This window comes from Aquila chrysaetos, chromosome 26 (assembly GCF_900496995.4).
Source record: "Aquila chrysaetos chrysaetos chromosome 26, bAquChr1.4, whole genome shotgun sequence".
Taxonomy (NCBI): domain Eukaryota; kingdom Metazoa; phylum Chordata; class Aves; order Accipitriformes; family Accipitridae; genus Aquila; species Aquila chrysaetos.
Window position 1 is genome coordinate 6,236,046 of NC_044029.1, and position 288,358 is coordinate 6,524,403.

The 288,358-nt window shown below is 41.4% G+C and overlaps 3 protein-coding genes and 2 long non-coding RNA genes across 16 annotated transcripts; all 5 read left to right on the forward strand.

Annotated features, from left to right (window-relative positions):
- The first annotated feature begins 52,188 nt into the window (after positions 1–52,188).
- Positions 52,189–116,699, forward strand: ATP2B1 (ATPase plasma membrane Ca2+ transporting 1). 6 transcript variants are annotated; one of them, XM_030003149.2, is made up of 22 exons: positions 52,189–52,248; positions 79,994–80,404; positions 85,351–85,548; positions 86,415–86,669; positions 86,767–86,892; positions 87,264–87,407; positions 90,343–90,381; positions 91,441–91,602; positions 93,290–93,504; positions 94,620–94,862; positions 97,309–97,550; positions 100,355–100,592; positions 101,425–101,604; positions 101,688–101,775; positions 102,098–102,204; positions 104,094–104,285; positions 104,487–104,700; positions 104,831–105,042; positions 106,885–106,992; positions 108,903–109,085; positions 109,400–109,486; positions 113,742–116,699. In XM_030003149.2, the coding sequence occupies exons 2-22, from the start codon at positions 80,200–80,202 to the stop codon at positions 114,051–114,053; spliced, it is 3,750 nt and encodes a 1,249-aa protein (XP_029859009.1). In that variant the 5' UTR covers positions 52,189–52,248; positions 79,994–80,199; the 3' UTR covers positions 114,054–116,699. The 6 variants fall into 6 exon arrangements, with proteins under 6 accessions (XP_029859009.1, XP_029859008.1, XP_029859013.1 ...); XM_030003148.2 differs by lacking the exon at positions 52,189–52,248 and adding an exon at positions 52,418–52,574; XM_030003153.2 differs by lacking the exon at positions 52,189–52,248 and adding an exon at positions 53,089–53,517 and having other exon boundaries at positions 109,400–109,553.
- Positions 116,700–136,043: 19,344 nt separating this feature from the next.
- LOC115336143 (polypeptide N-acetylgalactosaminyltransferase 4-like) lies at positions 136,044–193,406 on the forward strand. Of its 7 annotated transcripts, XM_030002762.2 has the most exons (12): positions 136,044–136,185; positions 136,310–136,394; positions 145,342–145,513; positions 146,324–146,503; positions 147,789–147,896; positions 148,794–148,909; positions 149,296–149,429; positions 150,190–150,258; positions 154,700–154,852; positions 161,988–162,068; positions 188,869–189,051; positions 190,284–193,406. In XM_030002762.2, exons 1-12 carry the CDS (start codon positions 136,171–136,173, stop codon positions 190,386–190,388), a joined length of 1,401 nt encoding a protein of 466 aa, XP_029858622.1. In that variant the 5' UTR covers positions 136,044–136,170; the 3' UTR covers positions 190,389–193,406. The 7 variants fall into 7 exon arrangements, 3 of the variants coding, with proteins under 3 accessions (XP_029858622.1, XP_029858620.1, XP_029858621.1); XR_003921632.2 differs by lacking the exons at positions 136,044–136,185; positions 136,310–136,394; positions 145,342–145,513; ... (6 more) ...; positions 161,988–162,068; positions 190,284–193,406 and adding exons at positions 181,929–182,645; positions 185,779–185,867; XR_003921631.2 differs by lacking the exons at positions 136,044–136,185; positions 136,310–136,394; positions 145,342–145,513; ... (6 more) ...; positions 161,988–162,068; positions 190,284–193,406 and adding exons at positions 181,929–182,640; positions 185,779–185,867.
- A 3,016-nt stretch (positions 193,407–196,422) lies between these two features.
- Positions 196,423–204,894, forward strand: LOC115336144. The gene is made up of 3 exons (XR_003921633.2): positions 196,423–197,319; positions 199,189–199,353; positions 204,575–204,894. It is a non-coding gene; the product is annotated as an uncharacterized LOC115336144 (long non-coding RNA).
- Positions 204,895–205,766: 872 nt separating this feature from the next.
- On the forward strand, positions 205,767–208,855 carry LOC115336145. The gene is made up of 2 exons (XR_003921634.2): positions 205,767–206,683; positions 208,460–208,855. It is a non-coding gene; the product is annotated as an uncharacterized LOC115336145 (long non-coding RNA).
- A 20,753-nt stretch (positions 208,856–229,608) lies between these two features.
- DUSP6 (dual specificity phosphatase 6) lies at positions 229,609–234,657 on the forward strand. The gene is made up of 3 exons (XM_030003174.2): positions 229,609–230,634; positions 231,312–231,749; positions 233,122–234,657. Exons 1-3 carry the CDS (start codon positions 230,232–230,234, stop codon positions 233,427–233,429), a joined length of 1,149 nt encoding a protein of 382 aa, XP_029859034.1. The 5' UTR covers positions 229,609–230,231; the 3' UTR covers positions 233,430–234,657.
- The last annotated feature ends 53,701 nt before the right edge of the window (positions 234,658–288,358 follow it).

Below are 288,358 nucleotides of genomic sequence, written 5' to 3' on the forward strand. Positions count from 1 at the left end.
TTATCACAGTCTTTCAAATAAGTAAGTGGCAAATAAAAACTGCAGCTGGACAGATGAATGAGGGAAGAGGAATTATCCCTGAGAACACCTGCTCTGGAAGCATACCTCTTTTTCTTCTCAGGCCAAAGCTAGCTCATGTCAAAGACACCAGAAGCAGCAAGCAGCAGCGGTGTCAGAAAGGCCACGGGCTCGCAGCATCGCTTCCCTGCGCCAAGGGCTGAAGACCACGCTGCCCGCCGCAGCCAAGGGAGGTGTCAGAGCGGCTGAGAGGAGTGAGATGGGACCATTAAGCCCAGTCCTCTAGATTTTCCATCCTTACCCTGTTCCTTCTTGTGCTGCAGACCCTGGTCTGACTATCCTTCCCATTCACAGCGATTTTTAATTTTGCCTCAAACTCAGAAGGCATGACCCAGCTCTGGTCCAAGCCTGGGATGCACAGAAGGAGCAATGGGTGCATGTTTAGTGAAGCCTTTCAGAAGATGCATTTTCTTCTCTCCTTACAGGCCCAACACCAAGAAAAGGACTCAGTTGACCAAATGCAAATATCTATACTACAAACACGCCCATCTGAGCCTGTAGTCTAGATGGCCTTTAGAGTCAAGAGGGAGAAAGAGGCACTTAGAGGGTGTGATCTATCTCATCTGAAGGAAATGGCTAAATTCTTTCCATTGACTATAAAAGGAGTAGCATGACTTGCTCAAAGGAGATATCTACAGTGTGGGTTTTTACAGTTAGGTGAGATGTCCCATATCTCCATCTAATAAAGGAAGGTAGCAGAATTACACTGATTTCAGTTGTAAAAATCATCCACACTCACATTCCCTTTCCATGTAAGTGACTACACTAGCATTTCTAAATTGTTTTTTTAATCATATTTCCCAGGCTAAAGCTGTCCACAAACAATTTGCTGTTGGGAGATCAGCAGTGCAATTGCTGGCATAAACAAGAAACTTTGCCTTCAAGCAATCAAAATCTTCTCTGACATCTCACCACCCATATAAAACCCCAACAAAAGTTAACGTTTACTGTATGGAAATAGTGTCCTGTATAGAGACAGAAAAGTGGATGCTAACAAGAAAGAAACAAAACAAAACAAAACAAAACAAAAGAAACAGAAAAAATGGACTGCCTTGTGTCTAGAAAGTTACTTCTAAGTTTGCAGGATCGTTTTTTTGACTATTCTTTAATGTGACATGTTATTTTAAACATTAATCTAATTGTTTGATATGTTTCTCTTATCATTTCTGTCATCAGTCCTGCAAGGGCAGATCTTGCCACATTAGAATAACTCTTTTTGCTCAGTTTCATGATAATACTTTAGCTGTTGTTAAACAGGTACATTTTGTAAGGAAAAGAAGTGTCTGGTAGACCACAGAAGGCAATGAAATAGCAGGATTGTGCTGAAGTATTATTCATAATGAGTATTCTGGTCTCTCTTTCCTTTGTTTGTATTGGTAGGAGCTAGGAAAGACAATCTCTCATTAAGGACAGGCACATCTTTACGATGCTGCACTAAATTGAAATGCTTTTCTTATTATGGTAATGCCTGAGGACAAACCAAGTTTGGGTCTCCATTATTTGTATAGCGCTTAGCTAAAAACAGTGCTCAGAGTTTACAGTCCTAGTAGACAATACAAAAGAGAGGAAAAGCATGCAGTATGTAAACAGAGCTAGCAGCAGTAGCAAACATCAGGTGGTTTTTCTTCTTTTTTTTTCCTTTTAGTAATGATAAACAAAAGGAAAATATGTTCAAGAACTGAAGGAAAGAGACCAAGGATATATTGCAGGTCAAGAAGGGAAAAGTGAGGTAAGGACTGTGAAGGCGATAGCAGGGGAAGTTTGAATCGTACCATCGTTCAGCACTGGGCACAGCAGGACAAGGTCTCAGCAAGTCTTTATCTTCCTTCTTCAACTGCTCCTAGAGCACGTTGTTGGTATCTATCGTCCTCTGACTTCATATTTCCATTAGAGGTTTTAGTGGGAAGGGGACGTTGGGAAGATATTCCTTGGGACCTTCGTGCCCCTGATGTTGAAGTGAAGTGAGAGATGGACTTGAACTGGGTGACACTTTAACCCTTCCTACATCTAATGGCGTGGTTGCTGCTTTAATTGCTTCTGAGCAACTCCAGCAGGTTAAACATACGTATTTAACCAGGTGCCTGTTGGCAGGTTTGAGTACTTTAGCAAGCATAAATTAGCATAGCCTTACTGACATTAACAAGATGGGACTGATTTACAGTCACTAAGGAGCCTCAGCTTTGTATCCAAGTAGCCGGTAACATTCCTGAACCTTTCCATAGAAAAAGAAAGCTTCTCTGCAGGATCTCCTTCGGACAGCATTTGAAGGGAAAGAATTGCTTTGAATGTTAACAGGTCTAGTTTGCGTTCAGAGCTGCAGGAAGGAGTGATTAAACAAGGAGATGTATAGCATTTTTTCTATCCTTCATGTTTTGTCGGCTCATTTTGTATGAAAGATGTAGGTGATGGGGTTACAATGTCCTCATTGTCATGCTGGTTTGAATTAATGAGATTTCAACTTTTATCTGAGCATATGGCTCTCTTTTTCCTAAGTTTTGCAAACACTCTAAAACCAATAGTAATTTCTCTCCCTCCACTTGCCCTCTCACCCTACTTTAGCACAGAGAAGAGCTGCAGCATGTCTCCACCTGCATGCTTATTCCAACAGATGAAGTGTAATAACAGGCCAATTGCACGGCAAAATTACTGTTGCTAGAATAAATGCAATGCTTTCAGAAAAGAGCAGCTAGCCACCTTTAGGAGCAATATGAGTGGCGCTTGTGCAAGTCTCCGCATGCTAACCTGCAATAGCTGCCCAACATGGACCATGCAGTAATGTCTGGAAGGAGGTGAACGCTATCAGACAAGGATTCCCTTCTTCGTTTTTGCACAAGTATGAAGGTGCCTTAGCTCTGCATTAGGATAAAAACAAAGGAAGAATAAGGCTTTCTGGATTTAGGGGTAAGACTATTAATTTATGGATTCCACTAACATGGTGGACAACACGTGCCAGTAAATAATGACCTTTGTTCTTCCATGGCAGAAAAAACCAAATATTCAGAGCAGTCCTACGCAGATATTGTATTGCATAAACAAACACAGTAACTTACTAAAAAAAGACATTTCGTCCATTGCTATTGGTACTACGCACAAAAAAGCAACATGTAGAGACATTAAAGATTAAAACGTCAAACACTCAAGGAGTCAGAAGGCAGGCTAATGATCCCTGAGAGCAGATAGCAGAGGAGAGGGAGAGGGGAGGGGAGCACGCAGCACGTGTTCTCCTGCACGGCCTGGGAGTCCGTGTGCCACTCAGTAGTTTGCAAGTCCCAGAGAGAAGCTAAGGCCTGGCAGCGTTAGAATCTGTGTAATTGCTATTTATTTGACAGTCACAGCACTTTCCTGTCTCTCTGTAAATTAGCAGTTAGCATTTGAAAACCTCTTGACCACTGAGCCTGAGTGTCTGTATGAATCTGAAGAGAGAGAAACAGGATTGCCATTGACAGACTCTGGTTCCTCTTTACTTCTTCATGGCAGTCGCTGGGTTCCCATGTTTGTGGAAAAGAGAGGTTAGCATTAAGCTTATGGTAGCCACCGAGTATGTCAGAGCCCACCTTGCACCTCCGCACCGCCAGTTATCAGTGTAGCCCTCAGTTATTTGGCACTTTTATCACAGCAGATATGAGTTCCTCTCGCTTTGGAGTCCATTCAAGTTTTCTAAGGGCGCTCAGTGCTACGGATGCACGTGTGCCTCTCGGTCTCACATCGCTCCGGCTTTATCTCTGGTACTTGCAGACACATTCTATGTGCGAGCACAAAACGGGTCGGAGCAGCCCCGCCGCCGAAGCACCGAATTCAGCGTTTCACACATCCCTCAAACACATCGCTGCTTAGAGGTCTTGCCAGCCAGCCCGCTCCTTCCATGTCAGCCACGCGTCACGCAGCTGCCTGTGCCGCTGACACCTGCCACTCAGAAGTTGTCTTATCTCACTTGTGTGAGCTTGGCCAGTCGCTGCAGAGTCTTAGCCAAGAGTACTGCTCAAGAAAAGGCATTCGTGTTCGTAGGAAATTCAAGCAGGAAGAAGCGAAATTCCTCTACCAGGCCTTTATCGTTAAACAGATGCTACGCAAACACGACGTTTCACAGCCTGTAACAAAATAGATGCATAAGCGTTTTGTTTTGTGGTCAGTAGCCTACAGCAATGTTGGAAAGCTCAATCATCACTGGATGGCTTTGCAAAATGCTCCCCTATTGATTTACTCACAAAAAAGGGAGAGTTTCCTTTCAACACATGTCCCTTTACCCTTGCCACTTTTTCAGTCATGCTGAGCATTCTATACATATATATTTCTTGCTTCCTACATTTAGAATAAATCATTCATATACGCTTGCATTTCATAAAGGACATTTTTGCATATTTTAGGACACTTCTGCAATTAAGACTCCTGAACCATATAGAATTTATTGCCAGGGAGCTGCAATTGGTCAGTCAGTACTCACTGAACTGCATCTAGTATGCAATGTGTTTGTGTTTTCTTGCTTCAGTCAGCCCATTATTTGAAATTTTTACAGCCCACATTAGTCAAACAAAATTGTGTACCCATAGAGTTTGAAAGTAGAGGGAGGACTTGTATTTAAGACTGCCATTACTTTTATCTGATTGGGATAAACAGCGGAAACTTCTTATCTCTATATATCAACGTTCTCGAAGTACAGTAGACTGATAACATTATACAGCCACAGCAAACTGGCAAGTAGCAATAGAGGATGAGACTGACAGTTTATTTCAGCCCACAACATTTTGCTTCATTAGAGTATCCTTGACTACACAGTCCCGAGTGATATATGTTGAAGAATCAGTTTGTCCATCTGCTCATCACTTTTTTTAGGTGTTCATTAAGGGGAAAATAGCTTTCAGTGACCCGAAACATTATAAGGAGAGTTCTCAGCTATCACTTTGCTAAGAGCAAAGGGAAAATACTTATCTCGCAGGCTATCAAAGTGCAGTGTGATTACAGTTCAGACAATTCCATGACATTATCAACAATGATGCTTCTTAATCTAGTAGGCCTAAGTCTTTCCCACAAAGTTATCTACCCCGGTGAAGTGTCAATCCGTGATCTTCCCTAACCTGCCACATCGACCTTGCCTGGCAGAGCAGTAGGGTTCCCTGTACTCTGGATGAGAACCCAAGAAGCAGTTTCCCATTACCTCTTTTACTACAGAAGTCTAGCACCACATGGTTAGACCTTGACCATTTGCTAGTACAAGTGCTTGATGCCTGTGCATGAAGTCCAGTATAGGATACAGGCTAAAATTTCAGAAAAGTGCCTGGACTATAATAAAATGTCTAAAAACTGCCTTACTGCCAGCCTTCAGTGTCCCAGGTTGTCATTTAATCCAAGTAAGGACTAGGATATACCTTGTTGCCAAAGCCAAGTTTGATTTGTGCATCCATTTTACAGCAGTGCCGATCAGTTTTTGGCACAAGCTGCACAGCATTGCAAACCTACAAAGCCAGCAAAGACCACTCAGCTCATGCAGGAAGAAAAGCATGGTTTAGAAAGGAACTTAATCTAGGTGAGTTTGTAACCCTCCATATCCACCATCTTCCTTGATGCTTGGCTTATCTTTTGACTTGATTACAAATGGATCCATTATCTACAGTTTTTAGCTGTCAGGGATTAAAGTTTTGGTTTGCAGACACTGAGGCAAAAGGCATATTAATCATCTTGGCTTTTGAAGTGTGTGCCTTATCAGAACCGTAGTTTGATTGACTGATTTCAATACTTTCATCACATGCAGCTCATGAAAATAAGATTCCCAAGATTTCACTTCATGTCCCTGGATTTCTTTAGCACGCTGCTAGTGGCCCAAAATCCAAGCCTATTTTGCATAAAATGATAGAAGACGTGTTTCTAAATCCAGCAGATGGTCCTGAAAATTTCAGACATCCATCCTTAACTACAAGTGTCATGAAAGCTATGGGTAGCAACAGGTATTAAGAGCATTGGTACAGCATTGGTCTCACGTGCAAGGAAAAGTGAAGGGGACAAGTCAGTTTGTAGACCTTCACGCGCAGCCTTTAGACCGTCCCTCATGAAAGGACACCAACTAACACTACTTAATCTTCAGGGGGTACAAGAAAATTCTTCCAAACACTCAATGCAGGTTAAATGACTCCTTCTTTTTAGATGTATTTTAACTTTATTTATGGATAAGACCTCGAAAGGTAACAAACCCCTAATCTCTCTGGATCAGCACAGATGTTGAAATCCTGGCATGTCATCCAATAACTTTAACATTAAAGATATTGCATTCACACCTATAGAAAAGGATAGTCACACAGTCCTCTTCTGTAGAATGCTTTGAGGACAACTTTATATAAGTATCAGTTATTATGTTTTTAGTAATAGACAACTTGTATAACAGGTAACTGTGTGAAATGAAAGAAACAAAATAAATTATTCTTTTCATTAAACCACCTTACTTGACAAACCACATTTTATTAATATGACTGTAAGAAATCCATAATTTGACTGCAAAAATAATTGCTTTAGTGATATCAGCCATCTCAAAAAGCACAGGGCTATTTAAATCATCTAATCATCTTGTCATACTTTTCAAACTGAAACATTAGTAGCTTGATCAAGGGTTCGAATGCAGCTGAGACCTTCAGCCTTGATTTAATCTGACTCCCTGCTGACACTGAATGGAAACATGTAAATCTTATTAGGCTTACAGTGATTTCCTTCAATCATGAATTTAATAAAGCAGGTTGGTTTCTTTTAGCGTGCCAAAATCTGTAAAGTTCCAAAAGCTAAATAGCTTTCCATTAGGTAAACAGAAAGTCAGTATGAAGGAGTATTAAAGTACTTTATACAACACCAGGACTGGAACTTGAGGGATCATTTGCGAAACCCTGAACCCATTATAAAGTTCACTTTTTTTGAAGGGACATACTTGTGCGTTGACAATAAAGTCCTGTTATCGTAACTGGAAAGACATGAATTTTTTATTAACTGTGCAAAGATAGTTTAAGATTAGATTGTAGTCCAATCTATACAATTGCGTGCACCATTAGGAGAACAGACACACAGATGTTATGTAGCCATCTGTGGTGCAGCAAATAGCAGAAGAGGTTGTGATTATTGATCCTGAATCACTCCAGTATAGTGTGGGATGGGTTTTCCCTTAGCTCTTGGCCCCTGCTATCCATGTCTGCATAACTTAGAAGGCCTTGTCGAGATGCAAGAAGATGCTGGCTCCACTGGAACTGAAATTTCCTATGGAAAACCAAAGCCAGCCTTCCTACAAGCACAGTAGTGAGGAGATGATAGAGAAATTATATTTAATATTTTTTCCCCTTTAACTTCAGCAGAGAGTTCCTCTGCATGTATCTGTGACCGCTATACCAGGTGACAAAAGAGACTGATGCCTTTCTACCACTTAATCTGCTACTGTCAAAGGTTCTGCATTGGGACTTTTAACTGGAACAGCACAGGTTGTTGTTAACCTAAAAATCCTCACAATTAATTATTAGAGGGCTCATCGACTCCTCAGGTACAACTTCGTAAGCCTCGCTGAAATCGGATGAAGTGGTATGTGTGTGTCCCAGAGGAGAGCTGGATCCTTAGCTAAATACTGCTTTTATTTTCCAGAACAGACCTACTGACAGCCACAGGGAACAAATACTTCAAAGTTCATGACCTCAGAAAAAATGCCCTAGTCTGATAGATTTATCATCAAAATTTCTGACCCATTTGAACAGATGCTTTAGCTGAAGTTTTATCAAATCTGACATAAGATGCCCTGTGCAGTTTTCTTCATCGTGAGTTGCTGGAGCCACTGTGGATCTAAGTGGATGAATTCTATGATGTCTAGTCATACTAGAAGATCAGTTCCTTATCCTGGGCTGGATCAAAAGGAGCGTGACCAGCAGGTCGAAGGAGGGGATTCTGCCCCTCTGCTCCCCTCTGGTGAGACCCCCCCTGCAGTACTGCCTCCAGATCTGGGGTCCTCAGCACAGGAAGAACATGGACCTGTTGGAGCGGGTCCAGGGGAGGGCCACGACAATGATCAGAGGGCTGGAGCACCTCTCCTATGAAGACAGGCTGAGAGAGTTGGGGTTGTTCAGCCTGGAGAAGAGAAGGCTCCGGGGAGACCTTACTGCAGCCTTTCAGTACTTAAAGGGGGCTTATAGAAAGAAGGGGACAGACTTTTTAGTAGGGCCTGTTGCGATAGGACAAGGGGTAATGGTTTTAAACTAAAAGAGGGTAGATTTAGACTAGATATAAGGAAGAAATTCTTTGCGGTGAGGGTGGTGAAACCCTGGCACAGGTTGCCCAGCGAGATGGTCAATGCCCCATCCCTGGAAACATTCCAGGTCAGGTTGGACGGGGCTCTGAGCAACCTGATCCAGTTGAAGATGTCCCTGCTCGTTGCAGGGAGGTTGGAACTAGATGACCATTAAAGGTCCCTTCCAACCCAAACTATTCTGTGATTCTATGATTCTGTGACTTGGAAACCATGAATTGCTTGTACTGCCATACACCGTATCCTATATTCTTCAGACATTCACATGTATATCTCTATAAAGGTACCTGTCTATCCTTTTACAAAAAGTGCCAAAGAAGACATTGGACAAATAAAGGACATGGTGTACAGCTTGCAAAGATAGACCAGAACCTGTCCTGCGCTAAAGAAACAAATAAGTTTGTCTTCTCTCAGCGGGAAACACAGCAAGTAGGAAATGAAGAGCCAAGAGACAGGAATGTAAAGAGGGACATCCAGCCTAAACTTCTGAATTTTTCCTATCAAATATCTCAGAAAACATTTCCGTTAGCAAATGTAAGTGAAAATAGTCCTGTTATTAACAAAGCACTGCATAAAATCCCTATAGTCTTAAGGGAGAAGACAGATTTGTGAGTGATAAAAGCTTGAATTCAATAACGAGTGCATTAGACACATTTAAAATGACTGCATATATTGCATTGGAACGTGATTTATTAAATCTTGCAGACACTTAAGTGTATATAAAAGTATGACTCCATTGTTAAAATGGGGGTACATGCTTTTGATAATCAGTGAAGTTACTATTATTTTTAATGGCATTTTCAGTGAGGGGAAGGGGCACACATGGCAGAATCTATCTACAGGTGTGGGTAGGATCCAACGAAAAATGTTAGCTGAAAAAAATCACAGCAATTTTTTAAATGTCAAAACATTTTTATAATTTTCATTTTAGAAAGGCCAAAATCTTTGCTTTCATTGCTTTCAAAATAATTTTTTCATAGTAGATTAAAATAAGGAAGGAAGGGTTAAAAGTCTTAAATAGCCCACAACCAAATGATATTTTATTTCAGATTAAGCTTTTTTTTGACTAATGTGAAAATGAAGCAGCATGGGATTTCCTTTTTCATTTTGCAGAAATCCTCTTTTCTCATGCAAAATTTGTTTTGACTTGAACTGGCCTTATTTTTTCAATGTTGGGGCTTCAACGACTATATTTATTCATTACAGTAAGTCATATCACAACATTGGCATTACAAGACAACAGCTGAGTAGTAAATTCAATATCTTTGAGAGCCTAAAGGTTTAAGAAACTATATATTCTGCTTTCTCTTTTCTACTGGCTGTTTTCCATGGACTACAGAGATTTGTTTATTCTTTTATTTGCTGGTTTATAACATAAATGAGAAATAAGTAGCTCAGACACTTCTTCAGACTCTTATCCTTTTTAAAATATACATGTATTCGTTTTCAAAATGTGTTAAGCCCACTGCAATCATGCAGAAATAGTTGAATGCTATTCCAAGATACTCACAATCTAACAGCCAAGAAGACAGAGAGAAGGAAGGGGAAAAGAAATGCTGCTTTAAAAGGAAATTTAGCAGACATATTAAAAGTGAAAATATGTGTAAGTTGCAGTGTATAAAGTCTTCTTCACTTTACATATGAATGTCTCAGCATCTAGTGTCAGTGAACAGGTATCACTGAACACATAGACATCAAAGAACTTAAGACGATACATCAGCAAAACTGTCCTCAAGTTAGAGCAAAAAAAAAAAAAACTCATTTATTTTTCTGCTGTGAGGATTATGTGAGTTGCGCTGTTAGAGAGCTACAGCCAGACTGAGGCCTGCAGCTCCTCTGACACAGTACAGTTTGACAGACTGAGGAAAAAAAAGAGTAGCCAGCGACTTAAATGGGAGATGTGATTGGGAACATGAGCAGATACAATGCCTCAGTGATTCACATTTATACCATATGCACTTACACATACACACAGCGTGTAAGTCTAAGGCCAGATCCAACTGCAGCAGCCATGTGCGTAGCACCAGTTACCACACCATTTTATTCCCGAGGCATTTCACAAACTGTGCCCATCAGATCTGTGTGGGTAGTCCATGTGGAGGAGGTTCTTTTTCTTCCTAGTTATTGATATGGCAACAGTTAGTTACATCTTGATTGCATTCAGAAGATGATAGAAATTCTTTGGCTGGATCACAAACAGGCAAAAAATGTGACAAATGTTAAAAAGTGTTTTTATCAGACCGTTTTTAATTGGGTAATAGCCTACTGCATTATGGCAGGGAACTATGCTTTTTTTCTTCCCAAATGGGTTTAACCGCTTGTTGAATAGTGTCACCCCTGTGATAGAAAAAGAAACATCAACGCTGTGCTGTCTTTAGAGCTCCTATTTGATAGATGAGGTTTACTCCGTACAGATAGTTTCTTTCTAAGATTTACAGAAAAAGAAAATTAGATAACTTCTCCCTTTTGAACTTCGGCACCTCTTGGAAATCATGGAAGAGAGCATCCAAGTAAAACCTGAGCTTCAGGTTCCTCCCCTCCTCAAGCAGTGCTGATGAGTTGGGGCAGATCCAAGAGTTCCAATGGTATAAGAGGCTGAGCACTTTTTGTAGGCCAGCAGCAACATGAAAATCCTCACAGAATCATAGCAGATACATGGTTTAGTAGTAAGGTCTCAGAAAGAAGTGTGTTGTGTATCTTGTTTCCTGCAGAACCCATGTTTCTTAAAGATCTCTGCTCAAGCAGTCTTTGACCATCCCAGTCTGAGACAAGGAATTGAAACACATGACTGTCATCAGCTGTGATGGGACTGAAACAAAACGTCCATGAACTCTGTGGAGGGCTGGGTCCGGGTATAAATGCTATCACTGAGAGCCAGCTACACGAATTATTGCCCAGCCGTACACTGAGAGCCACAGCGCTGTAAACTATGAAGCTTATGCGAGGCTTCCTTCCCTTGCCCATCAGGGAACTGGGTATATCTACTTCCATCTCATAACACTTTGGGAAAGCTGACTGTTTTCCAGTGATTACATCCTGAATCTTGAGATATAGCCAAGATGCATGGGCATGTATGTGTGTATAAGACATTTAATCTTAGTCCCACAACCTGTTCCCAAAGTCCTTCCTTAAGAGCATGTTCTATCTGCAAGGAACCGTCTTGCCCGCTGATTCATTGTTAAACACATGTTGGCTAATCAAACTGTTGACTTTTATGATATGATTAAGGAAGCAGATCCTTGTTATTTATGCCTAATAGCAGTCTTTTTAGATGATACTGTAAAGTCTACCCTCAGAATTAATCAGGAAAGAATGAGAAAAATACCACGTATCTTCTGCAATGAAAATTCTTGTTCTGAAACAAGCTGTTTATAGTGTTATACTTCTTTTTAACTATATGGCCTCCAGAAACAAAGACAGATTTATTTTCTTCTTCAACAACATCCAGCAATCCACCTCACTGGGTATATTCCAGGCTTACTGATACTGTTCCTAGCATCACTTCTGTGCTGGAACAGATATTTGTTAGATGTTATTTCCTAGACACAATGGTGCTGATCTGCTACCACCACAGTCAAAATCATAAACAATAACATAATTAGTGGAATTCCAAAGTTTTTCTGGCTCATCTCACCAAAATATGTGAGATGGATGTATAATTTTTAAAGACACATTTTTTCCAGCATATCTAGACTCTCAAAACATCAGTGACTAAAACTCAAGTGAAAAACAATCCCATATTTCTGGGAGCCAGACAGTGAAGTCTAGGTAGAAGCAATCAGGTGAAGTAAAAGCTATGTTTAGAGAATACTTTATTTCTTACAGAACACTTGATCATCTCTAGTTGTAATAATAAATTAACCAGACATCTGCAATGTTCTTCAGGCATGGTTTACATAGTATTTGTTGAGTAGATCGTTGTTCATAGAAGATGACAGAGCGGGTGGTTGTGAATGTCTTGTGGTGAATAGAAGAAGCTATGTACTGAGTGGAGTGGAAATCAAAGGAGGTGATTCTTCAGATAAGATTTTTCAGATTGTTAGATCCTTGACTACACATGCCAACACATATAATTTCATGAGATAATAAAAAGCAATTAGACAGAAGGCCACTGATCATGCAGGATGATGTCCTTTGCGGAACATAAAGTATTGGTGAGGTCTTTACCTCCTTCTCACACGGAAAAATTGTCCGCAGTTCTCATGGACTTTGGTGACAGATGTGAGGAATGTTTCTGAACTGATTCAAAAGAAGATGGTTTCTGAAGTACTTATGTGTGTAACCCAGTCAAAGGAAAATCTAAAACACCTTCACATGTGTAATGTTGCTTATAAAGGTACTCTGAGGAGCTCTACCTCTACTAATGACATCGTTTTCACCTGAGCTGTTTGAAAACAACTTGGGAGATCAGACAGGTAACTGCAACTGATGCACATATATTGATAAAGTATTTCTCCCTTATTCCTATTGAAAATCTTCACTGATTTGTCTCTTGTAGACCTGGTTGGGAAGCAATATTCTGTTCCATGGGAAATTAGCTTCTACTTCAAAGCAGAATGAAAATTGGAGTATCAAAAAAGTAGGACAAAAAACTATGAGAAATTTCAAAAGAAAATTGTCAAAGTGAAAAAATACCACACCTGTGTTTGGAACAAAAGTTCCAGCATAACTTGATCTGGTTTTGTTTTTTTGTTTTTTGTTTTTTTTTTTTTTAAATTCAAATAATTATTTGGAACTGAAAAGTATCTTTGTTTCAAACTGTCACCTTAAAATGTGAGGGGTTTTGTTTTCATTACCCCAATTGTAAAATAAAAAATATGCATTGAAATTGAATTCTTCCCACAGAAAGTTCTTATTTCAGCAAAACCACATTTTCCAAGAGGAAAATTTTTCATGTAGAAATATTTCAACCTGCTTTACTTACTTGCCAGGAAACATGAAGCTGTCTATAACCAGCATCTTACTAAAATTTTTCCAACATGGAAGTTGTTACAATTTTGCAATTGAAACTTTCAAAATGTTCTGTTGACGAAGAGAGTTTGGCTATGAAACAGAACAGTGCTTATTATAGCACCAACGCACAGAAGTCAGTTAGCACACTTCATGGCTATCACATGTTCAGTTACAGTGGCAAATTCTAAGCATGGGTCAAATGCAAATAAACCCAGGAGTTCAAATTTCTGCTTCTTTAAACATTCCAGATGTATAAGTTTTCCATTTACTTCACCTCAGTCAACTGAGTTCAATGTGGTGGGATAATTAATCCCCTCAAGTGTTCTGCAAATATTTCAGTCTAGATATACCTTTACCTCTTTGTGAATGTTGATATACTTTCTAACAAAGGTATAAGAACAAAGTGATTTAAATCCAGTTGACAGATTAGAATCAATACAAAATTTTACCAAAAAATCAAGTAAAAAGACTGTAAAAAAGCAGAATGTAAATAACACACTTTAGAAATGTTTGTTGTTACTACAACATACAATGCTACATGAACAAGATTGTAATGCAGTCTTATTTGCAGTGATTTTCTGGGCACTTATTCTACTCAAGCAGAAACTGGTGCTTTGGGATAGCTCAGTGGTTTGATATCCACACTGAGAAGTTTTACAGATGTTAGTTTTCCATAAAGTGATGAAGATCTACTCTGAAAAAAACAGATCTATTTAAGGATCTGAAATTAGTCACCTCAAAAGTATAAACAGGATCATTCTTCCATTTTTAAAGTCTTGTTGCTTCTTTAATACTTTAACTCCATATAGTTGACTGTCCAATAATGGCACAAAGGACTTAATTTTTAAAAATAAGCTAGTATTGGAAATTTTAAATTCTGAATTAAACATTCCAATAATTACTTAGGTACAATGAAATCTGTTAGCCTCCTTTGTATCAAGGTTTATAATTCCAGCACTACACAGAAGCATATGAATATCTTCATTTGCACATACACACATTTACAAACAATTCTGTCAGTATGAATTCCAAATCCAGTACGTGACACCAGTACAGGAAGGAAATACATATTTCAAAATCAAACTCTGACATTTCTGGATAGAAGCTCAGCTGTCTTCTACACAGAAAAAAAAGCTGCCTTTATGCCATGTTTCATGCTAACATACAAAGTTAAACAAAGGCATTTCTCATAGTCATTTAACAGGTTTCTTGCAGTCAGAGCATAATTGCACGGGTAAGTCAGTCAATCATATATTCCTGGGAACAATATTTGTGATGAAGTGAGGTCCAGCCTTGGGAGACCTCTTAAAACAAGAATCCTGTGCAGGATAGGATATGAGGAATCTTTTTTGTCTTCAACATACTGAGATTTCTCTCTCTGAACTAATTCTTCCCACACAGCTACTTAAATTCTCTCTCTTCTGTGAAGTCATTAGACTAACCTTTACAACATGAATAGAGGAAGAGGTGACAGCAATAATAAGCAGAGACCTTTAATATCAATTATGTGGAGAAAACCATGGAAATGGAGGCATGAAGCAACATTAGTCTAGATAATATCAGGGTCAGTTAGTACCAAAAGCATTCAATTTCTGCTTTCATAAAATTAAGAACCTCACCAGGAAAAGGCTGGAAAAGCAATAGCAAGGGAGTAAGGTGTACTGGGGGGATACTGACTGCTTTCTCAACTGGTCTAGAAATACTTAGAGAATTAGAAGAGTCCAGCCTGGACATTCAATGGCACTACACTCAGAGCAAGTTATAGATATAGGTAAAGGAGTAAGTTGTCCACAGTAGTAGAGCCAGGGATAGCAAATGGCTATTCAAGCCCTAGAAAGCCAGGTCTGCAGCTGCTGCTGAGAAGGAAGAGTGGGAGTATGCTGGACAGCTGTAGCTACAACCATGAAAGGGTGGCAGAACGAGCGATTAGGAGCAAGAAGGTTAGTAGCATCTTTTCCAGGCAGAACCGGGCACTGGCCGAACCAGGCACTGGGACAACTGACACTTTTTAACACTCCTTGCATTAAAAAAAAGGTGCACTGACTTCTCCAAAGCTCTCCTCTGGCATGTTGCCTTCACATGGAAGAACTGTCCAAGTTTGAATGTTCCCAAGGAACACAACTCAGATTTTTGTACATTGTTGAAGAATTTTGAGCAATCTGTGATTGTGGTTTACACAGGAATGGACTCTTTAATCTCCTTTCTGTCTTCCTCAGTCTGAGACCACCTTGGGATTAACATGTCTGGAATAATTCAGTTTGCCCAAGGCTCCATAGGCTTTTGGCTACAGCAGATCCAGGAGGACCACTCTGCCAGTCCGGAATGAGGTGAGTCCATAAAGCTGTGGCTCAACTTCCCTCACGACACAAATCTCCAATTAAAATAGTTCTCTTAGGCAGAATCATGGGAACAAGTGCTGTAAAAGCTGTGTATCCCTGATTTAACATTGCGCGGCTGTAAGGAGAAGGGACTAGGAGTGTCTAATAACAGGGATTTGACTGTACTAAGGGCAGATTCCTCATTGCCTTGTGCTGCTTGAGAACCTTAGTGCGATTGAACATGAGGCCAGGGACCTGACCTTTGAGCAAGCTGGAATATATTATAATTATTGTTCTGTGTAAGACCGCTGCTTCTCTCCTCCCAGCTGTTTCACAAGCTTGGTTGACTAAGGAGCTATTTTAAGATTTAACATATTTTAAAAATATTGTACTGTACCTTACAGAGGAGTTGATTAACTCACTTTGACTAACTCATGTTGGTATCGTCAATTGGTAGGTCCCAAGCTATCACTTATCTGCCAACCAGTCTTCTTTTTAGGGATCACACATTTCCAGTTGGAGTATAAACTAGTTTGCAATTCCTAAATAATTATTATTTTATAATAAAAATATTTATATAAATAATGGTACAAAATAAATCTTTCAATTGCTCAGACTTCGTTAGCTCTGAGCAGCTAACTGAATATATCAAGATAGAGCTTATCCACAACAGACAAGAATCCAAAAGAAAAGTCTACTCCAAAAAGCAAGCTTGCAAATAACTCCAAAACATTCAGAAAAACATTCAGAAATTAACAACTCAGAAAACTAAAATTAAATTGAATCTGTATCCCTTCCTAAAAAAAATTATTTGAAATGTCTTTTTAAATATTTAACTGTCTTATTTAATATCCAAAGATAATAAAGAGAAGAGAAAAAGAAACAACATCATCTACTTTTATCATTAAGAGTCATACAGCATCAAAATTCAATGCATTGTCACCTCAATGAATTAAGACAAGGAATATTTTCTCTAACAGCAGCAGCAAAGGACCAAATAAGGTATTTGTAGTTCAGGTCTCATCATTAGTTCATCCTGATTATGAATTAAGCACACATAGACCCCTTGGATCCCTAACTCATCTGAGGAGCCCACATTCCTAACAACTGGCTGCTTGCTAATTTACTAAATATCCTTAGGAAGCCATTGCATTAGTTTATGAGTCCAGGTTGATGCACAAGCAGCAAACAGGCAATGAAAAATGTTGGACCCAGTCAGACGTAATGAATGCTGTGTGTGAGTTTTTTGCAAGCCCTAGGTGATATCAACAGCATGAAGAGGGGCAGGAGGTGGTGGAAGGAAGCAGGCAGTGCTTGAAGGAATCTATCGCTTCTGTTAGCATCCATCGTTTGCCTCCTGCTGTTATCGGCTACTCGTAGCCTCAACATAGTTTAGAAGCTCTTGCCTTTTTCTGTAGTTGGCAACTGAATGCCTTTCACGGGCATTAAAAAGAAAACAGGAATTTTAAGTGCTTTTGGGATTAAGGACTACTTCGTTGAGCCACAGCAATGTCCCTCTCATGTGATTTGAACTGGGTTGTATCTGCTCTTTTCCACGTTCTCCAAAGGTGAAGCACTGGACGTAGTGCCTAGGGTACCTGGATCGGTGTATTACTCAAGTGCATTAGTGACAGTACGCCAACTTCAAACATGTAAAATTTATGAATCACGTCTCTCCAAATATCATGATGTTTTATTTTTTAATTATATATTTGCATGCTTTTATCTCTCACTTTCTGAGCCTTCAGGGTGAGATTGTCGTGTCTTGTTTTCAAGTTTCGCTTTGAAAGGAGAAGGTTAGGAAGTTTTTTTGTTTCTGTTTTAAGGAAAGTTGAAAATCCCAGTCATTGGTTTTCAAGAATTACACTTCTAAGAAAAAACATCCAAAGTCACTCAGACACATGATGAAATATTTACAGTTGCCATTGCTTTTATAGTAATGGTAATTAGTGTCTGATGTCTCGTCTCACTTATTCTTTAGTTTCATCACTGTGAGCTGAGATAGTTAGGAATAGGTTTAACATCTCTCTCTGCCCCCACATTTCTCTTTAGTGTAATTAGAAGGTATGCAGACTAGCAATAGCACACCAGTCAGCTTCTGATCTCCACTAGGCTACAGGACTTTTCCCAAATTGTTCCTGTTTGAACTACAGCATGTGTTTCAAAAAAAAAACAAAAACAAAAAACCCCACAAACCAAACAGTCCCGTCCCCCCCCCCCCCAAACTATGTTATATTTAAGCATTTCTGTTGAAGAATCCACCTTGGTAAATGACTCTGATATCTAATTATCTTTTCTGGAAAAAAAAAAAAACAAACCCCAAACATATTCCTTAATTCAAGATTGAATGTGGTTTACTTCAAATGCAGACAATACGTCTGCTGACGACTGCTTTGTTATCACGTTTCTCTTACTCCCAATAACTCTTCCTTTCACCCTTTCTCAGTTTTCAATACTTCTCTTGAGCTCTGGACCCATGAAATGGACACGCTATTCCAGCAGAGGTTGCTTTCACAAGCAGGTGATAAAGCCTCCACGCTCATAGGTTTTGTTTCTACAGTTAAGAGCTACACCAGGGCTTTTAGCTACACTGTCACATTGGGAGTTCTTCAATGTGTATAATTCCATGTAAACAAAGCCTGCCCCCGCCCTGGATATCAGAGTAATCTCCAGGATCATTCTAATCATTTCTCCTACTTTCAGTGGTCTTTAAACACAATATGATTCTGTTACACATTATCTTTAATTTGAATTTCAAGGCAAGTTTTCAGTAACAAAATCAAGACAATAGCTCTCCTGTTGTGAAAAAGTGCGTATACACAAAAAAGCCTCTAAATTGCAAATTTTATTTTGTCCAAACAGCTGTTTGCATGAGTGGTTAATCTAATCAACCAGTTTGCACATGAAATTGTAACTTTGAACTTATTTTGCACTGCAAGTGTTTTGAAAAGGACGTGGTGAAGTTCTTTTGCATAGTTCTCCATAATTTATTCATTTCTAAGACAGAAGCCGTGAAGTGTAGTACCAAATGTAATTGTATTAGAGTTCTTTACAGTTTGGGTTGCAGCCATTGTTCAAACTGGGAAAGAAAAGAAAGATCACATCAGGTATTTTGGGTATTGAATGACATGACATACATTAGCAGAGGATCTCTACCGCACTATAAAAATGTATATTTAAGCTGGCATTAACTTACTACCTAGCTTAGATGACGGTAGTCACCTCAGTAGAGTAGCACAGAGCTCAGCATCAGCCTCTTGATAAGGTAATTAGATTATTCTGAGCTCTGTGCTTCTGTGCTAGGTTTTAAAAGAAGAGGAGCAAATACCTGATGAGGCAAATAGAAGAAAACTCATTCTGTGGCAATGTATAGGACAACAGCATAGTAGGTGTTATGGATCAGCTGTAATGAGAAGAAGAAATGACTGCAGACTAGGGTTTACTTAATCTCAGCAGGCCAACCATTTGGTAGGAGGAGGATGTACAGATTCGGGTCAGAACAGAAATGGCCAACATGCTATCAATACTATCATCTGCTATTTCCCTGATGAAAAGAAAATGGATAGGAATAGTTGTCAGGTGATCAGTCCCCGACATAAGGACAGCCGAAAGAGGAAATTAACAACTCCATACTACAATGAGTAAATTACAAGACGACGTAGGACCCCTGCTAGTTCATTCAAAGCTCCTGAGGACGCTGTGAGTATTACTGGGGCCCCAGTGAAGAGATAGGTGGTTCACATCATAAGAGAGGGCTCAGTTAATAACCAAGAAACAATTGCACTCCTGTTTTGTTGCATTCTTTTACATATCTTTCTGAGGGTGTGAGGTGAAGAGAGGGTTTTTGCAGTGAGTTTTGAAACTGAACAGAGGTTAGTATGCATGAACCCAAAGCCCTCTGTGTAGACCCACATCTAAGGAATGTCAACTAATGAATTTAAAGCCCTGTCTTAGCTGAAATACAGATATTGTGTTTCTCTAATAACAAGACATCTAGTTAATAATGAAAACTCTTCACAGGCAGAACAATCTTTTCAATGTGTTTGTACCTACGTAGAATGAGACACCAATTCTGTTTGGAGTGCACGTACTATTGTAGTACTAACCATAAATAAAAATGATTCTGACCCAGAGCTAGAATAAATTGCAAGCAATGTTTTGATGATAGGGCTATCATAAATGAGAGTACACAAATGATTAGCACAACAAGTTAGCCTTTCTTTAAAACAGAATATGGTTTGATCAGCAGGGAAATTTCTATTGCAGAGTCAGTCTATGCATTTTTTTTTTTTTAAAGAAAAAGGAATGAAAGCTTTTTCTATTAAACCAACAGATTTAGTTAAAGCTGGTTGTTTTCAGTGGGGCATTTTGAGCACAAGTGGTTATATTATAGAATAAGAGAATTCACAACCTGTGAGTCCAGTGTCTTCACAGCTAAATTCAGCATAGACTGGGGCCCAAGAGATCTGAGTTATCTCCCTCTGCCACAGATTTCTTGTGCAACCTTGAGCACTTAACATCACTCTTACCTTTTTAGTGGTACAAGTAGCACATAAATACAGATGTTTGATCAGAGAGAAATTTCCTCCAAGAAAAGATCTATAAGTACAAGCTGGTAAGCCTAGATTTTGGGGGGAAAAAATGGGTGCATCCGGAACGCTTGTATGCCTTATATAGTCTGTCGCCAGAGTGACCTGTGATTGAAGTGGTCACATACGACAGTCAGAATGGTTCTCAGGTACCTCTGGAAGCTGGGAGCCGTGACGGAGGTGTACAAACTGCATCTACCATCCTCATTTCATGTCCAGGTCCTGCACAGTCCAGATGGACCTAGGATACCCAGGCATGTCGGGATTCCAGAAAGTAAAAAAGTGCTTGTTAACCTGCGTTAGATAACATATCAAACTCTGTAATGGGGCTAAACACTTTCAGAGATATGTTTTGCTCAGGAGACTGTTCTGCCACCTTTACTTCAATAACTGCTATGAATTATAGCACCGTTAAACACACTACTGCTCTTCTGAAATCACTAGCTAAATTACAGGCAGTACTAAAGCTTGTGTTCGTCCTTGGAAAACACGAGACTCCATCACCCTATCATTTTAGAGTGCAAAGTGCTGCCTGGGTAGAACCACGTTTTCTCTCATCTGCTCATACTCTGCTGTTAAGAAAAAAAGTTCTTATATTTTCGATTGTTTGGAAGGATCTGATATAAATGGTATTTGAATCTGTTTCCCCCCTTGCCATAGAAGAGAGATTTACTTTGAGCAAATGAAAATGAAGCAAAATGGAACTTCTTCTGTGCATTCCTCAATTCCAGGATAGCACTTTTCACTGCATCTCATTTTATTCAAAAGTTACATGTACACATGGGTCTAATTCTGCTGTTCTGAACAGGGAATTCCAGAGCAACTCCAGAAAAATTTTTCAAGAAAAGCCCTGAAATGTTCATGTTTGGTAAAGAGAACAGTGACTTTGCTGCTTTCCTTCTGTTTTGTCACCCTTATTTATATTATCCTATTGATTATTGACACAGTTCTATTTTGAAATATAAGAAACATGAAATGCTTATAAAATATTAAAGATACAGGTCTTGAACATCATTTAATGTACATGGAGTGAGGCAAAACATGGTATGTGACCATTTTTTCATTCCTCAAAGAGAAAAACTAGACAAGGCAAAGCCGTTCTACAGGATACCAACCTTTGGCTCTCTAGTTTTACGTGTGTTGTGGTTTAACCCCAGCCAGCAACTAAGCACCACGCAGCCGCTCACCCACTTCCCCCCACCCAGTGGGATGGGGGAGAAAATCGGGAAAAAAAAAGTAAAACTTATGGGTTGAGATAAGAACAGTTTAATAGAACAGAAAAGAAGAAACTAATAATGATAATGATAACACTAATAAAATGACAATAGTAATAATAAAAGGATTGGAATGTACAAATGATGCACAATGCAATTGCTCACCATCCGCTGACTGATGCCCAGTTAGTCGCCAAGTGGCGATCCCCCCAGCCCCACTCCCCCCAGTTTATATACTGGGCATGACGCCACACGGTATGGAATACCCCGTTGGCCAGTTTGGGTCACTGGTCCTGGCTGTGTCGCCTCCCAACTCCTTGTGCCCCTCCAGCCTTCTTGCTGGCTGGGCATCAGAAGCTGAAAAATCCTTGACTTTAGACTAAACATTACTTAGCAACAACTGAAAACATCAGTGTGTTATCAACATTCTTTTCATACCGAACTCAAAAACACAGCACTATACCAGCTACTAGGAAGACAATTAACTCTATCCCAGCTGAAACCAGGACAACTTGGTTCCCAAACAACAACGAATATCAGGAAATTCAACACATCACATGTAGTATGTAAAGTTCTCTGTGCATGCTTATGTACTAAGTCTGGTCTGATATGTAATAAGTCTTCTATGTACACACAGTCAGTCTGCCCTAGTACATTTGCTGTACTGTCAAGAAATTCTCAAGAAAGTGAGATCCAAAATTAAACTTAATTGAAATGCACTTTTTTTGCATTTCATATCTGGACATCTTAGCTTTGCAATCACAGCTGTAGCACAATTAATAGCAGAATAGTCTCCCATTTTTCTTTTGCTTAAATAGGCCTGAATTTAAAGTTCAAGATAGTCAATGTGTTCATCCATATAGAATCATAAAATCACAGAATAATTCTGGTTGGAAGGGATCTCAGGAAGTCTATAATCCAAACTCTCGCTCAAAGCAGATCCAGCTTTGAGATCAGAATAGGTTACTCAGAGCCTTATCCAGCCAGGTCTTGGAAATCTCTAAGGATGGAGACTGCACAATCTCTGTACGCAACCACTGCTTGATTGTCCTCATGGTAAAAAAAATATATTTATCACGTAAGAACCCCTCTTGTTTTAATTTACCCCCACTGTTTCTTGCCTACCCGCCGTGCACCACCACGAAGAACCTGGCTCTGTCTAGTTGGTACATTGTAGGTACGGGGCATTTTGGGTCTATTAGGTCTCCCTGAAACCTTCTTTTGTCCAACCCTTGGTTCTTTAGTCTCTTCTCACACAGCAAGTGCTCCAGCCCCAACCAACGTGGTGGCCTTCTGCCGAGCTTGCTCAATTCACTGATGTCTTTCCTGTATTGGGAGGCCTAAACCTGGATGTAATATTTAGATGTGGTCTCATGAGTAAAGGGGAATAATCCGTTCCATCAATCTGCTGTCTGTGCTCCTGTTAGCCCAACCCAGGATGCTGCTGGCCTTCCTTGCAGCCAAGGGCACACTGCTGGCTCATGCTCAATCCTTAATGGTTTGATGTTGCTACATATGTTTTCATCTGTCAGCCTGATCCGTCTTCTCATATATGCCAGCATGTATATGCAAATATGAAAACAAGTATGCACCTATAGGTTTAAAGGCACATGTTTCCATCTTTCTGCTACTTCCAATACTGCCTCTCTCATCAGCATTAGTTGTGCCAGTGAAGGTCCATGGGATTACACAAAGGTGATAGGAAACAGTCTCTGCTTGCATATCTTAACTAGCTGATATAAGACAGGGTGGAGCTAGTAAATATAATCAGCTTTTTTTAGGCATGGAAAAGGAAGAGGACAGTAACCGCAGCAGCAACGGGAATTCATTATTCCATTGGCTGGCAACAGGTATCATCAGCCAAGCTAGAAGCAATTAAAGCAAACATGATTTGGTCGAACCCGTGTCCATCTTCCCCTTGTGGTTACAGTTTCAGTTGGAGAATGGTGTTGTTAACCTTCGCTGTTGACCATTTAACATCCAATCAGTCACTGTCAATCCAGTCCAGTGACAACCTATCACAATATTTCTTTGTTCCTCTGGACTCATTCTTTAGGCATGAGTGGTCAGATTCCCTTTTAGCATAGTTCCAATGAACTCAGCTACTAATTGGGCTTGAGGAATTTATGTTCACATGTTTAAGGGTTGTAGACACTTCTGAATAGTTCAAGATGCTGACCACTGGAAAAAAAAAAAAAGCCATGTATGGGAATTACAGCTTTATATGAAACTCTAGTGCTCATGCCTGCCTAGTTCATGGACAATGCTGTTGATGTTAACGGAAAAAATAAACAAGGAAGTGAAGATGAGATTAAGAGGAAGAGAATGTTGGGTAAGAATGAAAGAAGTATTGAACTACCGTGTTTATACATAGGCCATATGGTGCGGACATAAACAGTGTGAGCTTACTTTACCAGCATTATGCAGTCTTTAACCTCCCTTTCAGATAATTCCTGTCTGCCAAACATTTTTCTTGTCTTTAATACTGCAGATTCTACAGACATGAAGCCTGCATACTTATATATACGAAAGCTAGATTCAGTAGACAAGCTTTCCTAAACTACGTCCATTTTCTGCTAAGACTATCAGTAATAGCTGGATGGCTTTTAAAAAAAAAATTAAAAAAAACCAAAAAACAAAAAACTATTTTGCAACTTTTTAAAAAAATATGTATACTTTTACTGAACTTTAATGTGTAATGTCTATTAAAGGCATAGATTTTTCAGGCAAAAAAATTGCAACTACAGTACAATCATTGCCAGACCTGTCATTTGCCATGGACTACAACTGCAGGGACACATTAAGATTTTTATCTGGTATTACTATATGTATGGGTTTGAAAATCCATGCCCAGCTATTTGGCAGCCTATCTTTGATCTCTAGACTTTTGTTGCTAATTTGCTTTAATGGCTTCTGAGGACCCAAGGACTGCAGAATACTTTCAGGAGCAAATTACGTGCCATCTCAGTTGCAGTGCTGATAAATGTATATATGATGATGCAATATAAAGTATTCTTAATGTAGCAAGCACCTAGTTTTAATTCCATCATCTAATATATCATTTTGTCATTAGCCCATCTTTTACAACACATTTTAGTAGTATGTATATTGACACTTTGTAAAATTAATGTAATAATCTTAAAACGGTGTGGGTTTTTTGTTCCATGGGCCTGCTTGCATTTTTTCCCACAACTTTTAGCAGCAGTACAGACTTTTGCAAGAAGATTTTCCTTTTCAAATGACACCTCCTGTATATATCAGTCTATTTCCATTTCATTCAATGAGTGTTATGCCAGTTTGCATAGTATAATGCCCTGCTGCAAAAAAATGTCCTTTTTGGACTGTCCAAGAGAGGTCTTATGCTCCATTTACTGTGCTTGTCCCTAGTAAGAATGAGAGGATAGTTCTAGCAGAGTGCCATGTTATTACTGTCTCTCCGCAGACAGGTTGAGTAGATGCCTTCATCCCAAGTCTGGTAGCTGTATGGTTGAAGATGTCATGACAACTGGGTAACAAGTCAGCATTTTCCCTGCTAATTTTAGGGATCTAGTGAGGCTTTGTGCAGCCCAAACCCCATAAATCAAAGCCAGTGTAGAAGTAAGGTTCTGCTAGACAGGCTCGGTACTTACACACCCAGTCGCATCTATTCAGCCTTCTGAGAGCAACCAGCAAAGTTATCAGTGACTGCAGTGAGGGTAAGAACAATCTGGGAATACTATTAGGATTTCCACAACAGTGTTTGTGACATTTTGTCCTGTTGCCTCACTTCCATTTCAGCTCCTGCCCCATTTGCTTCTAAATCAACAACACATTGTTTGAAGGATTACTATATCATCTGTTTCCAGGAAACTTTCTGAATTTTACATTACTTTTTACTCCTGCAATATACCCAGTAGGGAGCAGAAGCTGAGTAGCTCCTTCCCCCTCACAGGATATTGTCTTAACCACCAAACTGCCTGCAAGGGACTTTTGCCAGAAAACTTAGGTTCCTCAATAATTTAAGGACCTTGTTCAGGCCATTCAGGTCTATTTCTATATTACTTCTTTTATTTTATTCTATTTTAAAGATTGCATGCTTTAGAATAGAGACCCTAAGCCTACACTGCATTTCAAGAACCAGGCTTCTACTTCTGATATTGCTCTTTGTGCCCATTTTTTGGAAGGTACTTACTTTATTTTCAGGCTGTAAAATGCTTGTAAGTGGAAGCAGCTATATCATACACACTGCATGCTAAGCACATCCAAACCAGGTTAGCCTAAACTGCAGGTAGGCTCTAAACATGTGGTAACTCTTCCCTGTAAACAAGCTCCAAGATACTTACAATATTTAGGGACAGTTCTGCACAGTTTATGTTCTGCAATTGCTATTGTAAGAAATCTTTCATCCCCTTTTCCCCTCAAAAATGCAAAGTCAAATCCCATTAATCGCCCCATGAAATTACAGTAAATTGTAAACATTATTCTCATTTTCAGCATATAGAACTTTACTTGTTATTATTTCAGTCGTTGCTTTTCCTTTTTGATCAAACTCAGCAGTTGTTCATCAAAACACTAATTGTTGTTTACGGCTCTGTTGATCTGCACAACAGCTTTTGGGACTGTACCTAGAAACAACCTCACAAAACACTCGGAGCTGACAATAACATAAATCCATTTACCCTAACAGATATTATATGCTTAGAGCCTGTAACCATGCAACCAAATAAGTGTTGTCAGTTTCTAACGGCAAGTCCTCGTTTATATTTTTAGGTTTTTTTTAGAAGACAGGAAAGGTGTGGTCAAAACTGATCAAACAGCGTTTTGCAGAAAAGAGTTCACACATCTGCAAAATGAATTCTCAGTCAATGCATGTTTTCTCAATTCTCTCTAGCACCAGCATTCAGGACTAAAGAAACCATTAAAGCTCTTGGATTCTTAGTAACTCGATTTTTTTTGCTTATGAGCATGCAGTGTGGTCTTATTTTCATCGTATTCCTCACACATACATACTCAGCTCCCTCTCCCCTCCTCTGTTCTGTCCTGGAGAGGCCATAATCCATGGACTTTATGTCTGATGGTACAGATCACAGATCTCATTACAATCAAGAAATTATACTAGCTTAAATATGATTATTGTATACTGTTGTAGACAAAGCCATTTGAACATTAAGAGGCCACTCAAACCCACAATTCTGTATTAGATCAAGTCTCATTTCTTTCTTCATAGCTTTTATTATGACATGCAAATCGTGCCAGAAAAAGGGAGTGCTCCCCCCGAGTATAGATCAATTAGACAGAGTTTATGCCAGTCAAATGTAACTGCTATAAATATATTTTTCATAATCTCTTGACTCTGGCACTTCTTTCTCACCACTCTTTTCTCTCAAGTCTAAACAAAATTATACGATCTCTTCAGCAATGCACACAGGAATCAAAATTCCCATTGCCATCACAATACGTGGCTTAGGATACATTTCTGAGAGCAGGGAAATATGCAAACAATTAATAAGATAATACAGGAAAACATGTCTTGGCTACAACTTTTGAATTATTATCTGATGTATTTGTTTTTACCAAATCTATCTTTATTTTATTTGGCAATATGAAGCAGTGTAAACCCAGCTTAATCAACCACTTTTGTACTGTTGAAGCTTAGTGGTCAAGCTGGCTTTCTACATAAATTTCCACACCTTGCTGCTGTCAGGGTGGCACAATTCACATGCACATACAGAAAAATGGTTTAATTCACTATGAAAACTGACCAAAAAATAGTCAGTTTTTTTTCCTTTCAGCTGAAAAGAAACTAGAACTGCATCAACACCGAAACTCTCTTTTCAGGCTGATTCCTGCCCTGTCATTGCACAGATATAAATGCTGCTGTCTGACATTTCAGGAAAGCATGAGAAGAAGAAAAGCTGAGCTGCTGAGTCTGCACGTTACATGCAGTCAGAGAGGATTGGCTCACCACGAAATATTCAACTTAAGAAACAGATGCAAGATATCTCACAGAACTGTTAAACAAAATTAAAAAAAAAATGAAAAGAAAAAAAAAGACCTCGTTAGTGAACCCAGAGCTGAAGACTAACACGCAAACAAAGCAGGCACAAATGGATGACAGACAAGCTAGATGTGTTGGCTCTGTGCATGACAGTCCGGCTCTCGCCCTGCCTTTCCCTGTCCCCCTCTCAGACACACACCACCGAGTGGAAGGGACGGCGGTGATCTTCAGAGCATTTTCTCTATCGGTTATTTAGTCCCGTGGAAAGACTGACTCAACAATCGATTCCCTCTTTGTTTGGACGCCCAGGTTTCTGTGCTTTTTGTGAAGGTTAATTCATTTATTGCCCATTTTTCCTGGCACAGAAGACCTAGGCTTCGCTCAGCCCGTCCTCTTCTTTTCACTTGCTTTTCTCAGATCTGCTGACTGACGCTATCAGCATTCAAACGCCAGGCTCCTGTTAACACCCAGTAACAGACTGGGTGCTGGTGATGGGTCCTAAGGCCCAATTTGGAGCTCGGGGCAGGAGGAACCCCCCGACAGCCGGCTGTCCCGGCACACCTCGTGGCACGGCAGCCAGCACAGCTCAGCCCCACGCCGGCGGGGGGACACACGCATTTACCTCCAACCTGAGCCTGCCAGCGGCGTGCAATTTCAGAAACTATTTTACAACTCCTCATTGCGTCTTCGATTGTTGTGTGTGGGCATAAAAGGTATGATGGAAAAACTTACTCATGGAATATTATGAAATAATTGCTTCCCTCCGTAGCCAGTCGTTACTATGATAAACAAAATGAGCTGGTGATAGTAACTCACCTTTACTCTTTGTTTAAGATATTAACATTCCATATGCCTTCTTTCCTTTCGAAACAGTATTTATGCCTTGCTTGTGATTCACAGTGAACCTATGCCAGTTTACATCAGAATAGCTCTACTGACTTCAGGGATGTTTTTCCAGTTTGTATCTATGCTTAGATTTATTTTCCTTAGATTATGTTAATGCCTACCTATTCTTTGCAGCTAGATATAAGCAGATTATTGCATGGACTCTGCTTGCAAAACAAATATATTCACAGTGATAATCTGGGTCATCAGTTTTAATCCAACTAATTTCTGCATGAAGCCCGTAACTTCTGATTGAACTACGGTATCTCTATGAAAGAGAAAATCAGTCTGTAAGGGTTGAACAGAGGATCCACTGTCTCCTTTGATAAATTACTTGAATAGTCCATCAGGCTTGCTTAATATGTATCTGCGGCTCAGAGCTCTCTATCTCGGACACAGTTGGTTTTGCCCTCTTGAGTTAGTTTATTTTACATTTGTTTTGAGGGTCAGTAGCAGCAGCGTAAGGGGGAAGACCAGTGAATCCAGTCCAGCAGACCGCAGAAAGCGGACGATGGCCTCAGCAACCCCAGTGCCATCCGAAAGGAGGATGGCAGGGGGGCTGTGGTTGTATAATCTGGATGTTTCTTGGTAACTCGAGACTGCAACAGATTTAACTAGCTTTCTTTTAGCAAGCAGATGATATCTGCCAAGATCTTTCATAGATAAGAGGTGGTTATATGTGATATGACAGTAACGTAGCATAGGTGTCTGGTGCTGCAGATGACACTAGGGTAAACCAAAATTACTGTACGCGAGGAGTGGAAGCAGGAAGATCTCTGAGCGGGTGGCTATGGCAAGATGTGAGACGGGGTTACCTTCTGCCTTCTAACATGTTTTTTGCTGTCATCTTACATTACCCCTGTAGTAGGTGTTGGTGGCACAGCTCCATGCTCTCACCTGCTCTGTGTGGCAGTCGGGACCGCTTAAATCTAGGCTGATGTAGCAACATGCAAACTTTATCACCAGGCCACGTCCACTGCCTCTTGAATCACTGACTTACTTTGCAGATACCTTGATCTTTCCATTCCCATGAACTCGCAGGGTACTGATATCCCTGACAAGTGAAAAAGTGCTGATTTAATTCTCTCTCTTGTGATTTTATTAGAAGTCAGGGAGAAGTATGGGGAAGTAAGATGGAGGCAGCCCTTCCCCTTTCCACAGCACCCCGAGAGAAATCTGCTTCCAGTCGTGTTACAAGTGACTTGTCGGTTATGCAGTTGTGCAATCCCTGCACATCCATCCACAGGGCAGCAATAGCCAGCAGCAGCCAACTTACTCTGTTGTAATGACCTCAGAGAAGGATCTGACCCTGATTTGGGAACCTAAACACACAAGCAGGGCCTTGCTTATCTTCACAGTATCTCAAAATTTTACTACTAAACAGCTTTAAATTGTTTCTTCTCAGCCTTCTTTCTGCCTTTCCCTAAACCCTGAGACAAATACAGAATAAATGATAATAATTTATTGAAAACAGGAAAATCAAACTAAAGGACTATACACACAAGCAATTTTTTTCCATTTAAATCACCAGAAAGCAAATGCAATACAACCAACTGGAACAAGATGGCAGATTAAATTAATTTCAAATGTTGATATCCTTAAAGTTTGCTGTTCACACCCTAGTGCATTGACCAAACCTAACATGACATTTATGCAGATTATTTATTTGACTATGACTGATTTAATTGAAAGCATTCTCTAAGATGACTGGAGTCGGGAACCTGATATCACAAAAACCACGGCTTTTAAGCATCATTCACAAACCTGAGTATATGCATACTGTTCAATACACACTGATAAACTCTTATCACACATTAATTAGTAAAATTGTTATGAACTCCTGACTTCAACACTCTCTGCAAAAAACCCACCTTGTTTAAAACCTAGAGGAAGCAGCATGCAGTGTAAACAAAGATGATGTTTGAGTATCAATATTTAATGAAAATGTAAAACCTGCCAAGCCAAGTCTCAGATCAATGTATTTTTTTCCAGCTAAAAAGGAGTTGCTATTCAGGTGCTGAGTAGCAAGTCTCAGATCTCAATCTTGTTCATTTTGGCTTCACAAACAGATGGAAAAAAGTGTTTTTAAGTTCTCTTCCTCTGTCAGAATAGGGAAAAGAGGGAGTAGAATTGATACTGCCCAGTGACTTTAAACACAAATACATTGAAACTAATGCTTAGTACATAACTCATTCCAAAAGGAAAGAAAAGAAGCGAAAGCCACTAAATAGTTTGATAAAGGAAGAGATGGAGATTCTGACAGGGGAAAAAAATAAATAGAAAGTCTAATAGAACTGAAAAACTTCAAATGACCCTTTGTGTCCCTACACTCAGCTTTGGCATCTTTCTTCATTTCTTTTATCCTTCTGCCTCTTTCAACTTTTACATTCTTTAATGTTGCTTCCTATGTTTGGAAGCCTCCCACTCATTGTCAGCCAAGCATCTTTCTTTGCTTTCAAGCCCTATTTAAAACCCACTACCTCAATGCACCTTTACTAACCTACCCAATTTTTGTTCATGCCTTCCTCTTCCTGAACCTTTTTCATGTTCTATACTGTCCAAAGCTGACCTTTGAAAGCTCTTCGTGCTTGGAACCATGTTTAATTTTTTTTTTTTTTTTTTTTTTTTTTGCAAAGTATGGAAGAACAAACCAGTTATTGAACTTTCTGGGGTGCCTGAGGATTTCTTGTGGAAGCATTCTGCTACTCACAGCATCTTCCTGAGATATGCTGCTGTGTCAATAAGGGAGGAAGGGAAGTCAATGGTACACATTTTTGACAGGTACAATATTCACTCATACAGACCAGCTAGTGACCTTTTTTCCTACTTCTTCTCCATTGTCTTCCAACAAGTCTATTTCAGGATGGGCAAATTGACAGCAGTTACCCTGTGGTCTTACCGAAACCTTCACACAGGCTATAAAAGAGATGTTATTTGCTCCTTCCACACCCTTGTCTGTCTTCTACAGCCATGTAAGGGAGAGCAAGATTTGCCTCTTTCTTCTCTTCCTTCCTGCTACCCATATTAAGTATTTTTACAACACAGCTGAGATAATACCTACAATATGTTGCCAGAATTGAAATACTGCTTTAGTATCCCACAAAGCATGCTTAGAACTTTTCTGTTTTCAGTCATTCCACTAAATCTAGTCAGAACACAAAAATACATAGAATAAGTGAAACAATGACACCATATACGGTGGTGGGAGCTTAGCAACAAATTAAACTTGAAGAAAAAAAAAGAAAAAAAGAAAAATCTACAGTACTTTGAACTTGGCAGAGTAACAATTTAAAAGGTCAGTGACAAATAATTTCTGTGTAGTCTAAATCTCCATTTTTAGGAATGTTATCCTAAAACTTGAAAGAGAAATGGCAGTTGAAATGAACTGAGAGTCTCCCCAAGAATCTCATTTAACAAGCAAGAATGAAATCCAATCAAGCCTTTAAAGTTTACACTCTGATAATTCTATGACAAAATATAGCTTGAAATACATACAAGTAACTTAAAGGAAACTAAAGCTTAAAGTAACATTGATAAATACATGAACATTTTAAAAATATGAAATATTCAGTAAAGGCAAGGCAAAACCAAAGCAAACATAGCAAAGCAGACAGTCAAGGTGTCACCAAAATAGCCAAGGGCCTTCATCAAGCTTTCTGTTCTTATCACCCTATGTTCAGATATATTTTTATGCCATGGAAGGCACAATAAAAGGCACTGTGAAGTTTTCCAGTTGTGCTTTGTATCAACCTTTTTTTCCAATCTCTGGCTCTCAAAAAGATGTTTCCTACTTTGCAGTACAATGTGTATTGAAAAACATATGTGATTTACAGTGCAAAGCACCATATGTGAGCTTTCACAAGATCAGAATGTGATTTATGTCACAGAAGCTAAGAATTTGACCCACTGAACACAAATAAAAAGCTTTAATAGAGTCATCTGTAGTTTAATATTGTGAAAGTGTGTTCTGATCCAACTGAAGTCAAAGGACTATATTGACGTAGTCTGGTTCATTATCTAGCTTAAGGTTAGGAAGAAAAGTTAATTTACTAGCTTTTAACTGAAAAAAAGAAATTCATATATAATGAATTTTTATTCTGCTATAACAGAAGATTTGCGTTACATCACTGATGACAGTTGATGGCAACTCTTCTCAAATGGCAGCCTCCTGCCTGGACCAAGATTACGAGCAGTTTTTCCCTAAGGCCCACCACATGACACCTCTCGCATTCCTGCAGAACATCCTGTACTTCTCACAAGCATCCCAGCTCTTGGGGAGTAGATAAAATGTGTTACTACATCTCCAGGCTGCAAAGGCAGCTTGCACAGCACGGCCAGCCCAGTGGAAGCAGAGTGGACACTCTGCACTCTGGGAGCAGACATCAGTAAAAAATGAATGATAAGCCTCTAAACCATGGCAACACCTAAAATCCTCACTGATTGTGTCCCCTACTATCAGTAAAGTTGGGAGCCACAGCATAAACAAAGCGCAGACGGCTTCTAACATTTTAAGCAGCGTTGATTAAGCCTGCTCTAAGTAGATAACAATGTTGAAAATGCTGGCAGCTTTGTTTACCCCAAGGCTCTAAACCCTGCCAGCACCTGAGGAGCAAACCAACTGTTAGCAGCATTGGGACAGGTTTGCGACATTTTTCTGTGCCGATGAGAGTTAGATCTCTAGAAACGTTTGACCCATCTCCCTCAAGCAACATCTGCTGCCAGGTTGGAGAAGACTTAACGGAGCCTGCAGTCCTTTCCTTTAGATTAGACTGTGAATTCTCTCAGCTTTATTTTGGTTTTGAATGAAATACTGACAACCTATTTATATAAACAGCAAGAAAACAACCAACCTATCCCAAATAGTAGTTATACGCTAGAATACTTAAAAAAAAAAAAAAAAATCCTCTCCTTATTACAAGAGCAGAAGAAAGCCAATTCCACTTCTGGGAAACATAGAATGAAGAAAGCCTCACACCCTTCGTGAGAGGAATGGATGAGTTGAAGAACTGAAGCAGCCCAAGCAGAAGGACCCCTCCTTACCAGCCTGGGAGGAAAGTCACAACGGATGTTCAAGCACCCGCCGGAGCTGCTGGCACCCTGGATGTGGCCTCACCTAGATGAACACCGTGTATTCACACAATGACTCTTCTTTCTCATCTTCCATCAGAAAAGGCTGCAAGAGCCCAACCCAGAATATCCTACCAGTTGATTTTCAAACTTTCACAAGAAGTAGCAGGTTGAAATCACCTACCGAAGGAAACCAGACCCGTGTGCCCCATCTAACAGGTGAGAGATTTAACCATTAGGTTAGCAGTTTAAGGGGCTTCTTCCAGCATCACAGTCGGGGTTTAGGGTAGGTTTTCTTCAGCTGGAGGTCTCTGGATGCACACAGTGGGTTAGCTGAATATCCACATTTTGGAAGACGATGCCTAATTTGTGCATTTTGGTGACTCTTTCAGCCCTGTGAGTTTGTCAGTGCCTCTGAGCACCCTCAGGTCAGACCTATGCCCACTTGGGGAACACTACTGGTAGAAACAAAACCATCTCAACACATGTGTCAGTGCCAAGTTTGAAGTTCCATATTTTGGAATGAATTACCTACATTTGTAGCCTATAAATGGCACTTCAGCACCCATTCATTTTCCAAACACCACAGGAAGAGGGTTAGCCTCTGGGGAGGACGTTCAGAGCTTCCAGGATGAAGCTAGAATATGCTAGAGTAAAGCTTAGATATATGCAATATAGATGGCTACTAAGTCTTGGCTGAAGGTCAATATCAGGGTCAACTGAACTATCAGTGAAGACACATATAGATATATGCTTTTGTGGATCTGGGCTCAGGTAACGCAAATAAAGGGATCTAGTTAAAATAATTATTGCATAAGATGGTCATTACTACAAACCCACTTCAAGTCTGTCACACTACATACTATTTAATATGTCATATAAGGTAGTGTAACAGTTTCTTCAGTTGAAGGTCTCCAAGTTACAGTCTACATATTCTGCAAAAGCTGTTACCAGTACCTTTAACAGGTAGCAAAGAAAACTGCTTATTGACAGTCAGCTTAAATTGACTGTGCAAGACCTACACTGCCAGTGGAGCCAAGAGCACAAACAAATAGAGACTGAAAACCTTTCACATGGGTGACTGCTCTGGATCACAGGCAGCAGGGTATGTTCAATCTGACATTCCAAAATCCATTTAAAAGGTGTTCTGACTGCAAATGCTGAAGCTCAGGGTATTTATTAGATCCACTGTGCAGAGAAGACTGTCTACTCAAAGCAAGTATTTTTAAGCATGATCACTAATGAGATTGCCACAAAACTTCTAAGCACAAAGAAGTTAAAGTCACTCAATCAATGCAGAGATGCCTAATTAGAACATGTTTACATAATAAAACCTGCATATTAAGACTAGTTTTAAAAGCATTTTTGCTCTTCCAGAAAAGGCCACTAGAAGACTAGAAGCATTTTTGACAGTCAAGACGGAAGGGTCCTGGCCCTATCCATTTTGTCAGCCACAAAACCCTGGGCAGATTGGCCAACAAGGCTTCATGCTGTCCTTACCTAAACTAGAAATTCCATTTAAGACAGGTTTCATTTTCTTTGCACTTCTCTACTGGCCCTATTCAGTGATCTTAGCTATTGTGTTCGTTCTGCCTCAAAGTTGTAAATAAGGACTATGTCCTCCCCCTCCAATCTGTTCTTTCAGTCAAAAATTCATTTGAGAGTTCTGTCTCGACTTTCTTCTTCAGGATCCAAATTTTAGGCTTTTTCTTTCTCACCAGTACATAAATATGTCACAGATATTCAACTTTAAGTTCCACTGATCTAAAAGTAAGTCCTACTACATAGATGGAGAAAACATTGAAGAAAAATACATTGACCATTAGAATTCTTTTTCATCAACGTGACAAAGCTGCCATTATTTTATCATTGCATGTCCCACCTTACATCTCAAACTATTTTTTTTCAGAATCTCATGTTCAAAAGAACATTAGATTTGCTTTACCATCATATGACTGGAGGAGGCTATGCAATCTTGGTGTATTGACCCCGACCCACTAAAGACTTTGTTCATGTTTGAATGTTTTCATATTTGAATTGTGATAGTTTGCCTAACTTTCTGTAAGTCATTTCTTAAGGCACTTAAGCTGTTGACATACTTCTTGGGAGTGGCTCACAAACAGACATAGAGGAGCAGGTCCTTGGCAGAGAAGATACCATGAGAACATAACCTGTATTGTTCACCACTGCAATACCTAATAAAGCACCCAGTTGTGGACACTGTCACGTAACTGAGGAGATTCAGTTACTGACTCCCATTTTGAAACCTCCACCATCTGGATGGAATCCAAGTGCTACTTTTCAATTTGAGAACATAGACCACCTATCTAACATTTTTCCTAAGAGCCAAACCCACACTCCGGCTATGTCTATGTAGAATCCAGTTCCAACTACCACCATAAACTAGACATACTTTTTCTCAGAAAAAAACACAAAATAATTATGAGCAACTGCACTTCTGCATGACCTTTTCAAGCATACAGTTTCATTTACTCAAAGGAGAAAACAAAGATAGTCAGAAATTGCTTTATAAGTAGCAAGTCTAAATACAGGACTTCTAAGCCCATTCATCTTGAAAGCCCTGAGGGCCCCGCAGTCAGCAAGAAGACAGGAATATTTCCTCTTCCTTCAAACTGCTCTTGCAGACAGTTTCTCCTTAAGTAGGCTGTCAAAAATGAAAAAGTATATGTATTTACTTTAGCTCCTTCTGTTACAAACCTTCCAGTGTGTCTCTCAGTCAAGACCCATCAGATGACCACAAAACCCTGCCGGACAAACCTGTTGACCAAGTGATCTGTACAGTTCTAGCTCCTTTCTTAGAAACTAACTGCTTCCTCTATGACTACGACGTTTCAGTTAGCTAAACAAACCAACCGGCCTATACAGAAAATTCCACTGAAATTTTAGTTCACTAAAAAAGTGAAACACCATGGGAAAACAAAGTATGACCATACAACCATTACAGACAAAACAGAGTTGCAGTCTGCAGCCGACTTGTGTATACCTTGTAACATCAACCAGTATCAATCAACTAGATATAGCTAAATACACAAATCATCACAGATATGTGCTTATATACTTGTACTTGAAAACCAAATGCAGAAAAAAACCCCAAGGACATACATGACTATTCGAGATACTAACATAAAACTGAGATCCCAAAGGGAATTTCATAAGCCCAATGATAGAAGCAGCAGCATATAAGTTACAGTGACGGTTCTCACAAAGGAGGACTGCTTATCCAATTTAACTGCTCTATTGTACCTTGTAGAGGAACTGCCAATCATCCTTTCTTTCTCTGAAAATTGTAGGAAAGGTAAAAGAAGACACAGCTTTCTTGCAATAGCGAAAAATGTGCAGATCCAAGCTCTTTGCTCTTTTCCTGGGGAATTGATCTTAGTATTGCTGTGAAATGGCAACAATGCAGAAGAATTTGGGGAGTGGCAAGCAACTGAGCACATAATGTACCCCACTTTGCTTTGTAATCCCTGTATCTAGATGAATAAGAATACCTAACATCAGAATAGGCTTAAAAAAGCAGGCTGGCAAATGCAAAGTTATCCTATTCAAGAATTAAGGATGCAGAACTCGGAATGACCCATATTATCCTCCAGATGAAAAATACAATGGTTTTGCCTGCCATGCTATCAATAAAAAATTGTCCAGTTTTATAAAGTTATTTGTGAAGTTATTTTTAGCACATTGTGGTGAGAAATATTTTTCATTGTCACTGAACTATTGTTTCCATGGAAATTTTCTCACTAAACTCCTGTTTTATTTGCCCTTACACAGAAGAACAATTCTTTTAATGTCTAGTTATATAGTTACAATCAATTCAGAAATCTCACTGAATTCCTTAGTGGTTCTATGGACAGTGAAGGAGAGAAGGAAGAAAAGAAGAGAGGAAGGGAGGAAGGATGGGAGGGAAAGAAGGGAGAAAGGTAGGAAAAGAAGAAAGGGAGGGAGGGAGGGAGGGAGGCCTTCTGCTATTAAATACAACTGGTTAAGCTCCAACACCCTTCTCCAATCTCCTCAAATGAAAGAGAAAAAGCACAGGGGTGGCTATAACTAGGGAATCTTCTCTGTCCTAAAGCTATACATGGAGAATAACCCAGTTGGAATTAAAAAAGCAAGGAAGTAGGCAGTGGCTGGAAGAAAACATTGAACCAAGCAAGCAATGAGATCCTGAGATTCAAGAAAATGCAGAAGTTGAAAGTGAAGCCTTAAAGACAGGACAGTCACAGAACTAATATAAGGCATATCGAGCAGATCTTTACATAAAGGCTTGAACCTTTTCCTCCTTAATCTGGTTTTGTTTACTGAGACTATACAATCCTGCAGGTTGACAAATTCCTAAGACCGTGGGTTTCAAGCACCTCCTATACCTTGACGTGCTGTAGAGCAAGGGATGATAGTACTGGCATGGTTCAACAGCCTCGGCTGAGGGTTAGGGTTCATTTGTCATACTCCTTTCTAAAAGCTGGCAGACAAAAGCTCCTTATCATGGCCAGAACTATGTGGTAAGCATCCTAAACACTGGTGTGCACCAGCCTAAAAGAGGGCACGAGGCTGTCTCTTGCTAGCTGTGCAGCCCTGCATGAAAGATTTGTGCCCGTGTGGTTGTCGTGGGTTGACCTCGGCTGGATGCCAGGTGCCCACCAAGCTGCTCTATCCCTCCCCTCCTCAGCCAGATGGAAAGGGGAGAAAATAAGATGGAGAAAAACCCATGGGTCGAGATAAAGGCAGTTTAATACAGCAAAAGCAAAGGCCACGTGTGGAAGCAAAGGAAAACAAAAGATTTATTCTCTACTTCCCATCAGCAGGTGATGTCCAGCCACTTCCCGGGAAGTAAGGCTTCAGTACGTGTAGCGGATGCTCCAGGAGACAACGTCGTAATAACGAATGCCCCCACCTGCTCCCCTTTCTCTTATCTTTTATTGCTGAGCAGACGCCATGTGGTATGGAACATCCCTTTGGTCAGCTGGGGTCAGCTGCCCTGGCTGTCCCAAGATGTTGTCCACCCCCAGGCTGCTGGTGGGGGGGGAATGTTGGAGAGACAGCCTTGATGCTGTGCCAGCACTGCTCAGCAGCGGCAAAAACACCGGTGGGTTATCCACACCTTTCTAGCTCCCAGTACAGAGCACAGCGCTACGAGGGCTGCTGCGGGGAGAATTAACTCCATCTCAGCCAGACCCAAGACAAAGGCAAAGTCTGTTCCCGCGTACGTGCGGATCAGTCAGACTGCCTCTTGTGCAACTGAAATGCTGGGGCAAGGGTGGAAGCTTTTGGCTGGGAACATTTTTAATGTATTAGAACACAGGAATGTTACATAGAGAAAACAACTGTATCAGGCCAGGGCTACATCAGCTGTTACAGATTATATTTCTACATTTCACTAGCTGCAAGTTCTTAACATGTCCTGTGTTGAAGTGCTTCACTAGTTCAGATGTGATTTTCATATTTCTTTTTTTACCTGAGACCACCCATCACACAAGACACTTAATTTAAAAAGTGATCTAAAAGGGTTTCCAACAAGACCTATTAGAACTTTGGCAATTCAGAAAAATGACCAAGAAAGTATGGAGTTTTTTTTTTAAATTAGCGAGGAAACGAAACAACAAATTAAATGAACTGAAGACAATATATCACAAAACAAGTAACTTGAGAAGTGCTATTTAAATCAGAAGTAGTATTTCACAGGTAAATAGTAACTGTCCTAAAATGCATGTAATAAAAGTACTAAAGTCTCATGAGTGAGACTTCTCTTTTTTTCCTTCTCTATTTTAAATATATGATGAAAAGTGGCAGGGCCATTTTTTGTGTGGAAATTATGAAGTGTGCTGATTAGTTAAGCATGTAATAATGAGGTTATGAATTCCCAACAGGCTGACAGAAATTTAGGTGTCTGAAAAAACATTGCAGAGATGTGGCTATGAGTTTTCCCTTCAGCTTCTTCTTTCTTTTTTTTTTTTTTTTTTCCTATGATAACTGAACATATGGAGATTAATTTAAGTGTGGGAGTGACAGTGTGGATGTCTAATTAATTGCCCTAGAAAATAAAAAATGTTTCTGCCTTACTCATAGAGGCCATTTGGCTGAAGTGGTGCCTTACATTATCAAAATCTGGATCTAATATGCAGTATTTGATGTAAAAACTGGGGGGGAAAAAAAAAAAAAAAGCAGAAAAACTTCGTTAAGAACCTGGCTTAGCCATTAGCCAGGATTTCAGTCTGGAGTAGGTAAGCTGTGCTGTCACATATGTGTGTTCTTTACTGCTTGTCAGCTACTGAAGAACTACAAATATGAATAGGTGCAAGTAAAAGAGTGATGAATTTATAAATAAACCAAATGGTATGGTCAAATAGACATACAGGTGAGTTTACCTTCACATCTTTAGCAGAGGACATTTTGAGAAAAGGTAAGGCTGAAGCAGAAGGTAGTTTCTTCCCCTCATATGTCTCAGATAGATAGATACTGGATTTACATTTATAAGATTTTGGGCTTTATGCTTCATTAATTCTGGCCTTATTTTTCCCTACCACCAGTTTCCGCACAGCATAAACAATCTGGCAGATAATTTTTAGTGAAGAATTTCCTGAAAGTACTTCAGTGCCACGTTTCCTACACTGTGGGGTTTTTTTCTGAAGAAGAGCTGATGGATATTGTCATTACACTGTGTGCACGTCCCCTCTTCTAAGGAGAACATGCTCAAAGGATTTTCAAGCTGTTACGTGAGAGAAAGGTATTTCATGGATAAAGCAGCTCCAGCAACAACAAACCAGGAGAGAATGTCTCTGAAAAACATATGCAAATTGTGCAGCGGTTTCTGTCAGACAGACTGTAATGCTGATAGAAAAACTCGGCTGCATCACAGCACTTCAGACCAAGATAGAAGTGGTGCCTGATTACAGATTTGATGAGTAGACACTGTACTACAGGTAGAACTCTTGAACGACTACATAACTTGGTAGCGAGAGACTACATAACTTAGTCGTAGAAGACTACATAACTTATAAAATAAGTTGGGTACGATTAAAGGAAGAAAACCATCCACCAAAAATAGAAACTTGAATTCTTCTTCTTTATAGTCTCTCACTGTTATCCTGCAGAAGCATAACTCTCATAGGTTTGTATTGGCTATGAAAGACAATTTATATCCCATTCAAGCCTTCAGAGACAACACTATTTTTTCTTCTGTGCTTTCCATTTCCAAAGGACATCACCCAACAAGTGAAATGTTTTGAACCTTGCAAGCCTGACATCAAACATCCAGAGTTCAGGAGAACACTTAAGTGTGCATTAAATAAGAGGATAAAAGAGTGTGATGAAATGGCAAGTAGTTTCACCCAAGAATTAGCAGCAATTCAGTGGACCAAAAGAAAAGGATATATCATGGAAACCTTTTGTATGGGTAAAGCAAATTGTTTAATTGCAAGGTAATACTATCATTAAATAGCAATTATATCAAACTATATTCATAAAAATATATCCCTGTTATTATCTTGTAAAATGAAATTTAATGCGTGAACAATATATGAAGCTTATAGTGTACGAAAGGATAACAAATATCTCTTTGTAGATTAGATTTTATCTTTAAAAATAAGGATTGTAAACTTTAATAAGGAAATTAGAATTTTAAAATTTAGAGAACAGCGTATAGATCATATACACTGCTGATACATATTTTCTTTCACTATATCATCTGTTTCTCGAAACAATATTAAACCCATTGTTAAGATAAATATTAACTTGGAGGAAAGCAAATATCAGGGAAGACAAGAATAAAATGTGGATACCTTTCCCCGAGCTGTTCTTTAGGATGTTAGAAGCTTGACTCTGCCATGGTCATCTGGGTGAATACTGTTTTATTTATTTGCCTACTAAACTAGTACTATCTGGCATTTAGTGAATTAGTTTTTCTAAAAGCTGTTGCATTGATAGTCCATTAGAAGGCTGTTCCCTTTTTAACCACAATAAAAAGTTAGCATATTGTTGTATCAATGTACACGAACATTATTTTAGCTCATCTGAATCCTCATAAACCTTTGATAAGTCTTCACAGTTTACACAAATATCACCTTTCACTCCTTCTTGCATTTGATTTTGATAATGTGAAACTTCTCCTTCTTCAGCAAAACCTGACTATATTTTAAACTTATTTTTGGCTTTGTAATCAGATAAATCATAATTAATGCATAGAATGTATCATAGTATAGGAACACTGTAGAAGAATAAAGTGAGAGCAACAAACACTAAAAATTGTTTCTTCGAAGAAATTTAATAAATAGCAAAATATGGTAACTAGTCTGTAATAGTTGTATTAATTAAACAGATCCTCCAGTCATCAGCTAAATGTACATAATTTAGAGATAATAATGGAAAAGCAAGCCAAAAATAGAGAACAAAAAGGCATTATCAGGAAGGAAGAAGTATTGGAAACCTCATGAGTCAAGTTTAAAAACAAAATAAAACAAAAAATAACTTGTGTGCCTAAAGCCAAGCGGAAACAGACCATGCCATTGATGTTTATATAGATTATGCTATAAAAATGCAGTATCTGTCTTAAACACTAAAAAAAAAAAATCTTTGAAACATAATTTAGATAGGTTTGGATTTATTACACCTCATTTCACTGATGGTTCAAAAAGCAGATTAAAGGAATTGGAATACAGGTGAATGCATTTTATATGATTAATGATTTGTATTTTTGTGCTCAGGTAGTTATTAATTCCTGTAGACTGATAGAGGAACTCTAAAGACAGCCCTGAAAAATAGGAGATGGCTAGATTGCACCAGTCCGTGGACGAATATCTAAGATACAGTGACTCAGAGGCTCATGCTTGAGATCCATTACCCCTCTGATTTCTCCGTACTCTGAAGAATTAATAAATGTCTTTCTACTGTAATAGGTCAACATATACAAAGTGGTAGCTGAAAAGGGGTGTGTGGAACCAGGACTTTGTTGATTAATTTTCTTCCTCCCTCCCTCCTTCCTACCACTTCTTGAAAGAGGTGAACAGTCAGCAAAGTCGTTCATCCTCTCCACACAGTGGGCCACGGGTGAAAACTGGGAAAAGTTAAACAACAAAATAAACTGAACTTGCCCAGTGATTTCTATTTTAAAAATCCTTGCTGATCCTTGTAACCCTGCTAAAAATGATACGCACTATGAGGCTTCAGATCAGATACTTCTTTGATGTATTTCAGGAGTGCAATAAAGTTGAAATATATTAAGAAAAAAACACATTCCTTATTCTCATAATAATGGAAAGTAAGTGCACGTTTAAATTTTCAGAGGAACAGACTAGAGTTCCAGTAAATGCTTTTTAATATTGCAAATGGAAAACATTGACTATACTGAGAGAGATACAGAAACTCCCTGATACAACACAAGCAATATATTTTCATGAGTTCCTTTAGGCAGTTTACATCCTAAACCTGCAAAGGCATGCACAAGTTTAACTTAATCTACATACATGTTTCTGTTTGGAGCTTGCAAGAGAATAATAAGAAAACCCTCATCTAATATGGGTATGAGATATATATTATAATCATTGCTTTCTCTAACATAATTTTATTTACTTTTGTCAATAATAAAACCAAAATTAAAATCAGAATACATTCCAATGTGCACAACCCATTGAAGGAGAAAACAGAAATGTTGTAGTAAGCTATTCAAAAACCCTACCCCTCAATCTCAAAACAAAAAATTTTGAGGGAATGCAAAAAAATATCTGTGATCTTACCTATCTCAGTATTATGTCAACAATGAGAAACTCCACACACCAAAAGTACTGCAGTATGGTGTAAGAGTAATGTTGTAGCTGCATCTCTGAATTTCCTGGCATTATGGGTTTGAGAGAGGTACTTTATCTTAGCTTTACTTGTCTGCCAAATTAATGTTTCATGTACTTTTTTATCTGATTTAGAAAAGAGGAAAAGATCAGGGAAAAAAAACTTATCTGCACAACACTATCTGTTTTCTGGCTTTAGAGGTCTTAATTAACTCTTGCTGTTTTCATTTCTTGTGGTTAACATCCATTGTTTACCATAAGAGTTCTGGTTCCTTTTTAAAAAAAAGAACAAAATTTGGTATGGTTCCCATATAAAACTGTCAGACCGCCTAACTTTTTTCTGACATGGATGTTTTTACTTGTCTTCTCAGCAAAATCAAAATGGATGGGGATATGTATGAGGAAAAGATCAGTAATAAGGAAAGGAAAAATCTTGTTTTAAGTAACAAGCTGGATTTTCTAATAGCAACAGAATTTATGGACATTTTACTGTTGGTTTACAATGTTTAAATTTTGGTTTAGCATTTTAGCTGGACATATTTTTAGAGTACAGTATCCTTCTAATGCAAGTTCTCTTTATGTATATGTATATTTTTATATGTATTGATACACACCAACACTCTTTTTTTGAGGAGGATTCTCGACACTTTGCCAAGTGCTACCATTTCCCTGCACTTTGGCAGAGCATCACGGACTTCAGCAGAACCACGGTAAAGGTGGGAGGCAGACAAACATATAGTGATAAGAAAGATCAAAGCTTAAGTCTCAGTGTCACTCAAGTCTCAGTGTCATTTTCAAAATAGGCTGTGATAGTGCTGGCACTCCCACCCTGCATCTCAAACCTTATTCTTAAGAAACTCTGTGTGCTACATCCAGTATGGGACCCACAGTCATTTTCTTCCCATGGCTGGCTAGTCTGGCAACAAAGTACACGAGCTCAGGGGAGTTTAGTCTAAACTGAGTCTATCATCAGGACCACGACCGACCAGTTCAGTGGAATTCAAGCCAGGAGCCATGCCCTGCAAGCCTTCTGCATGCCAGTATCCCTTTCCTTACAGATAGCTCCACTGGACTCAGACATACTTCACTCATGTTGTTACTTAAGGTCATGTCATTTATTTACTTCATAAGGATTATTCACTTCAATTCAAGTTTCCGTGCTCTAATTACTAAAAGTTGTCAGCAAAAGTTGCACTAATTAAAAAAGTTTCATTCATTAAAAATCACTGATTTTAAAAATCACAAAAGATTGTTTTTAAAACTTGGTTCTCCTACTGTATTTTTCTCCATTCGGCTTCTTGGCATACATTCTCCAGTTCAGCGGCCACTTAAAAGTAATGGCCGGTAGATTAAGAGCGGCCAGAAAATCATGCAGTCTGAAAGAGAAGTTCATCCCACACACCCACTGTCAACCTTCTAAGAATTAGACATTTATATTTAAACTACTCACCCTTATTTACTTCCAGAATAGAGACAACTACAGAATTATCCTAACCATTGAAGTTAGAATGACATACATTGCCTTCTGGAGGCTGCAGCTCCTCACCACTGACTTAAACTACTCACCCTTATTTACTTCCAGAATAGAGACAACTACAGAATTATCCTAACCATTGAAGTTAGAATGACATACGTTGCCTTCTGGAGGCTGCAGCTCCTCACCACTGACTATAAAAGGAGCCTAGGGTTACGAGTACGGGTCTAGATGTGTCCCCTTTTAGATGCTCATGTAAGGACAAATGAGTCCCATCCCACTGGCAAGGGGAGGAATGCCACACACCAACAGCACAAACTGCAAATTCATCATCTGATGCGTCAGTTCCATGTGATGTTCTTGGGGTTTGTTTTGGTTTCGTTGGCAGTAAGTGTGGGAAAGGTGTTACTTAGGGAAAAAAAGCTAAACTGAAGGAAAAGTGAAGGAGAGAGTACATAGAAGAGGCAAAGGGAGTTATGCAAAGGAGCAAAGCGCGTGGAAGAGTGTGGCTCAGCACTTAGGCGCAGGGCTGGGCAAGTCCTAAAGAAAGATCTCTCCAAGACCCCAAATGCCTACCTTGGCTGTTTCTGAAACTGCACTATGATGTGACTGAATTCTTGGCTGGTTCACCCCTGCATTTTTCCTAGGTACAGCAGAGAAGTGTGAACTCTTGGGTCATCCCCATTATAAAACAAAAGTCTCCCCTCTACTATTCTTAGTCCAGAGCAGACAATGGGGAGAGGAGATTCTAGCTGAGCTTGATTTAAACCTCCCACGCTCCAGTGCCATTACAAGTCCTTCTGCAGCGACCTGTAGAGCAAGTATCCCTGTAGACACTTATTCATTAACCGTGAGTAAATACGTGTTTTCAATGTATATAGCCAAAAACTGCACAAATGTGCTAGGGCGGTGCTGTTCAGATGCTTTGGACCAGTGGATTATCACTAGCCCTTAACACTTTTAAAGACCATTACGTATGCTGTCAAGAACATCTCATACATTTACCCCTAACTATAGTCCCGCAGAGGAGCTGTGGGCCCTTTCTGACATGCTGGAGGACGGTTCTCAGTGTCTGGCTTGCGGTTCAAAAGCCACTGCTGGGGCTTGGGGACTTGAACTGGAAAGGCACCGAGAACTGGCTGGAACAGTGAAACGGACCTGGTTGTTTTTAACATCAAGCTAAGTGAAACACAAAAGATAAATAAATTTAGGATTTACTGTAAATGTGAAATCGAATAGATCTAAAAGCCTTTTATGGGGATTAATTTTTAAATCCCTTTTAGTAATCCAAGGTATTTTTAGTAACATAGGTGTCAGTTTTAGTGATTATTAAGTGTGTGCAGCTCTCACTGAATCCAGTCAGAACTGAAGATAACAAAACTGTCAGTGTTTGGACTGCTGTCATGTACAAAATATTTTTCCATCTTTTAATCCACTTCTGTCCTAAATCAAACTGCCTTTACTGATGCATAACATGTTGTAGCCTGAAAATAACCTACAGCAGTCCTATTACTAGATGTGCCCATAACACAATATATTTAAACTCTGATGGTTCAATACAAGGCTGCCATGTTATCCAATTGATAAAAGGGAATTTAGGCAGAGGAAAATCCTATTGATCTTTTCTACTAGTACATAATAGAAATATGGTTGATGTCACAAGAACTCAGTTAATTTTCCTCTTTTTTATGAGCTAACAAGCAACATTCTAAATTATTTTAAAGTTTGTTCCTACTTACCTTAATATTTATAGTTGTATTATTACCTGACAATAGAGACAATGCCCTAGTCAAGACTTTCCTCTTTTGACTGCCCATAATCTATGCTTAAGCACTCTAAGCATACTTGATTTTATATATACACAAGTATAAACATTTTATGAAATACTTTTACTCTAATTTATACTACTATGAAGAGTGATTTATTTTAAGGCTTTGATACAAGATATTTTATACCCACACCCTTTCATAGCTACCCAAATTTTGATCTTGATAATATTCAGATCTGTTATTTGTAATCTGGAAACAATTATTCCTGAATAAGGCTTGCAAGGCTGAGCCCAGAGTTTTAAACTATGTATGTGAAACCGGTCATTATTAATATTTTTTAAATGCAGTTTTAGGTAGGTAGGATATTTTTCTTAGTATCTTAAAAACGGCCAGGATGATTTAGAGCTGTATCTGATCAACAAAGAAAACAAATAATTTATTCAAGTATGTTCCAGTCATTGTTTATCAGTTGAATGATTAATTCTTGATTAAGGCAGTAGGAATAAGGTAGTGCATTTTTTCTGATACTCCCCCTAGAAGGAAATGCAGAATGGGAGCTATTAGCTCTAATGACTCTTAAATGTTTCAAAACCATCTTGAACAATCGCCAAGGGGCAGAAACGTTGGTGTTTGCTAAAGGAACCTTAACTGAATTATCCATTTTCTTATCCAAAGGACTTTGAAGTAGCATTGCTAAGAAACAATTTACAGTTCTCCTCAAGACAATTATCCAGCATTGATGAGAGAGGGGAGGGGCTACATTTACTCTTCCTAAAACTAATTTTTGTGAGTCAGGAGCATGACTCAGACCGGTCATTGATGTTGATGTTAGCCTCAGAGAGAGATAGCTCGGTTACCCATGTTGCTTCTTATCTTGGGGAAGGAGGAAAAATAAACAAAACCCTTGTCACTTGACCACAGAGGAGAGGGTCACAACATTACAATTTATGAACCAGATATTCAGTCAGCATGAATTGGAACAGGTCCACAAAAAGAGTGAAATCAATGAAGCTTCACAAACTAACATCAGCTGACAAGAGGCTCTCAAAGATAAGACAACAACTTCATCAGACAAGTTCAGCAGAGAAGCCTTAAAAAGCAACACATCTGAAAGCACCCACAGTAGCACAAATCAAATGAACTAACATTTTTTATTTCAGTCCAGAATTGTACATACCATGAACCCCCCAAAGCACTTTTGCACCTTGGTAAGTATAATGAGGTGAGCTGCCAGACCAATACATATCCATACCAAGGGCAGGCGCCAAGAGATGATGGCTAATAGCAGCTCCAGGGAGACAGCAACAGCAGTGTTATTTTTAACAAACCCTCCTAGGGAACTGGACCGAATTGCTTCCAGGACAACCTTGCTTGAGACTTTGGCCATCCCTTAGGAATTCAACAATGAAGTGGCAAGGGTCTGGCCATGGGGAGAAAGTATCAGCTCCAAACTGGGGAAGTGCTATGTAGGAAAAGCCACTGCAGCGGAGGTAGCTGGGTGCTCGCTGGGTGTATTTTTGAGCTCTACTAGTACGCTATTTGCAGAGTCAAATCACCAGTCATTTCTCACTTTCTAAGAGGCGGCCATGGTCATACTGTCTCATCACATCCATGGTTGGTTTTATTTTTTTATGTTCTACCATGAAAAGCTTCCCAAACATGTTTTACCCCCCTCTTTATAGCAGTGTAAAGTATGGTTATCCTACCCTGCTCTCCTCTTTTTTTCTTCTCCTCTCTCACGTCAAATCAAAGTCCTTTAATTGGTCAGAGTCTCCATCAATTCCAGGATTTTATGCTTTGTTATTTTTTTTCTTTGCATGGAGATGTTGTGCCTTTGTTCATGAAATATCTTTCCACTCTTTCATCTGGTCTGGGGCTGTAATGCTGCTGTGCTGTGGTGGCACCTGAAAAGAAAGTGTAAAGAAGAAACAGTTAAGGTATGAAGTCCGATGTATTTTTTCTTACATATTTCAAATATAATATATATATATATGAAAAAGTGATTTGTGCAATAACTGTTGCTTCTCACATTCCTTTGTTTATTTCTTTTTAATCTTTCACTCTCCTGATCCTGCATATCGCAGTAAAAGAACATAAAACTAAAAGAAAAAAAAAAATAAACCAAAAGGTGTTGTGAGGGAAACGGAATAAAGGAAAAAAATAAAAATCAAGTATTTTACATTACCATATGCATTTACAACAGGAAACACAGTATGCACAAACCTGAGCTCCCGAACAGTCAAGAGAAAGAATTTTGAGCTGATAAAAATGTAAATGTTTACAGATAGGCCTCTTTCCTGAGGGAGGGGTGGATGATTTCAGGATGAATTGCGTGATATTCTTTTGTTTCACAAGGTCATTGCTAGGCTGCATGGGTGGATGATAGAGCCATTTGGTCATTGTGACACCTACAAGATGAGCAAGAGGACAATTGTTCGCTTATCTAGACGGCTGTCTGGTCTTTTAGGCAACAGACTGATCTTCTAAGACGCAGGATACTGGAACCATCACAAGATGCAGCCTCCACGGCCCAGCAGGAATCAGGGCAGGGAACAGGCAGAACAGGAATCTTCTCCGGGGTGGTCTGCGGAGAGTGGTCAAAAAATACTACAGGACTGAGAAAGCTGGCTGGGGGAAGTATAGCTGCTGTGGAAAATGTTTGGCTCTGCAGGCCCCATGGAAGCTTTGGACACTCATCCCTCCGTGCTCACACACAAATATTTGCCCAGCTTCTCACGCTTTCTCCGTGGCCTCCAGTTTCATCAAATTTAATTCGTTGACCGAGTTTGAACAGGACCAGCACTAGCAGGATAGTCAGGAAAATGGTTTCAAAATGAAATAAAGTTTAGATCTATGCACTGTCTGTTTTCTGCTTTCTCTTCTCAGGTCAAGCCCATCATGCGATTTTGCCAAAAGGCCCCTATTTCCTACGGGACAGTGAGGTGGGCACTCAGACTTTGGCCGCCTGACTCATTTTTGACCAACTACTGTAATGATACAAATGCTTCAATTCACACTCCTTATGTTAAAAGTCTCATAGTAAGTAGATCAGGTTCAGGCAACCCACTTAAATTCTCTGCGACACATTTTCTGCCTCTGTTAGGATACTTTTGTTGTTAGAGTGTTGGTCACAGAATGAGTTGAGCTATTGTCACTGATTTGTCAAGTCTGGCCTTTCCAAACTGTCTGCGAACCACGCTGCATTTTCCTGAAATGGTAATGTTTCCTCAAAAGTTAAATGAAAGATCTCCAGAAATATTCCTTTGTGCATCTTGGTTTTGCTTGCTTTATACGATTGGTGACCTACATTACATGGAATGTTTTCTGTTAGTCCATCACATGTCCTAACCTTTAGAAGTAGGAGGAGTGCCTATTTTCTCACAAAAAGCATGAAGAGTTGCTGTAGCATGAGGATTAATTTGGAAAACATTTTGAAATCCTCAGGGAGAAGATTCTGTAGCGCTAGAAGAAATTTCTTCTTACCTTCGGACAATGTGCAGCATGTTTTTGTGCTATCCTCGTATAACAGGGCAAGAGCGCAACAGTTAAATAGTAACTGTTTTGTGCCTTGAAAAATGTATCTACTTTGAGAACTCTACCACAACAGTACCTCGAAAAATGAATGTTGATATATACCCCTCCCACCTTTGCTTCCTTCCTGGGAAGAAAATCGGATATTATTCCCATTTCATAGACAAAGAACTGAAGCACAACCTACCTACCTTCCCTCAAGACAAAAGGAAGCAGGTACAGACACGTACCCAAACTGCAATGCGTTAAACACATCATCTCCTCCTTAGCTGTACCAAAGCTAATTTTGTCTGCCTGAGAGCTAGGAGAGATGACAGAACTGTGCAGAACACATCTGCCAGTCTTATAAAGCTGTATCGAGAAATGCAATTTCCAAGTGCCTGGGGAAGCCTCGCTGAGCTACAGCGATCAGCGCAGAGGAGGGTGCTGAACCGCAGACAGAATGTAAGAGAATTTGTTTTATATGTGTCCAGATAGTTGTGTATTCTCCTTCTGGGAAGAAATGCGAGAAATCTCCTCAACAGAACAGTCTGCGGGATTGCTTACCTCAGTATTTTGATTTTTCAATTGACCTCTAGATATGGAGAGGTAAGGTAGTATTTTTAGCAACATCCAAAACGGGCAGGAGCCGTTTACTGCTCGCGGTCTCTTTTGATTGCCTCCCTTTGAACAAAGAGAAAAATGTAACAGGCACTCAGGTAAGAAAGAAAGAGACAACGAAGCTCAGGCAAGCCATGATAATAACGTAGTTAGGATGATTTATTTATTTGCCAGTCCTTGTGGGCTGTTTTGTGCTGACTTCATCCTGTCGCTTTAACCCTCTAGGCTCTGAACCACCCCGAGTCTGCAGCAGTAGCGATACGCGAGCTTCTCCATTCCATTTCTTTCGCAGCCCTGGCTGTGCCCGCAGCGGGATCTGAGCGGCAGGGAAGGAGAAGCGGGGTATTTATGGCAGGCTGGGAGGACCTGAACAGCCTGTGGCACAGCTGGCCAGTCATTCCAGCGAGATGCCCATCAGAGGGGCGGGAAGGATGTCAAAACAAGGCTGGAAAAGCCACACAAAGGGGCTATAGAACTACGTGTGGTTTACGGATGGGGATTTTTCACCGGCGGGTGGGGGGGATCTACTGCCTTGGAAGAGGAGAACCGCAATCAGGGTCGTTTATTTCCAGTTCCATTCCCAGCCCCGTTCCTCACTCCCAGCGCCTCCCCGGACAGCTCACTCGGGCTCAGACGCTCGTAGCCCCATTTACCGTCCTCTCTCGGAGAGCCTTCGGCCGCAGGCGGCGAGGTGCCCGCCACCTGCGGCCCGCCCCCGCCCCGTCCTCCCGCGGGAGCTGCCGGGGCTCCCCGAGGGGCGGGCAAACCCGACGGACGGCAGGCCGGACCCGCTCCTCCCCGCTCCTCACACGCCCGTTCCCGCCGCTCCGCACCTCAACGGCTCCCGCTTCACCCCCGCGCCCGCGGCAGAGAAGCCTCGCCCGGGGCCCCGCCGCGCTCCGCGCCCGCCCTGAGGTGAGGGCCGCCCCTTCCCGCCTCACCGGGCTGAGGGGAGGGCGGTAGGTAGGCCTCTCCCGCCGCCGCCGGGGGATCCCCCCCCCCCACACCAGCCTCAAGGCAGTCCCCGGCCCCGCTGGCGGCGGCCCACGGGTGGGGGACAGGCCTCCCCCACGCCGCCCCGCCCCGCGGGAGCCGGCTCGGTGGCAAAAGTCACCGACCCCCCGAAGCCCGCCGGGCTCCATCGAACGCCGCGGCCCCACCCACCGACGTCATGGAAACAAGCGCGTCAGCCTCAACCGCCCCGCCAGTGGCGGCGGCGGCGGCGAGGGGGCGGGGCCGAGGAGGAGGACGGGGGGCGGGGAGAAGCGCGGGGCCCCGCCCCCCCTCCGTGCCTATCGGTAGCCCCTCCCTCCGCCTCCCCCCCTCATTGAAGACGCCGCACGTCGGGACCACCCCCCCCCCCTCCCTTCCCCTCCACCGGCTGCGCGAGGGGCCCCGTCACGTGACCGGCGCTCCGCAGGCGGTGAGGGAGGGGAGGGAGGGGGGGGGGGCTGCGGCGGCGGCGGGAGCGAGCGAGCGAGTGAGTGACCGAGCGACCGAGCCCGAGCGGGGCGGGCGGAGGAAGGAGGCGGGACGGCTCTCTCGCCGCTCTCCGCTCCGCTCCGCCCTGCCCGGTGGCGCCCGCCCGGCTCCTGTAGCGGTTGTTCTGCGGCGCTGGGGGGTTCGGCGGTGCTGACCGGGGGTGGGGGGGGGGGGGGTGGGTTGGGGTGGGGAAAGGAGGCGGGCGGGGAGCGGCGGCGGCGGCGGCGGCGGCAGCGGCGGCGGATCGCTGGTTCCTGCCGGTGAGGCGACGGGGGCGGGGCGGGCGGTCCGCACCCTCCCCCCTTCCTCCTCCTCCTCCTCCTCCTCCTCCTCCCCCGGCTCTCCCCGCGCCGGTGCCCCCTCCCGCCTTCCCTCCCCAATTCGGTCGCCGCTTCCCTCCTCTCCCGCCCTCCTCTCCCTCCCTCCGCGGCCGCAGGGCGGGGGCGGCCGGCCGTGGGCAGGGCCGGGGAGCGCGGGGACCTTGTGCGCTCGACGAGCGGGCGGCGGCGGCAGGTTCACGGGCGCCTCGTCCCGGCCCCCGGCTGGGCGGCGGCGGCGGCGGCGGGGTCGGCCCGGCGGTACCGAGGTAAGAACGGCGGTGTGCGGTGGATCTCCTCCCGGCTGGCCGGGGCGGCGCGGCGGCAGGTGCAGCGTTGCTCCGTTCACCGCCGCGGGGCTGAGCGGGCCGTGGCCGGGTTCGCCCGGGGAAGCGGAGCGCTGGCGGGGTGCCGCGCTGCCGGGGCTTTAGCCGGTTTTTTTTTTTTGGCTTTTTTGGTTTTTTGGTGTTTTTTGGTTTTTTTTTTTTTTTTTTTTCCCCCCCCGCAGGTAACCGGAGCGCGCACCTGGCCGCCGCCGTGCAACCGGGGCGCGGCGTGACCTTGAGGGCAGCGGGATGCGGGGCTGAGCCTCCCGTGGGAAGCGCAGCCACCGGCCGCACCACCAACCGCGGGCAGGGCCGGCACGCCGCGGCCCCGCAGCCCCCGGCCCGGTGGTGGCGGGTGGGTGGGAGAGGTGGGGGGGGGGGGGGGCGGGCGGATTAAGGCGGTGCTCAGCCCCCGCCGGGTTAAGTAGCCGGGATTAGCCCGCTGCGGCTGCACGACACCGGCATCCCCGGAGCCTCTCCGCCGCCCCGCGGGGGCCGGGAGCCCGGCACCGGCACCCGTGCAGTCCCCGTTGTCGTCGTCCCCCCCCCCGCCCCGCTCCCGCCGCTGCCGCCTCCTCCTTCCCTCCCTCGCCCGCCCGCCCGCCGCGCCCCCGGGGCGGTGTTTTTGGCCGCGGCCGGGTCGTACGGCGCTTTCCCGTCGGAGCGGGCGGGCTGTTTTGATTTATCGATGCCTGGCCGGGCTGCTCATCGACCGGCGCGGGCGGGGAAGGGATGCGGCGTCCCTGCGGGAGCCGGGAAAGCGAAACCCTCGCCGGCTTCGCGCCGCGGGTGAGCGTGGAGCCGCGGTGGGAAGCGGCTCTGACGGCGGCGGGGACCGCTTCGTCCTCGTCCCGGCGGTGCCTGTAACCTTTGGATGTGGCACCACGTGAGTTCGGGAGCGGGGCCGGAGCCGGAGCCTCCGCCGGGGGATGGCTGGCGGCCGCCGGGCGCGGGAGGGAGCGCTCGCCGCTCACGGGTGGAGCGGAGCGGAGCGGAGCGGGTGTCCGCGCCGCAGCCCGCCCGGGCTTCCCCCGCCGAGCCTGTCGGCAAAGGCTGAGGTCGGCAGGATTTAGGATTTCGGGAGGAAGGTCTTCGTGGAAAGGTCGCGGGGTCTTCGGGAGCGTGGCGTGTGGCGGGGGGGAGTGGGGGTGTCTGCCTGAGCCCCCCCCCCCCCCCTTCCCTCTGGGAAGAGTTTGGAAATCGGGAGCTGTGGGTGAGTCTGCCCCGGGTTTTTCAGCCCGAGGGGCAACCTGTTTGCACGGCTGTAATAGGAGTCTGTGCAGTGCTATGCGTGTTCCTCGCTCGACACAAACCCTTAGTAATACATGAATGTCTTTTTTTACGTTTCGCTTTTTAAACTGCATGAGAAGGGAGGGATGGGGGGAAAGAAAGATGCGCAGTCACAAGATTTCGGGGGCTTCTTTCTTGCCATTTTAGGATCCCCATTACAGAAGTCCTTAAATATCTGTTACATACGGCGTTCTTAAATGTGTAACTTCATTTGCTGAGGTTTTCATCTCGAGGTCTGTTCAAAAGGAACTGGTGATAACGCCTTGTGCCTTGCCTTAAACCCTCATTCTGAGGCTGTGCTTGCGCTGGTATCTGGCTTAACAGTGTTTGAGGGGTGACTAGCTAGGTCAATACCCAAATCGTGTCCCTTAACGTGTCCCTTCTTGGAAGTGATGTCCCAAGCCAAATGGACCTGGGAAACATGTCTTGCATCTTTAGCGATTGACAATCTTGACTTGCCGAGGGGAGAAGTAGAGCGTGCTTTTGGAAAACCGCTGCCTGTCCAAGAGCTGCTGCATCTTTAAAACACTCGTGGGTCCTAATGAATTTGAGTTGAAATAGTATTTTTCAGGTGCTTGAAAAGATCTCGGCTAGATAACTTGCCAACTCCTTGGTTCATCATGAAGTGTATTCAGAAGGTGGTAACAGTAGCTATAGCTAGTGCTCCCCCCCCCCCCCCACATTTGTTGGAGCTTTTCAAGGATTTGTTCCAAACACCACAGATCATGAATTCCAACAGAGGTAAACTTGGGTATCTTTAAACTATTGGCTCTTTTGGCAGGAATAGCTTCCAATGTACTAGGACTTTAATACTTATGGCATAATGAATGGAAACTCGCTCGGTGTCAGTGGAAAAAGTGGTCACTGAATTCAGTGAGGAAAAAAAAAACTCCGTACACTTCAATGTGAAATTTTTGGTCTGGAACAGCATCGTTGTGTCGTTCGGTGTATTGCTGCTCTTTCTGTTCGTTATGGTAACCCACCCAGGTTGGGTTTATCTGAAGAAAACGGGGATCCTGTGTTGTGTACAGAGGCGTGCAGGTTTTACCAATCAATGTTGCTATCTCGGTGCTGAATTGCAACATTACTGCTTCAGTTCATTCAAAGAAAAATGCTGCTTACGTGTGGGTAACTAAAATGATACAAGTCAAAACTAATTTTACAGGGAATTGTGGCTGTACTGTGTATGCACACATACAGTGACTCACTATTGCATATTAAGCAGATGTGTTTGGGAACTTAAAGCAGAAAACAGGCTAGCGTCACATTAGCGTTGGGTAAACTGTATTGGTTTCTTACAAAGTTGCATTGCATACAGATAATGGTATAAGCAAAGGATCCCCATTCGTGTAATATACAATCAGCTAATAATCTGTGAGCGATCCTACCAATTAAACCACCCTACAATCTAATGTTAGAATCTCATTTAGAAAGCGACTCCTTCATGGACCACAATATAGAGAACTTCTGTCAGCTGTTAAAATCGAGAACCTCTAAACCATGTTGTGGAAGCTTAACAGGAAGCTGAGAGGCTTGTAAATGTTCTGCAGCTCAGTCAAGAAGGTCTAGTAATTACCTTTTTTTTTTTTTTTTTTTTTTTTTTACTGTTTGAGTTTATTCAGAAAAGGATATGATAAACTGGAGACAGTCATAAGATGAAGGTATTAAGAAGGAAGAAACGTAGGTTGGATCTGCTGAAGCCACCTCCAAAACAGATGCTTTGGAAGTATTAACTTTGCCAACGTTTAAGATTTAGAGCTGGGAACTCAATATTAACTGACAAGTTCAAAATGGACTTGGCAAAGCAATCAATAACATGCCATAGCAAGCAAGTCTCCCTTGACATAAGGGTGGACAAGATAACCTAAAGTATCTTCTAACTCAAATTTCTTCCATTAAGGTAGACTAAATATTAATGGCACTGAGCATTCTTTACCACTGAAATGTGACCTCAGTGATGTCTTTCAGTGTTTGAACTGTTTATTTTAATATATGTTCTCTTCTGTTTTTAAAGGGGAAATAACACTAGTGCAACAAGGATACGCATTTTGCTCAGAGTTGAAGTCGGATTTCAGTTAGCAAAATTTAATCTAATGCAGGATAATGAACAGCCATGATTAGCCCAGGGCATTTAAATATCTTTTGAGAAATAAGGAAGACTACTTGAATCTATAGCAGATTTTGTTATAGAAAAGCATGCTTACTTTCCTCCAAAAGGATCAATAAAATTGCAATAATATTCTTAAATTTGTACTCTTTAGTATCCTCAACTTGTCTTAAAATGAATAATAATAATAAAACTTGTTAAAAGCTGCTGTTCAGGAGATAATAATCTTTCTCTGTAGAGTATTTTAATTAAAAATTAGATAAAATCTAGGGGTTGCAGTATTGTGTCTGAAAAGCTAAGATTAGCTCTGCCTGCTGGCTTGCTATAGTGTGCAACAGTCTCAAGCAGGTTTGTTTTTTTTTTTTTTATTCGAACCTGTTGAATTTTCTCTTGAAGGCATCATTTTTATTTCTCCGTACAAAGTTGAGTGATGGAAGAACAAGGAGGGCAGCGGACATGAGGTGATACTGTTGCCTGTTTGAAAAAGAAAAGTGAACGTAGGATGATTTATGTAGACGATGGGTATTTCTCACAAGCATTAAGAATTAACTCAAAACAGTTTGTCTTTAGATTTAAATTTCTTCACTTTTAAATAACTGTCACTAATGTTAGTTTTCCCCTAGCTTTGGGTTCAAATAAAGAACTAATTCACTAAAGAGCTAGTTCACTAATTGCACAGCAGAGTGATAAAAAAATAAGAAAGGAAGGAAGGATTTTTTTGTTCTTGAAGCCCCCCAAACATTTGTATCTGCATGTAAAAACTAAAAATGTGTTCAGTGCCTCTGAAACAGGGCAGCTGCATACAGAAGATGGAAGCAATGGTAATAAGCAGTATAGAGGAAGGATTTTTGCGGGGTAACATGTACAGTGAAATCAACAGGCAAAATATTAGACTAACCCATCTTGGAACGGTCGCATCTTTTTACACCAAATGGAATTTTCACACAAGTACATGGTATCGTCCAATTTGTCTTTTATTTCTAAATTATCAGGCTTTCAAATACAGTTTATAAAAATGAGTTTCTAGTTTTCATGACAGGTTTCACTTGATACGAACAGTAAATTTGAGGGATCTGCCTGTTCAGGCTATTCATATTCCAGTAAACATTATGAAAGTGATTGCTGCTGCCACTTATAAATCTTATTCTAACTGACAGATGACAGCAGGAGGTGTTATTAGTTTAATTTTGCTGAATTGCAAAGTAGACATGAGGCTTTCTCAGTTGGTATTTCAAAGGTCTGGTGGGAGAAGAAATGTAAAGAAAATGTAGGAGGCGTTTTTTTTTAAAAAAAAAAAAAAAAGCCCAGAAATAGCTCTGAAAATAAATCCAAATTCTTTTTGTCCAGTAAGAGATAAGATGTAACTTGCTGTTACAAGACAGACAAACAACATCTGCCTTGCCTTTGGAAGGGAATGGACTGAGGAAGAGGGTATACCCTCCCCTTACTGCTGTTTGCAGCTGTACTGTGCAGTTAAGGAGTGCATGGATGCGTTTTGAGGATGACAGCCTTGATAAGCTTTGAGGCCGGCTACTAAGTCGGGCTGGTTTTGCCACTTAAAATATGACCCGTCTCAGCGGTAGGGGTAGTGTTGGCTTATTGCTGGTTATTTTCTGATACTGCTTTGGAGGAGAGAGCTAGGTAAGTTCCTGCATGGACTCCTACTTACACTGAACTTCAGTGGTCTGCCTGTCTCAGTTTTTTTAATATTGCTTACGAGCTGGATGCCGCCTTAATTCCCAGCGAGCACAGGAAACACCATGTTCTTAAAACACACTTCTGCGGAGCCTATCACTTGTAATCTGCTACCCTTACTTGTGCCCTTATATTCACAGAAAGATAAGGTGGCAGCAGGGAATACAACACTATTGGGTTCTGACCACTTGGTGTACAGTGTCTGCTCTACGAAGAGGAGGCCCGGGATGTACTGTACTCTGCATAGTCGATAGCGACAAACCCCATCTCAAGGCAGAAAAGATGATTCGGCTGCTCTTGCTCTAAGTAACTATCTAACTTCGTGGGACTCAACCCAAGGTTCACAGTGGTGTACTCTTTTTCTGTTTGTCTTAGGTCTTCATCGAAACGCAGACTTTGGTATTCATTTTAGGATTTTTGAATCCGAGGTGATCTTTATCACCTTTACAATACACGCACCAGTGGAAGAAAAATCAAGTGCTCTTTTCGCTGGAATGTTACAGATGTGCCGTGCCCTTACATAGAGATCACACAACCATTTTTGCACTTGTTATTTGACAAGTGACTGGCGGCTTGTCCATGTGGATCTTTCAGGATTGCTTCTGTGTCTATGCAAATACAAGGATGTGTTGCTTGCGGTGTGTACTTTGGCTTCCTGAACTACTGCATTTCTAATGAAATCGAGACATCTTGGGTCTTATGTGATAACAAATTTCTTAAAAAAAAAAAAAAAAAAAAAAAAAAATTAAAAAGACACTCCATAGCTGTATGAGAGAATAAACTTCATTTCCAAATCAGATCAGAATATCTATCTGGATTTAAAACCAATAAAAAACAACTGATAGCTCCATACGGGGAAAGGAGGAAGAAGAGACATTAGCTGTGTTTGGTGGAGTTTTTCCACCATAGAAAGACAGGACCATAGCGCTATGCTCTTCGTTGAAATAAGGAGCTTAGTCACTAGCAGTAAAGTAGTCTTGTAGCTACTGCAAGCTTTTTTTATGAATACTTGTAGAATATTATAAAAAGTGAAGAGGCCACCGTGACTCTCCAAAAGCTTGGAAAACATTTGGTTTTATATGGTAGGTGTTTCAAGGGATGTAAGTCTTTTGAGTCCTGATCAGAAGACTTGCTAGTCACTTCTGTTAATATAAGATGTTTGATTGCTTTTTTAATATTCTGAAGTTATGGCACACTTCTCTCATAGTCCTCTGAAGCTGCTGTGTTGATCAGCATAGTCCAAGAGACCATGAGGACAGTGAGACAGCTTCATTTGTACTTGCTATTTGGCTTGTCACTGTGAGTGGAAAGTTTCATGGGGTGGCTGAGGTGGCCTGGTAGCTACTTTCGTTTCACACTGTCCTGGGCTGCTCAATAACTTCCCCCTCCTTTGCGCCATCTCTGCTCCTTTGCATCTACTTGCTGTGCCAGTAGATGATTTGTGTTACACAATCCTTGTGCACAGACTGGGATCTCCAAGGCGAGAGGCGAGGCTCGTAGGAGGGAAGCAGCACGAGTCTTCGGATCGATGGTGTGGGAACGTTCTTCCTTGCGTGGTCATCACCTGAAACCATTCCCTAGAGAGTATTAACCTTTTCGTGTGGAAGAACTTGAAGTTATTGTTCTGACAGTAGACCGGAGAGTATTTTGAGTGCCAGCCTTCAACTAATGGCTTTCCAGAAAAGATTATTTGGATCTATCCATAGAGATCTTTGCACTAAATAAAATATTAAAAAATATTACAACAGATTAGCTATATGCCTAGGTGGTTTCTGATACTGCAGCAGTGGAGGAAATGAAAAGTTGTTTGTCATATTGTGCGTCCAGACTCGCTTTCTGTGGTTTTTTATGTAGGTAAGACTGAGGAGATAGTAACAAGGAATGGGTAGAAAAGATGACAGGTATGGTTAACCTTAAATTATTTGTGAAAGGGTAGTATTTTTGAACCTCTCCTGGCCATTTAGATAGAGTAGAGACTAAAGCAGGATTGTAATATGCATATTAAGCAGGAGTTTTTTCACTTTCATCTAGGTGCAACTGCTATCACTGTTGATATTGCACTTTAAATTGCTTTATGTCACTTGGGTCTGCCAATTTTTCTTTGCTTGGGAATGAAGCTGGTGCAAAACTTCATGAAGCCTATGGAATAACAATGCAAATCAATACTTAAGTTAGAGCGGTGTCTAGCAGCCTCATTCCGGTGAGGCTGTGTGAAACATGAAATGATTTAAACTGGCTGGCAGGATCTGTGCCAGACAGCTTTCAAATGTACATAGTTGAGACTGACAGCTGGAGAGGGTAGGTGCTCTACCGCTGCTAGCACAACTGCTTTACTTCTGCTTTATTAACAGCTCCAATCATTTCAGCTTGTGTTCACCAACTTCAGCTCTGAAATCCATGTAGTTAACAGTGGCTGCAATTTTCATGTTCTGCAATGAGCTTGCTTTGCATAGTGAAATGTCTTAACATCTACACAAAGTCTGATTTCAGACTTTCTGTTGGTAATAGGTAGATTTGGCTGTGGTGACTGCAGATCTAGGGGTTTGTTTCTAAACTGGAGCTGTGTTTCTAAAGTGAGTTGAAAGAGATTTGGTAATAAAGCACTAAATTATCTAGGATTTGAGAAAAGCATGGTCTCTTACCTTTCAGATTTCTTTTTTTTTTTTTTTTGCGTGTTAGTTGATTTCTGTTAGTGGAGGCACTCGTAGCGGAGCTATCCTACAGATGAGAGATGGCTGCTCATGGTGCATACCAGGTTACAGGGACCTTTTGAAAAAGCTTTAGTACAAACACACACTTCCAAAAATGAAATACCAGCATATAAAGCAGTGGTACTTACTGAGGATATTGTCTGCTTGTGAATGAACAATTCACACGTGGTTTATTTTTTTCCTTGTTGATCCTGGCGTTGCTGGGCACTGGATAGCAGCACCTCAAACTGTATTACCAAAACCATTCAGAAAAGGTTGTCTTGGTTATGCAAAGTCTGACACCCTAAAGCTGCGGTGTGAAATTAAGCTACCTCAAAGCACAGGAAATCAGTTTACCAGATGGAAAAATACAAGGGGTAGATGCTTGAGGGGAGTACTTTATTTTTATTTTCTGGGAAGATACTGTAGTAACATTTTTGGTAAGCGGACTACTCACTCCAAAACTGAAACACTGAATTTGCATAGGCTGGAAGATTAATGTTCTCATGCTATTGTCAAATCTAAAGCTAGAGAAATGAATATGGAGAATAAAGCTATATATAACCACAGGCAAAATGCTTTCAACCGGACAAAGTAAATATATGTTACTTTGAGGCAGTAATCATAAACCAGGCTTGTTTCAAGCTCCTGACGGGAGTTGCCAAAGGCCTGTCCTGAGCATTACTGAGCCGGCAAAGTGAAAACGCTACCGAAGGGCTTTCCTCTTCGCTGTGACGGGGAGGGGTAGCTGGAAATGGCGATGCGTGGGTGATGGATGGTGGTGGTAGGGCTGCCGGGGGGGGTCTAGGTGCCTGGGGGTGAGGGTGAACGGGAAAGTGGGGGCTGCCTGGGGCCCGTCCCCCTGCGGTGGGGCTGGAGGAGGAGGAGGAGGTCTGGAGGAAAGGTCTTGGCCACGCTGCCAGACAGGGGAGCCTGAGTCAGCAGCAGGGTTCTCCTGTGCTGGCGAGGACGTCGGCAAGAGCGTGGCCAGCAGGTTGTCGACCTCCATCGTGCTCGTGAGGCTGCATCCAAAACGGCGACAGGGAGAGGCTGGCAGAGGGGTCGCTAAGCCGGTTAGAGGATGAGCGAGGCGGCTTTGCTTGACGTGGAAGGGAGGAGGCTGAGGAGGGACCCTGGTGATGGTCTTCGGCGGGGCCTCACGGAGAAGGTGCAGCCAGGCTCTTCTCTTTCCCAGGATGAACGTGGGGGTGAGGAGAAGAGCTTCCACGACTGACTTGAGCCGGCGAGGCCTGCGCTGCGCTGGAAGGCAGTAGTCCCCATCGCCCGTGTGACCCTCCGGAGGAACCGCCGGCATGGCTGCCGTCTTCCTCGTCACCGGCCCTCGTCGAGGGCTGTCCCCCGACCTCGAGGTCGGGTGAGCGTCGGTGCTGGCGCGGGCTGGGGCGCAGGACTGTACCTTCAGGCAGCAGCGTAGGCTCGGATATTCCTAAACTAACTGTGAAACCACATCCTTCCTCTTGCATGTGCCTGCTCTGACATGGTAGTGCAGCTGCTTGATAGGCGAGTTCAGCCGACTGCGCTTAACTTCAGCAGAGCAATCCTGGCCACTTACATAAACGTCTTAAAAAAACTGAAACTTGTCGCTCCGGGCCTCTTCTGCTGTTGAAGAGACGCAAGCGCATCTAAGATAAGATTCACGTGACTATTTTAGATTGTGTCCTAGGTGGCTAAATTTAATCTTTCCGCGGAGAAGTTATTATGTACCCGTTGCCTATTTAATAAATAAATAAATAAAAAGCCTGAAGTGCCTACCTTAGATATAGTTGTTACCATCTGATCAGGTGAATCTCACGTGTGATGGGAGGAATGTAAACTTGTAACCCGTGGAATGCAAACGGGCTTCAGAGCTTCAGTTCTGACCTCCAGGTGGTGAGAGGAGAAGGGGTTAGGGAAGAGCACAACTTCAGCCTTGGCTTCTAAAAAAGCTCTCGCATCTGCTGCATGCTGTCTGTTGCTAATTATTGAAGTACTAAATCTCAGGGAGTGATTAATACTGGAATCGGTAATTGTTCGGCTGTGTTCTTAATGTAAGGTCTTCAGCTTTTCAGTAAAAAGCTGAGATAACAACAAACCTCTGTAAATCCTTAAAGGCAGCTGTAGTAATTTAAAAGTGTAAAATTCTGTGGAATTTGCTGTAGAAACTTATCCAAGAGGAAAAGTGCTCCAAATATACTCATGTTTCATGGGGCTTTTCAGTCCTTCCCCCCACCCTACCTATTCTGTATAAATAGATCACATGTTTTAACCTGCTGATTAGAAGCCTAATGTCAGTCTCTCAGATGTAAAGGGTATTATAAACATAATTATTTGGGAGCCTAATGAGGCTCCAGTTGCAGGATGAATTAGAGTTGTGGTATCATACTCAACCAATAAATTGCTATGTGAATTTTTGGCGTTCACCTTGCTTATACCACCTGTTTACGACTTTGTCGTCATAAATTCAGTCACATCTTTTGACAAATGCATCTTTCCTGCAAGCGTGGTTTCACATTTGCTTGACTCAAGCAGGTTCGTTGTAGTTCTGTGCCCTGTTTTGAGTTGGCACTGGTATTGGATTATCTGTGTGGTGAGTCTGGTTAGACAACCAGTCTGCCTGAAAAACAGCATTTTTCCTATCTGGATCAGCTTCTCGTGTATGTGCAGAAACTTCGCTGTTGTCACAAGAGACGGCAGTAACTTGGGGAAGGGCAGGATGATCAGAGTGGTTGGGACACATCCTGATACTTGGGCATCACCGTGTTTGTGATGGAAGAGGCAGGGCTTCTCCTGCTGTGGTTGCCCTACATAAAGCACACTGAGCAGCCTGGTCGGAGTCCTGGGAACCAGGGACGCTGCTGGAGCCCTGAATTTCAACAGCAAAACTGTGAGGTGGTCTCGTCCCATGCTAGGGGAGAAACTTTAGTCAGCTATACAATGTTCAACCGTAAGCTCTGTAAAATGGGGACCAGTTTGGCCCATTGACTTACTCGTTTAGCGAATCTGCTATGTGAAAATGAAGCTGAGAAGCGAACACCACTTTCCTGTAGGAAGTGGGGAGCAGAAGCAGCTGTCTAACTTGCCAAAGGGTGGTTCTTCTATTTTCAGAACTTGAAACAAGTGAAGGCTAAATTCCATAGCTACAGGCACATTCTTCTTGGATGGGTAGTAATCAAAAACTAATGATTCAAGCCGTCAAAGCTTTTTAAAGTTCATGTGAAGTTTAAGATTATGGAAATTTATCTTTTCTTTGAGAGGAGGAGAGTGTTTTGCTGCTCTTCTAGAAGAAATTTTGAGACTAAGGAGCTCATTGCATTTGTGTGACCTCTTGTATATGAACTTCTAAATAGTGAAACTTAGAAATAACCACCGGAAAAAATAGTTTGATGAATGCTTAAGATTGGCAAGAATATTGTATTAGCTTAGCCTCCTACCAAAAAGTTGGGAAATACTGACTTTATTTAAAAAAAAAAAAAAAAAAAAGGGAAAAAAATCTTGTCAAAATTTTGTAGTCTAAACAAGCAAGGAGTGTCTGTTTATGAAGTTTTTGCAAGGAAGGTATGTTGTCTTGTCTTGGCCTAGAGCTTAGTATTCACCTCCATAAGATGGCAAAAAGCTATCAATCTGTCTGCTTAAAGCCTGTTCCTCTTTCAGACTGTTTCCACAGCGGCTGCTGCGTCAACACCATTCAGTCCTAATTACCAACTCCAAAGCAGGCTGATCAATGGAAATGCTAAATAAAGCAGCAGAGCTCTTGCCTCAGAGGATGTGTAAAACCAGATTTGCCAGTAGGTGTGTGCCTCTGGGAATGCCAGCAGAAAGGTTAGCTGTTTGTTACCTTCCAGTCCAACACCACGCCGTACCTTCCTGGCTCTTTTGCTAGTGGGTCATCTTGAAATCTGAGTTTCTCAACTTCTCTTCCAGGTGAAGCTGCTTTTTAAGAAATGAGCAACCAAAAGGGTTTAGCTTTTCTGAAATTGAGAAACGGCAGAATCCATAGGAATAAAAATTGTTGACTAGGTTGAACTGTAGCTATATAATGTTTGTTTTTGACATGTGAAGCATCAGGCTTATGGTACTTGTTAGTACTGTTAGAGTTGATCCTGCCATTTTTGTCAGATACCAGACTTTGAGATGTGACTGCTGGGTGGGGATCAGAAACAAAACACCAACTCTCCTGGCCACTGACATACATGTCTCTGAAAGCCTGAGGAAGTTCTTGGCATGCTTTAAAGTAACCGCATTAGGTTTGCAGGCACAGCTCTTTTAGTGCTTTCTTACAAGGTGAGTATCTTTTCCATAGCTGATAAGTAAAATGATGTCTGTACTCCCTCTGCTGGCTCTGCAAAAATAGCTTTCGTGAGCTTAAATAGTCAAATAGCACCTCTTACAAAAATGCCTGTATGAAATTCCGGGTTAAGAACAGTTTAATGAATGGAAGAGGGATTTTCCTGAAAAATGGGTCAACAAATAGTTACTGAAAGCTAATCAGGTGTCTCAGATGCTATCTCCTGCTATAATGGTAAGCACTGGTGTTGTATATACCTTTGTAATTGTAGTCTGGTCTGTTTTTGTGTATCAACGTTTGGATGGGGCTATCCAAATTAAGATACCAACTACTTGTACATCTAGTCATACATCTGAGCCCTATTTTTATAGGTACTGTGTGCTGTATGTACATAAAGAGGTATAACATGTGGAAGCCTTGCACGGGGTAAGAGAACTTACTTCCTTCCATAAACTACAGTGCTCTGCACATTTATTTGCTCATTCTGAGACTACTGGTTTCTTCCTATGTGAAGAGATATTGGATATAAAAATTCTCAGCCAGAATGGAAGAAGTTCAGGCCTTGAATGAGGTCTTGGTACAGAAAGGTGTTATGTCCATAATCAAAACAATTGCTCTTGGAAGTCAACAGGCATATTTACGTGCCAATGCAATTCATTCTGTGTTCTTCTTTTCTGATGCTATTACTCTGTTATACTACTAGTCTAGTTATTTTTGCTTTCTGGAATTTAGGGATGGTTTAACAGTTTTGGAGAACTGAGAGAATAACCTACCCTACTATTCTGGTCAGTAACTGGTCTGAAGCTGGATAAGTGGAATAACAAGCCAAACTGCCTTTTTAATGTTTTCTAGTTCAGAATATCTCTGAAGAAGAACGCCTGAGCCTTGTGATGTGGAGAGCTTGGCTTCTGGTTGCTAAATCTGAGGATGTTTTCTGGCTTTTCAGGCCTGCAAGGTGCATTTCCTGGAAAGCGCAGTCTTTTGTCCAGATGTTTGCTTGTATAATTCCTGACTGTCAAATATTTTGGAACAGGAAAACTACTGTGCAAACCCGATTTAAGAATTTGGTGCAGCTGAACACTCTGTGGTTCCTCCTGTTAGATTTCTCTTTGGGTATACCTGTGGCTGTCTGTAGATGTCTTTAGGCATTGCTGTACTGAGAAGGGACTGCTTGGCTGTATGAAAACAGGCAGTTGCCCAGGTGTTCACACAAAGGTTAGAACAAGTCTTCCTCTCACAGCAAGTGTGTTCCCATTACCAAATATTCTGCTCTTCCAGTTTTTCCCTTGGGGCATGCTATTGTGGATTAAGGTCTTGAAGTTTAGCCCTATGACTTGGATATCCCCCACTTATGATCAGAATTTAGAGTTTTACTGCCATGCTCAATAATTTTTGTTGAATGTCCAAAGTTGTATTTTACTAATGTTCACGTTAGTTGACAAGTAAACCAAAACTCGCGGACCTGCAAAATATAGGCCATCAAATTTAGTTTAGCAGTGCCTGCCTTGAACCTTAATTTTGTCAAGCAAGAACAGCTGAGGATTCTCAGTGCACAGGGAAATGCTTCCATTTTCTAGGAAAGCCTAGTGTATTTTAGAAACCTCCAAGTTAAGGAGTTAGAGATTCCTAATCTTAAAATAGCTTAAAATAATAAAGTAGCTTAAAATAGCTTGGTTTAAGCTTTCTTTGAGCAATTTTGCTGAGGCAATTGTTTTAATACTTGAAATTATTTGCTCAGTGAAAAAATACTTTTTGACAGCTAATGGCTTATTTTAATAGTAATTGCTCAACAACAAGGTAATGTTTTAGTAAGTACCTACTTTTTGAGTTTTAAGGAAGAAAGCGGTCTCGAAAGCTGTTTAGTCTTAATTATGTGCATAAAGCATCATGCCTCAAACCAGATTGTGGTTTTGACAGACAGCTGTGTAGCTGCCTAAAATTGTTTGTTCCTTCACACTTAGTTTGGTTCTGGATTCTGACCATATACTGTTTGATCACATTGCTGAGTTCCCTTAATTACATAACTGCTCTAAATTGTGTTCAGATACCAACAAAATAAGATATTCCACCACCAGTCCCCACAAAAAAAAACCCAAAAAAAACCAAACCCCCGAAACCCCGCCCCAAAACCAGAAAAAACAACCACCACCCCAATTTCATGCTGATTTGGTTAGAGGGAAAGATTTCGATAGGAACGGATACATGTGCAAAGATCTGACTCCTGTAGCAGGAGTGGTAGTGTACCAAGAATCAACTCGCTATTAGCAGTCTAGAGAAAGCTACTAGCTTCTGGTATCGAGTCTACAAGTGCAAAATACAAAACTACGCAAATGTTCAGTGTAAATGCGTGTTTCTGAAGGTGAATGGGAAGCACTGTTTATAAGCTGTGCTGTTATACCTGTGAATGTTAAACATATGAAGGATATTCAGGATTCTGTTGGTATAAATTTGTGTCTATTTTAAAGCATCCCTTTCCTCCAGAAAAGGAGGAAACAGAAAACAATGTTGTAAAATATTGGAAGTAGAATCATACTAAGAATTTAACTAAACATAGATTAGAGACCACAGTAGGACTTGGCTGTCAACCTGCCTGACACAGTGTACAGACTTGAATATGCACATAACCTAAATGAGCCAAATTTGTAATATAACTTTGTAATGAGGTGTATCGTTGTTTTTCAATGTGTAGGACTCCTCAGTAAGAAGTTTCACTTCTTCCTAACCAGTGTTTGGTAGCCTGCCTAGGGAAAACTTATGAAGTCTGAAAGTGTTAAAAATGAGTCTGCTACTTGTTACTAGCAGACTTCATACTTGCGCCAGTTTTTTCTAAGTCTTGCCTACATCAGGTAGGTTTTTTGGAAACGCTACTAAAGTCATCCTTAATTATAAAGGTTTTCAGATGGCTTCTTCCTGTACTTCCCTTGACAAATTGAAATAAGCCATTCTTAATGGGACTGAAATAATAAGCAGCATTCTGGAGAATAGTTCTGGCACAGCTGCTTCCTAGCAGTCTACTTTCTCTTCTCCATTAGAAATGGAGACAGACTGCTATGTGTCCTTCAAGCTAAAGAGTCTGTTGAAGGTGCTGGGAAACCAGGGGATGGTATCCTGGGAGGAACACAGGAATACAGGAGACTGCTTAGCTGTGGAGCACTAGGAGGCAGAGGGAGAAATTTCTGTGCGTCTTCCAAAATTACCTCTAGAAAGACTGGGTCCCTAACTGTGGGAGTTTTGGTAATTCATGTTATCTCTTGTTTCATGGTGCTGTGTCACTCTTGTTTCATGATACGCTGATGCGCTGCAGTCACTTCCCTCCAACGGGGAAACAGTCATTTCCCTGAGTCTTGCTAGCCTCAGGCTAGAGGAAGCTACTCTGCTTTACCTGTTTGCTGCAGTAAGGGAAACTTGTGGGCTGCAGGAGTTGGATTGAAAATTTAACTAGCTTCTGACTTACCAGGGCTGGTCTGTGAGGCCCTGCTTGGCTGTATGGGGAAAGAAACTCGCTCTGAGCCGGGATGCGGTACTGTCAGATGTGTAATTGCAATGGCCCTTCGAGGAAGTTCGTTGGAAACCATGAGCTGGACATACAAATCTTGGTTCTTAAGAGTTTGTGCCTTCAGTGGTGGCCAGTTGGAATTAGTCTAACATGCACAAATTCAACACTTTAGCAGGTTGCTTGAAGTTTGTCCCTTGAGTGAAGAGGCTGATACTGCCCTTCCCAATTCCCTTTCTTCAGAGAGATTGTATGCTATTGCTAAAAACAACCTGATTGCAGAAGTTGCAGAATGTTACTATGCGCCACTGTAAAATAAACAAACGCTTGTGGGAAGTACCTTTCTGTAGAAGGAACAAAACAGGTCTGAGTTAGCCGAGTCAGAATGACAATCTGTAGTCTTCATGGATGGGTTGACTCTCAGCCCTGAGGCTCAGCTGCAGCTGAACTAATGGCAGTAGGCTCCCGATTCAGATGCTGTCTTTTGGAAGGAGGAATATTGCCCTTATTGAACTAGCCACTAGGAATTACTGCTGAGGATTCAGAGCTGCCTTAGCAGGAGACTGACACCTCACTGTGTGTGCCAATGGTACTTATGCTCTAGGGACCTGAGTGCCTGCTGGTTTACCATGTTATTTCTAATAGCCTTGTGCTTCGATGGGGCAGGGGAGTGAGGGAAACAAATATCTGATCCTCAGCACTGAATAGGTCCAGCTGGTTGCTATGAAGTTTTTCAAGGCATGGCCTTTCCCTACCTAGAGGAATAAGCATTGTGCCAGAGCTAAATAGACACCTAGTTCACCTCCTAATCTGAATGCTTGCTGTTTACACTGGAAGCACAACCATCTACAAATTGCATTAAAATCCACTGGTACTACTGAGGAGTTGAGACCTTTGGTTTACAGGAAACTAGGGGAGGGATTTCTTTTACTAGGTGGAATAGGACTTTTAAATATCAGGGAGCATGGCTCCGTTTGCATTCTCTTCCCCAGTCACTTTTTTCTAATGAATTAACCATGCAACTGATGACTCTGTGCTTTCAGAAACCTAAAGAGTTATGTACAGTACAGATCTTCACACCTGAAGACTTTAGAAATGAAGCTACAATTGTTAATTGTGCATAGGCAGTTTGTACAGCAATTATTAAATAGCCTACCAAAACTGAGAAATGAATTAAGTTTACTAAAGCTGCTCGAGCTGCTGTGTGACGGTCTGGTGAATTTGCTATTCAGTTCAAACGGTGTCTAGCCTTGGCAGTAAAGTGATGTATCATGCGATTTATTTAGTGGCATGTCACTTTACCTGAAATAACAGAGGGAAAATGAACCTTTTCTTGAATGGAGATTAATGCTATCTGAAAGGTGGCAGCAACATGGTTCCATGATGAAGATGCTCACAGCATTAGCTGAATGTGTGTCTCTTATGTTGGCATATCCACATTGCCTTTATGACTTCTACAAATAAATCAGCTATTCTGGCATCTTGTGGAAAAACTTCTGGGGAATCTGTTGTGGTAACTTGTTCAGCCAGTAGAAACCCTGATATTTAAATCTTTTGGCTTAATTTTGTGGCTGGGGGAGGAGGGGGAAATGCTTTTTGAATGACTGCTTTCTGCAGCGAGCTGCTGCGAGTAGCCCACTCTTAGACTGTAGAGAAGTAAAATGCATGGCTATGATCACAGCAAGTGGGAGGGTGGAGGCTTGGGAACATGCATGGTGCTTTCTATCTCCTGGGATCCAGAAGGGCAGATCGCATTGCTGTAAAAAAAAAAAAAAAAAAAAAAAAATTGTCTATTCTTAAAGATCATGGAAATGCAGGGAGAATGGAAGAGCAGTGAAAAAAGGATTAGTAAAGGAAGGGTTGCTAAAACTGGTCAGAGTGCTGTGTGTCTCATGAGAGATGGACTTGGAGCAGGACCCAAACCAAAGTGCTGTCTCTCAGTGGCTGAGGTGCTGTGAGAGAAGAGTAAAAAGGCACACAAGAAGTTACTGCTCTGAGCCCTGGGTTGCCTGTGACTGTTGCGACAGCAGGCTTTCACACAGTCTATTACTTCGTTAGCGTAGTTGCCAATTAAGGCTTTTCCCAATGCAAAAGGATAAGGGTGGCAGGTGTAAGTTGCCGTGTTGTTAGTGTCAAATAATGAGAGCTGCTTCAGGACCTCTGTGGGTGGAAGTCTTATGCCTCGACACCGTAGCACAGCCATACCTTTGGTCACCTGAGGATGTGACAGACTTGCTGCTTGCTTTGTTAGACTTAGGAATTGCTGTGATGGGAATCTCAGCTTTGTGCATCCTGTCTACTAACAGTGCATACACACTCCCTCTCTATGTTAAGGAAACAAACTGCCAAGAGAAGGGTTTATTACCTTGTATTGAATAGTGGACCAGGGATTGTCGTGTAACTCACGCTGATCAGACAACATTTAATTCAACATCATTCTATGGACAGGTACCAGTAACTATATTGCAGTAATGCTTAAATGTATGCAGAAAACCCCAAATCAGCAACCAACCCTGAATAAATGAGAAGGTTCTTTAAAAAGAGTGGTTAAAAGAGCAGGACAGTGCAGGCAGCATGAGAACTTAGCCTTTAAGTGGGTGTCAGACTTCAGCAAGATCGAAAAGTATAATCATGAGGAAGGACCAGTTTTGAAACTGGAGATATGCCTGAAGGATAAAGCAGTATGTAGCCTCACTAAATGGTAAAACATATCAGATAATACCATGAGGCTCAACTTACTGAAGCTGCTTCTTATGCTGTACCAGAAAGAGGAGGCCCACTAGAATGGGTTAGTGAGCTAAGCTCTCAAAACTTATCAAAAAGATCTAAAGGGATGATCAGTATAATCATAATGAAGAAGTTTGCAAGAGATTCCACACCTGTGTTTCTTGCAAAGCCATACAGTGGATTCTCAAATTCAAATATTGTGGTTAAAAAACAAACAAACAAAAACCAACAAAAAAAAACCCCAAACCACAAACCCTGAAGCTCTTCTTGCCACCACCAGCAGGAGCAGCAAACTTGCGCAGTAGGTCTGAAAGAGCTACTCAAGTGTAGACTCTTTATGATATTTGAATTAAAACCTTTGACTCCTTAGGAATGGAAGATGGCAAATGTAATTGCAATATTTGGAAGGGGCTTTCTCAGAACGACTCTTTAGCCAGTTTACTTGGTGTATTTCTGGCAGGCAGGGACTAATATGACATGCAGGGGAAGCTAGCATCGCTTTCAAATTATAAATTTTTCAAGAAGTAGGGCTTTTTAAGGGTTTCAGGATAAGGATAAACTGTGTTCTTGTATTTCCAGAAGGTTTTTGAAAAATCTGAAGATGAAGGCTCTTAAACTGGCATGTTACAGAACAAGAGGGAAGCTTCTTAAACTTTGGCCACAAGATGACAAAACAGATACCAACTTAGCATCATAGTGTGTGCTCATTGAGATGGGTGACCAGAGCTGGGGGTTTTGTTTTACTTTTTTTACGTTCCAAACCATTGCTTGCTGGGGATGATGATTTTGAGGATCACAAATGGATGATTTACCACATAAATACTACTACTTATATATTATGTGTTTACAGTTCAATGAGCATATATTTTGTAGTACTCTTTCTACATAGCAGTAAGCTAGTCCAAGGTGTAGCAAAAAGACTTAAACTTACCCTTAAAACTTATCCTACTAAGTTAATTTTACTGCCCTAATAGAAAGGAGTCAGTCATATGCAGAGTGACTTTTGGAAGTAATTAAGCTTAATTTCATTAGGCATAAATATTTCCTAGTAGGTTTAAGACTAATTTTAAATTTCTCTCAAGGTTTCCTGAATACGACAAGGATCAGGTAGGGATGGCCTTTTGCCCTTTGCCTGAAGGAAGGCTCATAGCTCTAAAGAGCTTTTGGCATCTCTTTGATATCAGGAAGCATGGTTACAGTCAAAAGCATACCGCTTTGCTTAGATAGATATTAATATGAAAGAATACTTTCTGGAAGAAAAAAGGGGGAGTGTTTAAATCAAGATGAGATGGTAAATGTCTGGTTCTGGCTGAAGTGTTATATGCAATTCAGCTTTGAACGTGTTTTAATTTAAATGGGTGCAACATGTTCTGAAACAAAGTTTCTGGTGTGAAGAACTCCTGAACTTGACTTGGAGCTTTAGAACAAAAAAAAAATTCCACTAATGCTATTTACTGTCTAATGACATGGGAAGAGAAGAAAATCATTGCTCAAACTGACTAAAGCAATTTCAATGGTATGCATGTATGGTATTGTGGGAATTGAAAGATGGAAGTAAAAATAAAGGTAACGTCTGAAATATGTGTTTAGCTCAAAAGGTATTGGAAGCAGCGTTAAGGAGCAACAGCAAAAATTAGAGGCTTTGTTAGAAAAGATAAAAAGATTTCTCAAGACAAGCAATATACCTCTAGGAATAACTGTTATGCGGAAGCCAGCTGCTGTTTTGCTCCTAGTCGTAATTATTGTCAGAACTGACCAACTGGATGCATTGCTTACAGGCATGCACTAAGCTTTAAATCTAAATGCAACAAGTGACTGAAATCCAGGAATCCAATTCCAGCTCTGTTGGATGAAATTTGGTACCATCCCACTTTCCCTTTACTTGAAACTTAGCTGCATATAATGATGTCGTATGCCTCATTTGACGCACGCCTGTCAGGTTTTGTGACTGGAATGCATCTTGTAATTTGGGAATGCGAGTAAACTCTGTTGTAGTCTTATGATGCATAATTTTAATAAGTAGCATGCCATACTACCATCTCTTTTTTCAAAAAAGTCCAGCTTTTTTTATTGTAATTTTTGTCGATGTGGTTTTGATAGATATTGATGAGGAAAAGTAGGGTAAGTTGTTCCTGAACATATTAATGTGAATGGATGGCTTTATGGCACAAAACCAATATATCTACTTTTAGGGTTTTATATTGTTATTAATATGACAGACCTGTTAATAGAACTTACTTTATGGCATAATTATCCCAAATAAACATTTTTAGCCTGAACTGTGCAGGATTAAGGGACTTTAAATTCTCAGTTGTCCTATTTAGGACTCAATGGATCTAAAGTAAAAGAAAATGTTGGTGGTCATTGGGCAAACTTTTTTTTTTCTTGCATTTTAAACGCTAGTAGGTGGAACTTTGTGATATCCCAGGTTTGACTTCAACCATCAGCTGCCTTAGTCCAAATTTCGGCAGCTCCACTCACCTCAAGTTATCTGAGGAACCTGACAGACACACTAAATGCATCGCAGGTACTTGAACACACTAGAAACAATGTCAAATGGGACAGAGTCATATCTAGATGTTAAATTTTTTTTCTCTGGGATTACAGTCTTAACTTGGAATTACCTGGTATTATAAGCAGTCCTGTCAAATTTAGCCTTTTTTTTTTTTTTTTTTTTTTTTTTCAGTTTACGATGTCATCACAGAGCAAAAAGTAGATGAGCCTAGTAAAAGGAAGTACTGAGAATGAAGCTTCAGGGCTTGTGGGTCAGAAGGGAGAAGATGTCTGAGTGCTGATCAGAGCCATGCACTGTAGGAGACCCTTCAAGACATTGCTCCGTTAATGGATATTTGGAATGAGTAACTCCTGCTTTCAGAAGAGTGTTTTAAGTAGTTAAAAACTCAACTCTCCTGCATGGGTTTATGTCTTGAAGGGTTTGGCTTCTTGTGGACAAGTCAGCATTGTAATATGAAATAGGAGAGTATGAAAGCCTAGTATTTTAAATACACGGGACACTTGACACGTTCTGTAATGATGATCACATTGGTTTTACTCTGTAGAGCTTTCCAGTATGTCTCAAAGTCTGATGTTCCTTGGAAGTGTTCACAGGTTTTTCTGAAGCCCTACTTGTTGGATCAGTCTCTTGTATCTATTCAGTTCTCTCATTCAAGTTAAAATACCTTAAATTCAGAAAGCTAAGGATTAGTTTAAGCTTTTGATAACATAGTTTTTCTACTCAGAGTATTCTATACAGCACTTTTTGATCTTGTTTCTTAATCCAGCTGTCACTTCAGTTGGAGCTGACTTGCTTCATGAGTGTGGGAATGCCACGGCTTGGAAAAGGCAGGGCAGTACTGGCCTGCGCAGTTGGTTGATGCCGTAAGACAAGGTCTGCTCGCTTGCTGGGCTCCTTGCAGAGGCTGTGGAGAGAGCTGCTTCGTAAGAGAAGGTCACGTTCTTCATGCTGTAATAACTCACCTTCAACACTGTTAGAGTTTTCCCTTGCTGCTACCAAAATAGGAGGGAAACGATGTGGGAATCCTTTGTGTGAACATTGCTAATTTGTACTGCTGAATTGACTTCAGACTACTGAAGTCCAAATTTGTTAGCCATCATTTCAATAAGAAATAATTTGGGATCTTAAAGCAAAGAGGCTACCATTGGATGAAACTGCTACTACAGAAGTGTCAATCACAGTAGGCAGCAGCAATCCTTTAGATTAAGTGTGATAAATACCAGTGTTTACACCCACTGCAGAGTCTAGGAACAGTAGCCAGTTTTTATTTCAGTTAGGCGAGTACATCTGCCTCCCAAGAGATTAAGCTTCAGAGTGAAGTCAGATTTCTCTTTGAGAACTCAGTGAAACTTGTGACCTTTGAATTTATCATTTATAACACAGGAGTTGTAATAAGGGAAACTCATCACTACAACGCTGTTGGGCACATTTATGGCTGAAGGTGACGTATTAAAACCTTTCTGTTGCAGATTGTGCCCTCTCCCTCTTAGCTATTCAATCTATTTGTAATTGCCTCTTCATAAGCTTAGGTTCTCTGAGATGCTTCCACTAAAACAACAGCATGCCACTGAACTGATTTAACTCCTTGTTGTTTGGTTAGGCACATTTTAACATATGGGATAGTGACCTGTAAATGCATACTGTTCTGAATGAACTTTTTGTTTTGTTAGAATTCGTTCGTATTTCTTGTGAATCAGCTGGTGAGTTTCTGTAGCCTTTAAGAGACAGACCCTCATACCTACTTGAAAGTAAGAAAACTGACCCTCTAGAGCAGAAGACCTCAGACTTTTTCAGTGTGATTTCCAGGTCACTTTCTCAGTTACAATTACTTTCCATTATAATAATATTACAGACAGCTGGGTTTTTTTCCCCCTAAGGAAAAATGTCATGTGATGGTTTGAAGCTGTGGAACATACCTAGTGCTGTGGGTTTCAAACTAAAGTATGCAAAGGCATATTTTTCAGTATCTCAAAAGCTGTTTTTTGAAACAGATTAAAACGACATGACAACTGAAACATATGGGGACAGTTTTTATCACTGCAGCCTCTTGGTATGTAGAACTGTCCAGTCTTCATTGAACTAATTAGATTAAACAAAGGCTTTCCTGAGATAATCACTTTGCAAGCCTTTTCCTATATTACAGCAACCAGCTTTAGTGTGTTGTTGAAGGTCAAATGCTAGTACCAGCTAATGCTTAATATCTCAATGCATAGTGCTCAAGCAGATGTAAAAATTAAATTGAATGACACAGGACATATAACTGCTGAAGCTTTGAGTCGAGGTACGAGTTTGCTTAAGTGTTTTAAGATTTAATTTTCTTGATCAATATTAAAATGCATTACCTGTAGGTTGGTGAAGCATGTATTAAATGCAAATTCAATAATAGGAAAGGCTTGGATAGGGGTCTAAGGTAAGCTAGGTCCTGTGCATCTGGGCAGTAGTAATTACGCCACTCTTAAACTCGGCCGTTCACATTTGATTGTCAGTGCATGGCCACTGCAAACTATCACTTCAAGGTAGCCTTAATTTTAATGAATGTAGAACACAGATTATAGCTTTCTTCCAAATAGAGGGAAATACTAAATACTACATTACTAATTACTAAATATTTTCAGCTATGAAGGACTGTTTCTGGAGTCCTTTTTGAAGTGTACTTGATGTTCAGGGCCGCCTCAATAGTAGCTGCTTTTTGGCCCTGGGGCAGGGGAATACCATGGGTTTATATTTAAAGTGTTGTTACAAGAACACTTCAAGAAACATGCTACGGCTTGTTCTAGCTTGGTCAACACAGTATGTTCTGGTGGCACTAGAGTTGTAATCTATAGTCTCTGCATGCTTTGGTAAACATCTCGACATGTAGACTTCTGTTTAGAGCTTGTCCTTTTTCCAGTCCAACTACAGAGTCTTGCGAGGCTGTCGAACTTCTAACACTGGTAAAATTACCTCACCTTTGTTTCATGGGTTATGGTTTTGAATTAATGTCTTTGGTAACAAAGCACACCCACTTAGCAATAAATATTAATTTGATTTGGGTACGGAGTTTAAGATGCAGTACTCCTCATAGGCAGCCGTGATGAGATGAGGTGTCAGTGAAGCTATTACAGTCATAGAGCAGCAGGGTCTTTTCAGAGAGATTCGCACAAGCGTCTGAATCCTGCCTATGAGAGAACGTGCTGCTGCTGTAAGGTGCCTCTGCAGTGCAGGATTTTTAGTCATTTGGGTGTGACAGACAATAGCTTTAAGGTCTAAGGTCGGTCCTACTCTGTGATATGTAAACAAGGGATTATCCAAAAGTTGATGTGCCTAATGAAAGATAGACTTCTCTTAATCATCTTGTTTGCAGCTTGTTTAAGCTGGACATTAATATAACTTCAACTGAATTAAACTTTAAATAAGCTGGAACTTCAGCAATGGTGTGTAAGTGACTTTTAGTATGGTAACTGTTTCTTGAATTTAAAATTTGAGATATTAGAAGATTGGAAGTTTGAAGTGAGTTGCTTTTAACTATAGTGCTTCAGAGCTCATGTTACTCAAATAATGCATCTCAGATGGCTGCTCTAAGAATTGAGTTGAGAACTGGAACACTGGTCAAAACAAATAAAACACTCCACTAGTTGAAGAGATAAATATTATTAGACTATCTATGCAGCTTAAAAATATGCTTTCTTTTTATGATACTTGAATTTCACTGTTTATAGTTGCATTATGCACCGCCGCTTTGTTACAAAAGTGGACTGTTGGAACTTGCTGTAACAGGAAGCGATTGAATGTTGCAAGGTTTGACATCAAAACTGCATTAAGGATATTTCTTAAAGAAATTTGTAGCGAGATTTTTCTGTAGGAATTGGCAAAGAAACTATGTTAAGGTAAGTCCATTCTGTACCCATGTGCTAAGAGGCTTTTGTACTGTCCGTTGAAATGCCTGGTAAAAATGGGCTACTGGAGCAGATTCTTTCTGGTCTGATTTGGTGTAACAATTGCTAATATTTAACCAGGTTTTTATGATTTGGAGTAAAACTGCTCATGCTCAGTATTCAGAATTTGAAGTCTTCACACTGTTCTTCTCAATTTTCCACAGCTATTTCCTAATGTGGATGCGCCAAATAGTCTGTAACACTACTAGAGCTGCAGAACCGCACTGCTTTTGTAAGCTTATTGAACTTGTCTGTGAACCCTAAGGGTCCGTTGGTACGTTAGGACACCACTGAGGTACTTCAGAACATCTGAGAACCCCTTTCAGTAGAAACTGTTAGTAATAGCTAATCACTGGACTATTATGTCTTAACAAAAATGTATCTAGATGCATAGATTCAAAGCACCGTGTGAGCAATGATTAAGCAATGTTATTGCTCTTAAGATTACTTGCACGTGAAAGCAAGTCTTGCTCCGGCTCAATAGTCAGTCTCAAAGCTTTTCAACGTCAAGTGAGCAGTGACTAGAGCTGTAGCTTTTCCTAACCTCATGTCTGTACTTGGATTTGGGTGTATCTGGCCCTCAAGTGCAAGGCTCTTGCTAGAGGCTTGAACAGAGCTTTTCTTAATTAAAATTGAATCACGTTTGATGCAATTAGTTGTGGGGCATTCTGCTTGGTCTATTTTTGCCTAATTAGCAGCTGCAGCTTCTTCTCCGTAGCTATACAAACTCATTTGCGTGATCTGCTTCTTGTTACACTGTCATAGCTTATGATCAGATGCCAATTGATAAATCTTCCTAGGCTTCTACTAGTTGGCCAACAGCGTCCAGCTTTTAGGCATTAGATAAAGATGTGGTGTGGCTTTAAAGAGCACTCTTTCATATATGATTTGCATGAATTTCTTCACTTACAGGATACTCTAGCAGAACATGTTATAGTCAGCTGAAGAATGTGTGTTAATCAGGCTGCATCCTAGCATGCAGGTTAACACCATCGTCACGGACTCTTCAACTGTTGTAAGATTTTTTTTTTGCAAGAAACAGAGAAAAAAATGAAGATTTAAAATGAATTTTTAAATTAGGTACCTTGTTGATGTTATAGGATGTTGAAGTTTTGTGCGTATGAATATTGATTGCTTTATGCTTTTTGTCGCTCTCCAGAAAACAACCATAGACAGCGCTTTTCTCAGAATCTCCTAGTGCTAGGAAGAGAAGAGCAGTTGTAGTTCTGCTGGAGATGGGACTGTCACTTGTGGTGGGGTGACATCACTTCAGGGTCTTTCAGCATCAGCGGTTGTCTTCAGCGCAAATGCAGTACCGTGGCATGGTGCTTAAACCGGTAGATTGACTATAGCTGAAGCTGATCGTTTCCAGAGCAGAGAACTGAGACTTCCCTGGAACCAAGACCTCAAATTTCTGGTAGTTAGGTGCTTATACCTGGACCTTAACACAGACACAGTGGTTCAACTGAACAGTCCTCTAACCTGGCAGGGCAAAAGCCAGAAATCCTTTCTTTGCTATCTGACTCTCTGTCTTTGTAAAGCAATGCAGTCAGTGGTAACTGATTGCCTTTGCTAGGCATATGACACCTGAGGGTCTTGTTGACCTGGAAGTGTCCAAGTTACTGTTCATCTGAGCGTGGCAGCCATAACTTTTCATGGGGGAATATATTGTTACTTGTGCTCACCGTGCCCCATTATGTCGATAAACCTGACTTACGTGATCAGACTTCTGTCTTCTGCACACAGCAGGTCTTTATATAGGCATGAAGCGTTTGTGCGTTCGCTACGTTGTTGTGTAGATACATGTGTACATGCAAGATGTGTCAGCCGAGCGGGAATTAAATGCAGAGTGCCTGTGCAGGTTAAGAATCCTGTGGGTAGATGTTAATTTCTCAGCTACAGTGCTCTGATAATGAGCCAGAAGAGCTGCTCTTAGCCTCCCCATCCCTTCTGTAGGAAGGTGGTATTGTGCAATTTTCCCTTCTGTTCAAAGAATTAAATGCAGATACTGTGAAAGGCTTGAGTTATGATGAAATGGTCTGGAGGGAGATTAAAACTGTTTGGACATGAAAATGCATTAAGACCTAGGTCTGCCTGAAGATGTACTCCTACTTACACTACAAAAGTACTTCATGTTTGGGCTAAGTTAGTGTGGAAACTGTTTTCCTTGAGGTTTGCACAAATGACTTTGTGGGAAAACACAAAAGCTTGCTTATCCCAAACTCTGAGGTGAAAGCTTTGGTGAAAAGTCGGGGTTTTTACCTTGAGCGTGTTCTTACCCCGTGTGACATCAGCGGTGGATGCTCCAAACTCCATTTTCCAGGTGTTTTTAAAGGTTTCCTCTTGATGACGAACCATATGGATATACCAAGCAAAATGCAAGACTTAAAAGGCAACAGCTGTTCTAAGAAGTTAATGATTTAAGAAAGTATAATAATGCAAGGTTATTTTGAGATGGGAAACATCAATTTTATGCCTCATCACTCTTGCCAGCTGAATGCTAACTAAAAATATTATAGGAAATACGAAGAAATTGTCCTTAAGCAGAAATTTGTTCCGTAACCTCAATACAAAGAGTAGGGTTGTCTTGCAATGTATTTCAATATAATGGTTATGTAACTGAATGTGTATTTATTCTTTCCCTAGACTGTACATGCCATTTGGCTTCGGGATCAGAACGCACCATGGGACAACCTCAAAGATATCTCTCCAGACGGGGTCTCTTACTTGGGTGATGTGTCTGCTCTCCTGACTGTCTTCATACCCAAAGGATTTATTTTCCTTTTGGAAATATTTGAAGTTGAAATCTTGTTCCTTACTGGAAATTGTCTACACTAAAGACTGCACACATCATGGGTGATATGGCAAACAACTCGGTTGCATATAGTGGCGTAAAAAACGCCGTAAAAGAAGCTAATCATGGAGATTTTGGAGTTACTCTTGCAGAGCTCCGTTCTCTTATGGAACTTCGAGCTACAGATGCACTGCATAAAATACAGGAATGCTATGGAGATGTACATGGCATCTGTACAAAATTGAAAACTTCACCAAATGAAGGTAAGTCAATTTTAACACTATTATTGAGGAAACTCCATTTAGGAAAAACCTTAGTCAAGCAAACCACTTCTTTTTTTTAACATAATAAAGTTTATCAAAGTATTTCTATTACCAGAGTAAAATATTGCTTCTTACTACTGTAAGGCAGAAGTATTCAACGGTAATAACTAAGCAAGAGTATTTTTCAGTTGGTCTAACTGCATGTGAGATGTTTGATTAGTGGAGAAGTTGTACTTTGGAATAAAGTTCATTGACATAGGCATCCACGTATGAAATAGCAATGCAACATAGCAATGTTTAACTTACTCTGAAAGTGTAAGTTTTGTGAATAGCTCATGTGACCTATAGTTCACAATTCAGATCATGCTGTCATAGAACGCAAGGTTTTAATAGTCTAATGCAGGGCTTATTAATGCTTCTGTGTTGCTACCTAGTTCTTGTATTCCCTAATGCAACAGTTTTTAAAACTGGTGACATGTGTTTTCTATTTGTACTACAGTGAATTTTTAACAGCAGGATCTAGTTTTTAAAACTATAGTATTTCAGTAGATTTCATTTGATCTATACAAAATAACTATCAATACAGCTTTAGGCACTAAGAGGTACTGTCACTATTAGTAGAAGGTTTGCAAAGTGATCACACAATCTTATTCTCTAGAAATAAGCATCTTTGAAGAAGTCTTTCCCATGTTGGACTTGATGGCATTCTGTGAAGTGTGGCTACCTGATGCTTTTGCTCTCTAGAGTTATACTACTCCAAGATAGACTGTACAAATGTGAAGAAGGAAATAAATGTATCAAGTCTCCTTCCTGAGAGCTTTCCAGAAGTTTTTCTTAAGATCTGGGCATCTCCTGCTACTGTCTTCCAATATAAATGAAAACGATAAGCTTTAACTTGTGAAAGAAAGATGCAAGTCGTATCGCTTAAGATATCTAAACTGTAGTATCCTGTAAAAATGTTTTTACATATTTTTGTCTAACATTAACTCAAACTTATATGTGAAATCCTGCAGTCGGTAGTGATTGAGAAGTACCAAAACCAAGATTTTGGCAAACTGTGGTGTATTGGGCATTTAAGCACTCGCATAGCTTTTAACCAATGTGGTGTCATGCTGGTGGCAGTAAACTACCTGCTGTCTTAATCCTGGAGAGCTGTTGCTTTCTGTTCTTCAGAAATGCTATGGAAAGGTTTGTCTCCTTGGATCAAGAACAGCCTACTAATGCCTTAAGATATCTCTGGGTCCATCTGCATTTAGCACGTTTTGGCTTGATCTGCTTTTGAAGCCAGACTCCTGATTTCCAGACTTGTGGAATTATTTCAGTACATGAACTGTCTTCTTCTTACCAAACTGAAAGTAGCCAGCTCTCATGCCTGACCTGCCAGTGAATGGGAGTAGACCAGTTTTAGGTTGAAGAAGAAATTTGTAAAACACGAGGAGTGCAAACTTCTGTTCCTTGGCATCAACGGAGTTGTAAACCTTAGTGCCTGTGTGTGAAGCACCGCTGTGTACCAGCAGCGTAACACCCCTCGGATAGGAGCAGCAGTCTCTGGTATTGAACGGCAGTTTCCTTTCTCAGTGAAAAGGGCTGTAGTTTTCTACAGTCAGGAACTGACGTGAGAGTCGAATCCTGTTTTACAGTAATCTGCAAGGTTTAAGGCTCATTATTACTGCAAGCTAGGTGGGCGTACGATCGTAGACAGCCATGATGCACTAAGCACCAAATACCTGGTATACCGCAGGATCCACTTTATGTCCCTTAATGTAACAAGCAGCTTAACACACGGGAATGATGAGTATCGGCGTACTAAAACTAGAAGGGGTTAGATGCCCTTTCCTACAGATTGATTCTGCTGTACTGCAGACTGTGTGATCAAGGCCTTTCCGTTTCAAAAGGATTTGACATTTAGAGGTACTGTCCTGCAATCAGTTAAATACAATCACTAACCTGATAAAAGGGCACCATCTTTTTTTTGTAGTGCGAGAGCAGCTCATAAACACAGCAAGGCCTCAATAGTCAAACGTGGTAATTAGCTCAGAAAAGGTTAAGTAAGATGAGCTAGAGCAGTGTCCTCTACAAAGGTCTCATTTCGGCTCTAAATCACTACATGAAACTTTAGAGAATCAGCCTCTCTGTCGGGTAAGCTGCTATAAATTTCTCAGAGGTAGTACTGGAGAGCTCTTGTAAAAGTAGAACTAGCTCTCTTTTGTCAAATTCAAGTTGTAAGTATAGAAATGGAGACATTTCTAATGGAGAAAATCTAGGCAAAATCTATGCAGAAAACTGCTATGTGTTATACTAGTTCCAGCTCTCTAAAATCTCGTGTGTACACATGCAAGGCCCTATGACACTTCTTCCTATTCAGAAGCTTTCTTTATGATATGAAATGCTGACTTGTGTAATTAACAGTGGCTTCACACCAAAAGTACAGGTAGTTCCAAAATGCTACACAGTGGGTGAGTTCAGCTTGTATAATTTCTTGCTTTGAAGTTGTTGACAGCGTAAGGCAATATCTGTTTTCAGGAGAAATGTGGATTGGACCTATCTGATTTGAAATGAGAAATGGTAACTGTCCTTTATCAGTGTTACTAAAAAAAGACACTGAGCAGACTTCACTGCTTAGTATTTGACGTTTATCATGTCCTTTACATGTGTACAAATGTATGCAAATGTGAATGTTTGACCTATCTGTAGTAGCAGAAGTCCCTTCTATATTCTGGAGAGATGGGCCACCACCAATATTCCCACAGGTCTACATAATTTTGATTGTCTAGTAACTGCTACATCTAGATTTCTAATAAAATTTGTATATGAAGCTTTAACTAGTCCATTGCCTAATATTTTTCAAACTAAACCCCAAATAACATAAATTACCCTAGTTAAGATACATAATGAACAATATAACAGCAGTAGTTTCGACCTCAGGACAGTAGATTGTGAACTACGAAATTGCCAGCTGTGTGGTAAATGTAGCAAGTTCAATAATGGTGCCTGGTGTATTATGGTGAATACTAAAAATACAAATGATTTTTGTCTTTGCTAGGCTTATTTACTAATCTTCACTAAGCGGTTCTGATAGTAGCTTGACTTTATGTAGCCTTATTGGAAAACAATTTTAATTCTTCAAAGACCATTGCTGTATATTTCTGATGTTCTGCATCCTCGTACCCTGTGAAAGGAGGAGGAAAGTGGTGCTGCTGACATTATGTAAATAATCTTCCAAACTCTGCCATGCTAAAAGGAAGAGAGAAATGGTATCTGTTGCAAAATAGCAATATGGTCAGGCCATTTGGAATGGCCAAGCTGTCCTGAGTTTCTCTAGATCCTCTCATATAGCTTGATTTTTTTGAAAATGGTCTTGCAGTGCTCTTTGAGTTGAGAGTAAAAGTAAGCACCTCAAAGCTTGAACTTCCAGAAGTGTAGTGTTATGGCTAACCAGTAAAATAGCATAGCACTTTTGTATTAAACCTCCAAAGCCATGAATTCGAGGTGAATCTACGAGTGTTAGAATAAATATAATTTATTATATACACTAAGAGTATGTTTAATTCATTTCACTTTTGAAAAGATATGCATGTAATATTTTGTTTTTGAGTTAAGTGATTACATAGCAGTTATTACCATTTAAAACCGAGCTTTGCAGTTCAGTAGTCTTTGCAAAGTGTCTTGAAATATTATTTGATGGTTCTAGGAAATATCTGTTAGAGGTGTTAAATATCCCACTTATTATGAAAGCCAGTTGCAGTGGTCGCTGTTCTTATTGATTACCTAGAGTGTTTGCAATGCCTTTATCATTAAGCAGTTGGGTTGACTACTAAAAAACCTGCTACGAAGAAAATTGTTATCTTTAAGCAGGTGCTGATCATAACCTTGGGGGCAATACGGTTGAAGTATCCAGACTGTTGCTCTGAACATGGCTGGGCGTTTGGCCATTTCGCTTTGAAAAATGAGCTAGTGACTTAAATTCTGAATGGTGGGTTAGACAGCTGGAAACTGTTGAAGGAGTAAACAGGAGGTGTACTTATGGAAGACCTTGAGTGCATGACCTTGCGCTGAATATACTTGGTATTCCTTTATTTTTAAGGACTTGGCTAACTCTTGAAGCATGCAGTGCCTTTTAGTGAAGGCCCCTCACTCTTGCCTGCTAGTGTCTCTTAAGGATGGTACAAGAGTTGAGACAGAGAAGAGGACTCAAAGAAATATGCCATATAAGAAAGAAGATAGGTACGAAACTGAGGTGACAGACCCTGCGCAGTGCTGAATATGGGCTCTCTCTATGTCAGAAGAGATAGAAAGTGAAGCTTCAGAAGAGCAAGCAACTGCTGTCCAGGTGGAAGCAGCGTCATTAAGTGGCTGCCTATCTCCACATGACGCCTGGAGAGCTTCACCAGCTTTTTATAGCCTCTTATATAATAATTAATACACAAATACAATATTTATAGTATTTTATATTATTAATTATATTAAATATTTCATTATAAATGTTACATTAATTGTAGGATCCTAGGATGTTATCTCTGAATACAGAATCCCTACAGTGGGAACCAGAGCTGGCTTCACAGGCTGTGGTCTTGCTAAAGCTGCATGGTGCTACTCAGTCTCGATAGTAGTAATTCTACTAATGATCTTGTCTTGCAAACTTGTTTACTTTGTACAAAGGTATGTCTGTTACTATTACTCTGTTGCTATATCGTATTAAGTGCAAGTAGGTAGACCAACAGCTTGCTTTATACTGGCAAAGTATGAATTATAAAATATAGCTGTTTTTCTATAGTGACTCTGATTTAATCATAATACTTCTGTAATTATATTTGAGATATGGCTTTTCAGTATTGTTACTGAAATATGGAGTGGGACTTGACTCCGTGAATGGGAAACCTCTATTGTGTCTAATGTGAGGGTGAAATGCAAATAAGCATCACTAACTTTGTCTTATTATTAAATAGGTTTAAGTGGAAATCCAGCAGATATAGAAAGGAGAGAAGCAGTTTTTGGGAAGAACTTTATACCTCCTAAAAAGCCAAAAACATTTCTTCAGTTAGTATGGGAAGCACTGCAGGACGTTACACTAATTATATTAGAAATTGCAGCCGTAGTATCCTTGGGCCTTTCTTTTTACCAGCCTCCAGGAGGAAATGAATCATGTAAGTAAACTTTTTAAAAAGTAGGTATCTACCTGTATTATACTACTGACTTCCCTGGTCCCACATGCCTATACTGTAAATCTGGTGGGAGACAGTAAGTCAGTGGAAAAGCAGCTTATTATTCCTTATTGAGAGAACACTACTAAAACTCTAGCTTGCCTTAAAAGAGCAACATGAGATTTCCCTGGTCATGATCTGGTCTCATTCTGACCAAAATAATGCCAAAGGTAAAGTGCAAGCAGCGGGAACAAGAACTTCTCTTAGACCCGGTCATGTTTCTGTGCAAGTGTTTTTTTAGCTTTGCCTCAAATATTTAAGCAATTTATAATTCGTGGTCATGTGCTTTCTTTGGGGAGTCAGCAAGTCTTAAATTTTCCTTGATTTGCAATATGACACTGGTAACTTTCTAATTTAAGAAATGAAACTATATTTATAGTTCTAAACGGAAAACGAAGGGATCTGGCCTTCATTGAACTGAATTTTTGCAATGATATCTGGCTTGTTAAGATAAGGGTAAAGTGGGAAATGTTGAGAAAGCAGAAGGTGGTTAACTAATTGTCTAGTCTGGCATTCTTATGCCATCATTTAACAAGATAATGAGGACAGGTAACTTTCTATATCAGATTCTTTTATGTTCAGATAAGCAGGGATGTAAATTCTAGGTGGTTTAACTTCCCTGAGCTGCTCTAGCTTTCAGGTTCTTTACCTTCTTTGTGTGTACTGAAAATAAATGTAAAATTACAAAGAAGGCTAGCATGGAAAATGTTTAGCAACTATTAGTAGTTTCTTCTGTTTGGCAAAACTTTTTTGTTGTTGAAATAACTGTCTGTGTGAAGTTTCTTAAATCTAAAAACTGTTTTCTACAGTATGTGGATCAGTAAATGTTGGTGAAGAAGAGGAGGAATCTGAAGCAGGTTGGATTGAAGGAGCAGCAATCCTCCTATCTGTAGTTTGTGTGGTCTTAGTAACAGCTTTCAATGACTGGAGTAAAGAGAAACAATTTCGGGGACTGCAGAGCCGTATTGAACAAGAACAAAAATTCACAGTCATCAGAGGTGGCCAAGTCATCCAAATACCAGTAGCTGACATAATTGTTGGAGATATTGCACAAGTGAAATATGGTAAACATATTTTTAAAGTTGAACTTTCTTGTACTTAAAAAAAAAAAAAAAAAAAAAAAAAAGAACTGCAATCAACATACCCAGTCGTCTCTCGTAGGTGATCTTTTACCGGCTGATGGTGTACTCATTCAAGGAAATGACCTCAAAATTGATGAAAGCTCACTGACTGGAGAATCTGATCATGTAAAGAAATCTCTGGACAGAGATCCTATGCTGCTGTCAGGTGTGTAGCTTTTGACAGTTCTTGAAGGAAGTGGTTTGTTTCTGGGGGTAAACTGGTTATTTAAAATCTTGAGGTTAAAATCTGGCAAGCTGGTCCTTATCTAGGCTGACTCTTAAAAGTATCCAAAACCAGTGCAACTACTACAGAACTTTGTCAAAATGAGCAGACTCTTAAAACTGACAAACATTTTGTGTAGTTGCTTATGGCTTTATTTTCCAGATAGTTTTGGCAATTAAAGCTCTAGGGGAACACAGTGGTACATATATACACATCTTGAGGTTTTGACAATGTGAAGTTTGAGAACTCATTTCCTTTGTGCTCTGCCATATAACTGCTCAAGTCTCAGTGGAAACCCTGATTCAATCTTTCAGGTACACATGTGATGGAAGGCTCTGGAAGAATGGTAGTTACTGCTGTAGGTGTGAACTCTCAAACTGGAATCATCTTTACCTTACTTGGGGCTGGAGGAGATGAAGAGGAGAAGGAGAAGGAAAAAGAGAAGAAGGACAAGAAAAGTAAGCGTAATAATCTTAAAGCCCTGGGGAGGGAGGGGTGAAGTCCTGAATGTTACTGGATAAAAACACGTTCTAGTCATCTGGAGCCAGAAATCTTTTTTAAACCTCATACTATCAGTAGGTTTCACAGGAAAAAAACCTCAGGTCTGGTGACCTAAGAGTACACCACTACTACTAACTCTTGTCACATCGATTTTTAATTAAACTTCAGATCTCATTGATCAATTAGAGGTTGGAAAGTTTGCAACTGCTAACCAGCCATACCATGTATAAATTGTTAAACTGCCCTTGTACGACTTCAAAGTACGTTCATGTCTAATAGCAAATATTTGTTTACAGCAAACAGGTTATTACCAATAACTCAACCTAATAATATCTAGTTCTGCTTTTGACAGATAGAAAATGACCTGTGTAGGGAGTTCTTCTGTGACACTTGAAGGGGAAAAGCTTGAGTACTGCTGAGTTTGTGGATATCTTAAGCTTATATTAAACTGATTTTGATAAAGATGAGCAGACAGCTTCTTCTGCCACTCCTTTTCTTCCAGAGCTGAAACTTTGAATGCTCAGAGATATACACAAGCCAAATCCCTAGCAGCATTTTTCTGTAAACTTTATTTTTGGAAGAATGAGGGGCCCTTCTGTGAAGTGTGAAATGGGCTGTCTTCCTTATTCTGAAGCACTTGCTCAGTAGCTGGAATTACAAGGTCACTCATCTAAGCCGCAGCCTCTATCTTGAGAATCAAAGCTTAGAAATGTTGAGCAGTAATGTTTTGATACTCGCTCTCACAAGGCATGTTCAGGACTGAGCTTCACCACAGCAAAAATTTTTCTAGAAACTGTTGAGGTCTACTGGATGGGAGCGAGCCTGAGGATTCCTGGCAGAAAAATACACTTTTTTCATCAGAGGAATATGAAACAGTAATGGAAAGCCATACAGAAATGTGCTTAGGAATCTCAGTGGCCCTCAAACTAAAGAGGCAATTGTTGAAATGTGTGCTCTGTGCAGGAGCTAGGATTGGACTGTGCTTTTTGTCTTGTCCTAATCCACAAATACTTTACAGTTCTGACCCTTCTTGTAACTTTTAGTAGTAAGTTCCTTCAGGAGTAAATGACAAGAATTGTTACAAGAAGAAGTGAAACTTCAAAATGAGTTTCAAGCTGCAGCCTGGTAGTGAAGAGTAAAAGTTGACCTGCAACACTTCCAGGGGTTAGTGTGGAACAGTTTCCATCCTTTACTCTTCCCCTTACAGAGGAAGGAGAAGGAAGCAAGCAACAGTACCAGCTGCTACAGGAGATATGGAGAAGATCATAGCTTTTATTAATATTCTGCCAGTGTTTATTATTCTATAAACAGAATTCTTTTTGACGAGTAGTGTTTTGGTGTATCCTAGGGCCTGAACACTTGTGGGTTTTCTGTCTGCCAAGATAGACAGCTTCCTCTTTCCCTTAAGTTAGGTGTCCGATAAGATTCTCCTTGGTAAAACTCAGGTTAAACTAAATTAGCTTCTCTGTGAATGTTAAGGAGATTAAAGTGGCTATTTTTAGTTGGCTGTGTATGGCTTGGTTCAGAGTGAAAGCAAACGTATGTACAAGGAGTTTGAAGTAACTCAAGTGTCAAAAGAACTTTGCTCTTATAAGAGGGAAAGGGGAACTAGGAAAGAACAAATTAGGAGACAGTGATGAGTTTTTAAGAAGTCTGAAGTGGCATCCTCTCTAGAAGGTAAACATGGTGGTGGGTTTTTGGTTTTTTTTTTTCTTCTCAGCTGTTCTGAGGATGCTCGGCGGGGGGGCAAATCTTATATATAGAAATCGGACTATGTCACTGTCTACAGTAATAATGTAGTGGAGGTATTAAATGTCATGCCAGACAGGCTGCTTGATGATTTGGTTTTCTTCTACCTGAGTACTCTCGTACATTTCAGTCTACATAACCTAAGGCTGAAGACTTAACGAATTACCAGTGATACTGAAAAATTCTAGGTTTTGTTCTAAGTTCCTCAGTTTTGTGCTTTTATTTCAGGTCATTGCAAATAGTAACTATAACCCTTGCTTCCTCTACTTAGGAGAAAAGTTTGTCACTTGCCAAGGTAGTATCTAAACCTTTTTACATGAAAACACAAAGAAAAAAAGGTAGTGTGCCCCCCTGCCCCAATAAGCTACACATGATGTGTTAATCTTTTAGTTACCTTTAATGTTTTGCTCATTAATTTCTTTCATTATTTCACTGTCCTTTATGATCTCTTGTTGAACTCCATTTCTGAACAGAGGTAGGAGCAATATTTCGTTATGAACTTGAACTATTCTCTTAGTGGTGTAATATTGGTATGTTGCCAACAGATTATGTTCATGCTTGCGTAAACAGGGTTAGCATAGATCCAGTAATCCAGCACTGTACCTCCATTAAGCTTTGGTGTGGATTTATAAATATTTTATACTACAATAGCTTCTGCAATGTTGTGCAAAAGCACTGATTCTGGAAGTGAGATCCTACAGTTCATTTACAGTAGTAGTCAGATCCAGTTGCTGAGTGTTGGAAGAACAGAGAGCAAGACTGAGGCCACCAGAATCACTTTAATGTCACAAATTTCTTTCCTACAAAAAAGTTTAGGCAAGCCTTTTAAAAGCTTTCCTCACAAGCAATAAATGTCTGTATCAGTAATTTGTGTAAACTTAACTATGGTAGCATAACACTGCTGCAGTCTTATATGGGAGGAGTAAAGTGCAAAAAACTGATAGGAGCTGTTTCTGTGGGTTGACATACTTTTTAAAGCCTCAGTTGTGTCAGCCCTCTGTCTCCAGTTTGTTCTACACTTTTTTTAAAAAGGCAGTTGCTTGTTTCAGCCTATGGTAATGTATGCATTTATATATAAACATAAACACTGAAATTAACTCTGCACTGGCAATTTAAAACACAACTTTTTCCCCTCTCTGACAGGTAAAAAGCAAGATGGAGCTGTTGAAAACCGTAACAAAGGTAAATGCAGGTTCTCTAATCCTTTCTTGCAAGTCCCTATTTTCTGAGAGTGTATGTAATGAATACATTCTTTCTCTTGAAAATGCATATTGAGTACTTAAATCCACAGTGCTTATGCTAAAGATGGCACAAGTGAATCTGCACAAAACAAATGCTTAAGTGAACTTGGTAGTCTCAACATAGCTAGATACTGCAAAAGTAAACTTTACCAATGATTTTCAGGCTATCTTATTGAGGTGGGTTAACCTTGGCCGGCTGCTAGATGCCCACCCAACTGCTCTCTTGCTCCCCTTCAGCAGGATGGGGCAGAAAATAGGATGAAAATCTTGTGGGTTGAGATGAGGACAGGGAGATCACTTAATTATCTTCAAAGGCAAAACAGACTCAACTTGGGGGAAGATTAATTTATTACCAATTAAAAATAGAGTAGGATGGTGAGAAACAAAAACAACTAAAACCACTTTTCCCACCTCCCCCCCCTTCCTTCCAGGCTCAGCTTCAGTCCTGACTCCTCTACCTCCTCCCTCTGAGGAGCACAGCGGGATTGGGGAATAGGATTTTTTGGTCAGTTCATAATACTTGTCTCTGCTCCTCCTTCGTCCTCATGCTCTTCCCCTGCTCCATCGTGGAGTCCCTCCCACGGGACACAGTCCTTCAGGAACAGACTGCACAAGTGGGCAGCCCCCTCCCATGGGCCATAGCTCCTGCCCGGAGCCTTCACAGGCTGCAGCTTCCTTCAGGACACATCCATGTGTTGTGCCGTGGGGTCCTCCCCGGGCTGCAGGTGGAGATCTGCTCCACCGTGGACCTCCGTGGGCTGCGGGAGGACAGCCTGCCTCACCGTGGTCTTCCCCACGGGCTGCAGCTCCCCTGCTGCCAGCACCTGGGCACCCACACCCAATACACTTGTTTAAACGTTCACGTGTAGTATGGCATCTCTGGATACAAGGTACTACAAAGTACTGGTGTTTAGTGGAGCCTGGCGTTATTAAGCTTTTCAAGTGTCATTGATTCTGGGGACTCCCCAACGGCTAAACTTCGTTTAATCTTAACTTCTAGCTAAAGCTCAGGATGGTGCAGCCATGGAAATGCAACCACTGAAGAGTGAGGATGGTGGGGATGGAGACGAGAAAGACAAGAAGAGAGCAAATTTGCCAAAGAAAGAAAAGTCGGTTCTTCAAGGCAAACTTACAAAGCTCGCAGTTCAGATTGGCAAAGCAGGTATGATGCATCAGTACCCTCCTTATGTTGATGCAACGTGTTTGAATAAGGTTGGAACATGCATAGTTTGTGAGGCGGTAAGTTAAGTAGCTAGCCTTGACCAGTTTGATTATTTTTGATTATTTTAAGTGCAAAATTCCAATGCATGCAAGTATGCCTTTGTGCCTGAGTGTGCTCATGGCTTCTCAGACTGTGTCATGTGGATGGCTTTTATTTTTCTTTGGTTTAAATAGATTCAGGCTTTAGAGTGTCAGGTTCTGGGAGAGAAAATTCCAACTTCAAAACACTGGACAACTGTTATGAAAGATATTTTTAGATAAGATATGGTATTTAGTGATGTACCTAGAGAACCATAAATTGAGTGAAGTCTGGAAAATGTGGTAGGGTCGACCGGGTTACCTCTGGTACTTCCAGAGGCCTAGGAATTTCCACTTAACATGCCTCACTGATACGTAACATTTTTATTGACTTTTCTACTATCCTTTAGCTTCTGTTACTCTTCTATCAGCTAATGTTCAGTTGTCTTGTCAAAACTTCTGGTAAACTGTTGCTTCTTGAAAGCAGACTAAAACAACAATGAAGTTCAGTGTAAATTTTAGGCTACATATAGTTATAATCTAGTATGTAGATATCATACTGTATCATACTATCATCTCATTTGTAGATATTTAATTCAAATATTTCAGGATTTATTTTGGTCCATGTAGAAATGTTGAAAGATTTAGGCTAGAAGGGACTTGTAGAAGTCTTGTAGCCCAGCCCACAGCTCAAAAAGTGCTGACTTCAGCATCTATGTCAGTTACAGTGTGAGGACAAAGCGATTAAACTTTTAGCTTTAGCACTCCATAGTAGTGTATAGCAATGTTATTTTTTTCAAAGAAACTTGTACTAACAAACGTTGAATAAAGCTTCCATGGTATGTTTAGTGTAAAATACTGTTGTTATCAAACAATTTTTTCACATCTTTCATAAGTAAGAGCTCTTGCTTTCATTTATCCACCTTTCGACCCATTGTAATTCCCCACGCACCCTTAATGCTCATCTACTTCGTGCATGCATTTTTCTGTCCTGCTGCTTTGGGATGGTACACACACTGCAGCATCTTTCTGTAAAAAGCTGACACTTCAGTGACTTCTGTTCCTTTATTCCAGCCAGGTCCATTTTCCTTCAGTGGTGTCTTAAATGTGCCACTCAGCTTGCTAACAGCAGTTCTGATTTGTCTTCCCAGTTACTCCCAGTTCATTGAACACTGTGCTTAGCTGCCATATTTAATCCCACCTTCAGCAGGAAGCAGGGTACGGGCTGTCAGCAGCTTTTTCTACTGAGTAAGTCAGTAGTACAATCGTTGAAGGCCTGCTGAATTATTTCAGTTCTTATTCTGCTTAGTCAATTGACTTTACATATTGGTCTGTCCTGTTCATAATTAGATCTGCACTTTTCAATTCAATGGGAATTAAAATAAAAAATTTAGAAGTTTCTAGGTGAAATGCATGAGGAAGTACCTGCTTTGGAAGTTGGAACACCTTTGAGAACTACCTAAATGTTTCTGACTTGCCTGTTTAAAGTCTAGTTAGTTATAAACTAACTGCTATAAAGGCAGAAGTATTTGCACTTGACTTATCCACAGTCTGTATTGCCAAATACTTGAGATTAATTTCTGAAAACTGTTTATTCTCTTTTTAACAAGGTTTGTTGATGTCTGCAATCACAGTCATTATCCTTGTGTTATATTTTGTAATTGATACCTTCTGGGTTCAGAAGAGACCTTGGCTTGCTGAATGTACACCAATTTATATTCAGTATTTTGTGAAGTTCTTCATTATTGGAGTTACAGTCTTGGTGGTGGCAGTACCAGAAGGTCTTCCACTTGCAGTCACTATATCTCTGGCTTACTCTGTTAAGGTAAGTGGATAGGTGGGGAACAGATTTTAAAGTTGAGTGGGCATATTCATCGGCTGTAAAATCTCAGTTGAGATATGTTGCGTGACATATATGCAACAGACTGGGGAGAAGCCTTTCCTGCCCCAGTATTTTTCTTAATCTCTGAATACACACTAACATGAACAGTGAGCAGTGATGGCCTGTTGTCACCAACTAAAGATGAAAGCGTTTAGCTCATAACATTGTAGCATTATTATAAATAGATGTGTTAAGAGTTTGCAAATAACAAACTCTTCTGTAAACCTGAACTTCTACCTAACTGATGTGTTAAGCAACTACCACAAAAGTTTCCAGATTGATTCTCCTTGAGGACTGATTATTGTAGAACGTATAGCTTTCTATTTATTACACAGCATGGTTTTTAAACTCATGCTCTTTGTTCTCTTAATTTTCTTATTGCTTCAGCATGCTGGGACTGGTTATTGATCTGAAAATCTATTTGTAAAGACAATGGCTGTTTAGGTTGTGTTCTAAAACTTAATAACTTAAAACACTAACTGGTAGTGGCCTTAGTATTGTATCATTTGAAGTTACTCTGCCTCTTTGAGGTTAAAATACTATCCAAACCTGTTAAGTAAAGAATTTAAAGCAATATTTGACTTATGAAACTTGTGTAGTCCTCACTACCTTAGCTGAAACATTAGTTTCCCAGTTTGTGTTTGATTGTAAGTCTGACTCTAGCGTCTTTGAAATATATATCATCTGATGTTACTTGATCTTTCTTGTAAGCAGAAAGACTTTTTTTAATGTTGTATCTGGTAAAGCTCAGTCTGTACCCCTCCTCTCTTTCGAAATATCACGATAAATTATTTGCTCGTAACAGTCTGAATAGTATCAGTAGTCAGTGTGACAGGCAGATACAGGAGATTAAGAATGTATTTATGAACCTTGCTCAAAATGAAGTTTCCTGTGACATAATAAACAATGTGGCAGCTACAAATTCTTCCTCTGTAAGATGCCAGATAAAGGCTGAGTGTCTTCTGAAACTGCTGTGTGAGACCGGACATCCTAAATGAGAATTTCTGAAATGTGAAGTAATGGTCATGGATAGCTGTTGACTGCTTTTATCTCCCTAGAAAATGATGAAAGATAATAACTTGGTGAGACATCTGGATGCATGTGAAACAATGGGTAACGCAACAGCTATTTGCTCAGATAAAACGGGAACATTGACCATGAACAGAATGACAGTGGTCCAAGCCTACATCAATGAAAAACATTATAAAAAAATTCCAGAACCAGAAGCTATTCCAGAAAAAACTATGGCTTACCTTGTGACAGGAATTTCTGTTAATTGTGCTTATACTTCCAAAATACTGGTAAGTGGTTTTTTTCATTCGAATCAAGATAACTCAACAACTTCCTCAAAAGATGCAAATTGTCTGGTGGCCACATGGTAGGCAGTTAAGTGTAAGTGTGTGGCAAAATGCAGTGTAAGGTATTTTGTACCTACTGTAAATTGCTCAAGCGTTCATTTGAGACTAAATTTCAAAAATAGCTTATTTCAGTTAGAACTGATAATTTAGGTTTTGAACTTGTAATTCAAAGATACAATCTCGGGAAGATAACTTCCTTTAAGTTCACAGTTGTGTCTAAATTTATTTTTATAAGTGGGGCTGTTTACCTTACTTGAAGAGCATCTTGGCTCGATTTGAGTGCTACTTCAAAGTAAACATGCAAGAGTAGCATAACATTAGCTAGAATGCAATGAGAAAATAAATGCAAGTACAGATGAGGATTTTGATGGATTTTTATTCCAGATACTGTTGTATGAGCTTGTAGGCTTTAGAACTGTAACATCTTTCCTCATACCTTCTTTGAGACTTCCAAAATATTTTGAAATAAAAAGAACAATGGACTGTTACGCATTTTAAATACTGGGCTATTTAGCACTTCTCTGTGCATCATTTTCTGTAACTCCAAACAGATTCCTTGCTGTAGTTATTCCAATGTGTTGCATAACTTATATTCTTTAAGGCAGTAAAAATAATAATTAGGATTTAGCTTTAAAAAAATAAATAAATCAGCACTTCAAGATTTAGTAGAAGCCTCCACTACAAATGCTTTGTAGAGGAATAGCAGTAAAACTTCAGTCCAAAAGCTACTTTTCAGCCAATAAAGATGGTACTTCCGCAAGAATTTCCTTGATAGCAGTACTTGAGGTGGCACATCAAGATCACCAGCACTGATTTCTCTGAAACACTACTAATGAGTTGTAGTATGTGAGGAGTTTCACAGTCTATTTTCTAAAGAACTTTTTATAGGAAAAAAAAAAAAAGTAGCTCCATGTAAACTGACCAGGTCCCTTACTACTACAATTTTGATCAAATTGCATCCAATGCAGGCAGAATTAGTCTGTTTTACAGAATCTCAGAGGGCTGAAAGGGACCTCTTGAGATCCTCTGGTCCACCCCCCCTGCTCAAAGCAGGGTCAGCCAGAGCACGTTGCTCAGGGCTATGTCCAGTCAGGTTTTAAGAATCTCAAAGGATGGAGACTCTGCAAATTCTGGGCAACCTGGTCAAGTATTTGACCACCCTTACAGTAAAAAGGTGTTTCCTTCTGTTCAAGTGGAATTTCCAGAGTTTCAGTTTTTAGCCATTGCTGCTTGTCCTCTCCCTGGGCACCACTAAGTGTGGCTTGGCAGTCTGTACCATTGCTCCACCGCCTGCCCCATTCGGGCATGTAATACATACTGATAAGCTTCTCCCCGCAGAACCTTCTCTTCGCTAGGCTGCCCGGTCCCAGCTCGCTCAGCCTCTCCTCATGTCAGGTGCTCCAGTCCCTTTATCATCTTTGTGGCCCGTGGCTGGACTTGCTCCTGGATGCCCATGTCTCTTGTACTGGGGAGCCCAGAACTGGACGTCTTAAACTGCACATTAAAGTAAACGTTTTGAAAGTGTGAATATTCAGAACAGCCAAATCCAAGATCTTCCAGCTCTGAATGATGAAAATGGATCACTGACTTCTGATTAATATAGTTCAGCTGTAGCTGCTTGAGGCACGTCAGGCTGAGTTAAGGGCTTCTGCCTTTTTTGCTACAAACTACACTGCACTGTTACAGCTATATAAGCTCAGAAAAATCTTGAGAGAAATACTCCTTTACTTATAGCACTAGTACGTGCATATTCCACATTGCTGAAATAAGAAACTTGTTCTGGTATTGAAGGGTTGGAAACTTGTTTCTGAACTCTTTCCGGTTAAATAGGCCATGGCCTGGAAAACGGAACTTGTAGTGAGACTTAAGAAGCTTAAAGACTTAGTTTGTTCAGTAGAAGGCTAACAGGTGATGTGGTCGTAGTCTAAGTCATTGAGGAAGAGTTATTACAGGAGAGGATACTTTAATTTAGCAGAAATAATGCCATTTAGCTTGCTTTAAATCAGTTTAAGTAAACTTGTCTGTACTTTTAAAATGCAAAATAATTATTCAGGGACTGCACTCAATTGGTCAGATAGATATTTCAAACAATGGAAAATGCCTTTTAGAAAGGTCATGTTGGGATTTGATACAACTTAAGGGGTGATTTTTTTGAGTCTGAGGAGGCGACTGAAAGATCCTAAACAGGTACAGAAGTTGTTACTTACAAAAGCCAGCAGTATGACTTTGGCTCATGACTCATAGGAATTTGTAGCGTAATCATTGCAAAAGTGAAAATTCCCCATCCCAGAGCTAAGCTTGGCCTTAGCTTCCTTGTTTTCTAAATGCTGTACTTTAGTGGTTCGTGAGTTAACCTCCTAATCAGTGAAGGTTCTTGTTCTTCTTGCAGCCTCCTGAAAAAGAAGGTGGCCTACCACGTCATGTTGGAAATAAAACTGAATGTGCCTTGCTGGGATTGCTCTTGGATTTAAAACGTGATTATCAGGACGTAAGAAATGAGATACCAGAAGAGGATTTGTACAAAGTGTACACCTTCAACTCTGTTAGAAAATCTATGAGTACCGTGTTAAAAAACTCTGATGGCAGTTTCCGGATATTCAGTAAAGGTGCCTCTGAGATAGTTCTTAAAAAGTAAGAACAACTACTATTGTAATTCAGCACTTAAATTTGGCTAAATGTTGTGATAGGTGAGGAGACTGAAGTGCTAAACAACATTGTGCCATAGTCTGTGATATATTTCTGTCCCCTTTTCAGGACCAAGAGCAGCAGTCCTATACCCTTGTGATGCAGCCAGCTTCCCAGCTTGCCTCCCTCAGTTGTTTGACTTTCTAGAGTAAGATGGGCAATTAACATTTCAGTTACTTTAATTCCCGCACCCCAGCCCCGCCCCCCAAAAAAGAGCTGGTTGTGATTAATTTCAACTTGCAAACTCTCCTCTGATACAGGAAAGCATCTATGAATTGATCTATTCTCTAGTTAAGCTATTTGATGGTTTAGGTGCGGTTGGTCAAAATGCACACCCATCTTCCAGTAATGTCCCAACAGGTGATATGCCTAAATTCCAGGAAGGACCTGCCTTTGAAAAGTGATTACTTTTTACCTTCAAAAGACTGCGCAAGTTGGTGTCCAAGCTGATCATTTTAACAGGAGCTTGAACTTGGCCCATGGAGAAACTTGAGGGTTTTTAATGTGACAAAGGAAATTGCTTCCTTATCCACCTGCCCATCTATAGAGGATTTATTAGAATGAGATTAGACTGTAAGCGGGAGATTAGTCACCGCTGGGACAAACCTTTAAGTGTAAAGGCAGCTGTGGTAACTCCTAACTAGGTGAGGAGAGAAGTCAAGCATGTATGTGTCATGTTCTCTAGGAACAGCAGTGGTAGCCAGTCTGGTTTTGGTTCTAACAGCAGACCTCTAGTCTGAGTAGTGCATAGATAATGTTCATCAGTTCAGTTTACCTTTTTGCTTGCTACTAGCCCCCCAAATTATTATCTAGGAAAGTACTAATGCACTAAAGAAAAAAAAAAAAAAGATGAAATCTTCCTTCTCCTCAACTTAGTGCTGACAACAAAAGGTCAATTGTTAAAGGACTCTTGTTCCTTTTGATACGGAACTTAGATTTAGATGTGATTTTTTTTTCAGAGCTAGATTTTAAGCCAAGTCTCGTCAGTGAACAAGTATGCCTATATTTGCATTACTTCTACCTTCAGAAGTATTTTGTACCTTATTATCTTATTGAGCAATTGAACTGTAGAAGTTGCTGGAACTCATTCAGCCCAGACTCATGTGGTCCACTTGGCTTCATAACTAAGATAAGAAAATAAATAATAAGGGCATTTGGCAAAGAACAAGAAAGCCTAGACTGATTTGGATACTATTGGAATAGTTGTAATTCCAAAACTATCTCAGAGTATGCACCGACTAGGAAAAAGTCTCGGCATCATAAGCCACTTTCCTTAGCCACTACCTATGCAGTGCCAGAAATTAATCTCAGAGCCTGTAACCTGTTTTGTCAGTTGTGCTGCTCAGTCTTTGTTATAACATGTATGACTATTCTTGAGCACTGAAAGCTTAGACATGAATATTTATAAGACACAAACAAGTCACTAATAAGTATAGAAGAAATGAAGCAAAATTTTTCAAGCAGAGCAGTTTTATTCTTCTTTCCTTACCATCAAGTCAAATGTTTGAAGTGAGTTTCAATGAAATCTCTACATAAAGCTTACTGGCTTCCATTTAGTCATCTTTGAATGCTTTGAATTTATCACAAGCCCTATGATTGCAGGTAACACAAGATATCCTTAGTGGTTGCTGACATTTGAAAAGATAACCAAAATCAGGAAATTCAGATAGACTTCAAATTTCAGCAGTGATGAATACTATGAAGCTTTAAGGGACTGCTTCCTTTCCATTTCCTGGCTGAGGTGGAAACTTTTTTATATGTATTGCAACTGGGAATTCCCTAAACCCTTGGACTAAACACTTAAATGTAGCAGTAGTCATCTTAGCAGATCTGCCAGGTCTGAACTTGATATTTTAAAGAGAGTCATAAAATCTTACATTTTCTTCAGTGCCACTTTAGTACTAATTTGTAAAACAAATGCTTATGGCATTGCTTTATGGCAAAACTTTGCTAAGATGAACAAGACTAAATTTGTTGTTCAAAATATTTGGTAGCATTATATTCATGGCATCAATATTGGTTAATTATGTATGCTGTCCAGGAAAACAGTGGCATCTTTGGCATAAAGAAATATAACTAAAAGAGCATGTGTTCCAATGCTAGAGTACATTGTGTTGAATCTAATCTCTTATACAAACATTTAAATCCAATTTAAGTATTTGTTTTTATTTTAATACTTTACATTAAGAACTCTATTGCTCTCTGAATTTTCTGTACTTAGATTGGGGTGGGGTGGAATGGATGACAAAGCTTACTACTTTTAAGTATAGCAGTACCAGAATTTGCTTTTAGTGCCATAAGTTGCAGCTGTTTAAGCACCACATGCATGTTCTGGAAGCATACTGTACTTCTGAGACTTGTATAACTGTTAACAAGGTGGGATTATTTTGTTGAACTTGAAACTGGACTGACTGATTCAACCAGCACAGACACCAGTCTGTTTACATACAGTGGAGAAATGGATACTTCTAGGAGGTAACTAATGTTTGTGTCCTACATTCATTGGGCATTATGTTCAGCCTAGGATGACGGGCTCAGTTAACTTTCTACAGCTCGTATGTTTTGCAGTTGGGAAGAGATTAAGCGTACATGGAGGAGATTACCTTAGAGGTGCTCCCACTGTTTTTTTTTGCGTGTGTGGGTCTAGTGAAAACAAAGCTTGTGGAAACTTACTGGATTTTACTAATGAGCCATTGAATGGGCTGAACTTCTGGTTAAAATTTGATAACCCTTTAAACTTTCCTTTTCAGGTGCTTCAAAATACTGAGTGCTAATGGAGAACCAAAGGTATTTAGACCTAGGGACCGCGATGATATCGTGAAAACTGTAATTGAGCCAATGGCTTCTGAAGGGCTCAGAACCATCTGCCTGGCGTTCAGAGACTTCCCAGCAGGGGAACCTGAGCCGGAATGGGACAATGAAAATGATATTGTTACTGGTCTGACGTGCATTGCTGTTGTTGGGATTGAAGATCCTGTGAGACCTGAGGTAGGGTCGCTGACTAAACTGCAGTGATTCTGTTACAATGGATCTTGATTCTTGTTCTTGTTCATCATGCAGAGAGTACAAGAAACTGAATTGCTGTTGTATGCCTTAAGCATACTTGATGAATGAAAATCTAATTTATTCGGGGGAGAGTTAATGGTGCTATAAAAGCAGATTAAAACTTCTTAAGGTCATTTATGCTGTGTTACTGAAGCTCTGTACAAACTAATGACTTAAGGCGCTTACTGTGCAGGGTCTCAGTAGATGGAACTTGTCATTTTTTTACCACTTGGAATATTAGGAGTATTGTTTAGGATAATAATAGCCATTGTGCTTGTTGCCAGCTTCTCATGGGGAATGATGGAGAGGAGGGTTTGCCACCTGAGAACTGAGGGAAGGAGTCCAGCTTGCGGTTGAGGTCTAAGGAGGGCGGTATTTTTCAATAGTGAAAGCTTTTATGCCACATGTAAGTGGAACTCCAGTCTGATCTGCACGATCATCACTTCACACTAGAAGTCATGGGTGTAGTAGTAGAGTGTGAGCTGTAGTTTTTTTCACATAATCATAAATGAGAAGCCAGTACTCAGTACCTTTGAATACTACAGCCTACAGAGGATTTTTGTGGTATTTTTGAATACTGCAGTATTTGAAAAATGAAGTGGGGGGGATGGCGGGACACGGACGGACATGACTTTAACAACAACAAAACCTCGTTGCCAGAATTGCCATGTGTGTGTTTTGCAGGAAAAGAATTGTGGCAAGCTACTTAATTTTTTTTAAAATGTTCCATAACAACAGTCTTGAGGTGTTTGGGGTTTTTTTTTTTCCCTTATAGGTACCTGATGCAATAAAAAAGTGTCAACGTGCAGGCATAACTGTACGTATGGTCACTGGCGATAACATTAACACTGCTCGTGCTATTGCATTAAAATGTGGTATTCTGAATCCTGGTGAAGACTTCCTGTGTTTAGAGGGCAAAGACTTTAACAGGAGAATACGCAATGAAAAAGGAGAGGTAAGCGTACTGACTATGTAAAGTAGATCAGCAGATATTCTAGGTCTCCTAACTGTAAAATATAACCAGTGCTCTTTTTGCAGATAGAGCAAGAGCGAATAGATAAAATTTGGCCAAAGCTTCGTGTTCTTGCAAGATCTTCTCCCACTGACAAACACACTCTAGTAAAAGGTAAGTAAAAACTGAGCTTCTAAGTAAAGCTGGTTTGGTTTTTTTGGGTTTTTTTTTCTGCTTCTAGAAAAAAATCTAGGACTGAGCAGTGGGAAATACCTATGAGGTTGTCTTCATTTGCCAACTGGGTTTTTTTTTGGGGGGGGGGGGGGTTTGTTTTGTTTTGGTTTTTTTCCTTCTTGGAATATGGAGCCAAGTAGAACTATCTGTTGTGAATTTTTTTTTTATGACTGAGGAACACAAAAACTGCGTTTCTTCTGCAGGTTTAATCTGTGCTGTGTTGTCAATTTTGAACTGTAACACAGATATCGTTTTATTTTAGGTATAATTGACAGCACTGTCTTTGAACAGAGGCAAGTTGTAGCAGTAACTGGTGATGGTACCAATGACGGTCCAGCTCTGAAGAAGGCAGATGTTGGATTTGCTATGGTATGATTGTTTTTCTTTAATCTTCAGTATTTTGGAGACCTATCTTGATAAAATAACTTATCACTTAAGAATATTAAACAACCTTGCTTGTTTCATGAGCCTAATATACAACTAAGTTAATGGAGTCAACATCTCTCTCACTTAATACCAATTAATTTTTCCTCCTTCCTCAGTCTTCCAACTTAACCATGTTTTTATTCGATGGAAAATGTCCTTGTGGCATTTGCTGTTGAATAGAACTTCAAGACAGATCCCCAGTCACTTGTAAATCAAAACCTTTTTACACAAAGGCTTGTTGCAAAATGTAGGAACAGAATTACTGATACTGAAGATTTCTGAAGTGAGATCTGTTCAACATAAGGCAAAATGACTTTAGGCGGTAAATAGCGTGGTATGTTGATTTTGAGTAAAGCTTATATGCAATATAGAATGAGCTTATTCATCTGTTTTCCATGAAATGATGCGTAGGAACAGGGAGATTATAATAAGAGAGACTGCCAGTTACTGTTTAAAATGGCTTTGGAGGCTATACTAGGAGACACCTCTAGAACAACTGAAGTAACAGCACTTTATGGCAATCTAGGATCTGCATTTGTCTGGATGGTTCCTTGGATTACTTGGTGTTCTCAGTTTAAATTCTCAACTACCCTTTCAAATGGTTAGCCAAACCAAGTCTTGGCTTTAAGTGCTAACACTAGACAGACTCATGCCTTAAGTATGTAGGCTTCAGCTTTCTCCTGTCTCTTTCAAAACACTGAGATAGATTCCTCCTCAGCCTTAAGCTGAAAAGGTACAGTTTGGTGCTAAGCATTTGAAAGAAAAAAAAAAAATAATGAAGACCACACTCCTCCTACACCACATGCACTGACTCAGATGCTAATCTTGAAGGAAAAAATGGGAAGAGCTTTCATCATTCTCGAGGAGCATTTTCCAAAAGCATAACTTACAAATTTGACAGCTACACATGAAATGTTCTCTAGACTGTAACAGTCTTGTTTTAACGAGTATCTGTTTTCTGCTGTTGTATAGCTGCTGTAGTTGGCGTTATTAGGGGCAGATTTATTTTTATCTTCCAGAACTTAAATGTTTCCTGAAGTTGCTGTGTATGTTCATCTGTGTAAGAAACTAATTTCTCTAACTTCTTATCTAAATAGCACTTAAAATATACCACCTACTACGTGATATTTAAAGGTACCTTTTAAGGTATACACATACTGTGCAGGTGACTCATTTCCTTGGCACAATAATGCATCAAGAATAAGGATCATTAAATTTGCTCTTGAGTTCGTGTTTTTGAAATGCTGAAAGCAAAATAAGTATCTTTGAAGTAGGTATTACACAGAACTCAGATTAACTGTTTGGATACTGTAGGAGACTACAGGTGCTTAAAACTTAAGAATGTCATACTGCATATTCTACTGTTCAACGTCAACGCTCTACTGCAAAACGTTTTTGGTAATGTGTATCATTCTACTGTGTTATGAACACATGCATTGCGCTGCTGCGGGAATCCATATAGCAAACTCTTAGGACGTAGACTAAACTGTAGTACTGCACCATCTGGTGGCCTTTAACTTGAACAGGGTTCAGTAACGTTTCTTTGGTGGCAGAACTTACACAGTCTTTATTGTCTTAATTGAGGGTTTTTATTAAGGTCTTTATTTTAAAGGCAACATTACCTTTTTTGTTGTTGTTGTTGATATTTTTCCCATGCTTGAGTAGAACTTGCAAGCGAAACTTGATTCAGTAGAACTTTAGGTGCTTACATTAAAACGGTCCTTCAGGCATGGTACATCAAAGTGAATGCTGACCAAGGATGTACTAATAGCTTCTAGTACATAAGTTAGTGCGTCCTGTTATATTTCATAGTGTTTTTCTTTTTCTACCAGGGTATTGCTGGAACAGACGTAGCTAAAGAAGCTTCTGATATTATCCTTACAGACGACAACTTCACAAGTATTGTTAAAGCAGTTATGTGGGGACGAAATGTGTATGACAGCATCTCCAAATTTCTTCAGTTCCAGCTTACTGTCAATGTAGTAGCAGTAATTGTTGCTTTTACAGGAGCATGCATAACACAAGTACGTACTGGTGGTGCATTGTTTCAGCTAATAAAGGTTGAAAATGTCGTGACTGATTAACTCTTGAATTCAAACTTCCAGTTAAATACTAGTCCAAAGAACATAATGCTCTTCAGAACATGCCCATGTTGTGTAATAAATGCCTTTAATAGCTGCAGTTTGTTCACTTATATTGGAGGGTTTATGTATCTATCTTTATAGGATTCTCCGCTTAAAGCTGTGCAGATGCTGTGGGTAAATCTCATAATGGACACATTAGCTTCTCTTGCCCTGGCAACAGAACCACCCACTGAAGCTCTTCTGTTGCGAAAGCCTTATGGTAGAAACAAACCTTTGATTTCTCGTACAATGATGAAGAACATTCTGGGTCATGCATTCTACCAACTCGTAGTGGTCTTCACGCTCCTGTTTGCTGGTAAGGACACTGAGGCTTTACAAAGTTTTTCTAAATGTTGTACCAAGATGTGATCTTAAAACTGGTTTTTTGTTGTAGTGTGTGTGTAAAGACACCAATTAAACTTCTGATAAATGCCTTTTATACACAGGTGAGAAAATTTTTGATATCGATAGTGGAAGAAATGCACCTCTGCATGCTCCTCCTTCAGAGCATTATACTATTGTATTTAACACATTTGTGATGATGCAGCTTTTTAATGAAATTAATGCCCGAAAAATTCACGGTGAAAGAAACGTTTTTGAAGGAATCTTTAACAACGCTATCTTCTGTTCTATTGTTCTGGGGACATTTGTTGTGCAGGTAAGTAAATTCTTGGAGGGTGGAGGGAAAATGCACTTAGTACACTGATGTACTTCCTTACCTTGGAAATGCTAATCAGGTAGTGCCAGGCATCTCATTTCTGCAATGTGGAAAAACCTTCAGTGTCAAACATGCTATAAATCACTTGGAAGTGCTGCTTGACAGGGTTTTCAGGTAAGACCTCTTTGAAATTGGTAAAATTGGAACGTAGAAGTACTTGTATTTACCTTTTGAATTTTCTAGTCCTTCAATTTGATCTTAGTGTTCTAGTTTCATAACAAAATGTGAAGAAGTTGTATGTGTCCCCGCCCCAGTGTTACAATGTCTCATATCTTCTTAATGAGATTAGGACATGAATAAGCTTTAGAAACTTAAGTATCAGGTTTTATATTCCTGATGCAGAGACCAGTTATTTGTATTGGTGTATATTTTACAGTTATCTGCTGTTTTAAGTGAAAAACACTGATGTCTAGGGACCTTCTGTTGGTGCATCTAGGCAGATTTGTAAAAGCTAGTTAGTTACCTCAGTATATGCTAACAAATGAAATGAAATTATCTGAAATTGATTGGGTTAACACACTGGTGTTGAGAAACACCGAGTCAAAATTTAATCTAAAGGAAATGGTTTACAAGAAATAGTTTCACCTTCTAAATGGCCTTAGTTTTCATTCATCACAAGAAATAACTAACAAATCAGTAAACTACTTTTTTTTCAGAACTCTTTCATTTTGACTTAAGTTATTTTGGACTTAAGATATAACCTATGCCTTAAGCTTCTCCTTAGACTCGGGATTCCACGAAGTTGACCACATTCATAGCGGTTCAAGCAATGCAAATATATGCACCTCTGCTTCACGTAAAGTTAGTTCACTTATTCTCCCAGGTTTAGGTTTTTTTAGATGACACTTCTTCAGAAGCTACAGTTATTTTTAGGGTTACATATGCAGCAGACCGACTGTTGTTGTGCAACAAAGCCAAATATGTAGAAATTACTCCTGACTGCAACTGTGTTCCCTTTATAAACCTGGCGGACTGAATGCCTTCCCAAATAAGTAACTCCTGAGTTGTCATCTCAGTGGTTTTTTCTGTGTTAATAAAAGAAGATACTCTTGGGCTTTTCAGCTGTCAGGTGTCCTACTTAATGGTCAATACTGTCTCCTTTTCAAACCTGCCCTGCTACTTGAATTGTTGATTCTCCAGGGCAGACTTTCATGCATATAATTCCTATGCAGAGGGATACCTTGCTCATTAGGGCCTGTACAGCTTGTTGTAATAGGTAAGTCAGTAGGAGCTTATTTAATTCAGCTTTTGAGATCTCTGCCTCCTCCCCCCAGGACTTACTACATAGGTGTTACACTGTGATGATTTAAAGTCTTGACATTTAACAGTGATGGGATACTTAGTAATATTCTGTTGAATTATTTCTAAAATGTTTCATGTCTTGTGGATCTATGACTTCTTTTAATAGAAGTTGATTAATAAACTTTGTTCCGAGATGGGTGTTCATATGATAAATAATCACTGTAAATTTGGAGCATCAAATACATGCTGTAATTGTGAAATGAAGGGAAAGAACTGCAAGCAAACTGAAGGAGTCAACAGGTTTTTGTGAATGTGACATTCAAAGAATAAATGGGTAGTTCTTGAAATGCTGACAGCCATAAGAAGATGGCTTAGCCTTGGAAACTTGCTCAAACTGCTGAGACAGTGGAGGCGTATGCTTAATAAGATGGGAAATACTATGTTCTAATGCAGAGTTGTCTGTAGTGATCTTGAAGCATTAGGGAATTTTCTAGTAACAGGTCACTGATACATGCTGTTTAACGATGTTGCTCTTCACAGATAATTATTGTGCAGTTTGGTGGGAAGCCTTTCAGTTGCTCAGAACTCTCGATTGAACAGTGGCTGTGGTCCATTTTCCTGGGCATGGGAACACTACTCTGGGGCCAGGTAAACTAGCTTTTTCAAAATGCTAAATATCTACTTGCATCAGAATACTTTATGCAGAAAATACAAATACACTAACTTTAGCATTCAGATCTTTCAAGTGGACTATACTTATATATGGAGATTAACAGTAGGTACTGATTAAAACTGACTAGTTCAATAGCTAGAAAGTCCTTAGGTGGATATTCCTTACTCTGACTTGGTCCATTAGTTACATTTCATAACTAGATGCTATGGCTGGTTTATGTTTAGTAACTTAACTAGAAGCAGCCATAGTTACCTTTTAAATATGAAATTATCTTTAGCCAGATAAGTACTAGAAGAAGTTCTGTAAGAATACAGATGCGATGAACATGTTATTGTTGAAATATAATTACCTTAGTGTTGAATGGCTTTCTTGAAAAATCAGAATTGTTAAACTTGGTAGTATTTTCTTGATTTAAAAACTTCCTGAAGTAGCAAGAAATGCAGCAAAACTCAAAACAACTTTCTCTTTCATCTTCATTTGCATAATTATGAAATAATTGGAAAGTTCTCACATCTATTGAGCTATTGCATTTTGATTTTTATCCCCCCCCCCCCCCCCCTTAAGGTTTCAATACTATTGCATGCACAACAGTGCTTGTAAGCAGCAAGCTTATTTACATGAAACTTTAGAGCTACAGAGTTTTCCATAATTTAATGACATAGTTGTCTAAACTTTTCATACCACATAAAGAGTTTTCCATTGCAGTTTCTTTCCTTCTGTTTTGTAAAAGACACTTCAGGTTTCAGTATAAAATTGGTAGGGTGAATTTTAGTTGTAAATACATACATAGATGCATATTCTAAAAGTGGGTATAAGCTTTTTAATAAGGTTGTCTGGAAAATTAATTATTTAAAAAAAATCAAATAGAGTCACTCTGAGGTTGGAAGTAGCCTAGAAGAGAATCGAGATGGCTTGAAATACCTTTGACCCAAAGTGTCCTGCAAGGGCAAAGCTTCCCTGCTGCAGTTCATGCTGCTTTAGCATCTCATTAAAGTCAAAGAGCTTTTGACTTTCTGAGAATAGTAGGAACTGAAGTGTGATCTGGGAGCATTCACAGTAGCAATTTCAGCATAAAGGGCTGTTTATCTTGCTTTTGGAGCAGTCTTTTTCCTCTGCAGCTGCTGAAGTGGTCTTCTAGGTTTGTGATGATCAAGGAAAGCAGTCTTGGAACTGATCTGGAGCTGCTAGATGGGACGTATCAAAAGATGACTCCCCTTAACTACATAGCTCACCAGAATAGCCCTGAAGGTGGGGAGGAAAAGGAAAGCTGGAACAGCCATATGTAGCTTTTGTTTAGTTTAAAATAGATGAACTACTGTACACCAAGTAGCAAAGTAACAGCCTGGGCTGAGGGTTTTGGAAACATCACTGGTCTTGCAAATGGATTGATACCTTCCAGGTCACAAAAGAATGCATGTCTGTTCTGTACTTCTGAATTAACCGTGGCTGCTTTAATTAAATGATGTAGTTCTCACTTGACGTAATACGTCATGCTCGTCAAACTGAGGGAGCTCTGAAAGCTCTAGATACAAGCACAGTGTGCAGAATTAATGGCTCTTGTAGCTTTGGTACCGCTCCTTCCTGGCATAGTCAAGTAAACTATATGTGGAATTCTTTTGCCCTGGCAAGGGTGTTTTGTTTTCTAGGCTTGTAGTCCAAGTTTAATTTCCACACCTCAGTTAGGGTGGTAAGGATATTCACAGCTTTGCAGCTATTCAGCTGGAGCGATTGCTCTACATTGATGCACTCGTCCCATTTACATAATTATTTTTTCAACTTTGCTATTCGTATGCAGGATATTACGTTAAGCCTTAAGCCTGGTATTACATTTATTATTTTTTTAGAAAAAGAATAATCCTGATTCATATTTTTCATTCACCGTTAGTTGATTTCAACAATTCCAACCAGCCGTCTGAAATTCCTTAAAGAAGCTGGTCATGGAACACAAAAGGAAGAGATTCCTGAAGAAGAACTAGCAGAAGATGTAGAGGAGATTGATCATGCTGAGAGAGAATTACGTCGTGGTCAGATCTTGTGGTTTAGGGGCCTAAACAGGATACAAACTCAGGTATGGTCTTGAAAAAGGTAGGACGCAGTGGGTGTTATGAGGGAAATCTCTCCATCTCCAGTCCTTTGACTAAGGTGGCAGTGCTAACTGGTGTGACTGAGGCTGTCAGAAGGGGGTGTGGATGGATGTGTAATCCCTCAGGGTCCTCTGTTTTCTTCAGCTCTAAATGCAAGCAACTCTTGCCTGTGTATCTGCTCTATAAAGAAAAGTGCCTTTTTTTCTTTACTTTTTGTGTGTTATAGATGGGATGGTCCTTTCTCTTGTTCTCTCTCTCTCTTGCTGAGCAAGCTGTCACAATCTCTGATTCCTTGCAGATGGATGTAGTGAATGCTTTCCAGAGTGGAAGTACCATTCAGGGGGCTCTAAGGCGGCAACCCTCCATCGCCAGCCAGCACCATGATGTAACAAATATTTCTACCCCTACACATGTAGTGTTTTCCTCTACTACTGCTTCTACTACTGTGGGGTGTGAGTGTGTGTTCCTAAAGTGCATGAAATTAACATTTCCTAATTCACGTACCTAACGTTTCTCATTTTCTCCTTAGTACTTAAAATCATCGTTCAGGCTTTTATAGAGCTCTTCCACAAAGTGGAGTCCTCAAGACTTTTTTTTCTTAGAGGGCTGAGAACAGGTGGAACAGTTTCAGCAAAAGACCTTAATGTGAAAGCTGTGAGCCTGCACATCCTGTGCCTTCATCCATTCGTGTACAGAGGGATGTTTAAGATAAAACGGGAAAACTGTTGTAAATTTTCGAGTATATGCCTCTCAGGGTGACTTACATTGAATAAGTGAATTAACTGTATAATCATGGACCCAGGTCAACAAAAATAGATGTCTTGCACTGCAGCACAAATGATACTTAAGGTAAACAAGCTGACGGGAAAGCAAATGGTATGTTAAAAATATGAATGTAGTTAGAACATGGAGCACTAAATGCATTTTCTTTGTAGCCTGTAAGGAGCTTCTGAATCTCGGCTTTTGTTGGACTTTTTTTACTGAATAACACAACTTTCTCAACATCAGGATTCAGGTGGCGAAACAAGGCTTCTAAAATGCGTACAAGTCAGAAGAAACATTCAATTAGCTAATATAAAAAGGAAAACAAAGGTTTAAGCATTGAATGGTGAAACTTTCGTTCAAATCTGAAGGGTTTTTTTCCTCTCTAGGTTCTTCTGGCAGCAGTTCATAAGCCATCAGTGAAAGTAAAGTTTGTCTTACCTTAATTCTGCCCTTTTTATATTGTGCTCTAAGTGGCATTTCAGTTTCAGCCTTCCTCTCTGTAGAGGCTAGAGACTTAATCACTCGTGTATGTAGGCTTAAACTCTGGACCCTGGAGATGCATAACAGTTGTAGCTGAATACTGATAGGTAATATCTATTGTTGAAAGAGTTTTCCATCTTAATTATATATTACATGTTTAACTTCCTTCTCTGACTTCCTAGAGACTGGTTAAATAATTGTTTTTTTAAAATAACTCTGAGAGGGCTGCTTTTCCCTCCGCTACTTTTTAAACTTTCAGATTACCAGATGGATGAAGACCCTTAATTTCAGGAGCTGTCTTAAATGAAATGTTCTCTTCTGATTTTTTTTTTTTTTTTTTTTTTTTTTTTTTTTGGCTTGGCCAGAATTCCTGTGTGAGCTTGCACAACTATTTAGCCCTGTACTTGTTCTCCATTGGCGAGACAGGTATTTCCCTACCTTGCAGTAGTATTGAGAAGCTCGGCTCACAAATTCACGTGCCTCAAGAACAAGAAATGAAAAGTAGATTTAACAGTAAGGATGCACAAGATTGCATCTCCTAGTTAAAATGCTAATTAGTAACCTGTATCCCTAACTACACTCAAGAACATTAATTAGACATTCAGAATTCTCTAGAGAGCAACTTCATGCCATGCTGCCATTTCAGCAGAATCTAATGGGCGCTGCAGCATCTCATTGCGTCAAATGACCAACGGAGACATGGAGCTACAATAGCAGAGAACGAGTTTTTGATCCTCACTAAGTAGTACAGCCTTCTGCTACACCCTCCAGGAGAACAACTTTTGATAACCAATATATATTAATGGGAAGCAGGTGTGTTATTTCATTGTGTCTCTCTTTCAGAGCTGTTTGTTGGAAAATAGTTCAGCTGTTCCTATGAAGTGAGGTTACAACTCTTAAGCAGCCATCTGGCTAGGAGGATTTGGAGTGCTTACTGCATTCCTTGCTATTCTGGTACTAATATGAGGAAGGCCTGTTGACAGTATAAATTACACATAACAAATTGTCTTGTTTGCTCCTCACTTATGCAATTTATTTATAGTTACCTCTCTCGTCTAATTATCTTGAGTAGTTGAAAATAAAACCATCAAAACACTAGATTTTCTCTTTTTTTAAGTGTAACTTAAAATGCTGATAGTCTGATTTCTGCCTTCATGGCTGGACTCTTTGAGGGTCTTGGGTTCATAGGAGTGTCTAGACTACTTGTTTAGTATGCATTCTGCATGGGAATCAAGCCTTTATTGTGGGTATGCTTATATTCCTATGATAATTACAGCTGTCCTGTGAAGCCAAAAATTGTTTTCCATTACTGCTTGTGTTCTAACTCACCATCTGTAAGCAATGAAAAACCAGTCCCACGAGGCAGTCATATTCCATTTTGCCACATAAATCAGTGGCACAGTGGGATGCAACATGCCAAATAAAGGCATTGCAAACTTTCAGTCTAGCATTGTCACCACTGATTTTCTTGGTAAGTCCCAAGACAGTTTAGGCAGCTTGCTGGACTTGTTTAAAGCCCATGTAACATGCCAAGTCCGTAACAGCACGCTCAATTTTTTCATGTGATGAACAGTAAAGTACTAGCTGCTGTTGTAGTCTTTTACTTCTCAAGCACATTCACGCTCTTCCCTGTCCTCCCTTTATTGGCAGTCAGGTCCTCCCCCTTTGCGCGCGTGTCCCCCCACTCCCCCCGTTTCCGTGGTTAATGGGGCTTAGCTGTGTACCTGTAGTATAAAAATGGGGACATGATAGCTTCTGAGTAAAATTCTTTGTGCAAGTGCTCTGAGGGGGTAGGGCTGGGGGAGCAATGCTATTTCTAGAGGTCAAGGAACACAGTCAGGACTTTATCACGTGCAGTGGTTCTGTGATAACAAATCTGATAATGCGTCGCTTTGGGGGAGCCCTTCTCTGTGTTTACAGTGAGGTGGTTTGGTGTATTTTAGCTGTTTCGAAGTCTGTGCTCTTGATCTGCTTGACCTTCCAGCTTCATTCCTTCACCTAGAAGTCACTTTATTTTTACTATCAAGGAACTCTACGGAAGCACTAGTCATGACTTATTTCTCAGCTTGAAACAAGTCATCTTGGATGTGCTAAAAAAATTTTTTTAAATGGAACTTACTGTTTGTAACGGTAAGCTCTTGTTTACTACAGAGTTGCTCTGCTGCTTACTACACAACAGAGGAGCTTTGGGATTGAAACTGCTTTGCTGGAGTCTTACTCAGAGTAGAGGTGTTGAGAATTGAATAGAGACCTAACAGAAGGGGGAAACTGTGTCTGGACGAAAGTGTTGGACAAAGGGGTCACTGACTTCTGCCTAACCTTATTTGTTTTATCAGTTCAAGAACAAATCCTGAATTTGTGTAGTTGATCAGGGAAACGTGTGGGGCATGGGAGGAGAAGGGGGTGCGGGCGGGTGGTTTCATCATTCAAATTACAACTTGGAAAGCTTAAATTCAAGTCAACCTGGACATGCACAACTTGCAAAATGAAGCTGTACTTTATTCTATCTAATTTCACTCTGAAATGTTTATTTTTGAATTCTATAAACTTAGCTTTCTGATTTGAAAAATGTTAGTTAAACAATGAAAGGACTTGAAATAATACTCAGCCTGGGAATTTTGTCCATGAATTCAATGTAAATTGAAGACTCAAGCAAAGGCTGATCACCTGCTTTTCTCATACTTTGTGCTACTTGAATAGTCTCTTCAAAGTTACAACCTGTCGTGGCTACTTAATTGTACAATACAGTATTAAATTTCCTAGTTCTGGTCTTAAGTTTCCGAAGCACTATTCAGTAAGGAACTTTCTCTAGTGTGGTAAATGGGTATATACTCGAATATTTACAGCTGTTACAGTGGTATCCTTTTTTGCATGACTCTCTGTAAATGTCCGGTCATTGTGACATTGGCTTACACTTGCTTGGCTTTTTCATAGTCAGTTGACATCCTAATTCCTAGCATGAGAATTAGTAACCCTTTTATCCTCTAACTTATTTTCAGCCTCTCCCCTCCTTCTCCCACCCCCCCACCTCCCCCAAGTATTCAATAAAACCCTCACTGAGATTTACTTAATATGTGAATAAGTAAATTATTGTTGGCCTCACTTCTGAAAAATGCTTAGCCCATGTTAAATACTTGAACAATTCTAGTGCCACGTCTGAATTTTTAGGCCCTTCAAGCTTTTTGCAGTACTTTTACAATTTTTATTCCTACTGTGTAGACTGGCAGTGCTCTACTGAAACGCTCTTCATTTTTTACAGTTTATTGCAAGTTCCACTGCATCACATACAAATTCGATTCACTCATGTCTAGCTGTTTGTGGATTCAAACTCATAAGAACCATGCCATTACCAGTAAATCTGCAGCATTGTAACAACCTTTTGTCTTTGTTTACAGATCCGAGTGGTGAATGCATTTCGTAGCTCCTTGTACGAGGGGCTAGAGAAACCTGAGACACGAAGTTCAATTCACAATTTTATGACGCATCCTGAGTTTAGAATAGAAGACTCCGAGCCTCATATTCCCCTTATTGATGATACTGATGCTGAAGACGATGCTCCAACAAAACGCAACTCTACTCCCCCACCCTCTCCTAATAAAAATAACAATGCGGTTGACAGTGGAATTCACCTTACAACAGACATGAACAAGTCTGCTACCTCTTCATCCCCAGGGAGCCCGCTACATAGTTTGGAAACATCACTCTGATTGTAAGCTGAATGTTAACACACTAGCTGCATTGTAAAGAAATTGAAACTGGGTCTCTTCACACATTATGATGGACAAGATGATATTCTTGTCTTGGACTTCAACAGAAGACACACTTGTACGAATGTAGATTTATTTTTTTAAAAAAAAAAAGCTTTCTGCCAGACTGGAGGGTGCTTTTCTGGGGGTGGGAGTAATAATGAACTCTGACAGATAAACAGTAACTCAGCATAAGTGACCTGTGGATCATCTGTTGTACTTAAGAATGGTCCTGAACAGTGTGTTAGCAGAGCTTTAGTTTATCATGATCCTTTTCTGAGGGGAAGGCTGGGAAGGGCAAGGAGGCCCTGGATCGTTGAATTGATACTTTAATTTCTGCTGTTGGCTGTTAATAATTTGGATTATTTATGTTTATAAATGATACAGATCTGTTTACAAGGTTTGTAGATACTTTTTTTGTTCCTGTTCATAGATGGGAAGCTTCCTTATAAATGATGCAGAGAAAAAAAAAAAAACAAAAAAACAAAAAAACTAGTCCTTCAAATACTGCTGTATTTTCAGGAAAAGGGTGTTTCTATTGAAACTGTACTAAATTTTGCCTGCAATTTACCTTGTTAAATATTGTAGATAAATTGCTAATACTAATAGCCAAATAGATAACACTAATGCTTTGTAAAAACATGAGCAGTGGTGTTCTAATGAAGTTATGGCCTCTGTCCTAATTAGTTTCTTAAATACATTTACTACTTAATGGTTTTGAAACAACTGTTTAATTTTTAAAAATTTTGAGAAACTTACTGAATAACTTTTGTTCAGAACTTAGTAGGATTGTTTAATGCAGGACATCAATATGTGATGGAACTTGCTTGAAATATTTCTGTTATCTCGGGCAAAATGGATTAAATCAAAATACATCAGAATCTTAGTCCTTTGTTTTTGTCTGAACATGTTAGTTTAGTGCTGTCTTGGTGAACTGTGAGTGGAACTGTGATTTTTTTTTTTTTTTTTTTCTTTTTTCTAATCTATAGAATCCTTCATGCAGCATGAGGGCTGTTGGCATTTTGAAAGGTTGTTAGTGGGTAGCATACATGTTCTCCTTTTTGTTTTTGAAACTTGTTTGTAAACATGAATAAATCTGCCCTTTTGTTAAAATAAAATTGCAGCAATGGTTTCTTACAGATTTTTTTTCTCAGCTCCTTCACTGGAAACACTGAAAAGTACTCTTTTGTATTACTGGTTAATGTCAAACTGCAATTTCAAGATGGTAACAGCCCCACTAAAAATAGTACTTTGGGTAAATGGAATCATGGTGGCTGCCTCCAGAATGAATGTAAGCTAAGGTATTCAAAAGTCTTCACTGAGCCAAAAGGATACTCCTTGGGAATGAATAGGTCTGCCTGAAATTCCAAGACTTACTGTGAGTACTGCGTAATAAATGTCTCCCTGACCACTTAAGTGAGGGGAAACTGAGAACTGACATACAGCACGGGTGAAAATACATTTTTCAGTTGATTAATATCTTATGTACCAAAACTGACCTGCTAGCGATTGACTGAAGAAGTTATGGTCTGCCTCAACTGTATTGTTTAAACAGTGAAGGATGATGGAACAGTACTTGATCTGGTACTTCCTCATGTTTTCTAGGTCCAATACTGCTTAGAAGAGCAACCGAAGAGATGAGTTGTGAACTCTTTTTTTTCCCTTTCTTTTTCCAGCTCTGTGTTTGTTAAAATAGCGAGTGAATTTTTTTTTGCCAAATAGTCCAGAATTTTGGAGATTTTTAAAGGGGCCCGTTCAAAGGAGTGCAAGAATTAAGTTGGTAATGAGGGAGGAGATAATGCTAGAGGAAACTGCCGAAATGAGCAGGTCGGGAAGCTCAAGCGTATCTTTGCCTTGTGGGATACATGCATGCTTGGGTTTGTCCTTTAGCAGCTAATGTTCAACCTGTAGCACTGTATCCCACTGTCAACCACTCCTGAATTCAGTCTTTTCTATTGTACCGAAGTAAATACACCGAATTCTAGGCAAGGGGGGTTTGCACTTGACACTTTGTACAGTAATTTCTCCCACATGTTTCTAGCACTTTCCTTATGTGATAGTTCTTACCTAGAGTGCTTGGTAGGGGGATCAGTTTTTATGTAAGCTGGTTTCTCCCTACTACAAAAGTCAGATAAGCATTGGCTTAAAATGAGGAGTGTTTCTTTACCCATGAAGTACACTGCCACCTAAGAAAGTATCTTCATTAATGCACCATAATTTGATTTCATTTGAAAACAGATTTTAATTTTTTCCCCTCTCTTCTAACTGTGATCATGACTGCGTGTTACCTTTTTTTGGAATAAAGTCTACACTTAAGCCTTTTGAGGAGGGGTTGGGAGGGTGAATGTAGACTTTGTACATCAGTGGACCCTCTTGATTCTGTTAACATCAGTGTGCTGTTCTTACAGGAAATTTCCTTACAGAAATAAGGAAAAGTTGTTTAAGAGGGGGGTATGCTTTCTTTGTGATCTCAAGAAATCATAACATGTTGCCTAGATTATGAAATGGTTATCAGTAAGCTCATGAGGCCTTCATTGCCTTTCTGGTTGTAAGGTTTACTTGTCTTTCTTCTTGTAACTGAAATAAATAAAAGTGCTGTTCATCTCAGTCTGTATGGGGACTGAAGTTCTTGAATGTCAGTACAGTGCTGATTTAAACCTGAAATGCATGCCAATTCTATAAAATAGCTCTTGCTACACCTTTAAGCTCATTCCCTTTCAAGAGATCATGGTGTACATGGTATTACGATCAAGCAATAGTAACTTTTAACATAAAGCAGTTCTAGACTGACTACTGTTTGAAGTGGTTTAACATTCAGTATCCTGGGTAGGATGTCTACTATACTTGTGTACAGGACAAATGCTAGGACACCTAATCTTGGCTTTGAGGGAGGGGTGAAAATCGTTAAATAAGAGGACTCATTTTTTCTGTATTGGTCTTAACAGGAAGAGGAAAATGCTGCATCACGGAGTAGTCTGGAGAGAATAATGGAAACAAATGCCTTAATGCCAAACCAATAGGTAAATGCAGGGGTCTGTAGCGAGTGCAAGCAGCCAAAAAATATGAATTAACACTCTCGGAGACTTTCTTAGAATAACAGGAACTTTTCCGATGTGTTTTCAAGTGAGCAAGCAACTGTAATATTCATGGAAGGAAAACCTGTGTATGGCTGACTGTATTGCAAAGTTATTCCAAAGGCCTGATAAGTTCAGTTTCTACTGCCAGTAGCGTCGGCCTCTGCAGAGCCCTAGAAGAATCCAGATCATATTAAGCCTTGCGTAAATTAAAGTAGAATGTCTTACGTGTCCTTACTGCTTTTCTGATGCAAAGACTTGGTTCTAAAGAGCTCCTGCTTTTTTCCCACCTCCACCCTTTCCCCAGGCAGTGCATATCTTCTGATCTTACAGATTCCAAGCCCTCACTGAAATCCCTTAACTTTGTTGGATGAGCCTAGCCAGCGCGGAGGGTCCAGCTCCGACTTATCTCCAGACTGAACTGGCCTGCTTATTCAAGGCCATGTCATGAGAAATTCTGGGCCAGAATCGAGAGCCTTTAGAGCTGTTCCTGCTTATCTTCTCCCCTGGACTGTACACAGAACTACCTAACCACCTTCTTCAAGAGACTGCAGCATCCATCAAGGAGATATGGCTTACACGGTGTCTAAACCAAAAGCCTCCTACAGGTACTACTTGTCCTTTTTGTTCAAAGTGAGGTCTAGGATGAGGATTTGCTTAGAAAACTGGGATGGGCTTAAACACCTGAAAGAAGACAGTATGAAAAAGGTAGCTCACTGGAGAGCGGCAGCACCAGTCTAGTTAAAAAGCATAAAGCTAGAGTGTGTGCTTCCACTGCAAATCTGGCAAAGCAGGGAGTATTCCTCAGTAGGGGAAACAAATTGGACATGGCTCTTACGCTTTCATAGTAACTCAGGAGCATTAGTAGGAGATATATATAGAAGGAGAAGAGATTGACATAACTTATGTCCAAAACATGAACTGCTGCAAGGAAGCAAGCAGGTTTCTCCTGCCCTGTATGGAGTAGGAAGAGGACTTTGTTCTGTGTCCACACACAACTTTATGACCACTTCGGGTCTTGTTAGCGTTCTGGGTGTATTCCTTTAAAAGATAGGTAAGGGTGCCTAGCGTTGCAGAAGATCGGCAGTAAGCTTGCTTGCTTGCTTCAGCCATATATGATCTTCAAGGTTTAGTGAATTCCTCTGTAACTCTTTACTACTGTTATATGCACCCAACATCTAGTTTTCTAGAAATCTATAAAATTGTTAGGCTGAAAAGGATTCCTTGGCTTGCCCCTACTGGAAGACAGTGGGAATTCAAACTTGGAAAAATGACTAGTAAGGGGATTTCTGGGAATTAACAGCTTTTTGTCGAGGGAAGTGTACATTCTGGAATACTGCAACATCACTTGGCATCTCAAATTCTGGTATAGTGACAAGTGTCAATCCACCTATGAAGCAGCAGTTGCTCGCTGAAATGCAAGTATGCATTCTGTATCCCTGTGATTCACTGCAGAGCTAGCAGTACCTAACAGTATTCTGAATATCTTCATCTGCTTTCCCAGGCTGCCTCTCTTACAGGCCATGAAGCTGAAGTATGCTGGAAGACTGTAAGTACGACCATACAGAAAACTTTCTATGGCTTCCCCCTTAGCAAAGGCACAATCTTGGTGTTGCTCTATGACGATTGCTAAGGCACAAAGTGAATACTAGCTTTTCCTGTTTAAAAGCTTTCAGAGTCTCCTGTGGAGAATCGGAGAGTACAGCTCAAATGCTTCTAAACTTTGGGTGAATAGCCTCCCAAAACTTCTGTTTTAAGGTATGACAATTTAAAAAAAAAAAAAAAAACAAACAAAAAACCACTCCACAAATAACAGGATGTATCTTTTAGGGTTTATCTTTGATGGTTTCAGTTTTACTAACACAGGATTTCACTTGACATTTTCCCGCTTCCACAAGTCGGTTGCTCTGATGGTTGTAGGTACAAAACATCTTCAGTTATGACCTAAGCTAGTCTCAAGATCTCCTGAAGGTAAGCCTCTATTTGGCTGATGGTTGTGGGGAAATACACAGCTTATTTTGAATACTGGGCTGGCAGCTACTGCATAGTGTTTTGTGCTACGTATTTTAGGAGAGAACCTGCGAAAATATCAACTTAGAACATTCAGATCCTTGTCACAGGACCTGTCAAAGGATACATGGGTCAGACATAGACTACATGAAACAGGGAGCTGTTGGAATTGATATTTGGGTAGGAAGCGATAGGATTTGCTTTCTGACAACACTACTTCTAAAGATGGGAAGGTATGTCTTTACTCACTCGCCATGTATTGGTCATTAATAGTCTGATCAATGTAACAGTCTAATTCACTAAGGACCATCATCCAAAAAGCACTCCCTTAAACTAGTGTTTTTAAATAAAAAAACACTCTGGAAAAGGTGCTTTCTGTCATATTTCAATTTCCAAAAAGATAAGTCATTCCTAGCTCTTTTCCTTTACCAAATCAACTAGGCTCTGTTCTAATAAATCTAGCAGTGGTATGGACATGACCTAAAAGTTGGTATCTTCTCCCTTTCTCCTCTTTTCCCTTCCAGTCTGCCAAGGACTATTGTAGAGAATCAGTGAAGGACAGATGGAGTAAGAGGTGCAATTGTGGATTTGTCTCCTTTTATCATCCTTCTACCCTGCCTTATGATCTTCTCTTCTGATTTCTACTTCAAGATCTCGCCCACTATCAGTAAACACACTGGAAAACTGCTCTGCAATGTGGCTTTTGGTGTTTCCAGTGAAGGGTCCTTCATGTGCTCCTTCCGCTTTAATTGGTGCGAAGGCTTGAAGAATTAGGGTTTAAACTAAGAATGAACAGTGAAGGAACTAAGAATAAGCAGTAGAGAATGAACATTTAAGACTGAATGTCTCTCCCAGGTCGTTCATAAAAACCTGGCTGAGCCCTTGATGTTCCTTCGTACCTCTGTGCCTGCTTCTATGAAAGCACCTTGGTATATAGACAAGGTTCCAGCTCCACACGTAGCCTGACTTTGGTCAGGCTTGCAGATGTACAGGTGCTGAGAATTAGGATAACACTTTTCAATTTAAGCCTTGGGCAGGAAACTTCAAAAGCATTATGCGTTACAGTAGACTTCTGTCAGGTATATCTTAAAGACCCACTTCTAGTAAAAAGCCCTAAGGGCAGGGCTTTGAAAATACGCATAAAAGGCCTATGAGGATTTAATAGGAAAAACACACGCAAAGGCAATGTCAGGTAGCTAGATAATAAAACATCTACTTACCTGAATAAGCGTGGTGGTCCTGACGCGCAGACCCCTGCACAGAGAGGAGTGATGGATCCACACCACAATTAATGTGAGCAGGCGCAGGCTGCGCTGCGCTGCACGGACCCCTTGGCCACAGGTAGCAAACACGTGGTTAACAGCCCCTCTTCCTCCCCAACCCCAAAACCAAGCATTAAGCTCTTCAGCTGTATAGGGGTCTCATTTGCCACAATTGGGCATGTGTGATGGGTAGAATCAAAGGAAGCAGCCAGACTCTTCTCACTGGGGCCCACTGACAGGACAAGAGGCAATGGGCACAAGTTACAACACGTGAAATTCTGTCTGAACGCAAGAAAACACTTTTTTTCCTGTGCTGGTGGTCAAATGCTGGCCCAGGTTGCCCAGAGAGGTTGTGGAGTCTCCGTCCTTGGAGACACGCAAAACCCAACTAGACAGAGCCCTGAGCAGGGGGTTGCACTAGATGAGCTGCAGAGGTCCCTGCCAACCTCGGCCATTCTGTGATCCTGAATTTCTGGAGCAGGAGGTGTAATTCTATAGGGTCTCCCACATTAGCCTCATGGATATTACGTACGATGTACACGCAGATGGAATTCAACAAAGAAATCACTCGCTGGAGTGACCAAACCTGAGCCAAAGTCAGAAAGGAACCTTAAGGTGACCTGACCAGTGGGCTTGCTGATATTTGCCTGCTGTAACACGTACTGTGATGGCAAAGCTTGGATTGCTTCTGCTATAGTAAACCTTTTGCAATGATGACTGACTGGGAAAGTAGAAAATTAATGTCTTAAATAGCATCAGCTTCAGCTATGTTCTGTAAAGACATGATGGGCCTCCTGGAATCCTGATGCACTAAGTAACCAGCTAAGTAATTCCAGTGATAGCTCTTTTGGGTTTGAAACATTGAAATGAAACTCTTACTGTTGTTTTTCTAATGGGGAAAACAGCTGTCCCTCTATCTTAAAAATATATCTTTTTTCAAAGACAGTTCTTTCCATTCATCTTGTCAAAAGAGCTCTCCTATGAGTTGCTCTAGACAACAGCACTGAAAGATGCTACCATTTAAAAAGTATTCCTAAAATGATTAAGTGTAAGCAACTCCTACCTTGCTTGGGTTTTGTCTAAAATGCTACAACTTCCAGGCTTTTAAGTTACTGCCTGCAAGTTGATATCCTATGCTTGCTGGCCTGTTAGGTATCCCAGAAGGCTTCGTACAAGAGAAGGACTCGGGTTGTCTAAAATGTTACCAGTGACTTTGATCTTTTTTGGAAGGATGGGGCCATTAGGTGCAGAAAAAAGGGGATAGCATATGTGCTAAAAAACTTGCAGTTCCCATTCCTCTGCAGAAGCATCTTTTAGTAAACAGAAGCATGTATTTTTCTTTTCTTTCTTCTAGCAGCTCTTTCTCTTATCAACTTCTTACCAGTTGAAAATGGAATAAAAAGAATTAAAAGTTTGTCCTATGGCTAACATCTAATCTTGAAGTCTTCACTGGTGATATTTCTAAATTTCAGAGATGACCAGGAATTAAGTTACTGGTTGTGAATGAAAAGCTCCTTGTATGAAGCTTCAGATACCTTGGTTGTTTTGTTTGTTTGTTTTTTTAAACTCCCAGTGAATCTTAGCTGGTTGGTGAAGCTTAAACTGGACTTGAGCTTTTCTCATCTCCTGTTAGGAGAGAAACCTGCAGGAGAAATAACACAGAGCTTAATTGTTACTGTTCAGAGCTGAATTGCATAGAATTTGTGTGGCTTCTAGTCCCTGCCCCTTCCCCCCCTTCCTGAGCGTATCCCATCGCAGTGCAATGCAGTTCTGCAGACAGCTGTCTGGGAAGATACTCTGAGCTGCGAAGAGAGCTACTGGGTTAAATCAGTATTCAAATGTTCAAAATAACAGCTTATTCAGGGTTTTTTTATGGAGATGGGAGACTATTCAGCAGAAAATAACTGTTCAGTGAGGAAAATTCAGTGTCTTTTTGTCTTTGCAGGCATTAAAGGAATGATGCTTCATGAAATAATCTGAATGAGACTTCATGAAGTTCGACTGCTTTGAGCAGGAGTTTGCATTAGATGACTTCCTAAGGCCCCTATCCTGTAATCCCGTTTTTAAACTGTCTTCAATGGGTATCTGTTAAACTTTACTTATGCCTTCTAATATTTGTGGTTTATACTACAAGCCAGACATGCTTAACCACTTCAAAGTAACACTCTGTAATTCATAGGAAAGCTCACAGATTTTAACGTAATCTCCAGAAAGCTATGCTGCAGACCTGTGTAAAGAGGCTGCTCCTCAAGGAAGAATAGGATTTCTCATTCTGCTCTTGTCTCTTTGTCTCTTTCAAATCTTTCAGGTGTATAAAGAATAAAAATTGTAGCTATTTCTAAGGAAAATGAAAAGCTGACTTACTTGCAGATGCATGTGGTTTCACTGCCCTGCTCTCTACTTAGGACTCTCTTGCAAGAACCGGCTCCTTTTTCTCAAAGCTACTGTGGTTTTTTTCTGGTTTTATGTGTTTAAGATCAGTTTCTGAAAAAGAACATTCTCTTGCAGGCATATAAAGTTAATAAAATCTATATTATTGTTCTAACTGATCAAGACTAAAGAGCACTGAAAAAATATGTTTTCAATTACTGAAGCCTATAATTTAAATGGAATTGAGAAGCTGATTTCTCTCCTTACCTTAGTTCATAGAGTGGTGGTGTTACAGGCTTTTATTTAATTGAGCAAAGTGTCAGTGAAATTAAATTAAATGCAATATCAGTTCTGCTGTTACATACAAAAGCTCCCTCTTTTGCCTTGAGTTACAGAAATATTTTGTTACACTTGGAGAGTTTAGTGTTGTATCAGACTTGGAGTCTCTTTTTACTGGTTCTCAGATAATTGCACATAAAACTTTAAATGCTAATGTAGGAAGCCTGACGTTACAAAACTGCCATTCTGGTCTGAAAAAGAACGTAATAGGAAAAAGCTTCTATCAAATATTCTGCGTATAAGCTGCATAGTAAAACTAGCTGGCTGGCTGACCAAATGTTAATGTAATGTGTGATGATTCAAATAGAAATTTGACATTCTAACTATTGAAAAAATAGCTGGGTTTCTGCAAAACAGTTGTCATAGCCTTTTTTTGTTATAAATAACACATTGCTTTTGAAACTAAAACAGATTTAAAATACATCTGTTTAGAAGATGTGGACGATTGCCTACACCACTAAATCTTAATATGCTGCATTCTGGCTCTCTACCTTAAAGGTGCAGAAATCATTTGAATTTTCTTCTGTAGGGCCAGTATACTGCAGCACGTTTTATTTCAAAGGTATTAATGTTTCAATAAAAGACGAACTAAACTTGACAGCAGGAGGTTAAAAGTATTCTGAATTGCCATTTTTAAAGAGCTTGGGATAGCAGGGGTCCCCAGCCATTCTGCAGGCGTGTCAATACTTGAGTACAATTATTACAGCTTTAAAGCTCACTGACTTCGTTCTTTTTCAAAAGGGCCACAAACAGTCCAAGTCTGAATATCAACTAAATGATCATGTGTCAGCTTGATACCAATCAACACGATCAGCATTTTGAATGAAGAAGTGCTACAGGCTTTTTGATCACCGGATGAGGAGCGTGAGCTGATAAAATACCACTTGAGAATACTACTTTACATCAGCTTTCTTCATTACCCATAGACCCCTCAGTGTTTGTTTTCCAAAGTCATGCTTGATCTCTGACAATCATTGTCAAAAAGACTGAAATGCTGAAACATACTCCCGCGTGCTGTCATAAACCCAGTTTGAAACGTTGCACTTAGAACGATCCAAGTTCAACAGTTAAGCCGTAGATAGTTATTTCCAAACTGCCTGCATTTGAGAGGTTGCCAAATATGAGACAAGTGCTCCTGTGGGTTTTTTTGCCTTGTTTCAGTCTTGCAAGGCTTGATGGTTGTACTGTAACTTAGAAATCAGGCCTTTGAGGAAACTTCATGGAGAAATACATTTAACCACTGACCACCTTAATAAAATTATACAAGAGGTTTGCTTGGGGTGGGGGGGAAGAGTAATGTTATGACATAAAAGGGCTTAGCCATTTCAAAGAATGGAATTTGAGGGGAAAGTGTCATTTTTCTGTTAATGCTTGTTGCTGCTGATACTCTAGCATCTCCAAGCTTTTGAACGAGCTTTGACACTTGTCAAGGAGGATCTCCTGGTGCTGGGGCTCCCTTTTGCTCTCCCAGTGGAAAGCATGGACAAGTTGCAACCTAATTACCTATATAACCAGCCTTGCCTGTCGTTCAGCAACATTCCCTGAAAATTGTACCTGTTCTGAGCAAACTGGGTTGCAACTGAGCCCGTCACGCAGCAGCAGGATCGTAGTCGGTGATGCTGGCCCAGGTTACCTCCTCTGCTCCGCTCCTCTCTTCCTGCAGCATCCCCTCGGTTGTGCCGTTTCAACATTTCAACAATTCTGCGACAGCGTGGTGAACCGCACCGGAACCGCTTCTGGGTAAACCGCTGCTGCAAGCTGATGCTTGTTGGATGCTATCGGCTGCACGGGCTGTTCTCTGGACAGCAAAACTGGAGCAGAAAGGGGCTCCCCTCTGTGGCTCCTCGTGCCCCGGTAACTGGAGGTGGAGGAAGCAACAGCTAAAATACTGTGGGTGAAGGAAGTTAAGTGGGAGTGGAAGGAAAAGAATTGAGCAGCGAGGAGGTTGCTGGAAGCTGCAAGGGAAGCGAAGCAGGATAACAGCATAGGAGTGAGAGGAGAAAAAGAACGAATGTACAAGTTGAAAAGCGTGTATCTTAAAGCAGGCTCCTCTAGCTCAAGGCACTAATGTCAGAGTCCTACATACTATGCCCTCTATCAGTTCATACTTTTGCTTGAGCATTTCAGTCATCTTCTTGTTTTGCTTTGGAGGAGAACCTACTCTGATCTGTGCTGTGAATCTGAATACCAAAATTTGACAACAGCTATGGATCATTGTATGATTTCACATAAATCATATGTGAAAATCATGATAGGTTGGAGGGAGCGTAACAAGACTAGAATATCAAATGTTCTAAGTAAACTGATGTAAGAAACTTCATCCAGTGCTTTTTGTTTAAAATACCAAAATTAAATGTTGCTAACCTAATTAAGTGGTGTGTCACAGTAAAATATGCCTGTCTGCAAGTATTCATATGCTTTTGGTGAAGACATAAGTTTCACGATCATATTCAATATTATGGCAGGAAAACTTCCTTGCAGCAGGAGTGATTTTGAAGGCAGCTCTTGTAGCAAGCATGTAGGGCCCTTTTCTGACAACAAATGGGAAATTCAAAGCACGCCCTGCCTGTTCCATGGGTGCTAAAACAAGCTGTTTATACTAATGGCAGGCTGTGTTCTTTAAAACAAAAGTCTGGTTAAGGATGAATTCTCTTAAACTAGAGTGAAAGTAGCCAGCAAACAATTTCTAAGTAAGAATTAGTGCAAACAAATGCAAGCACTGCACAGAGTAAGTTAGGTGCTATCATCTCTAACAGGTTGCCTTGTGATCATTTTAGCACGAATTGAATATTTTGTCTTCATCGGAGAGAATATGTGGTGTGAAAATACTTGTTAGGTTGCAGCCTGACGGCGTACTGAAGGAAAACTGCCTGGGTTAGTTCTGAATGGGCAGAAGCCATCGGAGCACGCTTCCTGCGAGATTGCTGCTACTGCATCTGCAAAAGCTGTGGTGCCTACATATCCCTTCCAACTTGGAAAAAGAAGGCGCTTTGACTTCTGTTTTCTTTTCTGCAGTGCTCACGGATTGCAGTGATACCGGTGTGCTGCATATTTTGTCCGCTATGAGGCCCGACTGATCCTCCGCGCAGCTGGGACCAGACTCCACAGAACCTGTATGTTAACTGCCACTGCGAAACACCCTGCAGGACCCCACCTGGATTGTGATGGAGATTCTGGGTATAGTATGTCCATATGCAGCAGCCTTGTGATTAGAAGTGTGCAAAATGATAACAACAAGTCATGTTCTGTGATACAACAGAACGCTACAGGGATCCTGAGCAGTGTTCTCGCAAACTTGTTTTAACAAGAAAATTAGGGGCGTTTTTCCCTGCTCCATTTTGTGATAATAAGCAGATGCCACCTTCTGCTTCTCTCTGCTGTACAGTACATGGGTTGTTCAGCCATTCAGAAGTCACCCTTCTCTGAAACAAACCCAGTCATTATGCTGAGATCAGCATAAAATTTCATAGCATTAGAGCCCCTGCAAGAAGTCTTAAAGCAAACTGACACACATCCAGCTAGGCATGTAATGCAGCCTTCCTGTAGGAGAGGAAAGGGAGTTTAAAAAAAAGAAGGTGTGGAGTGGGGAAGGTATTTGCAGTTTGGACTTTCTACCCCCAAAATGACCCACTGTACTTGCACGCCTCATCAGTGGAGTAGGGCCCATTGGTTAGATTTTTATCATTTCATAAGCAGCATTTGACAAGATGTAACTCCGCCACTTACTCTTTGAATCAGAGCAGCGTCTAGCTGCCTCATGTATGGTGGCAGCTTTTATACTCGATGCAGGCACACAAACAGAGCAGTGTATTTAATAATAAAACTTCTGAGAGTCTGAAACTACTGGTACCCCCTTCATCTTTCTGTGTGCACCAGCCACACAAGTAATATTCAAAAGAAAATCTAAATGGTAGGAGCAGGAAGCATCTGTGGTACTCTGTCCTGTTGTGGGTTTGCCAACTGTCGTGCTGGAAAGCTCTTCCTGCCCAAGCAGCCAGTGCTGCAATAGCAAAAATAAAAAATAATGTACAGATGCAGGCTTTCCTTCACCCGACAAAGGCCCTACCCTGCTCTGGTATAGCAATAATGAATGCAGATCAGTCGGTATTTAGGGGTGGCAGAAGTACCAGAAGTGTTATGAAGTGGCAGAAAAATAATCTGTAAGGTTTTGTGTCTCTCATGTGACCCAGTCTTCCCTGTCATAATCCTGAACCTGAAAGAGGTGCCTCCCCTGGGCAGAAACACCTTGCCTTACTCCTGTCCCTCTGGAAACTAACCTAAGGGAAGAGTGGAATTAAGATCTCCTTGTTCTTTTAAGTGTAGTAACAAAATATAGTTCAGCTCCGGTAAAATAAAGTGGTGGTTTGGTCTTTAGATACATTCTACAAAGGGGCAGGAGAGGAGAGAACAGTGACATTTCTAATTCAGTGCCCCAGTTCATCTCTGGTCACGAGATACAGAGTCAAGGATGCTTTTTAGAGGAGGCATAGTAAGCATGGGTGGTGTGGAGCTGGGGCACTAGCATTATGACATTGCTAAACAAATGCACAAAGCACAGCTGTGTGCTAAGCACCCGAAGGCTCTGGTGGGTCAGACCCTGGCCTTCAGCAAGCATTTAGCAGAAGCAGCTAATGCCACAGATAAAACTTGGTACCTGCACCAAGCTGTGCAGTTGAAGACCATCCCTGTTCCACTGAGCGCACTGTTCTGCTTCCTTCTTTATCTCTCTGGATACCACGTTCCCCCTCCTTTGCCACTACAAATAGACTTGTTGAACTGGAAGTCATAGTGGAGGACTGAGAAGATCAATGGGGCCCACTGACCTTTTTTACAGCTTCTTACTCCCTTCCTATGCTTGTAGCTGCAGGTGTTCTGGCACCATTAGGTTCCTTGTTTTCCAATAATAGTGGCATATTGTTTTTCCTGACTTGTTTCTGTAATAACATTTGTTATCATTTCTCAGACTTTGTACCTGGCAGTTCTGGTCATTGGTTTCAAGCACTTGCTTTAGTTTTTCTGTTGTACCTTCACTGTTCACTCATATTTAATATGTTTATGTGTGTTTTCCCCTAGTCCTCCCTGGGTAAGTGCAGACAAGCAAGCATACGAAAGACAGAAAGTAAGGTAACTTCCATTTTCCCCTCCCATCAGCAGCAGGAAAAATAAATTAGCATAGGAATCCAGATGGTGGTTGTTACTGGTTGAGCATGAGGTAGCAGCTGTATGCTGATGAAACTAGGAAAATGAATTGTCTAAGGGTGTAGTCTGATAACTTCTCTAAGACAATGTATTGGCTAAGTGTTGTCAAAAGGAGCAGTCCTGCACTCGGCAGCAAGCTCCAGCCACTTACTGTGTGCCAGTTACCATTGATCTGATCCTGAGAAGAACCAATTCAATGCACTAAACTGGCTGGACACTAAACCAACAATAAATAAGCAACCACCACACTACTATTCGTGTTGGCTCAGCTTTCTGAATCACTTCACTCTTAGGCCAGATGATCACTAATGCCAACATGAAAAGAAGGAGTGATGATGGCCCTTTTGGCAGCTGCTAACCACTAGACTTATTTATGTCTGTTTTGGTACTACAATTAAGTATACATATGGTACAGGGATGCAAGAAAACTCAAAATTAACACAGTAACTTGATTTTAAAAGCACTTGAAATGAGCTAGTCTTAAACTAGCATATTTAGACACTGTCAATGCACAAACCTTGAGACACCTTGCTGATAGTGGACTGCCCATTGAACTTCAGCCTGAGCTGGGAGGCACTTAAACCAAATTTAGAATTTATCAATGTAAGCAAGATGTATTTAAAAAAACCCTTGAGTTCTGACTCTGGCCTAAACCACACTGTGAATCCAGGTACTGCCTACATACCTATATACTTCTTGCTATAAACTGCCATACCCAAGGCAATGCAAGAAACACAGAAACAGCCATTCACTTGTTCTTCCGTATGAGACTGATACCACCCAAAAAATCCCCAACAAATAGCTAGTGGAAAACAAAAGCTACAGACATGCTCAAATACAATACTACTGGTATGAATTTAACCAGCCAAGATGACAGGAGTGACTACTTCTCTCTTACACTTAACATAAAGTACAATAAGAAATGGGATCTGAACAAGGCATCACACAAAACATTGGTCAAATCTGAAATAATATCAGGATTATTGAACAGAAAATGTCATTAACCAAGTGGGACTGTGTTATGCTCATTTAGAGGTAATTTTAGCAAGTGGCCTTACTTAAAAACCAACTCATACAACTCTGAATTTTATTTCTACATAATTTTGAGGGGTAAGTATTCCCTGGAGGCACACTAGTAATTTCCTGGAGCCCTGAAATCAGAATTGGGAGTCAGACATTAATTCTGTTTCTGATTTTGCTATAATCCCCCATAAAATCACTCTATTTGGAGCACACATTTTCAAGAGCAGTCTTCCAATAGCCTTCACCACTGTGTATGCTTCTACAGAAATGTGAAAGCAAGCAACTTCCTACCTGTAGAACAACTAATAGAACTAGAAAAATACTTCACAATCTGAATAAAAAGCACCGTATTAATGTATCTGATTATTTTTGCTATAATATGCACTTCTCGTAATGTTTCATTCAATCCCACTAGTTCCCCAAGGCCTCATAGTAACATCTATGCATACCTTTCTGCTTTGTTCCTTCAAGTACAGGAAAAAATACTTTCTTGTCTTTGGTCTTCACTGGTGTATCATCAACTACCCAACCTCACTGATATACTCTAGATTATTACACAGCCTTCAGTTCATGTTTCTGTCTCATACCCTGTTTGTCTATCTATGTACAAAGGAGAACCTGTGTATTTTTCTGAGTATTTCTAGCAGCTTTTTGGGTTCCTGAAATAACTTGATCAATTGTAATTGGAGGTGGTAAAAACAGGTGCTTCTCTACATTTTCTGTTTAAAGCTAATGCATATAGCGGTTTTCCTTTTGAAAAGTTGAGTCAAGCATGATGTATTAAGGTTTTATCATGCCTTATATTCTCTGTATCTTCAGTTTAATGGTTGAAAACCTCACCCATACAGTTTTAATGTAGTCTGGTTTAAAACAAACCACATGAACTTATAAACTACCTACTAATATGAATTCTGCTCTGTGCAAATACCAAGCTCCTCGTTAACACCCAGCAAACAGATTTACTGCCTCCTTTTATTCATAAATTTGCCACCTAAGCCAGAATTTGGTTTCACAGACTTTGGACTTCAGTAAAAGCTACTTTTTTTTCTAGAATTAAGTGAGCCTCAATATCAAGACCTCATCTTTCTAGTTAAATTTCTTATTTTAATTTCTCTTGGTCCTGTTTATTCCATTCCCTAGACCACTCTCCTTACCAGATTCTTTAGGTGAGGTGTTGCCTTGTCATACATACCTAAACAGATACTTCGCCAAGCTGGGTATCTCCATACAACAGTTCACCGTTCACCAGTTTTCATCAACTCACTCTTGCAGTTAATATGCGCATTATACTAGATGATGCTGTTGTTAAGCAGTATTAAATGGAAGATATTCTATAAACACCACTCTATATGGCATCTGCTGAAGCATTAATGAATTTGTTCTAACCTTTGCTACGTTGTACTAAATTCTTCCACACTTGTTCTAACACTCATGAACCCGGTAAGACACATGAATAGTTCTTGATTTTAAATACACATTACCAAACAATTTGCTAAACTAACTTGATTCCAACAAATTGAATTTTGCAACATGACAGTTTCTCAGCTATTGTATACAATGGCAAAGAGCCATCATACCACATATCTATTTAGAAAAGAACTGCTTTACTTATTTTTAGAAAAGCTAGATGCAAGCAGATTGAAACAAAAATATATTTACCAACATACCCATGATCCTGGCAACACAGCAAGCATTACTGGTATTGATCATCCATTAGAGCATTAACAGAAAAAAAAAAAAAAAAAAAAAAAAGAAAGAGAAAGATGTTCTTTAAATATGGAATTGTATGTGGGTATCCAGCCAGGTAGTGATACCACTGCTATAAAACAGCATAATGGGATTATCCCACAAAATTCCATAGTCAAACCAGTCCCGTTATCAGAACACAGTCAGTGGCTGCAAACATTCTCAGATTCAAATAATGCACATACATACATTATAGAGAGTATGAGTTATAATCTGACATTGAAGGTAACACTAAGAGAGGTTTACATGCAGCTCAGTGCATGCTTCAGCTGCATATTACTATGTCAGTATTTTTACTCTGCTGTTTGGGTACTTAGGGAGAAACATTAAGGAATTTAATCACTGTAGTCATTAGAAAGATATGTATCTTTTATACAAAAGCATCTAATTAAAAGGAACAAACGGAAAAACCCCTTTGGATAACACACCCACTTTTATACAAATTCTAATGACTTTGAGAGAAGTTCTTTGGCAGAGTAATTGTCACTCTTGGCTTCTAATCTAGATGGTTATTTGGTTTAAAGTGCTGGTTTTAAATTATGCAGTTTTCCTTTACACATGTTTCCCTTCAGGCACTTTAAGTTCTCTTATTTGTTCTTCAGTACAAACACAATCTATACACTGAACAAGGGAAAAGTCTCAAATATCTATCAGCTACAACATCCCTCTGATCATTTCCGTGGCCCCCCTCTGGACCCGCTCCAACAGGTCCATGCCTTTCCCGTGCTGAGGACCCCAGATCTGGAGGCAGTACTGCAGGGGGGGTCTCACCAGAGCGGAGCAGAGGGGCAGAATCCCCTCCCTCGACCTGCTGGTCACGCTCCTTTTGATGCAGCCCAGGATACGGTTGGCTTTCTGGGCTGCGAGCGCACACGTTGCCGGCTCATGTCCAGATTTTCATCCACCAGTATTCCCCAGTCCCTCTCCACAGGGCTGCTCCCAATTCATTCATCCCCCAGTCTATATGGGTACTGGGGGTTGCCCCAAGCCCCATGCAGGACCTTGCACTTGGCCTTGTTGAACCTCGTGAGGTTTGCATGGGCCCACTTCTCAAGCCTGTCAAGGTCCCCTGGATAGCATCCCTTCCCTCTACCGTATCAGTTCCACCACTCAGCTTGGTGTCATCCACGAACCTGCTGAAGGTGCACCCAATGCCACCATCTATGTCATTAACGAAGAAATTAAATAGTGTTGGTCCCAAAACAGATCCCTGAGGGACACCACTTGTTACTCATTTCCATTTGGACACTGATCCATTGACTGTAACTCTTTGGATGCAGCCATCCAGCCAGTTCCTTATCCATCTAATAGTCCATACATCAAATCCATACCACTCCCATTTAGAGGCAAGAATGTTGTGGGGGACCGTATTAAAGACTTTACAGAAGTTCAGGTAGATGACATCGGTTACTCTTCCTTTGTCCACTGATGCAGTCCCTCCATCATAGAAGGGCACTAGATTAATCAGGTATGATTTGCCCTTGGTGAAGCCATGTTGGCTGTCTCTAGTCACCTCCTCATCTTCCATATGCTTTGACATAACTTCCAGGAGGATCTGTTCCATGATCTTACCAGGCACAGAGGTAAGGCTGACTGGTCAGTAGTTCCCAGGGTCTGGGTGTGATATTCCCTTTTCTCCGGTCACTGGGGACTTCGCCTGACTGCCATGACTTTTCAAATATGATGGAGAATGGCTTAGCAACTACACCTGCCAATTCCCTCAGGACCCCAAGATGTTTCTTAGACTATATGTTTCTTAGACTAAAAGTAACTTCCTATATATTCCAAATCATCCTTGCATTTCAAATCTATATGTACCTATTTGATATCCTTTTCTTTTCCATTTTCTTGCTGCTGTTGGCAAACAGACTTTAATGGGATTTTGAAAAGAAAATTTCAACAAAACCAAAAAAACCAACAATACTTCACAAGTTACTTTACAGTGTTAATATTTATTTTCATAACCATTTTGATGTAGGAGGAAAAAAGGTAGGATGAGAGGTTGCAAAGATGCCGGGGGCATAAGGTATAATGGTTCTACAACTGCAAGACAGCCTATAATTAAATCTTTGTGCCCTGAGACTACATTCTTCTCCTGCATGTAGGTGGATGAATAACCGACACCACGCTGGCAAAGCATATCTCACACTCCCCTCTAGCACCCACGGCGCACTACTGCCTGCTTGTGTTCCCTGTCTGCCAACAGCCTGAGGGCCAAAGGCCTCTCCGGGGGTCTGGACAGCTCTGCTGCTAACACAGTTGCTCCCAATATGATCCCACGTAATTAAAGTTGGGGTTCTCAGTTTTATTTTAAGGCAGGATTAACATTAAGTTAAAAGTCCTCATCTCAGATGTGACAGAATTTTAGGTGGGCTAGTATATTACATTTGCCCCTTGTGCACATGCATTGTATTACCTCTGTTATGAAATCATCTGTGATCAGTGTAATTTATGTGGTCATCGCAACACACAGGCACAAAGGGTACCACGTTTGTCTATGTGTCCTTGAATTCTACATGTACTTTTACTAGGCCCTTTCCTACAGTGACCATGCAGCCTGCACGAACCTTGAGTTACATTCTTAAAGTGTTCCTCCTTACACACGATTTCTGTTTGGACATATACTACCTTAACTCAGCGCCTGAGAAAAAAACTTCACAGCTGCTGAAACAACAGCCTACGCTTGGAAGATATTTTCTGATGCACCATTTATCATTGTCATCACAGGGCACAACAACTTAATACGGTAGATTGCACTTGTGTATCGCTGAACAGTTATTCTCAACCTTAAAAAGACAATGCCAACTCATAATTGTATTAAATTATTAGGAATTACAATAATCTTAAAATCATTCTAAAAATAAAATCTATGCATGCTAATGAGAAAAAATAATCAGCGTAAAAACTATTACCTGCCAGCTTTATAACTACAGTCATTATAGCTAATTATATGTCTGCGGCAAGGGAATACTTTGCTTCCTACAAGCATTTGGGAGTCTTCAAAACACTCTCAGGTGAGGAGAAGCAGCAAGGAACAGACTAACTTTGTAAGCCCTACAATTTGAGAAACACTCTTCCAGCAATTTGTAGAAAGAGGGATGCCGCCCTCTTTCTCTCAGTAATCGCAGTCCTTCCTTTGCTTTATGCCTATCACCTGGCACTTTATAATTCAGGAATTTTGTGGGCTGGTACAGATTCCAGTTTTTTGCTAGCACCTCAAAATGAGTAAAGGATGATGAGCTGCTGGAAGTGTAGCAGCTGTGAAGAAGGCAAAAGGAAAAAGATTCAGTACGACTGGGTGTGGTGGTGCATTTCTTCCCCCTCTCTGGGCTGATCTACGAACTCGGGAAGTCTCGCCAGGCCTTAGCACAAGCGTAATGAGTCGGGCGGTTAAGTGTCCCTTGACTGTACCAGGAACTCTCACAGGGCTAAGACAGGAAGTCATGCAGACTGTCTCAAGGACTCCTGTTGCCCGGCGAAAACAAAAAACGAAAGTATGAGATAACTAGTTCTTTCATAACAACCTTGAGACATATCCCAGTCCTCTCCTGACAACCTTGGAGCATCCCGTATCTGAATCTTAAGTCACTCCCTGACAGCCTTGGAGCCTTCCTTATCTGAATCGTCTCTGACGTGAAACAGTACCAGCGCAGCGGGAATCCCAGTAATTTGCTAATGACTAAAGCCAATCATCTCCCGAATCTGTAAGCAGTGGTACTGAGTGAGATCCTTTGAGCTCTCCTGGACCGCAGCGGGCTGTGACCAGCATCTCTCTCTTTGAGTGGGACACCTCTCAGAGCTCGCAAACTCCTCTGTTTGTGAAGGTCGGAGGTCTGTTGCCGAAAACCGACAAGACTCGGGCTGATACTCTCTGCTCCTTGAGGCTCGATCCTTCGCCTGTTGAGAAAGATGCTGAAGCATTCAATGTGAATATTTTCTTGGAAGTCAAGGGGAATTTTTTATGTTCTGAAGCTGTGAAGGCAAATTATCAGCCTGCATAACATCAATGCAAGGAGTGGCTAGCAGATTTTTCACTGAAACCTTCCTACCTACTTGTGATAATCCTGCTTTTTTCAGCACTTTTAAAATTATTATTTTAAATGTGCGTTTCATGGTTAAACGCAATTGATTTGGAACTGCCCTATAACTGACGAATCTTACGCGTTGGCCTAATTACTGACCCGATTCTGTAGGTGTAAGAGTTTAATGTCAGATGAAACTCTGTAAAATGCAGACCGGATTTAAAAAAAAAAAAGAAGAGGGTAATTGCAGCGTAAGCTCCTTCTTCAGGAACACTTGCATATCGAATGACAGTGTTGCTATCACATCCCTCCCTTTTGCTAATTGAGGTCAACTCTCGTTTTACCAGCACAGCGGTGGGAGCAGTGTTTTTTCGGTGAGGTTGGTTCCCTTACCACGAAGCTGCATCGACATTCCCAGCGCTAACACCAACACTTCTGTGGTGTTGGTTTGGGGGGGGGGGTTATTTTATTTTAAAAAGGTAGTTGGTCATTTTTAGAGCACTCAAGGTCTGTTTAAAGACAACTCTGTATGACACAAGCACAACCGCTGACCGGGAAACCTCGAAAGGTTTCGTTGTTGTTGTTTGTTTTAAATAATAACCCTCAGGTCCAGTTTCCCGCCTCCTGCTCCGGCACCCACCGGTCCGCGCTCCCTCGGCGGCAGCTCAACCTCTCCCAACGGCAAGCCGCGGTGTCCCGACCGAGACGAGAGACTTTAATTACCCGGGCCCGGCCGGGAAGGCGGCTCCGGGCCTCGCCGGTGCGGTGCGGTGCGGTGCGGTGAATTCCCGCCCGCCGCTGAGGTAACCAGGCGACGGGAAGGGCGCTGCGGCTTCTACGCCTTTAAGAAGGAGTCGAGCACCTACACCACCGATAGGCGCCCCTGCCGCCCCGCCCCTTCGCGGGTTGGCCCGCCGGCTTTCATGGGCGGATCGATAAAACGCGGGGTTGGCGCCGCGGATGAATTCGGGGTTCGGTTGGACGCGCCTGGTAGCGCGGGGGGTTTGAGGGGCCGCCGCTCCGGCCGGGCTCCATGGCCTCCGCGCTGGTAAGGGCCCGGGCCGGGCCGCGGGCAGCCCGAGCGTGCGGGGCCCTTAACGGCTCCGGGCGTGAGGGGAGGACCGCCGCCCCTCACCCGTCCCGGAGCCTGACGGTGAGCACCCTCTCCCCAGGAGGACCCCGTCTTGATCCGGCCTTTCCGAGGCCACAGAGCGGCGGTGACCGGCGTCGCCTTCAACGCGGAGGCCGCGGGGCTGGGTGAGTCCGGGGGGCCGGTCGCATTCCGGGCGGGGCGGCTCGCTCCCTCCCTCCTTCCTTCCCTCCCTCCTTCCCTCCCTCCTTCCTTTCCTCCCTCCTTCCCTCCTTCCTTCCTTTCCTCCCTCCTTCCTTCCTTTCCTCCCTCCTTCCCTCCTTCCTTCCTTTCCTCCCTTCTTCCCTCCCCGGCAGCCGGCGGAGAACCGCCGGGCCGGGTGCGGAGGCGGGGCGGGCTCCCCCGGCGGCCGGGCGGGCGGGCGGGCCGAGGAGTCTCTGCCCCTTCCTTAAGCGACAACTTTTTGAGCAAACCAGGAGGCGGGAGGAGGGGTTTGTCCCGCGGCGAGGAGGAGGAGGAGGAGGAGGAGGAAGTAAGTGAGGAGAGCGCCGGGGGCGGGGGGGCTGCTCCGCGCCTTCGCCGCTTTTTGCTCCCCCCCCCCCGCCCTGCAAGCCCCGCCGTCCCCCGGGAAACCTGCGGGCCCTGACGGAGGGACCGGCTGCCAGCTCTCGGCCGGCGGCCCGAGCCCGAAGCTGGAAGTGCCCGCAAGCCCCCTCCGTGCTGGGGCGGGGGGAGAGGCGGGGGGAGCCGGCGGTGGTTGACGGAGCTCCTCTCTGCTAGGAGCTGCTTTTAACCGCCCGCGATGAGGATCCGTCTGGCGAGAAGATGGACGTGGGTCCGCAAAAGCTGCGTGTTTCTCGGCTTCTTGATGATCGCTTACTTTGCGGTCGAGCTGTCGGTTTCTTCCTTCGGTGCCTCCCTCGCCGGGGAGAGCATCACCAAAGGGAAATGGGAGAGGCGGTTTTCTGACAGAGCAGGAGAAGCTGTGGACTTGGCTCGTCCCGTTTATGACAAATCCCCGCCCGATCCTTACGCCCCAGGAGAATGGGGTAAGCCCTCTCGCCTGCAGCTGACTCCCGAGGAGAAGAAACAGGAAGAAGAGCTGATCGAGAAGTATGCAATTAATATTTATGTGAGCGATAAAATCTCTCTCCACCGGCACATTGAAGATAATCGACTGAGTGGCTGTAAAACCAAATCTTACGACTACAGGAGGCTGCCCACGACGTCTGTTATAATCGCTTTTTACAATGAAGCCTGGTCAACGTTGCTGCGGACGATACACAGTGTTCTTGAAACATCGCCTTCGGTGCTTCTAAAAGAAATTATACTGGTGGATGACTTGAGCGATAAAGTGTATTTGAAGAGTGACCTCGAAAAATACATAAGCAGTCTGAACAGAGTTCGTTTGATAAGAACCAACAAACGAGAAGGATTGGTTCGTGCACGCTTAATTGGCGCTACCTTTGCTACTGGTGATGTCCTCACGTTTCTGGACTGTCACTGTGAATGTGTCTCCGGCTGGCTGGAGCCACTGCTCGAGAGGATCGCTGAGAACGAGACTGTTATTGTTTGCCCTGTCATTGACACCATTGACTGGAAAACGTTTGAATACTACATGCAAACGGCGGAGCCCATGATTGGGGGGTTTGACTGGCGGCTGACGTTCCAGTGGCACTCGGTGCCTAAACATGAGCGGCTCAGGCGGAAATCTGAAACCGACCCAATCAGATCCCCAACTATGGCTGGTGGCTTGTTTGCTGTCAGCAAGAAGTATTTTGAGTACCTGGGTACCTACGATACAGGAATGGATGTCTGGGGAGGGGAGAACTTAGAATTATCGTTTAGGGTTTGGCAGTGTGGAGGCATGTTGGAAATTCATCCGTGCTCCCATGTAGGCCATGTGTTTCCAAAGCGCGCGCCCTATGCTAGACCGAATTTCCTTCAGAACACAGCACGTGCTGCTGAGGTGTGGATGGATGAGTACAAAGAGCACTTTTACAACAGAAATCCTTCAGCAAGAAAAGAAAACTACGGAGATATTTCTGAGAGAAAGATATTAAGAGAACGTTTGAAATGCAAGAGTTTTAACTGGTATTTAAAAAACATATTTGCTGAGTTGCATGTACCAGAAGATCGTCCTGGCTGGCATGGTGCTATCCGCAGCGCAGGAATAGCTTCAGAATGCCTCGACTATGTCTTACCAGAACATCATCCTACTGGGGCTCACCTTTCTCTCTTCGGATGTCATGGTCAGGGAGGCAATCAATTTTTTGAATACACATCAAATAAGGAGATTAGATTTAACTCTGTAACTGAGCTATGTGCTGAAGTCCCTGAGCATGAAGATTTCATAGGTATGAGGAGCTGCCCAAAAGATGGATCTCCTACCCCGGAAATTATTATATGGCATTTCAAAGAAGATGGGACTATTTACCATCCTCATTCGGGAAAGTGCCTTACCGCTTATCGTACAACTGAGGGGCGTGCCGATGTGCAAATGAGAACTTGTAATGCTGCAGATAAAAATCAGATTTGGAAATTTGAGAAATAATCACTGCTGGTAGTATGAATCGAATGGACTGTAATCTTCAAGGTTTTTACATGTGTGAGCAGATAGCGATGTTTGATTGTATACCTTGGAACTTCTTCAGATGCATCTGTAGTGGTGTAGAAACTGCATCTGCTGTGGTGAACTGTATGGAAAGCAAAAGTAAATGCTGGGGTTTAGTTTCTAAAACGTCGAATACAGATCTAATGCCTTTTATTTTTGTAAAATTTTGATCCGTTATTTTCGTACTTTGATCTGTCTTGATTATGGTAGAACAAAGGCTTCTGAGGGGACTGAGGAGGGATTTTTTTTTTTCTTAAAAAAAAAAACAAACACTCTAAACCTGCAAAATCATGTTACGTGAAAGTAAAGAATCTTACAGAAGTAAAAGTTAAGGTTGTTGCAGTGGAATTAACTGACCTATGTTGCAGATACATATGTTATAATGTATCTAACACACTAAGTAATGCTACAGTAGCATGTGATTGAATCTACATTCATGTGGGAAGTTGAATCTGAAGCCTTGTAATTCTCTGCAGTTTTCTGGGAACTTACATGCTCTTAAGGGTTTCGGGGTGACAACTAGCTATATTACATTGAAGAAAAGCAAGTTTTTTCAGTAGATGGGCTTTGGCACTGCTTTGCAGTCTTGTGCCTATTCTGGAACACTTACCTCATGAGGGTGAGTCAGGAGCTCTCATGCCTTTAGAGGAGTGTAGCAGCAGCAGAACCAAGGACGTGCTGGTGGGTACCACAAATGGGAAGAAATAGGGGTAGCTACAAGTAAAAATTCTGTACAAAGATAGTGGAGAAGGAAAGAAAGCACAGAATTGCATTAGCTACTGCTGTTTCTTTAGCTATATATTTAATACTTACGTTGCCTCTGTGTAAGCTTTTCCATGTCAAGCCTGGCATCCTAGGGACACATAGCTTATGTGACTATACCATGTATTTTTTTTTTTTCTTTTTGGTCTGTTGGTGGGGTAGAGGAAGGAGACACAGAGGAAAACTTGGGCTGTTTTATTTTAAGTATTTTGGCAACAGCTAGCTGGCATCAGCCCTAGGTAGAGTTTTGAAATAATGCAGCATACGCTGCCTCTTTCTAGTCACAATAGTACCGTGGGACACCTCGGGTAAGGTTGGGAAGCTGGAGTTCCTGAAGTGAGGGGAGTTGAAAAGGCAAAGGGCAGCTTGGAGGAAACCAAGATTTGTTGGTTAGGTGGTTCACAGAACAACTTCTTTAGAATGTTTTCTGTATCCTGTTATGCTGAGTTTTGAAGAATATTGATTCTAGAATCATGTCGCTAATCTGTTTTAAGTATGATTATAGACAGTAGATGTGATAGATATATTGTGTTCTTGGAAAAAAAAAATCTTGTATTAGTATCTGTGTTTTTTTAGCTTTATATGATTTAAGTTGAACACTTCTCTTAATGTTTCAGGCATTCCAGCTTTTTTGATTACTTTCACTGAAGTGATAGATGTTTTTCAGTAGCTAGAGTGTAGTAATTCTTGACGTGGGGCTGGTAGGTAGGAACTTGAGCTAGTGAGCAAAAAGAATCTGGATACTTGAGGAATGTAGTAGGTGTGCATTTGCTGCAGGTGTTAGTAGGTAGAAGGGTTAAAAGGGAGGAAGTGAGACCTGAAATAGGTGAAGCTTTGCCAAAAATAAACCAAGAGTAAGTTAAGATGTATTCTTGAATCTTAGTGGTTTTAAAGAGTTGAGAGGTTTGGGTGGAAGCAGGCTAAGATAGAAGGGAAACAGAAGAAGAAAATTTGGAGCTGGGGACGTAGCATTGAATCATGCTAAAAATGCTTGCCACTGTGTGGCATGGGTAGTTTTAAGTCTTTAACTTATTTTTAGGAGGTTAGTTGCAATTTGATTTTTTTTTTTCTTTTCTTTATTCCTTTTCTTTTTTTCCCTAAACTGATTTCTTTTTTTTTTTTTTTTTTTTTGAAAAGGGAAGTTCTTTACTATATAAGGGAGACATTCCTGAAAAATTCCATTCCACTCTGCAGCAAGGAATTCTTTTGTGGACCTACAAGTTATGAACCATTTATCAAATTTTAAAAGGCAGCCAGTCATTATGTACTGGGGCAATAAATTATATAAAGTATGTGCTTTTGTGAAAAGCTTGCTGTAGACTCTTACATTCAGTAGAAATGACAGGAAAAAGGCCTGGGTTCTCCTACATGGCAGAGCATAAGTTGTATGTGCAATGCATGTTTCCTCAGATGAAAGTAATTAAATGGTGTGAATATAGACTATGCAACTTTTATATGGTTAACTTTTTTAGGACTTGGCAAAAACTACATTTCATATAAGAAAACTACCTTCATGTTAAAACTGACAAAGTGCTCCTTATCTATTTAAGCAATAAGTCTAAGTGAAACTGCCTTTTAAAGTTTAAAAAGTTATTCTCTATGTATGTATCTGAACCCTTCCTCCTTTTCCCCACCACCTCCCATTCTATTTTTGTGGTTTTTTAAAACCTAAAAGGAAAAATAAGCAAAAGTAAATAACCTCACCATAAAAAAAAAAAAAAAAAAGAAAATGGGGGGAGGGGGGAGGAGGAGGAGGGGGTTGAGAAGGAAAGAGAGAAGTAAAAAAAAACCTTAGCATTTCATTTCGACTAGTTTTGAACTGAGTTGCAGCAATTCTACAGAAATACTCCAATCCAGGTGTTTTTTCAGTGTGTTAAGATTTCTGGAAAATCTGAAACTCTGAAAGATTTTCTATTCTGTTAGACTTTGAAAATTTGGGGAACACTTGTATATATTTTAAACTACTGATTTTAAGTGACTTAAAAGAAATTGAATGTAAACTTAACACTGAATAAATGTGGCAGGGCTTTGGGGTTTCTTTCGAAAAAAATAAAATCCAGAATGATAAATATTGGCTAGTGTGCTGACTCTTTTCAATTCTCTTCTGCTTGTGTAAGTACATACAGTATACAATAAAAACTGCTATGAATTTGAACTTATGGGAGCTATTAAAAGTTCCTCGTAATTCATCCACTGTGCTTAGAATTCCAGATTGGTTCCCTTGACAGAGGTTCAATTAATAATTGTTTTCCTCCAAGTAGGAAATCTTGCAAATCCCTGTTTAAATGTGTTTGTATTGTGACATTGCAACTTATCACACTGAGATTTGCAAGGTTCCTGTGAAGTGTGTGGGTTTTGTGGTGATGTTTGAATATTCACACACACATCATGTGCACAGCCCTGTACTCCATCTGACCTGTAATTCCTGCACTGAGTTAATTATGTTGGGGATGCTCCAATATTTTGGGAAGGGAAAAAGATGACCAAGAGGTATATCTAGCTGTTAAAGCCTGGCTGAGTATCTCTTCTGATCTTTGCCCAACTTTCTTATAGTCACTACTGCGGTATTGTGGGAAATAGGAGTTTAATGGTAATCCCCTATTGAGGCAACTTGTACCTTCATATATACATGTGAATATTGATGGTATACGTTTTCATAAATACACAACTTATAAATTGAACTTGGCTTCATTGCAAGTACCAAAAAACTTTTTTCATGGCATATGTGAAGCCTAGATACATGTTTAGAGAACTGCGGCAAAGTGGTGTGCAAAAGCCAAGTCTCTATTCTTTGGTGTTTGATTCTGTTGTGACTCACCACCAGAAAAGCAAATCACATAGAGACATGTCAGCTATACTTGGGTGTGTACAGAAAACACTGACTTAAAAAAAAAAAAAAAAAGCACTGATGTTATAAACTGGACTAAGTTGCATATTGGAGTCAGCTCAGTGCGAATTTTCAGCTGTCTTCTTTCTAGCTGTATTTTGCAGTTGGTCAAATATTTTCATTATTACAGCAAGGACAAATTTTGTCTTTCACCTCTAAACATGATTCTGGTTATGTTGTGTTTTCTGAGGAGCTTGTGCAACAGACCTGTTTGTGGTACGGCCCACTCTAAAAAACTCTTCTGGACCTTCTGCGTTTCTTTTGTTTCAGTTCCAATACTTTAAACTAGCCTTGGAGATCTGTTGTGGACCATTTACTGATGGTCTGGTAATTGAAAGTCAGACTGTAGGGTGCTGACAGAATGCATCAACTGGGTCTGATCTGCACTGCTGTAGGACTTCATGTGTAATCTGTCCTTGAAGGTTCTTGCTCTTGAACACCTAAATGCATGGACAACATGAACTTGAGGGGAAGAAAATGCATAAAGGATTAAGAAGCAATCCTTAAAATACTGTGTTTGAGTAAATTGGAGCAGCATTGTTATAAAGGAGGCAAAATCCCTTAAAATGGAATAAAAAGAGAAATAGAGAAGTTCATTTGATAATAGTAATAGTACATTTTTCATGTATAAAACTGCTTTTAAGGTTAGTATTGATAATGGAAATTAGTGCTGGCAACATCATTACCCTATAGACTTTTGTATTTAGTGCCTGTGGTTAGCTAAGATAAAACATTGACTGTTAGAGCAAAATGCTTAGGTGTTGGCCATATGCACCAAAACCGATTTCAGCCTGCTCGAACATAGCTTGAATAGCTTGGCTTCACTTAGGCTCGTTAACAGTAAAGGGACCTGGTTTCCTTGGCAGGATAGGGGCTAAAGTTGAATATAGATTCAGAGTTTTGGCTTAGAGTTTCTTTCTCTGGGTTTACGCCTCTCCCGTGCTGTTCAGACACAAAGTCACGTCAGCTTGCGTGCCGTAGGAAAATAATTCTGCAACGGGTCTGTCGGTTATTCACCCTTTCCTGCGCGGGTCCTGAACTGCTTCCCTGTCACCCCTGGGCTGGTGTCAGCTGGGCTGGAACTGCGCTATCGGAGATAATAGTAGCCTTTGAGTGGCATGGTAACGAGCGGGTGGCTTCAAGAGAAAAACCTACCTAAGGATGGGGAGAGGATGCTGTGTGAGCGTAGGCAACGGGGGTCCGGAGGGAGAACAAGGAAGACACTTGTGGATGTGCCAGGGAAAGGAGAACTTCAGATTGCTGCTTGTGTCTCATTAACCTTGGGATAATCCATCTGTGAGAGAGCAAACTACAAGAAAACAGGCTTTGGATTTATTGTACTGTCGTCTTTTAAAATATTCCCTTGGGGTTTTAGAACTGAAAGCAAAGAGGGCTGGTATTACATGGCCTTTATGCAGTTCCTTAGGTACCACAGGTGCTTGGTAGTTCTGCATTATTTGTTTTAGAAACTGTCAGTCTTGTCTGTTGCACTTTTCCAATGTGATGCCTTCAAATTCTTTTTTAGCTTACACTTCACTTTTTCCTTTCTGTTTTATGTCACTCTTGGTCACATTTTTCTGAATCAAAGGGGAAAAAGAAATCATTCAAGTACAATTAGAAAGAGCCTGCTGTAAAATAGAGTTCTGAAAAGTTGGAGGGGGAAAATAGCATGTACTTCTGTGTCAAATTTAGGCCTATTGATATGGGCATAGGGATAGCCTGGTCCCACATCTTTTACCAGAAGCTAGTCTTTTGGGAGTAAAATAATATCTCTGTGTCAAATCCCTAAGGAGAGTATAATATCTAATATTTTGTTCAAGGCTTGCCTTGACACATGTGCTAATAAACACACTCCGTTCCTTTGTGCTCTGTTGGTGCCTGAAAGAGGTTGGGAAGAGAATAGCCATCCTTTTCATGTCCTTTTCAACTTCCAGGAGGTTCTTGTTCTTCCTCTCCCTCCCTTTCTGTCCTAGGGGTAGGAATTTTATAACTGAGGGCTGGGAGTGTGAATCCCTTGTTTTAATTTGTCCTGCATGTTTGCACTTAGCAGAGATGAAGATAAGAGGGGCATAGGAATATCACACTTGCCAGTTCAATTCAACTGCTCATTGCTTCTGCTGCATATAGTTTCCTGAAAATGATCAACCTCAAGTAAAAACTATGACTGCCTTCTTAACTGTAGATAGTACGGTCCACCTGCAAAGTGATTGCAAAAAAAAAAAAAAAAGTTCATGCTCTTTCTATCATCAGACCAAGAACTTCACATTGTGATTTGAACTAGACAAATGTTAGTATTAAAAAAATTGGTACTTAAATAGGATTATAGAATTATCATATTTGGATATTCACTTTAGTGTAGTTATCTGAAGTGTTAGAAATTCTATCTTTGGTGTAGGCTGGCCTGTCTTTTCAGAGTTAAACACTTGATACTTAAAATAAATTCCATCTCAGAGATCAAAGTGAGATCACTGAAGAATTTGTCTCTTGTTCTTAGTATTTGGTAGTGCTAAATCTGGATTCATACTTAATGACATGTGCTGATGTTTGGCTTTGGATTTTTTGTTCTGTATCTTCTAAAGGACTTGTAAACCAGTTTGTTTAATATATGGGAGAGCTACTTGTTAAGAATTATCCTTTACTCCTCCCAGTCTTCTGATGTCCTTCCAAAAGCCTGGTGTTGGCATTGCTGGCCGCCAAGCTTCTGCTCAGGCCAAGTATCCATTAAAACCCAATAACTGCTCCCTCCCCCTAAAACCCAGTAAGTTCACTGGTAAATCCAAATCTGTAGTTGTTAGCTCTGATTTTTCTAATAACAGTGAGCAGACTCATAGTATCTTTTATTTCCTGCCAGCTACCTCCTCTTTGGATAGGTTTCTCATGGTGTGGAAGCTGAAGACACAATGCAGAGCTTATAAATTTGTAGGCCACGCAGAAGCGGTGACCAGCGTACAGTTCTCACCAGATGGGCAGCTGCTTGCTTCAGCGTCTCAGGATCGTACTGTCAGACTGTGGATCCCTTGCATGTGAGTATAACTGGGCAATGCTGGCTATGTGTTTCATTAATGAACAATGTGAATATTACAGTCTTTACCCAAGAAAAGTTTCTTTTTCCCTTCCCACATCCCCAGGCTTTGACAGAAACAGAGATTGGGGAGCACAGGCAACATGGTTCTTGACTGTGTTCCTTGTTCTTTACTGAATACTCTGTAGTTTCAAAAGAAAAATGTAGCAATTCAGAGGTCATAATTTCATGTGTGTGGGAGTATGCTTGGTAGTATTTCTCTGGCTTAAAGGATACATTTCTTTTAATAATTGCATGGCTGCACTTCATTTTGGGGGGACAAGGGACAATGGAAACAAATAGCATTTTTGGAAAAAAAAATATTTTTAATTGACTTGCCTTTTTAGACTGTTCCCAAGTAGCAGTGATTACGAGCTATTCAGAATGATCTTAGAAAGACCAGTCTTGCTTTAACTTTTAAGCATTTTGTGGATTACTGTATCAAAAAATATGACAACTTCTTTTTCATATACTGTATGGAGGCTAATGCTGCTAGTTAATTGCACTGCTCCATAAAATTGGTCATATTAAATACAATTACTTTACAGTGTGTTTTTCTAATAATTAATATTCAAATAAGGCAAAAAATATTGGTGGCACTTAGATTTAGCCTGTATACGTTGTTTTCTCACTTGGATAAGATTCCAAATATGTTAACTTTGAGTTTTATGGGTTTTAAAACTCTTTCAGTTTAATATAATTGTGTTTTGTGTCTTGGTTGTGGGGTTTTTTTTGTTTGTTTTGGGTTTGGTTTTTTTGGTTTTTCCTCTAGTCATGGAGAATCATCGGTACTGAAAGGTCATACAGCATCTGTTCGTAGCGTGAGCTTCTCGCATGACGGCCACTTTCTAGTTTCAGCATCCAATGATAAATCAATAAAAATATGGAGCGTTCGCCATCAGCGCCTTCTGTTTTCCCTATTCCAACACACTCATTGGGTTCGCTGTGCCAAGTAAGCTTTGTATTTTTTCTCATTGTAAAGAAACAGAACTCCTAACAAAGGGTTTTTATTTCCCAGGGCAGAACTAAGAGAAGAAAAATCTGTGAATCTTTACTTATCATTAATAATTAAATTTTAATAAATCACTCTTACACACACACATTTTTTATATATCTCCTAGTTGAAGTCTGAAAGCTTGCTCTGTGTTAATGTATGCACATATTAAATCTGTTGCTGGGTATTAATTCTTTTACTTTAAAGGACAAATAGGGTCTTTGTATTTATTTTCAGTGAGTATCCTGTCTTTCCCCAGTCTTGTATGTTTTTATGCTGTATTAACTTATTTCACAGCATTCACTTGTTTCTAGATTTATTGTGCACAGTAGGGGGTTTCTCAACTAATCGTGGAACAGTAGTGGCATGAAAGAATGGTCATGAGTCAAAATGAGTTAAGCTTACGTAATTGGAAAAGGTAAAAGAAATGGCCTTTGTACTGCAAGTTAAGATTCGCACTCTATTTGAAGGCAGGGCAGCTCTTCAAAGACAAGAAAAGCTTGTTCTTTGCTGATTTTTTTTTTTTTTTCGTTCCTCCATATTAATGGAAAATCTGCAGCAAAGAGAGGCCTGCTTTAAACCTCTGGAGAAAGAAATTTAACACTGGTGAAGTGCAGAGCCTTACAAAGTTCCAAAATATCTGATCACTGAAAAGAATGATAAAAGCTCTAGGAAATCGTATGTGAAAGTTCTTGAATGCTATTTTAATGTCCTTGTGCAGTTGCTCAAAATGAGAAATAATAATGATTGGTGAAATTATAGACAAATCCAATCTTCCTGTTTAAAAACCTAGTCCGCTAGTCTAGGAATAATCATGAATGTTTTGCTGACAGTTTCCAAGTCTATAGAGAGAGCTCACAGGAGAATATATATGTAGGTTAAAATTGAACGCAAGGTTCTTCTCTGTCCTCTTTGTCTTTTTGCCTATAGTTTTCTATAACAAACTTTTTGGCATTGGAGGTGACAACCTGAGGCTGCTGTTACCTCCCCCCCTCCGGTTGGTTATGGCTCTGTTTTTAATTGTAGTTGATTGTGAAATGGAGGGGAGGAGGAGTTGGGGGAAAAGCTTTTCTTTTCAGTTTTATTACTCCATGAGAAATGTGAGGAATTCAAATGTCCTTTGAATGTTACACATTTTAATTCCAAACAGGCTTTCTTGGTTCTGGTGTTTTGCTACTTATGTCTCTAATGCTAATCTAGGTAGTGTCAGTTGTTTAGTAATGTATACACTTGCATGTTCCAGATTTTCACCTGATGGAAGACTAATAGCATCTTGCAGTGAGGATAAATCTGTTAAGATCTGGGATACGAGAAATAAAACTTGTATTGATAACTTCTTGGATTATGGAGGGTAAGTGTTACTAGAAAAAAGGAGAAATGTAAATGTGTAATTTTAATGAGATTAAATTCATGTTTTGTGGTATTAACATCTGTATTTGTTACATCTGAAAATAGATCAAACTTCTACTACCCATGTAAAGTAAAATAATTTATTTCACATTTTTCTTAAGAGGTTAACTGGTTGCACTTATCCAGCTGTTTTCTAACAGTCAAGAAATAGGCTAGAGAGAAGTCATATTGTTCTTAGGTTTTTGAATGTTTTCATGTGTTTCCTCAGTTTTGATAATGCTATTTGATATTGGATGCTTCAACAAGAAGAGAAGTTTAAGAATTCTTCACTTGTTGATGAAAACAGTATTCTGATAGCTTCAGTGACCTGCCTTATTTAGGTTTAGAAAATACTTGCTTTTACTTATTTGTGTTTTTCTTAAACATCTTGGAACCAGAGTTTTAATTAACAAATGCAATAGAATATTAATCTTGTATATGTGCTTTACTAATTTCATGGCCGCCTTCTCTATCCTTTTTCCAAGCTAAAAGGTGGTTATAGCTAAATATTCTATTCTTAGACAAAAACGTTTTACTTGCTGCTTACAAATTCTTTGCAGACTTTCTTCTAGGAACTTTGTACTCCAACACAAAATGTGAAGGTTTGAGTCAGGACAATTATACTATCTTTTTAACAAAAGCCAGGATATGCAGTCTGATTTATCACGCACATCTTGTTTTCTTGTGCTTATTTCAGTTCCTTGAAATACCTTATTTGAGTTTCCATACATGTGGATTCCATACCAGTTTGTGGCAACTCAGTATTAATATTGTGGGGTTTATGTATATAAACATACATATACACCCAAATATTTCTGTGGAAACACGTAATAAATCTATTTTCATTAATTATATTTAGATTTTCAAATTTTGTGGATTTCAACCCAAGTGGTACGTGTATAGCTTCTGCAGGTTCTAATCATACAGTGAAACTGTGGGATATTCGAATGAACAAGCTACTGCAGCATTACAAAGGTAAAAACAATGTAGTTTGTTGTATTTTCTTTAGAAAGGAGCTCTTTGCAATGAAATGTGATTTATGTAGATTATATGATTTCATTCCTTATTGAGGAAACTGAACAAACAGATCATATTGGCACTTTGTAAGTAATCTTTTTGTAGTCTGGCAATCCTAAAAATCCAATCTGAATCCTGATTATTCCTTTGCAATGCTTATCTTAATTTTTAGAACAGAACTAAGCAAATACTTTGGAGAGTCTGCTATGCCCCAGCACTTTGTTTGTTTTTCCCTTAAATGAAGTAGGTTGTTCTATGGGAAGTAGAAAAGAGCAATGAAATAAAGTGTACATTTCTTGTTAGTAGATATATACAGTCTTTGAATATTGTCTTCTGTAAATTAGTTCACAGAGCAGGGGTTAATTGTGTATCATTCCATCCTTCTGGTAACTACCTCATCACTGCTTCTACTGATGGTACCCTTAAGATTTTGGACCTCTTAGAAGGAAGACTTATTTACACTCTTCATGGACACAAGGTATATGCAATAATCCTATTTAAGTGGAGATCTTAATAGATTATTCGGTATCTTTTCAAAGGGAGAGTAACACTTATGCCATTGTGTCTTGTATCTTGCAACTTGCAGATAAACCTTAGTGGACAGCAAAGTGCTGTATTAATACACCTTGTCACAAGTGCATAAGGAAATGCATCAGTTTTACCTATGACCATGCAGTCAATCTGTCAATATTGTATGCATGCTTAATGTTAAGTAATAAAACAGGTTCTGAATTAATTAATAATTCACTCTCTTGATTGTCAAAATCAATTATTTGGCACGTTAGTCTTTTTGTCTATTGAAAAACAGTGCTTTCTAAGGAGGGGGAAAGCTTGTGGAAGATAACTTTTGTAAAGAATGGCAGACACTTTTTCCCTTTTCTCCTAATGCAAAACAAATGCCAGTTTTGATAATGAATCACTCAAACACATTGTCTTGAGTAATCTAATATATATTTGATAATTTTTCATTGCAGAGTTGAAGCATAAAATCTAAGGAAAATGCCACTGTTTTCCTAGTATTGATTGTAATGCAACACCTTACAAAGATGTGCGATATTAACTCTCCAATCCAGTTGTTTTGCAAAACTTTCACTACAGTTAAATTGTTCCTTATTTTATTAAACTTGAAAGAATCTATTTATATTGGATAACAGCATAAGTGTTTTTCTCTTTGTATTAAAATACCATGATTACAGTAATAGTGTAATTTTAATGTATGCTAATTTTTTTTCTTTTAGGGACCTGTACTTTCTGTGGGTTTTTCAAAAGGTGGTGAAAAATTTGCCTCAGGTGGAGCAGATGCTCAGGTTTGTGGTATTGTCTCTTTAAATTAAATGTCTTAATCTTTGTTACAGTGGATGGCAGTTAAATACAGTATGTCACAGTAACATGCTAATTACAGTATGTTCATATGCATTCTGTCTAGTAGTGAGTTATATAGACTTTGTTTAGCCTAAAGTTAAATTTGAGGAGAAAAATAAATACATCCTTTAAAAACTTGATCTTAACTACTTTCAATTGGATGTTACGATGAGAAGACCACAATACTAGCCACTTCTTTGTTTATATATTAAAATAATGATTTTTAAATAGAAATATTTTAAGTGTTGCAATTCAGTGTCAACAAAGTAGTTGTGTTGCAACTAGTATTAATGTCTACACGTGCCATTAGGTTTTCATGTCTTTTAAAGTCACTACTCTGTAATTGTAAGAATTAAGTTGTAATACTGGGAAAACTTTGTCTAGAATTGGCAAAAAAAATCTTGTGTTAGCTTTGCTAATTTACATTGGTGAAACAACAAAGTACTGGATTTTGTACAGGGAAGAGTTGTTTTGAGCATTTAAAACAAATTATTTTAAATTGGACAGCAAATCATACAATTAATCTTCATCTGCTGTGATAAATCTCATAATTACAAAAATACTATCAAGCTTAGAATCATCTCTATCAGGTCTTTACTTTCTCCAGAAAGAACTTTTGTAGCCCAAGGCTTAGAGTTTGTCTGAAATATTCCTTAATGCTAGTTGTCTTTTTCATTGTTTCCTGTTATAAAAAACTAAAAGCTCAATGTAGACACAGAAAGCCATGCTGTAGAAATTAAGATCTCTTGAATTTACCATAAATCATGTTTATATTCTGTTTTGTGGAGTTTGAAATATGTTTCAGCTAGTTACAGAGATAGTCTTGGAAAATAATAAATACTTTTGAATTAAAAACTTCAGTATCATTAGAAAGAATACAGTCTGTTTCTGGTTTTTACTTGATGCTTTGGGTAGCACACTTTCCAGAATGATTTGAAAGCACTCAAAGAAAATAATTAAAATTGCTTTCTATCACAAGGCATTAGTAAGAAGCAGTGCCAAGACTTGCAGTTATTGGAAAAGTGAAAACATTAGCAAACTTCCAATATTAATTTTACAAGCATAAAAAAAAAAACAACCCAAGAATGGGGAAAAGATATTTACTCCTTGAGCCACTAGTCTAATCTTTTATTTTCCGTACTCAAGGGGTTTTTTTATGAGAATTTTTCTGTTCCAAAATGAACCTTTGATTCCTAAGTAATCCTGAATTGTTGACCTTACTTTTCATGAGTACTTTCTTTTGAGTTTTATGACAATTGATATATTAAACTTAACTTGAGAGGAAGCGAAGTACATGTAATAAACTACGTCACATGACAGAAGATTCATCTGAGAAGCTATGATGATGGAAAGGACTTAAAGTATTAAGTAAGCCTTACTCAACCTCCCAAATAAATGCCAGCATACCCTGGGAATGCCTGTCTTCTTGCAAGATTCCTTTGAATTGGGGACCCCTGAATGACTTGCACGTTCAGTGCAGCCATGTCTTTGCCTTTCTTCTGCTCTGACTCCATGCTGTAGAGCTGGTGGCACATGGGATCACGGAGTGAGTAGGTATTATAGTGCAAAAATCTATAAGATGACTCGTTTCTCAGCAGTTTGGTATAGTGGTTTCATGCTGAATGTGTGAGAGGTATGATCCGGTTTCATCAGGAAGTGCTTTCTTAGGTAAATGTTGAATTTAAAAAGTGGTCATAGTAGGTCTAGTAATGAATTCTGGTTTTATTTACCTTCCAGAAAGGCATGTTTTTATTTGTTGAAGTTTCTCCTTTTTTCTTGTGAACATTCCAGTGGGAGTGGGCTATTTATTTTGCTGTAACTTTCCTTTTGTATTCTAAGTTTTAAAATGTGCAGTGCTAACCATTGTGTGGTAACTGCCTATGTACATATCTTTATCTATAGTAAACATAAGACTTTATTCTTCAGGGTCCATTTTCTGTTGGTGTATACATACATGTACTCCACAAACATCCTTTTTTGCTGACTTTTCCACAGCCCTCTTCCAGGTCTGCCAGGAGAATAGTTGTGGGACCTCTTCTCAACTCACTGTGACAGAATTCAGTTGGTTTACTGTAAATGTGGGGTGTATTCATTTGAAAAGTTCTGCTGGCAGATCAACAATGTCAAGCTGATGAGCAGAGGCTGGCCATAAAAGTATCATCTATCCCTTGTGCAGTATCCAAAAGATACTGTCTGCCCACAGCATGAGTGGGAGGCAGCTGATTCATTGTAAGTTTACCACAGATTACTTGCTCTATACACATATTATTTCAAGACTATTACATTTTCAAACAACAGATAAAATCTGTTTTTCCTCCCATCAAAGAAGGAAAAGCAGTAAATCTGCTTCTAGTTTCAAGTTTCTTTCTGGTTAGTGCAGAGCCAGCTGAAAACTTTGTTCAGAAGCACATTAAGTATTTGAAGCAAGCATTGGATACTTCTTCTGTTTCTCCCTGTTTGCTTCTTTCCCCAATCAAAAAAAAACCCAGAACGTGTAGAGTTCTGAAGTTCATGGTCTTCACACTTCTTGACTGTATGTGCACATGACAAATTATTTCATTTACCTGCTTCCATGGAAGATGTAAGACCTTTTAAGCAAAAAACGAAAGTTATACCTATTCCTTTGGAAGGTACTAGCCTGTGCTGTTAATTCAGCTCTTACCGTATAGAAAAGACACCTAATTGTGTCTGGTGACTGCTCTGATGTAAAGGGAAATACTTTCTTATGGAATAACTATCTTTCTAGGGTTGTGCATAGTTGCTTTTACACTGTTTGCATTGCAGTTGAGATACTCAAGGCATATATGGATGTTTCCATGCTGGTTTTACTCTTACTAATTTTTGTTATCTGTAATGATGAAGCTGCAGTGGTATGGCCTTCCACTTCAGAGCAAAATGAAACATATTAGAGCTTGAGCAGCTCAAATGTTCACCACCGATGAAAGGTCCTACTTCTGCTGCTTCCTGCCTTGTACCCTGGTTTACACTCAGAGCTGAGCCAGTTTGAATTGTTAAACCAGCAGAAAATTAGCCTGAAAAAATGGGGAAAAGCCACATAAAAAATGTGAATAACTTTATGCTCCATTGGCTGATGGAGGTAGTGGAACAACACAGCTGAGAAGGGGAGGGAGAGAAAGCAGGACCTCCCTCTTACAGCACAGTGAGCTGCTGTGAATCAACTAATCCAACACCGAACTGTGCTCCAGGTGCCAGGTTCTGAGGCAGGTTTATATAGTTTTATTAATATAAAAAATTACCAAGATCCATGCATCCCACTTTCACTGTTACTAACGTCTGAGTTAGTTAGGGTCCATCTTTATTGGCACACTGTGTCTCCCAGCGCATACTGAGGGTCTTCCACTCCACAGAATCATGAAAGATGTTGAACTTGAAATGAACTTTAACAATGTAGCTACTTAGGAATAGATTAAAAATATGATTTAGTCTGCTTGGAATTTCTGTGAACAAGTATGTGATTTGTGCTGCTTATGTATAGTTTATTAATTTCTGAAAAATACTTTTAATGGCTGTCAAATATTTTTGGCTGGACAAGCAAGTAATTTTAAGTCAGATCATGGTCCCATCTTTGTTTCCTCTAATTTAGTAAGCAGCTATAAAAATCAACATTGGACTTCTGGAAACTGCCGTCTTCTAAGTGTTATGAACTTCCTTCTTATTTTCTTTTTTCCCTTAGCACATAAAGTAACAAAGATGACACAAATCATGTAAACTTGTGATAAACTTAAATTACTTACATATACAATTGTTTTGTGACATGAAAGAGCAATATTGTGTGTTATGATTTGGTTTCCTGGTCTATCCATAAGGCTGGATAGACTACCTTCTGCTGTCTTACCTCTGCATGCTACTACATTATTTCTGCATTTGGCCATGGTGTGACTGTTGTATATTGTTTCTACCTTGAATGTAATTGGACAAGGTTCAGAAAACAGATTCCTGTTGCTTAAATACTGGACCCAGGTGCTTTAGAGTTCTCTGGAACTCTGTCATTTCTCTTATCCCCTCAAACTTTCTTGTTTGACCTGCAAGCCTTCATAGGGGATAGAAATTTGATAGTGTATGACCCCTTGATATGGCAGAAAAATAGCTTAGTAGAGTCCAGTGGGACAGAAGTTTGCTTTGTTTTATGATTATTGAGACATCTTTTTAGAGTTGGGGTTTTTTAAGTAGATTGAACCACACCTATGAGATCTGAAGTACGAGATACTCTGGGGAAGTGCCTGTGTTGTAGTAGAGATCAGAGTAAGTGATGACAGCAGGCTCATTCTGATGTTGTGATCTATTAGTAATAACAGACTTCACTGAATAATTGTTTTGAGCACTGAATATGCTTCATGTAGTTACTGATATGATGGCTTCTTACAGGTATTACTATGGAAAACCAACTTTGATTCATTTGATTATAAAGAAGTTCTTAAACACCATATTAGGAGAACACATATTGATGATCCTCCTCATCTTCTTGATATTTACCCGAGATCACCTCATCTCCATGATGGAAAGCCTCAGTCAGTTGAGGTGAGTGCAATATGAGTAGTATAAAGACTGAAAATATTTTGGTGGAGGAGAGGAACCCTGATAGAATCCATCACTAAGTATTCTCATGTGTCTGGTTCTGTTGTCAAGTTGGACATGAAGGTTTCTGATACTTAGCATTTTGGTCAGAACAAGAGCAGGGCAACTGCATGTATGATGAGCTTCGTAAACAAACTTCTTTGCCAGATTGTCATATTCATTGTAAGGTCAATGAATGAAATTAATTTTACTGGTCGCAGCCTTTGGTATAGGTGGTCAGTGATGGAACAAACTCAATCACAGTATTTGCCAGCAGATTTAAACTACTTTTGCTGCATCAACAGTTTGCTTCAAGACCCATTCAAATTGCACCCAGTTATAACGTGTGCTAAACACACAAAGTAGCTTATAGCTGCAGGATTCAGCTGCTTTTTTTTTCAGGTCAACTTTTCCAGATTTCTGCTGTTCAGATGCTTGGTGAAGGTATGAATATTCTCTAAAGCAATATTCCAGATTTTGTCTTTTTTTTTTTTTTTTTTTTTCCCCTCCCCCCCCCCCCCCCCCATCCCTGGTCCCAGGTAACTGAGAAGCTCTGGAAAAGCATTAATGAGTTCAGGCTAAAGTTAAACTAAGGCTAGGAAGCACCTCATTACCAAAACTGAAAAGGCACATAAAGGAAATCTGATAGTTGAATGTCAAGAAATTATTCATCAGTTAGCTTTGACAGATTTCACTTAACCTAATGTCTGCATTTCTTAATGGCTGTAACATTTGTAGCAGCTTACATACAGGCTTCTGGGTTAGCTGCTATGTAGTAGTGAAAGGGCTCTATCTCCTTGTCATTTGTCATAGCAAAGTTTTGGACTCTTGTGGTATATTTTCTGGCCTGATTTCAGGATTTTAAGAATAAAGTTGCTGTGTTTAGTTTTCTATTAACAGCACATTATCTGTAGAATATCTTGCTCTCAAATAAACAGGGAGTATGTTATATTCTTTAAGACAGAACAGTGTCTGATAGTTTCAACAAAACTGATACTACTGTAATGCACTACATATTTGTAAATTTAATAATATAATAATTATTAGGATCTCTTCTGCAACTTATTTTCAGAATTAATGTAATAATAGTTTAGACATTGTTAAAGTGAAGTTATCAAGTTTTGTTGCTCCATATGTTTTTTTTTTTCCTAGTATCTCATCTGCACCTCAGACAAAATGCAGAACTGCTTGCTTTCTGTTTTTCTTTCCCATGAGAAACAGGGATAGATGATTGATCTTAACTAAACTGAAGTAACAGTATTTTAAGAGATGCAGTAACATATGCAAGAGTTACAGGGAGGCAGGGAAGGCAGTTCAAACACAGGGTATTTAAAAGCATAGATGACATTTTCAGGTTTGCTACAAGCCACTACAATGTCATCTAGACACTTGAGATATGTTATAATACATTGCCCCGAATTATGCTGAGCTGGTTAAGTTTAGTCCCCTCTAGCAGGAATGAAGATGGATTACCTAAGGATAAAGTTCAAGTGGTAGAACACAAAAAAAATTCAAGTGATGTACAGGTAGAACTCAAGAGGGAAGTAACTCTGTCCATACTTCTTTGAATTTGTAATGTCTTACGCTTCTTTAGGTTTGTTACTGCTTTTGGGTAGCTGTTGTTTCTCTGTCCCTATTTTCCTCGATGTGGCAGGGTCCCTGCTATTCCAGAACCTTGTTCTGGGGAAATAGTACACACAAAATGGAGCTGGCTTTGCTCAGAATTTACTCAGCTGGGTTCAGAGAGACAGTTGTAACGTTTTCACACACCACAGTTGGAAATGCTGTTTGAATGAAACAGCTTGCACAAGGCCATTAAGAAGTGCAGGTACCACCTGGTGTTTTGCCTTCAGGGTAGTGACTGAAATGTGGAGCTTGAGTGTACTTTCACCTTTTCTTAGAACTTTTCCTTATTCACTCTTCAAAGCTATACACAGAGCCAGTAATATTTAAGATACCTTCTCTCGTTTTTTTTTTCTCTCCCTGCCTACTTTTTGAAGCATAATTAACTTTTACAAGAAATTCCTTACTCATTTCTCCTCCTCTTCAGACCAGCAGTAGCCTCAATTTTATCACAGTGTTGAATTTCTTGGTTTTGAATTATAAATCTTTACAACTGTTCTCCAACTGCACTGATCAATGTGATTCTTGAATATTTAAGTAAGTAGAAGTTTAAAGCTTATAATCATTACAATTTTTCAGACAACTTGGAAATGTAAGTAAATTGTTCTCTGAAGGCATCTACTTTTTTTAATTGACCATAGAGGTAATCTTGGGTGACCAGCTCAAATACAGGTGTCTAGCAGTATGTCTAAATTTAGCTGAGAGAAATCCCAGTCATTGTCTGTTTGGAATAAGGAGCTTTTGGAGATATTTGAAAATAGTATGTTTAATCAGTAATGCAGTTTTAGTGCAATACACTAAAAGAAATGCATTCCACTTGGTGACAGTTGTATTTCTGAATTTCCTGTGTTTGTACATAATTAATCTTTCATATACTAGAGACGTCTTTAAAGTAGATGGAAGATAGAAAAAAGTTTTCTTTAAAAACATAGCATTGAGGTTTGAACTTAAGATGTGTAGAGTTTATATCTTGAGCATGAAAAGCTACTATTGATTTAGTTACATCTTAAAATTTTCAGTGTAATTTCAGTTGTAAATATTTTCTTACCTGAAGGAAATCCAAATATACACTAGGTGGCAGTAGAAATAAGAATATATGGCTTGCTTGGCGTGAGGGTGCCAGTCTAGCCCAAAGAACAGTGCTTAGTCAAATTGAAAGCTAAATTTCTCTTGGTATGTTTGGAGCGGCTATTTCACAGCTAGCTACATTACTTTTCTAGGAAATATTTTGTGCGAGTCATTTGAAACTTCCTCTTTTAATTTTATTAATTTTTAGGGTTTTGATATAATATCAATGCCTTATGAAATGCATTATAAAAATAAAGGGAAGGGAGGGGGTTGAGATTGGATATGCTTTACTAAAATCAACAGAGGGATATCTGTAGGGGCATAATCGTTTACTTAAAGCATATGGCTGAGAATCATATTCTTAGTTGGGCCTGCTTCTTTTGTTCTTCTCCTAGTGCTCTGTCCTAAGCAGTGATCCTAATTGCTGTCTCTCACTTTCTTTAAATAAAGTATTTTGGTTTCATTCCATTTCAGTCTTCAGAAATCTGTAATTCCTTACATGAAAGGTTCTGTAAAAACCTTCCTTCAAATATATTTTCTTGTGCTATGAATCAAAATGTGATAATTGCATCATTGTATTGGAAGAAGATAATGAAAATACTTGATATATCAGTTTACCAGGTAATTAAAGGAAAGCTTTGGAAGAGTGTTTTTGAAAACCTTTAATACATGATAGTTCTTTCCACCTTGCTTTTTAGCGTTCTGGTTTTTCTTTCTTGTTTTCTGAAGTTATGTCTTTCCAAATATGTTTGGGGAGATTATTTAGCAGCTAACTACATCACCTTGTCAGGAAATGTCAAGTAATTGGAAACTTTTACACTTAGCTTCATTCTATTACCTCATTGATTTGTAGTGCAATATTAAATACAAATATTTGCAAGAAGGGTTTAGCTACAGCCTCCATGTTTTTGTGCTCTTTTCTTTAGACACTTTGCTATTTTTGACTTCTGGTTTAACAATTTTATAGATATATAGATATAGCTTTTAATATGTCGTGTGACAGTTCCTGCACCACTAGTCAGTGTTTGCCATGCCCCTCATCCTCCCCTTATCTCTGATAAAGCAGTAAGCAGAACTATATGCAGAGGAGACTTTTGTTCCAGCTCCAGGATGTGACACTGGCACATAAAGAGCACATTTTCTTAATCATACCATGTATTTATTTAGCAACCCTGTATCAAGAAAAGCATTTAACTCATTCTACAATATCCCTGATGTATATAACAAGGAGATATCTCAAAGAAGATGTTTCAAGAGCTATTAGTAATAATACTACAGTAGCTCCTCTACATTAGAGTATTGATAGGTGAGAGGCACCTGATGTCCTTCTTCTGCAGAGTCCTGCAGATGCATTGTCCTCTCTTCAGTGCCCAAATAATGCATGTCAGAAAAAGACTGTAGGCTTAGCTGCCTATAGTGTGATTGACGTTCAGGTAATGTGTTAATTATGTTTATTACAGGACTGACTGAAGGTCAGAAGCAAATGACCCTGGTTATGCTGAGCACTAAACAATGTAAGCTCTTCAGGACAGTTGTCTGTTTAAATATACAGGATATGTATAGAGGGAGAAAAAGCAAAATTTGCAGTTCCCCTCTTCCTCACCTTAACTCTGATGAAGGGTTAAGCAATACTATATGCAGAGGAGACTTTCATTAGTCATGTTTCTGTAGAGAAGAAACTAAAGGAGAAGTCCAGTTAAAATGGCAGAGCTTTCAGATAAATGGGAAATTATTACTTAGACCATGTTACCTGGCTTCGGTTCTCCTTTTTCCCTTTCTTTCCTCCAAGTCCATTTGACAAAATTGGAAGAAAGCAAGACTTGATCCTAATATCTACAAATTGAGGGAGAATTTTAAGTTATCAGCTCTGATGGCCCTGTAGCAGGATGGGTTTTCCTGATTGTCTCTGGGTAGCTCATTCTCAATTGATGCAACTACAATCTGAGTTAAAAGACAGAAAACCTACAAAAAAGAGCTCATGGATGAAGAATGGTTTGTTGAAACTGCAATCCAAGAAGGAGCTAAACACTGCTAGTCAGAAAGGTGAACTAGCTTAAAAACAGAATTAAGATCTCCCCTTAAGGAAGGGTTGTCATCTCTGATTTGTAAGTGCTGCAAAGTGTGAGGATCACTTTCAGCTTGAATAATCAGGTAACATCCGTATTTAAATGTATTTTTGCCTTCTAGCTTGCTAGTAAACTTTGTTCATCTTCTTCCTTCTCCCCCACATCCACATTTACCGAGGAAGATTTTACTTCTATTAGTTTTAACAAATTTCTGCATGTAAGTTAAGGAAATCCAAATGAACGGAATGAAAAGGCTTCAGGCAGTACAAGATGCTATTGCCTGCCTTCCCTGGCTACTAATTCCAGTTTTAAGATCTCATTCTGGTTACTTAACAAATGGATCTCTGACCTAAAAATCTATATACCAACGTATGGACAGGGATTTTTGCTTGTGGAAATAGCACTGAAGCTGTTACTGAGTGAGCAGCTCTGGCTGAGCCAGAGTTTTGACAGCCTTCAGGTGAAATAGTAGGCTCTTTCTCCTTGAAAAGACAAAATAAAGTGACCCTTGTATCTAATAAACTTTCAGCAACTAAAATATAAACCTGTCACTAGGCAAGTGTGAGTTTTAGGGGTTTTCTTTATTTTTTTCCACTTCCAAGTAAGATGGTTGGAATTAATGCTATCTCTGATAAGGCCACTGTTGGGTTACTGATGACAAGTTGAATAGAGGAAAGTTCATTTCTATTTACTCCACCAGACTTCTTGGTGATTTGAAAGTCATCTAGTCTTCCTGTGAATTTTGTCAGTTCATAAAATAATAAGAATAGTACTTCCATACATCGCCCTGAGAGGGCAAACGTATTAGGATGTCATACACCTGGTTAATACAATAGTAGGAAAAATACACACACAGATTTTTATAGGGAGGATATTTTGATCCTTAGGTGAAACCATAAGATAAATAAAGGCAGCAGCTTTCTCAAACTTTATATCCTCTTATATTTTGTTAATGCTTCACTTTCAGGAAAGGACATGAGCAAAATATTGCTAAAGTTAAAGATTAACTCCTATAACCAACAATAAGTGAGTAGTCCAACTGTGATATTAAGACATCGAAATCACAGATGTTATGATGACATATCTGATCAATCAGCCTCTGACATTATCCCAGTATAAAGCAGTTTTTCCTGTAGTTTTAGGAACAGCATGATTTGTGTTTGGCTGGTTAACTTATCACAGATTTCAGCATTACCTCCTACCTGTTTTCCACAACAGTGTTTTTCAATTTATTTTGACAGTCAGGGTTGGCACGTCAGAAGCAAGCACGTCGACAGTCTGTTTGGTTGCGATAGATGACTTGAGGAACTCGAGTGTGAGCTGGGAACCGATCGATCTGGGCTGCTAAGTGTGTGCTCGCTTTCAGCTTTGGTGCTAATGGTGTACCCACGTCAGTAAGGCAACTGGGGCTTAGGGACTGGACTGGTGCACGCCTTCCTATGCATTGCTGAGCCAGAGTGGCTGCAACTGCATTGAGCCTAGCTCAAGCTGAGCGGTAGCGGGACTTCGAAGCTGCGGTATGAGACCGAGTGAGGATGTGCCCTAAGTAAACTACAACAGGCAGGGGACCAGTGTAACGTAAAAAAACATAGTTGTATATGGAAACCTCCACAAGTGGAAGGCTACTGCTGTCCTTGGGCTGTAACAAGCTAATTGAGCATCATTGCTAGAAGGCAGCTCTGGAGTCCAGAGTCCGCTTCTGCCAGGGACAGTTCTCTTGGTGGAAGGAGGAATAGGAAAGATGGCCTTACAACTGCCCCCACAGGTGATTGATGCTGGAAAGTAAAACACAAAGGTGACTTTCAGGTGCCCTTATAGTTGTTGTGCACATGCAAAAACTTTCAAAAGCACCTGCAGGTGGCAGTTACAGAGTTGGGAAATTTTCTGAATACTTCCTACTGTTCAGTATTTCAGCAGCATCGTTGGCCACTGTTAATTGCATGGCTTCAGGCTTGGGCAGGTTTTGAGTTAGTTGTCTTAGTAAATCAATTTCAAACTAGTAATTTCATTTTTTATTGATCTGTCGTACAGCTGAACTTCTTAATGCTTGCACCTCTTGTGGTAGAAATCCTCTGAGTTAGTTTTGGGTGATGGAAGTTTATGAAATATAAATTATATTTCTGTAATAAATGCATATGTGGATTCTCTTTCTGTATTATATGATTGCATTTTACGTGGTTGTAGGGTAACATCCTATCTTTATTTTTACAATTTTTAAAGCCTGTTTCCAGTCCTTAGTGAGTAGTGGTGCCTTAATGTAGCAAGTGGTCCTTTTTATTTCAGTCTTATTTCCCTTTCTCTACTGGTGCTGAAATAATAATATTATAATTCATTTTCAACAGGTCAACCCTACCTTTGATGTGACTAATACGCAAACACCCGACCCACCTGTCATAGAGATTAGTTCATCTTTCAGTACTGCCGTAAGTTGCCTTCTGAGAGGTGGGGGGGGGAAGAAAAAAGATAGGGTATAGCTTAAACTAACAGGTTATTGAAAATGTGCTCTTTCTGTCTCTTTGAATGAAATTTTTTTTTTAACAACTGTTGACTGCTCAGAGCTCAATATCCGAACTTATCAACTTAAGCTTTCTTTCACAGTTCCCAAGGCTAACCAGAAGATGGTGTAATAGCAAAGCTTTCACGTTTTACTAGTAATTTTACCCATATACTAAGCAGAATTTCTAATTATAAGCCCATGCTAATTATATCTAAATATTACTGTTAAAATTTGTGGCTTATTCTCAAACACTTCTTGTAACTCTTTGTCTTTATCTGCAAATAATCGGAAACCTGAAGAATAGTTGCCTCACTGATAAAATTCCAAAATTGTTCCTTTTCTTTAATTTTTCTCCTTTTATGGCACCTAGTAGTTCTCTAGGAGAAAAAAAAAAGTAACACATTTTAAGACAGAATTATAGGATTAGATCCTTCTAGTGTTAGCTTTTCATATGACATTGGTATGGCATGTGGGAGGAAAGGAAGGCAATGTTTTAACGGTAGTTTCGTAGGAGGAGAAATATGCTCTCCTGGTATGAAATCTAAAAGACGTACTGTTCTAGTATTAGGTTAAAATGAGAATTTCTCTTTTAGCTCTAAATCTGTTCCTGTGAAGGCATAAATTGTATCTTGAGCAATTTTAGTTGCCATAACAAGAGTTTGTGTGGCTGAAGGGTTAATACATGTGAATAGGCAGCAGGTGTGGTTTCTGCTGTTCTATTTTGTCATGAATGCTTTATGAAAAGGTATTTTGTGAAAGTGCTTTATGAAATTCTTTAAGATCATTTATTGAAGATCATGATACAGAGGTTGATGTCTAAGAGAAACTTTTTCTCCAAAACAAATAATCATATAATAACTTTTATTTGAGATGATAATTCCGTATATATTAAGGTTTAGCAGTTGTGTTGTGTTTTCACAATGGAAATATGGTTCTTTAAGGTAACTTCTGTCAAAAGTAATTTTCAGACTTACAGAAGTCTCTTTAGTGGGCTTGACAGACAGTGGATTGTGGTGGATATAACTTATTGGCTACCTATCACTTTAAAATACTCTGTGTTCATTACTTCCTGATCTTAATAACGATCACAGAATTCAAACGTATGGTTACACTGTAATTCTTTGTTACATACCTATAAATCTGCCAATCATTTAATCTCCTCCATTAATTCTTCTAATATGAGAGCAGTTTATAAAACTTCATGCCCAGAACTCATAGTAGGAATAAGTTGACCCACTAGAGACAGCATCCTTTTGATTACTGGCTGGCTTGCTTTACAGTCTTTCTCGTTACAAAAATGTTGCTTCAGAATTCATGCATTTTGGCTGTGTCAGTAATCACTACCGGTTCCCCCCCCCCCCCCCCCCCCCCCCCCCCCCCCCTTATCTTAATCTCCTGTTCACCATTGATTCTCACTTTTCTGCCTCTCAGCATTCACTGTCTGCATCTTTTTTCCATCTAGCAACATTTTTGTATACTTGTTACTTGGACTACAGCCTTAAGGACAACTGCTCTGTCCAACACACCACTATTGACACAAATCCAGAAACCATTGGCATGTCTTCTCTGCCACTAGCATCCTTCCTCCCCCATAGTAAGTAACACTTTCCCCAACCTTGCCAGCCTGGCTGGTCCTCCCTACTTTTTAATGTCAGTTCATCATTTAGTGTCATCATCCTCTTCAGTGTCTGTCTGCTGCATTACCAGCTTCTGTTGTTTGTGGAATTATCACCTGTTTCTTAATCAGGCCAGCCATCCAGTCTCTTTGTGTCTTGTTTCCAAAGGGTTCTGGATCTCACCGACTTGGACCTTTTCATCTGAAGCTGGCTCAATTTCCCTAATGTGTAGAAGCCCTGCCTATAAAGGCTTCATGTGTTCTTTATAAAAATCAAAGGGGGAAGGGCAGATGCTGGATTTCTTCCCATCCCACCTTCACTGCCAGTTTTCCTCTTGATACTGTTTGACCTCACTTGAATGATACTGTGTTTGTGTGTTATTTGTGTATTTATTATTTGTTTAATCCTCCTCTAACTTGAGGTTACCAACCTCTAGTCTAATTCATCCTCCTCCCCCATCCCTCTCCCTGATTCCAGCCCCCTGGGTTGTTCTTTTTCTACTGGTTATCAAAGACAATATCACTGTACACTTTTCTCTTTTTTTTTTTTTTTTTTTTTTTAAAAAACTTGTCAAGACCCATCTTAAAGCTGCTTATGGCTTTTTGTTCCTACTTCTACTGGAAGAATGCTGTTGAAATGACTAAAAATCTTTGATCAGGTTGCCAGGTTAATTTACAAACGTCCTGTCTATACCTACTTATTCTTTTTGAAGTGTTTTGCTCTAGCTCAAGCAGTTCTTCTGCCCTTTTGATATGTGTAGAGAGAGAAAAATGCACTCTGCACTTACCTATCTTTAAGGGTTCTTGTTCAATGTCTTTATCACGCATGTAACACAGCAGGGCCTAAGGGTTATTTACAAAACACCTTGGCAAGTCCCTGGATCACTGGAAGTAGCTAATCGACATATTTACTTCAGTTCTGCTGAAGAAGAGATACAGCCTTTCTCGGATCACTGTCTCAAGTATTTAAACACCGGCTTATCTGGAACAAATAACAACATTGAAGCTTTTGTAGGATCTGTGAGTTCCCTAAAGCTCCCTGAAATATCTTCAGGGAAACTGGAAATCTATGCAAAACCTTGTAATGTTTTGTTGAATGGCTATCAAAAGTCCTGACAGTAAGCGGGCAAACTCCCGTAGATCTCAAGCTACTCCAGAAAATAAGAGAAAGTGTTCTCCCTATTGAGAATCTCTTCTTCAGCTATTGGAACTGTGACTGGTCTTACTGCTCATAGGAAATATGCTATTACTGCCCCTAAGATGACTTGTGGCAGATCAAAAAGGTATTCCTTTTCCTCCCTTCTGTAAAGATTTATTAATAAAAATGATGAGCAGTACAGGCTGAGAGGGATGTCTGGAGTCATTTCATCTAACCTCCCCCTTAAAGCAAGGCCAACTTCAATCAGTTTTTTAAAGGCCTTGTCCAGTTCATTTGTTAATAAGAGTACGGATGGAGATTCCACCACCCTGCTGGGCAGCTTGCTCTAGTGTTTGACTGGTGAAAATGTTTTGTGGTTTGTTTTTTTTTTTGTCATAATATATGGCTAGAATTTCCTATGTTCCAACATGTCTGTTGCCTCTAATTCTAACACAGTCGTTCTCTAATAAGTGTCTGGCTCTGTCTTCTCTTATCTACCCGTTAGATATTTGAGATGGCAGTAATATCTTCCTGTATCCTTCCTTCTTAAGGCTGAACAAACCTGGTTCGCTGCCTTGTCTTGTATATCATGTGTTCCAGCCCCCTCACCATCTTGCTCGCCCTCCGCTGGACTTGCTCCAGGATGTCAATGTCTGTCTTGTATTGAGAAGCCCAAAACAGGGGACACAACTCTAGATAATTAAGTTGCTGCTAAGTATCACTGTCATCTGTTCTTGACAACTGCCTGCCTGGAGAAGATTTGGAAAACAAATATTTAAAAATTTACCACTCTTGATTCTTTATTGTGAATTTAAAATACATGCTTAGATATTTTCTTTGCAATTCAATTATATTTTAAGCTTTATCTGTATAAGGAAATACTGGTATTATCTCTTCCTCCCACTCCTCCTCTTCTTTTCAAGGAATTTTAATTTGTTGCTTCATCAAAGCCAACAATCCGTAACAACTTCCACACTTAAAATGCTTACTTATGTGGGTTTTTTCAATTTACCTACTTTTATTTTCCAGCTTCAAAGACTAAGGCAAGATATGCAGGTATGAATGTTCTCATAGGGATTTTGCTAGAAAACACTTAAATTATTAAACTCTCTGAACTATAAACATGTTATCTTTTCAGCTTGTGTTCCAAGTTAAAGCTGTAAGGTCAGCTCTTTTTGAACATGGTGAAAAACCTGTTTTCATCCAAGATTCACATTGATGCAACTTCCTTTATAAACTTTGTGAAGGGGATGTGGTCACTGTGTCGGTGGAAAAACTTCGGGGTAATCTTCAGTATGGAGCAGCTTTCTTTTGGACTATATTTACAAAGACATTAGAAATTCCTGTCTGTGTGTTATTATTGTTGGGGAAATAGCTTTGAATTTGATTAATTTATTCAGTTCTCCTGTGTGTTACTGAAACCAGTATAAACCCAAGCTATATATGCTTAGCTAACTGGAATTTGCATAATGCCCTGACTTTTCCAATGGTAAGAGCCTTCATATGTTGCAGTTCTTAAAAATGAGGTGTGTTCTAGCCTTTTACACTCTGAAAATGTTCACTGAATTGGGGTCAAGGTTTGGGGGCTGGGGGTGGTGTTTCTTTCTCCTTTCTATCTCAATGAAGATTCTGAAATCATTACTGCCTCTCTCCCACCCCTTCTTCTCCATGTACCAAGCAGCTTAATATTGCTTTTGTTTTCTGAACTATTGAAAAGGAAAATTGTAAGCCTTGTTTCCCTTTGGGAGTATTTCTCCGTGTTTCATCCTCTGATTTTACTTTTTAGTTTTGAGGGAGGTTGGGTTTTTTCAAGTCTGTAAGGCAATACATCAGTAACCTCTGGTCCCTGATAAGCTGTTGGGAACAAGGGAAAGTTGATGATGTCTAGGTACTTTTTACTGACAGCAGCAGGAAATCAGTGTAGAGGCTCTCTAATGTTCCATCCCCTGACTTTGCTCATGTAAACAGGATTTGGAGGAAGCAAAGCAATGTACTGTAATCTGGAAGTCAGAATGTCTGTGCTGGCTGGGAGATGTTTGCTGTTTTTTCTCTTCCAGTGCTAGTTAACGCTGAAAACAAGACATATTTATTGTTCATTTACAGTACAATTTCTACAAAGTTAAGACTGGATTAATTATTGGGAAGGGAAAGATAAGGATTGTTCCTGTTTGGAGCAAAAGGAACATACTATGTTTTAAAATAGAAAGTGACCAAATAAATTCTCCCCCCTACCCCCACCTTGTTAAATATGTGAAACCAAATAAGAGCATGTGCAACTTTTATTCCTCAAGATAAAACAATGTTGGTTTATCTGTACTGCACTTGTAGTAGGTATCTTGATGCAAAAAGTAGAAGTATCTGTACTCTCAATTTATCCTGTACACATTGCTTCCCCAATATATATTTCAGGGTTTAGGTATTTTTGACACAATTTTTTCTGCCTCCATTTTGAGTACAACCCCCCAAAAATGCACCCCAACCTAAAAACCACCCCATATATTTTGCAAAGACAGCAATTATGAATGCAAAATTTGCATCTCTTCTTCCATCTCTGTGTACATGAAGGCTTACACAACTATTCTTCCTCACGGGAACTTACTTTGAAAAGACATTAGAGTAATGTCTCTTCCTTGCATGGCTTAACACAACTCCAGAATCCTGTAGAAGAGGATGACAAAAGAAATTTTATCTTAAAAGCTAAAAACACTGCATATTTTCCCTACCATGCAACTTCAAATTTTTCTGATTTACATCCTTTCCTGGCTCCAGCCTTACATGGAAATAAACATCAACTATCTTCAGTGAGGTTAAGGGGAGGGAAAAAGGAAGAAAGGAAAGAATAGGAATTTCACGCATAGATGATTTCCTCTGGGGCCCAAGTCCAGCTCAGAAGGGAACAGCCAGTAGAGCAAAACTCATATGGCACTTTACTGTGCACAGTGGTTGCTTTTACTGCTTGTTATAGTTCATCTGAAAGCACAACAACTTTCTGTAGTTCATGGATGTCAAGGTTTTTTGGGACCTCAGACATTTAGCCTTTCACTTAAACTCTGATCATTGCGTGATATTCATACATTTTTCTCTACCAAAGGAAAGTTCTGGCACTATCCCTTTGAAAGGAAGACTGGAATCATTGTCCTCTAAGAAAAAGAGAAAAATGTCCTGCTTGTGTTCCTTGTTCAAAACTCAGTTGCCAATTAGACTGAGCTCTGCACTGAGGAGTGATCCCACCTGTAGAAGGACTTTGATAAAAATTGACAGTTCCCAGCCTCTCCCATCACCTTACCTTCCTTGCTCCCAGACAGAGAAATAAGAAAGGCCACTCCCTGAATAGCTATGGATTTTTTCATATACTGCCATTCCTCTGATTACCAGTAAATGCATATTTGAACAAACTGCCAACTCCATGATCTGAACTCCAAATCACAAACACAGAATGAAATTAGGGAATAATGTGAAGAGATCCTGTTTCTCCAAAGGCGTGAGGTAAAACTGTCTGCCCCTTTTCCATAGATGAGCATACCAAAACCTTTCAAACAGGCTCTGAATCTCTGATGCCAGGTCTTACAAAAACATAGAATAAAAGCTGCAAATAGAGGGACTCGGAAGTGTTCAGTGCAGCAGAATAAAAATAAGAATTTGTAAACTCTGCTCTTGTGTCTTTGTAAATGAATCCTTCTCTTCTGTCCAATCTTGCTCTTAGACAAGCAATTTTTAGTGTCATCTTGGCTTATGGCACACTCCAGACAGACCTTTCTACTCTTTGCACGCTATGCAGGTGCAGCGTGCGGGGCTGGGGGAAGAGAGAGGATAGGCTGCCTTCTCCCTACAGCTCTGCAGCTAAACATGTTCAGCTGCTCTCGGGGAAGGAAAATCTCTCGTCCCTCCCAAAGACTACACCTAATCCCTCTGGAACAACCATGAAGCGGTGGAGACAGCCTTTTCTGTTGCCCAGCTAGGGCCCTTCCAAAGAAGGTATGGCGTATACGAACAAAATGGCTCATCTTCTGTCACAAGTGCCAAAAGGATGAAGCGTTTGGCATATTGAACAGTGAATTTCTAAACTTGCATTTTGAGCCTCTGCAGAGGCGCAGGCATGTTTAAAAAGATTTGTGTACTTAATCTTAAAAGCAATATGCTTTGATTCCTCTAGCATCAAATAACGCTTAAAGATCAGATACATGAAGGTGAAGTCAACATTTGTAATAAAAGAAGAATATGATCCAAATGGCCCTTGCGTTTTGCAGCGATGCTATTCTAACACAGCGTGTAACTGCTGGTTTACAAGGAGAGAACAGGAAATGTGTTGTGCCGCTACATAATTAGGTAATAATACATGTCTTGATGTTCCTTAATAGACTTCATTATATTCTTTGAGTGAACTGGAGCTTGAGAGAAAGTCAAGTTTTCATTGGAGACAGAATTCTGAATTTGGGCACTAGAGAGTGCAAGAATATAATATTTCCTATACTATTTTTAGCCTGTTTTCCTGAGGAAATGTACCTTATGAGATTGTACTGTTTATTTGTCTGTCTCTGTCCTATCTCCCTAATAATTTTTGAATCAAATAGTTGGTGGGGTTGTTTTTAAACCAAGTCTGGAAATAAGCAATTAGTAGAATAAGGAAATATATTAGTGCTGCCACTAAAGAAAAAGCCAGTGGGATGTGACGCTGAATTCACTGATACTGGACTAGGGACAGACTAGCTACTGGTGACCTGCCCCGTAAGAGTGTCACAGCACATACGGAGGGAGCTTGAGTTACTCTAGGGCAGGAACCTCAGGAGAGGGACCTAACAGGAAAAAAATCTCCCTCCCGCCGCCTTATAAAAGATCAAGCTTCAGTGTTTAGTTTCCTCACAAGACAGTTTGTTTAATTGTGTTGCCTTTGCCCATAGTGACACTATTAACAGATGCTATTGCTGGACTGTTGGTACTGTTTTGTAAGATAACTGGCTTGCTGTGGATGACTTTTAGAACTGGCAATATTTTACTTTGTATAGGGTCTTACTCATGGCAACAGTGCAATGCCTCAGGAATGCTTTTCAAGTTGATCCGTGCCTGTATATTGTTCCTTTAGCAAATCAGCACGTTTCTGGGAACTAGAGGGATGGAAGTTCCAGGTATTATTTCTGTTTCAACTTCCTGAGATACTGTACGCGTACGCTCTGACCTTGTCTGCCCAAGCAGTGTTTTGCCCCGCTTGGGCTGGGAATCTAAGCTGTATTCACAGCTCTCACAGCTGATTCTGCGGCATGCAGAAAATGCCCGACAGCTCTCAGCCCACGCACCCAATAACAACTGGTTCCTTCCTCTTCCTGAGGAAGAGTAACATCCTCTGAGAAGTGTCCCCGGAGGAATGCAGGAGCAGCAGCAAGCCTTTCACACAGGAAATTACTACTATGGCACTTGTAGAAAAGCGTTTCTGTCACTTGGATTGTCAGTCTGTAATGAGCTTCCTGCTGACCTAGATGATGATTTACTACTGATCTAAATGCCATTTGTGAGTCATTTAGCTTAATGGAAGTTAATGAAGTTAGCATTCAGTAGCTCCATTACTCTGTAAACACCTGTTTTAATTTTTTGTCATGCAGTAGCACAAGTTAAGTTTTGGACTTCTTGGTATTCATGGGACTTTAATAATTCTGAGATTGCACATTTTGTGGGACTGAGAAACAAGGGAATGTTTAGATTAGTTCATATTGCGTGACTCTCAGAGAAGATTGCAAGGTTTTATTTTTGTTTATCTTAAGTTGGATAATAAAGCTGAGCTACAGATCAAGCATGTCAGAAAACAAGACGCTAAAGCTAAAATACTGCCCTTGAATTACCCTTTGTTCTTAAATACTACTGGAGTCTAAGTTTAGCGCAGCACGCTTGCAACTGTGTGGTAGAACCTTGAATATGAAATGAAATATAGAGAGATAGATATAACCAGTGCTGTTCAAAATGGTTAATGCACATTTGTTATAAAAGCAAACATTTTAATGCTGTTTAAATCTTATTTTTCCTAAATGACAGGGCTTGAACAAGTGCTAGCAAATTCTATTATCAGTTAGATTACAGTGATATCTAAACCCAGAGGGTGCTTTCTGCCTAAAGCTGGTGTGTTTTCCAAATATATCAATCGTTCTAATACAACACATCTCTCCTTGCAAAACTTGCTGCATTACTGTCTAGTTTGCCATAAGAGAAGTAGTTACTTGCTTCATGTGAGATAATGGAAACACTGAGTCAGATCCAAAAATTACATAGGTTGCTTAAAACAAGACTGAGACTTTTCAAATAAAATTTGGCACCAAAGGCAAAAATGTTCCTTCATCAGATAGATGTTTGATATAGAAAAGCTCTGAAAGCATCTTGGTTTGTATCTTCTACCAAAATAGTTTTGGGGTCAGAAATTAGGTAGGACAATTATAAAGGATGGTTTCACAGTCATTTTAACTTAATGACTGTTTTTGTCTGGTTAATTCCATCCAAGTCAATTCCCTGATCTGCTCAGCTATCCAAACAGTAATACCAGCACAAAGGAAATAATGAGAAAAAATTATTTGGAGATTAAGTAAGAGATTAGCACTGGCTGTAACCTAACTGAGGTTGCCCAGTGTCCATGGAGCCATGTATTCAAAGTGATTGTGCTGTAACATGTACAGGTGTGTTACATGCGTGACACATCTGAACATCATCTTTTTTTAGGATGCAATGGAAAAATGCAAGCAAAGGAGGTGGTAGTAATGGCTTCCTTTTGTTCATGCAGTAGGTGTGTTGGATTCAGCTATTTTTTTCAGCCTAAGAGGATTCAGCTTGCTTGCTTCTGTCTGATGGCTGTAACCTAAACAGCAGGTAACCGAGGCAGAGGCGGAATGGAGGCAACTCCATCTTTCATGCTTGAATTTGAAGCACTGTAAAGTAAAAGCTGAAAGTATATGGCATCAGAGCAAAGCAAGTGAGAAGCAGTTCATGGTTAGTGATTAGGGTGCTCTTCTGGAAGAGAAACACTGCATTCCATTGCCTTTATGCATTTTGGAATAAATAGTACTGGGGGGACAGAGGGGGGCACGGAGAAAGTAGGAGCTACGTGATTGATGCCATAAGTGGAGGCACATGGCATCACTGTTCTGAAAAGCTGTACCTTTTGGGTTTGGTTTGTTGGGGGGGTTTTTTTGGTTTTTTTTATCCCCTCACGGTACGGTACTCTGGTTGTACCAGCTTGGGTTGGTGCGAGGGAGGGGGGGATGCATAGACAGATGCTGTCCTCTGGTTGTTCTAACTGGGCGGAGGTTGTACTGCCTGAATGCCGAGATGTCAGTTCCCCGTTGCGCATCAGATACCTGAAGCACAGGCGTTACAACGCAACTCCGAGTTGACTATTACAGTATCTTTATCTTAGAGGAAGACCCCTTTCTTGACATAGAGATTTAAGTGAATTAATTACTTTATCTAAGAATAGCTTAAGGACAAACCAGTATCAAATGTTCCTCACTGAAAAGATTACTCTTCGAAGCCATGATTTGTTCTTATAGGTGTTTCCTCATTTCTTACATGTCTCTTAGGACGGGAATTCTGTGTCCATGCTTCCAGTTTTTGCCAGTATAGTGTAACAGTGCAATACTACCTCTTGCTCAGTACTTTCAGCTAGTTATAACGACATGTAAGAAGTTACTGTAATTCTTCACTCGATAACCTTATCACATCATAGTTTTATCATTTCACTCCGTTATATATTACATTATCATAATTCTTTTCAACATCTTTGCTTCCTATAGTGTATTAGTCCAGAGTGGCTTCATCTCTGAGATCTTACATGTGTACAGAAGGTTGTATTTGGATAGCTGAATAAAGACAGATTCCCAAGTAACCCTGACTATTTTAGTAGGTTTCCAGTATGCCTTTTTGTGTTGTCTGTAAACTTGATCTTCCAGATCACTAGTACATTTTGCATACGACTGAAGCAAGAACCGATTTAAGTGGAATCACTAAAAGTAGCATAATTCTGTAGTAACTTTCTGATCTATCTGTTTTTTGAAGAAACATTAGCTAGATAATTGACTTCATACTGCATTACGAGCTAAAATGTGTTAATTAAAATTGTAGCGTGCATATTATGGATTTAAAAAAAAAGTACTTTTATCAGGAACAGTTTGACTAAATATTTCACTAGAGAGGTCTTCAGTTTGACACACCATTTCTTTTCTTTCTCAAACCATATTGATTTGCTTGACGTTATGCCTTAAATCTTTGCTATGTATGTCCTAAATCAACTTTTGAGTGTTTTTCCCTGACACAATTCTCAAGCTGACTGTGACCTGTGACCACACAGTTATCCTGTTTATCCTTTCTAACTACTGATGGAGTGTCAGCTTCCCTACTCCCCTGGTATTTCCCCATTATTACAGGACATATTAAATGTCAACATCATTACCTTACTTATTAAGTTATTTCAAAACCATTGAGTTCAAACTATGTAACCCAGTAATCAACAATATTTACATACAGTGTAAATTGTTTAACAGTCTTTTTTGCTACAATTGGAATAAAGTATTTTGCCAGAAATACAATTACAGCATTTATTATCTTCCAAAATGGAAGATAAAAATACTTCATTAACGACTTCAAAAAATTTCTGCATCACTCTTTAAAACCTCTAGCTAGTAAGTATGCCATTGCTAAGACTTCTTTTGTTCCTGATATTTGTAAAGTACAAATAATCCTTGAGTAACAGAAATTATGTAGCCTAGCTTCCTACGAATCTGTGTTTCATAGCTGACTGTAAGGTTTTATTTGAAGCTTTTTCCTTGCTTTGAGATAATTAGAAGTTCTGTTTCTCTCATATGCATTCTCTGGTCTCCAATAATGTGTAAACTTATGCCGGAGCCTTTCTCCCAGTGGGAGTACTTACTGTTTTCTCTTCTTTAGCTGGCAATCTATTCTCTGGAAACTTATATGAAATGAGCTCTCTCTAGGATATCTCTTCCTCCATCAGACCCTCTTAAATCTGCAACAAGTTCAAAACCTCAAAGTGAGGTGTGGGGACAAGCAGACAGAAGTGATAGTCTCAGCATTGTTTCCTTAGGAAAGTGGGCTAAAATGTCCTTTTTATTGCTCCTAATTCTAATGCCTATGGAGTTTTTGCTGAGGCCTTCAATTATCGTGATCAGCTGTGTTTCATCACTTCTAATTTATGGTCATTTGTATTATTCTGCCTTTTACAGTTGTAAAAAGCAACAGTATATTTTATCCGTGAAGGCTCTAAATCCCCAACAGGAATTTGGCGTTTAGGACTGGAATGTCAGCTGTTGATCTGGGATTATAGTGCCAACTGCTATCGTTTTTATTGTCATTTTAACATCACGTACGGAGTGCAGCACACAGTCGGGATATGCCGTCTTCCATATCCCACCGAGTGTGGCATCTCCACATCTTGACTAGACCACTACCTGTCATAACTGATACCGTACAATTGATTACATGTTGTTCAGCTCTTCTATGCAGTTGCAAGCACATGGTCAACCTTAATCAAATTCAATTAATAAAGGGGATGTAACAGTATGATATTTTGTTTTGCATGCATTTTAGCATAGTTGTGTTTGTATTTCTTATCTGTACCACAGTGGATAGGATTTAATGCAGTTTTTTATTAATGCTAATTTAGTGAAGTATTTAGATAGTTTTTATATCTTTAAATATCTTTCTTTCAATTCAGTTATATCCTTAATCCAACTCTAATCCGTACAACCAAACTATTTAGAGAAATATGCTTTACTTTCAAAGAAAGTGCCATGTGGCCACGAGCACGAGGGAGCACAAGCACATTTCAGAATCTGAGCTGCTGTTCATAGTAGGAGTGTCTTATAAGTAAGTGTTATGCTCTTAATTTGATTGATCCCTAGGAAAGATTTGTGTTCATGTTGTCCATTATTATTATTAGAAATTATTTTCCTTAAGATGCGGGGACATAGATTGACAGGGAGCGCCACTGACGGTGTGTTTTCATTACAGTATGGGAAATGATGCATCCTTTTGTGCCTTGCACGGACATACAGTTCCATAAATTCTTGCTTTCACCAGGCTGCTGCTGGTGATAATAAAATACCAAAGTAATTTTCCTTTCAGAAGTTTTTAAAGCTCATAGTATTAGTACAAATAAGGGAGTTTTTTCTAAAAACAGAAAAGTTGTAGAGAGACTGCAACTTAGTCATCATTACAAAGCAAAAGAGCTTTAATTTGAATCCATGGTGATTCTTAACAAAATTTCTGTTCTGTTGCTCGGTAAAGCATTAGACCTCAATGCCAAAGAAATGAGAAGCAGGAGTAGAATAAAAGTTTCCAGTTTCTCTTTGTCCTGGTCTAACCAGTGCACCAGATTTCCAGACCAGACATGTGGTAGTTTATTGAGATGTAGTGACACGAGCAAGTTCTACCGTTGTGCTTCAGCTCCAAGTTGTACAGGCACTGGGGCTTTCAGTCCTCCTTGTGGAACATACTGATGCTCCTGTTTTGGCTGCCAGTGTGATTAGTCACGTTAAAAGAATGTTCCTTTACACCAAAAAGAAATGGTTGACGATGTAGATTCATTTTTTTGTCAGGACTTTGATACAGCATTCATGCAAGAATATACTGAATTGTGTAGACCTATATAAAGAAAATTGATACTGAATACTGTTTTAGAGTGTGATGGTTCTGATCTAGATGTCACTAATGCAAATATAATTCCAAGACACTTTTTGTACACTAGAGCAATGGGAAGGTGAGCAAGTTAAACAATTACTTAGTATATATAAGTGTGTTGTCATATTTTTTCCCACATTGAACATGTAGAGAATACTAATGTTAATCAATGTTTTAAATTTGGCTGTTCAAAACAAACATAAAACCCTCAAAACACCACAAGTGCTAGTAAAGTAGCAGCAAACATATTTAAACATGGAATGTGTGCAAAAGAATTGCATGGTTATTTAACAAATTAATTTAAACCTGGGTGGAGGTATGAATAAAATAATACACTGTGACCAGTGGAATTTAATATTTATCTTCAAATGGTAAACCCTTTATTTAGTGTTTTCCATTTATTTTCCTATTTTATATATATATATATATATATATATATATATATGACAAACAGTTTTAAAACTTTGCATGTTAAAGGGGACAGAGCTGTAGTTTATTTCTATTCTAAGGTAATAAGAGTTTGTAAGGTGTTTTATATAAGTGTGTGTATGCATATATATATATATGGAGTATACCCATGTATGTATATACGCACACATAGAAGAATATTACATATAAAAAATACATACATAAAAGTGTATATATAGGCTTTTATATATATCCTTATGTTCTAAGGAGATATTTCTTTGTGTATGTATTTTTTTTACTTCCCTATGTGATGTTATGCTATTTTTTTGAAAAATCATAAATTACATTATTATTTTCTACTTATATACATTAAAAGGAGAGATGCGCCAATCCACAGTGAGCCTGTTCTTCAGAACTTCTTCTGTGCAAGAGATGCTACACCTTGCTGAATGAAGGAGTAAGCATTGGTCTTGTTTCTTGTGAGTTGTGTATCTGCTTGTAGTGCCTCAGCTTTTCTGGTCACATAAGCATCGCTACTCAGAACAGAACTCTAAGTGGAGTTTTCTCTTGTACCAAGAAAGAGTAATAAGGTGTGACAGCGATTGCATCTGGAACACAAAGTTGTGAATTGTCGTGGCCACTAGACCAGGGAGGTTGCTTCCCTTCTGCTGTGTTCGCCAACTGCCTCTCTGCAGCTCGGTGCCAAACGAATCCTGTAAGAATCATGATGCAGAGCATCCTCAAGTTGTTGGCTTCATAGTATTTTGCTGCTGAGAGGCAGGAGTTTGTACTAGATTTTTTTTTTTTTTTTTTTTTTTTTTCCCCTCTCTTGGCTTGGCAGGGAGGAAAAGCTGACTGCAAATTAGCCAGCCATGTCACGTCACTAATAATATGAATCAGGTTCTTAATCCATAAGATATTCTCACACAAAGAACTAAGGAAAAAAGGGGCTTTCTCCCAGCATCATTTGCAGAAGTGGAGAACAAGCCCCTAAATTTTAGCTGACTACTTTTGTTATTTATTTATCCATATTTATTTTAACAAAAGTCAACAGCAGTGTGGATGTGACCATTGTGATATTAAGAGCAGCTTTTGAGGCAAAAGTGGGAAGGTTTTATGCTTTTACTTGACTAGAACACAATCTGTATAAATTAAGTTTTGTCCATATTTATGTTTTTTTAAATTAAAATAAATAGTCATTAAAAATTCACTATGGGAGATGTTGTCAGTTCCAAAACAACAGACTGCTCAGTGAGAATGGCAGGCAAACTCCTTCTCGTACCCGAGGACCGGATTCAGTGATCAAGACCTCTTCTAGTGATATGTTCCTGTGAAATTTAAGAATAACAAATGTTCTTGGAATTGTAACTCACTTAGTCGGCCACCATACCTGCCCTTCCCCCTGCCCCGACCATCCGACTTCAGTCAGAGTGGTGTTGCCATTTATCCCATGCTGACAGTTAGTCACCTCCAATAGTTTGTTAATTTTTGTCACTTTAGGTAGGAAGAAATTGGCTAAAATACAAATACCAAGTGTCAAATAGGGAGAAGATAAATCCTTAGAACTGGTAGCTAATGAATTGCTTGAGCAAGGAAGCCCACTCTCTCAGCTTATCACAGAGATATTTCTTTAGGTTTTTTTAATTTGAATTCTGATTTTAACGAACTGGCAGAACTGCAGAACATATTCTTAAATCAGTAAGGTGTTTATTTTGGTTTTCTCAAAGTTCCAACTGTCACAGCCCAACATGGGAGAAAATTATGAAGCATTTCAAAATAAAGCTATTATTGGCAACCCTAATGCTTTAACTGTAATTTTTATCATTGTTGAATTCCTTTTTTAATACAGCCCAGCAGAACCTATCTACCTACCAATCTTATGTGCCAACACATTTAGCATTTTAATTGGTGTTGAACAATGTGTGTATTTTGACAGAAGTTTGTAATAGAATACTAATTAAAATAAATGATTTTTCAAGAGTATAACAGGCATGTCAGACCACTCCAAAGTTAACATTTCTTGGATATTTGTATGCAATTCTCAAATTTCTCAGTTTCTGGAGTTTCTTAATTTGATTCCCACACAGTGAGCTGTAAAATTCAACTGACTTAAATACAAAGTTATGCTAGTGCTGCTAAAGCAATTTTTGAAAATATCACCTCTGAACTAAGCTCAGCAGTGCTGAATATTGTTTTCACCTGGACAATTTTGGACAGCTTGTCCAAACCTTCAGCGTATTACTAATGCTGAGCACTGAAATAGCTCAGTGTAGGCTTTTGCTTCTCTCTCCAGGTATTAAATGAAACCTAACAAAAGCAGATAAATTTGACTTTTCAAGGAAAATTTTGAAGCTTCATTTTATCCTTGTGGGAGTTTTCTGTGACACTATTGAAGTATTTGATGTGCTTGTCAGACCATTCTTCATCGTCCATTATAGGTGTACCGTTTTATTAACAAAAGCCTTGGCGAAATGCTGAGGAACACTGTTCCTCTATTATGTAGTAAAATATTTTTTCCTGGCTATAGTCAGGGGATTTCAGTTCCAAGCTGTGAAATATTGGGCATCTTTTTTTTTTTTTTTTTTTTTTTTTTTTCCTAATAGTAGCATCTGGCTCTTTGGCAAAGTCTTCAAGCAATTGTGCTGGCTCTGTTGGATTTAACTTTGGACTCTACTATGCTGGGTTGCTAACTTAGTTTCTAATGCTTTTTACTCCTTGATATTTTCTTGTAAATAATTTGAAGGAGATTGTTTGCTCCATAGAAGTAGGAGTAAAAACCCAATGGTATGGTTGATAGCCACCCGGTCAAGTGGTACACCCTCCTGGTGTTACCCCTGGTCTATGCAACGAAGTTTTGTTGACACAAGTTATGTTGGTATGGAGGACCAAAAAAAAAAAAAAAAAAAAATTTAGTACCACAGCACTGCCCCCATTACCCTGACAAAACCCCTTGGTACCAGTGGAAAGGAGCCACTGTTGGCTTTGCCGGTAACTTTGAAAGAAGGTTGTATGTAGATAGGTAGGAGTATATGAGTATACGCTTACGTGTGGGCTGGCAAAAATCTTATGTGCTCCTTCTACAGCAGGGGGCTCTGCTAATGTAGTATGTAATATGCTAATGTAGTATGTAATATGTATGTCGTATGCTAATGTGGTGCATGTGTGTGTGCATGAAGGCAGGCTCTGCAGCACAGAGAGCTCTCCCCTGGTTTTCCCGTGCAGCAGCATCCCACCAGACCCCGGTCTGTGGAAACTGGCGCGCAGGGACTGCAGCTCTTCTCAGCTTTCTGCTTTTCTCTTTTTTGGAGGAGGTTCCTCACGTCTTTCAATCCTTCTCCTTGTCGTGGCAGAGTCTGTCTCTTCAGGATTTTGTCTTCATCCTTATTGAGGTGGAGTTTAAGACAGAAGTATGTTCATTTAGCTCTTCTCGTTTACGTACAGTGTAACTTGGTCAAGATTTGTTTTGCCCCAACAGGTTAAGAGACACTTACCTAAGAGAAATCAATTACAGAGTGTAAAGTATATGAGTGAGTTTGAAAAATTAAACTTAAGAAAATTGGCTGTGGTTTGGTTTTCCTAGGAGTAAGCATGCCTTCAAGAATAAGAAATTCCTTTGGGTTTGTTGAACGATCTCTTTTCATTGTAAACTCATTTTGAACACCACCAATGAATATACTAGGTGACGTTGCCAGCCATTTGAATGAGATAGATTAAGTGTTAGCCCTTATATATATATATTTAAGAGTCTGCACGATAAATCATACTGTTGCCAGCTATTGTTTCTTTGTATAGTTCAGTCAGACTTATTTAGCCAGCTACTGGTCTAAAGCAGAGACTCTCAGTCAGTCTCTTAAGTAAGGGGAAGAGGACAGAGAGGAGCCGTGAGCAGGCACTGCAGAGGAACTGTCACTTCTCTGAGGAGACGTGTTCCCGGGGAGGACGCTGTGCTCTCACTCGAGGCAATCCTGCCTCCTTCCCTCCCTGTATTTGATGCCCTCTCTCAACCTCCGCAATCTGCTACTTGGAGCGTAGGGAGTTTGCCCACATGCTAGGAAAGTCCCAGGGTTTTTTACTTCTGGTTTGATTCGTTAGCATTTGTAGTATCAAATCTAGCAGAATATTCTATTTATAGTTTTAGAAAGGAGGCCTTGTCCATATAGGGTTATTCATTTGCTGTCATTATTTCATTTCTAGTATGTATTTCACGATATTTCTGATTTCTGTTACAAGTATTCCTCCTGCCCTCCTTCAGCTTTTCCCTGCCCTAGTATGGATAAGAAGGTCAAGCAGAGTATGTAATATATTTTTTATTAGGACTCTATATGGGTAAAAAGGAGTCATCACTTGAAGCTGCAGCATTGATTTTAGCTATAAGATGTTCCCTTGGATGTGCACACATGCAGTCCAAAGTAATTTGGCTAAATTAAAATCGGCTACTTTATTTTGTAATTGTGAATAATGGGAATGTTTCTATGGTTTCACGTTATCTGTCCTCAGCTTTACAAAGCTTCTTGCTGAAGCTATATTAAGATCATTTATTACCTTCCTTTACCTTTATTCCATATTGTTATTTTCGGTGCCTGTGGTGCAAGTATTTTTATAATTTATGGAAGTGTTTGAATATGGTCTTCCTGAACTGTTATATTTAGAATTGACTTCCTGGCAGGGTTATTCTCACCTTTGGAAGTTGAACCTCTGATGATTTCTGTCTAGTTTGTGTGGGATGTTCATGACATTTATTTTTTTATTTATTAACTTTCCAGCAGTATTGCTTGTTTTGTGGGGGGAAATCCTCAGTTTTCTCTAAATGCTGATTTGACTAGAACATGTTTGAGGGGGCTGTGGTTTTTTCTTCCTTTACAAGCTGTATAGCTACTGTATTTAGGTATGTTATTTCATTTTAAGGGTTAGGTTTATGTAAATCCAGTGGAAACAGAGCATAGCTATTCAGTTTTTGTGGATCCTTTTACTGAATCAGACTCTAACTGTGCAGGGAACTCTTGATGTTAGAAATTGACATCAATGAGCAAACTCAAAAAAAATTTTTTATCTTTTTTTAAATAAAGCCTAGGTATTACTGATGATCTAAGAATTTAGAAAAATATTTCAGAAATATTTGTTTCTAACTGGATGCACTCAAGTATTTGTGGACTTCTATGAGTTTTGTATTGGGGAAATATAATTAATTTTTATATTTCTGGGAGAATACAAGGCTTATTTTGGGTTCTTTTTCTATGTTCTCTTGATGTGAATGGAATCTGGAGAAAATTTTTTGTTTATGTATATGTGGAACTGCAAAATACTCAGTGCGTTGAATGCGCACTGTTTTACAGTGTTTTCTCAGACCATCAGCAGCAATCTGAGAAAAAGCTGACATAACAAAACCACGTAGCCAGTTTCTCATTATGTGTGTGAAAGAACACTTGTATGATATAATTTCTTTACATAAAACTATCTGTTCAAGATATCTTGAGATGTGCCTGTGAACAGAAGAGTTCATTATTTCATGGCATTACAGCAATGCTAAATTTAAGATAGCTGTAATCCTGAAAGAAAGAAAGAAATCTGATTGATCAGACCATAGCTGTAAGTGCATCGGGATTTCGGTTAATTTTGTCCTGATATTTAAAAAACAAAACAAAACAAACACAGTAGCAACTAGTTTTCATTCTACTGTACTGGCCTCGTGACCCCTATAAACTCAGTCAGCTTCAGGCTGAATTTGTTGTTTTCAAGACTTAAGAAAGCGCTATTCCATTTTAGGTGAAAACGCCTCTTTTGCTAAGGAATACAGCCTGATAGTCTGGCTTGGTTTGTCGGCTGTGAGGTTGTATCCTGACCCCACTACTCGTGGTCAGGTTCTAAACTGAAGGTTGTGCTACCTTCAGTGAAGATATCTGTGCCAGAGAGCAGGAGACCAAGTATTTCCTTGTCAGATTGGATGAGGTGCACTTACATTAAGTGCTTCCAATTTGTGGTTTTAGCTTGGACAATCTTTTAAGAGCTAGAGAAGACTGAGATGCATAAGAAGCCATGAAAGACTTTGAATTAAGTGTGAAATTCTGTGTTACAAGTTGTTCCGAAAGAGATCTGCTCAAGGTAGAAATCCTTGGTAGAACTTTGGTTCTATGCGCTGTATAATTTATCTGTATTTTACTGCTCGAATGCAAAACTTCGATTAAAGTTTGCAAATAAGTTCTACCAGAACTACCTCATCAGATAGCAAGGGGCAGAAAGCCGCAGTTTGGCACATGGCAGTTTTTTGCTGTGCTGATTCATGTGCGTGCGAGAGGAGAGGAAATGAAGAGTGCTGTCATCAGCTGAAACTACAGGGAAGTTTTCTGCAGTAGAAACTGATAAAACAGATTGTGATTTAACATACTTGGTGTTAGCCTAATAGATCAGAGAGCTCTGTTTTATGTAGATCACTTATTGACTGAAAAAAATAATTTCAAAGCAATAGAAGCGATCTGTGAATAATTATGGCCTACGGAAAAAACAGAGGAAAAAAAAATCTCCCGAACGGCTCAATTTAGTATATCCACAGTGAACCATTTTTGTTCAAGGGTACGTTCATAAGATGGAGGAAAAAGCAGTGATAATGATAGTAGTGTTACTTCTGAGAAACTTCCCGTGATTTCAAGTAACAAAAACCCATGGAAAATCAAGGTCTGGTAAGATGGGAGACTACTCTCTTATGCCTTTGCTCTTTGGTCTGTTTGAGCTTAATGCCCTACTTATGACTAATTGTTTGTAGTTGTTTTAATCACAGTATCAGAAATGTTTTAGTATTAGTAGGCAAATGTACCATGTGTTCAAAATTTAAAGGATTATTTTTAAAAAGTAGACCATGCCAATTTTTGTGATTCATTAGGAAGCTTACCAATGTCACTTTTTCGTATAAGCCCATCTTAATTATAAGATCATTAAGATATTCATTTGGAAGCCGTTGCCTATGTTGTCTGAATTTGAAGCTCTTAGAAGATTGAAGACTAATGATTTTCAGTTGAGTGACAGAGACTTGGGTTTTTTTGTATTTTTTTTCCTCAAGGGAATGTTTTTTCTCTATAAATAAAACTGCTCAGGCATCTTTATATATGGATGCATTTTACTCAGATTCTATTCTTACACATCATGAAGCAAAGGGAAACTGGGATGCAGAGTTTGTTTCTGTCTGATCTGTGAATGTTTCATGGGAAAACATTTGGGAATAGGCAGAGGTGATAAGGTTATGTGTAAGGATTTTTCACGAATTGATGAAGTACCACCCACAGAGTTTTGGCTATTTTGCTTGACAGAAAACAAAGATGAGCAGTTATAGTTTGTTGTTTGTGACATCATTTATAAGCTAAATTTAATTTTCTACTGAACATCTGCTTGGTAATGTCATGGTAATAACTTCCTATTGATTAATTAAATCTGTTCCTTCTCCTCCTTATTTGTAACTCACATGAAGTTGCCCAAATGTGAGTCCATTTTATTACTAACGGGCTGTGAATGGAAACACTGTACACATTTTAATTTTCTTTTTAGCTTTGCTCAGAAGTAACAATTTAAAACTGATTGCCTCATTCAAATTTCTTCTCTCAAAATAAGCTATAGCTCTGAAGTCTTTCAGAAGAGTTTGCTTTTTTGAATTATAAGGCATTTTTACTACATTGCTGGCAACGTATAGAATTGTTGTTTATGAATTGGTAGTATTTAAAGTACTTTAGAAATGGGCTAATTTGAAGGAAATGGAACATCTAGTTCTTGAAACACTTTATGTAAAATAGACTGTTGGGTAGAAAGAGTTTCTTTTGAAGAACTTTTATAAAAAAGATTAAACTGAATGAAAGTGGTGGACATGAATTGATTGGTATCCAAAAGTAAAGGAAATCTACTGAGACTAGTGTCACTCCTTTATAACAATGTTTTGGCGTTTGTGTTGCATTAGATTTCAGCAGGTTTGGACCCTTCACTGGGCTGGAGGAGATTGTAAATTTAGATACTAGGAAAGGTTAAAATATAAAGCAGGCACCTCAAGGGTATAGCAGCGTACTTGATGTATGACGACATTTAAAAATCTGTACAAATTTCCAGGATGTGATAAAAATAACAACTGTTTTGGCACAACTTCTTAGGAAAGTTGAAAATTTGAAACTATCTTATTTAATTTCTCTCTTGCTAATTTTGAAAGTTCAATTATTTGCTTATCTGTATTTGATCCTTTCAGACTTGACAAACATCACGGCCCTTGCCTTATTTATATAAGCACTTTTGTGTCACATTGTCCCTATACGTCTTCGAGTATATAACAGAAGAATCTCAGTTTCCTGCTTAACCCACTAAATTACAAGAATACTTTTCCAGTACTCTGACTTGGCAGTGTTGGTGGCAATTTACTGAGCTACAAAGCGTTCTCCACAGCCTATTCATCTGATACATTGAATTTTGGATCAATTTTACTGTAAGAAAGAATATTTGGTGAGATTTTTAGTAGCTTAGCATTTGCTCTGTTTACCTGAATTGACAGCTTTCCTCCTTGGGTTGGAAGAATCTCTTTAGCTTGGCTTTAATAGCAAAATTTGTAATTACTTTGTGGGAGCTTAAACTGAAATCTCTATTTCAGTCTGAAGTACAGCAGGCTTGTTTGAAAAGAAACTGAGAAACACCAACCTCAGAGTGGAACTGTTTTTAGAAGAACTTGTCAATGTCTAATAACCTCAGACCATTTTTCCTTTCCTGCTCCATTAATTTAAATTATTTTAAAATCCTAATACTTCAAATCACAGACAGCAAATTTTTAATCTGAGTGCCATTGAATGTTTAATCTATTTTTTATTATTTTTAAGTACTTGAGAATTAATAGATTATCCATAGGCCACTGAACTTGCAAAGCAGTATGCTTTTAAGCAAAGTCAGAGAGTTAGCAGTTGAAGTTTGCAGTTACATCTGCTTTGGCTGTGTTATTTAATTACTTGTATCGTTCAAACGGCAAGAAAATGAATGTACTTCTCAAAACATTAGTACAAGTAGCTTTGTTAACATTAGACAAACTACACTAGGTTTATTTCCAATGAGCTTATCGATATTGGTGTCTGGGAAGACGTGGGCTCCAGCCTGGCTCTTTCTCGCGCTTCCGCAGCTCACATCCTTGTTCCCCTTTGGAGCGAAGGAGTGTGAACTTGTAGAACTGCGTTAACCTGAAGCTTTCAGGAACCTACCTACTTCTGAGACCCCTACCTCTTTGTTCGGTTTGATTAAAATCAGCAAAAGGTGCCAAAATTTTCAGAGGACACCTACAGGTGTCTACAAAGAATAACTGCATAAGCTTTACAAATTGTTCCTGCACCAACTGGCTGTTTTTCCTGACGCTTTTAAAGTCCCTCATCATCTGCTTGCGTTTCATAAGGCATGTGATAACCGGGCAGGTTTAGTGCTGCCGTCCAAATGCTTGAGTTCTACCTGTCTTTCCTGCAACATGTCCCATCTACCCTGCCTCCAATTTTCCTGAAATTTGTTGCAACTTAATCAGTGACCCTTCTACATCTCTGTCAAATTTAGCTAATCCTGGCTGAGGTTTGGAAGCTTCTGGGCAAGCAGTCAAGATTTACAGACAGAAGCAAGGTTTCTGTAATCTCACTATCTTTCTATAGAAATCTCATTAAGTCGTCTATTCTAACAGACTCTCCTGTTGTAGTTAAATACAAGGATGTTCTTCATAGTATGATTGGTTGTAAGGCAGGAATTCTTTAATGTATAGCAATACTTTTTTCTTTAACATTCGAATGCCAAACTGAGCTTAATCTTTTCCATGTTAATCAGCATTTGAGACTATCTCCACCTTGTGATGTAGTAAGCGTGCCATAAAGCTTCCATTAATCCTGTTTCCCAAGGACCTCAGATATAACTTGGTAAGTCAGAAATAACAGAGTGAATCTGAGCTCTTCTAGGATAGAATTAATGGTATCTCATATAACGAAATCTGCAAAGGGAAGATATGGACAGTCTTAAGATGCAATAATCCTATATACTTCATGCTCATCTAAAAGTACATGGGATGCATTGTGAGCCAGAATATTCTGAGATATTTCTTTTGAGGACTTCTAACACTTTAAAGCAAGGAGCTAAAGCAAAGTAAAATTAAATGGGAAATTTGTTTCCTTCCTACCTTGTCCAAAAATCAAATAATTTGTATTCTGTTTCATTTTGTGCTAACAAGTGACTCCTTCACAATACACAATTCTTTGGAATAATTTGAAGTTGACATCACAAGATTTTTCATACTGAGAAGAAATTGAAATTCACGGTACTGGAAAGAGAGATGCAACTAAACCATCTAGTTAGGTGTGGGGAAGTTCTGGGTTCAAATCCTTTCTCCTATGAAGTTTTTATTCATTGTATCTCCTTATATATAAAATATAAAGCCTCTCATGGGAACAGGACTTACCTGCTCCTGACTGAACATCCTCACCACTGAGCTAAAGCTGCTTTCTATTGACCAGTGGCAAAACTCGAACAGCGTGGCTGGAGAGAGTGCCCTTCCTTCCACAGTTTCATGCCTTTAAAAGGCAGCAGCCTGGCTGACAAAGCATTGTGCTATGAGCTATGAGTTTAAATAGCTTTAGACTGAGAAGGCTCTATAGTCCAATGCAAATGTTGTAACCATTAGGACATTCTGTAGAACAGCCTCGGATGTTTGATGTGTGAAATCTGTAGTTTGACATCTAGCACACTTTTATTTTTTGACACAGCCCAGTATCAATACAAATCACTGATGGATTTCAGTATTAGTTGCATCAGACCTTTATTACTTGACATGCTTAGTTCGTTTGCATAAATCAGTCACCAAGCACAGAAAAGAGGGCTGAAAAGGAACTGGAGGTATCTTCTAGTTCATTTATCTGTTTCTTTCATCATAATGAAATCAATGAAAGTGACATATCACCAAATACCATGGTACTATCAAACCCTGAGAAGGGTTCCATGTGGTTTTGTAGCGTTGTAAGTTAAGGTCTGAAATATATGCACGGGTATCTCCCTCTAGCCCTATCGACCCCATGCTCTGCACTTCATGGGTTCTTGCTTCGTGGCTGAGACCTGCCCTTGCAGAACTTAATGGAACAATGGAGCTTTTAATCCAGAGAGGGTGGTGAAACTTTCTTCTTTGCCCTCCTCTTCCCAAGATATGAAATGCTCTTACCCCACCACAGTCTCTTTCAGCCATTCCCCTCTGTTTTTCTGCTGACTCTGTGTGTGTGGCATCTTTGGTTTGCTCTCGTGCTTTGCTAGTAAAAAGAAAAGCCCCTCCAGATAGGTGTGGACACAACCTGTCTCTTGCTTAGTTCTCTCTCATTGACGTAAATAGCACAGCCCCAGCACTTAGGGAAGAAAAGATTTTGGAGAATCAGCAACAGCGAGTCCAGAGAACAGAGCACGTTAGTTGGTCAGGACTGTGCAGGATGGCACTGAAGACACAAATAGTATTGTGGATAATGCAGCAGTATAAGTTCCTGATGATAATGTTGATATGATTTAGTATTACTTATATTTAAAATCATGACATTATCGCAGCAGCAGTAGTAGTATTTTATCCATCACTCCGATCCTACCTGATTCAAAGGCAGGGTCAACTACACATAAATCATTCTTGACGGAAACTCATCAACTTGCATAGTAATCTTGTAAAGGTTTGCCGCTAATTCTGCCTAGCACTTTATATTCTACAAGATTATTTTATAGACTTAGGAGAGTTTGGTTTTTTTAACGGCTGACACTGATTTTAAGACTCTTCCTTTTGAAAATCTGTTCAGCTTTACAACATAAATATATTTGGGGTACATTGTAAATATTGTGTATTTTAAATACACCAAGTAGGACTAAAATTTCCCCTTTGCATAGCTAATGGATATTTTCATCAGCTGTCGATAAATTTCAGAGAAAGTGTTAAATTGTAACCATTTAAAAGTTTTATTTTGTAAATGTTGTGGATATTGGAAATACAATTAGAGATAATAAAACTTGACTGCCTCGGTTTATTTTAGTGTAAAAATAAACTAAAACTATCTGAAGGTATAAAAAGTTCTCAAAGAAATCTCAAAAAGTGATTAATAAATCAGGTAAAGCTCGTATGAAGGACCTTCTAATGAATTAGTAACGATTTAACCTTTCATGACTCAAAAGTGCCATTAAGAACTTCAAGGCACAAAGCCAGAAGTGATTGGGAAGATCATGCTCTCTCACTTACCCTGGAGCAACGTTTATACATCAAAGTTATTTCTGTCTTAACTTTGCGTTGTGTGGGTCTCTTCTGTTGGTTCCTTCTCCCATTTTCTGAAGGAATCAGTTTCTGAAAATGTAATGCCACTGAATAAACAACTAAAAACTACTTAATTTTTTTTTTTTTTTTTTTTTACTCTGAAAGACGAAGTTAATTCATACTAAACAAAGGTTTTGTACTATGAAGTCAGAAGGAACCCTTGCGAACATCTAGTCATGTATGGATTTTTAATCCATATGACTGCTCTGAATGAATTCCTTTGTGAACTACAGCTGACTTTTTGAAGAAAACTCCAGTCAGCAATAGTATTTATTTGAGCTTGAATTCAAGCTCTAGTAGTACAGCAGGTAGTTCCTCAATCATAAGTGCCTGAAACGTACCTAAAGACTGCTGAGATTCCTCTTACTGCCTCATCCATCACAGATGAAATTCTTTCTTAGGTCAGAACGAATTGAAGCGTTATGAGTTCGACTGGTACAAGAAGCAAATCTGAAGGCCCTTGTGTGTGTGCATATATGTGTAAACAGATTTTTTTAAAAATTAAAAGCCAGACTTTTCTGCCTATCTTCTTGTATGGTTCCAATTAAATGAAGACAAAGGCAACTGAATCTTCAAATGGTGTTTCTGTATTCAAGGATGATGTCGGCAGTGAAGATCTGCAGTATCCCCCTGCTTCAGTCTTGGCAACAAGTTCAAAAAGGAAGTCGGAGAATGGGAGCGAATCAGCTGTGCATAATGGGGACACGCAAACAGGCATCTCCCCCTCCCTGGGTAACGCTTTGGAGCACATTGTGGGGCAGCTGGATGTTTTAACTCTAGTAAGTATGCAATAACAGATAACGCTTGCAGTGGGAAAAGATAATGCTGTCAATGGGGACAAAAAAAACCACCAACAGAACCACATTCATAAATCAGAATATTAAAGTCTATGGGATTATTTTGAATAGTTGTATAGTCAAGTGACTTTTGTTTTTTTCCTTTCAGCAAGTATTGATCGCACGTATTGTGTTTGCTGAAGTGCAAGCTTCCTGCTACATAATCGTAAAGATTATTGTTGTGTTTTTAACTCTGGAGGAAGAGTCACTATTTTTCAGTAGCGAGATCTGGTGTAGCTTTGCCAGGAGCCAGTTGTTTAGCAGACGTTGTCAGATTCCAGCTTGAACAGTCATGCATTAGCAGGGGATGAACAAAGTAAATTGGCAATGTACCATTAAATCCCTTTTCAAACTTAGTGTTCAAGGTGTTGGCTTAGGTGGGAATCTAAGCAGTGCAATAATTCCTGGTGTCAGTGAAACTGCACAAGTACTAGTCTCAGTCAGCGGCTCTGAGTCACTCGTTTGCAAATGCTCAATACTTCTTTTTAGTAATCCAGGTTTAGCCAATCTATGCTTTAAGATACTACTCTCTAGTCTGTAATATATTAACATTAAACCAAATCAAAAGGGAGTGGCTAAAGGGTTTTTTCTGTGTTCTTTTGCAATGTATATGTTAATTCAAGAAATAAATTTTGGGAAGTATGGAGTCAAGTCATCAGTTGAAAATGATTTGTGTAGTAAATTGGATTAAAAAGAAAGTGCCAGCATGTGTCCAGAAACCTACATTTTCTGAGGAAGGTAGTCTCTTGGAGAATGCCTTTTAATAATATTTTTCCTTCTCACTTCCTTTTTTTGGGGGGGATGCCTTGGAAGTTTCTTTTAAGTTTTTGGAAGATTTCATTTGGGGTCACCAGCAATGGCTGGTTTTCTATAGAAATATGGATGCAACTTTTGTGTAGTATTTCAGAGCAATTTATATACGCATGTATATATTTCTCTCTCTCTGAGAAAATATTTTGTGAAAACAGTTTTAAAGCTTTAGATGATCTCCATAGATACAAAGCCATTATTTTTAAATACAGTTGTAAATAGTGGAATAGCTGAGGAAAAGCTATCTTAGGATTTTTTTTCCTGTTGAGTTAAAACAATTTTTCTTACATTACTATGTTGCATGCTTTTATAATACTGTGTGAGTAATATAAAAACAAATTGAAATTACTGTCCTCTTCATGCAGACTATTTCAATCCTGGAACAACGTCTGACTTTGACTGAAGATAAATTGAAAGAATGCTTAGAAAATCAGCAAAAAATGTTACTTCAGGGAAGACAGGAAGAATAAAAGATGAAAACGAACTGTATTGATGAATGTTTCATATATTCACAAGGAAATAATAAATGTTACTTCATTGGATTTTGCTATAAGCAAAAAATCCTTCTTTTCTAACAAGTCAATGTAATAAAAACTGAAGAAAAAAAAATACAACGCTTTTTAAACATTGGTAGCCAGCAGATATTCTGGTTGTATATTGAATAAAGTATAGCCCAGCCAAAACTAATATTTTATAAAATAATTCCCATTGAACATTACAGAACTCTTATTTCAAACTGATAAGATCTTTGAATACGACTAAGCAACAAACTATGTATTTTTATATGAATAGCAGTCATTATGGAAATGCACCATACAGGTTTTTTTAAGTCAGGTAAGGATTGTGAAAAAATGCTCTTTGTGTGAAGGCAATGTTACTCAAGCGTGTAAATTAAATAAGACCTAATTAGCTCTAACTCCAAAAATGCTAGAGGTTTTCTTTGTCCCTTACATACTCCCAAATATTTTATCAAAACGTAGTGACAGTTACTCCATATCTTCTAAACATTTTAGCGATGATTGTAAGGTGTAGTGTAAAAACTTTTAGTTACAAATATGAAAATGAAGTCATTTAAGCTTTGAAACTATATTGTATCTGTGTAAATTGAGCTGCAAGACTGATGCAGTCAAGCACTTCTGCTTATCTCATCCCCATCAAAATTCATTTTTTACATTTAGAAAAATAAAAATCAGCTTTCTACTTCTGAAGAATATATTTGAACCAAACACAAAATGATGTGAACTCTATATCATAAATACAGAGGTTTCTCATCCTCCAAGGACATCCACAGGTGCTCAAGCTTTGCATGCTATGAATGTCCCCCATCAGTTAATGTGTTATGAATGAAGCCATAAATCAGGAAAGACTTTGCAATGTATGAAGATTTTGTTTTGGTTTTTTTGTTTGTTTGTTTGTTTCATAAAAATGCAATTTTTAGAAAGATGATTGTAGGTCTTGTTTTTTAATAGAAATATGCTTTTAGTAGAATCTATGCTTCTTTATGGCTACCTATTATTTTTTTAAATGGCAATTGCAGAACACCTGTTGTAAATCCACAATCAAAACTAGGTAGTCATCCGTTTCTGCAACTTCACATTTTGTATGTTGAAATATAGGACACTTGAAATGGGGGGAGCATTTTAATCCAATTCAGCAACTGACTGTATATAGATAAAGCCCATTTCCCAGGCCGAACCTCATTAACATCAATAGAGCAGCTTAAGTACAGAAGTTCACTGTGTAAATACTGTTGCGGTTTGAGCCAAAGCAATGAGCAGTCAATTTTTCTTTTATAACTTTTCATTTTCTCTCATAGTAATCACCTTCAGATAGCCAGACATGACCTCACTTGCTTGGTAGACTGAATTTTACCAACAAGTACTACATATTTTCAGCTCAGTCTTAAGTAGTACTGTTTATCATGAAAAAGCCGTCTCTTCTTATAAAAAATTTTAGATGCAACTTTCTATGCAGCATCTTAACCACAGATTTTTTGTGAAAGGATGGTCTTACCTATTCCAGTGTACACAGCCTGACCTTTGATTATGCAATTGTTTATAATGCTATATAATGCATAGTTATGTAAATACTGTCTTTTAGGTCAGATGTACTTTGCTTTATGCATTTGCAAATACTCTTGTGGTCTTTGCCTTTTCTTGGCTCCATTAGAAGATGCAAAACCATGTAACTATTGAAAACCTTTGCTTGTTTCTTGTTTTCTCTGAGTGGACTACATATATATATATATGCTTTAAATCTGTAGATTTTTTTTTTATAAGCTTTTCAGGATTATTTATCAACAAGATTTGGAAATGTCTTTTACTTCTGTATTTTTTAATACAATCTCTGTTGAAGTTTTCCTTTCTGCCTTATTTCCTATCAGTAATCGTTCTTCCTTTTCAGTACTTATCATCTGGAGCATTTACTACTTAATCCAGTTTATTCCTCTGCTGTTTGTGAATCTGGCGAACTAACATAACATTTCCAAATTAAGATATGTTCTTGTCATTCTATCAGGTGGTCTGTTGATACTGAAACTCAACAAGCATGTCTGTATAGCTAGAGATGGTTGGTTGAGAACAGGATGGAGGTATTTTCCTCAAGCTGTGATGGCTCTCCTAAAACAGAACCACAACCAGCTAACATGATGTTTCTTTTAAAGGAACATTCATGTGAGCTAGTTATCTCATTCTCTTGATCCATATTGTTTCAAATAAAGCTATAGAATAGAAAAACTTCCTTTAAAAGCACCTGAAGAGGCTGGTTACACTCACAAGCATTTACTCCAGGGTTTGTGCTCTAGCAAATAACTGGTGACTTGATTAATTTGAATTAACTTATAGAGCTAGAGGAAAAAGACTGCTGTTTAGCCTTGTGCTTCTGCACCATGTGAAAAAACAATTGCACAGGTCTTTAAATGATTATGAAGAGTGTATCTGTATTGCAGACTGCAATGAAGTACTGGGCATCCATACTTGTCCTAAACCACATACCTGGTGCAGTCCAGCTTTCCTCAAGCTAAGTTATCCCTCGGATAGTAAATGCAAATAGGCCACCCTGTTGGAGAAAGACTGCAAAAAATTTTAACTGCAAAAATGGCTCAATTACTTATAGAAAAATATAACGCCAATGTCTGAATGACGTGCAGTAGGTTCCCAAGGTTTGCGGGGGAGAGAGAGAAGGTGGCAGCGGGAATAACCTCTCCTGCCGGCGCCGCTGGAAGACTGTCTCTGGAGAAACCCAACTTCAAATTCCCGAAGCGCCAAAGCATTATGCAGTAGCTCAGCAACTCATCGTACGTGCTTCTGCAGACATTTTGAAACACAAACGCTCTTCCAAATTGAAAGAAATGCTGCCAGTTACTACTGTGTCTTAAATTTTATTTGTAATTCCCATCAAAGTTTAGTGGAATTTTAATGGAACTTTTATCTTGGGCTTTACATAAAGCATGATGTTGAGGCAATAAAGGGATTTTTCTCAGTTTTTCATTATGGATGGCAATATGCACTTCCTTTGGGAGCATGTTTAGAAGTTCCTAATTATCACCATGGGAGCAGACACCAAATGGTTAAATGTTGCAACGTTGGACCTTAAGGCATTTCACTTTTTCTTTTGATCTGAACATAGAGGTTTTCAAATACCAGGGCAAAGTCAGACCGAGACATCAGTTTATGCCAATCATCATTGTGTTTTATGGACGAACCTGACAACTCAAACTGTAGTCTGGATTTTTTCTTTTTTTTTTTTTGGAGGTTGTTTCATTGGGGGGTGTGGGGGGGTTGGTGGTTGTTTGTTTGCTTTTGGTTTGTTTTTTTTTTTTAAACACACCACTACATTCTCCAAAAATCTTCAGTATTTACTTTTTAGTACTGCTGACATATTTTTTATAAACTTACAGTTTTGGAAAACCAGTTCCTGGAGGCGAATGTATCTGAACAACTCCCTCGTCTTTGGGGGATTGTTGTTTTCTGCTTTTACAAGTATAAGGAAATAATTAATTGTTTCATTATCTTTATGGCAAGAAACTTAAACTGTAGTTTTAAATTTTGATTAAGCTAATCTTCCGCCTGGAGAAATTGTGGTAGAATAGGTTCTCCTCACCATTTTAGGATGGCCTGAACAGATCCCTGTAGCACAAGGGATTCAAGAAATACAACTTCCCACCTTTATTTATTTAAATAAATAAATTTATTTAAATAAATAATACGCTGTACTACTTTTAGGGTAAACAGTTTTTTTTCTTCCTAAAGGTCTTATTACAGTGTTGCTGAATTGTTTTCATTGCCATATCATAGCACAAAACCACTCTTGAGTTTTCTACTGAGCGACAGTAGCTGGGATGTGAATGTGTTTCCAGGGACATAGCTTTATGTAACCTGTTTACCTTGTAAGACTTGTAAAAATCAGAAATTCTGTACTCTTTGCCCCAAACAATTAATGAATATGTATGTTCACGTTGGATCCAGGAACAGTATGTTTTTGTCAGAGTGCCCCCTCAGGGACTTTTGCACGCTTCGGATGCATAATACAATTGAAGCCGTTTCTTTGTGAGAAAATAGGTTAATGACTTGCCAAAAGGCAGATGTTAATTGGAAAAAGTGCATACAAGTCCTTTTCTTTACAATGTATATGGGTTGCATTTGTTATGACTTGCATCCAAGAACAGGTGCAATTTCAATTGACTCAGCTAACAGGAGGTGCTGAGTACACTCCTCACCAATTTCACCAGAAATTTTAAATCCAGCAGGAAAAAAAAAAGAGTTTCTAAACTAGTCAGTGAGTGATAAGCTGCATTTATTACCTGTTACAGAACATATTTATAACCTAGTATTGTACTCACACTTAAACGTCTTAATAATATGAAAATAAGGTCTTTGATTATTTATTGGTATTGAAGAATTTTACTGGTGAGCACCGAGGAACCTTATACAAGACAAAACGTGTCATCCCTTCCAAAATCTTTCTTGTATAAGAGAGTTGTCAGTTCTGGACAAGGTACCATCAGTGTATTTGTAAATGCAACTTAAAGCAGAAAAATTGCTTATTTTCACTAACACGTTTCCTGCCACAAAGCTACACGATCAGATCAAGGTCTTCACCTTGCCTCGCTTCATTTTCCCTGTCTTCAGAAGCAAAAATTAATAAAACAAGTGGAAAAAACCACCTGGGTGTGTCAGGGCCAGAAGAGCTGCTGTTTGATAGTTTAATCGTTTGATTCCAAGGGTCTCTGGGAATTTCTAGGCTACTTCTGTGAGCCCACCGGAGCAGGGACTTCAGTTTGGATCCATGTGCCTAACCTAAGCTCGTCCTTCAAAAGTCCCTCTCTCTCACCTGTGGACAGCGAACGTAAAATTTGGCTGTCTGGGAAGCAGCGACGGTCTAGACCAGTGCAGGAACATCTAATTTAGGAATCCCTGGGGAGCTTTGGCGTTAAGGGGGGTACCGAGTCTGCTGGCCACTGGGCTCACACAATTTTCCCCCGCCTACAGCAGGGACCTGGGCGTCAGAGGGCTCAGCGTCCTTGCAGGGGCAGGAGTGGGCTGAGAAGAAATGCCGAGGGTCTGGATGCCAACTAAATACAGGATTCTGCAACTCAGAGGAGTAGTTAGGGTTGTAAGTCCCTTTGTGGCTTGTGCCCTTGCAGACCTGGGTAAAACAGAGGGACCCAACTTCTCTTCAAAGCTGCTAAAGAGGAAGCAATTGCCAGAAGAGAAGAAGAAAAGACACCATTAGCTATCTTTTTCATCCTTTTGTGCTTTGTATCGTAATGAAATAGTACCTCAGTCTCAAGTTTTTTCCTTTTCCTAATCCCCAGAGAAAATCTCTGCCCCTTTTAGACAGAGAAAACCTTAGGACAAAGAGAAAGTAGCAGGAACTGTGAGTCTCTGTGCTAGAGGGGGTCACTGAAGCCTTTTCTGGCCACAGTGGTGGAAGCCGAAGGCTTACAGCGCTTATTCCAATACCTGTATCAGAGACAACATCAATTCTCTCCTAAGATTCAGAAGAAGATTTATAAGATTCATAATCAAAGCATGTTTGCAGCACTCTGCTGTATAGTGGGACTTTATGAACAAGTATCACAGAGACAGAAGTCTGGGAAGGTCAAAGCAGTAAAATCCTTTTTCTGATTTCTTCTAAGAAAGATTCAGGCGAGCCATGTGCAAAGGGTCCTGCTGCTTCGTGCTACCTTCATCTCGCACATCTCAAAAAGAAACATTTAAGACGCAATGCTCTTGGGTGGTGAAAAGGACAGAACGCTCCCGGCAGCAATTCTTCCTCATGAGAGCACTTGTCGAACAGTTTTTTAATAATTTTTTTTTTAATTAATATTTTTCACCCTATGATACATGCTGGGAGCACAAGACCCAGGATGTTTACTAGAGCCTAAAAAGATCAACTTGAAAGAGAAAGATGAGATGGTTGCTGATGGTTCCTGACTATGTCCAAGTTCTGCACTGATTACTGGGAGTATTCTGTTGAAATTAAGTGATGCTACACCTAAAAATTGGTGTTTTGAGAAAAAGCAGGGCTTAGCTCTTAATCTGTAAGACTTGAAAATTCTTGTACTTCATAAAACCAGCTTTCACTTCTAAGAAAATTTTATAAATGTAATAGGATGCCATTAACTTTTCAGTTAAGCAGTAAGTGTAATCAGGCGAAGCGTAGCAGATGATAATATTTGATTGCATGTAACCGTACTAAGTGGTTTTGGTCTGCGCTGATGTCCCTCTACAGCTTCATCGCTGAAACACTGTGAGCTTTTGTGCAGCTTCTGCAATCTATTCAGTATAGACCTAGCCTATAAATAGCTGCATTATTGAGAGACCGTGAGAGGTTCATTAGAGAAGCTGTGACAGCCTCCTTTGAGCCAGGGCTGATATAGTACCACTCCAAGTTACCAAAGAGCTTCGCCGTGTGGGTAACACTAAGCACGAAGCTGGGCTTTTGGCCACGCAGCAGCGTAGCTGCCCCACCGGTCGTCCCCCCCCATCACCCCGCCTGCGGGTTCTCACAAAGTACACTGCGCTTCTTGCCAGCTCCGGCCGCGGGGATTTCTTTCCAAACGAAAGCACGGCAGCACGCGGGACCTCGTGGTCACGCCAACCTTGTCCCAGCCCGGAGCTGGGATCCAGCCAAGGGCGTCTGCTGGGGACCGGGGCGCAGGACACCCTGCCCACCGTACCTACCTGCCGGCGCGGAGGCAGCCAGGGAGATTAGTCATCTTAAAATCACGGGCAGGCAGAAGTACTCTGCTGACTCAATAGGAAGTCGCTGGCCGAAATCAGCGGGATTTCTCACGTGATTGAAGTTACATGTCTTAATCCTGTGCACTGTATTCACGTCGCTGGGGAGCGAGGAAAGAAAATTTGAATGGCAGCTGATGGCTGTTTTCTTTCAAAGGTATGTGGAAAACAAATATAGCCGTTATAACTCGAGCTTCTGGTTAGTTTAAATGAGTACTTTGCTATTTATATCACAGCTATCCGAATTAGAACCTCCCACTTCTGGCTCTGGCACTCAGGTAAATGAAGAGTATGCAGGACTAAGTCCCCAGTTTGTATGCAGACCTTATCCTACAACGTTTTGGGTGCTCCTTTGGAAAAGATGCTAAAATGAGAGAGGTTTCCAGTACCGTTCAAAACCATAAAAGAGGAAATATCCCTCATTTTGGTTTTTTTTTTCTTTTATAAAGAAAAATGCTCTCAGCTATTCAGCTATTCCAAGTTGTGTATGCGTTTTCCACGTTTCTCTAAATGCTTAAGTTAGTAATTTCAAAATGAGACAAGTTATGCCCTTGTTACATAGTCTGAGTATCGGGAGGGAATTATCCATATTTTTCTGTCTAATGGATTTGGGAGGAACAGAGAGGAATACAAAACTAACAATCTGTAATATCTGAAAAAATGCTATTCAGAATGAAAACGTGATGCATACAATAAAATCGCTCTATTCTCACCTAGCATCTCACCATTGCTTTTACATTTGTGTACATTGTAGGGTAACAAAGCTGAGCCTTCAGCACTCATTGTGAAAACCAGACTGAAATGCCATTTTTAAGATTTGCCCTATATAAGGAGGCACTTACAAAACTATATATAATGTAGCCTGTTAGTGTTAGCTGTGACACATCCAGTTTCTTCTTTTTTTTTTTTTTTTTTTTTTTTTTATTTAAGGAATGATTATGCCATAAGAAACACTGGCTGGGAGGTTTCCAACAGCACAAGTTTTTGTCAGAGAATGCTGATTTGTCGTAAGCAAAATGTTTCGCAGAAGCGTCTCTGTTTGGATGAACTTCCGATGAAACACAGGCAGGTTTCCACCACGAGCCCGCCTGATTTCCTGCCAGCTCGCCTGGCAGCTCTCCAGGCTCCAGGACGGCTCTGGACTGAACCTGTGATTCTTCCTGACTTCTTTTTTTGACTTTTTTTTTTTTTTTTTTTTTTTTTTTAAATTAGAGGTAAAAGGTCTTGGGAGAAATACACATTGGCTCTGCCTGGCTTTTTCTGATTGTTCAGAAATAGGTATTTTGATAATAAGGACCTCGCACAGCCCAGTCCCTTGGTTTCTTATGTGGGAGACACAGAGCAGCTTTCCTCCCTCCCAGAGAAGCTGCTCAGGTTAAACTGCCCTGGAAGTAAAATATTTTTCATACCACATTGGGCTTCATTTCTGAGCATTTTCGGGAGACCTTCCGATACCAGTATTGTCTCCTCCTCTCTATTTTCTAAACTGCCTAATTGCATTGCAGTTTCTCTGTACTAGCAGTGCCCTTCAGCACTGTCTCCTTCACTCACTTCTCCCAGGCCAGTTTCTGGTACAGAGGCTCCATCAACCTCTCTGGTGGCTTCTGAGCACTCGTGGCTGCTGGAATTGTGGGGGCGAGGTGGTTTCTTGGGACCTTAGGCACAGAGGTAGACTGTAGAAAGCCATCTCTGTGGCTGGCTGCTTGTGCTTTGACTGCTGCTCCCTGGTTTATCTGCTCCATCTTCCCTTGGAGCCAGAGATATTTCTCTGCACTTCAGTCTGAATCACCTGGGGGTGCCGGTTGTTTCATTTTTTTCTCTTTAATGTGGGGTTATCTGAGGGCAGGAGCTTGTGCAGGCGTGTGCCCAGAATCCGGGGGGGGGGCTCAATAGGTAGAGCAAGCTGGGGAAGGCAGATAACTTCTAATTCACCTCAGGGCTCACGCTGTAGGCAGTCAACTTTATCTGCCTTTGTAGTCCAGACTCTCAACCTCTAACAACCTCCTATATGTGTTTTTTCCTTCAGCCTATGAGTTCCATCAGTATGTTAATTGTCTCTGTGTACTTGGGTTCACTTGGCTTTGAAAAGCATCCGACGGAGAAGAAGCATTTGGTCAACATCGAGAAGATCTGGTGATTTAAACTCTGGAGCTGATTTGGTCTTGGTGATACCAAACAACAAACCCCAGCTGTAAGCATCATTTTAATATTCTCTTTAAGCATTAGAGTATCTCATTTTTTCCAGACCTCTCAGTTTTAATGATATTTTCTCAATCAGGAAACCCATTACATCCAAAAGTGGGTTGTCCAAGAGGCTGGTGCAGCCAAGAGAATCAGACTGTATTGCTGTCATAGCATGGCCAGGAGCTATAGAGAGAATGGGGAAGAAAGGAATGTGCCCCAGTGTAATTTTCTAGGCGATGCTGTAAGCCCTGCCAGACCCTGAAACCTTCAAGGAGAAGAAGAGGCTTTAAGTTTTAGGGGTGTGAGTGGAAGAGGCAACGCCAGCAGAAGCTGAATGCAGGCAAGAGAGAGAGGGAGAGGACAAACATGAACCCCATTCTGCTTAAGTACAGCCTCTCATAACTAGGTTGAACAGTCTTCCCAAACGTACCCACAATCTCTGCCTCCTTCGTCACTAATACTTTGTTCTGCCTATATTGTCCGTCCTACTGTAGCCCACCAGTTCTTTGCTTATCTCTTCCTCTCTCTGTTTTCACCCTCTCTTCTCTCCTGTCCCTTTCCTCTGAAAAAATATTTTGCAGCCTACAATTCGCACACTTGGCTGAAGTCTTGTTGGGCATATCAGGAAGTTTTCTGGATCGCTCATGGGTGGAGTTTCCCAAAAGCATCAATTTGGTATTAATGTTGTATAAACAATGGGCCTGCCAAACCCTGAATACCGTGAGGCAACCTCAAAATGTTGTGTCTCCACACAGATTTCTCTCGTGGGTTACCTCACCCAACAAAGACACCGTGGCCTCCACCGTCACACAGCAAAAAATGACCACGGGCATAACCTCAGCGTACGCCGGGAGGAACCTGTCTCATGTTCACTCATTTCTTTTGATCGGCCCGAAGCGTTGGTACCGATATTATTTGGTAGATGCCTGTCCAAGCGGCCATTAAGAAGTCACGATGGGTAACACAGTTAGAAGCGCAGGCGCATTTTCAAAGTTGTGTGTGATTTACCAAGCTCATTTCTGCCAGCTGTCGTGGGATAACGAGCTGTATAATAATGACGTTGTTTGCAGCAGCTATGGGATCAAGTTTGAACCAGTACATTTTCTGCAAGAGGATTTTAAGTAAATATTAGGGTTCATACAGCACTAGTATGGCTTGACATGCAGAATCACTTAGCTCACTGGGGACCCCTTACTCCTGGTTATGAAAGCGGTGGGCAAGAGCTCCTATAATTATTTCAATCACAGACTAGGAGTCCCACAAATAGCCCTCATTTCCTGCATTTCTTTTTGTAGGAGGCCATTCCCACAAATTTCCCAACATTTGGATGAAATTTTCCATGCTAGGTATCCTTTTCAGGATTAAACTTTCTAGAAATTTTCAGCCTTTTTGAAGAATGAAATAATACATGCCCCCCCTTTGGATCTTTCCCGGAGACCTTCTGGCATCAGAAAGCGTCTGGACAGCTGATGAGAGCGAACTGGTGTAGGAGACGTTTCTTCTGAGGACACAGGCAGGCAGCTCACCGAAAGCTGTGACAGAGAACGACCCAGGCCAGACGAAATGCGGTTACAGTGGGACCGAGACTAGCTCAGCATGGAGATTGAGACTGGGGTAAGGAGACACAAGAGGAGATCTGAGAACCGCAGAGAGGATGGGGACGGTATGAGACACCGATGAGTTTGAAGCAGGACCGAGGAGATTTGTAGTGTTGGGAGAAGTCAAGCTTGAGGCAACAGGAAGAAATGACCCTGGTCCATTAGACTTTGCTTCCTACTGGTTTGCAGAGCAGCCTCTTGCTCGACTAAACCTCTATCGAGCCACTCGCTTGGTATCTTCCCCAACTGTGCGCTTTCCCTGAGGCGTGAGTGAGGCACGGAGGATAACACCTTACTACTGTCCTTGGTTGCTCCACCTGCTCAAGAGGCAAAGGTCGATGTGGTGAACCTAAAAGCATAAAAAAAGATGCATGCAGAGAAAACTATCTGGAACTGTATGTTAAAATCATTTTCCTAAGGCAGCTCTTGAGAATTGAATTTTATCTCTGCATCTGTATCATCAACCTGGCAGCTGTACTCTGTGTAGGAAGCAGTGGGATGGAGATGTGAAAAGGCTGGCAAGGAGGGGGATGTAAAACCCAAAACCTGGAGACTGTGAAGTTATAAGCAAGTGTTTTGAATTCTTGTTTGAGATCTAGGATGCTCCAGGGGAGAAAGCAACAGAGTCTGAAGCAAGAGACAGTGAAAAGCAATGCTGTGATTATAGGTCCAGTCAGTAGCTTTTATGCCAATAGGAAGATGAAGAGGAGAGGGAAGGGCCTTTAGAGGGAAGTAATTAGTTCTGCGTTGGCACTGTGAAAAGTAAAAATGTGAAAAGCTGCAGATGAGATTGCCTGCTATCCTGCCTGAGAAAAGGGTTCTGCTATCTATCTAACCATGGTTTTATGAACTGTAGACCACGTTTATTTGTTGCTCTTCCTATTTGATTTTATAATGGTGAGTGCATCCTATTGCATTTTTTAAAATCAATTTGATGCTTGCAGATTGATTTGCTACGCTAACATCCTCTCCCTCTCTCGATCCGTTCAGCCTCTAATGAACAGCCCATGCTGCCTTCCTCTCGTGTGTTCACCACCCTGCTGACTCCAAGACTTTTTCCAGCCTCCTAAGTACCCTGCGGCACATTTTTCCCCTGCCCCCTTCTTGCCGGTGACACCGAGCAGTCATCACCTTGGCCGCCGTCCCTGCCGCTCCGTGCCCGTTGAAGGCAGGAGGTCCCTCTCACCTTCTAGATGCTTCCCCGTGCGTATTCCTCAAGCACGGGAAGCTCCGTGCCTGGGAAAGGTGGTGAGCTAAGCACAGCGTCAGCCGGGACCCTAAAAAGTTTGATTTCCCGGTGCTCAACGCCTGGCTGTACGGCGAGGGGGGACAGGGCTCGCTGCGGGGTGTACGGCGAGGGTCTGGAGCAGCGGCCGCAGGTAGACGCAGGGGCAAAGAGAAAGGAAACCTGCTCAGTGAACTAGAAATTCCCACACGCTGTTGTCAAACATGCTTGTTCACTGGTGTGGAAAAGGGAAGCTGAGGAGAAGAGAAATGAATTTGAATGCATTTTAATTGGGATTACGGGCATATGGTGCGGTGCCATTTGTTTTCCTCTTCCTGCTCTGCAGTGGGGCTCTAATACCTTCACACATTTGCCTTTATTTGTCATGTCAAAAGGGGAGACGGCAAGCGGCTTTTTCTCCCCCCTCTTTGGGGCCACGCTAACAGCCCTCACTTCGCCCTGAACTTTGCCAAAGGAACAATCATGATTTTCAGAAAAAGCGCAGCCAGATTGCGCAAGCAGATTAAGCGGCTCCGACTTATTTTTATTAAACTTTTCAGCTGCTCCTTGGAGGACCTCTGCTATTTTCCAGCAGCAGAAAGGGCTGGATTCAAGGGGATGTGATGTCCACAGTACCACATGCACATAACTCACCAGCAGCTGGATAGTTAGGTTTTATTGTTATGATAGTATATTTAGTGTTTTGTAAAAAGCTACTTAGGGAGCTGTTTCCCTTGTTGTACAGCAGTTTGTTAGCTGTAAGATTCAGACATAAGCCTTTAATTATGCCTAGCATCTCCGCAAAAGCCATTTCAGTTCTCTCCCCTGCCTCATGCAGCATCTTGGGATGCTCTGCATTTGAATGTGAACAAGCTATTGTTTAACATGGCTTTAAATCATTACAGAAATGTTCTGTGGCATCCACTGGGAAAGCCTGCTCCCATCTGCCCAGTTCATTTCTCACAGTCACTTTGGGAACCAGGGCCAGTAATCACAGAAATTTCGTTTAAAGGTTAAACACAGAGGAGCGTTATCTTCATACGCTGTGCAAGCTAGTAACAGGTGAAGGTGTCGCTCGGAAACATTTAAAGAGGAATGTAAAGCTTAAGATTAAGCATCTTTCCCAGCCTTCACATCAGCGTCTTTCCATTCATTTTCCAGAGCTGTATATGACACAGTATAGGAGTTGCAGGGGGCTTAGAAGCTAATGGCGACTTAAAATAAAATGTCTCTAGCACAGTCGAGGGCAATCTGAATGTCCTCCTGCCTCCCCTGATGCAAACCCTCTGCGGTAGACTTCGGTCAGCTCACTGCCACGGCATCCCAGCCTGACCCTAACTCCAAGTCTGCAGCTCCTGAATAAAAGTCAAGACTTTTCTTTTTCTTCTGAGAAATATGCATTTTTTATTATGGCTTAGACTTGCAGAAAAAGTATAAAACATTGCCTAATGTTATTCAGTATATCCTATATTTGATGCTCCTTTTGTCCCAGAGTTCCTGTTTCAAATAATGATGAAAAAAGTTGTATTAAATTTACATCAAAGGAAAGTTGGGGAAGCAGAAACATGAATAACAAACACATGCATAATGTGATTCCGAACAAAGAAACCTGTGCCGTCAGTGCGGGGATAGGCCGTGTGGGCACACATGTATGTCATTGCAGCATATTGCTAACACATGTGGGGGTCATCCAGATACGTTCAGGGGCAGCTGAGACCCCTGTTTGAAGGTAAATTTGATAGAATCTGGTTTGTAGGTACGGTGGCAGTGACTGCACTTTACATCTTTATAGAGTGGTTACCACAATCCTTTATGCATTATCCTGTACAGGCTTCCACATACAGGGTGTGCCAAAGGGAGAGCGTAAAGAATATGTAAATAGCGAGTGTAAAGATTATTCACGGGAAAAAAAATTGCAGATGATAATGACATTCTGAAAGTAGTTCATACACGTCTTTAAAATGAATGAAAAACAAAATTTCATTAAATCGTAATGAATTTCACCCACCCAGACCTCAGAGCTCTAAAGCAGATCAGCAGTTTTTCTTCTTCAGTAGTTTGCAATATTACCAGCTTTTCCAGTGAAACGCGGAGCATGGCCGAGGGGTGACAGCTCTGCATGGAAGTGAAGATCCATTTGCCCAGAGCAACTGGAAGGCTCTGGATGCAGGATCTTAGTTCAGAGCTCCTCCGCAGGAGCTGAGGACGTGCTAGTCTTTTGCAAAAGTAATTCAGACTGTTTGCTCTGGGAGTGATTTAGCATTTTATACTTGTTACACAGAAATAGGTATGCTTGACATTTGTTAGTAATACTCCTGTTTTGGTTTGGTTTCGCCAGGTATTTGGAATCTTGAACAGACACTGTCTATTACTCTGAACGCATTTCTGCTTTCTTTTACCAACAGCCCCCATTCTGCTGTCCTTCACGTCACCCTCGAGCTGAGGCAGCGCTCCACCGACTGCCTGGTCTTTATCACCAGATTTTCTGAACATTCAGCACCCGTATCATTGCAGCAGATTTTCAGAAGCGGGCAGCCATCAGCTATGGTAATTACAGTTAGGGCCAAATTCTCAAAAGAACTTGGCATACTGCCCCAAATCTGGTCCCAGGCATGGATACATAGTGCTTTCCTGCAGGAATCACAGCTCCGATTTTGGGAGTCACCTAATTCTGTGCCCCACAGAGGAGTCCCAGCTGGGAGGTGTGTGGTCAGGATGAAGGTGGCAGGTAAGTGTCTGTCACACATGGTGATGCTTGTTTGTGATGCTTGCGGTGCCAGAGAAGGACAGAAAAAAATGAGAATCCAGCTATTCCAAAATGATAGGTATGAACAGGAGGAATCCATAAATACAATACGCATTTTATGTTAACAAAATCAGGTGGCTGGCCCACTGCATGCAGGGATTGATGTGAAAAAAGCCACTTAAGTTTTGGCACATTATAGCTAAACATACTAGAGCAGGTCTTTAAACCTTGGGCCCCTAAATTACTTTTAATGGATCTCCAAAAGGTATCTAAGGAAACCAAGATTTATATTCATTACGCTAGGATCTTAAATTTCCATCTATATTGTCACTGAGAGATGCTTAGAGCTGCACAAATTCAAAACAGTTGAAAAAAATCCCTGGAATAGAATTATAATCAACCTTAAAATAGTAGTTTTCAAGACCGTAACCACTAAAGTCAGTTGTAGAAGTAGGTTTCTTGAACTTCTGCCTCACCAAAGGCAGAGCCAAGGGCAAAATAAGCTGGATGCAATCAGTGAATGCAGGATTAGGGTTACCCAAGGGCCTGCTGGCCCTTCTAATTGACCCTTGAAAACTATCCTACCTATTTTGGGTGCAGAGTAAGTGAAGGCGGTTCACCAATTTTTAGACTAATCCAAACGAATGTTAAAAGACAAACAAACAAGGGAGCAAACAAACAAAGAAAAAGTCCCCAAGCCAAAACCAAACAAGCAACCAAAGACCCCTGCCAGTCTCTTGAGGCAGGCAAGGTCGCTGCCTGGGGACGCTCTCGTGACTTGCAGGCAGGCAAAGCTCCCCAGCCGTATTGCAGTGCATGGCTAGCGTGGCTCGGGCTGCCGTCCTCCAGCCCCGCGGCGAGTAAATGCTCCCGCCTCCCCCAGCCCTTGCACGACGTCCCACCACGTGCACAGCCGGTCGCCGAAGCCCCGCCAAGGTCAGTGGGAATTTTTGTCATTGAGTTTGGTGCAGGCAGGATTTCCCCCCATGGACACACACCTCCTCCTGGAAGCACGTGCATGCGAGTGTTTGTGTATATACGTACGCTTTACAGTACAAAGTACTTACAGGAAGGCATTTTCTCTCTTGAAATATTTTCCTTCAACTTCGTATTTCGTGAAGGCAGACCCTCGCTGTCACAGCCGCAGTTTCTCACAGCTTAACGGTGTTAAAGAGCCCTTCTTGGTCCCGACTGCTGCAATAACAATCAGGGGAGGAAGGGGAAATGAGCAGTGTAGCACACGCTGTACCTTCCAGCCACCAGCTATTGTTAAGAGCACGTTGCTCCAGACAGAGTGGCAGCAAGGCACGGGGTGGGAAGCAGGTGTAACCTGCCAGGAACACCAGTCTCGCAAAAGTTGATTTTTAATTCAGACGAGTACCCCTACTTCCCAGCTGCCTCTCACCACCAAATTGGAGGACGTTTTACAATCCTGTCGCTCAACACTTGAAAGCTTAACAAACGCCTTTACGGCAAACGAAGAGCTCATTTTCTCATGTCGGCGCTTTGGTCATTCATCTGCAAAGTCACCGAGCTTTTTTAATTCAACTCCCTATCATAGTATTGCATTTCATGTGCAACAGTTTGCTCTCAGGAAGCACGTTTCCAGACGCTTTGCTGTAGTTTGGGTTCTTTAGAGTCCAAAATCTCTCCTCCTTGCTCGTCCAGCTTGTTTTTCTTCTACTCTCTTCAGAAAGTCCCACCAGCAAAGGCTGCCCAGGCTGTGGTAGCCCCAGTGGAGTACTTTGCTCAAGCTAGATCTACACAGGTATGTAGCCCGGCACGACCGGCCAGGTTTGGACTGCTGTTGGGTGGTTCAAACCCAATTCAGTCACCTCACCCCCTAAATTCAACTGCAGTGTGTTGCTGGAGATCAAGTCTGCCCTTGCTCAGCCCCTGTGCTGTTCTCAGACCCCCTCTAGAACGATTTATAAACATCAGTGTGGTGGTCCTTGCCGGAGTGCATGAAGCCACCAGCCCACATATTCAAGCCCCTTCTTTGCTTTAGTGCGGGAGTTACTGTCCTGCGGTGCAATATCAAAGCCTATTTGCGACCAGGTTTAGTTCCCTGTGATCCGCAGCCTTTATTAATGCCTTGTTTTCACATACCTGCCTCTGTTTGCTGAGCACTTGCGCACCGTGCAATGCAATATAAATGAGCGTGTTCAGCCCGGCTGCCACACCGTAAACAAGCGTGATGGAAGAACATCGCCTCTACGCCTGCTACTACCCATCAGGGCATTATCTCTGCTCCCTTGCCTCCACCGAGGCCTGGAGATGAAGTACTGCCTCGTATACACCCCACTCATGAAATGCCTTCCCTGGTTGGCTGTTCCCAGTCCCGGATTATCCATCAGCTGCAGGACACAGCTGCTTGGCAAGGGAGTCAGTGCACCATGAGAAGGCCTGGCATTTTCTGTCCCTTACTAAGCATTTTCTCCACTTGTCCCTTATATTTCTGTCGTGGTTTAACCCCAGCTGGCAACTCAGCACCACGTAGCCGCTCGCTTACCCCCCCCAATCCAGTGGGATGGGGGAGAGAAGCCAAAAACAGTAAAACTCGTGGGTTGAGATAAAGACAGTTTAACAGGACAGAAAGGAAGAATTTAATAATAATAAAAGAAATGGAATATACAAAACAAGTGGTGCATGATGCAATTGCTCACCACTCACCGACCGATGCCCCCCAACCAACTCCCCCCAGTTTATATACTGGGCATGACGCCACACGGTATGGAATACCCCGTTGGCCAGTTTGGGTCAGTGGTCCTGGCTGTGTCGCCTCCCAACCCCTCCTGGTGCCCCTCCAGCCTTCTTGCTGGCTGGGCATGAGAAGCTGAAAAATCCTGGACTTAGTCTAAACACTACCCAGCAACAACTGAAAACATCAGTGTGTTATCAACATTCTTCTCATACTGAATCCAAAACATAACACTATACCAGCTACTAGAAAGAAAATTAACTCTATCCCATCTGAAACCGGGACAATTTCTTTTCTCCTTATAGTTATTGTTCCTCTTTTAACACAGCATCATTTGGGGGGAAAAAAAATCCATCCCTGTCTCCCCCTCCCCCTCAGGCAGCAACTCTCGACTCCAGTTGGACTCTGCTTGGATTTCTTCAGGAGTTAGCTCGACACCCTGCCAAAGCCGCAGGTATCTCCCCCAGCAACTTGTCCCTGACCGTCTTCCTCCCCTTCCCCAGCTGCTCTCGCAGGTGATACTGCCCCGTTCCTGGTAGCCTGGCTTATTTGGCTGGGCTGGAATGACGCTGAAAAACAATGGAAAAAAACCCTCAGAAAAGGTCTTTCCTCCAAGGAAAATTCTCTTCTTTAAATAGGCCCTTTGCATTTGGGAGGAAAAATACAATTTTTATCTCATTAACGTACGATTCCCCAGTCATCTGCACTTCTGAGCTCTGTAGCTATTTTACGTTCGTTCTGAATACATATGATTTAACCTGGAGCTATGATGTATAGAGTCAGACTACGGGAAAAGGACTGGAGACTCTGTATTAGTAATCAGTTCGGCTTTATTTCACTCAGCAGTGACAGTGGACAAGAACAACTTACAAGTAATTTTGGACCGAACAAGATACATCTGTCCCTGTGCTGCACTGGAGATGCATCCGTCTGCGCCACGAGAGCTGTCGTTGTCTCCTCATCTATCACTTCCCACTTGTGGCATCGCTTCATCTAATCAACAGTAACTTGCCGTCTGCACTGCCAAGAAACTTTGAAAATGTTCTGAATTTCGTACCAGGAAAGGCCATAAGGTGCACTTTGTATGTCAAACGTCTCAGAAATTGGTTCTGGGCTACTGCAAACTCTTACCCAAAATACATGGGGATACAGTTCTACGTTGTTTGCTGTTTTTCTGGTTTTGAGCACTGGTATAATATACCCTAATAAAGCATTTTACATTTTGCTTTGCACCTTTCAGCATTGCATTGCTTATGTCTGATTAAGAAATGGGGGTGGGAAGGGGTAAGAAGCCATCCCCATGGGGACTGGGCTGGCACAGTCCAGGCCACAGCATGTCAACTCAGTGACGCAAAGTCCAGTCTCCCCTGTACTGTAAGTGCCCTTGTAAGAGTAACGAGCTTGTCTAATTCTGACAGAGGTATAACGATGCCAGCTGGTCTCTCTAAGTCTGTTGCTATCCCAGTGTCCGGGCTGCTGAGCCGTCTGGGGGACAAACACTACCGTCGGGACGATGGCTCAAACCAGCCGGGATTCCTGGCTGTATTGGTTTTGCTGGCAAGGTTTTGGTAGCGGGGGGGGTTACAGGGGTGGCTTCTGTAAGAAGCTGCTGGAAGCTTCCCCTGTGTTCGAGAGAGAGCCAACACCAGCCGGCTCTAAGACGGACCCGCCGCCGGCCAAGGCCGAGCCAATCAGCAACAGTGGTAACGCCTCTGTGATTGATAACATTTTTAAGAAGGAAAAAGTTGGGACAGGCGGGATTCGGCAGCGGGAGAGAGGAGTGAGAACATGTAAGAGAAACAGCCCTGCAGACACCAAGGTCAGTGCAGAAGGAGGGGAGGAGGTGCTCCAGGCGCCGGAGCAGAGATTCCCCTGCAGCCCGTGGGGAAGATGATGGTGAGGCAGGCTGTCCCCCTGCAGCCCAGGGAGGTCCACGGGGGAGCAGATCTCCACCTGCAGCCCGGGGAGGACCCCACGCCGGAGCAGGTGGGTTCCCGAAGGAGGCTGTGACCCCGTGGGAACCCCGTGCTGGAGCAGGCTCCTGGCAGGACCTGCGGATCTGTGGAGAGAGGAGCCCATGGAGCAGGTTTGCTGGCAGGACTTGTGACCCCGTGGGGGACCCACGCTGGAGCAGTGTGCTCCTGAAGGACTGCACACCGTGGAAAGGACCCATGCTGGAGCAGTTCATGAAGAACTGCAGCCCGTGGGAAGGACCCACGTTGGAGAAGTTCGTGGAGGACTGTCTCCCGTGGGTGGGACCCCACGTTGGAGCAGGGAAGAGTGTGATGAGTCCTCCCCCTGAGGAGGATGAAGCGGCAGAAAACAACGTGTGATGAACTGACCGTAAACCCCATTCCCCGTCCCTCTGTGCCGCTGGGGGAGTTGGTAGAGAAGCCGGGAGTGAAGTTGTGCCCGGGAAGAAGGGAGGGGTGGAGGGAAGGTGTTCTGAGATTCGTTTTTTTTCTCATTACCCTACTCTGGTTAATTTGTAATAAAGCGAGTTAATTTTCCCCAAGTTGAGTCTGTTTTGCCCGTGACGGTAAGTGGTGAGTGATCTCTCTCCTGTCCTTATCTCGACCCACAAGCTCTTTGTTATATTTTCTCTCCCCTGTCCAGCTGAGGAGGGGGAGTGATAGAACGGCTTTGGTGGGCACCTGGCAACCAGCCAGGGTCAACCCACCACACTGGCTCAGGGGAAGCACGGCGCAGACATGCCCGTACCGCTTCCAGAGCCAGGTAAGACAAGAATTAGGATGGCTGTGTCCTCCCGGAGCTAAGCCCAAACCCGTCAGCTCTACGCCGATCCGGCTGGGCGGCGAGCGTACAGCCTCCCGACGCGGAGAGACCTCGGCCGTCTCCGGCGTGGCTCTGCCGGCGCGCGAACCTTACGCTCAGGCCAGCTCTCCTTCGAGCCACTGAAGTGCCAGCTCGCTGCACTGTGCTCCCAGCCCAGCTCCCGGAGGATTTATTAGCCGGAGCGGAGAACCTGCCTGGGGAGCGCCGGCTCGCTGCCACCGCAGCCAACACGTCTCTTCAGAAACCAGAGCGCTGGGAAGGTAACGTGGAAATATCTAAACCTTCCGTGAGAATTAGAAGCGGTCGTACCTGTGTTGTCTGTATTATTTCCGTTACCAGAGGTAGCCAACCTCCTGTAAAGGAAATCCGTATGTCATTTTGGAAAACAGACCCTTACCGTAGTAACCCCTGCACTGGCTGCTCCATCATCACGCCTCGCAACTCGGGTATAACTGATCATAGATGACACGTTATCGCTGGAGAGATGCTTACCCACAGCTCCCATCTTCACAGTATTTCTTTTTTAACTCCTTGTGCTAAACAGCATGCTTCAACGTCGGGCTTGCTAAAAGCACTCGTGTTCTTGTCATGTTCTCTTCCCAGAAGTCAGTGCTGACTTCAGAGGGAGCAGCGATGCCGGTGCTGACTGTCTCTGAGAGCCCTTCCTCACGGAGTATTTTGGGAATCGAGATGGCCAAAAAAATCAAATTTGACTTTTAAAAATCAAAGTAACTGAAATAATAAAAGGAAGTTATCAATGAACATCTTGCTTTGAAGCACTGTTTATAAAGATTAATAAAACATTTACATATTTTACAAATCCATTTCTGACAGGATTTCTAATTTGTAGGAAAACTTGACACTACTGTAGCTTGTCTAGATTGAAAAGAAAACAAATTTCAACATGTCAAAAATCTCCCCCAAAGTGGAAATTCCCAGTTCTAATCTACTCTGACGATCACACAAACAACATTTCATATTTTTATGGCAGCGGATCAGAACGGCATCATTCCTTTCTTCCATATGGCAAGGACGACGCAAAATAATATCTGGCGCAAGAAGAAAAGGTAATCTGCGACTGGTTGGAATACAAAGAAAAAGAGCTTCATTGCAATGATCTTTTCCGAGCGACCTCCCCCGTAGCTCAGGACCTCTCAGCACAAGTTTGGCACAAGCCAGCTCAGGGGACGATGGCAGCCGGCCCCGTCCCCTGCCAGGGACCCCGACGTCGTCCCGCACCTCTCCGTGCCCACCGTGACTTTTCGTGCTGCCTGGCCGGACCTTGCGAAGGGCAGCGTCCCCCCCCCCGCAGCGAGGGCGGTATTGTGAAGAGGTTGTGTTTTCACGGCCCAAACCGGTGAGCTTTTTGCAGCAAAACGGCTGGTTTGAATGGCCTTTTTTTGTCAGTGAAGAAGGTCTGTGCTTCCAGGCGTTTGCGGGGAGCTGGCATGGCAGCCACTGAGGGAGCAACGCCGGGCCAAGCCGGAGACCCCGCCGGGCAGCACCAAAATAGCCAATTACTTCATAGCCCATTAAAGAGTGAATGGCCTAACAGTTATCCTGCGCTAAGGGCATCAGTCCTCCATGACTCCCTTCCAAGAGGCTGAGGCGAACAATTCATTCGCAAGAGTTAAAATGTCCTCAAATTCAAACACACACACACACACAAAAAATAGGCTCATAAGATTCACTGTTCAAATAAAAAGTGACAGGCAGAAGCCACTACCTCTTACTTAAGACAGAGCTATGGGAAAAAAAAAAACGTATTTGCAGAAATCTAAGCAGCTGCCCTGAACTCACCATTTTTTAACAGAAATGAAACATTTTTTGCCATGTTAGATCTCCAGTGACACTGCTTCTGCTGTGCTCCTTTGGCAATTTGTGAGATAAATTTGAGACCTGGGACATCTCACCCAATTTGTATTCATTTTAAGGCAGAGTTTAAAGCATCTCTTGCTTATGGAGAAGGAATTCACTTCCCCCCCCCCCCCCCAATGATGTATTTAAGTATCTTGCACACTTATTTTACAATCTTTTTTAAATCAAGCTGTCACGGCCTTGACATGTCTACTTAGAATTAATTTTTCTTAGACCAACATAAATGATATCATGTCTTTGCTTGTCTGAGGAGGACAAGAACATCTTGTAAGAATAAAGTCCTCAGGATCCTTCCACAGTCATGCTTATCTACATCCCGCAAGTAGGTTTTTGTTTTCTGTGTTCATAGTGAGTTTGGAAGTTACAGAAGCAAAGCGTGCTGCTACAGCTGTTTGTGTCCCGGTGAGTGTGCGTGTGAGGATCGGATAATTAGGTAACCGGTGGATTAAGCAGCTGGTATTTCTACCCATCTTGATGACATAAAAAATTAATTCAGTTTTAATGTCATTTCTTGGAAATTTCTCTGATCATAGTGTCTACTGTGTAATTCTTAATCTCAAGTGGTGCAGTGCTGAAGGGTGCCGCAGGCCACAGATAAGTATTTTATCTGTGGGCAGTCACATATGTTACCAGCAGCAAATCACCTTTCATTTATACCAAAGCAAAGAACGAACCCCATGTCCATTACGTAATAAAAAAGCGACTGAATAAAAACCCGTGCCCAAGGTACCGGGCTACCTGAGAAAGCAGTTGCAAAACCGAACGGTGCAGGTGAACCGATGGCAAACCGAAACCAAACAGCTCCCGAGCGGGAAGCGTTTTGCAGGAGACGCGGGGGCCGAAAAGGCGCGCGGGGGCCGCTGTCACCCCTGTGACCGGCTGCCGAGCTGGGTCCCCAGTCTGAGATGCCCAACTTCAGGGCAGCCGCTGCGCCGAGCATCCCCAGCGCCCGTCCTCCTCCTCCTCCTCCTCGGTGAGGAGAAGCTGTTCTTCGTCAACCTTAAAGCAATACCCAGAAGAGGGTGGAGGCTAATGTCTTTTCCATTATCGGAAGAGCTCACAAAGAAGTCTTCCTTCCCCGCTTCCCCCCCACTCGAAAAGGCTGGAAGCCTCTCTGGAAGGCAGCCTGGTTCGGAGGGACGCGGCGGCGTTCCCAGGGCAAGGCTGGCAAACACCCGCCGGGAGCTGAAGGAGCATCGGGACGCCGGACTTGCACTGCCAAGGATTTAGGGCTGTGTCCACGGGAGGCCACCCAAAAACCTCTCTGTAACTCCCATCAGTGCCTGTAAGGCCATAGGTGTTTGTCTGAACCGCGGCGTTTTCCACAGGACCCACCGAAACAGAAAAGAAGTAGTGTTTGACTTTGGAGCAGCACCGAGGAGAAACCTGCTGCAAAGGATTTTGCCGTCCCTGGGCCTGATGGTGCATACGTATCCCATCACGTTTATCGCTACGGGTGTCTCACTGACGGTATGCGGGTTGCAATGAGAAACCTGCTTAGTATTTGAGTCTGCAAACTCTGCCAACAAGCAGTTGTCAACGTGATCAAGCCCCAGTATCCATATCCTAATTCCTCACAAAAGTATTTGATTTTAACATTCACCATCCAAAAACCAGCAATAATAGGGGTTTCAAGTCTACGCATTATGGTAAGCTGCCTTTATGATTTTGAGCTTTTCTTTCTTAGGCATGAAGGCTAGAAAGTCTTGTTTCAGATACATGAAAATCAAGATTATCATGAAATCGCAAGACGTGAGGAGCTAGGGCCGAGCAGAAAACAACATATGTCATGAGATTCACACTAAAATTGGGAGAGTGAGCCATACTGCAGTATAACTGCAGCACAGGTGTGCAGAACTGCAGTAACCTCATCGTCGGGAAATACAGTTATGAAAGAAATAAGAAACGTCTCTTAAGCCTGTATTTCATGCAAGTCAGAAACGACACTTCTTTACAGCCACAGAAGCCAGCCAAAAAAACCTGCAGAGCCCATGGTACCCTCCCAAACCCTCCATACAACGGTACAAAGGCGCACGGGAACTAGTAGGCGGCTGCCAGCCCAAAGCTGCATTGAGGCTGTGTTTTCACAGGGAGTTTGTCCTGGGGACTATTAAGAAATCTTTCCCTTCAGTTTCCCTATCAGGTTTTCAGATCAGCGCTCTTCCCAGCCTCTCCTCCTCCAGGCTGCTCGCAGTGTGGAGTGCTCTTTTCCTGTTTACCCTCACATCCCTTTTTATTACTAGGCAGGATTTTTTTTTTTTTTTTTTTTTTTTTTTTTTAAAGCACACTCAGGCGCCTGCTTGTTTTTTCTAAAGCTCTACAGGGATTTGTTGGCGTCTTTTGCAGCAGGTCATCCTGTTTTCAGACAAAGTTCCTGTCTTGTTAAAAACAATCATTTCTGGATGTCTCTGTATGGCTCCTGCTTTTAATCATCCTGAGTCCTTGAGCCATGCAATCTGCGCTCCAAATATTTAGGTTTTGTTTGTTTGTAGCTAAAAAAAAAAAAAAAAAGAAAAGGAAAAGAAAGGAAAAGCCCACAGAACATTTCTCAAACTGCCGCCTTTCTGCAGGGCAGCAGACCTCTGCGCACCGCAGTAACACAGGCCAGCTGCGTGCGGGGTGGACGGGCCAAAGTAGGGCTGGTCCATCTCTTGGGCACAGTTTGCACTCTGAGCACCTAGCCAAAAAAAAAAGGAGTAACACTGTTTTGTGCAACAGTAATAATTTTCTGAGCAGCTCAAAGCTCTGCCTGGCTTTCAAACCCACGGACGGACAGTAACAGGGCCAGTATAATGCTATATAACTTACTGGGTTTTAATTTTATGTTGAGCGAAAAACTCAGACAACCATCTGTCGTATTTCATCTATTTTAATTCTGTACATGCCCCCTACTACTGCAGCAAGGGCAACTACCCAAAGAGTACATCCATGCTGACAACACCTCCTGTGATGAGGGGACCGCTATCATTTTAATTCCACTGAGGCTGGGACAGATATTTTGCACAGCTTCGTTTGAGACAGAGGCAGGAGATTACTCTCCATGGTTCCCTTTATGCCAACAGCAGAAGGTATTCTCTCTTAGGGGGCAGCTAGAGCCCCTAAATGAGGATCCCCTGCCCGAGCTCTGCTCTGTGCGGTCTCCCCTCATTACCCTAGTGAAGGGGGGCAGTATCCTGCCTCTTACAAGTTAGAGGATGTGAATAAACCCTCAATAAGTGGTGATTTAAGATGCCAAAGTGCTTCACAAGTGTATTTAGTACCCTTCACGTGTAAATAGATGGGGGAAGTCGGTTCACAGAAGGTGATACATCTCACCTTAAGCTGGGACAAGAAGTCAAGTCTCTTTTATCTAGCCTCGGAGGAAGGGCTGGATCTATCTGCCAAGCTGTGCTGTTGCCTGCAGTGCTGCAGGGAGGACTCACGGGAGCACAGGACTGATTCTCTGAGCTCCTAAGCTAGCACTTTCCAGCCTTTTACCTATTGGGAAATGCTGTTATTACAATGGCAAAAGAAAAAAAAAAAAAAAACCAAAACAAACTTATCCTTCTTACTGGCTCCCAATTTGCACTACAGCAAGATGCATCTTAAAGGGTCTTGGGTCACCTCCTTGGAGCCGAGGGAAAGCTCACTTTCAAGTGTACCTCCAGGGTTTTGTGTACTGTTATGTTCCAGGAGGTGATGAAACGTATTTCAAAATATGTGTGTTTAAAGGTGCCACAGCCTGCAGCTCCATTAAGAGAAAGGGTTTATTGTGTGCTTCCTGATGCTGAACGCTCATGCAAAATGATCATCAATCAAAGTTTCAGGCTTTGGTAAATTTACCCCTGACAGTTCTTATAGGAAGATGTTACACAATCCCTAACCCAAATGCTTTGATCTCCTAAGTCAAAGTCAATATGTCCAGCTGGATAAATAGCATTAAGCCCAGCACTGCTTCCTGTGTAAGTGATAAAAAATTGATAAAATCCTGACTTTCAGAAGCACAGGTGCTTTAAATCAATGGCGTACAGTTCAGCAAAGCTATTAATACCACCCCTGGAAGTCCTGACTGGAAGCAAAAAGCTTTGAAATTTTCATGCTCCTTAGTTCAGAAATGGAGTTTAAATTAGGTCGTTTTTAGGCGGCCACAACCACTGAGCCGTGCTCTGGGCCGGCATCAATCAGAACCGTGCCGTTTGCTTAACTGGACCAGAGTCCCAGAGCTGAGATTCAGTCTCCTGCACTGCCAGCCTCCCCGCAGCGCAACGGGATTAGCTTTCAAGGATGTGCTCACAGAAACACTTTTACAGCCTTGTCCCTAGTCCCTGTCCTAACCAGTCCTCTCTTCACACACATTAGATGTGTCGTCCCCCCTCTTCTTTTCAGGGTCCTACTGTTTTTCAAACCCCACTTAGTCTCCTTGGACTCCTAATTGACCACGGTGAGAATGCTTCCTCCTCCTCCTCGTATTATCACGGGTCCTCGTATTATCTGGGCGATAGCAGGACTAGTGGGGTTTAGGCAGGTTTCCTTCCCTCCGGCTTACTCACTTCCCAGCACCAATAATCTATTACAGGTCCTGTCTTACTGCCCATTCCCCTCCTCCCCCAATAATAATGACATTCTTGAAAGCTTGAGATAAATATCCTGTTACAAAACAGATGATCAGGATGAATATTACTTTCATCCTCTAAGTCACTACTTGTGGGGGAGTGGAGATAGTCTGTTTAGCCATATGGATGGTTTTCCATCATTCACAAATGTCACTGACAGCGGGGCAAAAAAAAAAAAAAGTTTTGATGTGATCTTTGGGTTGCTTCAGCTGAAGTTGATTCTTGGAAGGTAAGAATTCACCCTGGTCCAGGGCCACTCCACAGGAAATATAGCTCACATTTTCTTATGAAAGCCCTGAAAACATATGGGAAATTTCAGAAGAACATGGACCTTGTGTTAAGAAAACCCCTGGAGGAAATCTTTGACATACAGATCTTCTTAGGAATTTATTTAGATTCCTCTGAAATGATTGATACACCCATCTTCTCTCTTCCAAGTATACGGTGACTGTAGGTTCCTAGAAGTGCTACGTCTTCCAAAAAACCCAAAGAAATTGCTTCCTAGAAACCCTTCTTTGGACATGAGGGAAGGAAAGAAGTCGGAAAACAAAGTCCTCCTGCCACGTCTCGAGATGCAGTTCGTACTTCCTCTGAGAGTGAGCTAGACCGTGCCCACGGAGAAGTGTGAGGTGCCCTTTCACCCAGCGGCAGAAACGAAAATAGACACCTTGAGTTTCAACCAATGCCGTTGCTGGGCAGATTAGGAGGAGCTAAAGAAAACAGTCTCTATCTAAGAATACGACGGCTAAGGCATTTTCTCCCCACACCATTAAAAAGAGCTCAGGCGGAGACCGGACTAGGTGGGCAGCCTGTTCTCAGAGAGAGAGACCACGTTTCACTGGGGCTGGTATCTCAGGTTCAGCGGCCCCATTTTGTCGAGACCTTGCTCCTTCCTTCCCGACCTCAGCCACAGCTCATAACCCCACCCCAGTGAGCGAGCAAAAAAAGTCTCCTGCCTGCTCCCAAACGAGCTCTTGCTCTAAGGGGTGGCCTTAGGCAAAAACAACCTCAGCAAATCCTTAGTTCCCTCCTGGCCGGCCCGTGTAACCCTTTCATCGGTGCGTCTCCAACAGCGCATGTAGGACACACATCAGACACCCAGGAATTGCTCGCAGGCAAACTCTTCAACCCGTAGTGAATGGAGGCAGCTCACATGTTTTTGGAGGCCTGAGTATGAAGGTCAAGTGGGAATTTGGGAAGAAAGGAGGCAAAGGGCACGGGGCTGGAGCTGCACAGATCCACAGGGCAGCTGTTGGCATAGGGGAGGTTTTGGGGTCACCTTCACCTTACTTGTGATCCCTGGTTGGAGCTCGCCTTGCCACAGCTGGACCAGATCCCTCCGGCATGTTTCTCCCATCTCATCTCTACTGCCTCTGTGGTCAGAAGTTCGCTTTCCCCTTCTTTCTAAAGGCAATGTGCTGAATCGAGCTTAATGGATGATCAGAGCGACTGATCAATTCCAAGCCCTGAGAATAAAAAGCCCTTGGTTAATTCCTCTGCAATTTTGGCCTCGTTTGCCTTCTAAAGTAATATGCAATATATTTTTGCAGGACTCGGTTGCAAAATCGATATGGGCTATGCTTATAAGAGCAAAAAGCCAATCAACATCATGGGTCCTATTCCAGGCACTGCTTTTGCCTTACTATGTCAGCTAACCTAGTTTGAAAAACCACTGTAACACCACTCACAGGGAGGCGAGGCACTACATCTAAAGTGGTTTTCACAGCACAGACTGCTGTTATTCTAATGGCTATGAATTTTCCTATTGTTTCTTGCTACTATTTTAATGTTACAGTTGCTAATTTTTGTGAAACATTTTGATGAAGAGAATTGGGTCAATTCACCTACACTTGCCTCACCACTGAAACCAGAATACCTACTGCTCTATTTGTTTCTAGTCCAGTCTCTAGCTGGAGAATACTGCCCGTCTTACTCAGATGAGATAAACAGCATCAAAGTGATTGACTCAGGCGATATCTCCTCAATAGAGAGGGACAGGTATGCATCTGACAATTAGCAGATCGTAATCGGTATTTTCCCATAGCAATATATCTCTTAGCTTTACCAACTAATAATGCAGTCAGTATTCATACATTCACCTTTGTAAGTTTTCAGGAAAAAAAAAAGTCCAGCTAACAAAACCCTTCAAAGGAAATATCCCGTTGTACGTTTCTGAGTTGCCCTGAAGCTGAATGGTGTGGGGAGGTGACCTCTCCCTACCTGTACGTAACAGTTCTCGTCCACCTGACATAGCAGAGGCATCACGTGTGTTGTTAATGAGCCTCAAAGGAGCAGGAGCAATTGTTTTGAAATAATCAGCCTGTGTCTGATTCTGAAAGAAAGAGATTAATTTTATCAGTGAGCATAGAGAGCTCTTGGTATGCAAGAACTCATGCTTATTTGCCTCCAGTTTTCTCTGAGTAACTGCATGAATCAACACGGGTGGCGGTTGAAAGCACTGGGCTCGAGTGAAGAGTGCTCTCATCCCGAGCACTCAAGGCAGAAGACTCGGTTCCTTTATTTACTTTGCATAAATCCTGGGGAGGAAATATGAGGCACTGAGAGTCCCTTTGTTTTTGCTCACTGGATTTAAGCAATTCCTCCTGCACACATCAGAACAATGAATCCCTTCAGTCCACCAGGCTGCGAGCGATATAAGGCCATGGATTCTCGCTGCAGATCTCCAGAATTTTCTAAGTTTTGCAGAAGCAATTGGATGATTGCAGCGACTTCAGATTCAAACTTCGAGTCTGCTATTTTCAGAGACAAGTAATAAAAGGTACCCTCTTATGCTAAGAGTCTGAGCTGGCATAATGTACGTATGATTAAGCCAGAACATCCAGGCCGAAGCTGTCCTCACTAATTAGGAAAATTCCTGGCCAAAAATATATTGGTTGGAGCCCAAAGCACACAGGTTATCCCAGTGATTCCTCACCACTTACTGTCACTGGTGAAGTCCTCTTCTTACATACTTCCAGTCTCGGTAAGGACTTCCTAACACAGCCAGCGTGCTGTGTGTGGACAAGCACCCACACAGCTGGTAGGTTCCGTTCTTCCTCTGAACCCACAGAGCATGTAACAGAGCCCTTTTCTCTGACTGACTTCAGAAAACATACTTTTTTAGGTGAAAAACATCCTATAGCCATTTGACTCTCCAAGATCTGTGGACAAATGCTTTTTTGCTAGCTGATCGCTCAGGCATGTCAGCTGGATGCCCAGCACCATTCAGAGTTGTGTCCTGGCTCATTAATTGTACCATGTAGAAGAAGAGACAGTATATCAAGGTCATGATCATTTGAAATATTTCATATTTATCCAGATAAACAAAAAAAAGCCATCGGCTAGTTTGACTGGAGGGTTTTGGTACCAAAGGCACAACTCGGATCGAATAAGAAAGAAAACAGCTATCAGTTTTTGTTTCTTTCATATTTAATTTTTAGAGAGAAATCTTCTCTGAAGATGCCATTTGGACACTGACCTAGTCTGACTAATTTTGGTATCTTGCTCTTGGGAGACAAACCAGTTCTCCTTCTTTCCCTCTGAAATACATGTAGAAAAGCAGTTGCCTCGTAATTTAATCCACCATACTTCAGCGGGGTACTGAACCTACTCACCTTGAATATGGGCCATAAGGCATTTCAAGTGTTAGTTCGGAGGTTGCATTAGCATTCTGCAGCCCCAAAACTATATAGGCAAAAAAGTCAGGCAAACTAAAACTCAGGGAAAAAAAAAAAGAGAGAAAAGGTGTTGAGGGTGGGTGTGATGATGAAAATGCTGACGGGCCCTTGCATTCAGTGGCAGCAATTAGCTTTACCATAGTAAATTCCAGGCATATGGCATAGCAACTTTCGCACCCTCTTATATGATTTAAAACAGTTCTCACAAATGTTCGTCTCACTGTAACTGTGAAAAATCTCCTGTTTTCTCAAGAATAAAACCGCTCCAATATCTTGCCCTGACAACTGACGCTGAAAAAAATGCCCCCCAAATCCAGTTAAGGCAATGATGTGTGTTTAATGCAAGAGAACAACAATTAGTGTATTTTTGACTGAAAAGAACTCAGTTAAGCTGCCAGAAATGTCAAAAGTTCCTCACTACCCTGACACTTACGTAATTGTTCTGCGAACACCCACACGCCGGAATAGACCTACTCCACCAAAAATTGCAGGGCTGACTCACTGAGCGTTCCTCTACGTATCTGAAGACCTAACCATCTTGGATACATCATCCATAGCGTAATTCTAATGTGATTTCCCTGATTCAATAAAGTTACACTTCACTCCGGGAAATAAAAAAAAAGGATAATCTGTATCTTTGGGATCCTGCCCACCCATCACGGAGGAAGCAGCCAAAAACGGCAGTGCTGCAGAGGGTATCTGCTCTCCCAAACTCTGCCTGAGCCCCATACAAGGGCAGGACTGGGATTAGATGTGGCTGGTCACGGTCTTCTGAATTCTCCTTGCTGAAACAAGATACAGAAGCAACTGTACCTACAACCTACTCAGTTTTGACCTCCGTGCTGTGTCATGTTCGCCTTTCTGAATCCAGTTATTTCAGCTGGCCATGAACTTTCTGATCTGCAGGACGGTGCTCCCCTCCAGGCAGCTCATCCTAACCCCGTGCAGAGGCACTGGCCTGGCGCGGACTGGAAAGGGAGCAGGGCACTGCTGAACCCTGGTCCTTGCCTCCTGCACGCTTCTGTCTTATTCCCATTCAAATTCCGTTGTGATCCAGAAAGGCTTAACTTCTCTGATCTGATGGGACTGCCACATGAAATGAAGAAGATTGGTGCAAAACAGGAGCAGAAGCAAAAACAAAGTAACAGACCAATATTTATAACAATTACCAGACAAAACCTCTAAGAAAGAGCAGGGAGGCTCCAGTGTATCACCGGAAAGCATACGGGTGTGGGCATCTCTACAGCAACCTCTTGTGAACACTTGAACAGAGATTTACGTGCACAGTTTAGCCAGAATAGGAAACTTTGTGAAAGTGGTTTATACTTTACAGCTATACTACAAAACTGCTCAGAGAAAGTAATAATTTAATATAATTTACCTTTGCGGTATGCTGGTGGCACCAATGTACCAAACGAGTAACATAAACCGTGACCATGAAGAGTGCTGTAATCATCACGCCATTGTGCTCTGACATACCAGGTGACACCCTGGTATTTGGATGGGACAGTCCTACCATTAAGTCCTCATAAATATCTAAGCATACTAAAGCCAGGATAAAGTTAGCAGTAATTCTCTTGTCAACATTTGCAGAGATTACACTTGTACACACCCAGTCTTCAACGTATGTTGTATACTGCAAAGCTCTTAAATACTGAATCAAAGATGAAGAAATAACTACCGTACCCATTTATGGCTGTACCTTGAGATGTATGCCTTTCAAAAGGACTCTACGCCTTAAATATATACTTTCCTAGTGATGTGCACAACACAATACTGCCCCAGACATTTTTAATACTGCTCCATGTTTAGGGCATTATCCTTTCCTTATTTGTTCTGTTTACACCAAATTCTTTCTACTGGTTTCCCTCTCCCACCAACCAAAGTCTCTCGAGCTTCCAGATGAAAAGAAATTACTAGGCTGACCTGTGGGACTTAGGAGTTGCGGTGACTGACCCCTTCAGACCACTGTAGTTTGGCAGTTTTCTTTTTATGTCCTGGTTTTTGTTTTGGTTTTATTTGTGGGGGGGAGAGGGTGGTGCAAAATGTAGCAAACTAAACCAGAAAGGTAGGCGCTTGCACCGCAGGACACGACGACTCGCGTCACATGCTGTCCCCTGGAAGCCAGCGATGCCGCTGGTGCTTCAAATTCAGCATGCGATTTGAGCCCTTTTTTTTAACAGAGTAGGACATTTTAGGACCTAGGTGGTTTGGTGTTTTCCCCTCGATAAGCTGATAAGCTTTTACTTTACTCTCTGTCACTGCATTTACCCCATTTGGTGCAGGTCCTGCCTGGCCCAGGAGAGGTCCCCACGCGGGACTTTTTGTCTGTGAAAAGTAAAGCAGATTTGCTAAATGGGAGTCGGAGATGCCAGGACGTATATCTGTCCGCATCTCTCCCCCTGTGACATCCTGGAGCCAAACCGTGTGCTCGGCTCCAGCAGGTCCCCAGGACACATTCCAGCGGCCATATAAAAAACAGACAGCGGAAATCGAATTGTTCATGCCTGGGTTGGACTCCTAATTGCCTCTCTTTGGAACCAGAATATAAGATAGCTGCGCGGCATTTCTTTTCCTGAATATGCCTGGCCCAGGATGAAGATCTTTCTCTTGCGTAATTTGCTGTCCCTGCTCTGCTCCCTGCACAGCTGATTGACCCAGCACTGTGCAAACGCAGTCCGTGTTTACTCTTTTCACGGTCTAGAACAAGCCTTCGGTAGTCCCCAGGGTAGGCTTTATTCCCATGGTCAGAACGAGGGAGAGGTTTGGGAGCAGGGGAGCTCGTAAACGCAGAGGAAAAGAAATCTTTAGCATTGGGAAGAGAGAGTTGCTTTCTACACTTGCCTGATGCTGTCAGGTCTGCTTCCTCGTAGGACGAGTGAACGGGATGAAAATGGGACAGTGCTGTTGAGGGAACGTACTTTAGCGATAGCACTAATGCCTCCCCAGGTAAGCCCACATGTTAGTGCCTAGTAAGCCCTTCCAAGCACATCAAAATGGGCAGCACTAAAGAGATTATAGCATTTTCTCAGCAGCCTCATCTGGTGTGATGTATGTCCCCAGTATAGCGTGATACAGGCTGTCCCTGAATAGCAGGCAACAGCAGAGAGAAACACACCGGCATGCAAAACATGAGAACAGGCTTGGGGCACTACTGAACTCTTTGGTAGTGGCAAAGAAATAATTTAAGCACATTGTTGTCCCTATACAAATAGCATGATATTCCCGCACCTTGGATCAGGACTTTTGAACAGGAATTGCTGTTTTCTTCAGCTGAGGTAACAGAACCCATGTGAATCTGGATTCCAACTAGTAAGCTAATTTATTAATTTAATCACTGCCCCCAAATTTAAGGGCATTTCAGTATTTTTATGCAATCGCAGTCCAGTACCACTTTTAGAATCTAGGCTGCTTCTTTTTTTTGCCTCTATTATACAGTCCATTTTTTATTTGAAGGCTTTCAAATTAACATGTAATTAATTATAAGAAAACTATGCACATATATAGCCTTCTGTTCTCTTCATGTTTATTAAGACAGAGCTGCCCACCTGTGCTATGTTTCTATTGCCAGCAAAATGTAAACCACTGTGAAGTGATACACAGGTCAGTGCCACCAAACCTGCCACTACCAATTTCAGTACCTGGTGGGGGAAAAAAAAAAAAAAAGGAAAAAAAAGAAGAAAAAAAAAGATTAAAGTGCTGGCCCGTGTGCTTGGCAAATACACTGTGAGCCTGGCTAAATGTGTGCCCTCCTGCAAGCTTAGTTTTATCCTCTAAGAAAGGAGAACCCTACAGCCATTAGCGATCTGCTGTCAAACAAATCTGCTCACCTTTGCAGACCCTGAGGAACCATTTGGAGAGCTCACGTGTAAGCTACATTCAGAAGGGAACTCAGTTTATACTACAAGAAGTCAAAAGAAAACAAAACCTCTTGAATAAATGAATGCCTGTAGTAGCTGTTAAGTATTTTAAAGCGTCATTCCTAAGTAATTGCTAATTACATTACTTTATTACAAGGCACAATTAAATATGCGCTTGAGGTCATCCAGCTATTTGCTGTTTCAAGGAAAGCACTTGAGTCAAAAGGATTTCCTAAATGGAGTCATTCAGTGTTTTATTTCTCCAACTTCAGGAATTATTTTAGATGTGAATAATTGGACATTGAATAATCAGTTAAATGCCATTTCCATAAATTGTTTGTGCTTTACATAAAACAAATAAAATGCTTTATAGAGCACTTTCGTTCTTCCTTTGAGGCACCCCACGCTAACCAGTTTTGCACCAAATGCACTGTACTTTATGGCCAGTTTGGTCTAGGATGATTTGTTTATTTCTGTTTTCAAATAGATCATTCACACAAACCAACACAGGCAGAGCATTAATTCTCACTTTTACTGAAATTAAAAGGAACCGTGAGAGAGACTTACAGATAAACCTAGAGGTGAGAACCTAAAAGTAAGGGCTGGTTACACTAGGCACCATTTAGAGACAGTGAAGGGAACTGAGCAGCTCCAGAGGGCAGTTTGTCCTCTCTGAAGATCCCCTGAAAGTGATCATTAAGAGAAATAACTAGCTAAAATGTGAACATCTACCTTCTGACACCTAAAGCTGCATGACTACCCAGCTGAATCACAAGCATCTGCTGTTTCAGTCAAAGCTGACAGTCAAGATCCTCAAAATTCATGCCTAAGTGTGACCTGTCAGTGGAGAAACCTGTCTCCACCACATTTTCCAAGCTCTTGCATTCCCAGAGTTGAGTTGAGTTGGCATCTCATCCAAGATCCTGATGCCAGCACGTTTCACGCTCCTTGGCCTTCTCCAGCAGGCAATCCCCGAGCGTCCTTCACTCGCCCGACATTAACCAGTGCAGAGACGGAAGGTGTCTCCGCCACTTTGATTCAGGTCATCAGCAGGACGTGGAAAACCAAGGCTGGAGTCCCTGCTTTCGTAAATATTGATCGATGCAACAGGGGAAAGGTCTGGCCAAAGAAGCAGAAAAACCTTTCCTATTTTGGGCCCCACCTTCTCCTAGAAAGACAGGCTCCTATCGAATTCTGCTCCAAATCAAGCAGAAGAGAGGCGTGAACCTGCATCTTTAGAGGAAGAAAACTCTTACATAAGGAAAAACACTTTCCCATCCCTGCTGTCTAATGCAAGAAGAAACTTCATCGGTACTTAGCCTCCTGAGGATGCCTCTGCGTCGCTGCCTCAGTATCCCAGGCTGTGAGGCATCTCACAGTGGCCCAGTTGGCCTGGTTTCAAAATGTCATAGATACCTGCCTTTTTGGTGCTTCTCTCTCCCATTACACTATGTAGATAGCCTGGCTGCCTAATTCAGGGCCAGGGCTTCTATTACAGGGAGAGACAGGAAGGAATTGGGCAAAGCAGCACTGAACTCTGATGTCCATCAGCCAGGCAAGGCTTTTGTCCTCTGTGTCTGCATCTCTGGCCAAGACAAGCGCAGGTTATAAGCACTCATGGAGATCTATTCGGGCCTCTACACATGCTAAGAATGAACAAAAGGTTTACGGTCCAAAAGCCAGCAAAATAGGCTTTTCATGATGAATAAGCTTTGAGCTGGGCTGAAGAGGTTTCATTTGCAGCCAGAGAGGTACAAAATCAAAACAAAATAAAACAAACCCCACCCAGAAATAAACATTTCAGGGTTCAAAAGCTAACTGTGCCAGCGACTGGATGAATGAGGGGATCATGGTTAACAGGAATAGGCACTTCTTACTCCCTAGGTACTATAAAAAACTTCTGGAAGTTGAAGGATAAGTGACCTCCTGGTGAGGCTTAGGTTGTAGATCTGGTCTCTGATAAAGCATCAAACGGTAGCACGGTTAACCAAATCCTCTCCTGCATCCCTCAGCGACGGACAGGACAGCGTGGTTCAGACAGAGAGAGGAGAAGCGAGCGCGTACACACATGCAAAGACAAAGATAACAATGTGCCACGTAGTTTTCATTCTCCTTTAGAGTTCTTCGGCCGGTGTGTGCTGAGGGAGGCACTACTACAAATTCTAAGGGTGTCATCTGTATTTTTACTTGTTTAACTCTCCTGGAGTGCAGAATCTCCTGCCCGGCTCCCAACTCGCCCAATACCACCCTCAGACTGCTGCCATGCAATGAGCTGGCTACAGCCATCATCATTACAAGTCTCTGCCCCCAGCTCACTTGGGAAATACAACTCTCTTGAGCGTGCTTCATCTAACGCTCTATTGCCTTCATATACTTAACCTCAATGCTCATAACATCTCAATCAGATCTGACAGTACTAATGATAAAAATCTCTTTAAATGCTATCATTATTTATTGTTGCATTACTACTAGGCAGGTATCTCAATGGGTTTGATAAACTGCTTGCATAATATGTAGCTTTCAGTTAAAATGTTGAATGACTAAGATTTTTATTTTAAACCACTGCCATAAAACGTCACTGAAGATGCCCTGAAGATGATAATCAGAACATATTTTCTTCCTAAAATATTTTAGTCATCAGGGAGGCAAGTTTACCTTATATGAATATGGAAGTGTTTGATGGAAGTAATTTGGGGCTTGTTCTGTTTTCTTCGAATCCTAACTCTGCAGTGTGCTGATGTTTTTCTATGCATCTTCATTTTTAAAAATGTAATCAAAGTACAACGTAACCCCCAAGAACCATGTTAATTAATAATAACATGGATTACAAGGAACAAATTGTATTTATCATTGTGTCAAGCTTGCTGGGAATTGTCACAATGTTATACTGAAATTGTTGCCGTCTTTAACTTTCAGGTCACATTCACTATAGCTTAATAGGACTCCCTCTGCTTGTTTTCTAAGTTGATCCCTCTGTGACAATTGATCATTTGAGGATTCTTCTGGCTGTGGCTCCTGTTGGGATGAAGGTTAACAGAGAAAATACAGCTTATTATTAGAATAAATGAGTAATAAGAAATGTTTGAGATGGTTGTAAGACAAGCATCCCATTATACTGCACCTGAAGAGATAACTACAGCTGAGGTGGTTTGAGAATTTCTGTTTCAGTCACTCATGCTTTGCAGAACTTCCATTTCCAGAACTTTCATTTCTTAAGCCTGAAATCCATACTTTGTAAGGTTGAGGTTTAGGTTATATTACTTTGTAAAATTTGAACAGAAGTTGATTTGATAGACTTGAGAAGAAGGATAAAGAATAAACATGGTGCCAATTTTAAGGGAGGGGGCGGGGAAACAAATAATGCTTAAATTATGACCTGATTATTCATTTTACTAGGACTGTGCTATTTGTCATACTAATGCAGAGTGACAAACAGCGCCAGCCCCAAAGAATTTGCTGTCCTGCCTGAGCCCGAAAACAAAAGACTTAAATATAGCAGGGGGGGGGGGGGGGAAATCAACAAATAAATAAATAAAAATCAAAGGCTCCTTGCTTTGATCTATCACTGCTCTGAATATTTAAACACCATACCCCGAATACACAGAGCTGAACAGCAAGCGAAGCACCTGGTAGAACAGCCTGACAACTCTTTAATGAGAGGTGGGCGAGGTGGACTGGACGATTTGCCCCCACTGAGCGGTGGGACAAGGTATGTGGTGTGCGTCCAGCGAGTCGCGCATCAGCCTGGCCAAATCCCCCTGCTTAGGGGCACCGCAAGGTTTGTGCAACGCTTCAGTCCCGCTCGCAGGCCTTTGAAAAAGGTAGCGAGCAGGGATCCTCGCAAAATCCCTGCTGGGGAGGATGTCATTAATACCATCTGGGTGTCAGCCTGCCTTGAAACTGCGGCGACCGACGCGCCAACCGTCATTAACATCACGGACGTTTTCTGCGCAGAACACGCAGGACTGTCCACGCCGCCGTCTTTTCCCTGGGTGAACGCTCTCCAGCCGCCCGCTACCTAAGGAACCTCCTTCAGCTGGGCTTAAAAATAACCAGCCCTAAAGCACAGCAGCGGTGTAAACGAGATCAGCCTCTCCACTTCGACTCCCAAGCAGATGCTGGCGACGGGATTAGCATTTAGACCAGGCTTCTCCCCATTTATTTCCACTCCTCGCTTTTCACTTGGAACAACCCCGCTCCGCCCGGTTCCCCCCCCACCCCAGCTACCCCGGCACCGCTCCGCCGGGTCCCGCAGCCCCTCTCCCCCTTCCCCCGGGGGCTGCCAGGTACGAGGGGCCGGACCGGAGCGGACCGGGCGGTGCTGGCGGCGGGCAGGGGCCTCCCCGTTCCCCCGGGGCTCCGCGCTGGCCCCCCACGCCGCAACCGGGCGAGCGCCGTTCAATTTCGGGCTACCTGGAGGGCCCGAAGCGGGCGGCTTTTCCCCGGTCCCGTTTTTTGGGGTGACCCACCCGGGTTTTAATAACCCCCGCAGGCTGTTCCTGAGGCGGTGCTGGTTCCCCGGCGGATAAAGCCGGGCCGCGTAGGAAGAGATTAGCTCGGGGTTTACCCTTCACCCGTGGAGAGATCAGCTGAGGACAGAGGCTACCCGCCTCCCTAAAAATGGGATTCCCGGAACGCCCTAATGAAAAGCCGGGCTGCGATCAGCGCTGGGGAATTGGGGGGGGGGGGGGGAACAGACGACAACGACACTCAGCCGGCCCCCCGCGGCGTCAGATTTAAGGAGAGAAAATATGGAGGGAGAGAAAAGATGCCCTTTGTTCCACCGCCGGCGGCCGCCCCACGGCGGGTGTCCAAGGAGAAGGGAAGGGAAAGGAAGGGAAGGGAAGGGAAGGGAAAGGAAAGGAGGGAAGGGAAAGGAAAGGAGGGAAGGGAAAGGAAAGGAGGGAAGGGAAAGGAAAGGAGGGAAGGGAAAGGAAAGGAGGGAAGGGAAAGGAAAGGAGGGAAGGGAAAGGAGGGAAGGGGAAAGGAAAGGAGGGAAGGGAAAGGAGGACCGCGCCCCCTCACCTGCCCCCGCGTCCCCGTCCCCGTCCCCGTCCCCCCCCCCGCCGCGCCGCGGCTGCCGCTTGTTTGCACTCGGCTTATCCGGAGCGGAAATTCCTTTCCGTTTTTGTGAATGACAAACTCATTAACGATTCATCAACACAACCTGTTCCAGCCGGCCCGTCGCCGCGGCAACAACCCCTTCCGCGCTTCCCTATTGGTTGAGCCGGAGAATGTATCCATTGAGACGGCTCCGCGGTTGTACCCATTGAGGAGCCGGCGGGCTGAGCGGGGCCGCGGCTGAGGGTGCGCTGCGGGACCGGCACCGGCACCGGCACCGGACCGGGACCGGCGCGGTGTTTCCGCGCTAAGCCGGCGAGCCCCAGCTCGGCGCCGCCTTAATTGGATTTCATTCACTCGGGGAGGAGGAAAAGCCCAAGGGCTCGGGCTGCCGCGGCGATTAGGGCAGGTTCATTCAGGGATTCATTGACAAAAAAAAAAAAAAAAAAAAAAAGAAGAAGAAGAGGAGAGCGGGCGGGCTGGCTGCGCGCACGCACAGAGACACTTACACTTAGACACACACACACACACACACGCCGGGGCTGCTTCTCTCTCCCTCCCCGTGACTCCACCGCCGCGGGGGAGGCGGTGCGGGGGGGGGGGCTGCGTGATTCATTTTCCTGGGGAGGAGGGAGATAAGTTGTGCGGAGTTGGAGGGGTGCAGCCCGCCCGCCGAGCCAGCCGCATGCCTCTGTGAGCGAGAGAGGGGCGCTTCCAGAGCACGCTCCGCTTCCCCCCCCCGTCCTTCCTCATGCTAGATACGTTCAGACCCGTCCCTTTCGCGTCGGAAATGGCGATTAGTAAATCCGTGGCGTGGCTGAACGAGCAGCTGGAGATGGGCAACGACCGGCTGCTGCTGATGGACTGTCGGCCGCAGGAGTTGTACGAGTCGTCCCACATCGAGTCGGCCATCAACGTGGCCATCCCCGGCATCATGCTGCGGCGGCTGCAGAAGGGCAACCTGCCCCTCCGCTCCCTCGTCGCCAGCAGCGAGGAGGACCGGGAGCGCTTCGCCCGCCGGTGCGGCACCGACACCGTGGTCCTGTACGACGAGCACAGCCGCGACTGGAACGAAAACACGGGGGGCGAATCCGTGCTGGGGCTGCTCCTCAAGCGCCTCAAAGACGAAGGCTGCAAGGCGTTTTATTTGGAAGGTGAGAGGGGCCGCCCGGGCTTGGGAGAGAGACGGAGCTGCTTGCCTGCCTGCCTGCCTGCCTGCGGGCTTGCCTGCCTGCCCGCCCGGGGACCCGGGGCTGCGGGTGACGGGGAAGCCAGCCCCGCGGTTCTTTGCTCGGGGAAGGCTGGGGGAGCGTCCGCAGTGTCCCCCCGGCATCGCACTCCGGGAGGACACCGAGCTGGGCAGGGGGCTTTTCCCCTTGGCCTCTTCCCCCCCCCCCCCCATACCCCCCGGCATCCCTGCCCTCGCTTTGTTTAAAGAGACCTCGAGGACAGGAATGGCCGTAGCGGTGTGGGGAGGACGGGGCGAACGGGGGTCCCGGCATGAGCCGGGGGGGGGGGGGGGGCAGAAGGAATTGTCGCCGAGCCATCTCTCCGGAGGTGCCCGCAGGGCGAAGCGGCACAGAGCTTTAAGCTGGAATGTGTCGAGCTCGCCGCCGCAGCGAGCGATTTTCTTAAACCGTCTTTTAGGTTAGTCTGTGTGTGGGAGAGTGTGACATTTTTTTTTTTTTTTTTTTTTTTCCTTTTTCCCGGGGCTCGAGAGGGTGGGAAACAAATGCCCCTCTGCAGACAGGGCTGTCCCGGGGCAATAAGTCGGTTTGCCATCTTGTATCAGGTTGCATTTCCCCCCCCCCCCCTTTGCTTTTCTCCCCAGGTGGTTTCAGCAAGTTCCAGGCCGAGTTCGCCCTGCACTGCGAAACTAACCTAGACAGTTCGTGTAGCAGCAGCTCTCCTCCTTTGCCAGTCCTGGGCTTGGGAGGCCTCCGAATCAGCTCCGATTCCTCCTCAGACATTGAATCTGACATTGACAGAGACCCCAATAGTGCCACCGACTCCGATGGCAGCCCTCTCTCCAACAACCAGCCTTCCTTCCCGGTGGAGATTTTACCCTACCTCTACTTAGGCTGTGCCAAGGACTCCACTAATCTGGACGTTTTAGAAGAGTTCGGCATTAAATACATCTTGAATGTTACCCCCAACCTGCCTAATCTCTTTGAAAACGCCGGCGAATTCAAGTACAAACAGATCCCGATCTCTGACCACTGGAGCCAAAATCTGTCTCAGTTCTTTCCCGAGGCCATCTCCTTTATAGGTGAGACCCGGTTATTTGCTAACAGCTCTATGTCAAGGGGCAGAATTCAATTTCTTGTGCAGAATTCGAGAGATTTCGGGGCAGAAGCGGTAGCGGGGTTTCTGGCAGTCTCTGGGGGATGCCCCGCTTTCGGGTTTTAAAGCCGGCTTAAGTTGAGGGGCGGGAGGGGACTTGTCGGGGGGGTTCTTGAGGAGCCCCGGGGAATTGTAAGCGGTGTTCGCAGGTTGCAAACGCATACCTGGGGTGGCTGGCTGAGGGATTCCTTCCTGAGCCGTGTGTGCTTTTAAATCTCTTCCTGGGGGGGTGTATGTGTGTGAATGAGTCCGGGGTTGATGGCTTATTCGTCCTTTTTTTTTTTTTTCTTGGTTTTTTTTTTTTTCCTTCTTGAGGTTACTGAAGAGCAGTGTAATAAAAAGAAACTATCCGGGAAGCTAACTTTAGCTTTTAAATACAAGTTATTCATAAGCGGTATCCCTGGCAAATGTATAGTCAGAGTTTTAATTAAATCTCGTGGTAATAATGATATACCTCTCGGGCTCGCTGCCTCGGTTAGCCAGCCCTTAGACGTTATCCGTCAGCTTTGGAAACACGTCCCCTTGGGCTCAAGGAGTCCTGGTTAAAATTCTCACTCTCCTTGGCTTCGGGGAGGACTAAACTCACCCCATCGGGGTGAGGTGGGGTGGGCATCGCTTTATCTGTTGGGAAGCTGTGCTGTAATCCGGTTGAATGATACCGGTAATAGGGGAGAATGTAGGTAATCTGAGCCCAGCAGGAAGAAATGTGGGCTGGAAGCCACAAAGAAACTAATCTCCAGGCATTGTAATGCATTTCCTATTACAAAGGAACCCATTTTCAACCAATGTTGACATCCTGTTCCTCCTAATGGGCTGTCCCCAGTGACTTCCCTCATTCTTTTAAAATGCCTGAATACCTCCATTGTTAGCTGCACAACAGTTGGAGAATAATTTAATAGACCTTTGCAGTCTGCTGGTCTGTATAAAAGGCATTCAGTGACACATTGCAGGATTTCCATGCCGGGGCAAGGGGACTGCAAGAATTTAAGGCAAATCTCCAGACGAAAGCGTGTCTTTTAAAACTGACTTTAAAAACAGTGTCATGCGGCGTATCCTGCTCCCTTTGTCTCATTCTTAGTTTTCTCAGCTCTCGGACTCGGGCGCATAGATGTAGGGGGGTGGCTTCTCCTCTCGTCCTGGTTTCGAGCCGGTGAAGTTAACTCTTGCGTCGCACTGCTGGCCACTGGGACCCGAATCGTCCGTCCTTCCTCCTCGATACTAATCTCACTTGCGTTGAGAGATCAGTTACCAACCCCCTGTCTTACGTGTCCTTCTCTGCCTCTTTTGTCTCCGCACAGATGAAGCACGGGGGAAGAACTGCGGCGTCCTGGTGCATTGCTTGGCAGGGATCAGCCGCTCGGTCACAGTGACGGTGGCCTACCTCATGCAGAAGCTCAACTTGTCCATGAACGATGCCTACGACATCGTCAAGATGAAGAAGTCCAACATTTCGCCCAACTTCAACTTCATGGGTCAGCTGCTGGACTTTGAGCGGACTCTGGGGCTGAGCAGCCCCTGTGACAATCGAGTGCCGAACCAGCAGCTGTACTTCACCACCCCTTCCAACCAGAACGTCTTCCAGGTGGATTCCCTGCAGTCCACGTGAGCTCCCACCGCCTCCCTTCTCCTGTCCGTTTCATGGGATCACTCCTCAACGGTTTCTCTTTGGCGGTGATAAAGCAAACGCAGCTTTCTCTTTTTCTGGCCTCTGCTATCCAAAAGCAGCTGCCAGCGCGGGCTAGGAAAGGTTACACGGTGTGGAATCGGCCGTCGCGAAGGGAGGGAAGGCGGCGAGCTCTCCGGGAAGGACCGCGGTGACCGGGCGGCGGGCGGGCGGCGCGCTCGGCCCTGCTCGCGCGGCGGCTTGGGTCCGAGGGCTTCCAGGGGCGGAGGGTAAGGCTGGACAGGCTGAGCACGTGTTCTCTAGAGACTGGAACCGTCCCGCTTCCCTCTCTGCTTTCGGATCTGTGACACACAGCTTTGTCTTCAGTGAAGACTGGTTATTTTTGTTTGTTTGTTTTAAGTTAGAGGAGCCAAAGAAAGAGATTTCAGCTTAGTGTGTTTGGAGTACTTGGTTGCCGGGAGCTCGGTAGTATTCTACTTGATCAATGTAAATATTTAATCTTAAATCGATTTGCAATTTTTTTTTTTATTCACATGTATTCAAGAAATCAATCCAAGGGACATCTCTGTTTTGTTCTCTTCATAAATTCTGCTTTATTTGTTTGTTCTTTTTTTTTTTAATTGCAAATAATATATTTGCAGCATGCTTAATTTTATTGTTCAACTGAAGCAAGCTTTCCGTGAGGGAGAAATAGCAATGGTGAGAAGTTTGCAAAACACGTTTTGTGAGCAAGTACAGTCTCTTCTTTCATATATCTTTCTTTTCCTTGTGGTGATTTTTTTTTTCTCCTCACACTCTTGATGTAGTTTCCACATGATATATATATATTTTTTAAATTAAATTAATTTTTTTGCCTTACCTTTTGTAAATAGATCATCTGGGAGGAGGTTTGTCTTTGAATGCGAAAGATTTTTGATCACTTTTTAAAACTTTCAGATGTGCTAAACAGTGCATTACCTCTGTACAAATTCTTCAGGGAGCTTCACCTCAAATGCAATATTTTGCATCTTTTTCTTTTTTTTTTTTTTTTTTTGTATAAAACTGGAAGTATGTGCAAGCATTTGTACCTGTGTGTACGCACAGTGAACCTGCACATGGTTGCCAATAAGGGAGAGTCTAATTCACGGTGTAAAAGTTTTAAGATGGAATTTATTATAAGAATGTAAAACCTTAAATTATTAATAAATAAATAACTATTTTTGGCTATTGAGAACCTGGCTGGCTTATTCCCCCTTTCCCCTCTGTGTGGGTGTAGTTAATTGCACATACACATATGGTTATGTTTAAAGGTAATGATTGCTTTCAATAGCTTTTGTACAGCCCCTAAGACAATAAAGCCTTGATTTCCCCTTTGCTCCACTGGTGCCTAAATGAATAAACAGTGCATGTGCTGGATTCTTGTCTTGCTTTGGTGAAGGGAATGCTTTGAAGGCCTTTAGGTTAATTGCAAAATATTCTGGCATCCCTTTGCTACCCCAGGGATGCACCTGACCCTGGGCCATAAGGATCTTTTTTCTTTTTTTTTTTTCCCCCTCCTCTCTCAGAGTAAGGAGCTGCTGTTTTCTGGGTTTGTTTACAAGTTTGGGCCACTCTGTTACAGGTGCCAGGAGATGGGTTCGTGTTCTCCTTATCTGTCTGGCAGGAACTCCCTTCACAGAGATCCATCAACAGTCTGCAGCCTGTAAATGATTTTTCTGTCGCTGTTCAGCTGCGCTGCATCTTAGCAGGTGAAGGCAAGGAGGAAAAGTCTCTCTATACCCTTAGTCACCTCATTTCCTCTTTGGCCCCTTCGAGCAGTCCCGTCTCTGCAGAAGGAAAAAGGGGGATTATAGCGATTGCAAAACTTCCTGCTGCAACTTATTAACATCCTTCCTGAGGAGAAGTGGCCCAAGGTAGGGTGGTGCCAAAATCCGCGTGCAGTACCGGGGTGATGGGCTGATGCTGCAGCTGGGGCTGTCGGCCGGGGTTCTGCAGAATTCCTGGCAGCCGGAGCACATTTCAAGTAATTTTAGAAACTGCAAGTGTGTGAAAAGCAAAGCAAACAAAACATGGGAAAAAAGTGAGTCAGTGTCTCATGCAGTAGTGGCCTAGATTGAGTGCATAAACTGTGAAAGTAGAAGTGGGTTGCAGTTAAACTTGGCTTGCGCTAATCCAGTTTTGAACGGTTTCCGCTCTTGGCATTCCCTGTGCTGCTCTGTTCAAAGTGGAGATTTGCAAGCAGCTCTAGCAATTTCCTGTCCAGCTGCAGCTCAAGTGACTCCCTTGGTTTTTTTCTTTCTCTTTTTTTTTTTTTTTTTTTTTTTTAATACGGTCTGCGGATAATTTTAGCCAGTTTCCTCTTTGTGGATTATTAATCTGCTTTCCTTGTAGAACCTACATAGCTGTGTCCCTACTGTTCTGCTGAAGTCAACAGATGGCCTCCCCGCCGCTTCCTCTCCTTTCGCTGTGGGTTTGTTGTCAGGCCACTTCTGAAATTAATAGTGTTTTCTGGCCGGCTGCCACAGGCCATTACCGCAAAGGGGAAGTAACACATCTGAATAGCAGGAAGCCGGGCAGGGTCACAGCGTGAACTGAACCTGTTGAGCGCGATCAGGGCCTCTCCCGTTCGGCGAGCGGAGGGCTCCCTTTTTAAAACGCCTCGCCCGGAGGAAGGGGCCGATGCCGAATGCCTCAGCTGTTTGCACCGGGCAAATATTTCCGGCCGAATGAGTCGCGAATGTTAATTGTGACTAGGTGCCCGTTAAGGTGCGGAGGTAAAGGGCGGCGTGCGGCTTGTAGCCTAGGAGAGGAGGGCCGTGGCTTTCTTTGCAAGCTGCTTTGAAAAGTTGGTGCTCGCAAGGGTTTCCTGCTTCCTTCCTGCCTCACCGAATGACTAACACCGACTCGGTACTTCTGCAATTCATCATCTTTCGGGACAAGCAAGCAAAGACGACCAGCTTTGCTCGCACACACACGTACAGCAGAGTCAGGCAGAAAACTCGTTCCAGATTTTTCCTCGAGCGAGGTCTGAACCAGGGCTGTTAGTCAGAAACCTCGGCTGAACTTGAACCAGGACCGGGCGAGAGCAACTCCGGTCCCAGGCAAACCCAAACCAGAACTGGAGCCAAACCAAAACCTGGTTCGACCTCTGATTTTGCACAGGGTGTTCACACTCGCTCCTGTGCTGGCTTTTAATTACAAATGGTTGGGAGGGAAAAGCGGTGAGGGCTCTCACCAGCAATGTTCAGGCTCCCCGGTAACTCTGCCCCAGCACGGGGAAGGGAATGGCTCCTGCTACACAAGCGTTTGCCAGCTTTTCCGAGGCTGGGCTCTGCTTGCTCCTGCTGTCCCCCCCCAGCACTTGTTTCAAAATAACTCCTTTCCTTTCTCCCCTCCCTCGTTTCAGAACCTGCTGGGATGGGGCAGAGGTCCTGAGCTTCTGGGGGGTTTGGCAGCTATTGTAGTTCCTCAGCTGGTAAAGTAATTTGTAAAGGGAAGAATAAATCCTTTGTGCTTGTAGGGACAGGCCTGACGTGTATAGGGGGAAAGGGGGGGGAATAGCCCCCCTTTGCAGCTAAAAAAATTGCAACCTGCTTCATGTTATGATGCAGGAGTGTGAGGTACTGAATTCCTTCAGAAGCTATGGAGATATTAGGGAGGAAAACTGCCCCCTTGGGAGCGATCGGAGCTTTCTCACACCATCCATCTGTGCCTTTAACGCAAAGGGTGAAATTGTGTCCTGTGGCATCCATGTCCCCTTTGCTCTGGTAAGGCCAAGGTTCCCTTCAGTGTTTGGGTGCACATTAGCACTTTGCTTTCCATTTTCTGTGCAATCACATCGGGTAGCTCATTGTGCTGGTTCCCCTTCTTGCAGTTCCTCTTTCCCGCTCACCCCTTTCAAACCACTCTATGGCCACCGTCAAAATGTCTTCCTACTCTTTCTGGTTTTTCTTGTCGTAGCCATAGTTTTCTCTTTCCCCATTCTCTTTCTTGTCCTTTTTTAATGCTGCTCTTCCCCCCGTGCCTTCTGTTCTTCCACAGACCTTTTCCTAAGCTTTGTAGTCCTTTCTTACCCTCTCTCTTTTCCCTGTTTGTCTCGTTTCCTAAATCAACTCCACTTTCTCCCAGCCTTAAGCCTCCCTGCTCCTCTTTGTTTTCACAGTGAAAAACAGGATGAGTCTCCTGGACTCGGTCAGTTGTAGCGAGCTATAGGAAAGGTGTATATGAGAGGAAGAAGTAAGACAATACCGCTGCTGTTCTCTTGCCGCTTCCTAGCAGATGACCTTATTCCCCATCTCCGTTCCCCGTTGCTGTGTAGATTTGGCTCTGCATGGCTTCCCTGGGTCCTCTCTAGATAGCACCCAGCGCTCTGCCGCTGCTAACAGGGAAGGCGGGTGCGAGGAAGCCTTTCCTCGGGACCCATCCAGCGTCACAGGGCACCGACCCCGCTCTGAGGAGCGAGGAGGGGTGAGGAAAGCGGGGAAAGACCGAAAATGTGGCCGCCAAAGGCAGCTCTGCTAGCAAAACTGAAGCCAGGTTTAACAAGCATGTGTCTGGAGAGCATTTCTTCAGCTTCTCTGAAAAGCTTATCCAAAAATTTTTCCCTGTTGAGAAGCGCGATGACACTTTATTCAGAGCTCCAGGAGAAACAATTGCATGTGAACATTTAAATGAGGCTGCAGCTTAGGCCCTCTCTCCACACCGCTATAAATCACCGAAAGCTTTGCCTGAGTGAGGATGGTGGAACAAATTGCTAAGCTGAGTTCAGTGCCCGCCTAGACCTTGAGTGTGCGTGTTCAGCATCGCTCAGTTACCCCGGGAACACAAGTGCGGGGCCAGACCCCTCCATCGCGCAGCAGCGCGTACGAGTAACTCCTGGGACTCCAGCGAGATGCTGCATTCAAGGAAGGTGCCTGAGTTTGCTCCCAACGCCTCGTAGCCGCAGGGAAATAAAGGCTACCCACTGGTGTTTTCTCGTGGCGTGGGGTGACGTTGGGGTATACGAACTCTGCCCTTTCCTCCCCGCTCCAACAGCCAGAAAGGGATGGTGCTGCATCACGCGTCTCCTTTCTTCGTTGCCACATTTGAGAGAGAAGCATGTGCTGTAACTTAGGCGATAGCACGGGCGGAAAGCTGGTATGGGAGCTGCACTCTTCTGAGTGAGGTGCTTGTCTCTGTAAGGGAAGGAAAAAGCGTGTTAGATGCTTTCTGTTGTTTGTTATCGTAGGGATCTGCAAGCGCTGAGGGAATTTTGGAGCGCTCACAGCCCTAGCTTTTCCTCATAAGGCAAAGATGAAGGATGTTGACTTACCACAAACACAAGGAGATGATTATCAGATGGAGAGCGGGGGTATGGTGTCTCTTTAGGAAATATTTCTTAATGACAGAAGTTGCGTTCAGGACTATATTTGAGAGATACAACAGAAAGTGCGCCCTGCTCTACTTCACAGCTGCGATCCCCAGGACGCAGGAAGCGCGCAGAAACGCTGGCACTCGCCCATCCTAGGCTGTTCCAGCACTGCAGATACCAGCGACGTAAAATGATACTACGTGGGAGGTCTGCTTACCATAATGTGGAGACCATGGTGAAGCACTTTGCTCATTTTGCCAGAGGCACAAGTGTTTTGGGAAGTCCTGCTACCGAGATCTTCCATCTTCCCACATGGGCAATGTCCTTGCTTATCTCCAAGACTTTTATTTTAATGAACGTCTCTGTTTTTCTGCTAAAGCCATGTTTTGGAGCATTACGGAAGTCTCTTTTTTCATCTTTTTTTCCAGCTGACCTCAACTCAGTGGGAAATAAATTTCCATCTGCAAGTGAAGCCATCTGAAAAACATATTGGTGGCTGACACTTGGTTTAGTCAGGGCAAAAGTTCTTTATAGTTTAAAGGTGGCATTTTTTCCCTTTGCTGGGAAATGCTGTCCTTACAAAACCAGACTGGAAGCACTAGTATTTAGTATTTGTGAAAACACATTAGCTGTTCAGTTGGTTGGTAGGTTGGACACTCAAATGATTTAAATCAGCACAGCAGCAGAGACTACCAGTGGAGACTCTGCCACAGACTGGTGGCCGTAACACTCTTGAACCCCTTGAAGACATTATCTGCCGCTGTATAGAGACCATTAGGGGCACTAGTGATTTTTGTAGATCCTTTTTCCCTGCATACAGTAATATTATCAGATTGTGGAACTAGACATAGAGCTAGAAAGTCAAAATGTCTCAATGTGGTGGGAGAGAACTTTTCTCCTTATTTTAAAAAAATGGTAATTTTATTGTCCTGGGGACCTACTAACAGCAACAACAACAAAAATTCAGGATCAATGAGACTTCAGCTATCGCTCAATTGATTAGGATTTCCTGTGCTATCACTGATCTAAAATGCATTTTCTGTGTCAGTATTTCTACCACATTCATTTGTTTGAGGAATTTCTAGGCGAACCCTGCTCTCTGTGAAGAAATGTAGCGCAGCACCTCCCATCTGGGCTGAAATTCAGCTCATGCTGAAGCCCAGCACTGAGCTGATATTCAACTTAAGCATTAGGAATTGAGTAATTCTCAGGTTCTGTGCGGGACATTTTTTGTCATAAATAAAGACAAAATGTGTCTGATTTCTGGGAATACAAAACAGGAACAACAAATTAGTCTTTCACACACACCTTTACAATCCCTCACCCAGTTTTTTTGGTTTAAGTGAAATTTTGCAGGCTACTGTATGTGAACAAAAGCTTTTTTATATTTGCAAATTACTGTCAGAGCAGACAGTAGACAATGTGTATTATTAAGGTGGACCAGTGCTTCCTCTTAAAAGAGGACTTTTCTTTTCAGAGGTTTACAGCTTTCTTAGACTTTGTTTGGACTTGAATATAAATGCCTCAGGCTGATCTATAAAGATGAAAAGAAATGAATATCCCTCTGAAAATGTCATCCTAAAAGACTTGGCCCTTTTTTCTGAAGAAAATGCCTTGTTTTTTGTCTGTGTAACAAAATCTGTTACTGTTTCCTCGAACATCTTTGGCACTCTGTGCCTGGAGGAAGGGACATGAAATCTGGCAGGGTGTGTCGGGAATGCGCCTGGCGCTGCTTCCGTGAAAAGCTCCTTTTGCCCAAAATTTCAGCAGTTGGAAGACGGTGATTTGCACATGCCAAGCAACTGCATCTTGAACTTTCTTTAAAAGTTAGCAGCGGTAAAATTTAGCTGAGCCGGCTCCCGGTGTTGAGCTGCCAGCCCCCCCCCCGAGCAGCCAGCGACCGCCCTGGGAGGAGGGAGGGGATGGGTGATGTTGTGTCAGCGAGGTAGAGGATCGTGCAGTAAGTTTTCCCCAAAATTGGTAAGTTTGATTGCAGAGCTATACTGTTTCTGTCCGTGAGCGGTATCGATCACAGCCGTCTCGAGTGTCTCTGCGCTGTGCAGTATAAATACTCTTTACATCCCTGTTTTCCCCAGGCAAAGTATGGACGAGATCAGGCATCTAAGAACGGTTTTGGTGTTAGGCAGAGGAGAAAATGCATGTCAGCTGACAGAAAGCAGGGTACCTTGGTGATGTTGCCGGAAAGGCAAGAGATAAGAAAATGTAGTTGTTTCTGGGGTTCATCGGCAGTTAAACTTTGTACGCTTCGAGGTGTCTCGGGTGGCAGCTAGGTGCGCAAGTTCTTCTGTAAGCTTCAAAGTGCTTGACTCTGCAACCTTAATAATATTCTTCTAACAGTGTTTTTACTTCATGCCAGCAACACCTATTTCAACCTCTCTGTTGAGGTCTAAATGAATGGCATTCCTATGGCTTTACACAAGAGTAGCAGAGATCACACTCAAGCCTTCAGTTTGTTATTACAGTGTTAAGGTTTTAAAAGACCCTGTCGATTATGGTGGAATAAAATTAACAGGATTCTCATTTTTTATGCTTCAAAGTGTATGTAAGCTCCCTTTGGCAGGGATTTAATCATCTGGTATGTTTATACAGTACCTTGGCTAATGAGAGCTGGTTAGAGCTATGGGACGTTATTGTGATGTTAATAATAAATAGGATAATTATCTGAGGTCAAAAGAAAATTTCCCTTTTTCCTGAGTCCTGCACAGCCAGGTACAGTGTGTAGCTTGACTTAAATAATGTGCATGTTGCTATATTCCAGAATGGCAGTTCTCATCTACATCCTTGGATTGCTGAGTCTTATTACAGAGTTCAGTGAGCTTATTCCTGTCAGTAAAGTTATTCACATGCTTAACTATTGGCAAAATCAGACACTGGGGCATTCTTCTGGCTGTGAAAACACATTGCACGCTGCAGGCTGCATAATAATTGATAATATTGACTAACGATTGAAGAAGCTAGGAATTCTTGGGCAGGGCAATTTCTTACATTACTAGAATTTTCTGAATTAACTAATGAGCCAAATGCCCTTGTGTTTTGGCTGCTCAGCATAAGGAAGGAAGAAGCAGTTTGTTTGGGAAGTGCAGAGCCCTCACACCCTGGGGGGAGCTGGTCCCACGGAGGAGCATCAAACAGGGAACTTACTTAGGCAACTCAGTCCTAAGTCAGGAGCCACTTTAAAAGTCCATCCTACCCTTTTGCTTTGGAGAACATCACAGACAGGACTCATAGTTCATGTTGTTGCAGCACTATAAATGGAGTCCCTGAAATTAAGCTGAATTAATACAGTGATGAATCAGGCCCAGGAGCCGTGCGTGTGAGTGCCATTACTTGAGGGAAAATAGGAAAAATAGACTTTCTAATGTATTCTTGTAAATGTGAGTTACTGTTTTTCAAGAAACATAGGAAGGAACCTGTATTGTTCCAAAGTGAATGTCAGATGATTCCGTTCCTTGCGCCTTCTACCTACGGTGATGATGAGGATTGATTCATTCCCTGTAGAAGTTTCTAGGTGTTTTCGTATCTTGAGTGTCTGCCTAGAAGCCACAGTTTTTGTCAGGCAGGTCTTTGATCTGTTGGTAATCACAGACCTGGCTAAAGACAGTGGGTTTGCTTCTTTCGGACTCAGTACCGGAGAGTTTAATAAATGCTCTTTCATACAAAGATGGTAGGAAGCAGACATGGGTTATGGCCCAAGGCAAGGAGTGCGTGACAAAGCTTGAGCAGTACTAAAATACTTGGTCTATGCGTGCGAGAACAAGAATATGATGGGCAAGCTGCTGTTTGTACAGAAAAGAAAAAAGTCACCAGACTATAAGGGAGACAGTCATGGTCATCCCATTGAGATGGAGCAGACAGTCAGGGTGCAGGGTACAGTCTGATGCTAGGCCAGGCAATCAGATGATCAGATGCCTCTGAAAAGGCAGTCTATTCCCTTTCTCCTTCTTCTCAGTTTTCACTTGTGTCCTCTTGTTTCTTCCTTTGCTGTCATAAGCACTTGCTTGTCTGCAAAGCTCTGCAAAACTTACCAATATTTTTTCTAGTGATCTAGCCCTGATGTAGCACACCATGAGGTCAGAAAAGCATCAGACACCGTGCAATGCTGGAAATAAGAGGATGCAATTAGTGGCAAAAGAGGGACAGACAGAACTGAATCTTTTGGCATTAGCTTGAACTGAGATTGGCTTAGCTATAAAATCCAACTATGGCCTCGGTGTCTAGGCATAGAATTAATTGGAAGGACAGGCTGGGGGGTTTCTGGGCAAGGAAAGTGCTTCCTGATCTCTGCTTCTGTTGGGTTCATGGAAAAAATCTTCAAGAATTAAAATGGGATGGTACCAGAGGGCACGCCAGACTCACACACTTCATTTCTTTCCTAAAGGAAACAAGCCTGCAAGACCCCCAAACCGGCTTGCTAGCTGCCCAACAGCTTAACACACCCACATGCGAAACTACAAGTTCCTCACAGGGGGCAGCCCGTTTTTTTATTCTGCAGCATCATTTTCTGTCTACTTTTTCTTCCCGTTTTGAACAGACATTTGTGTAACAGCCACAATGTGCTTATAAATCATATTCTAAAACCAAAAGCTGTCCTAATTGAAGAAGTATTGTATGGTGTTTTGATGGGCATGTTTCACTGGTAGCTGCAAAATACTGTTTTGCAGGGTTAAAACGGAAAAGACTATGGATGGAGGCATTTGAATTAGGAGACAGGTTTGCATTTCAGTCTGAGAAGTATCTGACTAAAGACCAATTTTTTATATTCACACAAATGCAGAATTTCTTCACGGTACAGTTACACTGGTTAGTTTAATCTGTGAGGCATTTAAACCAGGCAAAAGTTAACTAGTTTTGATGTTGCTGCTAGTGCAGCAGAGAGCAGTTACTTCTAATCTGAACCTTGAAGAAACATATCCCAATGTCTGTTGTACCATGGACACTGCTTCTGTGCTAGGTTTCAGAAAAAAAGGCACCCTTCACTTCGGTGGATTTTGGCATTGTTGTTGTGCCATCTATCTGGGGTAATTCACATAGCCATAATTAACATAAAAATGCATTTGTCATTTTCTATCTCCATGTCAGAAGAATGCTCTAAAAGAAAAAAAAAAAAAGCTTTGTGTCCATGATTAGTCATCACCGCTAATTTATTTTACTCTGATAAAATTAAAAGAAAATATATGCAAAACCTACCCTTCACAAAAGAAAGCTATTACTGATGGAACCTCTTTCATTTAGCTCATGTATGGAGAAAGTTTACATTTTCATGAAGGTAATACCAGCCTGGGGTTCCTGAAACCCCTGGGAAACGCCAACAAAATGACAGGGAACTAAAGAAGACTGGCTATTGCCTTTTTTTCTGGAGAGACTGGAAAGTCTCCTGTCCACAGCCCAGGGGAGAGCTCTAGGATGCCACCTCCTTGGGAGGAAGATGTGGGGCTGGAGACATCTTTCCCTGTGCACTCAAGCGTCCCACCACAGAGCTGAGAGTTGGTTTTGCTACCGTTGGTCTTGTACAAAACACTTTTTCTGCCATGATGGTACCCGTACCACCTACTCTAGGAGCCTTCAGCTTTTCAGAGGACCCACAAGACGATCCTTCCGATAGCTCAGCTCGGAAGCAGAAAGCCGTATCTGCTTTACTGTGCTTGGCTTAATCCAGCTGGCAGTTGCAGCACCGTTAAATACATCTTTGCCCTGAGAACTGAGCCGCGAGGTAATTCCACTGCTGTGCTAATTGCCGTCACCTACTGAGGATTTCCAAAGGTACCCCTTGCCTGTGTCAGCGGAAGCGTTTCCGTCCATTTCCCGAAGGCGAGGAAGGCGGCCGGGGTGCCGTGGCAGAGCCCAGCGGGATCTGGCATGGGAAATAGCCGGCCTCAACGTTTCCGCTCTTCCACTCCCCTATAGGGACTCAAAATCCACCGGCAGCAGCAGGCAAAGGCCTGCTCGCAGCGACGGGGGAGAACAAAGTGCCGCCGATCCGGTCGGAGCTGTCAGCTTTGATACCGGCGAGGGGGTAGCGGCGTATTTGTTATCCTTGACGGCAGCGAGCGGAATTAATTTTGGAGTGACTCCACGCTGTGGAATGAGGGCTGCCCTGCTCTGTGACGGATTTCCAGGCAAAATCTGTGATCTTATTTTGAACGTTTAAAGATTTTTCAGTGGTTGGGCTCTAATTCCTTGAAAAACGGGAATCTCTCCTCGACCTATGCTATGTGCAAGCAGCGGAAGCAAAAAAATCAGCCTCGTGCTGCATCCGGGACCCCGCATGGACAACACTCTCTTCTGGAGCACGTTTCCTCCACTGTGTACGTGTGAGTCTGGGCTTGTTTATCCTTCTGGCCACCCAGCAGGTCCCATTTGTCCTCAGGACTCTTAAGAGCAGAAACCTCTCCATTTCTAATGAATTTTGTGCTGGGCCTTTTGGGAGAGAGAGAGAAGATATTTAAGAAGTAGCATATTTAATTTAGTAAATCAAACAGCTTTAGGAAACAGGGTGGCCCAAATACAAGGTGACATAAAAAATAAGATATTTTACTTTGTCTTACTGAATAAAGAGACTAAAAATAAATTCCCAAGTGAACATAAGTCAATAGATCCTTTATTGCTAACTATGTTTTCACCTTTTGAAAGAAATGCTCTAGTCTTCCCTTCACGTCTTGCATTCAGCTAGTTTCCAGAGCAAAAGCAGTCAATTCTGCATTATCTCAGGAGGACGGTTTTAATTTTAACACTATCTGCCCTGATCTCTCTTTGTCCAGTTAACTTTCCTTGACCTAGAGTTCAACCCCTTTTACAAAGTAACCTCAGGCTTTGATGGCAGTAATTCTACCTTCACCCCAACGGATTCTGAATACACAACCTCCAGGCCCAAAGGAGAAGATTAGCAGACTTTACCCTAATTACTTGTTATTGTGTAGTTGTTAAAAAAGATTTTGGCTCCAGAAAATGAGGCTGTAGCCAGACAGAAGTTAGCCTGGGGTTCAAAAGTCTAGCAATCTTTGGCTCCACAGGCCTATAAAAGCAAAGTGTTGACTGAATGCAAACAGCCTGCATGGTGAGAGGCCCCCTCGGAGGGGGTGACAGCAGGCCATCCATCACGGGAGGCAGCGGGGGTCCGAGGAGTCCCTCTAATGACTCCGTGCTGGCCTGTTAATGGATAGCTCCATTTGATTCTTCCGTCGGTGGGAATGCCAGCCTTTGCGATGGCTGCAACACGCGGACCTTGGCGTGCACGCTCTGTTCTTGGGCTCCTGGAAAGGATGAGCCGTGTTTGACGCAGAGCTGGAAAACGTACCCCTGGTGCGGTAGGTGCCTGCAACGTACTGACCTGCCGCTTCTCTAGACGCTCGTTTTAGGTTGGTGTAATGAGCACCTATCAACAATTAATGATGGTGGTTGCATAGGGGGAAGGATCAGGAGTGCCTTTGGTGAAGTGAGAAGCAGTCAGTCAACTCCTCACCTTCAAGCATCAAATGTCGTGAGAGGTCAAAAGGTTTTGTGAGGAATGCAAAGTTTGGAATATTTTTAATTAAGCTACATCCTTTGAAATTCTTTCAAGTCAGTCTTCAAACAAATCAGGTCTTAAATCAACACCCTTTAAAAGCACATACACCTCTGGTAAGTGCCTTCATGCAGGCTCTACCGAGTATCACAGAAAGCGGTTAATTTAATTTTATATGAGTCATTAAAAACCTCCACTTATTTTTGTGTTCATTCACCACAGGATGTCTTAATATTCCTTTTCCCCGAATACCCCAATTCCTTATCCTATGTAAAGTTGGTGTGTTTGTGTCTGAATGGGTTTACTATCTGAATTTACCAGTGTCTTAAATGCAAGGGTTATGAGGAGAGTTTGGAATACCAATGTTTTTGTTAACCTAAAACATGCCTGCTTCTTTGTTTGTTTTTTTATAATCTATTTTTATGAAATGCTTGTCTCTTAGAGAGTTACTGATTGGGGGATATTTTCATCATCCTATAAATAGAAGCTGCAGTTGACATACAAATAACTGTACTCGTCACTGGAGTTTAAGGCCCTTTTGGAAAGTTTTATTTGTGTGAAAAGATTCAGCAGCTGGCTAAATCCCACAACAAATTACATAAACCAGCAAAATCAAACTTGACCCAAACATTTAAAAGACACTGAATGCCATTAGAACGTAGTAGCTGATTTGTCTTCTATCCTGGCTGTCATTTTCAGATCTGTATGCTTTCTGTGTTATTTTTGTGACCAGCACACATGGGATTCAAAAGACTCTCTGCTAACAAAGACCTTTGATCCCTGGATTAACTCTCCTAACACTCTCCTTAAGCAACTAGGAAAATAAAATTATTACCTCATTATCTATTTTGAGAGAATACTTTAACCGGCTTCTGAGGAGAAGGGCTGGAGGGGCCGACCGAGTCTCCCAAGTGGGAGCTGATGGCGAGGGCTGGCACCTATTGGTGTGAATAGTTTACATTCCAGACGTAAGCCTGGAAGCAAAGCCCTTCTTTTGGGAGCTCCGGCATCTGCCCTGGCTTCTCCAGGGCCGTGTCTGTGCTACCAGGGCAGCTGCCCCACGGGTAGTCTCTGACCCCAGGCGAAGTGGTGCAGGATGACCCCCGTCCACGTTGCTCAGGAGTAACTTCTCTCTTTAGGGCAGTGTGGCCAGATTTGGGACAGTTCTTGGCCCAGGTCTCCTCTGGACCCGCATGGCCCTGAGAGCTTCTTAGTAAGCTTTTGTGTTTTACTAATTCAAAGTATGTTTTGCTTGCTTGTGGCGTGCCATGGCAGCACGTAGGGGACTGAGGACACAAGGCCTATTGGAATAACATCAGACAATTGTCATAGGCTGAGGGAGTTAAACCTGCTGCGGTCCAAGTCCATTTTGTCTGTCTGGAGCGGAGCCTGGAGCAAACTATTCTGTCAACAGCGTCCAGGCTTCCTCTCCAAGGAAACTAGTCATTTTGCTTCAGAAGGGAGCCTGGGAGCGAGCGAGCATATATGCAGCATGAATGATGAGAGGATCAGATGCTGGCAGCAAACAGGGAGCTCAAGTATGTGACAGTGGAGACGTCTGTTGATCTTTGATGGGGGGCCTGTTTCATCCACGGCAAGGGTATCATTTATGCTTGAAAATAACCCACATTCAGTACTTGATGCAGCCAACGTTTCCTTAGTTTAAACTCAGATACTCAGTTTTCAGCAGTGGAGCTGCTCAGCGAGGGCCTTTCTCGAAAGCTTAGCTGCAAGTCGCTTTTCACTCTGAATATGGTTACTGCACAGGCGCAGCTACATCTGTTGACAAATTTGGCCTAATCTGGAATGAAGACAGTATCTAATGAAATTGTAGCTTGGCTCTACTCTGAAGGTCTGCATTTTTGCCACTATACTTTGAGCTGGTTCAGTTCTAAACACGTCACTTATCCTGTTTCATGAGAAGCAGAACAAGGAAGCCCAACTTCCTATGGATTTCCATCTGACCTTCCCATGATAATCACAGTTTCTCTCAAAAGCCCGTAAGACTTCCCCAGTCCCCTCATGTCTGCTACACATCCTCACATTAATCCTAACTTACTCCTATTTCCTCTATTTCCCTATTTTTTCTTCACCTCATTTCACTGCCATATCCCTTAACTACGGGCTGAGGTAGCACAGTGCAGCACATGCTGTGGCCCATATGCCTGCTGATCAGAAAGCAGGCACATGCATGGTAATCGTCCAGCCAGAAGTTCTTGTGGAGCTCTTACTGAAACTTTCCTCTGCTGCTCTTTTCTCTAATTTGCATTAGTTGCTTTCCTCTACCCACCTGTTGATTTTCACAAGGCTTGTAGGAACTCATCTCCCGTTGGGAATGCTGCCTTTTTGTCTGACGTGATTGTCAGCAGCTGTCAGATTTAAAAGCTACCAGGGTAGGAGGCGAATGACAGACAAACAAATACAAATGGAAAGACAGCACGAATAGAGAAGCTCAAGTTCCTCAGGAAATGAGGCTAAAGAGAAGGTGATGGTGAGATCACCTTGGAGCTCCGCCGGCAGCCGGCACAGAGAACACAGCTGCCAAGCAGGGCAAAGCTGTTCCTCAGAGCTGGTTTCTGCCAGTTTTTCTCAGAACGTAGTGTGACCAGGGTGAAAAGGAAGTTCCTCTAAATGTGATTTCTTTATGCCTTCTTGCTAGGTTGGCATATTCACAAGGAATGTCAATGCAGTGTCTGGGAGACACCGATACCACGATATCACCGGTACCAACGGGCAGAGTTCAAACAATTAAGCCAAGAGGCTTTTTGGTATGTAACAATGCAGTGTTACACATTATTTACCACTTTAGCTTCACTTACACCTTCAATACTTAAGTCTCCTAAGGTGAGTTAACTGATGATAATGCATATAAAGCAAAGCCATTTAGATGCACACAGTGAAGATCTGTTCTCAGTTACATGCCTCTGAAGTCAGCAGGGTCCAAAATCAGACACAGTGCATATCCAGAGTAACAGCCTCCAGAGACCTTTTGCATTTGCACTTTTGATGAGTATCTTTGTGTGGACAAAGCTGACAATTCATGCTTATTTTTATTTTGAACTTTACAGCTAACGCACATGACTGGACCAAGGGCTCTATACCACGGAGGTTTTTAATCCTAAAGCAGGAAGAAAGTGTTTCTGAGGAGCTTAAACCTAAACTCATGATAGAAAACCCTGTTGGTAGAAAAGGCTGCTAATAGTATGTGCTTACTCCTTTAACCTTTAATTTTCCTGGTGCCTAGAGTTATACGTCTGTGGTTTGTCACAGAGATCTCTTTTGAGCAAACGGACATGCGGATTTCATCTGAGACCAGCAGTAGCTGTTCCATCATCTAAGTTCCTTGGGAGACCTCATGCTCAGAGCAGCCTTAATATACACTGGTAGCATAAAGCCTTTCAGAAAAGCAGTGCTGGCCACTTTCTTTTGAAAAGCAAGAGATTTAGGAGTCCAGCTTTTTTGTAATGGCTTATATTTCTTCTCTAGAAGATCTGGAGCCCTTCTCAGCATGAGAGATTTCAAACCCAACTCTCAGGAAGACCCATCTCTTTTGTCAGTCATACCAGTGTTCAGCAAGGGGCCAGGACTGCAATGGCTTTGCAGAGCTCTCCTGTAAGGGACAGGCTGACTGCTAGGACCATGGAGTCATTCCTTCTCTTTCTCACCAGTCTTTACCTTTTTGCTTCATACTTTAGCAGTGGGAGAGAAAAGTCTTCTCAGTTCCAGGCTAATCAATAACCTGCCTACCCACGTAATCCCACTTTGCAGGGGAGATATGGCTCTAATCCTCTGCAGGCAAAAGAAAGACACTAGAGCCAGTAGGCTGTAATAGAAAAAGTTGGTTCCTTCCCTAGGGATACCACGTAAGTAAAAAAGTGCAGATTCACCCTGTCCAGAGATGAGAATCTGGGGGTTTGGACCTCAAGGATGTTGCAAGATCTTTCCTTGCAGGTGTCTCTCAGAGACCTTAACTCTCAAAGAAAAAGTGATTTCAAACACAACCCTAATCTTGGTGTTGCTTATTGACTAACTCTAAATGACTGCCTCAGTACGCGGGCTGTTTAGATTACCTGTCTGAGGGGTGTAACTCCAACAGCTGGTACTGGATGTTCAGGTGTCTGACAGACTCATGTCCCTAAAAGTAAAGCAGGGTGAGTATAACTTTATCCCGTACTTCTAATAGGTGCTTAAGCCTGAACAGAGGACGTAAGACAAAATTTGAGAAGCCACAAAAGTTGTTAGTGTCTTCTACAGGGCAAGTAGGCAAAGCAGATAACTCAAAAACATAGTCAGACCATTCACTCCATAAATCAACGCAGCCCAAATCACTCATCAGAGAGGAACATGAGGTCTATAAACAACAGCTCCTTGCCACGGACAAGTTAAATCAATGATAAAGATCTGAAACACATAGTGCGTCAGAGGTTTCCTTCTTTAAGCTCTCTTGTGTATTTGCCTGTCTCTGTTCTTACACGGCCCCTTTTACAACAGAAACAGAAAGCCTTTTTTTGCAGGACAGCACAACCCTTTATTCAGAGAGCCAAAATTAACGGGCTTGAGTGCCAAGAGTCCTTCTGTAGCCACATCTCTTCTATGTCGTAGGAAGTATTGATGGCTTTTTGTTTGTCATTTCAGCTGCACAGACTAGAAATATATGTGGCTTCACTGTGTGCTTTCTATTCCAGGCATGAATCCCATTGGCCTTTCACATGCAGGAACCCCTGGTAACCTCAGCTGAAGTTTTCTAGGGTGAAAGAGAAGGGTTATTCAATGGCTGGAATGCTACTCCAGGCCTTGGGAGATCTTGCCTGTGATCTCTTCACAATATTTCTATACTTTTTTTTCAGTAAGTCATATAGTCTCTCAGGTCCCCATGTGTAAAACAAAGGTAACAGCACTTCACACAACACCGTGAAGGTTAGCACGGGACATACCTTCAGCAAAAGGGAAGACTGCTAATGAAAGTAAACCACACAAAAATTACTGCTGGTATCTAAATCCTTCTAACAACAGTTCTTGCTTTTACAAGTAAGCCACACAGATGCCTAGCAGGACTATAGATCTGAACAGAAATCTTGGCGATACCAAAAAGTGTTTTTTGAAGAAACACTGCTATCACTGTAGATTCTACCTGTGGAAAGCTTTTTTAAAGTTCATAGAAAATAATCCTAGGTTCAACTGTTAGCAGGAATAAGTCAAGAATATGAATCATCCTGCTTTTCTCCTTTGGGAATACTTATGCATCAGTCAATGTAATGGGCTACATTTATGGAGGCAAATATGGGGTGACCGGGAAGGGAATGAAAAAAGAATTTGTTCCATCTCTTCAATACACTTCATACTGTATGGTGCCATAGCAAGGGAAAATCTGCTGGCAAAGATTACATCCATCCTACCTCTGGCTCACAGTCTGATTGCTAATCTGTTCTTGAACTTGCTGCAACCAGTCATCAGCCTCAAGGGCTGGTGGCAAAACTACAGCTGGGCCCCTGAGTGACCCAGATTCACCTATCTAGTCATCAAAAACACCCCAGGAGATTTTAAGTGAAGTGAAGACTGAAATCAATGCATATAAACCTTTAGCATGGAAGTGCAAATCTTTGCTATCTCAGGCGGCCACATTATATTCTCTTCTTTACAGATTCATGAAGCTCCACTGCAAAACTACGGCCCCACACTTGTAGGAGAAAAGCTGTTCCAGGTCATAACATTCCAATGGTTACAAAATTTTTCCTAATTTCTAGGTTATGTTCACCCATGGCCAATTTATACTTGGCCTTAATCATCCTGACATTGTCCTCTAGCTCTACTATTTTTTCTCTCTCCTCTGTTTTATCCCTGAGGTGCAGCAAACATATCACCTCCCAGTTCTTGTTTTGCTAGACAAGTTAAGCACTTTCAGTTGCTTGTCATTACTTTGTTCACTGTATTTCTTTCAGCTTACATTCATCTTTCTTGAACACAAGCAATCAGAACTATATACAGAGGAGGTTTCACAAGTACAATGACATTAATAGTTTCTTATCTCTCCTGGAAAAAGGATTTATGGGGATTGCACTTGCCTTCTTCACAGTCACATCACATTGATGGATCATAATCATCCTGTGAGCAATAACTGATGCTCTCAGTTATTTCTCCCTCTCATTCATTTCCAAGTAGTGTGCTGTAGCAAAAAATCTTATAAGTAATTGAAAGACTTTGCAATCATAATGTTGCATTTTATGCCATTTCTGTTAGTCTAGAGCTCAAAGTTGTCCAGTCTTCCTTTAAAATAGCCTGCTCCCTCACTGTGATGACAAATACTTTCAAGTAAGAATTGTCACCAGCTTTCATTAGCTCATTTCTATTTCTGTGCCAAATTCTCTGATGACAGTATTGAACAAGATGGGCTCTGACTGATCTTTTAGAAACTCCTTTGCTAGTCTTCTAGCCAGAAGTTCCCCTTTCGATGCTACCCATTGACTCTTTGTTGAATTAATAATTTCCCAGTGACACTCCTCAAATGATTTAACCACCTTTCATTCATCCTAAAAGACAGTTATCATGGAAAGATACCTGGATAGCCTGGCATGGTAAACATGTGTTGCAATTTATTTGATTTCTTCATTTTTTCCACATCTCTAACTAATATTTCTTAAAAATGCTATTTAGGTACTATTACCAATTTAACAAAAACCTCAAGAAGTGTTGGTATTTGGTTCTGGACAAAGGTGGATTATCTGGAAGTCAGAATCTGTTTTTACTTCTCTTAGCTGGGAGGCAGTACAAAAGAGCGAGGCAACCTTTCTCCTGCATTGGCTTCCCCACATCTGCTCTAATTGGGAGACTTTATTTTATGATCTATGTAAATGTCACCTTTAGAAAAATATTTCTTTCAAAAAGAAGGACAGTACTCTCTTCAGGTGTAATAATTAAACACTACTAAAAAGATCTCAGAATGTGATACCTTGTTTGTTTTCTGCTCCGATCCAGTGTGTCTCAGTGACACTTATTGTAGGTACTTATAATTAAGAATTTATGGGGTGTTCTTCTCAGAAGCCCTGATGGCACTGAATAAACGAGATATTTGTCTAGATATTGGTGCTCACATTAGCACTTATAACGCATTCTACTGCATTACCCGATGGGGCCATGAATTACAGGAAACAAACTTCCAGTTTCTGGATGGCTCCTTTACAAAATAGTTGTAAAATCCATCCCTAGCAGAGCTTTGCACATAACTAAACAATGATCCGTTAATTGATCTTTAGGGATCACTTTAGTTCCCACTGAAATTAATGGAAAGACTCCCATCTATTTTGCTGAGACCTGGGTCATGCCCCTAGTGATAAAGGCGATCAGGTCAGGAATATTCGTGGGAATTAATAGCAACTAAAACTAATCTAAAAAAATTCTATAAGAAATGCTCCTGCAAAAAGACTGCGTAACTCGCTTTGCTTTAGAGGCACTGTGTTTGATCAAAGAGTGTGGTAACAGCCTCATCATCTAGGGAGAAATTGGTTTAACTAAAGAAAGATCTTATTATGAAGCTTCCAATTTCCCTGTTTAGCAATTGCAAAGTGGATGTTTTGAGAATCAAACAAGCAAAAATCGCACATATCAAATATTATCCACTGGCTGAATGTTGTGTGTAAGCAAGGATGATGATTCTTTCTTCACCATCACAGCAGGGCCTTGAGCTGCTACAGTTTGAATTAAGGAGCCAAATCTCTACGGCAAGAGTCTGCAATACGTTTAACTTCTGGGTTTTGTCACAAAGAGGGATTTGTACCACTCGTCCACCAGAAAGTTAAACAACCTAATCAGAAGTTTGTAGGGCTGTCCAGTTTGCATAAGCCCGCTGAAATTTAAAATAAACATTACGTATGTGGAAAGCAGCAGGAAGTAGAATATCCTTTAGAAGCCAGCTGTCTGTTTACTGCCTGGCTTATAATGAAGCTGTTTGTTTTTAACTTGGATGTCACTTGTATTCTCAGCTACTCAGTTAATATTGTATGCATGTGATATAACCATTAACATAAAGGTGTTTTTTATGTCTTCAGTGTTTCTATGTTTAGACACATCCCTATTTGTGGTCATTCTCTCCTCGAGAAGTAATTGAGATGAACAACCGTAATAAGCCAGCTACTATGAAGTTTGGAAAGGCATGAAGATCAAGGACCAATCATTCTGGCTAGGTGAACAGATGATGAGCAGAGGCAGGTACATGATAATCAACAGAAGGTGCAATATTTTATATCGCATGAACCAAATGATGAAGACAAAAACACAGATTTTTTTACCTTATTTATACTCTTCGTGAACTATAAAAACAATTTATCTCACATGGGAGATCTCATCTGCATTTGATACTTACACATGGCCATGCATGCCGATCAAGTCCCACACCAGATATCCTTGTAGAATATAAGTCTTTGGGGAGGCTGTGGGTCATTATCAGGTACGATTTACGTACGATGTGTAACTCCTGACTCAGAGAGCTCGTTTTACAACTTTGCTGAGAACATCTGGGGCGTGCCTGGGTGTGGGATTGCCCTTCTGTCAAGAAAACAACCAAAACAAAATTTATAGCAAGGAGCGTTCAGAGCAGGTATCCTGTGTGAATGAATATCCTCCATGGGCTGCAGGCCAGTTACGTCCTCTGCTCGTTGTTTGCTAAGGTGCTGTGGTTCAGCATATGCACGTATTCATTTTGCATTTGTAAAAACAGAAAGTGGAAGTCCAACCTAGTTAGCCTAGTTTGATAGGTAGTTCACTATTTTGATAAGTCTGCCCAATTAATTTTTTCCGCAGAGAGAGGCATATCTGCTTGGTGAAATTCCACCTGACCACCCGCTGCTGGTTACAGCTGCTCGCAGGTCAGGCTGGCAGGCTTTAAAGCAATGCTGCTGTTTCTGAGGCTGCTTGGACCTTCAGTGGACCAAACCGAAAGAAACAACATAAAAGGCTATAACGGTCCCAACGGTGTACGCCACCGACACCCGGTGCAGGCTGTGCATCCTAACAATGTTTGTGAAAGCTGCCCGTCAACATCCACACGCTGCAAGAGGGCAGGGTGGCTGGGTTAATCTGGCGTCAGTGAAAACTTGCTCGTTTAGCTTACCACAAAGCTATATCCACTTTCTTGGGTCAGAACGAATGCTAAAGTGGCTACCCACAGGGAGCTGCGTGCTGTGTGGTTACACGGCTCCTGGGGAGATGCTCGTTGGGCAGATGGCTCTCAGGTTTTCCAGGTTAGGCTCTGCCAGGTGGGACGGTCAGACTTTTCAGCAGGCCAGCATGTCCACGGGCCAACGGTGCTCGAAAGGCAGGAATGGGCACAGTGGCGCAAAAGCAGAAGCGCAGGGCTCGGGGTCTTTCTTCCCACCATGTAAAGAAGGAGGAACTGAAGGTATGAGAGCAAGAAAGATGTGAGCAATAGGCTGCTGCCACTGCTTTTCTATTTTACTCCAGGAAGAAGACAGTGCAGGACACACCAAGTAGCCCCACCGGCTGACCCCGGGACAGGGACAGCAGGGACATGGCTTTAGCCCGTGACATCCCTGACATGGCAGGGACTCACGCAGAATGCTCCCCCCCCCCTCCAAATCAGCCAGAATTTGCAGGCTGACATTTTACATAAATGAGTCCCAGTACCGGGTGGGAACCCAGGCTGAAATCTGCGGCGGTTTGGCTGTGCCCAGTTTCAGGGCAGTGGTGTCCACTGGGAGGGTGGTACGTGTACACAGCTGGGGAGTAGCCGTGTCAGCCACCCGTGTTTTACCTCCTGGAACAAATCTGTCATGGCCCTAATTTTCACCTTTTAATTAAAGAGCCTTTTAAGGTTTCAGGTTTTTGACCAGCATTTTAATAAGTTTTAAAACTTTTAATAAACTGTTGGCATTATTGTGTCAATTATTGTATCATTTGGGTAAGAAGCTTAATCCAATGGCTAAAACTGAATGCATTTGTTGAGTCTATTTTTAATCTTTAAATATGAAATCTAAATATGTTTCTAGACAGTCAGAAAGGTGATTATCTCTGTTCTCTCCATCTAAGGCAATGTGCTTTCCTAATAATGTTATTTATAGCTAGAGGCTGTTAAAGCGTAGCACAGACAGTCTGCCTACATATCATGTAAAAGTGCTTGCTGGAGTAATTACACATTTTTCTTAAGCAATGTGGTAACGGAGAGATGGCTGAGTACTAAGCAGGTGCTTGCCTGGCTGCTTACCTGCACGTCCCAAAAGCTCAGTTCGGTTCCAGATGTGCTGGATCTGAAAGATCTTGCCATGCTGTGCTGTGCTCTCCCGTTACAATTTTTTTGCTAAATGACTCTGATGCACAGCTTACAGCCGCAAGTCTCCTCTGACAGGGTAAGCTGCAAAGCGACCCCATACTTTTTAGACTTTAAAGACATTGTAATAAGTCCACAAGATGAGCCACACAGATGGCTGGAGAGTGATGCAGAGCACCACTACCTGTCTTAAAAGTGAGAGGCTGTGCTTGGAACCTGAGCGTTGGTCCCCAAATCAAATACTCTGTGGGTCTGCTTGAGGTGTTCCTGGATGCCTTTTGGAAATAATTATTCATCTCCTTCCAGATAAAGGAAGATTAAATAGATAAGGGTTTGAGTTTAAAAAGGAGCTGGGGCCTATGGAAGAAGTTCAAATATCATATATGGTGAAGGGAAGAAAAATTTGGAACCATGACTCACTATTTGTAGCGATTTGGAAATGACAGCATACCCAATTAAGTGATTGGGTTTAAAACACACACAAAATGAAATTGTTTTCATGCAACACATACATACATAGCGGAACTCATTGCTACAGGATATTCTGGAAGCCAGAAGTTTACATGTGTTCAAAAAGGGATCAGATAAATTCTTGCAAGAACAGCCCCTGCCAACTATTTTGGAAGGAATCTCTGGATCAGGAAGTGCATAAGCTGACTGTCAGAAGCAGGTTGGATACCTCAGGGAAAGATCACTGAATTAATTGCATATGCTTCTGCTATTCCTTAAAAAAACCTTTGCTAGCCATTATCAAGATTGGGACATTGGACTGGATAGACTTTTGATCAACCAAAGTACATCAGTTCTTATACTTTAATGTTCTGCTTCTTGTCTGCCAAAGAAACAGCTTCAACCAGATAATGTTTTTATAACTAGCAAAGAAAATGTAGAAAAATGGCAGACTGAAAAGTGAAAGACACACAGTCTCAAAATAAAGAAGTACCTTATGACAAACTAGGAAATAAGTGTCATTTGAACTGATATAATGAAGAATTGTTGCTAACCAGTTAGATAAATAAAGGGATATTAGGGAAGTCAGTAGGAAAGTTAAAATATGGACCTTGATCAACAGTATCCCAGTAAACCAAGATTACAGTGGATAATCATGCCTAAGCAAATCTCTAACTTGATAGTGTTAACTATTTTGTACAAGGGTGGGGAAATAAAGACGAAAGAGAATTCTAAAAGCAGCAGAACTGGCCAGGGAGGGAAAAAAATTAGGAGATGACCCATTTGCAGCAGCCGTGGGAGAGAAGGATGAGTAATTTGAGATGAATTTTAAAAAGCTAGCAAGATTTAAAAAAAAAGGCAAGAATAAAGCCCAAGAATACTCATCTTTTCTTGTTTTTGCACCGTGTTCTATGTGCTTGGTACCTTTGCTGAAAATTATTAATAATGATAGATTTGAAAGTTCATTTTCAGATTGCTGTAATCACGATTCAGGGCCCAAATGTCACGGGATAAAGGAAAACATTGGAACTTGTCTGGAATGACCTTAAAGATAGAAAAATGGAAAAAAAAAAGCAATAGGACAATGAAAGCATGATCTGTGGGTCGAGGTATTGGGTATGCTTTGAGTGGGCTTTCCTGAGTAGTCACAGTCAAGTTTGTAGTGTGTTTGGCTTTCGGTACCCCGTATGTGTGGTCTGTTTGCGCTTCTTGAGGCAGGACCAGTCTCTTCTTCCAGTGGTCAGCCTAAGCAGAGTGTCACTTTAGCAGTGACACGGTGCCGTAGCTGTGAACCAGGTGGTACCAACAGAAAGGAAGACTGCACAGAAATCAATAACACGTCAGTCATTTTTATTATAGGAAAAACAGGAAACATCTGAAAGAGGCTATCAGACTTCCAAAAGGTGGCAATTTGTTTGTAAAGACACTGCTAAAACATTACAGTAATTTTCACCATATAAGGTAAAGAAAAGGAGTAGATATAAGAAAGATTTTTTTTTTCCTCCATAAGAAGCAGAATTACTCAAAGAAATTGAGATATTACCAGAAGCAAGCTGAAAAAAAAGCAAAACCTAGGAGAAATAGTAAAGCTGTTGTGCCAGGAAGACTTCTTGGTTTTGTCCCCAGGCAAAGAAACGAGTTCAAATACTTTAACTGTCCTTTGGAAAGAAAGATGTTTCAGCAGTCTCCAGAAGTTAATCTTGCTTTTACCATGTGAGTTGCTTCTATGGAATAGCCAGGAAACTATTGACTTAACTATCCTATCCAGGGAAAGCAAAGCTGTTCATGTAGATTGTAGTTAAAGCACAGGGTAAATTATGATTTAATTATAGCTATTAAGTATGAAGTCACACATGACTAACTGCAGGAATTTCCAGAGAGAATTTTAAAGGGAAGCCAAGGACTTCATAATCCTGGACTTCTAAAAAGTTTTTTATGGAGCCCAAGTGAAAAAATTACACTACAGGTTTGTCTAGACAGCAGAGGTACATGAGCTAGCTCTGTGCATGTGTTATCTGGGGACCCTGGCAGCAGTCGTGCCCCTGAATCAGGGCTAATTAGCCCAAGGGGAACACTGCAGTAGCATAACAGGATAATGGTGCTTCCAGTTTGGGAGATATGTTGTTTAGCACCCACTCTGGACATCTCTGACACTGCAATGAAGTCAATGACCCTCTGAGATTAGAAATGAAATATGTTCAAATAGCATGAAGAGTTTGGATAATCTCCATTAAAGGACAGATATCAGCCTTCCTGTAGAAGATATCCCGAAGATATCTAAAAGATGAAGTCGCTCAGAGTTGAAAAAGGTATGATTATGGAGCATTTTTAGCCAGATATGCTCTTGCTAGAGCATAAGCATCTGTCTCTTTTGTTTCTTTCAGGAGAAGATGTACGTTGAAGTCTATGCAAAGGAAATTAATCACTGCCATGGGGTAGACAGGTTTTTTTGGTGCACTTAGAAGATACTTCTGAAGCCTTGCCAATTCTAGACTCAGCTTTAGGAATTTTTTCAGACTAGGACGAAGTAACAGGGCATTTTTCCAACTAAGTTAGCTCAAGCTACCCAGCATAATTTAATGGAAAATTACCATCACTTTTGCTATAGCTCAGTATCTCCTGCTCAGTTCTAGTCAATTGGGCAGATGAATAAGAAAAGACTGATTTTTAAATCAGAGAAGACCTTACTGGTGTTCCTGTGCTGACCATTTGCTAGACTTGTACTTCATCTAGTTATTTAGATTATTCCGAGATAGAGCCAGGCTTCAGATCACTACTGGTGTGGCAATCAGGCAGTACAGCTGGATAAATGGGCTCTGCACTTTAAATGAACAGGGTTGCTGTTATAGGAGGTACCAAAACAGTTGAAGGAAGGAAGGAAAGGCTGGACTGGGTTGACCAGCTGAAAAAGTAAAGAGAATAACAGTAGCTGTGTAGTAGTCTTGTGGAGTCTGAGCATTTAGTTTGTTGCTACTGATCAAAATGAAGTTTGGGCCTTTTGTCCCTGTGGTCTCAGTGTGGAAGAACTGAAAGTTTTTGAGAGCAAAACCCTACCAGGAGTAGGTGGGGAGGCTTAGCTTTTGGTCACTAAAATTAAATCCAACTGCTCTGTTCATGACCAGTATGCATGTGCATGTGTGGGGGGTGTACGTGTGTATTTTACCTCAGTGTGACTCATGTTTCATAGCTGTGACTACATTTGCTAAATCGTTCCTCCAAATTTCCCAAATGGGTATAAACCTTCATAGGTTTAAAAGGAAAGGGCTGCCACAAGTTATTAAAGTAGAAGTGGTTAACTTATATCTGTGGCAACAGAGAAGATTCAGTAGACTGCTCCAAGAGAGGTACAGAAAAAACAATCTATTAAAAAAGAGTAGGGAAAGCAGGTCTGTATTCTCTGGGAAAAGTAGGAGGATGGGAGGCCAATGTTTCTAAATGAAGAGTAAGGAAGATGTTACAAGACTGTTGGGAGTCATGTCAGAGGGAAATAAGAGAGGGGAGTTATCCTGTTAAGATGGTGTTTCTTTAAACAAAGATTTAAAAAATATATGCTATAAATACAGCATTCTCTGGAGAGAGAGAACTAGTATATGCACACCGTTCTCAATAGAAAATGAAAAAATCTGGGGACATAAAAACACAGTTGGAAAAAAAGCCACCCCAGATCAGTCTTGCTGACATATGATCACAAAATGTGCCGTAACCTTCTAGATTACAATAACAAATAAAACGTAAGTAGCTGTGTGAGGCAGATAATCTTCCAAACCATATTTTGGGACGTTAGCAACATTAAAGTTATGGTAATGCATTAACTCATGGTTTAAAGAGATATCGTGACATATTTCGATGAGCCAGTACCAAAACTAATTTCTGTTTTTATACAGAACCAATAGCTACAAACCCAATATAAACCTGCAGACCAATAGTTTAGGGATACTCGTTGCAAAGCTGCATGCCAAGACACAGCGGCTGGGGAAATGGCAGGTGTTACCTTTTAGTATGTGTCATCATTTGGAGCTTGTCTGATGCTGGTTTCCTGGCACCTCATGTCTTGGAGTTGCTACAACAAAATATTTGTCTTCAGATATCACTACACTGATTATTTCTCATCACGTCATCCAGCAGAGAAGAAAAGGGGAATCTCAGGTTTTACTTCTCTTTTGGTTTCCATGGACACAGTTTTCTAATTCTGTAAGGCATCAAGATCTGCTGCCTTCATTAACTTCTTTCTTGGAACGAACTTCCCTATCAGCTTTTACAAGTCATTGAAATAATTTGGAAAAAAAAGAAGAGAAAAGCAAACAAACACAAGACTGAAAATAAACCACATAATATAATTCCATGTAAACAGGAAGTTGTAGGTTAAGGCTGAATAGAAAACTTCATTTAATAAATTGTCTTAGAGCAATTTTATGAGGATGTAACACTATGATTTAATATAAAAGCTCTCTTCTGATGTTTTTTGAAGTTAGATTTTAGACTTTTGGGGTTGTTTTTTGCTTGCTAGCACAGCTTGTTGCATATTATGTGTAATATACGCTTGTGTGCCTTGCTTGCCAGGAATCTGTGGCAATAAGATAGCTGTGTTTATCAAAAAAAAAAAGAAAAAAAAAAAAAGATGTTCAGGCATTTTCATCTGGAATGCCTCCTACCTAACACCTTGTTAAAGTAACTCTTAGCAATTTCCCATTATTTTACTGTTTCTAAGGGTTACTCCTTCATACGTGCAGAAGCTATTGTTCCTCATGACAGACTAAACCTTTGGCAAGTCTGACATTTAAGAAAGCAAACTCTTAGTGTCCAGTTGTGTAATGAGTTGTTGACTAGCCTTGGGCTTGAAGCAACCACAGAAAGAGCTGCTCAGGGCTAAGGAAAGGATTTGTTCATTGAATGCCAGGGCCAAGCGAACACAATAGGGTCAGGCTCCATCTGCACCATTTGCTGCAGAATTTCCTTCCTTCTCTGTGCTGCGCATCTGCTGGGAGCTGCTGCTTGCCAGCTGCCGGTTCCCACTGTCCCCCTTCTGCCAAAAACCAGCTGAGGTAGGTGGGATGTATTGGAAAACTGAGGTCTGGGAAAGAGGAAGAACTGCACCGAGCCAGAAATATCAGGGATCAGGGAGAGGTGAATGAAAAGGTGCACCAGAGTCCAAGCTCACCTTTGCAAGGGGTGTCTTGGCTGAGAATAGAGGACAGGAAACAGAAGGATTTGTAAGGAAGGATTTAGAGACAGGAGCAAATAGTATTTAGAATGACGACACTAATATTAAGTAAATTTCGAATTTTAAAAATATATTAACACTATATTTCTATCCAGTGCTGCAGTTCAGTCATAAGAGTAAATGCTAAGCAGTGTTTGAACAATTTTTATGCTGCATTGCCACTGCTGCTTACTTGGCTGCTGGAAGATTTCTACATAAGGAAACCCTAAACCAGATCCTTAAAAAGGCACATTGGCCACCAGTCTTGTGGGTAGTGAGTGTGCTGAACATATCAGAACTGCAGGATTTGTGTCTTTTTCTGTAAATTTTATACACAGGTGATTAAATCTACAATTTAAGTGTCTTTTGAGGCTAGTAAATATTTCTGAAGGCAGATAAAATGCCTGTTCTATGTGCTTCTTAAAGTAGACTTTATCAAACTTCTGGAAGTATTTGCTTTTGACTAAAGAACAAGAAGTTGTGGCCCAAAGGTTGATTTTCTGCAAGTGGCATTGCAGTGCCTAAGAAACTTACAGCAAAACCAACACTTCAATTAAAATGATGGTTTCTTCCCATCAAAATGTACACTGCAAATTAGCATCAATCCAGCGCAGCAAAATTCACTTAATGGAAGATTGGCTTTGTTCCACAGAGGCGTACTCCCCTTCTCATTGCACTCCAGATACCCAAAGATTTATTGAGGTTGCTCAAAAGAGCTGCTCCTCTTTGAACACACCTTACTCACAGCCCGGTCTAGTTGTCAAAACCAGCCTATCCGTACGGAAGCTTGGAGTCCAATGCTACTAAACCTATCCAATGCATCTAACCTTAAAACTCAGAAGTTTTGAAGAGGCAGATAACATCAGTACCTCTCAAACCCTTAGAAAAATGTGACACACTTTTATCTTATCTTTGTGCCATATCCTGAGCCAGCAGACGTTCAGTTCCTCCTGGGCAGGAGGGTAAGACCCAGCTAAAGCGTCTGCAGCAGCTGGTTTTGCTCATGCCTCCACCCTGGAGGACCTGAGCTGCTGCTGACAGCTGCACCCGACGTTTTGCAACCCTCCCTTCCCTGAATCATCTTGCAAACCCCAGCGGAGGCCACAACCACAATTTGAGCAAAAATAATACACACATGTGTCAAGCAGATATTTACAAGTCCTGTTTTGGAACTTGCTTGTCTGCAGAAGTATGAATGAAAATGCATGCATGTTTAGTGTTCTTAAAAGTGCAGGTTGTATATCTACTTGCAATTTCTGTGCATATGTGCATGTATACAGCTATGTGAATGTGAGGGAATATTAAACTCAACAGCATCCAGTTCATATAATAGGGTCTCTTAAATTTAAAAAACAGAAGTCATGAAAATGTTGCTTAGAAGAGACTTTGGTGGTCAGTGTGTACTGCCTCCCATACAAAATAGTTGTGTGTTGCCACCACCAGATCAGGTCAGCCGTTACTTCGTCTAGCCAACTCCTGAAAACCTCCAGGGATGAAGATCCCTCGTTCCTCTGGGCAGCTTTGCTCCGGTGTTGCACTGCCCTTGTGAAGAAGTTTTTCCTAAAGTCCAGTCACAGCTCGTATCCATTGCCTGTGATATTTTCAGGCAGAATAATTAAGACATGAAGCAGGACTTATAAACCCTTCTGTGCTCCAGGTTGCACAGGAATCCGTACTTTAACACAACTAACACTACCGAGCTGGGTACTAAAGCTCGCCTGAGCATGTGTTTGTATGCACAAATCAGGCATCAGCCCTCCTACTGGCTGCCCCATAAATGACTGAAATCATTGTGCATGCTCTAATTGTGTATGTGCTACTCTAACCACCTGGGATTTTGAAAAAACAGGTTTGAAAGTGTGAACATGCGATATCTGTTTCCTTTAAAATCATAATTGTTCCTGGTTTCAGTTTATTGTGCCAAATGCAGCAGGAAGCGAATGTCAATAAAGGGTTTTTAACTGGATGTAGACACTGCTGAGGTACACAAACATTTATTAGAGGTAGTCATGGTAACTAGAACAATGTATTACACAGACTTAATATGCAATTCTTATAAATGTAGTATACCACTGCTCCAAAGGCAGAAACTTTTGACTATTCCACATTCTGAACTGCCTATTCAAAATTGGTGTCAAATACATTACTGGGAATAAACTTTTAGAATTCGAAGAAGAGTTAAAACTAGTTGCAGGATTGTTTAAGTTCAAGAATCAATTTAAAATTCACATTTCAGAGAGTGGGAACTATCTCATTCTTCATCAGAAAATGATAACCTGAGTTAAAAGCCTCACAGGCATGTTATGAAAACATTTCCAGGATCAGATTATCTTAGATTTATACTATTTATCTTCCTTCAAGCCAGAAATTTCTCTCTGCTGAGAACAATAGTCTGACTTAAATTTGTTACTTCATTGATTGGTGCATTCAAATTTCACAATGAACTGACATCAACACTTGCTGTGAAAACTGCCTGCAGATGCAGAGCTGGGTGTTTGTCCCTGAACTTCCACCAACAGACCGTACAAATATTTCTGTGGCGAAGAATCTCTCCTGTGTGACAAAAAACCACACCGTTCTAGTGGCAGGGCTTTAATTAAGTCTCTCTTCTGAGATCAGCAGAACCTGCTCTGCCTGACGTGAGAATCTTCTGTCATCTGCTTTTGCCTCTCGTCATCATTAGGAGAATGAAAGCCTTAAAATCAGTCAAAGCAAATGAAAATGAAAAAGTAAAAGTACTTTCCAGAATGTTTAAAATAATTTTCCCCTTAGGAATATGAAAAACCTTCTGGTTCCTTGCTGAGTTTTATTTTGTCCAGTATCACATATGAATGCTGACTTGTTATGACTAGGTGCTTAAGAAGTCAAGTTGACAGATTTGTCATTAGTCATAGAAAAACAATAACATAAGCATATTCTCTTAGAGGAAACTCTCCTCCATCCCAATTACACTCACACATTTTTGCAATACCTTATGTAGGTACTAGAAATAGAGGCTAATTCTGCATGTCTCAAGCTAAAGACTGCCCTTTAATCTCTTAAATCTGAAGTGAGACCGATGAGAAGTGTGATGCGTGGGTGTGAATGTGCATGTCAGGACATAACCCTGCAATTCCCTTCGTCTTTCTTCAGAGCTGAACACTGAATTATGCACAGCTTCTAATCTTCAAATGGTTCAGATATTCGAATCCTTATTAGTATCACTATCTCAGCCTGCTTTTAGAAAGAACGAGATTAGCGGAGCAGGTATATAGCACTCCGCACGTCTCCACAATGATTCACAAGTCTGGTGTCTCTGTGTTTGCTGTTGCTGGGTGACCCAAGAGGAACTGAAGTGTTACAGAAAATTGCATTGAAGTTGAAATTGAGGAGAAAGATTGGTGGAAAACCCTCAAGAATCAGACTGGGAAAAGGGAATGGTGGGGAGGTACAGAGAAGGGACGCGATGGATAGAAGGGCTGTACAAAGAGAAGGGAGATCTGTAAAGAGGAGGTCTGGCAGGCATAGACCTGGCTTTGCTTTTGTGGCACCGTGACGGTCTCTATTGCAGCATTAAGTTTTGTGCTTGCAAAGGGCTTTTTGGGGAGGATTTTATTTTTTTTGGGGGGGTGCACAGCAATTGTATGTTTCCTCTGAGCCCCTGGTGTAACAGTACACAGCCATCTGATGTCTCTCCGCTACAGCCCTGTCTTCTGAGACCAAAGGGCCACCAAAGCATGCCCTTACAAGCGGTGCCTGCGAAATAAGAATATTTTCAGTCCTTCTGGCTGCAGCCACATGAATAAAGTTTAACTGCTTTTGCCCTCCTTTCTTTCCCATTTAAACTAACAACCTGAGAGCTGACAGAGCAGCTTGCCTGAGTGTGGTGGAGTAGGTGACTGAGGTTTCTTCGGTGGTAATCAACAAAAACCTCCATGATGATTGACGTAAATTTCTAGGTTACAGTCAAGGCACTGTGCAGCTCGTGTTTTGGCATGCAGCTGGCCACTCGGGATTGGTTTGGTACCTTTGACAGCACAGAGTGCATCGTGAATGACCCCATCTTCTGAAAAGCCTCTATGACAGAGGCTGTTTCCAGGTCATGAAGAAGGTGGCTTATAGTTGCACAAAAACATTTCAGGTCACAACAAAAGCCTTTCCCGAGTCATTCAGGACAGAATCTAGTCCTTTCAAGTTGTGGTAAATTGTTGGCACTGATTAGAGTGTAGCACCTACCATTTCTGCTATGATCCACTGATCTACAGTGCAGGAACTAACTGTGCCTAAGGGAGCTCCTCTGGGATGAACATCACTCAGCATTTTGGTCAGCATGATGCTCACCAAACGACTTCTGTACTGCTTCAGAAAACACTGCCTTCTATAAAATGACTTTATTTCCCTCAGGTCCCCGTTGTAACTCTGCCGTGACAGCCTAAACTATACTGGGACCCTCCTAGGCCCAGGAAAAGGAGGTATAAGATTTTAAGAGCAAACCTTAAAGCCAATTTATCATTGTTGTTTCCTTTGGTCTGGAGGAAAAATGAGGACAAATATTGAATGTTCACGAAAGTACAAAATTGGAAAACAAGATTTAGACCCAGGAAGAAGGGTGCAGAAAGTTTCCAATTATTACAAAAAGAAGCTGAATTACTGCATTTTTGATAGTAACTTTGCTGAATGGAGATTTCAATAACTTGGTTCAGCAGGCCCTTAGAATGATGCCATCAGCTAGTACTACTGGGCTCCTACAAACCTGTGAGAAATACAGAATTGTATAACAGCTTCATTAGGGTAAGAAGTGCTCAGTTTCCTGCAAGACGAAGGTAAGATGTAAGCAGGCCAGTCAGTGGTTAGTATCACTGTATGTGTTTGCGCCAGATAGTATGAATAATTATTAATAATAAAGCCACTGTGTTACATCTTTTGTTAAAAAGTGGAAAATATTTTGTGATAAAAATAAATCATTTCAAATGAAAAGTAAGTTTGAAATGATGAGTGTTCCCATAGAGTCCAGGCTACAAGGTTTCTGATGTTTACTCGGAATGTTTGAGAAGATGTGTGTGGTTCAGGCCTGCCTGGTGACAATATGTGTGTACATGCCACCCTGTAAATGCTGTGGATATCTATCTATGCACAGATAGATACTTCTAGATAGACAGACATATTGATATATCTGGGTAGATACATAGGTAAGTGTACATATTTATAAATTTAAAGGATTACAGTGGCTGTATTACTCAAATACACTGCAGATCTAAATGGGAAATCATCACTGAAACAAGAGAAACGTAGTGCATAAGTCACCTCTTGAAGCCTGTTACAGGAGTATACCTTCTCCTACTCTATACTTAAAAATCCCAGACCCTTAAATGGGCAATTTCTTGCAGATCCAGATAATGCAAAATGACACCTTTATTGTTCATTGCAACTCTTGTCCAATCAGCAGCTGCAGTCATGGAGATTGTATATGTTTACCAATATCATAATGGGCATAACGGGCAAAATCCTCTCCACGTTCCTCATTCTGCCAAACGCCTGATGTCTTTGACTTTTCACTTTAAACAATCATTCTCCACAAGCCAAGCGTGAAGAACTCGGGCTATAGTTTCACTCACCTTCATTTTACATCGTTTGCAGCATACAGTGGAGAATCCGACCGAATGGCTCTATGCAGTTTGTTAAATCATTCAGGATTTCACTCCATGTCATTCTGACTACCTAAAGAAAATTTGTATATTTTTGGGACTAGCTTTATAGGAAAGAAAATAATAGTCCCAAAAGGAAGATATATTTATGACTAGAAAAAAGAGGTGGCTTGTACATGTGTGATTCACTCTGTGTATATTTATTCATCTATCTCCTTGGACAATATGTGCATAAAAATGTAGTATAATTCAAACAGAGCAGAATCTGCTCGGTCTTTTTTAATGATGCAGTGTAAAGCGATGCACATAAGAGATTTTATACTGAGTTTCCTTTTATGTTAAGCTAGGAAGAAATGAAAAACCTGCAATAATTTTTTATAAACTGGGAAGATTTTGTGTATTTTTAGCCTGATCTGGAAGCAATAAAGATGTATTCTTAATTTCTTGCAGTACTTAGATTTTATGACAACCCGAATAAATCCTCCCAAGCCTACCAGAAGCACCTATTAGATGCAAAACAAAGAGCCAAATTCAGTGGTTACCCTCTGACTGGTTCGAGTGTAGGAGGATGTTAATTAAAACCCCAGATTGCCATCCTGCTGTCAGGAGGTCAAGTGACCTGGGTTAACACTTAAAATTACAGGGCAAACCCCTCGGGTTTTGTGACTTCAAAGATACTTTGGTCCCCACAGGGCTGTCTCCAGCAGCCTTGGCAGGAGCAGCCCTACACCCACTTTCTTCTCCAGGCACCTGGACCAGCCTTGGAGGTACAGCCCTAGAAATGCCCTGAGCGCGCCTCCCTGAGAGCACAAGCGGCACGGCTGTTTTCGTGTTTTCAATGAGCCTTTTGGGGGTCTAGAGGAGAAAAAGGAGCTGAGGAGAGCGGTGAGGTTTCAGCCGTGGCAGTGTAGGAGAGATCGATGTCCCAGCTTCCCACTTTCTAGGCGAGAGCCTGTGGGATGAGGGATCTTCATCTCACACTCCTGCAGGGAGACAGACAAAAAGAGTAATTTTTTTCCCCCAGCTCTTTAAAAGAGAGCTGTAGGAGAAAAGATGTGGGCTCCAGATCCCAAGGGGCTGGAGGTGCTTGCTGTTAGCTCTGAAGTGGGAACTCAGCTTCTGAAAAGGGAGTGAGGTGAGACACTTTCCTGTGCGATTTCTAATTGGTTGTATTTATGTCACTGCCTAATCAGAGCTGGGATTCGTCTTAATGAATGTCAGCTGCTTAGGAGAGGTAAATGCCTAACTCTGGGTTTGGGATTTCCCTCTGGGAGCTGGGCATGTAAAACACAGCACAGGCATTGCAATACCCGACTTAATGTGCCTTGGCACTTTATGAGATACATCCTCTAGGTATTTAGCTAAGGTTCTCTGCAAATATTATATAAATACAAATATAAAAGATCTGGCTTCAGTCCCCCTTGCCCCATTTCTTTTGTTTCCTTGTAAATGGGCATGAATCCTCACATACAGGACGTTCTTAAAAATAATGATCAAATTCTTTTTATCTGAATTAGAAAAATCTTTGTAACTGTAGTGTAATTCTTAGAGTTACACTGCTGTGTCTGTTGAACAAAAATTATATACATGACTTCTGTAACCAATTGCAAGGACGCAACAGAGTTCCCATTTCAGTACTTTCAAGAACTTGTTCAGAGATGGCCTTAGTCTGGTGCCTTTGCGGATGTCTCTTTGCAAGTTAAGTGGTGAAACGTCCGCTGATATCAGTTTGCCTTTCTTTGTGGAAAGCTTTGTAAACAACATGAACAAGGGGCAGATTCAGGTCCCAGCAATCAATAGAAGAAGAGCTAGCCCTCAAAATACTGTGCTGATCCCTTTACCTGAGAAAGGCATTTGCTCTTTGCCGGCAGAAAGTTGGAATTTGTCAAGTAAACCATTCATTATCCTTGTTCCAACCAAGCTGGTGTGTGACACATACACCAAAGCTGCGAGCAGAAGGGGAGCACAATGCAAAAACCATTAGATAATAATTCTTATTGTTACAAGAATAATATAGTTGTTATGAGCACTACAAACCATTAATCTTAGTAGCAAAGCACTAAAAGCTGAAATCCATCTTTGTTTTCCTTTCCTAAGGCACTAAAAGAAATGAACTCAGAGCTTTACAGACCCCACAGAGACATGTCACATTTTCATTTCCTCCGTCTCCTTTAGAGATAACAATGGATCCCTGAAGGCTGTTCCTCTTGTCTAGTTAAGGCTAATGACTTGTGCTTGATGACATTAAAACCTGCTTCTGCCACTGTTTTGTCTGCTTTGACGGGTGACTGACAGCCCACCAGAGCACAGGGGAAAAAAGAAAAACCCACTGCAGCCTGCCTCACCCGTAAATCTCAAAGCTGAACTCTGGAAGGCAGATACCGGGGAGTAAAACTGCAGCCATGCCGCCTGACCTTGGTGCTCCCTTCTGCTCCACGGTCACGGAGGTGGAGGGACCGAGCCTGCGGGATCCGCTGCGGGCAGGTGGGACGAGGGGCTCGGGGTTGGAAAGGCAGCTGGGAGAAGGGCAGGGTGCCGGGAGCCCAGTGCCCGCTGCAGAGGAGCAAACGGGGTGGTCATTTGCCTTTGTGCGGGTTCCAGTTGCTTTCAGGTAATGTGAGAAAAGAACTTCATTCTTCAGTCATGTGATGTTAAAACTTCATCGGAGAGGAGCGGGCGGAGGTTTCCGTAACCTCGACAGAATTCTTCCAGGAACTGTTAAAAGTGTGTTCTCCCAGCTCCTCTTTTTCCTAGAGTGGGGTTGAAAAAAGAGCAATCATTCACACATATCTTTGTTGGATATAATTTTCTTACATCTCGATCCTTAAAGATTAGCATGTCACAGGCATCTCTGTTACCTAGCAACTAGGATAAAGCCAAGAAAAAGGCCTAAATATCAATTCCTTAGGAGTAATATAAACACTAATACACTAAGCTTTAAACTCTTAGGGAGTCTTCCTTTTATTACTAATGAAACTATCATGCCTTTTCCTAACGTAATAAAGAAATTGTTGTCTTAATGAACTCTGCCGCTATTGATCCATGTCTGTTTTTGAAGCAGCCCTTGTGCTCTTCAAATGTTTTGTTGGCACAGCTTTACGCTGTAAATCTTTCATGTTAGCCACTGAACATCAAAATAACTTTGGTGACATCTGGCGTGATGAAAGTAAACAAGATAATTCCTTATCTAGAGGCGCCTGAAAGGAAACCTCGTCTTTGAACAATCCCAGATATTGTGACAACTTGCAAACCTGATCTGTACCTCTCATTTTGTCTCTGACCTTCCCCCTTTGTAAAGGGCAACGCTGTTCTGAGAAACTGCAGAACAGAAGTGGTACCACAGATCCTTTTCGCTGTGTTCATTCATAAAGCTATTCAGCATGGTTAACAAAGTTTCTATTCTATACATATGGTAAAGGACTGCTCATTAAAATGGTGATAGGAGCCAAGTCTCTATCAGACTCCAGAAAAAGTGCAGTCCCTTGGGGACTGCAAAAGCACCAGCAGAACTTGTAGCAGGCTTCGCAGTAATCTTCCAGGGGACAATAATGGCTCTAAATTCCTGTTCCCACAGGCCAAACATGACCTTCTGATTCAGTTAGCTTGCAGGCAGAGCTTGTGGGTAAAAGTTTTACACAGATGCAATTAAAACCAGAATTTGACCCAAAGACTCTTCTGTACTTGTATTCATAGAATCATAGAATCATTTAGGTTGGAAAAGACCCTTAAGATCATCGAGTCCAACCATTAACCTGACACGACCAAGTCCACCACTAAGCCGTGTCCCTAAGCACCACGTCTACACATCTTTTAAAGACCTCCAGGGATGGTGACTCAACCACTTCCCTGGGCAGCATTTTCCAATGCTTACAACCCTTATGGTGAAGAATTTTTTTCTAATATCCAATCTAAACCTCCCCTGGTGCAACTTACTTTACTTACATCCTCATCAGACCCATTCAGCCTATTCCAAATGTCTCCATCCCAGTTGCTATCACGCATAGCTGTGCAGACATTTATGGGGTCTAGATTGCTACCTTGTAATAGTGTTTCACGGTGTTTTCTTGCTTTCTCTATACCCTGTGGCACTAATTGTTTTTTCAAGATGTGCCCTTTTCCCAGACTTGTTGCCAGCCTTTAATTTAGCTTTAATTCTCAATCCTTTGTTGAAAATTCACTCTTCCACTTTCTAATTTCTTCTTCTAACTTCTCAGCCTCAATTTTCCATATTGCAGCTAACAGCCAGCACATCCCTTCCTTCCCTCTGTCTGTCTTTATTTTACACATATCCTTCCAATTACTGAATTCATTCCATACAGCTTTCAGATCATGGCTTATTGCCTTTAGTCATTCCTTATCCCACTTAGGATCTTGCCATCCATTTTCCATAAAACCCTTTTGCAATAGATGTAGTTTATCAGGGGAATCAGTCGTCATTCTAACCCAAGGATCCTGCTGAATATGCCAATTAATTCTGTCACTCAACACTATGGGGACAGGCAGATTTACTGGAGATCCTTGGTAGAACAATGACACGAAAAGTTGTTACAGTCAAAACTTTATTTTAACCCAGACTCTCTGTTGCTTAGGTCCTTTTGCAAAACTAGTATCGGAGATCGTCTGCAGATCAGGTAATTTTAACAAATTAACCAGAACTTGAGCTCAAAGTACACATACAAAACTTGTTCAGGCCTTGGAGGAAGCAGCCTACGGTGGAGGCGACACCAACCACCGGGTGATCATGGGTCTGCCATCCACCAGCAGCAGCTCTGGTCTAAGTCCCATCTACGTTCCCAGGCACCCAGGACCCCTTTAAAGGAAAAGTGGGTACACGACAAGCTTGCCCACATCTAACGGCCACCTGCCCCACAGTATGGCACACTGAGTTAGGAGCAAGGGGCACACTTCACAGGGCCTGATGCAATTGCCTACTGGTGCAGAGCACCAGGCTTCCGACACTGTCCTTCGCAGCCACCCTGGCTGGGTCATGGCTGTGAGGTGCACTGCGGGTGCCTATGTCCCAAGAGGAGCAGCCCACATCCCAACAGGGTGCCCCTGTCCCAGTGAGAATCCCTGGGGAATGCCCATGTCCCAGTGAGGTGGCAGTGACCGGCGCATGCCCAGGACCCCATGGGTCATGTCCCTCCAGGAATAATTCTAGACTAATGACACTCCTAATTCTCAACAGTTAAGATTTTTGTCAAACCAAGAGTGAATTTTTGGCTTTTCTCTTAACACAGACTACCACTTGCCCCCAAGAGAATTTTGAGCAGAACCGTGTCACGGCTGCCCAGCTGGGGCACAGCGCTGAATGCAGCTTGGATGGAGCTCTGGGCATAGCTCCTTCTCGCTGAGAAATTGAGGGCACAACCAGGATGATGCTCAGCCCAGTTCTTCTCCTGACCATGGTTCTCTGCCTGGTTTCTCTGTTCCTCAGTGGCCTCAGCCTTCGCAGCCCACCCAGCTAGGTCAGGGTCAGGAGGGATGTTGTTCCTGAGGACCTGAAGCAACCATCCACTGGTGCAGAGAGTCTCTGCCCTACCCTCTGGGCCAGCTTTGGGACTACCTTGCCCAGGTAGACATGACCTGGCTGCTTGGCAGAGCCTGGGAAACCATGTGGCTACTCTGCATGGCTTGGATTGAACTTGGCCTCTGGAAAAATGTGAAGAGACCCCAGGGAGAGGTGAGCAGTTGACAGCAGTCACGCAGGAAGGGACCGGGTTGCGGGGAACAGGGAAACACAGAAGCCTTGGTCAAGAAGGCTTGCAATGATAAAACAAAAGCCAGCATGGGCAAGAAAGCCTCAGCAGGCCCCGAGAGGTCGTTTGCCTCTTCCCCAGCGACACGCCAAGCCGTGGGGCTGAAACCCTCTGGGACCCCCCGGCACGCCATGGGGCCCGCCGGAGGTTTTCTCAGCCCAATGTGCTGCCCGGAGCAGTCCTGCGAGGCTGGAGTTCTTCCAGAGAAAGCCAAGCCCAGCAGGACACTTCTCGGTCCCCAAAGCCCCTGCCGCCTTCATTGTGCCCCCGGCCCTGTCATTTCCAGGGAAGGGGACGGACGCCCTCATCTTCCACGGGGACAGACTGCGGAGTAAAGGGCACCTTCATCAACTGTGACATGGTCGGCTGGCTGGAGGCCAACACCGCCCTGCTGCTCAGGCACCTGAAGCATGTCTGCTGCCTCCACCTGAAAGACCTTCGGCACCAGCGCTCCAAGAAGGCGGCTTGAGAAAAAGGCAAGAAGACGAGAGCCTCCTCTAGCTCCCCGTGCAACTCCAGCTAGACCGTGCATCCGTCAGATTGGCAACAGGAAAGGCAACAGTGCAAGCGAGTGCTTCTGTCCACGCGCGGTGGGACGTGAGGCAGGAGAGAACAGACATCCGTGGCTGTGAGGTGCCCCACGGGTGCCCACATCCCACGAGGAGGGCCCCACATCCTGGCAGGGCGCCCATGTCCCTGTGAGGTTCCCGGTGGGTGCCCGTGTCCCGGTGAGGTGTGTGGTGGTTGGTCCCCATGTCCCCGTAAGGTGGCGGTGGCCAGTGCCTGCCCATGACCCACGGGGTTCCTTAGGCCTTAGGACCTCCAAGGCTGGTGTGAGGGCAAGCATCACACCAGGAAGAGGGGCAGGTGTTAGGAAGCGGGTGGATAACAATTCCAACTGTAGTATTTTCATCCAGCTAACAGTGAATTCTCTTCAGGGTGACAGCCAGCTGGTGCATCAGGACAGGCTTCAGCCCACCGAAGGCTCCTGTGGTGAGAGAACCTCCACTGACTACAACCTCTTCTGCTGGCCGGAGGCCATTATTGCCCCAATATTCATCTGTTTACTCTCCAGGTGCCAGCACAGCTTGCCAAGAAGGACAGTTAGAAAAACAGTATTTTCTGAGTAAAATAAACTGGTATGAGAGAAGACTGTGAATTTGACTGTAGACTCCACTGTGTCCTGTGTAATCACTTGCCATGGCAGTGCTGTGTTTAAACAGCTTAAGCCAAATTCTGTGTCTTTCATTCCTGTAATTCCACCAATGTCAAATGTTTTCCATTGCTCACATTATTGCTTCGTAGAGTTTTCCCTAGTCGAGGATGATTCTGGTTAAATTATGTAATAATTGCCTTGAATTTGCCAGCACAAGCTACATAAAATCTCTTCAGCATCTCAGTTTCTGAAATACAACTTTTTTCTCTCATTGCTATTATTATTTTCCTTTTCTGATCCTCATTCTGGCCTGAATCAGTAATACAAGAAAGCTCAAACCTGTGAATGTAAGAGTCCTGGAAAAGGATATAATAATTCCATAGTGCTTACTTAAGCCTGTCTAGATTTAACTTCCCTGCTCCCATGGGCATATATTACACAGTTGAAACTGATTTCAGAACACCAACCTGTCTTTCATCTTTCCCTGAACACATATATTCAGGAACAAGCCAACTTTAACAAAGGACTTCAGTTTGAGTAGCCATGCCTGTAACATGTTAGGCACAGTATCTGACTTTTTGTCCATGGCGTTAGAAATTGGGAATATCTTGTTTTTATTTCCCGCTCAGGGATATCTTGCACACTACTGAGACAGTGCCTTAGGGTGGATATGTCCACTGTGCAGCCATATTCAGGGAATAAGAAGTAAGGGAAGATGAGATCTGAAACTACTCATGTTTCACATGATCTGCAATACACATTTAGTTTTGAGCAGTAAGAATGGGAGTCTTTTCAATTTTCTCCAAAATCCTTTTTTTTCCCCTACCAAATCTTCCCTCTTCAGGCTCCATGCAGCCATATGAAGACCCTGTTAATCAACAAACTGTTTGGATACAAATAGAGATTTAAGTCCCTTTGAAACAAAACACCTGTTGCACTTACTTAATTGTCATCTTGTTGTTGTTCTTTTTTTTGTTCATGTTCTTCTTATATTGTCTTATTTAATGACTTGGGACATAAGGGAAAGAACTGATCCAGTAGCACTTGCACGGAAAAGGAAAAGCAGTTCTCTACAAAACCCTTAGTGCCTTTCCTATTCAACTGTCTTCTGTTATTTGTTTGAGTAGTACATTTGTTTTACCTGATGATTTACCTGGGAAATTTGAGCTTTAACTAGTTTTGGACTTCTCTGTGAAAGCAGAGAAAGTAGGACTTGGTGGTTGGGGACAGTGTTTTCAGGCCATTATTCTAAACATTTTTCATGGGAACATCTTCTGGGAGTTGAAGTTAAGTCCTCCTACAGTTTTGAAACTACTATCTCACTTTGTGAAGGGAGGGCGGGTTTCCTGCAGATTATAGCTCAGGGCAGAATCCACACTTTTTTCCCCACATGTATGTAGGAAGTTATGAATCAGCAAGCATAAATCCAGAATGCCTTCTTAAGGCTGGCTATTTCTCATCCTTATGAGTCAGTAGCACCTTTTCCACCCAGCTTGACTGTCTCCCCACCTACTCTACTGGAAAATAAAAATAATGTGAAAAAAAAAGGAATTCAAACGATTTAATTCAAAACCCCCACAATACTCCCACACAGATTGTCCTTGACAATTTTGACGTACAATCACACAGGAGAAAACTCTGAATAAGGCAAAGACTTACATACTGTTGTTAGAATGGACTTGTTGGCTACTTTGGAGAAGTCTGATATTGCTACAACAGTTGCACGTTAGCTTTCTCCTGCAGCTTGTCTGTGTCTTTCCTCTAGCTCAACAACGAGAACTTTGCCTGTTCTCCGATTTGGAAACTGTGACAGAGACAGAGATGGGCTTGAGGGGAATACAGAGCAAGAAGACTTGAGCAAACTGGAAAACTGGTGAAGACACCTCCCCTAAGCTCCACAGGCACTGCCATCACAGAGGCTAGAGTCACATCTACACAGAAGTGGTTACAGAAGGAGTTGGTGATGTGGAGGTCTACTGGGCCGTGATGAGATAAAGCATCTGTAATGCCCATTGCAAACCTGCTGAGCATCCCTTCAGATGCCATTATCCTGTAGTGCTTGATGTAAATGAACGTGGATTATGTATGTGACTTGAAAAATATATGCTTAGCACTCCGTCACGCACCGAGTGTGGTCAAGAGAAAATTTTGCCACCAAAGGTGCATGAACATATAAACTATGTGGGACAGATAAAATGGGGTGGGCCACCCAATGTGAGAGCTAGGAGGCTCTGGAGTAAGAGGAGCAGCTGTAGATGTTTTGGTATTTTAAATGAGAAGAGAAAAAAATACAAAGCATAAGGGCAAGAGAAAGAAAACACAGGTTTCAGGCATGGTGGGAGGTACCTATGGTGTAGTGACACTGATAAGGTATATATTAGTCCAATATTATATTTTAGAATCTTGAAGATTCATTGAAATCATGCTTAATTAAAAAAGAAATAGGAGATGTACATAATTTATATAAACACTCAGAAATAGTTTTGCATTCTTCTGCATTTGGTTCTAGGGAAAACAAAATAAAGGATCAGTTGGATGGCAAAGTTGAGCATTTGTAAGAGAAGACACAACAGAATTGAAGTTGTATATGGATCAATATGATATTTAATTACACAATCACTTCTTTTTTTCAGGAGCCCTGCCCCAAACAGCGTACACCACTAGGCTCTTATATAGGAACAAATCAGGAGTGTAAAATAAGCAATCTGGTCTCCCAGATCCCTGCCTCAGTTGTGGAGAAATTTAAGTGTGCAGTGAATGAAGCTGAGAACATCAGAAACAGCAAGGACAATCTCATAGTTGTGGTACCTACAACATGGCCGTGGTTGAGATATTTGAACTTCTCCTTGCAGAATGGAACTCTACTCCTTCCTCGACCAGAGACTTTACACATGGTGATAGGCCAAACTTTCACAAGATGCCTCCAAACTTATGTTCCTCATCTTCTATGCACCCATGTGAGCCTGCTGAGCACTCCCAGATACAGTCAAGGGGAGCTGGGCTTCACATCTGGAGTTAAGTAGGCTAAAAAGTCAGGCTGCAGGTGTCTCAGATGAATGGTCCTTACCAGTAGATAGTTTTTAACCTTAGTTTGAGCCACAATTCTGAACTAAATAGGGGAAAATGAACCCTCTCCCCACCTCCCCCCACGTAGGGAAAGGTTACACCTTTTTTCTACAGTTATGACAGCCATAAAAAAACTGTAAGGCAATTAATTATTCTGCCTTCAGAAATGGTGAGTAGTAAGCATTAAATAAGTCTTGGGAAAATAACTATAGGAAAACCAAAATATTGAAGACCTGCTGTTGAAATGGTATTGGTAATTTAGGCAAGGATAGAGGAGGCATCTTTTGCAAATAATGGTAATGCATAATCATCTAATTCCTGGCTATCATAAAGTGCATGGTTGCTCTAGGAAATCATCTCGACCTTCTAAATTCTCTGAGTATGCTGTTGTCCTCTCTTCATGTTCTTGGAATATAGCTTTTATTAATTTCATAGTTTTTGAGAAAATTCCATCATTTAGTATTATACTGGCTTCTACAACAGGAAGGTAGACAAATTAGTTCCAGTGGCAGATGTCTATGGAGCCTCTGGAGCTAATATAATAAATGGTACCAGGCAGTTAGAGTATGAAATAGGTAATTTTCTCTGCAAATTAGCTTCGGGAAGGTTGAAACCTGTGCTTTAAAATTGTGTTTCTGTTGAGAACCCCTTTAGCCCTTTAGCCCTGTTAGGCTTTGGAGCAGAGGACAAGCCTGTTGGCAAAGCTCCTCCTGTCCTCTGGTTTCCAGTCTAAATCCCAGTCCCACTGCTCCTTTCTGCTCTTTCTCTCTCTACAACACGTATAACTCCATCTTCTTACTTCTAGCTCCCTTTTTTAACTTCTTCCTTCTCATCCAGTCTCAGACTCCACTCTTCTGTCCTGTGCTCAACCAGTTCAAATTTCCCTTTCTCTCTCCATGTCCTGATCTCATGGCCGCCCTCCTCTTGCCACTTACTTCAGTGACTCATATTTGGTGCAGTGTTAGAAAACTGTCTATTAAAATAGAAAGTGCTCAGCATTCTTCAACGGAGACACGGCAAGTTTCACCTGTGCCACACCTGTGTGACACGCACAGTGGCAACTGGCGGGTCTCGGAGTTTCACCTCTGAGCTATTTCAGCCCAGCCACTTGAAGTCATGTCTGATTGTGCTCCTCTCAGCTCTGCTCAAGAGGCCTGGAGAGGCACAATCAAAAACTGAGTAATTTCAAATTGACAGGTACTCCTGAAACATCATGGCCAGACTGCACAGCCCTTATCCTACAAACAGGTATGGAAATACTTATGGTATATTATATGGTATATATTATACAGTGGTGCATGTGTTTGCATGAAAAGGACCTCTAATGCATAACCTTTTTAGGGCTGCAGAATCTTTGTTTTTCCCTCTGTGCAGGCCTAGCACACTTTGGCACATGCATAAGAAACGGTATAAGGAGAGTAGTAAGACAAATCAAGACTTATCAGCATCTTTGCTATTAACTTTACATTTTAGGGGCATAGACTACTCATCTGAGAGCCAAGACTTGGCACATAAAATGTCAAAGTGAAAAACACTGCTGTATAAAAGATGCAAATCTAAACACTCCTACAAATTTTTAGCCTGTGAAGAGAAATATTGATATTGCAGACACTGTAGAGAAATTTCAGACTCGGACAGCTCTTGTCATTCATCCCACAACTGTTAGCAGTAAGGATTTACCCACATCCCCTTAGAGGGGAAAGGCCCGTCGTATGTACAAGGTAATTAAGACTGACTTAATGAAGTGTGGGTATTACTCTTTCTTTTGTGAACTGGTGAATTCACCTTGGAAGAAATGTGCTTTCTCCACCTAGTAAGAGATCAAAATGTCCTGCTAGCTGTCATGGGAAATAAAATGAGATCCTGGGATATTAGTATGGATGCCACAGTTCTCTTCTAGAGCATGTAGAATGTTAATAATACTGATAGATCTGCTAGCCTGTACCATAAAATAAAACTACTAAACACAGTCTTCCTCCCTTAGAAAAATATTCTTTAAAAATGGCTGCAGCCACTGTCAAGAATGATTTCTCAGTGAGTCATTCATCACCGTAAAAAATTAGTTTAGCTTACCAAGAAAATGTTTGTTTCCTGCTATAACAAGAATTCAGTATATCAGCAAGAAAATTGAATCATCTCACTTGGCTGCAATGAACAGCTGAGTTATACTGAAATCATAACTAAGTACAGCAATCAAGTACCTTGGCAAACTAGAAGTGTTGTTTAAGGTGAGCAACTGAAACTGTTAACTTCTGAATGAAAAATGGATTTCATTTAACCAAACACAAGTGACCACAACAAGAAATTGCCAAGTTGCAGTGTGGGTAATACACTAGGTGGTGATCTAGAAAAAACAGATCTATGAGGAACTTACAGGAACTGAACATAAGCTCTGCTGTATTCTTACCAGTGCTTCTGTAATTGGATGATACCTAAACCAACAGGTTTTGTCCAATTCATGTTAAGGTCTTAGGGATCAAAGCTGACAAAAGAGCAAAAAAGCAATCCCCACAGAGGATGCAAGAGGATAAAGACATATAGGAACACAGAGTGTCATCAATCTATTGCTGCTTTTTAAAGCACTCATTCCTCACACTTGTAACCTAAGCACTGCAGGAAACAAAACAAAACAAAAAAAAAAAAAAAAAAGAAAAAAAAGGAAAAAAAAAAGAAAAAAAAAAAGAAAAAAAAAAAAAAAAAAAAAAAAAAAAAAAAAAAAAAAAAAAAAGAAAAAAGCCAAAAGGGAAAATGTAGTGACTGGAATGCTAATGCCTGATATTCACTTCTCTTCCTGTGATGACCTTTTCTGGTAAGCTTGTCAATCAACAGTAAAAGCAAGAAAAGGACTACATGTGTGGACAATGGTGGCAGGGAGAGAGAGCAATTACCAAAATCAAATAATATCAGGGTGCAGCAGCAGGTGAAAGTGCCTGAAGCAAAATAGACAGCGGTGACTTTTTCTTAAAGCATTTGTGAGCTTCCCTTGGCCAGAGAAATGGTCTGAAAGGCATTATTAGAAGAGACAAGAATGGTTGCCTTCAAAAAAGAAACCTCATGTTACCTCCCCTCTTTCCAGAAGAGAGATGGTGCTCAGATGTGATAGTACTGTACACAGTATAAATGTTTGCTTAACGATGGGACAAACAGTAGGCAAGAGCAAGCCAGCATGAGGGAAACTCAGGGGTTTGGCAGTAACAGTGTGTCTGTGTGATGCTGTACGATGTTCCCTGGGTAGAGTCTTGTATTACACAGTTGGGTGCTTCCAGTTGCTTAAAACTAGCTCAACCACACGTAGCACATTAAAGTATGTAATACTGTACTAACCCGAATAATGCAACTGCATGTTCAAGGAAAAAGAGGCAGTTGGATGCCAAAGGAGTGGTGAGGACCTACTCTGACATGGAAGAAATGGAGACCAAGGCTCTGCTTTTCAATCTGTCTCTGCAGAACTGCATATTAAAAGCACTGCTTTTTTCTGAACTGACCGAAAAAACACCCTTAGCAACCCTCCCTGCCCATCACTGCAGACCTTCCTTGAGGGGTGGGGGGCTTGGTGGCTTGGGGACAGCTCACTCTTCTCCCTCTGATGTTCAGGCTTGGTCCTGGTACTCCTTGTACTTAGCCCTGTCGAGTGCTCCAGTGTTGTGAGCAATCTGACAGCCCACCCAGGGAACATCCCTGCTGGAAGGAAAAATCTGGAGGGACTGGAAAGAGAAATACAGAAGCAGAATTGGAGGCATAAGGATAAGAATAGATCACCACAGGCAAGACTGTTTGGAAGAGGCGATAAGGGTGGACTTGTAGAGGAATGAATAGAATGGGGAAAAGTTGGGCAACATGCAGGTGAGTCAGAGGAAAGGGCCCATTCTTGGTGTTTGCATGAAGACTATCGTCTCAAACATCTTTATTCTCCTGCTATGTCACCCCTTGGGAGAGACCAAGAAATTCTCCATCCCCTGTACAGCAAGACTTGCAAAATCTCAGTTAACAGAAGTGTTCCAGACAGCAGAGTGACTAATCTCCCCACACCACCTCAAATCTGTCTCATAACCAAGTTCTTTTTGAAGAAAGTTCTCATCCCACCGTACAGAAAAGCTCACCCACATCTGTGATGCTTTCTCTGGAACAACAGAAACAGAAGCAAAGGATGGCAAACTGGACAGAGCCTAACCTAACCGTGCAATCAGTTGTTCTGTAAGCACAGGGGTAAATCTGAATCACTCACATAAAATATTAATCCCCTGCCCTTCAATATTAGCCAGTGACTATTGACACAACACTGAGACCACTAATGCTGTTCTCAAGGAGAGATAGCTGTTAATCAAACTGAAATACATCACAGTCCAATGAGTGTTAAGAAACATAATTTCATTCCAAAACATCAGTTTATTTTTTTTTCCCTAGCCTTCCTTTTCTGGGCAATGTTACTTCAGATCAGCAGTGGTCCATCTCCAGCAATACCCAGGCTATTGCAGAGTTGTATCTCTGGCTTCTCTCAAACAGCGATCAGGCCAGCATATGACATAACAGACTGGATGACAATGTTCTTTGGAGAAGGCATGGAGAAGCATTCACCTTGGAACAGACACACATCCAGGTGAACAATTCATATCCAGTCTCTTTAATACCCCCAAAAGTAACACCGCATGGCTTGCCACGTGGAGGACACCCGTTCTCATGCTGATTTCCACAAAGGATCATTCTGTCATCTTGAATATAAGGTGTGGCAGAGGAGGACAGGATAAGGAAGACGTTGGTCGTTGCAGAAGACACTGAGATCTGTACTTCATCACATCTATCCTGGCCAGTGTGTTAGTGACTAGTAAAACAGGGGTATATGAAACAATTTCAGCTGGGCTCTCTGGGGAAATTAGATTGGAAAATGTGAAGGTTTTTTGTCATATTGCTCAATAGATACTGCTGATTGATCATTTGCTTGTCGTACTGTTTTATCATCTACCTTTGTATGTCCAAGTAGCAGGTGGAGCCAAAGGTTTTGTTTTCTGTTTTTTGGACTGATTTGAAGCTTTTATTTAATAGATGTGGATTTGTTGCCACCACTGTTATATTACATGTAGAGTAATGTAAATATCCCTGTGATAGTATCTAATAGCAGATACCTGAACTGACTTTGGACTACAGAAGCAGAACAAGGAGGACAGCAACATTTGTCCAACCAAGGCAGCTTGGATCCACAGGCTGTCTCACCATATAAAAGTGGCTACCTCAGCCTACCCTGTGCCATGCTGTACCATGGGCACTCATTGGCTTCACCAGAACCAGCTCAGGGATCTGTGTCTGACACAAAGTACACCGTCCGTGTATGGTGAGGATGTGTCTACGCTCTTCCCAGCCACAGCAGGGCAAACGAAGTTGAAATGATGGTGAAAATTAAGAAGGTTTAGAGTCAGTGTTGGTTGCTTACACAGGCCATTCGGTGCCAAGATTTGTCCTTTAAAATTTTGACCCTTGAGAAATCACATAGGCACCAACACTGGCAGCAGTCATATGCTCTCCAGGAACAATATCTCTGCGTGTACCTCCTACAACCAGAAGATCCAGTTATGCTATAAAAAATAGTCAGAGTTCAGACAGTAATAATAATAAATTAAGAATAAGGAATACTGAGCCCTGCTTTTATGGAGTCATTTTATGCAGACTATTTTAATAGTGCATGTATAACCCTACAAAACCTGAAATGCCAAGCCACTGCCCAGCAATTGGATTTGGCAGCCACTCAGCATAGGTATGACCGAAAATGCCCATTGTTACTGGCCTATAGGCAAATCTTCTTTGAGTTATGGACACAGAGCCACGTGCTTTAAGTTCTTATTTCTGATGTGTCCTACCAGGGTATGCTTTACAGTAGCATTATGTAAGACCAGATCTAAAGTGAGCTAACAGCATGTGACACTTCAGTTGACTTAACATAACCTGAAAAAATGGCCTAAATTCTTGGGATTATTAAGTAATTGTGGAACTTGCAAGAAGCTGGAACACTTCACATTTTAATAGCTGGGTTCTTTGGTGGTGATACATTCCTTGGTGAGCAATGTCAATCAAATCCAAAATGAATTACATACTTGCTGGGGATTTAACTGGGACCCCGTGTTTGTCTCTATGCTCCATCTTGGCATATATGTACTTGCAGCAGAGACAACCTTGCTTTTACGGAAAGGAGGGCAAATCTAAGGTTTTGCCTTCCTTCACTGGAGTTCTGCCAACAAAATCTACAGAAATTAATGTGGGCAATTCTGTCTAGATGCTGTCAGTTTTTCCTTTGGGGAGCATAGGACTGGAAGGGACTTCATGGCTTGCCTCTTCCAGTTTCCTTCCTATTTGCAGTTACGCTCCTGTCTCATACACTGTAAGGCTTTGCTCTGGGTGATTGTGGGAAGTGAATTCTGCCCTGTGGTGTAGAAAAGTGCCCAGCACTCAAACTCTTGGAGAAGGTCGTCTTTCTCTCTGTGGACCAACAGTGAAATGGGAGGAGGCACATCTTTTGCCAGCAGCTTCTGTGAATATTTGGCAGGACAGGAACGCTCAGTTTGAAAACTCTTCTTTCTTTTACACCCTCTTGAGGAGGCTTCCTGATGCATGCTTCTGCTGTGCCAAAAATGGGGGTCAGTGGGAGCAGCAGCTACTTACTCTCAGCTCCTCCTTCCTTCTTGGGAGCAGTCACTGCAGAAATGTTATTTTTTGTCTTTATTGGCTTTGTAGGGGATGGATTACACACAGCTTGGGTATGCAACCTGGAGTTTGTTCATCAGAAGAGAGAATTTTTGCTAAATTTTTTTCTGAAACTACCAAGCAAGTCAACTGACAATGCCTAAAATGGATTTTGTCAGTCTTAACATGCAGCCAAATTTGGGAAGAGGAGGTGTTACAAGGGTGGATTTGCCACAGGTTTGTCCCACATTATTTTTAAATCCCTTTTGCAAACCACTGGGAACTTGGAGCCACTGTTAAGGGGTAGGTAAGGAGAAGGAGTAGAGACAGGAAAAGGTACTTGGTGCCTCAAAGGTAGGTGCTTCAGCTTCAGGCATTTAGAAATGTATACATGACCAGGAAAGATGCTTCCTCTCAGTTCACTGTGTCTAGTTGCTAGCAGTAAGAAGAATCCAATGTCCTGCATTTTTGCAATAGCTGCAAATATGTTAAAGAATGCTATTAGATTATTTATGAGGCAGACGTGCTACAAAGAAGAGCAAGGTTCCTGCCTGACCTGGAAAAAATTACGGTCTGACTCCAGATAGGTTTACAGGTTAGATCCTGAACATGATAGTCTTACGAGTAGCACAGGAACTGGATGTCACCATGTGCCTCAGCACTCCTTGCCTAAATCCTATCTCTAGCTGTGGCAAACCTAGAATGCTCAGAGGAAGGGTCTCTTCTCCTTCACCCTGCCAAGATGAGCACCAAGTACAGGCAGGACTGGAATTTCTTTTCTGGCCCTTCCAAACTACCAGAGGACCCCTGAAACATGGCATTAAATGCAACAGAAATCTGGTGCAAACAAGTAGCGCAAACATCCTTCAAAATAGGAGCATACTGGATGCTCACAGGCTCAGGTCACAAGCATTAAATTTCCAGGAGTCATGAGACTGTTATTTCTTTGTGTGTTTTCTAGTCTGTTTGCTCTCTTAACTTTAGAAATGCTTAATAATATTCTGGAGCCTGACAGTGCCTTAATGGAAATTTAACAAAGGAAAGGGCAAGCTATCTCAACCTCAGAATCTGCCAGGAGGACTGCGCTGCCCCATGATCATCTGGCTGTCTATAAATGTCTTATATTTCTTTTCATTGATCTACATGGTCTTTTCTTTGCCTTGACTTTAGGCTTCCCTTTTCCCTCTGGATTTTCTTTGACTTCAGACATTTTTTCTTTTAAATTCTCTTTTGCTGTAAGCTTGCCATTCTCTTCCTCTTTGAAATTGGGTCTGGCTTTGAATTTCTATTTCTTTCTGGCTTTACTCAGGGTTCCCTTGTGAGGGAACAGATCACAAATTCAAGCTTGTAGACCATAGTTACTGCTCCAACTGTAGTCTTCCGTGATACGATAATGGTTGTGAACAGCAATCTTAAAGCTTCTGTCACAGCTCAGTGGAGAGCGCTAAATAAGGGACTAAACCTTCCAGCCGCTCAGAAGGTCAAATTAGTGCAGTGGATGCAGATGCCAATGTTTTGAGCAGGGCAGATTAGTAAGAGTCTTTAACAGTGTTGCACTGCAGTGACTAGCTCACCTTCAGGTTAAATTCCAGCCACCTTCAAGTCATAAATCTCCCAGGACTCATCAATGGCTGCTTGTGTTTCATCCCCACTGTTTCATTCACTGACATCAATTCGTCTGTTTTCCTAAAAGTGAAGGTCAGGGCAGCCAGGGACAGGCCATGCCGTAGCTGTGAATCTTCAGAACTGGAAAAGCAATTAAGCTTGCCCACATTTATAAATTGCATGAGGCACCCTTTTTTTTGTGGGCTTCTCTATAACTGCAAGCTCTGCAAATCTTCACAACTGGCCTTAAAGTGTAGATTTCCCTCTCTTTTTTATAAGGTCTTGTGATGTTAATGAAAAGAATACTGCTGCTGCCAGTATTTCCATAACTAAACCCAGCTTCCAAACCCCTTATCTCCATCAGTAAAAGTCTTATAAGTATGCCATGCAGTATCTCCAGAGTTATATATGTTCATGGCAGTTAATGGCTTCCTGTTTTGTGGGAGTTGCTTCCAGACTGCAGGAAAAACCCCACAGTCCACAAATACTAATATTTTTAATTCATTTGGGTAATACTTTTACTTCTATAAAATCCTCAGAGGAAATGAAAGTCCACAAAGCTACATTAAAATATCATGAGGGATAAACTTAAACCCACAGAAGCTAGGAAATTGTGTGGTAAGTCATCTGAAAACCTAGGCTGACAATACACAGTTAGAGTGTTGAGATATTGCTAAATAATGGGACACACTACCTTTATAATTCTACAGCAAGTCATCTGATCTCTTCATGCTTACATGCTGGTTGTAGGACAGTATGTATACCGATCATTATTCTTAACATTAAAAATCACTGACCATCACTGTTTACCATCCTTTACCTGGGTGAGACACATAATTCTGGAGCAAAGCTAAATTAAAAATGGGTACTACATATATTTTCATTCTAGAGAGTGGGCCTATGTATTTCTTGAGTCATAGGAAGCAAGATATTAAATAGACAATTAAAGTGTGGTTTTTTTCTTATGTACTTCATTCTTACAGATACTTGATAACTCCCTGACTTCATTAATGTTTTTAAATAACAAATTTAACAGCTTGTGACAGTCTGATACTGAGTCATATTGGGTGAGTCTAAACAGCACTCTGAATATAGACTCTGTAGGGTCAAGCTTGTGCCCCATCCCAGACCTGTCTCATGCCTGTCCTGTGTTTATGCAGATCTCTGCTCTGGGTGAATTCCTGCTCTATGCTGGAAGTACCAATCTTTTGCCACTGACCAGAATAGAAGCCAATAGCAAATAAATTCCTAATTTGGCACTCCTGTTAAGTGCCTGTAGTTAAGTAGTCTGTATCTTGTTTATGGTACCAGGTTTATATGATCTCTTCCTGATTAGAGCAACCATAGTGCATGATTTCACTTATTTTCATATAAAGTTTTAGACTTTGCTTAGCCTGGCTCTTTTATATTTACAAGCCATTAGACAATGTACAGAAGTGGACTGAGAATGGACTGAGAGTCCAGGATCCACCTGCAGAGTGCTCATATCACAGAGTCACATCCCAGCTGGCTTCTCTCACGTGCTGGCCCCATAAACCTCAGACTCTGTGCTATACACAGTGCTCTCAGCCAGTGACCCTCTTGTCCTGCGTTCAAGGACTATGCTGGGAATGATGTATACTAAAAAGAAAATTTCAGTGTTGGAATATCTGGATTTCAGGTGCCTAGCCTTGAATTATACAAATTATGGTGGCGCATGGAGGTAGTTGGGTGCCCCAGAAGATGACCCAGAACATCTATCTCCTGGGCTGCCTAGAGTTTGGGACGTAAGCTTGGGGACTTTGGTACTTCACAAAAGGCTCCAGGAGCCTTTCTAGGTATCAGCTAAACCAATGTTAATGAGTTTAAAGACTAGGGGGTGGTTGAGCTCATCTCATTGATGACTTATTCAAATAAGATCCTTTTCTTTGTTTACTATGTCTGCTTTTGTGCATTTAATCTACTCTTAATGCAGACATATACTGCCTAATTACAAACTGTCCTCAGGGACAGAGACTTTGTTGTTGGCCTGCAAATTTAGTTCACATGATATTTGGGAACTCATAAGATGATAAATTCCTGAAAATGGTATCTGCAGATCAAAAAACAAAACCCAAAAAGCCAAAGTGAGGAAACTCAGAGACAAGACTGCAAGACTGTTCAAAGAGCAGTTCTAACTAGGAATCAAAAACCCATTAGCCCAGTGCTGGGAGAGAGCGTCTCTATACTTGAAGCACTCAATCTGGATGTGGCAGCAAGGACATTTTCCCTACTAC

Coding starts and splice junctions, on each gene's coding strand:
- ATP2B1 (XM_030003149.2), top strand. CDS start 80,200: ATGGGTGATATGGCAAACAACTCGGTTGCATATAGTGGCGTAAAAAAC. Junction 85,549..86,414: donor TCCAGGAGGAAATGAATCAT/GTAAGTAAACTT, acceptor TGTTTTCTACAG/TATGTGGATCAGTAAATGTT. Junction 106,993..108,902: donor GAACACTACTCTGGGGCCAG/GTAAACTAGCTT, acceptor ATTCACCGTTAG/TTGATTTCAACAATTCCAAC.
- DUSP6 (XM_030003174.2), top strand. CDS start 230,232: ATGCTAGATACGTTCAGACCCGTCCCTTTCGCGTCGGAAATGGCGATT. Junction 230,635..231,311: donor CAAGGCGTTTTATTTGGAAG/GTGAGAGGGGCC, acceptor TTTTCTCCCCAG/GTGGTTTCAGCAAGTTCCAG. Junction 231,750..233,121: donor CGAGGCCATCTCCTTTATAG/GTGAGACCCGGT, acceptor GTCTCCGCACAG/ATGAAGCACGGGGGAAGAAC.
- LOC115336143 (XM_030002760.1), top strand. CDS start 137,030: ATGAGGATCCGTCTGGCGAGAAGATGGACGTGGGTCCGCAAAAGCTGC.